At 46.6% G+C, this 288358-nt stretch overlaps 2 protein-coding genes across 3 annotated transcripts; both read left to right on the top strand.

Annotated features, from left to right (window-relative positions):
• The first annotated feature begins 8786 nt into the window (after window positions 1-8786).
• On the top strand, window positions 8787-58278 carry GNS (glucosamine (N-acetyl)-6-sulfatase). 2 transcript variants are annotated; one of them, XM_029604286.1, is made up of 14 exons: window positions 9218-9283; window positions 29059-29118; window positions 34491-34647; window positions 35365-35568; window positions 36721-36786; window positions 37419-37517; window positions 37875-38039; window positions 39750-39832; window positions 46471-46589; window positions 47910-48013; window positions 48861-48962; window positions 49210-49320; window positions 52344-52451; window positions 57993-58278. In XM_029604286.1, the coding sequence occupies exons 4-14, from the start codon at window positions 35440-35442 to the stop codon at window positions 58143-58145; spliced, it is 1239 nt and encodes a 412-aa protein (XP_029460146.1). In that variant the 5' UTR covers window positions 9218-9283; window positions 29059-29118; window positions 34491-34647; window positions 35365-35439; the 3' UTR covers window positions 58146-58278. The 2 variants fall into 2 exon arrangements, with proteins under 2 accessions (XP_029460143.1, XP_029460146.1); XM_029604283.1 differs by lacking the exon at window positions 34491-34647 and having other exon boundaries at window positions 8787-9283.
• Window positions 58279-69497: 11219 nt separating this feature from the next.
• Window positions 69498-221943, top strand: SH2D6 (SH2 domain containing 6). Its single transcript, XM_029604282.1, has 17 exons — window positions 69498-69614; window positions 72991-73016; window positions 114114-114148; window positions 114628-114644; window positions 115908-116022; window positions 122995-123047; window positions 130931-131012; window positions 132506-132634; window positions 133262-133290; window positions 150842-150890; window positions 162416-162497; window positions 175665-175695; window positions 178197-178224; window positions 180023-180069; window positions 195171-195254; window positions 205309-205467; window positions 221376-221943. The coding sequence occupies exons 1-17, from the start codon at window positions 69612-69614 to the stop codon at window positions 221490-221492; spliced, it is 1086 nt and encodes a 361-aa protein (XP_029460142.1). The 5' UTR covers window positions 69498-69611; the 3' UTR covers window positions 221493-221943.
• Window positions 221944-288358: the final 66415 nt, after the last annotated feature.

Below are 288358 nucleotides of genomic sequence, written 5' to 3'. Positions count from 1 at the left end.
AATAGCGAAGGTTAAAAGCCCTGGAGACCCCAAACTGAATATATATGACCCCATTTCCAAAGCAGACTTTGTGAAATGGTTTGAAGAGTTAAATACAAATATAGGAAGCCTTAAAGCAGAACTGTCCCAACTTATTGCTGAGCTGCGCCGTGACATTGGCGATACTGGGCACAGAGTAGATGAAATGTAAAATCAATTGGAAGAGCAAATGGTAACCAGTGATAAACTCTCAAAGAAAATAGTAAATATGGAATCAGCACAGTCAACTCTTCAAGAAAAAGTGGAAGATTTAGAAACTAGATCCCGCAGATGCAATCTACGTTTCTGGGGGATCCCTGAGCAGGAGCAATACAGAGATGCCGTAAAGGTAGTGCAGCAAATTAGCAAGTGTTTATTATTGAAGGAAAATGAAGAGATCAACCTAGAAGACATACAAATTGAGAGATCCCATCAGCTCTGGGTCCTACAAAAGACACATATGAGGAGATGGGATGGGTATTTATTGTGGGGAAATCGCGATTACTCAGCAGTTTTTTTAGCACCTAACTCCTTACCTAATAAGTTTTTTGTTTTTTTTAATTTAGATTTATATTCCATTTTTCACACTTTTTTCAGTGCTTCAACATGGATTACATTCAGGTACTGTAGTATGTTGGGGTGGGAATACTAGCATCCCTTAAATTGTGTGCAGATTACCAGTTATTGCATGCTGATGAAAGTGGGAGATATTTGATTATACAAATAAATATCCCACAAGGGAAGTATATCTTAGTGAATATATATGGCCCGAACACCAATCATTCAGTATTTTACCAGGAGCTGCGAGCAAAACTAGCTATGGTAAGCGGAGATTATAATTTAGTTTTGAATCCCTCAGTAGATACATCTCAGGGAAGGAGTACCTTACCTAAGGTCCAATGTAAGGGATTAAAAGATCTAATTCTACACCTGGAACTTGTAGACATATGGCGTTTTTTGCACACAGCCTCCAGGGATTACATATATTACTCGCCTCCTCACAACTCTTATTCCAGAATAGATATGTTTCTTATTGATAAATTACTGATACGCAAGGTCTCAGATGCCTCAATTGGCTTTAAATCATGGTCAGACCATGTATCGATAATTTGTGATATTAGGCTACCAGACGAAACAGGAAAACACTTTTGGCGCTCTAATGACTCTTTATTTCAGGATAAAACATTTGTCACTCAGATTCACTCCAAAATTAATAATTACATTCAGACGAATGATACGGGGAGGTGTCCATTTGGGAAAGCCTCAAAGCAGTACTTAGGAGTCATCCGATAGCGCGAGCCTCCTATATGAAGAAAATTAAAAAATCAACAAAGACGCGAAACTGAAGAGAAAATGTGCAAATTAGAACATCTACACAGACACACTAAACAATTAGAAGTCTTACAAAACCTCTATCTGGCTAGACAAGAGTTACAGACTCTAAATATATCTGAACTTTCATACCAATTAGCTCTGGTAAAACAATGATATTTTGAGGGCAGTAATAAGGTGGGAAAGCTTTTAGCACAGTCTTTAAAAAAAACCAAAGGATAACAGCCAAAATACTTAAACTTAAGGGGGAATTGGGGAATCTTCTATATAAACCTAATCAGATTAGGGAAAGATTTGTTCAGTTTTATTCTGAACTATACAAGACAGATCCTTTAATTTCCCTAGCAGAAGTGGATAATTATCTCAATACTATGTCAGAGCAATTACATCCTTGGACGTGCTGCAAGCTATTAAAGAGCTGAAACCGGGCAAGGCCCCAGGCTTGGATGGGTTTACAGGCAAATTTTATAAGATATTTGCTACTCAGATTGCCCCTCTCTTAACCAAATCATTTCATGCCCTGTTGGGAGAGACCTCATTAGCTCCGCATACAAATATTGCAGGTATTCCTGTATTACCAAAACCAGGAAAAGATACCACACAATGCGGGTCTGTTGCGTCCGTCGGTGCTAGACGGCTTCGCCCAGTTTGCCTCACCTTGTTCACGGCTCCTCCCGCTTACCTTGGGAAAATGGCTACTGCCGCGTCTACAAGCCGCCCTCTCCGGCGTCCCTGGAATGGCTATGGTGCTGCCTCCCGTCATGCTCCTCCCAAGGACCTACTAGAGCGCGCACGCCACCCACGTCTTTATTCCAGCGTCACTCCATCCGGGTATATAGCCTGTACTGTTTTGCTAGCTCATTGAGTTAGCAATGGATTGCTCTTGGCCAGTCTAAGCTACTCTGCCGCTGGAAGCTCTCTCTCTGCCCTTCGGGGTAATTGCTAACCTGGGTACTTGCTCCTCGAGGGCCTGCTCTCCCTGCCTCGGTGCCTATACCATCTACTTCAACCTGGTGGAATCGCATATCTACAGCTACCATCTGGTGAGTAATCTTAACTCTCAGTCTATCTCATCCACAGTACTGCTTTGCTGGGAAACCTGCACTGGAATCCCCCTATGCCAATGGGGTGAGAAGGGTCCCCTCTGCTACATCCAGACTGCCTCACTACTGCCACCTCTGGTGGTATAATCCAAGCTGTATAATAAAAGAACCAACTCTGTGTTTGTGCGTCCTGAGTCTAGCCCAGTACTGTGGCTCCTCCCCGTGGACTTGCTCATCTGCCACAGTACCCAAGGATCCACCCAAACACCGCTTAACCATAACAGGGTCATACCGCTTTTGAATATAGATCTCAAATTGTTAGCAAAAATTTTAGCTAAACGTCTAGGAGTCTTACTTCCCAAGTTAGTACATGCAACCTATATCTGGATTCATACCAAGACGCATGGCATCAGATAATGTACATAGAGTGCTTAACCTGATATGGCATGCTAGGACATATAAAATATCATCTAGCCTCATGTCTGTAGATGCCGAAAAGGCACTTGATCGGGTTAATTGGGCTATTTTGTTTCAGGTTTTGGAAAAATATCAATTAGGTTCAAATTTTAATCGCTGGATACATAAAGGTTAATGGAGGATATTCCCAAACCTTTGCTGTAGGAAGAGGTACCAGGCAGGGGTGTCCCTTTTCCCCTTTATTATTCGAACTAGCACTAGAACCTTTCGCCACAAGGATTCGAGATCTTCAAGAGATTAGAGGAATCAAAGTGGGAGAGTTTTATTATAAAATATCTATGTATGCAGATGATATTTTATTTACCATCAGCGAACCTCTGCTAATCGAGGAACTAAGATCCTATGGTATGGTATCGGGCTTCAAAATAAATGTAGATAAGACTGAAATCTTGCCAATATGGCTTTCTGAGCCTCACCAGAAACAATTACAAGAAAAATTCCCTTTCAAATGGGCATGTAAGGCTATTCGTTATCTGGGAGTGAATCTGAGTGGAAATGGAACAGATTTGTTTTCTTTGAATTATAAACCTCTAGTAAATAAAGTTTTTCTAGATTTAGATATATGGCATAGTTATAATTTTACTTGGATGGGAAGGATAGCAACTACAAAAATGAACATACTCCCTAGGTTACTGTACCTTTTTCAAACTTTACCCACTGAGATACCCGATGCGTATTTGGCGTTGCTTCAAAAATGCATTTTTTATTTTATATGGCGACGGAGGCCTCCGAGGGTTGCAAGGGGAATATTGTATCAAACTAAGGCGCAGGGGGATTGGGGGTCCCAGATATTAAAAAATATTATTTAGCGGCCCAACTTACAGCTTTGGTTGAGTGGCATGTGACAGAAGACGCAAAACAATGGGTTGTTATAGAGCAGGAACTAGCAAATACTGATTTCCTAGCAGGACAGATCCTTAGGCAGTATTGCCTCTCCATTTTTATGGCACACTATCAAACAATGGGATAAATGTAAATGGACTCTTATAGGAGAGAAGATCATCTCTATGGGACTCCTATTTGCAACAATAAGGGATTCACACCCGCACTCTCATCTGGCACATTCACTAGATGGCATAGATTAGGGCTACAAGTATTGGGACAGTTAAGGGAACGAGATCATATGGTGCCCTTTAGTGAGCTGCAAGAGAAATATCAAATAGCAGCGACAGACATTTATGCGTATCGGCAATTAACCCATTATATATGTCCTTCTTCTATTAGACAACTACAACTAGAAAAGTCTTTATTTGAAGGCTTATACTTCTCACTAAAGAAGCACTCGAAATTAATATCTAAAATATATTTATATTTACTTGGCAATCTGAAATCCCCACTGTTACATATTAGAGCCTGGGAAGTGGATATAGGGGAAAAATTAGAGGAAGAGGAATAGGAAATGTGTTACGCTTTCATTAAACGAAGTTCCATTTCGTCTGCACTGATGGAAAATGGTTACAAACTATTATTTAGATGGTATTTAACGCCTCATAGGGGGTTATTTTTCAAAGCGTTTTTCGCATGTGATATAATGCAAATTAGCTGGAGGGGAGGGGCGGAGAGGGGGAGGAGTCGGCCATTGCACCGCTGCCGGCGATAATGTGAGGAACATTATCGCTGACAGTAGCACGGCGAATAGCACCACCTTTTACGGTGGCGCTATTATTGTGAAAGGCTGCAGCCGGCTGCGGCCTTTGGTAGGCCCACCCCCTTTTTCGCGGGATTCATGAATCCAGCCCATAGATTGCATAAAATGTATGATAATGTTTCTAAGTTATGCTGGAGAAAATGTGGTCAAGAGGGTACATTACTGCATATATGGTGGTTGTGCCCGGTCATATCCAGACTTTGGAATTCTATTTTCCAGTCAATATCTGAGATATTTGCCTATTAACTTTTCCAAATTACGGATCTTAATAAATATCATCAGACATTAGCAACGCAGATAATCTTAGCAACACGCTTGGTCTTTGCAGCTGCATGGAAACAGGAATTATACTCAGGAACAACAGAGATCCTACGGAAACTATCTACTGTCTACTATTTAAATAAGTTGACGGTGATACGCTTGGACACTATGGGCAAATTCTCTAAGACATGGCAAGGAATGGGTGAAGAAACCTAAAGGACGATATCCTGGTTGTAGTCTTTTGCAGAAATTACACCCGGCAACCAATTGTTTCTTCCTACTTCAGACGCTTATCTCATTATTCTTTCTTTACTCTCTAATCCTTTTATATAAAAGATGATGGATGGTCAAGGGGGAGGGAGGAGAAGAGGCAGGGGAATATCATGGAAACGTTTGGTCAATATTGTATATTTTATTAAGATGGCTTTTGTCCAGAAAAGTTGTGCATGTTTGTTCTAGTTTGATCTTAATAAACTTTAAATTAAAAAATAATAATAATAATAATAATCTAGAAGGACTGGGAAAGGCTGGGAAGGTTACAGAATGGTTTTCTTGATTCTTAAATGCAGGATGTTTCAGGTTAAAAGTAGATCAGAAGGAATCTGGGTGGTATGATTCAGGGGTGGGTGTCCCTCTGGCAGCTGGTTCATTAGTCACCCTTTTAACATTTATCTTTGTTTTTTTATATCAGATTTTAGAGCAACACACCCCTTTTTTAAAAAATATATGCTGACATCCAACTTTTCTTTCCAGTTCATGGTGATTTAGCTATGACACTATCTCAGCCTCAGCGCTGGTTAGATGACATCCAACCTTTTGATTTGATCTAATCAATTAGTTTTGAACATTTAAAAAAAAACAAAACTGAAGCCATGTGGATTTCCTACAATTCTTGTTCAGATCACTGTTCCAGAATCACAACTAATGGTATTTTCATTTCCTTTTCAGACATTGACTGTAATCTCGGTTTTCAGTTTGATTCCTCTAAGTCCGGCGTTGCTCATATTCGCCTGCTTTCATGTAACGGTTTTTATAAGTTGCACTTCTTGCCACATCTACGTGATTTGCTGCCTGCAAGCAATTTTAAATCTGTAATCCAGGCGTTTCTTTTATGTGCTATTGACTACGGCACTGCATTACTTATAGGCCTCCTGAAAAACTGGTTAAAGGCTAGTCAGTTGCTCAAGAAAGCTGCAGCTCGCTTAGTAGTCCATGGGAAGCGAAAGGATCAGGAGCTGGTACTTCTTACTTAGCTGATTTAATTGCTTTATAATCAGCCTACGTGAATCCTTCAACCCATGCACACATTTCAATTACAAGTTTTTTCTTTTAAAAAAAACCAGATTGGTTAAAACACGAAAACGTGCTTTTTCAATAGTAAGCCCAAGTACAATGGAATGTATTACTCACTCAGCTTCCTCCGTATCTGATATTTAAATGTTTCGGAAGCAACTGAAGGCAATTTTTAGTTTGGGAGGTCTTTGCAAATGAGCTGCAACTAATTTAACTTACGTTATCTTGTGTTAAGATGCTACTGTTTATACTTTAGCTTATGTTTTGCGTGATAGGTGTGCGATTTGATATTTGCTGTCTATGTTTATTGCAACACTGAGAATAGGCCTTTGTAATAATGTTTCATAAGTGTTTTTAATAAATAAAATCCTTGAGATATTGCAAACTTTATTTTCTCTATGGCTTTACTCTCCCTTTCCCACTGGCAAAAGATGGCAATACTTATCCCAAGTTACTAGAATTCTGTTACTGTTTTTGCCCCCACCACTTCTACAAGGAGACCATTCCAGGTATCCACCATTCTTATCATGAAGAAATGTCCTTATGTCACCACCCAGCCTATCCAGTTTCAGCTTTACAGACTGATGCAATTACCCGGGCACCTCGGTTTTGGGAGTTAAAAAAATTTAACACTGTATGCTGAATTTCATCTCCCGGTGCAGTAAGCTAATGCTATGCTAATGCATGGGGAATCAAAATGTGCATTCAACACAGGCTGAATGCACTTTTTAACTCTGGGGGGCGCTTATAGAGGCAAAGCTTTTATTGTGCTAATTTATCCAGCTATCTCGCCACAGTTAGTCTTAAAAAAATAAACACACTGTCGAGCTGCTGCAGCTTGTCCTCGTAGGTGGGGGATGGGGAGGGGAGCCCTGGCAGCATATCCAGCATTAGAAACTTTACCCCACCTTTAACCAGGGATAAAGTTTCTATCGTTAAGAAAATGTGCACGCAAGCCAGCGCACCTTTATGCGCTAGGGAGGATGCTTAAAGCCTTCATTTGCATGGAATTTCCCTGAGAGAGCACTGCACTGAGCACATATTTTTAAATGCACATTTTTTGCAGGCAAAATTCCTTTCTGCATCAGAACGAAAGTTTACCTGTACAAAACATACATTTAAGCATGGGTAAAACTGTGCTTTTAGCTGAATGCACGTTGTTGTATCGGCCTGGTGATCATCAAGGTGGCAGGAAGGATCAATAACTAGCAAGGATTGGGGTGGGTTTTGGGGACTCTAAAACCAGGATCACCAGGGTAAAGAAGAGGAAAGTAGAGATAAAGAGTCCCCCCACCATTTTTTTTTTAAACTGTTCTCCCTTCCCAGCCCCTAGTAGTGCTAAACCTCGAGCCATCTTTTGCCAAACAACTGGGAGTAAGTACTACTAGGAACTGGGGTTAGAGGAGGATGCATGCTCAGGTGTGTGTGCATATGAGAAATTGTGTTTACACCAGGACCTGGCACCTTTCCCCTCCACTCCACTGTTCCACTTCCTTTTTCTCCATAAATCAAGTTTGCACAGTCAGCAGCCTCAGACTTCTTACTTCCTCCAAACTATATCTGAAAATTAGGGAGAAGTAGAGAGAGTATTGCTGCCTAAATATAATTAAAATAAGGGCAGAAAAAGCCTTAACTGGCCCATCCACTTATTCAATCTACACCAAGGATATGTCCTAACTACCAGCTATAGAGACAAGATTTGCAAGGTATCTCCTTATCAAGGCCAGTTTTTGTCAGCTTTCAGTTGTACTTTACTTCTTGGGCTGAAAATTATACAAAATCTTTCACTTGTTGCACAAATGCAACAGGAAAAGCAAAGTACCCAGCACCAGGGATTCCTTGTCACCCAGCCACAATCCCAAAACCCTTGAAAGTTTGTCGTAAATCCTAGGAGATAAACTGGGCCAGGCTCTACAGCCAGGAACTAAATGAGAGACGGGACCTTGCACAATCAGCTCTGCCCTAAAGCAGCACCTGAACTCGTCCCCCTGTACAGCTCTGGTTACAGCGCCTCGGTGGTCAACTTCAGGCCTCAAGAACCACAAACGGTCCTGGTTCTCAAAAGATCCTAAATGAATATGCGTGAGATAAGATTTGCACGCACTGCCTCCATTGTATGCAAATCTATCTCATGCATACTCATTGCAGGTATCCGGAAAACCGGGCCTGTTTGTGGCTCTTGAGGGCTGGAGTTGGCCACCCCCGTTATAAAGCACACTAATCACTTTTTGAGGAAGCTCAGGGGGACTGTTCCTAAACACGCACCTTACTTCCTCTACAGCCGCGACTCGGACGCAGCTGTCGGTCCTAGCCTAACTCGAGACTAAAAGTCATTGGCAAAAAAATAAAGAAACAAGTGGAAGGGGCGGGGGAGTGGATAGCAAAACCTAACCCATGGGATAGAGCACAAAAAAGGGCAACCGGATGAAACACAATCGAGAGTAAAATACAGCACCAAAAAAAAAAAGGGCACTACAAATCACACACAAAAAAAAAACGAAACAACCGCCTACCTCTGCCAGCAAAATACAGGCTCCGAAGGCACGCTCCCTTTAACAGCAATGGGGCAACAGAGGCGTGGTCTGAGCAAGTCCGCCCACGGTATTTGCTGATTGGCTCCCGACAAAAATCACGCCCACTTCGGGGCAAGAGATTTTCAGCTCACCGCTAAAATATGCGCATGTGATTAATACGTAATGAGCCCCGCCCCCTTCTCTTTAAAGGGCTACAATTGCAGTTGGAGGAGTTCTAAAGTTAATGCGGTGACTCTGAGCGCTGACCCGGCTGTAGTACGGGGGTAGAGCTTGCTAATGAATAATTTATTATTTGTATATTACTAGGCAAAAGGCTCCGAGAAGTGGATTCGGTCAGGTGGAGATGAGCTAACCCTCTTCGGGCTGCTCATCATATGACTTGCAGAGTTGCAATGTGGGCAAGGGCTCATTTCCGGGGTTTGTAAAGGCTCTTTAGCCAAGCGAAGTTGGCTGGCTAGTGAGTTTCCGGACAACAGTGGGGCAGAAAAGGAGGGGGTTAAAGTAGTACCCGAAGAGCGTGGACGCCTAAAGTTTATATGGCAGCGTTCGGGAGTCAGAGCTCTGCCACCATGCTGCTGCTGGTGATCGCTGCCTGCCACCTGATACACCCTGTGCAAGGCGCGAAAAACATGGTACTGATCCTGACCGATGACCAGGACATCGCCATTGGGGGCATGGTGAGTGATTCAAGAGTTTCTTTAAAGTCGTCGCGTTCTCTTCTTATTGTGTTCGGTTTCTATAAAACTGAAGGTCACGCACTGTAACTTTAAATTGTATAGCACCTTGCATACGAAAAGACTCCAGCACCCTTTGCCCCGACAGCTTAGAAACTGAAGTGCAGCCACTTCTGGGATGCAGGTCTATAAAGCATTTTTCAGAATTTGTATGACATTGACAACCTAAAAACTGGTCAGCTAAAGAGCCAATTTTCCCTCTGCTCCTCTCTCTTATATCTCACTTTCACTTTCTTTTTATTTGAATTACAAACCCTATTAGGCCAGGGGATCTCTCCTACATGTTGCTTTTATATATGCCTTCCTTCTGTTGATGCATCAGTGTGTTAGGTTTTTTTTTTAACCTAGTTGCAATTGGTAACTTTGTTTAATAACTATACATTGAACCACTGGCAGAGCTGGGATTAGAATTGACACGGGAATAAAGGGAAGTGGTCAGGGTAACACACAGTTGGGGACTGATACCCAGTGAGATAAGGTGATGAACTCACTGTCCCACAGGCAAGGCAGGTAGTTGCCTCAGATGCAAAAAGCTGAGCACTAAAACTGTGCACTGAAATCCAGTGAACAGGTTAACACATGCTAACTTGCTTTTAACTCCAGATGCAGTAAACTAATGATATGCTAATGTATCAGGAGTCTTAAAAAATGCACACAAACCAGAAAATGCAAAAGAGAGGCTTGGCTCACAGCAAAAGCATGATTTATGCGCATAACTGGAACTCCAGCTTCTGCTCATAGACTAACATTAGCCTTGGAAACTTTACTCCACCTCAGACTAGGAGTTAAGTTTCCAGTGCTAAGAAAACATAAGATAAATCAGAACATCTCTCTGCACTAGGGATAATAGCTAATCCCCAGGCCAATACAGAATCCTGCACCTCAAAGCACATTTTCTATGTACAGGACTTACTGTAGATGCAGCAAGGATTTTTGTGTGCAGAAAGTGTGCATTCCTAAGTGGGAGTAATGCTTAGAAATCTGGTATGGAAAACACCATGTAAATGAGATCATTAAGCATTAAGCAGTATTCTTCACAACACCCTCTACAATAACAACTCCCCCTGGCTTAAAGAAATGCCCCACTTCCACCTCTCCACCCGCCAGACTAGATCCACCTCCACAGGCACCCTCCACACTCCCCCCCCTCAAAACTGCCCGCCTATCCACCACCAGAGAAAGAGCCTTTACCATCGCAGGCCCCGCCCTCTGGAATTCCCTCCCCACATACCTCCGTCTTGAACCCTCCCTAACCATCTTCAAAAAAGGCATTAAGACCTGGCTCTTCCGACAGGCTTACCACTGCTCCAGCCCCTCGTAGTCCACCCCCCTAAATCTGCCCCGGCCCCCTATAGTCTACCCCCCTGAAACCCCCCCAATCGCTCCCCCCTGTCTCTCCCCTGCCTCACCACCCTGAATCCACCCTAGCCTCACCCGTCAACCCACCCATACCCCCACCCTCCCTCCCCTTACCCTTTCCCTATACCCCCGCCACCCTCCCACCGTGCTCCACTGTAACCCAGTTAAAACTTACAACCTATATGTCGAAATCAAGACTCCGTTATTACCTGCTGTAACTGCTGTAAATAAGCTAATACTTTATATATATGTGTTTAATTGTTTAATAAGTTATCAATATAATCCACCATAACTGCTGTAATTAAGCTTTAATATATATCATTATATAATCTATTTATTCCTCATTAACCGCTGTAAAAAATCAACCTTGTTCTAACCTCATTAAGCAACCTATCCTGTAAATACTGATACGTTCCTTGTACCTTTCTCAGCTGCTGTCTTTCCTCCTTTACCTCTCTCCCCCCTCTTCCCCCCCCCCCTCTTTTCGCTCCTGCTCCACTCCCCCACTCCCTGTTTTTTGTAATTTCCTCCTTTCTCAAGTTTATTGTAAACCGGCGTGATGTGCTTGCACGAACACCGGTATATTAAAAGCTGTTAAATAATAAAATAATAATAATACTCCTGGATGCAGAGAGATGCACTGACCAAATGCAGTCTGTCTTGGCATTGGAAACTTAATTCTTGGGTCAGAGATGGAGTTAAACTTCCAATATTACTGCAATGGTACTTAAAACACAATAAAAAGAAGTGTGTGTATGTGTTTAAAAAAAAAAGTTGGTATTTATTTGGCTTATAGCTGGATAATATGGATTTATCCAGATAAGTGGTGGTGGTGGTTCATGGGACTGCATTGGCCTGTCGGGGACACCTTATCTGCTTTTCTGAGTCAAAAAGTGCATTCAGCCTGTGCCAAACACACATTTTACAATCTACTTGCTTTTTTTAAACTCCCAGTGTATTTGTATTTAGAGTTTTAAAGAAATGTAATCTGAGCATTAAAACTGTGCACTGAAATCCACCATAGATTACTGCACCGGCCTATCCATCATTAGCTAGGAATTTCAAAGGCATGAATTTTGTAATACACTTTTTTGCTTTGCACACAGTGTGTGCGTGTACAAAACTCCTTGCTGCATCAGAAATAGTTTGGCACAAAAAATATGTGCACAGTTGAGGGTTAAACTGTGTGCTGTACTGAATCCATCTTTGTGGGCACATAAATTGCTTTTTGTGCAAACAGTATCCTTTTGTGTATGCATAAACCATGTTTTCTATATTGCTTTGTGTACAAAATACATGTCTTCCACACACAAAATATGCATTTTTATTTATATGATGGTATCTGTTTTGAGGCACTGATTCCCATACCTGGAAATTCACTTTTTAGGGTTCCAGCCCCTCCCCTTCAGGCAGCCTGAAGAGAACAGGGGAAGAAACTGAGAAGGAAGTAAGGCAATTGTTCACTCCAATTTTACCCTCTTTTCCTGCTTCACCAAGAAGGGGAGGGGATGAGGCTGGAGCAGACACTGCAGGTAGTATGTGAGGAGAAACAGGAGGGAAAAGGGAGAGCAGAAAAATTGATTTCTTCTGTGTCAGCTTCGCCCCCATCTCCCCTTCTGTAACAATCCTCAGCATGTAGGGAGAAGCTGGAGCAGACACAGCTTGCCTGCATATGTCTGCGGTTCCGAGACTTGGGACTCTGCTAAGGGCAGAGGAGGAAGGAGGCTTCCTGGATATGAAGTCAGGGAGCTGTGAGAGGGGTCAGAGACGGGTGAAGGGGAAGAATGCTGAGGTCATTCCTAGGGAGGAATGGAGGGGGTGTTGACAGTGAGGAAATGGAAGAAAGCTGATACACATGCTCCCTGCCACACCCCATATACCCATCCACACCCAGACCCTGCCAATCAACAGCAATATCAGGCTGACCCCAACTCAAAAGCTCCTATGTATGCCAAACCCATTTCTAGCACTGGCTCAAAGCTTGAAGTGTGCTGGCAGGGATCCAGATGGTGCTGTGTTTTTCCCTTCTCCTCTAGGACTGTTGCAAGAGTATTTGGTGCCCTAGGCAAGCCTTCGGCCATGCAGTCCCTTCCTGAACATATCTGCTGGTAGCAGCACTAGCATAAAGCACAATTAGAAACATGCAGACACAAACTGAACTGGAAACTGCAACAAGCCGGAGAAGACTGTATGCAGTGCAGCAAAGGAAAAAGAGAAACATCACCAGTCCTCAAAACAAATCAAGAAATATAAAATCATAGCAGTAAAACCATACTAACAAAATGAACAGATTATTTCAAAACAGCTGATGAATGGAATATCCAATAATTAAAAACTCATACCAAAAATTTCCAGACACCAATAAAATATTTCAAAACAGCAGAGACAAAGACCCAATAATTAAAAATAATAAGGATAAAAAATGCTCTGCTCTCCATACTTGGGAACATTCGATATCTAGGTGCTCTGAGATTGTGAATTAGGATGGGGGGAGGGTGCTTTCAACTTTCTCCTCTCTTGTCACACACTTGCATACATGCTGTCTCAATCGCACACAGGCTCTGTAGCATACTTACATACATGCTGTCTTGCGCGCACACACACACACTCTTTCACTCACTGACTCTATCCCCACCGAACTAGTGGCGGCAGCAGCCTCGTCCTCTTCTAGCCCTCGGGGCCTCAAGAAAGGAGTCCAGTCGGCCGCGGGGGCTGACGTTGCTCCTCTTTTTGCTCCGGGCCAATGCTGCACGCACTTTACTTAAAATGGTCTCTCCTTCCCATGCATGCGGTCTCTGCACACCGCTTACTCTTCTAGACGGCGGGGAGGGGCAGGAAGAAGAGACCATGCTGGTGCCGCTGAGGCCAGCTCTCCAGCTGCAGTCCGCCTGGGATTACAGCATTTTAAGCCCGGGTGGAGGAAGAGTTCCCATTTCTCGGAGGCAGGGGGAGCAGCTGGGCCAGTGAGGGATTGGGAAGTATGACAACACACCTGCGTGTGCTTGGGGACCCACTGGTGTGTCTCAACACACCAGTTGAGAATCGCTTCTCTAGGCTGCTACCTACAGTCCTTGGGAATTGCGCAGAATTCAGCAGAGGAGACCCCCGGCATCCTGAGAACAGAGCGCGCAAAGACAAAGGCCCGTGTGTGCCGCGGGATGCGCTCCACTTGCGGCGAAGATAAAGGCCCCGGTGTGAGAATGGGTGTCAGAGAGGAGGATGTGAGAGAGAGCATGGGAGTGGGGGGATGCTTGAGTGTGGGTTTTGGAGAGGGAGCCTATATGAGGGGAGGGGGTGTGGGGGAAGGGAGTATGGGAGGTAAGTGGGGATGCTTGAATGGGATTTCAGAGAGGGAGCCTATATGAGGGGAGGGGGAGAGGGTGGGAGGGATGCTTGAGTGTGGGTTTGAGAGAGGTAGTCTAAATGAGATTGTGAAGGAGTGTGTATGTGTGAGAGAGAGGGAGCTCGTGTGTATGTGAGGGTGCTAGCCTGTGTGAAGGGATTGTGTATGTGTGAGAGAGAGCCTGTGTGAAGGGGTGCGTGAGAGAGAGACACAGGTAGCCTGTGTGAGGATGTATGTGAGAGGGAAAGGGAGCTTGTGTGGGTGTTTGCCGTCATTTCTATGTTTCTATGTGTATGCAAGAGAGAGAGGGACCCTGTATGAGGGTGGGTGTATGTGTATTAGAGAGAGGGAGCCTGTGTGAGGGGCAGTATTGAGAATGGGGTCAAACTCTGGGACTGGCAATAGAGTGGAAGGGGTTGAGCCTAGAGGTGGAGGGGAGAGATACTGGCAGGTGGAGGAGTTGGGGCCTGAGAGGGCAAAGTGGCCAGGGGAGTAGGGAGAATGGAAGGGACACTCTTACAGTGAATTTCTAGGGAAATTCTGCTCAAAATATTTAAAATTCTGCATCTCTAACTTTTTTCTGTATTAATTTGAAATGTAACTACTTAGACTGTCATTATAAATTATTTTGACCAGTATAAAGTTTGCAGAATTTAAAGTGTTTTTTGTGTAGAATTCCCCCAAGAGTACACCTAGTTTGCCTAATAGAAGCACCAGATCTGCTTTCCTCTGTCTTCCTCGCCCCTGGCTTGTGGCAGCAATGAAATTAAGTTAGTATGGAGCCTGTGAGCAGATGCACGCTAACATAAAAATTATCATGCTGGATCAGAACAAGGTCCATTGAGCTCAGCATGTACCGTCCATAACTGAAGCCAATCCAGGTTACAAGTACCTGGCAGATCCCATAAAGTAGATATTTCCTTTTACTCACTCCCAGGGATAGAAATAGCTTTCTTTAAACTACCTGGCTAATAATGGGTTATGAACTTTTCCTTCAGGAATTTGCCCAAACCTTTCAACCCCTGCTATGCCAGTCACCTTGATCACATCCTCTGACAGCAGATTCCACAGCTGGATTGTCCTTTTGAGTGAAAAAGCACTTCCCACGATCTGTCTTGATTTAGCTGATCACTAGTTTCATGGAGTGTCCCCTTGTATTAGTATTACATGAAATGGTAAATAATGTCTCTTATTACCCATTCCACCCCACTCATGATTTTATAAACTTCTATCATATCCCTCTGAGCTGTCTCTTTTCTAAGCTGAAGAGTCCTAGCCTGCAACTCCTCTCCATCATAAGAGAGATGTTCCATCCCCTTTATCATTGTCACTCTCCTCTGTACCTTTTCCAGTTCCACGATGTCGTTTCTTGAGATGGGGCGGCCAGAACTGCACACAATACTACACCCCATGGCTCGATACAGAGGCAATATGACATCTTCTGTTTATTCTCCATTCCTAACATTCTATTTGCATTTTTGACTGCTGCTGCGCACTGAGCAGAGGATTTCAGTGTATTATTCACATGGACTAAGGTCCTTTTCCCGATTGGTGCCTCCCAATCAATTACTCCCAAGATCAGTTTACAGAATCCAACATCATGTACCTGTACTTGAGATTTTTTTTCCCCCTATGTGGATCACTTTGCATTTATCCGTATTAAACTTCATCTGCCTTTCAGTTGTTCAGGCTCCTAATCTCACAAGGTCCTTCTGCAGTTCCTTACACTCTGCTGCCGTTTTAACAGCTTTGAATAGTTTTGTTTTCTGCGAATTTGATCACCTCACTCGTCATTCCCTCTTCCTTTATGAATGTAAACAGCATAGGTCCTAATACTGATCCCTGTGCTACTCCACTAATGACCTTTCTCCATTTGGAAAACTGACCTATCCTCTGTTTTCAGCCTTTTAACCAGTCGCCAGTCCACAACAGGACACTGCCTCCTGTCCCATGACTTTGTAATTTCCTGAGGAGTCTCTCTCATAGGGGTGGAATGGTCAAATGCCTTCACAGATCCACCCCCTCCCCCCGCCCCCACCACACACCCACACCCACAGACATGCACAGGTTTCCATAGTACCAGGAAGCCCTTTCTGAGGGGGGGGGGACAGGTCACTATAGGTTCTGTGAGCCTGTCTCTGTTCACAGGCCCTATACTAACTTCTTTGCATTGCTGCCATGGGCCAGGGAGAGAGGAGGGGTAAAGAGGACTGGAGTTTAGGTTTGTGGGCAGAATGATTCTAGGCAGGGGCATCTTAGGAGATTCCCACTCTTGGTCTGTAGTGCTAGAGAGCCAATGCAATTCTGGGGTTTGGGCACAGTCAGTGACTGAGGCACGACGAGAGAAAGTGACCCGCTAAGAGTCATTCCAAAGTCAGGATTCCCAGCCTGATGCTTTCTAATTCAGTGGCTATCAGACTGGCCTTTGAGGTCCTCTCTAGAAAGTTTGCCTTTCAGGTGATCCCTAATGAATATGCATGAAAGAGGTTTGCGTGTACTGTTTCCAGTGTATGCAGCTTTATCTTATGCATGTTCATTAGTGATAGCCTGAAAACCAGACTAGCTAGAGGGGACCTAATGGCTAGTTTAATCACAACTACCCTAATAAATTATGTATTTATTTTATTTAAAATCTTTAGTTCCTAGCGTTAGACAGATGGACTCAGGATCAGTGGACTTATGCTCCCCTGCCAGCAGATGGAGACAGAGCAAGCTCACGTCACAGTATATATAACCCTGCAGTGACCCCAGCCTGCCAGTATTCTCAGTCTCCAGCAGATGGTGAATGTGAGATATTTGTTTGAAATGCTTATTTGAAATGATGTATAAGTTAGTGGAATAAAATTTTCTAAAAAGTAATCTCCCTATGAGGATTGCTTCAAGCTTTTTGGAAGGAGAAATTTGAAATTCTAAATTCAGGAAAAGAGAGCCTCGCTCTCCTCTGATACCTAAAGGTCCCTCCCCCAGTTGAGAATTCCTGAGGCGATTTCTGTGGTCCCTCAGAGGTGTGCCTTGGTCCGGAAGTTTGGTTTCCTGGCGTGGACTTAGCTGCTAGTTCAGCTGAAAAGCAGCAGGTGCAGGAGGCAGAGCGCGGTGGTGACAGCAGACGCCCTCTCTCCCCGCAGTTAGACCCTCTGTATTCAGCCAAGCTCAGGTAAGGTTTAAAAAAAAATTTTTTTTACCCTGAATCCGAGACAGAGGGGTTTCATGACTTCCTTTTGGTTTGTGTTTAGCACACTGTACCAACTTTCATTCCCGCTCCTGTTTGGGAACTGGGCAGCCTGGTGGATTGAGTGGCCCCCCCCCCCCCCATGGACTAGGCCCCATATTTAGGGTTTTTTCTTGCACGCCACGGTGGCATTTTCATGCACTCTTGTGCATGTTCTGCCGTCTATAGGCTGTCAGCTCTGTGCACGTGTTGGGCAGGCTTTTTACGCGCACAAACTTTTTTACTTGCTTAATTTGGTGCACAGGTTGTGTGTGCGCCTTGCTGCGCTTTCCTCTAGGCGCTTATTTTTTTTCGGGCACACTTCATTTTTTTGAGCGTGAGCCATTCCGACACAAGTTTACCACAGCAAAAGGCGCCGGTAAGCTAGAAGCCTAAGTGACTTCTATTTGTGTTGCCTGTCATATTAGGGCTTCTCAGCCTGACCTGGTTTCTAACCTGTGTCAGCACTGCTCAGACGTTCAGGGAGAGTTGTCTTCCTCTGATTTTGCTAAGCCTGGCTCTTCCCATTCTGATGACGGATTGGTCACAGCCTTGACTGGGGGGGATGCCAGATCTTGGTTCTCCCTTGACGGGCTCCTGTGCTGGTGAGGGCAGTTCTGTGGGACCAGTTCCTTCTGAGCTTGGCCTGGACCCGGATGCTTTTTCTTGGGTGGAATCCAAGGCTTACAGGCCTGCCTTCAGGCTCAGTCCTCTGCTTCCCCCATTTCTGTCTGATCAGACCCTCAGCCAGTGGCTCCTCCCTCTTCCAGTCCTATGCTTAAGCACCGGGGCTCACCTCTGCTCCCTATAGGTGTTCCTGACCAGAATCCAGATGATCCTGATTCCCTGGAAGATGTGGAAATTCCTCCAGGGCTGGAACAGTATCAAACCATGTTGCAGTTCTTTCATAGAGACGAACTGCTGGCCCTGATTTCCCAGACCTTGAAATAGTTGAGTGTCCCTGGTTCAGGTGCCTTGTCAGAGCCAAGGAAGAATCTCATTTTGGTTTCAAGTAAAGCCACTTGTGTCTTCCCGATGATGGATGCCATTCAGGAATTGATTGATCTGGAATGGGATGCCCCAGAGGCAAATTTTGAAGAGGGGGTTGGACATTGGAAGGCCTGTACCCCCTGGATCCAGCTGTGAGAGAGCATTTGCGTTTTCCCAAAGTGGATGTTCTGGTATGTGCCGGGTCTAAGCAGACAACTATCCCCATGCATGGAGGGAGGAGCAGCCTTGAAGGATGTGTATGATAGAAGTATTGAGGCTATTCTTTGAGGCAGTGGCAATGAATTTAAAAATTGCCTCCTGTTGCACATTAGTGGTGTGATCTTGTCTGCTTCTCTCTCAGGAGGTTGAGTCTGGGGGGCATTCCAGAGCGGTTATGGAGCCTGCGGCTGCTTTTTAGCAGATGTGGGCAGTGATTTGGTCCGGACCTCGGCCAAAGAAGTGACTTCAGTGATAGCAGCTAGATGTCAACTCTGGTTGTGAAATTGGTCAGCTGACACAGCTTCCAAAGCCAATCTTACCTTTTGGGAGCGAGTTGGAGAAACTGGCCAGTAAGTGGGACGAGTCTCCGGTACCTCTGTTGCCAGAGGATAAGAAACAGTAACAGCACCCCTTTGGTATGAGAGGTTGTTTCTGGGGTTTCAGGCATTTTTGTCCCCACAGAGGGTTGGCCTTTCGGTAGGTCTCAGTCCTTTCATACCAGACAGCCCAAGAGAGGAGCAGGCTGGGGTGGTGGGACATTCCCGAGCTTCCCAATGAAGGTTTGCCGACCTACCTTCTAGAACGATAAGGGGACATCTCTTATCGGAGGTGGGTCAAGATCACGTCGGACCAGTGGATCCTGGAGGTGATACACGAAGTGTATGCACTGGAATTTCACGGTATTCCTGGGATGTGTTCATGGTGTCCCCTTTCTACTCCCTGCAGAAGAAACAGGCAGTGGAGTTTATGCTTCAAAGGCTCCTCAGACTGAGGGCTGTGGTTCTGGTGCCCATGTCTCAAAGTATGGGGCGATATTCCATTTATTTTGTTGTGCCAAGGAGGGCTCCTTTCGTCCCGTCCTGGATCTCAAGAGGGTCAACAGTTACTTGAAGGTAACTCATTTTCTGTGATAATGGCGGTGCAGTCGGGGGAATTTCTGACCTCTTGGATCTGTCGGAGGTTTACCTTCATATTACCATCTGATTGGAACACAAATGTTTTCTACACTTTGTGGTATTGGGGCACCATTATCAGCTTCAAGCGCTGCCTTTCATTCTATCCACTGCTTCCAGAATATTTTCCAAGATTATGGTGGTGGTAGCGGTGGCCTTGCAAAAAGAAGGAATCCTGGTGCACCTGTTTGAACGACTGGCTGATTTGAGCCAAGTCTCAGGAAGTCACCTGGTGACACAAGGTGATCTCCTTATTGCAAGAGCTCGGTTGGGTGGTGAACCTGACCAAGAGCAATCTTCAACCATCCCAGTCACTGGAATATCTGGGAGTCCGGTTCGACACGAGACAGGACAGAGGTTTCCTACCAGAAGTTCGGAGCTAGAGATTGATGTCTCAGGTGCGTCAGTTGATGGAACACCATACGCCCAATGGTGTGGTCCTACCTACAGGTACTCTGCTTGATGGCAGCTACCTTGGAAGTGGTGCCATGGGCAAGGGCACATATGCATCTTCAGTGCTTTCTATCTCGTTGGAACCACAGTCTCAGGATTATGTGATTCAGCTCCATTTGCCAATGGAAATCTGGTCCTATCTCCAGTGGTTGCAGGAGGATCATCTGAGAAAGGGAGTTCCCTTGTTATCTCTGGCCTGGTTGGTACCCATGACTGCAAGTCTCCATGGTTGGGGGGTTAACTGTCTGGAGTTAACAGCCCAGGGGGTGCTGGAATACCGAAGAGTCCCTGTGGAACATCAATCGCCTGGAGGCCTGGGCGGTATGGCTGGCATGCTTGCCGTTCAGCCACAGGCTGTGGAATCAAGTGGTTCGTGTAATATCTGACAACGTGACGTCTGTGGCCTATATCGTTCGCCAGGGAGGAACCAAGAGCCAGCAAGTGTAGCAGGAAATAGACCAGCTGATGGAATGGGCGGAAGGTCATCTGCAGATTCTCAGCCTCACATTGCAGGAAAAGACAACGTAAGAGCAGACTTTCTCAGCAGGGAGAATGTGGACCCAGGAGAGTAGGTGTTGTCAGCCGAGGCGTTTCAGCTGATTGTGGATCGCTGGGGCCTTCCCTTCCTAGACCTACTGGTGGCTTCTCGAAATGTGAAGGCTCCTTGATTCTACAGTCTCTTGAGAGATCCGTGGTCCCTGGGAATAGATGCACTCGTACAGGTCTGGCCAGAAGACAGATTGCTTTATGCCTTTTCTCTGGGGCCCTTGCTGGGCAGGATAATTTGCAAGGTTGAAGGCACCATGGGGCTAGTACTCCTGGTGACGCTGGACTGGCCCAGGTGTCCATTGTATACAAATTTGTGACTACTTCTGGTGGAGGCCCCCCTTTGTCTTCCGCCACACATGAATCTGCTACAGCAGGGACCATTTCTTCACAAAGATCCGACTCTGTTCTCTTACAATTTTGCCCTTGAGAGGACTCTCCTCTGCTGTGATTGCCACTTTACGCACTTGCAAGTTATCCACTTCCTTGGCTTACATGTGGGTTTGGAGAGTTTGAGGCCTGCTGTGAGGAGTGGGGTGTTCTTCCTCATTCAGTTAAGATCCCTTTCATTTTGGATTTTTTGCAGGATGGATTGAATAAAGGCTTGGTCCTTAATTCCTTGAAGGTACAGGTTGTGGCTCTTGTTTTGGAGGCCCGGTGAATGGTGTTTCTTCATCTTATCCTGATGTGGCTCATTTTTTTTTTTTTGAAGGGAGTGAAGCATCTTAAGCCTCTCTTGAGGTTGCCGGTTCCATTGTGGAGTCTTATTAGGTGCTGGACTCTTTGAGCCCTACATTATGACCACTGTGTAGCCTTTCCTTACGGTTGTTGACCTTGAAGACTCTGTTCCTGATGGCTATCTTGCGTGAGTCTGATTTCTGAGCTGCAGGCCTTGTCTTGCTGGGAGCCATTCCTTCAGGTGACTCCAGAGGTGTTGCAGCTGCGTACTGTTTCATCCTTCTTGCCCAAGGTAGTCTTTGACTTTCATTTGAATTGGTACATCTCCTGGGTAAGGTCAGGGATGTGGAGGAGTTTCGCCTCTTGTTTGGATGATCAGTGTCTTGTCTGGTAACTGGAGATCTGTTTGTTTTCATGGCGGGAGTAAGCAGGGCACTCCAGCTTTGTGGGCTACCATAGCTCCTTTGATTAAGGAAGTGGTCACGGCAGTGTATGTGGATGCTGGAAAGCCGTTAGGGCTCTGTCCACTAGGGCTCAGGCAATGTCATGGGCAGAGGTTAGTCTGTCTCCCCTCGATATCTGCCGAGCTGCGCTGTGGTCCTCCTTACATTCTTTTTCCAGGTTTTATCGTCTGGATGTGTAGGCCCTGGAGGATGCGGCCTTTGCATGTGCAGTGATGACTGGACCATGGGCAGCCTCCCACCCTGCTGGGGAGTAGCTTTGGTACATTCCACTGGTCCTGAGTAATCTGTCTACATACTGGGAAATGAAGAAATTACTTCCCTGAATTTCGTTTTCCTTAGTATAGACAGATGAACTCAACTTCCCACCCTCGGCTGCTGCATGAGTGTATCAGTCCTCCTGTGGGGCTCTGGGTCCCAAGGGATTACTGGTAAATGTTCAACCAGTCCTTAGCTTGGGGTACCTAGAATCTTATGTGAGTTCACTGTTTATGGCTGGTTGAGTAGTTTTTTGCTAGTCTATCCACAGTTGCTTTTGAAGAGAATACTGGCAGGCTGGGGTCACTGCAGGAGTATATATATAGGTTGCTTTGGGTTGGAAGAAATCCGCTTGATATGTTCTCAATATCTGCAGAGGGATATTTGTTACCTTTAGTGTTCGAACTTCGGAGGCCAGGTGTCCTATTGGACTCCCAATTAACTGTTCATCCTGATACGGCATACAGCTCAGTCTGCTTTCTCTAAGTTAAAATTGCTGAAGCCTTTAAAGCATTTACCTCCTGACATGTTCAGGGCAGTGCTTCAGTCACTAGTACTGACGCAGTTGGATTATTGCAGTGCCCTTTATGTAGGCCTTCCAAATAAATTAAGGGTACTTCAATTAGTTCAGCATGCCGCGGCATGAGTTTTTTTTAACTGGCCAATGTAAATTTAATCATATTGTCTCAGTTCTTAAAAGCCTTCATTGGTTACCAGTTAAATATCTGCTAAGATTCCGCTTGCTAGTTTTGGCGCATAAATTATTAAAATCCAATTCTTCATGTGCCATCAGAAACCTGTTTTGAATGGTGTGAGCTTCCTAGGCCCCTTTGCTCGTTGGGCCAGGGTCGACTGTGCGTACCAGCCCTTCAGAATTAGATTGCAGATGACAAAGGCCAGAGCATTCTCATACAGTATGTTCCCATTTTTGTGGAACTCTTTCCCTGCCAAGTTGCATGCAGAGACAGATGGGACAAGTTGCAGAGCCTGGAGGGATGCCTGATGTTAAATTTTTCCAAATGGAGTACTCCTCTCCCACCTGGACCTGATGTGTGCCCTGACACTTGATGACAATATAAATCACTTCAGGACCACCCCTGTATTTTCTAACCTTTCAATTTAAAATATCATATTGCAAACTTTAGACACATCAAGCTGCATTAATATCCCAGACCACCTCTTATTCAAACTCAACAAAGAAACCAAAAGTGAATTTAAAAAATGCATACAATTTAACTTAAAAACATCAGATTAGACATAAGGACAAAAACAATTGTATCATGAAGAATAAATCAAAGGAGAGTATGCAAGATAATCAAAACCCACAGGTTAAGATGAGAAAACTACCATTTTGTCTGTAAATATTCATTGCCTTATGTACTAGTTTAATTCCATATGGACTAGAAATATTACTAGATGGATTTAATACCTGCCCACGAATACCAACTCTAACCATTCTTTGACATTTGTTTGCTGAATCTATAACTATGAATGTCACTTTAAACCATTGTGATCTACACATGGAACGACAGTATACAAAATGTCTAAATAAAATAACTATGGTTGATTAGTCTTATTTAACATTAACAATTCTGTATGATGTCTACAAAATCCAAATTAATGTCCATTATGCCATGATCTATTAGATATTTATCCAATTGCGTCAATAGAGCTTTTTCTAGTGCCTTTGCTGCTGTGGGGAAATTTGAGATGGGGTGATAATTGGCTGGGTCAGAGCAATCTTCACAAGTACCCAGCCTTCTACTAATGATCGGTTAACCGTATCCCTAATAACCTCATAAGAGGCCTCCTTGGAACATTTTATCAGGATAAAGGGCCAGGAATCTAATATTTATTTTATTTATTTAAATTCCTTTAATATACCGATGCTCAAGACCAGGTCTTATCGTACCGGTTTACAATGAACTAGGGGGAAAAAACCAGTTAACAATAGAAGCAGGAAATTACATTATAACAGGGAATGTGGAACTTGGTAGTTAGAGGAAAGGATAGGTTAAACAATTTCTAACAGGAGAACAGAGCAAATAAGCAGAAACGTAAGTGCTTACATGGTAAGCATTATATACCAAAATTACATCGTGTGTAATATTAGGCAAGTTATATTAAAGTGCGGTTGTCCGAGAAACAGTTCCTTTTTTGAGTTGCTGAAGGAGGAAGAATAATGAGTTGCTGAAGGAGGAAGAATAATGAGGTGGTAGACTTCAGACCCCTATAATAGAGGCAAGAAGTCTAAAAACAGGCCACTCTGCATTCCGCTCTGACCAAGCTGGGTAAGATATGTTCTCCCTTTCCACAGTCATATTAAACTCTTACGCAGTGTTTCAATCTTAGCCTCAAAATAATCAGCAAAAGTGTTGACTGTCTGTTGGGACCTGACTATTCAATGATGAAACAGCAGTTAGCTGCTTTACAATATTGAATAATTGGGAAGGACAACTGAGTGCAATAGCCCATGAATCTCAGCAGTGTTTACGCCTAAACAGACAGCAGCTTGCTCTATACTGCTGCAGCCCTCTATAATCTGATTTCAGAGCCTCAGCGGGATAACGTCTTTTTCGCTCTGCATGACTGAGAACTCGCCTTTTCTCTTACGACTCTGTAAACCAGTGCACCTTGATGCATACAATCTTATTTGGGGGTGACAGTTCATCATATTAGATAAGGTCGAGTCCCTTCTCTCCAAGGAGATACTGAACTGGGTATCTTTCCAGTCAAAGGACACAATTTGTTTGCCACCTATTGAAAAACTCACTGGACATTGTGTTGTACAGTCTTCACCCATCTTTTTCAAATACCAATTTCACTTCCACAAGTTACTTTCTATTGAGGTCTTCCTATACCTGTTCTGGTATGATTTTACAGCCAGTCAGGTTTTCAGGATATCCACAATGAATATGCATGCATTAAAAGCACAACATATTCAAACTGATTTCATTCATTGTGCATTGTGAAGATCCTGCAAATCTGACTGGCCGTGGAGTCGCCAGGACAGGTTTCAGAAGCCCTGTTCTGTTCTGTTGAAAATGGCGCAGAGATTGCAGCTGCCCACTGATCCCAGGTTAACTGTGAGCTTGACGTTTTTGTGCAGTTTTCTGGCCAGTCTCAAGGCACGGCAGAGCATGTAGTATTGGGGCTTTGTTTTAGGACATTTTAAGATGACGTTAGCTCCTAGGCTTCTTCCCAACCCTGCCACCTCATGTACCTCACGAGTAGGGGATGCTCCAAACATCCCAGGCTATTCTTCCCTGGCCATATACAGCCTGCTTTAGCCAATTATTATTATGTGCTTAGTTTAAGCAGCAGGTGGTGTGGCACCACCTCCCATGAAATATAAAAACATGCAATAGATGACGACCATAAGGCCCATTTAGTCTTCCCAATGTATTTCCTGTTGAAAATTACCATAGACCTCCAGCTGATTTCTGGCTGGGATGGTTACAGATTTACGGGCGGGTACTGTATGACTGAGTAGTGGTATATTGGTACTCCTGGGGAATTCTGCACAATGCAGAATTTCCCCCCCCCCCCCAGGAGTAATTCCTGACACTGCAGATTTACTTCTGGTGCTACAGGTGACTTCCTGTGGCCACTGGGATACATCTACAGCTCCTGTTTGCCACTGTTGGTGGTTGTCGCTGTGGCCCTCCTGCACCCCTGTGTATCTCCACCATGGGGCTGCTTTCTCAGTGCCTCCAGCTCTCACCTTCCTGAGGAATGGGGGGAGGGGCTGTGGTTTCTCTGCTGACAAAGCCATCGGTTGCAGTCCCTGTCCTGTTAATGGATAGGGGAGGACACATGGGCAGAAAGCTAGGAATTGTGCCCATACCAGTACTGCTTTCACCAGAGAAAAGAGTTTCTGTCCAAAGGAGAAATACTCATTATAAAGAGTGGCTAGTCTAAAGAGAGAGCCAAGGCTCAGGGAGTCCAGAGGTTCAAGATAAGAATCCTTAACAGACTCCATTCAACAAAATGTTTCAACTACTGCAGTTTCTTTCTGACCTTGGAAGGAACTGCTCCAGTGTGCCAGGGAAAGGCTAAACTTTTTTTTTTTTTTTTTTTTGTGAAAATATTCCTGCATATTTTTTTTTAATTGGTATTTTTATTCACAATGAGGCATCATACAAACAAGCAAACATACCCAAATAGGATAGATACAGAAATTCAGGAAAAGAGAGACTTGATTGCTAAACAACCAATACTGTTCTCTCCAGACCCCGAGATCATGTAGATCTTATTTAATATGATACATTATATATGACAGACTTCTGTATCTAAGCCAAATATTTATACTGCGCTCTCACCGAGGTGTTTCAGATAGTATCTCCCTTCCCGCCCCCCCCCCCCCCCCCCTCCACTGGCAATACGATGTCCAACCGAATAGGCTCTGTCCTGAGAGGACTGCAAACGTGTTAAATGGTATCTGTGAGGAGTTCGTGTAGCTTATTACCCGGAAGTAGGCAAAAGGTTGGTATGGCATCGAAGGTTATCTAAGCAGAACTCCGCTCTCAGCCCATAGCCATTCCTAGACAACTACGATTGTTGCTTTTCCAGCCAAGGCCAAAAGCACTGCCACGTATCCTGAAATTTCTGCATTTTTATCATGTCTTAAAGCGGTCTGTGTTTTCTCCCCATTTAATAGATCCACTTCAGTCTGGTAATTACAGTTTTGAAAGAGGGGTGCCCTCACAACTTTCCATTCTTTTGCTGTAGCGAGAGTAGTAGCGAGAATAGTAGCACAGACAATCACAAGTTGCTGAGAGGATGCAATATCCAAGGGAAAATTCAATAAGACTGCCAGAGGAGTAAACATTATAGGGAGGTGCAGCAGTTCTTGCAGCCAACCTGCCACATGGGTCCAAATGTGGGAAGTCTCCCGCATTACTTTCCTCCAGCAATAGTGGCTGATAGGTTAAACAAGATGTCGTCTTCTAACTGGAGTCCTGTACCGTCTGTAGAATTTTGTAGCTGTTTTCCCTGTACTTGCGCGGATATGGAGCTGCGATGGGCCATCATGAAACACAAACCCCAGCCCTCCTCTGTTAATGTTTGCGCTAACTCCCAAGCCCGCATGTGAACCTCCTTTTTCTTTCCAGTAGTACTGTTGAGCAGTGTATATAATTTAGAAATGGTGCCTGTTAACACATTCCTGCATATTTTTTCTCAAGCCATCCAGTCCTAGAAATGACAGGCCCTGTTTCTGTGGGCCCATCCCCAGAGTCATCCTGGAGATGTGAGAACTTTGTAAATTTGGATGAATTTTCTTTCCTCATCTTTCTCTTCCCCTCCCCCCCCCCCCCCCCCACTCTAGTTTTTCAGGGGAAAAACGACAGGGAAAGATATTTCTCATGACGCTCGTGGTGGTTTGCATCTGAAACAAAAATCACATCGTATTTGGTTAAGCAGTTGGTGTCGTTTTTGGATGCTCATAGATTGAAAAGAAAAATGTGGTCAAGTTCTGGGCCCTCCCTTTGGATCTACCCCCACCCAATATATATAAAAAAAAAAAATTGTGGTTCTAGACGTCCACCCTTCAACCTTCTCCCAAAGTCCCCCACCCCAAGTTGAACGCAGGTCTCCCTTCCTCCCTTGCTGCATCCTGCTAAGCATGTAGCGTTGTTTGGACAGTGCTGCACCGGATAGCTATCGTGATATTACGTTGTCAGGCCCAACGCTAGATGCTGAGCAGGAAGCAAGTAAGAGACTCCTGCTCTGGCTCAATGGAACAGACTCTGAGGGGGGGGCTTGCCCAGGGCCACCACCTTGTGCAAAGATTTTGGGGAGGTGGGCCGTGACGGCAGCGTCCAGGTGTGGGTGGGGGAAAAGGTCATTACAAGAGTATTAGGTGTTGAAGATGAACTTTCAGTCTCGTGCCCCTCCTGCTCAACAGACTTACCTGTGGGCAGCAGCGACAGCACAGAGCTCTCCTTCCTACTGCCAGCAGTTCCAGGCCTCCTGCTGTCTTCTCAATAGCGCATGGGCACTACCAGCAGCCCTGGGGTGGGGGAGACCTCTCGCAGTCTTTGGCTGCTAGGTGGGATGAGTTCTGTCAGCAGCCCAGTGGCCACCACTGCAAACATTTTTGGAAAATTCATGCGCAATGACATCCTGACTCATGATCTTGTGATGCATGAGATCAATAAACAGGAAGCTCTGGCTGCAGGTTTTAATGATGTTTGTGGTTAGTGTTGTGTGCAGTGCCTTCCTTTAAAGTGGGTAGGCAGCACCTAGAGATTCCTGGGATTTTGCCATCCCTTCCCTCAGATTTTGGCGCTTCAGGTGACTGTGTCCTCTTGAGCTATTGATGAAAAGATATGAGCTAAATATAAATACTATCAGGCCGATACATTATCAGGCACTTAGGACGTGTTGGACGTGCGTTTTGCACACGCTAAGCAAACTCCCAATGCAATAAAAGGATTAGTGCATCCAAAACACGCATCCAATTGAGCACATAGATAATAGAGCTCATAACATGTAAGTTCATGTAGATGAGGCTATTAGTCATTAACCCTCAATGCAAAAAATGACTGCGGGCCCTGTTTAACATGGAAAATTTAATGCCACCCCTGGGCTGGCATTAAGACATTTCACACTTAAGAGATCATTTAAAAAAAAACAACTCTGTGGCTCCTCCTACAAAGTATAGTCTTGATACTAAGAGGAGGAACCACAGAGACCAAAAAAAAGGCTTGACCATGAAGAAAAAGTTTGCAGGGTGCACTATATACACGGTCCAGGCCATGCATATGGTGCTGGTAGCAGGAGAAACGGACGCTCCTATTGAGCATCTCTTTTCGTAACCCGCACTTACAGCCACCTCTCCCAGGTGCCCATTGCTGAGGAGGCACTAGGGACGCACAGTTTCCCCCTAGCACCTCCTCCATTTTAACGCCACAGCTAATTTCCCTATTGCATCGCGTGCCCGGGAGAGGTAGATGACCGCCTGTTTTTAGCGCGCCCATATTGCATTGGCCTGTATATAAATCTGATTGTGAATGAGTATTTTTACTTGCAAAGTAAAAATTACTTGCAAAAATTCCTCCAGCACTTGCTCATCTGGAGGGGAATGCACTTCCTATGCACTCCCGTACCCACTTCCCCTCTCTAACCTCTAATTTGTTTGCAGGAGTGGTGGAAGGGCACGGTAAATTTTTACATTGGTAAAACGCTAAATAAATAAATTTCTTCCCTGGAGATTTAAGTGACTTCTGCTCTTCTTTCTTGTTTAGACTCCCATGAGGAAGACCAAGGCTCTGATTGGCCAGGAAGGGATCACCTTCAGCAATGCGGTGAGTGCCGTGGGTCGATAGTCAGGTCCTAAACTGAGCCTCAAAAAAAAAAAAAAAAAAAGGATATTTTCCGGTTTATCATGTTTTACTTTTGAATGGTGCAGCAGCTTTGTTTACTGAAATGCAAAGGGCTCTGTGCTTGTGTGTGTGTACAGGGAAGTGAAATGGAGCTTCCTCATCTTTTCAATTGTAATAGCTTATAACATAAATAGTACAAACCAGGCTGGGGAGAAGGTGGCGACAGGGGAACTCTGACCCTCAGAGGGCCATCAACCTGGAGAGCCTCGTCCCGTCCTGGTGTTGGCTCACATTGCGTACCAGGAATGGTAGTTTAGGGGACCCAGAACCCATGCAGTGGAGCCAAAGCAAGTCATGGACTAGGATATCTGGGGTGGCCACCTTTCTTATGCCAGTTGGGTCTGTTTGCTAGCCTGTGATTTAATTCCCACTCTTCTCTGGTGGGTTTTCTGCCCTAGTAGTGACTGTGAGTTACCCACTTCCTTGCTAATCTCCAGCCTCTCCCTAGTCCACCAAGAAATGGGCCTCTTTTTCAAGACTTCTAGCCAGTGTTTCTGCTGCTTCCGTTGCTGGGAGGAATCCAGCATCCATCATTCCTGCATAGAACTAGCCAAAAGGGTTTAACATAACGAGACTTGGCCAGCACTATCAGACTTGGTTGTTGCCCCCAGCAAAATTACACCTGGGAACTGCACCTGCTTTTACTGAGGGTAATGTTTTCAACAACAACAAAAGAGTGTAGTCTTGATTATGCAACAGTGTGCCCCGTGCCATCCCCCGCCTTCTCCCCACACCCAGGGGATTGAGCGCCCGTCTTCCTAACCGGCTGACAGCCTCCTCTCCCAGGCGCCTGCTGCCGAGGAGGCACTAAGGGCGCACAGTTTCCCCTAGCGCCTCCTCTTTACTGCAGGTAGTGGTGGATCGGTATGGGTTAAGGGAGCGGTGCTCTTTATCACGAGTACCCCTTTAACACGCACAGATATTGCATCGACCCGAGTGTGGGCATTGTAGAATGTGCATGGAGGGTGGTGGCCAATAATGAAATCCCCCATTTCTGTGGTTAAAAAGTTTTTTCATTACTGCCCTCCTAATGCGAGAATACAGCTTGGACAGCTAAAGAGCAGGATTGGGGGGGCGGGGAAAATAACTTGAAAACCACCCTTGAAATTAAGATGATCAAACACAAAAGGACTTAACATAGTAAATGAGTGCAGGTAAAGATGAAAATGGCCCATCCAGTCTGCCCACTAGGGACACTGGTTTCTTCACCCATTACCAGGCCTCGTCCTCCTGAAGCTGTAAACTCTCTACTCTCAGCCTGTCTGCTTTCTCATTCATTTGCTAACATTTCCCCCCTCTCCCTCCTCCCCAAACCTTTTTATTTTGCAACTCTTCACAGCTTTGGAAACAGGCCACCGTTATTGTAATGCAGCCTGTAAACTTTCTGGTTTGTTCAGGGAACTTTCTGCTTAGCTCCCTTATGTATGTATTGGCCTGATGATGGAAGTCTGGCTCTCAAAAAAACTTTTGTCACTAACAGTAAGTTAAGTCCAATAGAACAATGCAACTTGTTTTGATCTTTATTTCTAAAAAAATGTTTGGGGGGGAGGGGGTTAACCATAATGAAAGGTGTCTCCTATTTTAAAAAGAGAGCATAAGAATTATAAGAAATTTAAATATATTAGTAACATACTAAATGACCAGGAAGATCAAATTAGCTCGTTCAGTCTGCTCAGCTGCAATTCTTCTCCTTGGGGGTACATGAGCTTGTAACTTCCAGGATCAACCCAGCACCTGCTTCTCCCCAGCTATATGGTGTATATAATCTGTTAAATTAATTATTAAAAAAAAAAAAAATAGGGCTGGAGGCCAGAGTTCCCCCCCCCCCCCAAAAAAAAAAAGTTGAAAGTGAAGTGCTTAAGATTTCTACCCTCCAAAATAAAATGTAAGTCACAGGCCTTCCTAGCCCAAAGCTCCCCACTTCTACCTAGAATACTTACAAGAAAAAAGCCTGCCTCCAGGCCCCCTGCTAAGCACCACCATACCCTCCCTCCACCCTGGCAATCCCCTGGAGCTATGATAGCTGCATTACGAGAAGGTACAGAGAAGGATGACCAAAATAAGGGGAATGGAACAGCTCCTCTATGAGGAAAGACTAAAGAGGTTAGGACTTTTCAGCTTGGAGAAGAGACGGCTCCACTCCAGCCATTCCCCATAACCATAATAAAAGGACTAGGGGGCATTCCATCAAGTTAGCAGGTAGCACATTTAAGACTAATCAGAGAAAATTATTTTTCACTCAATGCACAATAAAGCTCTGGAATTTGTTGCCAGAGGATGTGGTTAGTGCAGTTACTGTAGCTGGGTTTAAAAAAGGATTGGATAAGTTCTTGGAGGAGAAGTCCATTACCTGCTATTAATTAAGCTGACTTAGAAAATAGCCACTTCTATTACTAGCAACAGTAACATGGAATAGACTTAGTTTTTGGGTACTTGCCAGGTTCTTATGGCCTGGATTGGAAACAGGATGCTGGGCTTGATGGACCCTTGGTCTGACCCAGTATGGCATGTTCTTAGGAAAGCCTTACTAGTGTTGCTGTCAGAGCAGTGTGGGCCGTGCTGGAAGCACTGTTAGATTCTGCCATACTCCAGGAATGTCCTTAGGGTTTGGAGGATTCTGAGTGAATCACAAGTTGGGTACAGGGGTTACGAGTCAGTGCAGGAGGATGGAGGGGGGCCTGGACACAGGCTTTTTTTTCTACTGTGGAGCGTGGATGGAGGCCTTGACTGGCAAGGCCTGCAATGTATTTTGTTTGAAGTGGTGTTTGAATGGGAATTTAGTACTATGCTCTGATATTTTTAAAGATTTTTGGGGGTGGAGAATCCAGCCTGTAGGCCTTAAGGGATTTTTGTTTTTTTTGTTTTCCAGCTATATTCTGAATATAGCTGGGTAAATGAAAAATTATCTGGGTGCATGTATCCAGATAACTTTGACTTCTCTGTGACATAACCAGACTAACCAGGTAACTCTGACTATTGGAGTTATCTATCCAGTTAAGTTGGCCCTGCCCCAAATTTATCAAGAAAAAAAAACTTATCCAGATAAATTGGAACTGGTCAGCACAGCGGGATTTTTAATTTATGTGGTTTGTCCAGCTAAGTCCTGAACTTCACCAGACCTCACAGTAAAGGATGGCAGATAAAGACCAAAATGGTCCATCCAGTCTTCCCAGTAGAGACTCATCCAGTATAGGTGCATGTATACACACGATTCCCTCTACAACTCAACACCAACTGCCCCCTACAAAGAACAGAAGTGCCATGCTGGATCAGACCAAAGGTCCATTGAGCCCAGCATCTGGTACACAGATTCTGTGATGGGCGAGGCCTAATCTATAGAATCCTAAGTGTGATTAAAAAAAAGTTCACATAGTGATGTGATCCAAAGTAAAAGTTGTTTACTGGAAGTCCACAAATAATCCAGCAAAACACAAAAATGTAAAGGCAGTTCAAAATGCAAGCAGAATGTTTTTTGTTTTTTTTCTTATTTTCTCCAAAAATACTTTTCAACAAAATCCCAAGTAATTAATAGGAAAAATCACCAGAGTTCTTATGCTGCTTGGGGAATTAAGGAAAAATACAGGAATCTCACCTAAGCCTCCAAAAGGATGTCCCTGAAGCCAGAAAAAAAATGCTCTTCTCCCCCGAACAAACAGTGCTTTGCCTGTGTGGTGTCCCAGCTCTTCCACAGGATAAAAAAATCCTCCTGGCTCTGGATACAGTTGGAACCCATTCCAACCTGTGGATGGAAAAGAGGATAGTCACCCTCCTTCTCCTCCTTCTAGGAAGGCCACAGCTGTCTCCCACCAGTTCCTCTGGGCTTCCATTTATTTATTTTTAAAACTTTTTTATATTCCACAGTTTCCAACTCACTGACTGAAGAAGTCTCCTTGTAACTCTCACCCTTTCTACTGGTAACTCACTGACTCACCTTCTGGGGGATGCACTTTCCTCTCAATCCAAGCTCCTTTAATACCCCTGAACCTCCCATTACTAGAAAGTTTCTTTCTTAGGCCCTACGATAGTGTTAACCAAGCTTAGATTTAGACACAAGCAGTTGCCCCAGTCCCTCAAGAGCCGAGACTCCTTGCTGGCCCAGTGGTGCCCTGCCCTGCCCCTGGCATGGGTTTCCATAGTAACGAGAAACCCATGCAAGAGGAAGGGCAGACTGCTGAAGGGGCCTATCTGTGTGTGAGAGCTCCTAGGTCCCCCTGCTAAACTTTCTGCAAGGAAATGCTGCAGATGTGGAGCAGCTGCTGATTCTGAGGTGAAGGGAGGATTTGGGACCCCACACTGCCAATGACCTCTGGGGTTGAGAGTACACCCTCCCCACTCCCATTAGCCCCCTTTTTCAAAGTCATCACTGGCCCTAACAAGCTCTACAGATGCTTCTTCCAGCAACTTTTCTGAATCCCTTTTAAACCCAGCCATGCTAGTTGCCTTGACCACGTCCTCCAGCAATAAATTCCACAGCTTGAATGTGCATTGAGTGAAAAAGTGTTTTCTCCAATTTGTTTTAAATCTGCTACTTATTGGCTTCATGGAGTGTCCCTTAGTCTTGGTACTATCTGCAAGGATTAATAACCATTTATTTACCTATTCCACCCCACTCGTGATTTTATAAACCTCTGTCTGCTCCCCTCTCTCCTCTCCCTGCTGTTGAATCCTAACCTGTGTAACCTTTCTTCATAGGGGAGCCATTTCATCAGCTTTATAATTTTTTGTTGCCCTTCTCTGCACATTTTCTGGTTCAAATATCTTTCTTGAGATGTGAGCAACCAGAGCTGCATGTAATATTCAGGGTGCAGTCGCACCATGGATCTGCATGAGGGCATTATGGCAGGGCTTCCCAAACTTTTAGCCAGTGTGACCCCATTTTCGCACTTAAAAATTCATATGACCCCCGAAAACGACCAAATCAAATTAAGGATGCAGTCCCCCCTCCAATGGTCACTCAATCCTCCCTGGACTCCATCTGATTCTGCCTCTCAACCTCCATTCTCTTAATCTCCACCCCTTCCAGAGGGCTTTAACCTCCTCCCCTCCAGCAGAACCTCATTTTCAACCTCAGCCCCTCTTACATCTCCCAGCTGCTTCCCTCTTGCCCCAAGTCCTTTTTAATCACATACTGACCCTCTGTCATCCCCTCTCTTGCCCTATCTCCCATTGCCTCCTCAATCTCATCTCACATCCTATCTCAAATCTCCCAGGCTCATTTCCAGTCCTTCTCTCATCCCCCCAACTCCTCTTTCCCGGTTGACCTTCTGATATTCCTCTTCTCTCATCCTCCATAGCTAATCCCTCTCTAGCTGATTAAACTCTCCTGCATCTGATCCATCCCTTCAAGCAGCCTCCCTGCCAGGATCAGCAGCAACATTTTCCTTTGGCCCTGGGCCACAGTTGGATGACAGAGGGCAGGCAGCTGAAAGAGGCAACATATTTTTCTTTTGGGTAAGTTCAGTGGTTGTGCTATGTGGAAAGAGGAGCAGTGGCAGTCTCCACTGGCCTATGCACACTCGGTCCTCCCTCATGGCTGCTCCCAAGCCCAATGGTGATCTGCAGGTGGCAGCAGCATTAGTAATGAAAATCAGCACAAGGCCTGAGCCAGTGCAAGTTTACAGGCTCTGATCCCTCCTCAAGCAGGCCTTTCCCATTACCATGGAAACTCCAGGGAGGGTGGGATCACTACAGGGCCTGTTAGTGTGTGCTGGCTCACAGGCCTCATGCTAACTTCCACTATTAATGTTGCTGGCATCTGAAGAGCACTGCTGTTTGACGAACCTGTGTCCCTAGCTGAAGGTTTTGTGACCCCCATTTGGGGTCCCTTCCTATAGTTTGGGAAGCCCTGCATTATGGTATTCATCACTTTATTCTCCATTTCTTTCCTAATAATTCTAACAATTTAAAAGCTGGTGCATTTTGTGAAAGATAGTACCACGGAGTCACAATGGAATGGGATGGAGGCCTGAAGGAAATCTGATCAAAAAATTAATATGCAGTATAGAAATAGCAATTTGTATTGTATACAGAATAAGTGCTCACCATGTGACCTTTTCCTGAGTTCCTTGGAAACTAGAAATGTAGATCCTACTTTTTTTCATGCCAGCCTGCCTTGGCACGCAGTATTAGTCAGTACATGAAATGGTTTCTTTCTGTCTTTCCCTACAGTTCACAACGTCTCCGCTGTGCTGCCCCAGCCGCAGCAGTATCCTCAGCGGCCGTTATCCCCACAATCACCTGGTGATGAATAACTCTCTGGATGGGAACTGCAGCAGCCCGGCCTGGCAGAAATACCAGGAACCATTGGCGTTCCCTGTCTATCTGCGAAAGAGTGGCTACCGCACCTTCTACGCTGGCAAATATCTCAACCAGGTAGGAGGGGAGTCTGTTCACTATGGGTAGTGCCACTGACAGCAGAGATGTCCTAGATAGAGACAAGAGTTGGTGGAGTGCTGATCAAGACACTGCAGCTTTACCAGTTAGCCAAGAGGTGGGAGAGCACCCTCTGCTGGACAAGGAGGGAAAAACATTCTACAAATGGTGATAGCAGTCAAAGCACAAATCCAGTCCTGGCCCATTTATCCTGCTTGATAAAATGCCACAGATCCAGTTCATTCTCTGATTCGCCCTTATGCTCCTGCTGTCGAAGAACTTGCCTCTCAACACTAGGAAACTGGTGGGTGAAAATACTTCACTCCATGCAATCACACAGCGAGCAGCAAAGAGGGCTGCCTTAGATTTCATTGACAGATTTTTTTTTTTTTTAATTACTCCAAACAGTAACTGAGAGATTGCATATGTTGGGTTCTTCTGGAATGGGTGAACCACTTTTGCATGAGAATTATTGAAGGCCATGGACAGCAAATTCAGTGTCCCGAGGAAGTACGTAACCCATCAGTCTGCGTTCTGCAGACTGTTCCCAAAGACACACAGGTGGAGAGCTATCAAAAATGCTTGGAGGCCCATCTGCTGCACAGAGGGCAGCATCCTCTTCTCCATGCACCATCTCTTACTCCAGATGGAGACACTGTCCATCCAGGCCCACTGCAAACTCGTCCACAACTTATTCTATGACCGCAACATCAGCGGCCTAAGAAGGAAGATGAAAAATTAAGCCCACAGGGTAGCTGAGTTGGTGCCAACAGGCTATAGATTCCCAGCAACCAAGCATTTCATGTTGGCAGGATGAAGATGGTTAAGCACTGTCTTAGTATTTTACCGTGTTAAGCTGCATCACATAAATAGTTTCTGTAATTCGCCATACAAAACAGACATGGCATTAAATTTGATTTAAATGCAGTGCTAACATACTTTTCTTAGTTCAAGTATTTCAGTATAGCAATCATTTTAAGTTATATAATTGGTCTTTTTTGTTCATTTGCAATATATCAAATGCTGTATTCATGATTACTATTGTAAAATGTGTGTTTTTTATTTTCTCAATAATAAGATTTATTTTGCTTAAACTTTGTTGTGGTTCCACATTTTGGTAGCATGACTGACTGGGCCTCTCTCACCTCACAGTATGGAGAGAAGAAAGCCGGAGGCACCTCGCACATCCCGCCGGGCTGGAGCATCTGGAACACCCTGGTATGTGGCTTTTTATCCATGTATTGGCGTAAGACATTTTGTACCATTCAAAATGTTTGTTTTAATTATACATACATCCAAACTGTACCCTCGCAAGCTGTCCAGGTCGTATGCCAGAAGCGCTTAGCCTGGGAGTAACACTCATGTTTAATGTACAACTCGCCCATTTCCTTACAGGATCATGGCAGGTACACCCACTGCTGTCCCTGTACAAGACCCCCGGAAGCGCCAGGGTGAGGGCGCTTCCTGTATTCCGCCAGGCCGGAATTTCTCCTCGCACACTTCTGCAAACAAACTCTCCTACCTTGGAGAGTTAATGTCTGTTCTCTTATCCCTGCTGCCCTAGTGCTCATGTGTGGCCCTGCCCCCAGAGGTCACCTCTCCTACACATTTTGTGCACCAAATGTCCCTGCATCTGCGCACCCCTAAGATGACTTCTAGGGCAGAAAGTGTGAAAAAGAGACTCTCACACTAAGTACTGCCTGAGGGTGCCCTCCTGCCCCAGGGGTCCCTTCTCTTAAATGCAGTGTGCCTCCCCTGAGCGTGTTCTTACTCCTTCTGCTCTCTCTTCAACAGCTGATTGTTGTCTGTGGGATCATTTATATTACAAATGTCCTATTTGCATTTCCCAGGTTACAAATTCAAAGTATTACAACTACACCCTTTCTGTGAATGGCCAAGCGGAAGACCACAGAAGCAGCTACGAGGAAGACTATCTCACTGACCTCATCGTAAGTCCCACAGTGATTCTTCACTTCCCACCCCTCACCGAGCTCTTCGTAATCCTGCAGTTAATGGCCCTCTCACTAATCTCATTGTAAATCCCACACATCAACAAACACCTTCGCTCCCCTCATCTCTAGCTCTGGGTCCTGGTTATGCCACGACTCCTTGCATTGACAGTGGATTTGCATTTCATGCCCTGCATTGCACAACCTTCTGTGGGCACAGAAGATGAGAGCCATTTGGGAAGAAGTCGGAAGAGAGGTTTTGCAGGGGGGAGGATTCCTAATAAGAGCTAGATGGGGATGAATAAACTTGGTCTGGAAGGAAAACAGTAAGCAACTCTGCAGTCTCTCTCGTTGCAGGCAAATCGGTCCTTGGAATTCCTGGAGAAGTCGTACAAGACTCCCTTCTTCATGATGCTGGCGCCCCCTGCACCCCACTCCCCATGGACAGCGGCACCGTGTTATGAGGAGGCTTTTAATACTACCCAAGCTCCCCGAGATGGGAGCTTCAATGTCTCTGGGAAGGTGAGAGGAAGGCTGCAGCCAGGCCCACACACGTACGTGTTCCATCAAGTGACAGCGAAGGCCTGGAACCGTTGAATTAACCTGCCTGTCTGTGGCCAGGTTTAGTCTCCTCTGACTCCTCCAGCCCCCACCTTAGCTGTGGTGCTGGAGGGGTCTGAAGAAGAATGGAGACTGATCTTTGGTTGGTTGATGTGAGCAGAGCCAAGAAGTTAGCATGAAAGGTGACCCAAGAGCAAACCTCGGGAGATTCTGAAACTGTTCTGCAAGCTCCCCTCTATTGCTCTGTCTACAGTTTATTTTTATTGACCTCAGCAGTTTCCACTGGTCCTCTGAGCTTCTTAGGTCAGTCATTTGGTGGCATAAGCCTTCATGCACAATTACTATTTTTTTCCCCCCTTTTTTAATCCTCTCTCATCACCTAGCATCATCCCAGTGAGAGTGTTCTGTCAGGCCTTCTGGACTCTTGCAGCCATGAACCTTAAATCTGATCACTAGGTGTCAGCACCAGTCTTGTGCAGTAGTGTCTCCCAGCACCCCAGGGGTTGTGAATTGTCTGGCCAGCCTAAGGAGTGGAAGATCTGAGTTGGCACAGCAGTGCCACCCAGGCACTGGATCAGCCCCATCCTGTCTACATTTTAACTTGTGTCGTGTTTTTGTTTTTTTTTTTAAATTCCTGGACCTTAAGGTCCAAAGCCCTCAAATTCCTGGGACAGAGAGGTCACCGTGCTGATTTGTATTTCACAGCTGCTGACTTTGGCGGTCCCCTGAATATTTAAGCTCAACTTGAGATTGCTGCTAAATCCAGCATTTACATTCTGTGTTTGGGTAACCTAGGGCAGATCTGGGTGGCTGATTCAGACAGGCCTTCCAAAATCTGTTTCACTGCTACTCACAATCCCTTGCAGAAAGCAGCTTGCACGGTGCCCTCAATCTTGTGCTGATAACTCTGTCGCCAGCAATCCTATACACAACTCCATAGAGGCTATCCTGCCTCTGTGAACTGTGGCTCAATACTTCATAGACTCAAGTTTCAAAGGGTATAGGTTCCTAAATCGTCTGGTTTGAAAATTTACTAGGGACCTAAATTTAGGGACTAAAAAGTAGGTGGCTATAAGGGCAGAGTTAGGGCAGGGCAAAAGAGTTAGGCACTTAGGGCTGATTTTCAGAACTGGGCACCTAACTTAAGAGCCCAAACCTAGGCAAACGGAGAGCGAGCTTAAATGTAGGCACTGAAGTTTGACTCCTAAATTTATGTGAATTTTCAGCTGAAAACTTGGGCTTTTAAATTTGGTTGAAAACGGGAATCTAACTTAGGAACCTAAACTTGGGTCCTAAATGTAGGAGCTCGGCTCATTTTGCATATTGGCTTCTGTGTATCTCCTCCCCATGCTGGGGCGGCAGCCAGAGTATGTGTCTTCTTCCCCTGTGGCTGAAGGCGGTGGGGCAGTATATACCGACCAGACTGCTAAGCTGCAGGTTTCCTTTGTGCAAAACCGCAAGCACCTCACAAATTGCCTAAAGAGTGCCTGTAGGAAGTGGATAACCTGTTTGGTTATGCTCTTTCTCCTGTGGTGCCAGGCTGTATTCAGCCACTGCCTGGTAGGCCTGAACACATCTTGAGACAGTATTCCAGCATGGGAACCCCAAACAGAGCTTAGGATGCCTGGCTGGCACCACTCCACATTTTATTCTTGTGTTTTCTTTCCACAGGGAAAACACTGGCTCATAAGGCAAGCCACAAGCCCATTGTCCACCACATCCCTGAGGTTCCTGGATAATGCATATAGAAAGAGGTAAGAAGGTCATTGTTAAGACTTCCCTGTCCTACCTCCCCATCACCATACACTGATAGCCACCTGTTTCTGCCCTCTCCCCTTCACGCCAGCATCTGCTTCCCTGGCAATCTTTTCCTCCACCCCAGCCATTCCCCATAGCCATATATTCTTATAGTGAGTTCTTCCTGCCCCTGTTCCTAAGCATGGGCCCTGAACTCCTCCAACCCCAGTACTTCCTTAGGCTGGCTTTGTCCAGTTTCTTTGTATAGTACATATTCCAGGGGTAGGCAACTCCAGTCCTAGAGTGCCGCAAACAGATTTTCAGGATATAAGAACATAAGACGTGCCATGCTGGGTCAGACCAAGGTCCATCGAGCCCAGCATCCTGCCTCAGACTGTGGCCAGTCCGGATCAGCAGTGCTGGGTAGATCTCCAGTAGCTTGATCTGTCTCTTGTATCTCGCTCCCAGGGTTTAAGCGCTGGTTTCCCAAGTCTACCTGGCTAACAACTGGTTATGGACTTTTCCTTCAGGAACTTGTCCAACCCTCTTTTGAACCCCACAAAAGTTTGTTACCTTGGACCACATCCTCTGGCAACAGATTGCGTAGTTTGTGCGCGGAGTGAAAAATGATTTCCTCTGTTTTTGTTTTAAATCTGTCTGTTGCAAGTTTCATGGAGTTTCCTCTAGCCTAGTGTTGGAAAGCGTAAATAACGTTCACTTTTTACACGTTCCACAAGGTCCTGATTTTATAAATTTCAATCTTATCCCCTCGGTCTCTTCCAAGCTAAAGAGCCCTAATGTCTTTAGCCTTTCTCTATAAGAAAGCTCTTCCACCCCGTCTACAGTTTTTGTTGCCCTTCTCTTTATTTTTTTTAAATGTATTTTGCGTTCGCCAAGGACAGCGGCATGCCTCTTTGGTTGAGGGTGGGGGGCAACCAAACGCCGCCCACATTCTCACGGCATATTTTTTTTTACTTTACATTTACAGTTAATGTCCTTCTATTTTACATTAATTCTTTGCATAAATCATAAGAGTATAATTATTTACTCCCAGACCAATTAAATCTTATAGCAAAAATAAAATCACATATAGTGGTGATAAACGAGAAAATGACACAAGCAGCATTACTAATGGAAGGGTGAGTACTAAAAGGAGAATTTTAAAAGCCCAGCATTAGGGGATGTGTGAATAAGTTGGACTTGTTGCGCCAAGCGGATTTTAAAAGCCTGCAAGATGTGCATATCTACCGCAGCGCACGCATCTAGAAAGTTGTTTTCTTTTTTTTTTTTCAAAGAAGGAGCTGGGTGTGGTCTGGGCATTTCAGGGCATGAACCTGAGCTGTGCATGTAAATAGATGCACGCGCCAAGACTCCCGCCCTGTAACTTTTACTTCTGCTATGGGTGACGTGTAAGTTAAAATAAATACAGATAAATAGGCAGATCTGCAGGGTTTTAAGGGGACTAACTGGGAGGCGTGAAGGTTTTTAAACTAGGGAGGTTTGGAAGAACTGGGGACAAACTAGTAAAACTGAGAGTCTTGTACATACTCAGATCATTCCAAACCAGTGGGCTATGCATCCCTACCAGCAGATGGAGTCAGACAAAACTTTGGACACTGCTACATAAGAGAGAGTGCCACCTGCAGTCCCTCAGGAGTCCCTCAGTATCTCTGACTCGGACCTGGTGTAGCTGGTGGAGGACTGTCCTCCTTGGCAGGGGCCCATATTCTAGGAACAGGAGGATCACTTCTGTCTTGTGGCTCCTCATTCCCCCCTGCCTGTTGATGTATGCCACTGTGGTCACATAGACAGCACACGCACCATCCGACCTCAGACTAAGGGTAGGAACACCTAAAGGGCCTGGCGAACCGCCCTGGTTTCAAGCCTGTTGATAGGCCAGGCTTTCTTCACCACTTGCCATAGACCCTGAGCAGTTCTGTCCTGACACACTGCTTTTGAGAGGCAGAGGTTATGCCTGAAAAGATACTCTGAGCCAGTCACTTCCACTCTTCAAGCTAGGAGACCCACTATGTCAATGGCATATGTCAGGGTTTGGAAACTCTTTGAAGGGTGGTGTCTGCAGGGGAAACTGAACCTATGACGGTAGAGGTGTTGCAGATCTTTGATGTCCTGCAGCAAGGATTAGCTAAGGGTTTGGCCTTTAATTTGCTTCGAGTGCAGGTGGCGGCCTTGGGCGCTCTTAGAGACTCATCTCAGTCCCGGAAGCTGGCAGTCCATCCAGATATCATCCAATTTCTTAAAGGTGTGAAACATTTATGGCCGCTAGTGCATAAGGTGTGCCTGGATTGGAGCTTAAATTTGTTTCTCCAAGCGCTCTGCTGAAGACTTTTCTTAGTGGCCATTCGTTCAGTACGAAGGATTTCGGAGCTGCAGGCTTTCTTGTAGGGACCCTTTCCTGAGAATTTATGGGGTGTCTTTGAGAACAGTGCCTTCCTTTGTGCGCAAGGTGGCTTCTTCCTTTCATGTCAGACTGTGGAGCTTTCCAGATTGGTCACGGGAGTCTCCCCAGGACAGGGAGCTGCATTTTCTGGATGTGTGGCGCATTCTTTTGCGCTATTTGGAAGTTTCCAATGACTTTTGGCAGACAGACCACCTCTTTGTCCTATTTTCCAGTGCCAAGAGAGGGGACAAAGATGGATTAGAGAGGCCATCTGGACTGTGTACATTTCTAAAGGGAGACAGGCTCTTGTGGGGTTAAGTGTCAGCTTCTCTCTCCTCAGGAGATTTGTAGGGCAGCTGTCTGGTCTTCTCTGCACACTTTCACCAGATTTTACCTTTGAGAGTGTTCTGCGTGTGGGTCTTTCAGAGACCCGCCCAGTGTAAGGTGGCTTGGGTACATCCCACTGGCCTGGAATGATCTGAGAATGTACAGGAAGGAAAATTGGTTCTTACCTGCTAATTTTCGTTCCTGTAATACAGCAGATCATTCCAGAGGCCCAACCCGTTCTGATTCCGAAAAACTGGCTGGTGAGCGGTTAGTCTGCAGAAACATTTGGTTTTATACTATTATTCAAAGCAGGACTGGTGGTTTCCAGAACATGTTTCGTTGGTTAAGAGTGACCTGGACTTCTGGTTTGTTGGGAGGGGTCTGGTCGCCCCTTAGTTGAAGTTTAGTTTTGGGGGCTTGGGTACAGGCAGATACTGAGGGACTACAGGTGGCACTCTCATTATGTAGCAGTGTCCAAAGTTTTTTGTCTCTGACTCCATCTGCTGGTGAGAGTGCATAACCCTCTGGGCTGGCATGATCTGCTGTATTACAGGAACGAAAATTAGCAGGTAAGAACCAATTTTCCTATAACATAAGCATGTGCCTCCTTTTAAAATCCCCTTATTTATGCAGTAGAAGTGAGATTTCCATGTCCACATAAAATTTTGGTGCCCGTGAGCACAGCCAGGGTATTTTATAACATGCGAGCGTATGCAGGTTCAAGTTATAAACTGGCTGCATCCCTGGGAACATGTGCTCCCATGGGCCAGTTTTGAAAGTTACTGTTCTGTACTGTGTATGGAGACATGGCCATCAAGCACCAAGTGATGCAATCAAAGTACATGGAAATGGGGCGTAAAGATGATCCTAACTGGGACAAACTATTTGAACACCACTCACTTGATTAAAAAAAAACCCTTCCAGGCTCACATCCTTATGTTGCCTGAATATATTATGCTGGATAAGCTTCAGAAAGAAGCTCTTTGCAGACTGCAAGTATTAGGAAGAACTCTAGCAGTAAATTTGAGAGATTAAGATTGTGCCTAACAAACTTAAGAGTGAGGTTCATTCTCGTCATCGTACGGGCAAATCAAATCCAATAGAAATCCTGCACCTCCAGTTCTATAAATGTTATGATCAAGGTCCCGCCAACATACACAGGCCCCCCTCTAACAATGGGGGCAGAGCAGGGTATTTTTCCCCTACCTCTCACCAGATCAAAAACTTCTGGTGTCATTTCTTGGTTACTTTTTGGACTTGATTTATCTTGCAAGAAATTTTCTAATTGAGACGGTTCATTGAAACTAAATTTCTTACCCTGGAAATTAATAAAACATCTAGATGGATATCTAATATAAAACGTTGCTCCGATTTCCAGGGTTTTACTTTTCAGTTCCAAGAATCGTTTCCTGCGGGCCTGAGTGGACTTTGAAACATCCGGAAACATATAAATCTTTTTACCACAAAACTGTAGGTCCTTATTTCTAAAGAATTTCTCCAATAAACATTCTTTTTCACTCTCAACCATAAAAGATACAAAGAGAGTTGCTCTGTTGTTGATAATATCTATTGATTCCTCTAAAAATGTAGTAATTCCAACACTATTTTCCTCACTTATCTTGTTCTTATCATATCGAGGTACAAAATAATGTATTTTTGAAAAAGATGGTATATCTTTTTCCTCATACATCAAGATTTCTTTTAAATACTTTATTAACATTTCTCTTGGGGATAATAACCTCGTTATTGGGAAGTTTACTAATCTTAAGTTTTTTACTCTTATCAAATTCTCCAAGTTTTCTAAATCATAATGTATCGAGGTGTTATCTCTAACTAATACATTTTCTACTTTCTGTAGGCTCTCTATTTTCCCTGTTTCATTCATCAATATTTCTACAGCACTCAATCTTTTACCTTGTTCTAAAATTGACGTTCTGTTAATACTAATTAGAGAAGTGAGAGAAGAATTAACTTGCGTCAAATTCATGTCCAATTTCACCAGAACCCTCCACAGATCCGAAAGAGTCACTTTGGAAGGGTCCACAGCCGAAATCTGTGGACTACCAACAGTTACCACCGGATTCCTTTCCTGTGCCTCACTCGAAACATCTCTGAGGCACACAGAAAGGTCAGATACATCCAGCGCAACTTGCAAACTTCCTGCACTTACGTTGGATGCAACTTCCCCATCCAGTTGGTCCTCTCCCGGATTCCTGTGCGGTTGAGGGGGAGTTACTGCATTGCCTGGACTCAGCGAGGCTTCCGACGAGTCTCGCAAACTGTCCATCTTTGGCAAACCCTGCCGACTTACATGGGCGTCCATGGGTCCAAGCTTAGGTGTTATCGTTGCAGGAGACGATGTGGCAGATTGTGCCTAACAAACTTAAGAGTGAGGTTCATTCTCGTCATCGTACGGGCAAATCAAATCCAATAGAAATCCTGCACCTCCAGTTCTATAAATGTTATGATCAAGGTCCCGCCAACATACACAGGCCCCCCTCTAACAATGGGGGCAGAGCAGGGTATTTTTCCCCTACCTCTCACCAGATCAAAAACTTCTGGTGTCGTCTAACAAACACACATTTCCTCCACTACCAGGCAGATTGTGAAATATAAAATCACTCAGCACATGTGACACGAACCTGCCGTACTACAGCAGCAGCAACTCTACCCGTGATTAAGCAGCACTGCAAATATTACACCCTTATTCACTCACCTCCTTCACTCCCTCACTTTTACCCCCTCCACGGAAGAGAGGCCTCGTTGGTGGCAGGTGGGACAGCTAATTTACTTTCTGTGCCGCCTGGCGCTGCTGCGATGCACGAAGGGAGAGTGAGGGGATCGCAGCAGCGCCAGGAGGCACGGAAAGGAAATAATGAGCCGTCCCACCTGCCACCAATGAGGCCTCTCTTCTGTTGCTGGCAGAAAGTTTGAGGGGGCATGGCCCCTGTGCCTCCCTCCCCTCACCTATGATGTCTGTATGTCACTTTTGAGGTGGGATGAGCAGAACTGCACGCAATACTCATGGTGCAGTCGCACCATGGAACTATATAAAGCCTTACACTAGTCAGTTTTTATTCTCTATTCCTTTCCAAATAATTCCTTTTTGACTACTGCCACGCATTGAACCGAAGATGTCACGGTATTGTCCCTTTCTCCTTTCATTTAAAAAATATTCTAAACAGCACAGGTCCCAATACAGACTCCTGGGGCACTCCACTAACCACCTTTCTCCATTCAGAAACCTGACCATTTAGTCCTACCCTCTGTTTCCTGTCTCTTATCCAGTTACCAGTCCACAACAGGGCACTGCCTCCTATCCCATGACATCCCAATTCCCGGAGGAGTCTCTCATATGAAGGAATTCCTCAAATGCATTCTGAAAATCCAAATACACTCTTATCCGCCAGCTCACCTTTATCCACATTTACCTTATTTATACCTTCAAAAACTGGTAAGGCAAGATCTCTTGTGTGTGTTAAAAAAAAAAAAAAAAAACCCAAAAAGCTGACTCCCATTAAACCATGTCTATGTGGGTCAGTAACTTTGTTTTAAAGAATAGCTTCTACTATTTTGCCTGGCACCAATGTCAGCCTCACTGGTCTACAGTTTCCTGGTTTACTCCTGGAGCACGTTTTAAAAATTGACGACATATTGGCCACTGGAACTGTGGCTGTTGCAAATCACCAGAAACGGGTCTGCAGTTTCATTTGCAGTTTGCTTGCATGCACTGCCTCCATTTGTATGCAACTATTTAATGCATGTTCATTGTGGATATCCTGGAAATCAGACCTGTTTCTGTGGCATTGGAGGGCTGGAGTTGCCTACCCCTGATCTATTCCTTCTGTGTCCCATTGCTGGTAATGTACCTTGTGCTGACGTTTCCTGGTTATGCCCTGTGCTAGTACTGCCTTTCTTTGCCTGTAGGTGGCAGACTCTCCTTTCTGTAGACGATTTGGTGGAGAAGATGGTAAAGAAGTTATCAGATAAGAAAATACTGGACAGCACTTACATATTCTACACATCAGATAATGGATACCACACAGGTAAAGACTCAGTACCACACAATTTGTACAATCCTGCACCTTTGTTCTAACGTATACTCTGACAATATACCGCAATCCTGACTTGTAGCAGCCCCCCCTGCTAGTCTCAGGACAGTCACGGGGCTAAACGGCAGCTGGGGGGGGGGATCCCCCTCCAGTGTTGCAGCTGGCTGGCTTTCCAGTTATACCATGCTGGAGCTTACTTCCACCATTATTACGGGGGCGGGGAGCTCCAGCATCAGGCTGGGAGGAAAGGGAGGGCAGGTTGGGGGGGGGGGGTAGGGTCTGCATTTGGTGTCCTAGGCATCCACCACTTTGTCTGCCCCCTTCTGACAGCCTTGACTATTCAGTACTGAGACCTCACACGCTGCTCTGGCAATGCATCTGTTTTGCCCTGCAGCACCCCTTGCTATTCCATCCTTGGGGATGGTGAATAGTGGTGACTGCTGTGGGCCCCACACCACCATGTTAGCTCCAACCCTATCACTATAATTTCATATCTGCTTGGAGGTGGAGACCTGCACGTCCAGTGTCCCACAGCAATTGACATGCCCTGGGCCCCGCATCCTGCTAAAGTCCGCACCGGTACCGAGAGTTTGCGTTCTCTCTCATGCTTACTCTTGCACTCTGTAAAGGGACGTGTGAGGAGGCTGTAACCAGAAACTCAGTACAGAGAGGGCATGCCTGCTGCTGAAAGCATGAATGGGAGAAAACACCCTAAAAAAAAAATGGAGAAAGCAAAGGACACAAACTTCTTCTTTTCTGAACTGTTTAAGCACCAAACCAGTCAAGAATACAGCAGTGAGATCCTCTTACACAGGGGATGCTAAGGGCCCACCTAGCAGAGAAATGGAGGAGTAGCCTAGTGGTTAGAGCAGTGGACTATGAACCAGGAGACCAGGGTTTGAGTGCTGCTGTCGCTCCTTGTGACCTTGGGCAGGTCACTTTACCCTCCATTGTCTCAGGTATGAACTTAGATTTTGAGCCCTCTGGGGATAGGGAAATACCTACAGTACCTGAATGTGATCCACTTTGAAGCGCTGAAAAAAGTGCAAAAAGCAGAATATAAATATAAAATAAATAAAAATATATATATGTGATATATTGGGGAATGTTCCTACTAGAGAAGAACGGAAGTCTTCGCATGCTGGGGGGAAACTAACCCCCTGCTGTTCCAGTACTGAGAACATGAGCCCCCACTCCACCATACACACACTTCCCCTACCTCTGCCAACATATTTCCCTCCTGAGCTGCTGGTCAGAATGTAGATTCGGCGTGGTGAATATGAATCCCTTATCCCTTCTGTCTTCTCCCCATAGGTCAATTCTCGCTGCCTGTTGACAAACGCCAGATGTATGACTTTGATATCAGAGTGCCACTCTTGGTTCGGGGACCAGGCATCAAACCCAACCAGACTAATAAGGTGTGCACCTTTATCCCCTCAATAGTCCTATCGTGTCCTGATCAAGGCCATGGTGGGCCTAGCATGTGGTGACAGCAAAGGGAAGGGTATCTGGGGGTACAGAGGAGTATTGAAGTGGAGGAGGTAGCCAAGATTAAATGGGGGGAGGAAATATATTGGAGTGTGTGAGGGCAAAGGGTTAACATTTTCAGAATTAAAAGGACAGAAATTTAGTGGGTTGGAATACATTGGGGTAGGAGGTGAAGGCTGTATGAATCTTCATTGCCTCTTATGGTCTGATTACATAAAACAAGTTGGAGCTCAATCATAGGTAAGGCTATAGTGTAAAGATCTCTCAGGGAGAGAAGACTGGAAGAGCTGGTGTGGGTGAGATGGGGGCCTGCTAAGCATGCAGGAAGGCATAGGGATGAGGGGAGGGTGCTCTCTTGCTGGGCATACAGTGCAGGGAGAGAGGGTGAGAGTCGGGCCTGCTGGGCAAGCAGGAAAGGATAGGGCGGGGGGGGGGGTCTGAGAGGGGCCTGGGGAGGGAGCATGACCTGCTGGGCATGCTGGAAGGGTTGGGATAAGCTGAGATGGGGACTCTGGGCATTTAGGAAGGGATGAGGTGGGATGGGCAAGGTGGGGTATGGGATGGAGGCCCACTTTGCATGTGTGATAGTGGATACTGACCTCTCTCCCTGACTGACTATATGTATAGGATACTGGTCCCTCTCTCGGTGCGTGTGAACCCCCATGGAGGTGTAAGTGCAGAATACTGATTGCGCTGTCCCCCAACACACACCTGTGCACAGATACGTTCTGTGTGGGCACATGAGGACAGAATATAGACTCCAGTTTCTCTCCGCAGGAGCCAGTATTGAATATTGACCTAGGACCCACCTTTCTGGACATTGCCGGGATCAACGTCTCCCAAACCTCTATGGATGGGCAGTCCCTGCTCCCTCTGCTGGTAACCATCATGCTTTATGATGATTTCAGACTGTTATGGTGTCACATTCTTTGACACTTTTTCATAGCTTCCTGCTGCATTCACTTATACAATAATCCTTGATCTGTTTTGTGATTTTATAGGGCCTCCCTTTGTCGTGGGTGTGCAGGCTCTCCTCCCTGCCCCTCAGTGATGTCATACATGTCCCTGCGATGTCACCATCTCCCTGTACATAACTGACACTGGCTATTTTTTTTCTTTTTTTCAGCTGACCCCGGCATTGAGCAATCCCTGGCGCTCTGATTTCCTGGTAGAATATACAGGAGAGGGGCACCTGGACAAGGACCCTTACTGCCCCAAGCTTGGCCCTGGGGTATCTGTGAGTACCAACTACTTGGGACATGGTCGGCACTGGTTTATAAGAGATGGGGAGCATCTGCCACACAGCTGCTCACTTCCCCCTGATCATAATTTCGACACTGGCCGTTAAAACTGCTGGTTAGACTTTGGTTTGTGGGTTGCGTGGTAGAGTAGAACGCCAACAGCTGTGTCGATTTCTGAAGAAAACTGGTTTGTCTGCAGGCTGTGATAAGCATTATCCAAAGGCCCTTTCTATGACACCTTTACACTGCTCCAGTAACAGATATCTGAACTGGCAGAAAATCCAGAGGGGCTACATGGGCGCTAAAACATGTTTTTATAAACTAGAAATGATATCTTACTGGTAATGTTCACTAGCTGGTTCCTACTTTTAGTTCACTGCTGCTGTCTCTGGGACATTAAGATTTTTTTTTTTTCCGGTTATATTTTTATTGCACAGATGGGATTACTAGACTGAGGGCTTGTAGGGGTTCTTGCATTCATCAGCAGCTGATGCTTCTCTTTTTAACATAACCTAAACCATTGCAGCCTCTCTCCTCTGCCCTCTATATAAGAAGCAGGTTTCTTTCCCTTTAGTGGGGGAAGGTATTCAGAGGCCTGCTGGTATGTGCCAGGGGAGCCAAGTTAGCAAGCGTCCGGTCATCACAATCCTTGGGCTGCAAGGGATGGCCATAGTGACAGCTTTGATCAAGCTGTCTTGTGGAACCTCTTTAAGTAAAAAAAAAAAAAAAAAAATCCAACTCTTCCTGCCTAGAGCCCCTTTTTCAGGTCAGGCTGTCTACCTCTGTTTTCCACAGCACCACAGTTGTGCCTGTTGGCACCAGGTTCAGTGTCTGTGAATTTGCTAGAGTTCAGGAGCAGCATGTAGCTTGGTATTCATGTGAGGACTACCATCCTGCTTGTCCTAGGTGGAGAAAGCAGAGTAATAAGCAGTCACTTCCTTTGGGCTTATTCAGCCCAGGGAACCACTTTTTTGTGGTTCAGAGGATGGAAGTTGGGTATGGGGATTTGGTCAATGTCAAACTTAAAGGTAGAGGATTGGTAATGGGTAGGAAATTAGCATGCTAGATTTGTTTGTTTTTTGTTTTGTTTTTTTTAAGTAATCCGGTTACCTTTAGGATAACAATTTATCTGACCAGAGTTATCTGTATAACCTTTATTCAGTTACCACTGAATACTGGTGCTAGCCAGATAAATTTAGCCTCCCCCCATCTAAAAATTAGCCAGTGAATGGGGAAAACATTTTAAACGCTAGGTTTTGTCCAGCTACCTCCAACAGACAAACTTTGAATATCGATCTCTGTCACTGTGAGACTGCATCCTCCAAGTACAGGGATAAGAGCCTGGAGAGCCATTACTGGAGCAGCTTCCCTAGCCATGAATTTAAGGAGGAACCACTTCTTGCCACAGATATCGTAAGAGAGTGCATGCAAAGCAGTGAATTTACCTACAGTATCTATTTTCCTTCCCCGACACACAGACCATATTACTCATCTATAACTGTGCCTGCTCCACACCCTCTACTTTTTGTTCTCTCTCTTAGTAACATAGATGTCAACAAATGGACCATTTGGCTTGCTCAATCTGCCCAGTTAATGCCACCAGTTTGGCAGCCTGCAGGATATCGTACCTTTTTACCCTGGTCTGGGAAGTGTAGACAAGTCTGCCTGCTGCCCAGGCTAGAAAGCTTGCCACTTCCCCTCCTCACCTGAGCAGGACCTTTCCTCCACTTCGTGGGAGTCTGAGGCACCTGTTATCACCTTGCTGTGCATGTTGGCATGGTCTTCTCCTCATTAGGCCCTCTGTTCCATGAGATCAAGCACACAAAGGTTAATAACTAATCCACTCACCAGCATCACACCCATCTTTCACCTACTGCTCCCCCATCTATGCTTACCACTGCCTGATGTGTCTGTCCCTGGCACAGTTCTGGTTTCCATCACCTCTGCTGGTGGCTATTCCCAGCATCCACTACCCTTTCAGAGAAGCATTTTCTCTGAGCCTTCTTTCGTGCAGCTTCACCTTGAATGTTTTTGTAATGGAAAATACTTCCTTTTCCTTATCTGCTAAATGTTTGCTTCTGTGATATCTCTGGAGTGTCTTAAGCCTCTCTGTATAGGGTTTGAGCGGCAGGGCTTTTACCATTTCGGTAGCGCCTTTCTGAACTGCCTCCAGCCTCTCAGTGCTCTTACAAATGTCTGGCCTCCAGAATAAAGCGCAGTACTCCAGGTGGGGGTCTCGCTAGTGACTTATAAAAAAAAAAAAAAGCCCCAATTACTCAGATGCTGTACATGAGCTTTAGAGACTATATCTGAAGGGCATGGAGCTCTGTGGGAGTCTTAAACTTGTGTACTACATTATCTCTGTATAATTCTTAGGTCCCTTTAAAAATAAAGCCTTCTAAGAATCTTTTTATCCAGATCCAGTTTGGCTACTAAGACTTGACACTGGTAAGCCGTTTACTGATTTTGACAGAACATCATGCCAGTATGCACTCTGTGGTACTTCAGCAGCACCACCACTCATGTTCAAGACATGATGCCGCAGCCTGGCATAATAGTGCTGCAACGTTCTACGACAGTAGGATAACTTTTTTTTTTTTTTTTCTTCCAGAGGAATTTTTCTATCCTGGAATTTGGTGACAGGGTCTTTCTTTGATAGCTTCCTAGTCTGGGTATTGGCTCAGCCACAATCTGTCCTTCCTATAGCTGAATGAAATGTGGGGGTCTGAGAAACCCCCTCCTGCGACCAGCTGTAGGAGAGGCAGGGCTGGATGATTCCAGCAAAGACCTTCAAGGGAGAGGCTTCAGAGAACAGGCCAGAACAATAAATCTACACGCTACAAATCATGTCCGCCATTTTGTAGGTTAAGGTCCCTGGAATAAGTTAATGGTTACCTTGGGCCAGCTGCACTAGAAGCCTGAGAAATCACCCACACACACATTGGGTTCATTCAGACTGACACCTTTTTTTTTTATTTTCCACTCCGTCACTCAGTCTCTGCGTGTCTCTTTTCTGCAGGAATGTTTCCCAGACTGTGTCTGTGAGGATGCCTTTAATAACACCTATGCCTGCGTGCGGACACTTGGCGCCACGGACCTACAATACTGTGAATTTGCTGACTCTGAGGTAAGGCTGGAGCCCTTCCAGAGCTGATGTGTTAAGCTAACAGCAAGGGATTAAGAAAGCATTAGCCAAGCAGTGCAGCTCCTTATTTCCTTGTGTGTAGCCAGATGGACTCAGGACCAATGGGTTACATGCTCCCCAGCTGGCAGATGGAGACTGAGTCAGGTTTCAAAGCTGATGTCACCTTAGATACACCCCTGCAAAGACTTCTGCTCTCCAGTATCTCTGTCTCCTAGCAGACATGGACGTGCTTTCCCTATCGGGATCAAAATACTCGTTAGAAGGAAAATTCACCTTTAAATTGGAGAAATATTGAGCCCTACTCTCTTGCAGTGATACCTAAAGGTTCCTCCCCCATTTGAGAATTCCTGAGGCAATTTCTGAGATCCCTCAGAGGTGTAGCTTGGTCCAGTAGCCGGTTCCCGGCATGGACTTTACTGCTGAAGCAGCTGAAAGGCAGCAGGTGCAGGAAGCAGTGATGGCCTAAGCCCTCTCCCCCTGTAGCTGGAGACCATCTCTGTACTCAGCTGGTAAGCGCTGAGCCCAGGTAAGCAAAGAAGATTCCTTCTGATACAGAGCGATGTGGAGGGGCTTCGGTATGTCTCTGCTAGCAGGGGAGCATATAATCCATTGATCCAGAGTCATCTGTCTACACTAAAGAAAACAATTATCAGGTAAGTAACTTCTCCATTATGTGACCACATAATTCACTGGGAACAAAGAGAGTGGAGATGTGCTGCACTGCACCAGACCAGGGTCGTCCTTGTCTCTGTAGGCCCTGCAAACTCGAATCAGATGAGGAATCCTGAATATTCTGGACTTCTTGATAGGTTAATATAATCCTGCAGGGGGCAGCTCTGATTTGTTAAGAGGGGATATTCTGCACATTGTGATCAAGAAAGTGAGAGGGTTCCTTCTGCAGCAACCAAAGAGGGGGAAATATATCATGGTTTACAAAACAATGTATATTGTGGTGCTGTGACACAGGAGACTTCTCACGGGACTCTGATCCTGTAGCTAGGATCTAGCCTCTAGGCAATGCCTTATCTTCTCACACTGAGGATGTGTCTCCAGGGGTGTGTGCCCAGGAGGAAAAGTTAGGATGGCTGTAGTAGCTGGTGACTTGATCATTAGCAAGGTAGATAGCTGAGTGGCTTTTAGGGATGAGGATTGCTTGTTGACTGCTATCTTCAAACCAGGCAGGTAAGACCTCGCACATTGCCTAGATGGGATTTTAGAAAGCACTGGGGAGGAGCTGGCTGTCATGGTAAACATGGTTACCAAAGATATAGGAAAGTGCAGGACAGAGAGTCTGTAACCTAAATTTAGGTTTTTAGGTAGGAAACTAAATTCACAATTTCCAGGGTTGTATTCTCACAAATGCTAACATCCCATCCTAAAGGCAAGCTGAGTCCCAGAATCTCAATACATGGATGAGCTGATAGAGCAGGAAAAGAGGGCTTTAGACTTGTTAGGCATTGGGGAGGCGAAAACCTAATCTGACTGGATGGGCTGCACCTTAACCAAGGTAGAAGGCAGCTGATGGCACTAACACTTTTAAAAGGAGAGCAGCATTTAAACTAAATCATGGGGGGGAAACCAGCAGTTGCTCAGGAATGCATGGCTTGGAGAGGTATCTTCCAAAAATATTGGCATAACAGGGACTAGACAGATATGAATGATTCCAAATTACCTGTATCAACTGCTAATAAAAAGGTTGTGAATAAAATAAATTGTACTTTAAATTGTCTGTCTGCAAATACAAAAAGTCTCCAAAAAGATTGAAGAATTAGAGTATATAGCACTTAATGAAGATCTAGACATAAGTATCTCTGAGATCTGGTGGCAGGAGCAAGATCAATGGAATACTGATACCAGGGTACAAATTATATTGACAGGGCAGATTGAATTGGTAGAGGGGTGGCTCTGTATGTTAATGGCATAGCGTCAAGCAGGATAAAAATCCCTGCAGGAAACAAAATGCACGGTGAAATCTTTATGGATAGAAATTTCAGGTGAAATAGGAAAGAATATAACAGTGAGTGTATAGTAGTTACTGTTTTCTGTCTGGCCAGGAGGAAAAATCGGACAATGCTAACAGAAATTAGAAAGGCTAATAAAATTTGGCAACGCAGTAATAAGAAATTTCAGTTGCCCCATTATTGATTTGGGTCAATGACTCAGCAGGGAATACTAGGAAGGTAAAGTTTCTGTATACTATAAATGACTACATGGAGCAACTGGTGCTCGAACAGGCAAAAAAGGGAATTATTTTAGATCTAGTCCAAGGAAATGCAGAACCTAATGCAAAGGGTAATGGGGTGGAGCAGCTTAGCAATAATCATAATGCAGTCAAATTTAACATAATCACTGGAGAGAGGACATAAGTAAAATTACTGCAGTAGCGTATAACTTTGAAAAAGGAGACTATAATAAAATGAGAATCTAATAAAAAATAAATAAATAAATAAAAGGAATAATTACAAAGATTGTCTGTGAGGCATGAAGGCAAAGATTTGTTGGATCTAAAGAGAAACCAGAGTATAGGCATGAAGAAGAAAAAAATACAATATTGGAAGCCCAGATTAAATGTATTCCATGCATTAATAAATGCCAAAGGAATACCAAACAACTGCAAGCATGATTAAATCATGAGGTGAAGGAGGCAGTTAAAGCCAAAAGGATATATTTCAGAAAATGGAAAGCTGATCCAAATGAGAAAAATAAAGAGCATAAGCACTGTAAAATATTAAGGTGGACCAAGAGAAATTGAAAAGCTTACCAGAAACAAAGAATAGTAACAAACCTTTTGAAGTACATTTGAAGCAAGAAACCTGTGAGCAGAACCAGCTCTAGGCTAACTGGCACTCCCTGCGAAAAATACTAGTTTCACTCATGCCACCACCTACCTTGCCTTTCATCCTCTCCTCCTTGCTCTTAACTTTCATCTGTCCCTACCGTTTTGTTTTTTTCATTCTTCCCTCCTGCCCCAGCCCCACAGACAGGAGAGCAGCAGTGAAGGCCCAGCATTTCTAAACGCTACCTGTCCCTGGATGCTTGCTCTTTCACTCTCACCTCTTTGCCTTGTGCAGTGGGAGGGCGCAGCAACCCTTCTGCAGCTGTATGGGGCCTATGAGACAAGGGACCAAGCTTTTTCTCTGACCCAGCGATCCCGTCAGGCCGCTCTGCAACTGTACAGGTCGCACATTCCAAAAGCCAGCCCAGCCTGTGAGGGAGTTGGTTGAACCAGTACATGGCCAAAGAGTAAAAGTGAATACAGGGCCATAACTTTAGTTTTTCTGCTAATTTTTTGCTTTGGTCTTTACTGAGCAGGATGTTGTGGAGATAACCACATAGATAATGTCCTTTTACGGTGATTAGTTTCTGAGGAACTGAAGCAATTCACTGAACTGAAAATGTAATTGAGAAACTAAAGAGTAACAAATCATCAGGCCCAGATATTAACGCCAGAGTTCTGAAACTCAAATATAAATTTGCAAACCTGTTAGTGATTCTCAGTAAAAACAGCCACAGTACTTGAAGACTGGAGACTGGCCACAATGTCATGCCAATTTTTAAAAAGGGCTTTAGGAGGGAAACCATAAATTGGTGAGACTGATATTGTCAGACAAAATGGCAGAAGCTATTCTTAAAATAAAATTACAGGCAATATGGGTAGACATGGATTTAGCAAAGGGAAGTCTTACTTTTCAAATCTGTTAGAAATTTTTGAAGGTGTTAAAACATGTGGATAAAGGTGACCTGCATGATATGCAGGCCTGGATTTCCCAACAGACCAATGAAGCCTGTGTCTAGGATGCCACACTTTTGAGGCACCAAAGTTTGACCTCTAATCTCATGCCCCTCTTTCTGCAACCCAACCTGATTAGATTCCCTCCTGCTGCCCTTCTGAAGAGGCTATGGAAAAACAGATAGGTGGAACCAGTAGTCAGGAAGTCCAGAATGGGAGGAGAGCAGAGGAAAAGATCTGTGGGGGGGGGGGGGTGATTAAGACTAATGGTCTTGGGGACCTAGTGGAGGGGAAGAGAGAAGGACAAGATATAAGGTAAAAGGGAAAATAGGAGCCGAGAGAGGGTGTTCAGCAATGGTCCTGAGCTATGCAGGAGTCCATTGCAGCCTTCCAGAAGTTGGGCTGCATGGGACAGACTGGCCTGCAAGTTCCCATGGATCCTGTTCAGGCTGTGGAGAGCCGCAGCATGCCCCATTTCTTTGTGCCTCTCTGTAACATGCTTTACTACCACTTAACATTTCTATAGCGCTATGCAACATACACAGTGCTGTACAAATATGCAAAAAGACAGTCCCTGCTCAACAGAGCTTACAGTCTAATAAAACAAACATACAGGATGAGAGATTTGGTATTTCATAAAGCAAGACAATGGTTAAAGAGAAAAAGTTAGACTAAAAACAGACAATATACTTTGAATGCCTTGGCTGGAAAAAGATGTCATAAATGTACAATGATGGTGTTGATGGTCTGGAGGATGACCTTTTACTTTCTGTTCTGCAGCTTTGCCTTATTTTAAATCATTTGGTGCCTTTTGTATAAAACCTGACCTTGTTCTGCTGGTTCTGTACGTGGACAGTGATAATGCAGTTTGAGCCACAGACTGGTCTGTTTTTCAGAACAACCAAAAATATGCAAATTAATTGGGTTCTTAGACCAAATTTATGCAAATATACCAATGACTGACTGTTGTGGATTTCAGGAGAAAATGTAGTGCTCGGGAACTAGAATTGGTCCGTTCCCGCTACTAGTTACATCACCTGGAGTTCCTCCAATTAGCAGAAGATGGTTTACATATAGGGTGACCATATAGGTCTGTCCAGGGGGACAAGCTGAGCCAGTCCTGGTTTTACCCCATTGCATGTAGTGTTGCTTTTCTTAGGTACCTCACCTGGGAAATTGGAACTACCACTTCTTGGTTTTGCTCTAGTGCATGGATGGATTGCATCCACCTGTTAGTTGACCTGGGGTGAGGTGGCACCCTGTACTTTCCTCAGTTATAATTTTTTAGTCATGTGCATTCATTACCTGGGTGCTGCACCAGCTCCCTTTACTGCAATCACTAGTACATGCTGCTGCTTTTAAAATGAAACCATCTTCTAACCCACTTTACCATAGTGCAAACTTGTGAGCTAAGCATCAAGGTGGCATTGTCAAAGTTGCTCTGACATCGATTGCCTCTTGTTGGGTTGACCTCCCATGAAAGGATATCCGTGCATGGTCACCTGATGCTGTCTTCAAATCACAGTGCTTGATTTGGGCAGGTGCTAGGGGTGGATTTCATCCATTGTTTTCACCATTTTTCAAAATAAGTTCTGCAATATCCACACCATTGGTGGCTGCATGTATGTTTTTTTGATATGTTGAATCGTAAATCCAACTAGGATTGCAATCTGGTGGTATGCAGCCTGTGTTCTGCACTGTCATTTTTGTACAGTTTGTTTCCAGTTCCATCTATCTAACCAGGCCTTGTGTGTCTGTTTTGGTTTTGTTTTGTTTTTTCTGTTTCTGCTTAGTCATTTGTGGAGGTTTACAACATGACCTCTGACCCCTATCAGCTGGTCAACATTGTGAAGCAGGTGAGCCCTGACCTACTGGAGAAGATGAACCAACGGCTGATAAAGCTGCAGACCTGTGCTGCAGCCTCCTGTCGATTGCCCAGCCGCTGACAGCATGGATCTTCCACTGACCTCTGACCTTCAGCTTTCTTCCCCCCGCCTCATTTTGACAAAGTGCCTACACATGACCAAGCTCCTACAGTTTTTACAGCCTCTGTAATAAAGAAGGACTTTGAAATTCTTAGTTCTGCTTTTTGTTTTGTTTTGTTTTTGGTGTGTGGAATGAAGGTGAGAGCCATGCAGCGGTTGGAGACACGAGTCTGCCTGTGGAACTCCACTTTAATGGTGGAGATAGCCAGAAGAGGGGAGATCCTAATTGAATCGTGACTCTGTGTGATAATAGATGGTGCACATCTGGAACATATTACATAGCACAGTGGGGGGAAAAGTCTTCTCGATGCCAGTTGGCACAAGATCAGAAACATTTCTGTGCAATATAATTACACCATTAGGTCTGATGGCTTTTTCCTCTTGTGCCATGTCGCTATGAAGTTATTTGGTACCATGGTTGTAATGGTCTCTGTTCTCTTGGAAAGGAAGCTCTTCCTCTGGAGGTGCTGAAATCAGTTTTTCCTTAGTTTGAGAGGATGCTCTCTTCTGTGATATCGCTGTAGGGCCATGTGTCCATCTTGTAGTAAAAGCCCCCAGATTTCAGTTCTGTGGGAAAACAGAAGGCTGCACGAGCCCAATCTGCTGTATAGAATCCCTTCTCGTCTTTCTTGTGCTCTTCCCAACACTTTGAAGGTGACTATCCATGCAAGCTTGCATTTAACACTTAACCCAAAGGCTCTAGGCAATGCACAGAACAAAAGGAAACATTTTGAAAATGGATTCAAGATGTTATCTCACTTCAAACTAGTACAAAATTAACTTTATCAAAAATGCAGACCTACTTAGTTCCTTCTAACAGATTCCAAACCTGTAAGTCCAAAGCAACATTTTCTAAAATGACAAAAGGTTAGTTTCATAAATCTCAGGTAATCCCTCTCTAATCATATAGGGTAGATCTTGGGTTTTTCAATTGGGTTGACCAACTCCCTTTTCAATGTACAGGCTGAGCTTACTAGAATTGTTCTACAGGGTGACCCATGGAAAAGTAGCCTGCCTCCAATGCACCGGTATTGGAGGTGGGCTACTTTTCCATGGACCACCCTCTATAAGCACCCTAGGGCAGGACTTCCCAAACCTGACCTGAGGATAATATAATTAATAAAATATGAGGATTGGAAGACTCATCTGCATACTTCTCCCAGCAAAGGACACTGAACTGTCTAGGCTACTGTTTCCAGCAGCAGACACTTGAATCATTTTCATATTTCTCCCAGCAGAGGACACTGATCCTTCCACATCCCCCCTTCTTTCCAGCAGGAGATGTTTGGAAGGCATGTGCCAAAATACCATGTCTATAAATTTTCAATGTTAGATGTATTTCATACAATAACAGGGAAAGGAGTTCAAAACCAGGGTAAATTTTATGTGTAACTAAGGAGTTGTAAGTAAATTATAGTAGCTAGAGCCTCACTAACATCACTTCTTCCTGAGCACATTATATTTAGAAGAAGATAATGTGCTTAAGAAGGAAGTAGCACTCAGTCTGCAGCAGAGGACTGGAAGCCTCATTGCATAAATTTCCAATCTACTCCAGAGGACACCATGAGCCATCTAGGTTTAAGCTTTCACAGGCCATACCCTTTCTACCACTAGAGGACCATACTTACCCCAGAGAATATTGTGAGCCATCTAAACTTCAGCTCCCATAGACTACCCCCACCCCCTACTTTCTAGTAGCAGAGGATTGGAAAGCATGTACCAAAATACTTTCTATACAATTTTAATGACATTTATTTGATACAATAACGGAATTAGTTCAAACTAAATGGTCAAAGTGTGTAAAGGAAAATTGGTTCTTACCTGCTAATTTTCATTCCTGTAATACCACAGATCAATCCAGACAAGTGGGTTTTGTATCCCTACCAGCAGATGGAAGTAGAGAACAAAACAGGCACTGCTACATATTTGAGTGCCACCTGCAGTCCCTCATTATTGACCTGTACCCAAGCAGTAGACACCATCTCCCTTTCCAGCATGAACAGGTAACTCAAGGTTGCAACCCCTGAATTGGAGCCTCTCCTACTTCCAGAAAAAAAAAATGCTGATAACCTCTCAACTTATATCAGTCAACTTATATCAGAAATTTTGCTAACTGTAAATAAGATTTCCTAAACTATCAGGAAATTGTCTTTTTCGGCAGCAAAGGGACAGATCTCTGGACTGAACTGTGGTATTACAGGAATGAAAATTAGCAGGTAAGAACCAATTTTCCTTTCCTGTTCATATGCTGATCAGTCCAGACAAGTGGGATGTACCCAAGCACCCCTAGACTGGGTGGGAACCTAAAGACCCATGCACAGAACATTCTCACCAAAGGTTGCATCTTTCGGTGCCCGAACACCCAATCAGTAATGCTTGGTGAAAGTATGAAACGAGGACCACACCACTGCCCTACATCTCTCCTGAGGAGACACCACCTGTCACTCTGTGCAGGAGGCTGCCTGTGCCCTTGTAGAATTTGCTCGCAGACCTGGAATCTTGTGACCCTCACAAATATAAGCGGAGCAAATGGTCTCCTTCAGCCAATGAGAGATCGTGGCTTTAGAAGCGTTATCTCCTTTCTTTGTGCCACTGAACACTAAAAGGTGATCCAACTGCTGAAAACTTGTTAGTGACCTTAAGATACCGCGACAGTCAGACTCACCTCCAAAAGACGAAGCTCCCTTTAAGACAGTGACTCCCTAGACCACTCGGAAAAGCCGGAAGTTCTACCATCCGATTCATATGAAAGGAGGGGACCGTTCACAATGTCACCATGTCGTTAGAAATATGTAAAAAAGAGTCCCTGCAAGACCGAGCCTGAAGATCCAAAATCCGTCTGGCTGCCCATATGACTATCAGAAAAACTGCCTTCAATGTCGGGTCCTTCAAAGATGCTCCCCTTAAAGGCTCAAAAGGAGCCTCCCAGAGCACTCGCAGAATTGTTTTGTTTTTTTGTGGTTTGTTTTTTTTATAATTTTAATACATAGACAATATTCAATTATCAATGAACCAGTCATGTTTTAACCAATAACAGCCAAGGTACTAATGTTCAATTATCAATATCTTGTAAATTTGAAGCAAAGTTTAAACAAATATTCATAAACAGATATTCATATTTCCCTATCAATTTACATCAGTTTACATTCTCAAAACCGGAAACAATTTAACTGTCTGACCTGTAAAAGGAAATTCTGGTGCCTCCCTACCTTTTATTATAGCACTTAATTATTTGTAAACAATTTTAGGTAATAAATGAACTCTAATTTTAATTCTCCAGTTTTAAGATGGGATTCCCACACCAATGGGAGCCCTTGCATTGATAAATGATCTCAACTGAATAGGATCAAAAAATATATATCTGTTATTATTCAATCTAATAACACATTTACTTGGATACTGTTAATATGTACTTACAAGTCTTTTGTTCAAATGTAAACCGGTATGATGTCCCCACTAATACCGGTATATAAAAGTTTCTAAATCAAGATCTCACTATGAAATCCGCACCAAGATCTGACTTCCTGATACATTGCTAAGAATTTCTTTCTACGTAACTGTTTCCCTAGCTATATCTGGGTAGACCCAGACTTTTCCCCCCAGAAAAGATTTAAATCTGTTACGAAAGAAATGCTTCAAAATCGAGTCTCTATCTGAGGGAAATATAAATGTAACCAGTAATGTTCCTCTAAATTCTATTTGACTATCCATAGACTGCTCCAAGAAATCTGTTATGTTCCCATCCTCAATATGTATCTGATTACTATTTCCTTGTGGCATTTTAATCTTTTTTTTTTCCTTCATTCAAAAAATATATTTTAGCAATTGGTGGTATTGCCTCTCTAGGAAATAAAAGAATTTCTATAACATATTTCTTGAAAGTGTACGGGGCAAATTTAATTTTACACACCGGAAATTCACAATTCTTATACCTAATCTCATTCTCAAGGGTTTCTAGCATTAAGTGTTTCTCCCTGTATCACTTTATTCTGTGTTTCTTGTAACTGGAACACCTGTTTTTCTATTACATCCATTTTATTTGCATTATCCCTAATTACTGGTTCTAATTGACATTTATGATTTTTAGTTTCTGACATATTTGCCAACATGGTGATAGAAGGTTCTAAGGATGTCAGAGCTTTCCATACCAGTTCCAAAGTAATTTCTTGTTTAGCTACTACTTGCAAACCCAAAGGTTGTATTCCCATCTCAATCACTTGAACATGGTTTCATGTGTTCAAGTCCCCTCTATCCTCAGATGTCGATGCCCTTGGAGCACTATCTGGATTTTCCCCTCCAGCCACCCTAGAAATCTGCTGCTGAGGGTGGGATTTCCTTCCAGACTCTCCACAAAGTATATTTAGGGTCCTTTCCACATCTTTTCCCACTCCGATGGAGGTAGTCCCAGCCCTCAACTTTGGAGGACCGGCTAACTCAGAGACCAGATGCTGGTGACCACTTGGGCAAGAGGGAGTCTCTGGAGCTCCGGCGCTTAAAGATGTATGAGTGTCCAACATAGACGTGTGCTCTACGTCTATCAATGTAACAGTCTGCTTACTTGGAGTTGAGGTGTTCACCGGAGAGAGAAAAAAAACAGTTAAGGTAAATTGCAAGGTTGCTGTTATTGGAGTAGTTGGTGTCTCTACTCGAATTTTACCTTTGTGCTTTGTATGTGGCATTAATTCAAAGGTATATTAATAATTATCTTAACGGTTTCCTCCTTTCTCAGTTACTCACGGTTGGGGCACAAGTGGAGGCAGAAGAGCGAGATCTTTAATCTTAATGCAGGAAATAGTTCAGAGTTCAAATAAGCCGTCGGGGCCAGCTACCGCTAGACCCCCGGTAAGGTAATATCCTCCCAGTTCTCCTCAAGAAATAAAGCCTTGGAAGGCAGTTTAAATACCTTCCTGGTTCGGGTAAATGTCAGCATCTCTGAGGGAATGCAGGTAACAGTTCAGAGTTCAAATAAGCCGTTGGGGCCAGCTACTGCTAGACCCCCAGTAAGGTAATATCCTCCCAGTTCTCCGCACTTGCAGAATTGTTAAGGTTCCAATCCGAGCACAACTTTCATTCCACAGGAAGCAAATGCTTGACTCCCTTCAAGAATTGAACGACATCAGAGGGAGAGGCCAAAGACCTCCCCCTGCAACTTGCCCCTAAAGCAACCAAAGGCTGAAACCTGAACGTGGAGCAAACTATAGGCTAGCCCTTAACCCCTGCTGCAAGAAGGACATGATGTAAGGAACGTCCACCAATAGGGGGTTCAGCTGCTGCTGCTGCAAACACCAGACCCTGACGTACGCCAGAGAAATAAGACTTCTAGCCTGGAGCAGTGTGGAAATTACTGGTTCCGAATATCCTTTTAAATGCAACCACCTCTTAAAAGCCAAGCCCCGAGACAAAAGCGATCCTCACGATCTGAAAATATGGGTCCTTGTCGAAGCAACCCTGGCAAGAGAGCCAACCTGAGGGGGTTCATCTATTGTGAAATACACCAGATCCGCGAACCACGGCCAATGTGGCCACTCCGGCGCCACCAGCTTCCCTGGATGCATCTCTATGCGCCACAAGACTCGACCAATGAGTGTCCAAAGAGTAAACAAGTACAGTAGAACTCTGCCCACGAGCACATTAGAGCATCCAGCCCTTCCAACCTGACTTCCCTTCTGCGCCTGAAAAATCTTGTCACCTTTGCGATGGCACGCATTTCCATGAGATCCAACTGGGTAACACCCCATCTGGCACAAACGCGAACCCAGGCCGCCGGGGCCAACTGCTATTCCCATGGATCTAGCTGCTGCCTGCTAAGGAAATCCGCTTTCATGTTGTCCACTCCTGCGATATGATATGCCACTATTCTCTCAAGGTGATATTCTATCTGAACAAACAACGTGCCTCTTCTGGGTGTGCATTCGCTTGCAACGTATTGGCAATCTGCAATGTATATGCTGTATTTGTGGGGGTCTTGACCCCCACGAATACAACGTATCACTAAAAATAAACCCCCACCCTCATGACCCCCCCCAAGACTTGCCAAAAGTCCCTGGTGGTCCAGTGGGGGTCCTGGAGTGATCTCCTGCACTTGGGCCGTCTGCTGCTGGTATTCAAAATGGTGCCAATAGCCTTTGCCCTTACTATGTCACAGGGGCTACCAGTGCCATTGGTCAGCCTCTGTCACATGGTAGGAGCAATGGGGTGCCCGAGGGCAGAGTTCTACTGTACTTGTTTACTCTTTGGCCACTCATTGGTCGAGTCTTGTGGCGCATAGAGATGCATCCAGGGAAGCTGGTGGCGCCGGAGTGGCCACATTGGCCGTGGTTTGTGGATCTGGTGTATTTCGCAATAGATGGACCCCTCAGGTTGGCTCTCCTGCCAGGGTTGCTTTGACAAGGACCCATATTTTCGGATCGTGAGGATCGCTTTTGTCTCGGGGCTTGGGTATAAAGAGGTGGCGGTTGCATTTAAAAGGATATTCGGAACCAGTAATTTCCACAATGCTCCAGGCTAGAAGTCCTATTTCTCTGGCGTATGTCAGGGTCTGGTGTTTGCAGCAGCAGCAATGGGGTGCTCCTACCGTGTGACAGAGGCCCCCCAATGGCACCGGTAGCCCCTGTCACATAGTAAGGGCAAAGGCTCTCGGCGCCATTTTGAATACTGGCAGCCGACGGCCCGAGTGCAGGAGATCGCTCCAGGACCCCCGCTGGACCACCAGAGACTTTGGCAAGTGCTGGGGGGGGGGGTCAGGAGGGTGAGAGGTTGAAGTTAATTAAATTTAAAGGGTTGGGATGGGGTTTTTTGGGGGAAATGAATACATACATAACTAATGAACGAATCAGGGTCCCTCGAGAACGGATGCAACAGATTTGGGTCCCCACGAATACCGAATGGGACGAATCCGTCCCTGGTGCACATCCCTAGTGCCTCTTCATCCCTCCTTGATGATTAATGGAAAAAAGGCGGGTCCCTATCTCTCTCCCTCCTGCTGGTACTGACAGCTCCTGCTGTGAAAGTGCCCCTGCCACTGTGCTGCCCAGACTGAAGCTCCTGCCTTCTATTTTTTTCCAAAACTTAATGTAAACAGGCTTACTTTCCTGCCGAGCATGACGGCTTGAAGGAGGAGACCGTGGAGGCAACAAGGGAGCCTGTCCCCTGCCTATCAGGGCCTCCGGAAATAGCGGGCTACAGCCAGATAGGGGATTCTAACCCCCTGATCGCCCGGCTCCACCTGAGGAATGGTCTACAAAAGTACCTAACTCCTCAGGGAGCCTCAGTCCAACTGATCTTCCTTGCTAACTCAAAACTTTTTTTTTTTTTTTTGGGCAGCCTGCAGGTTTGCACCTCTACCAGGTGCTGGAGAAAAAAAAATACTGATGAACTGCAGGTGCCTCAACATTTTGTTCTCTGCCTCCATCTGCTGGTAGGGATTCAAAACCCACTTGTCTGGATTGATCTGCGTGTGAACAGGAATGGATGGTTATAAATAGATTAATTGTAGTCTCTGGTGGATCACTGACATCACTTCTGCTTGAGTGCATTATAGATATAGAAGAAGAAAATAGGCTTAGCAGGAACTGGTGTCTGCAGAAGAGGACGGGAAGGCTCATCTGCATACTTTTCCTAGTAGTCCCAACCGCCCTGTCTAGGCTTCAGCTTCAACAGCCCCCCCTCACTTTCTGGAAGCAAAGAACCACAAGGCTCGTTTCCATACTTTTCCCAGCAGAAGACTTGAGAGGACACTGAGCTTTCTAGGTTTCAGCTTTTATAACCCTGCATTCTTTTTTTTATAGCAGAGGCCCTGAAGCCTCATTTGTATGTCTCCTACCAGCTCCCGTAGAGGATGTCAAAGCGTGCTGCACACTTTCTAGACTTCAGCTTCCACCGCAGAGACTCTGGAGGTTTGCTTGAATCCTTCTCCCAGTAGGGAACAGTGTGAGCTATCTAAACTTATTTTTAAAATGTATATCCTGCACCCTCCAAGGTCTGGGGTGGAAAACACCACTCTTTCTCACTGAGGCCCAGAAGATTTATCTACATACTTTCCAGCGGGCTGAGCAGAGAACTCTAGAAAACACCGCAAACGATCTAGGCTTCGTCTTCCACAATCCCCCTTCTTTCCAGCAGCAGACGACTGGAAGGCCTGTGTCAAAATGCCACTTCTATACATTTTCAATGACTTATTTATTTACGTGATGCAAGAACAGGGAATTAGTTTAAAACAAGGGTCAATAAGTTGTGTAACAGGGTCGTTATAAATAGATTCATTGTAGGCTCTGGAGGATCGCTGAAGGACAAATATATAATAAACCAATCGATTAAAAGTACTTTAGATTAGTTTGAACATCCCTACTCCCTTAGAAATTTTAGATTGCTAATAACAAAATTAAGCTGCAGACAGCAGTCAGGGGGGCTATCCAGTCATCATCATACATGTGGCACTGAGTGCCACATGTATGATGGTCTAGCAGTTGGTGAGAGGTTATATATGTGCACTTGGTCCAAGGAGCTCCTAACCATTAGAGAACAAGTCTGCTCCATGGAGGCTAGAGTGGCTGGGGCTTGAGCTGGGAGGGAAGGGGCTGGGCAAGCTGTGCTAGGGCTGCTGGGGTGAGAGAGTGCCAGGGCTGGGCCTGGAGATGGGGAGAGGGCAATAAATAGGAGCCGCTGGAGAATGGGTGGGGGGGTAGGGGGGACGAGGCAGGCTGTGCTGCAGGGGTGGGGCGGGCAGGTCGCGATGGGGCTGGGCAAGCTGCACTAAGGCTGCCGGGGTGAGAGAGTGCCAGGGCTGGGCCTGGAGATGGGGAGAGGGCAATAAATAGGAGCCGCTGGAGAATCGGTGGGGGGGTAGGGGGGACGAGGCAGACTGTGCTGCAGGGGTGGGGCGGGCAGGTCGCGATGGGGCTGGGTAAGCTGTGCCAGGGCTGGGGAGGGGGGGTGGAGAGCAAGTCGTAGGGCTCTCTGGGGACCTTTCATGTGTGGCAGTCAGTAGTAACAGAGTAAATGAAAGCAGATAAAGACCCAGGTGGTGCATCCAATTTGCTCAGCAAGTTTTTTTTTTATTTTTAGGGGTGGTAACTGCTGCTCCATGCAGGTTTACCCCTTATCTTCATTTCTATGCTTTAGCCACCAGGGGGACCCTCTGTGCTTACCTGAAGCCCTTTTGCACTCAGTTACCATTTTAGTCAGCAGCTCTTCCGGCAGGGCATTCCATGAATCTGCTTTTTGTAACTTCCTTGTACAGAACATAGTAAAACAGCAGCAGATAAAGTCCAAAACGGTCCATCCAATCTGCCCAGTAGTGATTTGTCTGCTTTAGGCAGATCTGCATACAAATTCCCAAATGCAACCCCTCCCCCATCTCCCTCCCCCAAGCCTCTCAAGGTTGAACCCTTGCCTTTTAGGGTGGGAACTGCCAGGCCGTACTCGTGACACCACTGCTTTCTCATAGATCCAATATAATCAAGCTCTTTGGGGCTGTAACTGCCATGCCTTAAGTCTTATGTATTAAGTCTTAAGTCTTATGTATTAAGTCTTATGTATTCTCTCCCTTTTAATTCCTTTTAACTTTGCTTCTCTCCCCTCCCTCTCCTCTTCCCCCCTTTCCCACTCCCCTCTTAAACCCTCACCCACCCTCCCTCCCTCCCCTCGCCCTCCCCCTCCTCTCCCCCCCTTCCTCCCCCTTAAATCTTCTGCTCCATTGGTTCCTTTTGCAATGCCTTTGTACTGTTTTATTTTGTTCAGTTCTGTCTTTTATTCTTTTGGTTAGTAATATTATATTACATTGTTTATAAAGTTATTTTGTTATACTGCTATATTGTTTTGCTGTATCTCATCTGAGTTCTTTGTAAACCGGCATGATGTGCTTCACGAATGTCGGTAAATAAAAGTTAATTAATAAATAAATAAATAAATAAATAAAATGCCGCAGTTCTTTACCCCAGGGCTTCATTACCACCATCCTGCCCACTAGAGATCCTCAGTGTTTATCCCATGCTTTTTTATTTAAAGGCTTTTTTTTTTTTATACCGATATTAGTGGGTACATCATATCGGTTTACATCAAACGGTAGATGGAAAATACAATGAACAGGGACGGGGGAGGGGACAACAAAGTACAACTAGAGAAAGCTAAGCAGGAGAGCAAGGAAAGAGGAACTGGAGAGGTAAAATATTAACGCAATAACTAAGGAGGCATAAGTTAGTAGAAATGACTGGATGTGCCTGGACTTAGTCTGGGTAGGCCTGGTGGAAGAGCCAGGTCTTAAGCTTTTTCTTGAAATTTTGAATTCCATTACTGTTTTTCTTTCCATCAGGGAATTCCCGGCAACCTGCCATCCTTTCCATGAAAACATATTTTCTGATGTTGCTGAATCTACCACCCCCTAGGAGTGTGATAATATGACCCTACTTCTTGAACTAGCTTTCCATTGAAAAAGGTTTGAGTTTTGTGCAGCATGATTAATGCCTTTCAAATCTCCCCCCTATCTCATCTCCTCCTCTTATCAAAGGTAGGTCTGACTAGAATGCCTTCCGGGTCTCCAAGCCAGCAGCAAAGTCCGCAAATTGCATATGAGGCCATGTCACACCAGTCACTTTTAGAAGTAAGGTGATGTGTGTCAGACCCAGTCTTCGGGTAATGATGCTGTGTGCCACACTGTGAGGCAGCTGGGTGGGGTATCCTGTTTCTCAAGGCCAGTTGGCCATGGGGGCGACATGCTGCTTCTACCGTGGTAACCCCTTGCTCCCTAGCCAGTGCTACTGAGGATGTAACTTCAAGCTGGTGAGGGTCCACCAAGACACTAGACGTGCTCTTTGGGAAGGGAAGAGTGAAGATGGCATTAAAGGGGTAAGGGCTGGTGCAATAGTATTTGGCACCCTAGGCAAACCATAGATCTTGAATCCCTCGCCCCAAAATTTACCTCTTGATAACAGTGGCTCCAGTACAGTGTTTCTTTCTTTGGAGGTACTGGCACAGTACTCTTTTGGACTTCACACTAGCTGGATTTTGCTGTCCTCAAAATTGTGACCCTCTAAGCAATCACCTAGTTTGCCTAATAGAAACACTGCCCCTGAAAGGGGATAATTTGAGGTCTTGGGGGTTTTTTGTTTTTGTTTTTGTTTTTTTAAGATACAGGGGGTTAATAGGACAGGCCTGTTCCCTGCTCAGTTCCTGTCTCTCAGGGATACCTGGGTGTGAGCCAAGCTATGCAAACACATAACCAAATGAGTGACCAGAAATAAGGCTCCAAAAGTCTGACAGCACGCAAGCACCTTCATTGCCAAGACTGCAGCCTCCAGCGAGTGCAGATAACGCTAGTGCTTGCCACACACAGGGACTCTCGCTGCCTGCACAGGGCACGCAGGGGCTGCCACTGCCGGGATTGCAGCCTCCTGTGAGCCACTAGCGGTCACAGCCCGTTGCTTTCAGCAGATGGTAAGGCTCTCACTCCATATTCATCTGTTTGCAGTCAGTTTTAATTATTTCATCAAAAGTTTCTAAAGACCTTTGTTTCCTCTGCTCCTGATTAGTTTTGGGAGGTTTTTATCTTATCCTGAAGCATTTGGAATTTACACACCTAGATCTGTGGTTAAAAAACAGGACTACAAATCCCAGAATGCTTTGAAATGGGAGGAGGAATAGCCTAGTGGTTAGAGCAGTGGGCTACAAACCAGGAGACCAGGGTTTGAGTCCTGCTGTTGCTCCTTGTGACCGTGGGCAAGTCACTTTACCCTCCATTGCCTCAGGTACAAAAACTTAGATTGTAAGCTCTCTGGGGATAGGGAAATACTTCCAGTACCTGAATGTAAACCAATGTGATATCCCAGATTGAATGTGGGTATATAATAAATAAATAATTGAAATGCATAAAACCAGGGCTGTGGTTAAAGATGAGGTATGCATGGAGTTATCTATCTAGCACTGATACTTTTATCCTCTCCTGCTCACACAACAGCAGTTGGCAGCATTCAGCGGAGAGGCAGTGTACAGTGATTTGCCATTTTTTTTTACCAGTTTCCAGCAGGAGGGTGAGATGCATCCCACATGTGCATTAATTGCGTGTTTCACCCAGCCTGCATCAGCATACCTGTGATGTGTTAGGAGTCCTTTATATAATGTTGTAGGCTTGTGTGGTCTCTTTCTATGAATTTCTGTGAGGTGATGTCATGTATTTTGATTGTAAAGTGAGAGAAACTTTGTGCATCATCAGTGTATCAGTTGGTCATGGGCAGGCATGTTTTTTCAGCTAGGTGGTCTTTATTTATAAACTGTATTTTGTATATTCATTCATGTACTTTGTGTGTGTGTAACCCCTGTCTGGAGTACATCAAATGAAGGAAAGGGTTTTCCTATTGATTAAGGGTCATCCCTTCCAAATTTGTGTGCTAGGCACTTAGATGATGAAGTGGCCCTGTGTAATGACAGCCTGAGTATCCAGCAACTACTCTCTTCTCTGACTGGACAGGGAGGACTCCCTTCAACTCCCCTCTATGAACCCTGATCCCACGCCTCACCCCAGTGCTGGCTCAAAAAGGATGAATGAAATGAATCTTTCAAAAATCCAAACAGCTAACTTTATTTTTTCTGGATGAACCAGCCAGCACCTGTTTGTATGGATGTGAAGCAGATTACAACAGTAATCACTGACTACATCAGCAATTCATGGAATCAAATAAAACTCAAATGAACTTAGGAACATAATAATACATTTCTTCTTCCTCTCTTTTCTCACATTTATCATGGACCAACCTTAAGGGTCAGTCTGAATGCTCAGATTATTCTTACATACCTCAATCCCAACCCTATGTAAGGAACTTGGTTCACTCTTTAGCATACCCAAATCAAATTTCACATCCAAAGGGAACCCAGTGCGGCTCCAGTTGACATGATCTACTAACAATCCTCTGGTCTTTGACCTTCAAATGCGAATTCTATACCACCTTCCTTGCAATGCAAGTTCCCCAGACCACCACACCAAATTCCTCACCTCATACTTGCCTCTGTTCCTGAAATCCTGGCCCACTCCTCAGAGGGAGGAATGACCTCTTCTTACTTCTTACCTTCTGGTTAGTTCTCAGCCCTCACTTGGAGGCACACCTATCCAGTTGGGTTTTCAGGAATGAATATGCATGAGATTGGACACTTGTATGCAAATCTATCTCATGTATATTTATTGTGTAATCCTGAAAACCCAACTGGATGGGTGTGCCTCCAAGAGAGGGTTGAGAAACACTGAGTTAGGAGGAGAAATAAATCTTTCCTTTTCACAGTCTTGGGTTTCTCCCTTTAAGGGGAAGAGCCCCTACAGGGCTTCACTCCCACATGGGAGTGTCCTGGGTCCTTGTCAGGCCTCAGGCTGCCTCTCCAGCTGATTATATCTCTGGAGGTTCCTTTCACACTTTGCAAAGAGCAGATCCAAAGGGCAAAACCTGCCAAACCCTCCCCCCCCCCCCCCCCCCCCCACACACACACACACACACACATATACACACATTTACACCTCCTGGTCACCCAATCAGAAAACCCCACAGATTTAAAGAAACAAACACCATTTCCTCATAATGACATCATCACATAAAATACAATGCTCACACCTCTTAAAAATGCCATTCAGTGGTCATTTAGCAGTATTACAGCAACAAGCATATTAAACATGTTCACAAATATATTAAATATTATGATAGCAGGGTCTCCCTCTCCCAAATCACCATGTGCACTGTAACCCAAAAAGAAGGCAAGTTTTGGGAGTTCCCTACATGTTTTTTACATTATCTTAATTTGTGTTTTTGTAATTCTCATCAAGAAAATTTGTATATAATACAAAATTTGGAGCATCTTTTGATCAGATATATAGTGAATAAATAAATAAATATAGATTTCTAAAGAGGTATAGTTACAGAGCTCCTTCAGAAATTTTATATTCACAAGGTATGAATGATATCTGGCTTTTTTTTTTTTTTTTTAAATAAAACCCCCTCCTTTGGCAATAGGCCAGTCTGATTCTTCCAAACACAAAAGAAGGGGTCTGAAGGTGTACAGGGATATGTCCTATTTTCTCATCTATATATTTGGCTTAAGCCATGCCCTGCATCTGGCTTCCCTTCCTGAATGGCTGAACTCTGATTTCATTCAGTAAAGATGGGGACAATGTAGCGCAAGTTTGGCTATCTCCGGTCCTCAAGAGTCACAAACAGAACAGGTTTTCAGGATATCTATAATGAAAATGCATGAGATGGATTTGCATACCCTGCCTCCATTGTATATAAATCTATGTTGTGCATATTCATTATGAAAACCTGGCCTAATTGTGGCTCTCAAGGACTGGAGTCGGCCACCCCCTGCGCTACATTGTCCCCATCTTTACTGAATGAAATCAGAGTTCAGCCATTCAGGAAGGGAAACCAGAATTGAGATTTCAGCATCTGAGACATGCAAAGTGCCCAATATCGGTAGCAAAAATTTGGAACAGATACATTAGATTTCTGGTACAGATCATAATTAGGAGATTGGTAAGCACCAAATACCGTGTCTTTATCCCATCCAGGCACGCCACTGTATAGTTACAGGAATCAAGTACCAAACTGAGCATGCAATGGGCAGAACCAAGTTATTACTGTTAAATATTTTGAGAGGAAGTTGCTATGAAGGTATTGATGGAACACATGATGGGAGGAGGGGGAGGAGAAATCCTGCAGCCTCAGGGAACCCCCTACAGAACTGAATGGATTTTTGGCAGGCCAGGGGCATGAAACTGTCCATTTAATTTTCCTTTCCTCACATACTAAATTCCCCTGTTTCTGCTTTCTTACAGAATAATTTTGGGAAGAACAAAAGTCCGTAAGTAGAAGTGTCTTCGTTTCTCCCTAGGGTGACCAACTGCCCAGTTTTTGGACCGGACAGCTTGGTTTCCCAGCTCGTTGTACAGTGTCCGGTTACAAGGGTAACCAGACTGTGATATCCGGTCCAAAAAGGCTTGCTCAAGTGCTGGCCAATCAGAGCAAGCTTGGCAGTGGTGATCCAGTCAGGTGCCTGCTCTTCCTGGTGCAGCTGCAGAACAAACAGGCCAATTCGGAACGGATCACGAGATCTGTGTTGAGCACCCGCTCTCCCAATGCACACCCAGGCACCTCTCCTGGGCGCGCGATCCTATATTTAAATGAGGGGTCGGGCTAAAAGAAGGGACTAGGGTCGAGGTGGCTCTGTCAGCAGGTTCAGGGAAACCACAGCAGGTTTCAGCTTTTCTGTACACTTTTCTGGGCTGCTCATAAATTATCGCCTGCCCTTGGTGTTAATTTATGAGTAGTTTGGCCGCACATTTTACTTTCAGTATCCCAGGTGACTAACTAATAGCCTCATCAGTATGCATTTGCATGTGATGAGCGCTATTAGTTTTCAGGGGGTTTGGTCACACATTTTCGAGGCGCTAAATCCCTTACAGTATAAGGAGCAATAGACGCCCCTCAAAAATACGCGGCCAAACCCGTGTTAAACAGCGCACTGTACAGAATTGATCCGACAGTGTGCGAGAGGAGACGAAGTGCAGAAGCTTGGGCAGCCGGGCATGTTCTTAGAACCACTGCCTGCTACTCTTCCTTTGGTTCTGCGGGGTTTAAAGTGCTGCGCTGTTGCTTTCTACTATCACCTCTTCTCCTTGACTCCACCTCAGCGTCATCGTTATGAATGCAAGCATGGAGCCTGTGCACGGAGTCTCCCTATCCCCTCCTGTTTCCCCATTGGATCTTTAAACTTATTTTTCAGCTGCTCTGTCCCTGCCTTTTTCTCCCCCCACCTCCCTCTTCTATACTCAGTCTGGAACTGAAAACCTGATCCCGAATTTGTTTCCCTTTACCGCACTTCTGGTCTCCATCAACATGGTTCACTCATCAACTTTTTGAATCACAAACAGCCACGTGGTTTAAATAGCTGACCAAACATAAAAATGGCAGAAAAGGATCAAATGGTCCATCCAGTCTGCCCAGCAAGCTTCTGATAGTATCTTCCGTGCCGTGCAGGATACCCCCATGCTTATCAGTTTCCCAAACCGTAAAAGTCAGGGCCCTTGTTTGGTTACTGTCTGAATCCAATTCCTTGTATCTCCTTGCTGTTGAAGCAGAGCACTGATGGAGTTGCACTAACAGTCTGTAGGCTTATTGCTTAGGAGTAGTAACCTCCTCACCAGCAAGTTATCCCCATGCACTCTTTTCTTCATTCCCATCCTCCAGCCTTTAGAGATCCAGTGTTTATCCCATAACCCTTTGAATTCTTTCACTGTTTTCATCTTCAGTACCTCTTTCGGAAGGGCATTCCAGGATCCACCATCCTCTCCGTGAAGACAATCTGGCAAGTGTCTACCAACACTCCCCCTCCATGGACAACTCAATATGTCTCTCACTGCTTAATAATCATAGAAACTCTTACAATTTCCTACTGCCAACGATCGACCACTTGTTACATGATTGATACTAATCGCTAGTATGTTAGATTTCTATTATTTATAATGATGTATTTCATAATGCTCTAGGTAATTTAATCTAATTTAATTTAATTTTGTCCCAGTTCCTCGTTTCCTTGTTCTCTGTAAGACAAACTTGTTAAGTCATTTCAATGTTATATGTAAACCGAAGTGATTAGTGACATTGTTACAGAACCTCGGTATATAAAAACGTTAATTAAATAAATAAATAAATAAATAAGTGTAGATTTGATATTTATTTTATTTATTTATTTACTTTTATATACCGGTGTTCGATTTTACATATCACATCGATATGTCAGCACTGCAGAATGAAGATTTGCTGGAGCAGTTTGCAAGAGCCAGACGCAATATTTATTTATTTAATTTGCTTTTATATACCGATATTCAGCTAATGCCATCATGTCGGTTTACATATAACAATTTTAACTAAAAAATGGATACAATGTAATAAAATATAGCAAATGAGGGGAAAAAATAGGATATGTATTACAATATATAATTATCATATATGTTAAAAATAGGAGTGTGATCAGTGAAAGATTGGGGGTCGAGAAGAGGGAGAAACAAGAGAGGGATGGGTTAAAGAGTGTAGTGATTGATAACATAAAAGGAAGGGGAATGGGAAGTAAAGGGGAAGGTATAATTGAAAGTGAAAGAGGGGTTATTGATCTTAAGACATTGTAAATGCTTTATTGAAAAGCCAAGTTTTTATTTTTTTTTTCTTGAAAGTTTTAGTAGATTCTTCAAGTCTTATTTCTGTGGGTAAAGTATTCCATAAAGCTGGTCCTGTAATGGAAAGAGCACGTTCTCTTGTAAATTGATGGTGCATCATTCTTGGTGAAGAGGTTAAGAGAAGCCCAGTATTTGTTGAACCTAGGTTTCTAAGTGAGTCTTTAAAAAGAAGTGTGTCTTTCATCCATTCAGTTTTATTATTATAGAGAGCTTTGTGGATTAGAGTTAGGGTTTTATATATTATCCTGTGGTTTTATATATTATCACTGGTAACCAATGAAGTTGTTGTAAGGATCGGAGTGATGTGTTCTGTTCTTTTGCAGTTGGACAAAGATCTAGCTGCTGCATTTTGTAGAAGCTGAAAAGGCTTTATAGTTGAAATTGGAAGACCTAGGAGAATTGCACTGCAGTAATCTAGTTTTGAAAAAATTAAGCCTTGTAAAGCCTTGTAAAGTCTTCAAGTGTAGAAGAGGTTTAATTCGTTTTAAAATGTGAAGTTTAAAGAAACCTTCTTTTATTATATTATTAATATGTTTCTTAAAGTTTATTTCATTATCAGTTGTGATTCCAAGATTTTTTGTATTATGGATGAAATCTTTGTTTGTAGTGTAGCTATTGAACTGGGGATTAAATAAAGGTGAGTTTTTATTGCATATATATAACATTTCAGTTTTGTTATTGTTGAGGGTGAGAGCCATTTTTGTTAAGAGATGTTGAAATGATTTTAGGTGGGTGTTCCAGATGCTTATTGTATTTTCCAGTTTATATGGATGAGGGAGGGGCAGAGTGTCCAAAAGAACAAATTTAAAGCTCCAAGGGAGGACTGGAGGGGCTGCAGGGATGCCAGAAAATATGGATTTAGGGATGGGGAAAGAGAGAGAGTGAGAATTGGGTGGAGGGGGAAGTGGAGACTCGGGGAGGGATGAAGGAGAGGAGGATGCTCAGATTTGGGGGGGGGACTCGGGGAGGGATGAAGGAGAGGAGGATGCTCAGATTTGGGGGGGGGACTCGGGGAAGGATGAAGGAGAGGAGGATGCTCAGATTTGGTGAGGGGGGGAAGAGTATTAGGGACATCCATATTGGGGGAAGGGGGAACAAGTCGTGTATGGGGGAGAAAGTTGATGCTCAGGGATGTTTGGGCAGAGTGAAGACTCAGAAAATGGTTGAGATTGGGGAGAAAGGCTCTTGTGGATGAATGGGTGGCAGGGGGAAGAGTGGAGGTGCATTAGATCGGCTGAGAGATATGAGATGGGACTGTGGATGTAAGATGTGGGGGTAGAAGAAAAGGGTTAATCTTTTGAAGATGGGTCAAGATGTGGTTTGAAGGACCTGGAGAAGGAGCGGGAGGTAGTGGAAAGGGCTGGGTCTATGAAATGGGTGAGAAAGTACAGAAATGCAACTGAGAAGGAGGTGACTGGGCAGAGAGTAAGAAGAAAGGGGCTGGAGGCAGGTGGATGAGCGACAAACGTAACTGAGCCTAGTGAAGGGATGAGAGGCAGAGAAGAGTGGCTAGGGAGGGTGGAAATGGGGGTTCTAGGGAGTGGGTGAAAGACAAAAGGGGAAATAGGTGAGGAAAAGAGTGAAAAAAAAGGGAATGGGGGCTGGGAAGGGGAGAGCATGAGATATGGGTTGGGAAGGAGATGAGTGAGATGAAAAGCTGGTGAGAGGTGAAAAGGAGAACGAAAGAGGGTGAGAGGGGGAAAGATATAGTGAAATCTAACTTTGAGTAGACAGAAAAGCAGAGGAAAGATTGAAAGGTGAAGATCAATGTTGGAGGTAGGTGTCTGGGAGGAAGTGAAGAGAAGAGAGGAAATGTTAGAGAGACTGCAATGAACCTGATTAAAAAAATAGTGTCCCGTCAACAAAGGTAAAGGGGGGAAAAAAAAGCATTTTACTTTTAGTATCATGATTGGGATATGCATCTCTTATATCTCTGTGTTTTACTCCGTACAGGAGGAAATGGATTGCCTGTGCTAGGGTCTGTTATAAGAATTGCAGTATGGCCTTTCCATGGGTGGAGTGGTAACTGAGACTGATAAGTGTGGTATGGTATGGTACATTTGCTCTTTTGCTTTGTAGGATTGTTCTCTGATGGGTGAGGGGGGGAGAGGAGCTGCAGATTGTCGGGCCGATACAGAAAAAAGTGCGGGAGAGTGGGCAAGCACCCGCTCTCCCGACGCGCGCACAGGCCACTCTCCTGTGCGCGCGATTTAGTATCGGCCCGCATGCAAATGAGGGCCTGCAGTAAAAAGAGGCGCTAGGGACACTAGCGCGTCCCTAGCACCTCCTTTTTGACAGGAGCGGCAGCTGTCAGAGGATTTGACAGCCAACGCTCAATTTGCTGCGTCAGTTCTCGAGCCCGCTGAAAGCTACGGGTTTGTAAAACGGACGCTGGCATAATTGAGCGTCCATCTTCCGACTCACAGGCTGCCAGCCGATTTAATTATTTATTTTTTTTTAATTTTGGGGCCTCCGACTTAATATCGCCATGATATTAAGTCGGAGGGTGTACAGAAAAGCATTTTTTTCTGCTTTTCTGTACACTTCCTCGGCGCCGGCAGAAATTAACACCAGCCTTTGGGCAGGCATTAATTTCTGAAAGTAAAATATGCAGCTAGGCTGCACATTTTACTTTCTGAATCGCGCAGGAATAACTAATAGGGCCATCAACATGCATTTGCATGTTGCGGGCGCTATTAGTTTCGGAGGGGGGGGGGGTTGGACGCGCGTTTTCGTGTCGAAAACGCGCGTCCAAACACGGGCTAACAGTGCGCTCCATGGGATTGTTGAGTTGTTAAAAATCTCAGAGGGAGAGGGAGGGCAAGGACTTATGGCCTTGTGACCCAGATCTTTTAAATACTTTATAACGCCTCTAGCTGTTAGTGTTTAATTGAGGGCAGTTAGTGCTGTTTTGATAGGGGAATTTTATTATATTGTAATTTAGTTTACTCATGGCTTTCTGAGGGCCAAGCCCACATCAACAATTTAAGAGTAGGCCTAATACCAAATGAATTCCAAGTGGCAGGATTTGCAATATATGCAAATAAGGAAGAAGGACCCTCCCCCTCCCCCCAGTGTCCAGTTATGGTCAGCAGAAATGTTGGCAACCCTATTTCTCCCCTATTTTCCATCAGAGTTTAGGGGGATTTATAGAGCAGAAACCCTAAGTAGGAGTGACTGTAGTGTCAGCTAATGCTGGCAACCAGGCAGAGGCAAAGCAAATGCCTACCCTCTTCCGTGATAGCTTGCCGATTGGGGCTTTGGAAAGAGAAGTAACTGAGGCATAACAGCACAGCCCTGGTTGGTATTTCTGAGCAGGCTGCAGACTGCCAGTGGCTCCTGGTGGTTCTCCTGGTTTATTTTCTATGGAGCACATAACCTGCATACGTAAAGCACTCTGGTGGGATTGCTTGGTGAGAAACCTGTTAACAGGAAGTGATGGCAGATAACAACTACAAGTGCAGAGCAGACCCTATTTAATTTACAATTTTACTTTCAATTCCCTGCAACTAAGGTTCTTCTGTGCTTTTTCGGGGCTTTCTTGAATTCTGATTTCACTTTTGACTGCTCTGCTAAGCTTTAGGTTTACTTCTGCTACCGTGGAAAGATCAGTCCTAAGGAGAGCTGGGAGGGCTCCAGGTTTCACCTGGTGGCTCTGGGTTTTCTGGGTCACTGGGAGACTTCCCAGGGGAAGGCATCATGTGAGCCACAATTATTGGTATATATTCAAACTGGAGTAAGATAGTCAGTGGGGATCCTGCAAGGATCCTTGCTGCATCTGCAGTTATTTAATTGGTCATCGGTGACCTAGAGGTAGGGCTGTAAGAGCAATATTGCCATTTTTGCAGATGACATCCAACTCTCTCATGCTAAAGCAGAGCCATAGCGTGCCTATCACTAATATGGCCACGGCCATAGGCGCTGCTACCAAAAGGTGCTGTGTGCCAATGAAAGCAGAACAGCCGGCCCCCAGTGGGTCCTTAGCAAAAGAAAAGCAGCGTGGGCCCATCGACATTGAAGGCTTGGTCGGCGCTGCCTTAGTAAGCGGAAAAGCAGAGCGGCTCCGCTGCTGATTCTGGTAGGGCCATGCTGCTTTTCCATTTACTAAGGCCACGCTTACCATGCCATCAATTTCGACGGAGGTGCACTGCTTCGGAGGAGGAGGAGCGCCCCTGCCAGAAGTAGTCCAATGCTAGAGCTGGCACAGTCTCGTGGCTGGAAGTAACTCCCTTGGCCACAGGGGCTGAGGGAGATTGCTGTTGCCTGCTCCATCAAGGAGTGAGAGAGAGCATGTGTGCTTGGGTGTGGGAAAGTAAAGGGAGAGAATGTGTGCAGGATAGTGAGAGAGAGCATGTGTGCTTGTGTGTGGGAGAGTGAGAGAGAGCATGTGTGTGTACAACTACCCCAGTTATTATCTGCCTGCTAATCCATGACAATTTCAGGACATATGAAAATCAAAAGTTCTAAGGTATGGATAACAGGGAATTTTTTAAAATCCTTATTTTAATTGCTGGGTGTTATTTGATGTGTCTGTTTTTTGAAAAATTGTATTGATGCTTGGAAGATGTTTATATGAGTTTTTAATTATTGAATGTTATTCTGTTCATTAAAGGGTAGATTTTCAAATAGCGCAAATTGGCCTACTTTTGCTGGGGCATCAGGCGCAAGCAAAAGTAAGCTGGATTTTAGTAGATACGCGCGGAGCCGCGCGTATCTGCTAAAAACCTGGATCGGCGCGCGCAAGGCTATTAATTTTGTATAGCCAGCGCGCGCCAAGCCGCGCAGCCTACCCCCGTTCCCTCCGAGGCCGCTCCGAAATCGGAGCGGCCTCGGAGGGAACTTCCTTTTGCCCTCCCCTCACCTTCCCCTCCCTTCCCCTACCTAACCCACCCACCCGGCCCTGTCTAAGCCCCCCCCCTTACCTTTGTCGGGGGATTTACGCCTCCCTCCGGGAGGCGTAAATCCCCGCGCGCCAGCAGGCCTCTTGCGCGCCGGGACGCGACCTGGGGGCAGGTACGGAGGGCGCGGCCACGCCCCTGGGCCGCCCCGGGCCATAGCCACGCCCCCGTACCCGCCCCCAAAATGCTGCCGACACGCCCCCTAAACGCCGCGACGACCGGGCCCACCCCCGACACGCCCCGACACGCCCCCTCGGAGAACCCCGGGACTTACGCGAGTCCCGGGGCTCTGCGCGCACCGGTAGGCCTATGTAAAATAGGCTCACCGGCACGCAGGGCCCTGCTCGCCTAAATCCGCCCGGATTTGGCCGGATTTAGGCGAGCAGGGCTCTGAAAATCCGCCCCTAATTGTTTTGAATTATTGTTTTTATTGGTATGGTTTTACTAATTTTGTTTTATGAGGCATGGTAATGTTTCTGTTTTTTACATTGTTGCAGTACATACAGAATTTGGATTGTTGCAGTTTCCAGTTCAGTATTTGTCTGTGCATTTCTAATTATACTGTATGATCTCTTTATTCTGTATTTGAGGGACTGTGTTTTGCATGTGTGACTGAAGTGAGGTATTCCATTAGTGTGTAGTTTCTATGTAGGGATCTATAGCAGCTTGGATTGTTCTGTTTTCCTAATAGGAGGTTTATTACTATTTTAGGTCTGGTGTAATATTTATAGTACTAACTTTCATAGGTAGGGTTTGTTGCTGTTTAAGTGGCTCTCTGAGGGTCATGCCCATGCCCAAGATGCATTACAGTAGGCCTAATACCAAATGGGTTCCAAATGTCTTTTGCTTTTTTGCAGTTTTCTGGTGGGCACCTCAGCAGTGCATGTAAATATAAAATACATATTGTAAGTGATATTTTTACCTCCGATAACACTGCTTTGAATGTTCTTTTTTGAGTAAAATCTGTTATTATAAATGTATAATTGTGTGTGAGGATGGGGTGGGGGGGGGGGGGTGCAAGGCTGTAAGATTTTCTTAGGGAACCTAATACCCTTGCACTGGCCATGGGCAATGCTGTACAAAGTAACATTTAACAGTCTCCCAACACGTGGTGTCATGGGTTGTGTAAACGGGGAGGGCGCAGTTTTTCACTTGGCCATAGGCACCAAATTGCCTGGCGTCAGCTCATTGCTAAAGATAACCAGAAGGACTTGCTGAGTTTACAGAAAGACAAGAGATACTTTTTAGGATAATGGGCAGATGAGATTTAATGTAGAGAGTATAAAATAATGCATTTGGGGCATAAGACTAGACAGCTGTATATCTGGATAAGAATATTACTTGCTAACACTAACCAGGAATACTAGCTGCTGATAAAACTGGGAATGAGTGTGCAAAGTCAAGCAGCAGCAGCCAGAGCTGTGCCTGAGGGGGAGGGGAAAGGTTGTAGAGTCAGGGAGTGAGGAGGGGAAAGGGGTGGGGGTGTCAGTTTTGGGCACCCAACCTCATACAGGATCTCCATCTATTAGAAAAGGCAGAAAAAGAGCTGACCCAGTGGAAAGTACTGTGCAGGATCTCGATTTGATTCCCAAGTCAGATTTTTCATTTTCTGGGCCTCTGACCAATGATTGTCACTATACTGAGAAGAAGGGGAAAATATAAAAAGAGGAGAAAACTCCTCCACCCCCAGGGTCGGGGCAGTTCTATAATTAGGCAGGGTAAGAAGGCCACCTCAGGTAGCAGCAGGGGTCCCCCAAACATCCCTGTGGTGGCTGCCTCACTTTGCATATTCAGTCCTGCTTAGGGATTCATACGGAGCCTGGTTTGTTCTTTTTTCCTAATAGGACTGGTGTTTTAGGGCCTGGTGTAAAATTTGCAGAGTTGTTTTTTCATAGGTAGGATTGTTACTGTTTGAGTACTGTCAGTTAGTGCTGTTTTGGTATGGGAGATTTACTATACTGTAATTGTAATTCATTTATTCATGACTTTCAGAGGGTCAAACCTGTTGCGCTTGGAGGTGGACCCTTGTCCTGGAGCAGTGGAGAATGGCTCCCTGGTAGGTACCTTGAAGCACCTGCCCCAAGGGGCGAAGCACAGGAGGAGACAGAGGCTAGGATGAGCTTCACCACTGGAAGCCCGAGGTCCCCCCAGGTGGAGCCCATAGGGACCTGGGCCGCTTGGACTTAGGTGGGCCTTGCAGGGTCTCCCGGAGAGGTAGTGGAGAGGCATGCCCACGAACAACAAGGGAGCGCGGTCATACTTCATGCTGTTGGTCTGGAGGAGCAGGGAAGGCCAGAACAGCGTAGACGATGAAAAGGCAAGGAACAGAGTCAGAATCAGGAGACATGGTCAAAGGCAGTAAAGGTCAGAATCCGAGGGTCAGTCCGAGGAGTAGCCAACAAGGCAGAGGTCAGGTTCCAGAGGTCAGATGAGTTCACAAGGCAGGGAGAGGTTAGGATGCAGGCAGCAGACAGGAAGGTCAAGAACCAGGCCGAGGTCAGTAGCAGAGAGAGACAGTCCGAGGGTACTACCTGGGGAGACAGACAGACAGACGCAGGAACAGAAGGACGAAGGAACAGTAGGATGCTGGAACAAGACTGTGAACGCGGAGGCAAACTAGTACATGCAGTGCCGACCCGATTGCCAAGGCAAGGAAGTGCAGGCAGGGACTTCCTTATATCATTCCATCAATCAGGGCGCGCCGCGGAGCTAGGACCCACCTCTGGCCCTACAAGAGGCCCGGCGGTCCGCGCGCGCGTAGGGGCATGGCCAACGCCACTAGACACGCCGAACTCTGGTGTGAGGCCTGGTGCGCAGTGGAAGACCCGACGACCACCGCCGCAGGACGCCGAGGCCTAGAGGAGCTCGCGGCTGCCACTGGGAAGGCCGACCCATGACCTGCAGAGGAGCTAGCAAGGTGAGCAGGCCCATACGCGGCCAGGCACGGATGGGGCGCGCAACAGTACCCCCTCTTCTAGGCCTCCCTCTACGCGGCCGTGGCTTGTCAGGATAGGTCCTATGGAAGGCTTTAAGGAGTTCTTTGTCAAGAATATTGTGGGAAGGTTCCCATGAATTCTCCTCAGCCCCATAACCCTCCCAGGCTAAGAGGTACTCCCATCTACCTCGACGCCGACGGATAGGGATGTGCAGAGCAAAAGTTTATGTCCATATGTCCATATGTCCAAAGGGAGTCCCATTTGTGGTCAATATGGACATAAAAAAAATTAAATGAGTTGGGTATATGTCCATATGTGCAAAAAAAAAAATTTAAACCCCCTCACCCTCCTTAATCCCCCCCCCAGACTTACCACAACTCCCTGGTGATCGAGCGAGGAGTGAGGACGTCATTTCTGCAATCCTTGGCGAGAAGCATGTGACGTCGGCGGCACGTCGAGTGACGCCGGCGTCACGTGATTCCCGGCGAGTTCGCGCCGGAAGGCTCGTTCGGCCCCAAAAAGAACTTTTGGCCAGCTTGGGGGGGTCAGGAGGTCCCCCCAAGCTGGCCAAAAGTTCTTTTTGGGCCGAACGAGCCTTCCGGCGCGAATTCGCCGGGAATCACGTGACGTCGGCGCCGCGTCACTCCGACGCGGCGTCACGTGATTCCCGGCGAATTCGCGCCGGAAGGCTCGTTCGGCCCAAAAGAACTTTTGGCCAGCTTGGCCCCCAAGCTGGCCAAAAGTTCTTTTTGGGCCGAACGAGCCTTCCGGCGCGAACTCGCCGGGAATCACGTGGCGCCGCGTCACTCGACGTGGCGCGACGTCACATGCTTCTCGCCAAGGATTGCAGAAATGGCGTCCTCACTCCTCGCTCAATCACCAGGGAGTTGTGGTAAGTCTGGGGGGGGGGATTAAGGAGGGTGAGGGGGTTTAAATTTTTATTTTGGCTCAACAATCGCGATTTCCAACATATCCAACATAGCTATGTTGGATATGTGGGAAATCCGATCGTATATGTCGAATCCTTTTTTTAAGTTAAAAAAAAATATGAGTAGCGTTTTACATATGCGGTCAATACGAATGCACATCCCTACCGACGGACGTCGAGGACCTCTCTTACCTGGAGTGACGAGTCTGGTTCAGTAGAGATCCGTGTAGGTGAAGGAACTCTACGAGAGGGCCAGGAGAGGACCAAAGTCTTCAACAGCGAGACATGGAATGTGTTATGGATGCCCATGGCACATGGTAGCTGGAGCTGATAAGACATTGCTCCCACTCTTCGAAGTACTGGAAACGGCCCGATGTACTTGGGAGCCAGGCGATGAGAAGGAAGTCTCAACCTTATGTGTCGGGCCTTAACCACACCTTCTGACCAGGATGGAAGAGTGGAGGGGGACGTCTATGGGCATCGGAAGTACGCTTGGAGCGTTCAGTGGCCTGGGTAAGGTGTTCTTGGACTTGATTCCACACCTGGCGAATGGTGTGGGCCATAAATTGTGCAGCTAGAGAAGGAACAGTCAGAGGAACTGGAAATGGCAGCCGAGGTTGTCTGAATACCACAGAGAACGGAGATACATCAGTGGCAGCAGCGACATGGGTATTATGCGACAACTAGGGTAGCAAATCAGACCAGTTGTCCTGCTGGTCATTCACATAGGAACGAAGGAATGTTTTCAAGGTCCGGTTGGTTCTTTCAGCTTGACCATTGACCTGTGGATGATAAGCCGATGTGAAATTCAAAGAAATGTTAAACTTCTTGCATAAGGAGCACCAGTACCTGGCGGCAAACTGTGGTCCTCGATCAGAGATTATTTCCTTTGGGAGTCCATGGAGATGGAAAATGTGTTTCAGGAACAACTTTGCTAGTTCTGGGGCCGAAGGAAGGCCCAGCAAGAGAATAAAGTGATCCATTTTCGAAAAACGGTCGATGACCCAAATTACGGTATTGTTCTGGGATGGAGGCAGGTCTGTGATGAAGTCCGTTGAGATGCTGGACCATGGCTCGGTAGGTGCTGGGAGTGGCTGGAGAAGGCCCCAAGGCTGTCTGGTAGGTGGCTTCTGTTGGGCACAGACAGGACATGAATCCACATAGTTACGAGAGTCTTGCATCATGCTGGGCCACCAATAATATCTCCTCAGCATCTCTAGGGTTCTGGTACGACCCGGGTGTCCTGCCAACTTGGAATCATGGGTCCATTTCAGAACTCGTTCACGTAATCTACATGGAACAATGGTTTTCCCAACCTGAATTGTGGTGGTCAAGGCGAGGGATACGCAGGCAGGATCTATGATGTGTCTAGGAACATCAGGGATATCCTCTGGTTCAAAGGATCTTGGTAGTGCATCAGCACAGAGGTTCTTGGGACCTGGGCGATAATGTAGGATGAAACTGAACCGTTCAAAAAGAGCACCCTTCAGGCTTGTCTAGGATTCAGGAGTTGAGCTTCTTTTAGATGCTCAAGATTCTTATGGTTGGTGAAAATGGTAAATTTATGTTGCGCCACTCTTGGAGCACCAAATTGACGGTGAGAAGTTCTCGGTCAACAACAGTGCTGCTCTGTAGGAGAGAACTTGTGGGAGTAGAATGAAGAAGGTATCAATTTACCCTTTGGAGAAAACTGACTTAGGACGGCTCCTACTCCAATCGCGGAGGCGTCGACTTCAACAACAAATGGATGTCTTGGGTCTGGATGCTGAAGACAAGGGCTTCTTTTAACGTCTGAAAGGAGCTTGGGCTTTGGGTGTCCACACATGAGTGTTTGCCCCTTTCTTGGTCATGGCGGTGAGCGGAGCAGCTAGGGTAGAATAATTGGCAATGAAGCTCTGGTAATAGTAAAACCAAGGAAACGTTGTAAGGCCCGTAGGCCTACTGGCTGAGGCCAGTCTCGGATCCCTTGGACTTTCTCTGGATCCATGGAGGAACCTCGATCAGATATGATGTACCCTAGGAAGAGTAAGCGATTTCGCTCGAAGAGGCAATTTTCTAACATGGCATATAGTTGATTTTCTCTTAGATGTTGGAGGATGAACTGAACATGATCTCGATGGGATTCAAGATGTAGGTATGCACTGTCTTTCTGACACCTCTTTGTGCTGTATACCTGAATACTAGTTTTAGATTAAGACTACAGAGGACCCTGCCTACATGCTGGAATGCAGCCAGCCAACACCCCAGACCCACTAGCTGATTAGTCTAATACATTCTCAAATGAAATGGTCCTTACTTATCTAGAAATAACACTCTAAATATACTCTGGTCAGTATAAGGAATATATAAAGTGTGGGTATATTGCTGGAAGACTGAGATTCAAGGTATTCACATGATTGCTGTAAGCCTGATACTACGGGGAACAAAATAATTTGTTCCTCCCCTCCCTTGTTGTCTTTGTCTCTGTCTTTCTTTAAATAAAAGTCTCAAGTTACTTAACATCTCCAGCGTTTCTTTAGAATCAACATTTGTCTTTGGAAAAGATCAAGAGGTCATCAAGATATACGACTACGAATGAATACAAGAGGTCTCGGAGGATTTCGTTCATAAGGCGTTGAAAGACCGCTGGGGCATTGCATAGCCCAAAGGGCATCACTGTATATTCATAGTGACCATCACTAGTATTGAATGCGGTTTTCCAGATTGTACGCACCCCTCAGATCCAACTTGGTGAAGATCCGTGCCCCTTGAAGGCGGTCAAACAGCTCACTGATAAGGGGCAGGGGGTAACGGTCTTTGCAGGTTATGGTGTTGAGCCCTCTGTAATCAAGGCCGCCGTCCTTCTTGACGAAGAAAAAGCCTGCTCTGGCGGGAGAAACAGAGGGACGAATGAACCCTTTTTCTAGGTTCTCTTTGTTATACTCAGACATGGCTAGGGTTTCTGGGTGAGTTCTGCCCTTGGGAGGTGTGCCCGGCAGAAGCTCTATGGAGCAATTGAATTTGATTAACGGAGGCAAGGTATCCGCCTTCTGCTTTGAGAAGACGTCTTCGAACTCAACATACTGAGTAGGAAAACCAGATAGAGTGGTAGACTTCATGACAGAGACTGTTGGGGAGACATGACGTAGGCATGTCTTCTGGCATTGGGACCTCCATTGCACCAACTGCAGGGAATGCCAATCGAACTGGGGTTCAAGGACCTGAAGCCAAGGCAGCCCCAGAAAGACGGGATGTGTGGAATGTTTTAGCACATAGAAGGACATCTCCTCCTCGTGGAGAGTGCCCTCGGTAAGACGGACAGCCACTGTATGATGGGTGATGAGCCCTGGAAGATGTTCTCCTTGAATAGAGGCGATGCGGAGGATCACATCTAATGGCTGAAGAGGAATGTTCAGAAGCTTGACAATGTCATCCATGATGAAGCTGCCACTTGCTCCTGTATCGACAAAAGCAGTGGTGGCGAAGGAGTGAGCCTCGATGCCCAGAGAGACTGGAAGCAGGAGTTGGGGGCCAGTGACAGTTGCGCCTAAGCTCGGGACCCGCCGGGCTCATGCGTTGCAGTTTTCTGGATAGACCAGACAGAACTGCTGAAGATGTCCGGAAGTGCCACAGTAAAGGCAAAGACCCTCCTTCCTCAGACGGAGACGTTCAGTCAGAGACAGTCGCCCACGGTTCACCTTTATAGGTTCCACCACGGGAGAGGGTGGTGGTGCTGGAATCTTGGCTGGAGGATTCTGGACATGCATGGGACGTGGTGTAGGAGAGCGGGAAGCCTTTACTTCTAGGCGCCTTTGCCGGAGACTATGGTCGATCTTCCCGGTGAGGGAAATCAGGTCCTCTAGAGATGTGGGAGTCTCACAGACAGAGAGTTCATCTTTGAGTGCGCTGGAGAGTCCATCTAGGAAGATGACTTGCAGACAATCTTCTTGCCACCCGAGCTCAGTAGCCAGGGTCCTGAACTCCACCGTATACTCAGAGAGGGTCCGAGACCCTTGACGAAGGTGGAGTAGATTATGGCTGGCTACAGCTTGGCGGCCTGGATCTCCGAAGGTCTGCTTGAAGAGAGCAACAAACTGGGGTAGCTTGGAAAGCATAGGAGGAGAGGGGAAAGAGGGAGGGAGCATGGGTAGGGGGGTAGGGAAGTTCCCTCCCAGTCCGCTCCTTAATTGGAATGGACTGGAAGGGAAGGGAAGGCTCTGGCATGGGCCTCTCTGGCATGGGAAAGGGTGAAGGTCACTTTGGTTGTTTCCTTCAGGAACAAAGATGGTTGCTGTGCAAATTGCATGAAGCACTGATTGAGGAATCCACGACAGGAGCATGGGTCCCCATTGTATCAAGGAGGTGCAGGGAGCGCCAACAATGCTTTGGGTAGCATAGAAGCCGATAGGCCCATGGGATTGGCCAAAGCTGTATCTCGCAGCTGGGAACGAAGCTCTTCCACCGAAGAGGCTAGCAATTCCAAAGCCCTGCAATGTTCTTGGACTGTGGCGGCCAAACCCGGTAGGGTCCTGGAGGCGGGAGACTCTGCCGAGTCCATGGCCTTGGCAACCTGTTGCGCTTGGAGTGGACCCTTGTCCTGGAGCAGTGGAAAAACGGCTCCCTGGTAGGGACATGGAAGCACCTGCCCCCAGAGGGCGAAGCACAGGAGGAGACAGAGGCTAGAATGAGCTTCACCACTAGAAGCCCGAAGTTCCCCGGGTGGAGCCCGTAGGGACCTGGGCCACTTGGACTTAGGTGGGCCTCGCAGGGTCTCCCGGAGAGGTAGTAGAGAGGTGTGCCCACAAACAAGGGAGCGCGGTCGGACTTCACGCTGTTGGCCTGGAGGAGAAAGGAAGGCCAGAACAGCGTAGACGATGACAAGGCAAGGGACAGAGACAGAATCGGGAGACGTGGTCAAAGGCAGTCGAGGTCAGAATCTGAGGGTCAGTCCGAGGAGTAGTCAACAAGGCAGATGTCAGGTTCTGGAGGTCAGACGAGGTCACAAGGCAGGCAGAGGTCAGGATGCAGACAGCAGACAGGAAGGTCAAGGAACAGGCCGAGGTCAGTACCAGAGTACAGATGCTGAAACAGTAGGATGCTGGAACAAACTGTGAACACGGAGGCAAACTAGTACACATGCAGTGCCGACCTAATTGCCAAGGCAAGGAAGTGCAGGCAGGGACTTCCTTATATCGTTCCATCAATCAGGGAGTACCGAGGAGCTAGGACCCGCCCCTGGCCCTACAAGAGGCTGGGCGGTCCACGCGTGTAGGGGCATGGCCAACGCCACTGGAGACGCCGAACTCCAGCATGAGGCCTGGTGCGCAGTGGAAGGCCCGGTGACCGCCACCGCGGGACCCCGAGGCCTAGAGGAGCTCGCGGCTGCCGCTGGGGAGGCCAACTAGTGAACTGCAGAGGAGCTAGCGAGGTGAGCAGGCCCTTGCGCGAGCCGGGTGCACAACAAAACCCACATCCAATGCTCTTTACAACAGGCCTAATACCATATGGGTTCCAAGTGTATTTTATGCAGGGTTTTCTGACTGGCACCACAGCAGTGCCTGCAAATATAATATACATGTTATTGTAAGTGATTTTTTATCGCAGAAGACTTTACTTTGATTGTCCTTTTTCATGTAAAATTTCCCTTATGAGGTCAAGGACGTGGTTAATAAGAAATTTTAAAATAAATGAATAAATAAATATTTAATTGTGTGTGGGGAGGGGCCTGGGGGGAAGGGGTGGCTCAAGGCTGTAAGGTTTTCCTATGGTACCTAATACTCTTGCACTAACCCTGAGTGTGCCAGAAAGACTCCCTCAGTCACCCATTTCCCACATCCCCAGGGGGGCAGATGCTAAGGAAGAGTCTAAGGCAGGTGGTTGGGTTCCTGAAAGTCTGGCAGGATTGCCATGTGCCTAGAAATATCAGATTCAGCTAACTTCATTGGCATGACAATTCTACACATTGCCAAAGTTATCTGGGAACCCCTACCCCTGTGTTCCCCTTTCCCCAGCATTTCAAATCACTGAAAGGGCCAGACTCCAAGGGGAACCCTTCCCCTTGACCTTCTCAGTGATTTGACTTGTGCCATGCTCTGGGAGGGGGGGGGGGGGCATTATCTCATCCCTTGCCTCAAGGGCAGCAGATTGTCTTGATTTGTCCCCTGCCCAGGGTAGTTGTGAGTGAAGGAAGGCACATTGCACTATAGCCCAATAGAGAACGGTTCCTATTGTAACCGTCTGTTTTTAATCAGTAAGGAGGTCCAGACAACTGATCCGCAAAGATAGACTTTTATTGCTAGCAAGATGCAGCTAAGACAAAGGCTCAGTACAACTGCATGCCACGCCCCCTTAGGAGCAAACTTTTATGCACTTTACAATTCTTATCTTTTGCACATGCGTTCTGGTTTTGCTGAACAATCATTTTACAAACTGCTGAACAAGCAATAGCTAGCGTGGTCTTTAGTAGGTGCAGCTTATGATCAGACTATTGTTTCGTCATTTAATTGACGGGTTAGACATTTGCGACGGCGTTCGTATTAATACAATACAAAATATGAATCCAAAATGGAGTCACGTTCACTAAACGTTAGTGCGTAAGTACGTCATTACGTGTTAGGGTTCGTTTGCGTTGCAAATGTTAGTAAATCAAGATGGCTGTGCGTTTCACTGTAGCATGATTAGACATAGTTCTTCAGATCTTCCCGTACAGCGATAGTCCATAAAATTGAACTCCTTCATTCCCCCCTTTGATACTTCAACTTCGGTAAGAAGGCGTAAGTATCACCTTCATATGTGAAGTAACTGAAATGACAAAAAAAATAATTAGTACCATAATACTGAGTAAGGCCCTAAATTGTTAGCCAGGTCGATGGTGTCTTCACCGGTTTGAGACGGATGGGCCCTATTGGCTCCACCCCCCTTTGTAGCCGGACTTCACCTGAGCAAACAAGGTGGCCGTATGTTTTAAATTAAAAATTAGTGTCATAGTAAACTGAAGATTCATCTTCTGAGTCCGAAGAATCACTGAAAGGTAATGAAGAAATTGAAGCGTACTGGTTCAGCATCATAATTTGGGCTGCTGCTCGTCGATCAGCGATCTTCTCCATCATAGACGAAAGGCTCCTGAGGAAAAGAGGGAAACACATAGGGAGGAGTGCACAGGATAGTAAGAAAAATAATAAAGGGAATAAAAGTTCTCTGAACCCAGGAATCGATGTAAGCCAGGAAGGTAATGAAGCTGTCCAATCCAAGGCTCCGGACCAGGATTGTACCGGAACATGAGCCAACCGCACCATACGGTCTGTGATTTCTTCGATGACTTTACTCTTATCATCGATCTGCAAACAACAATTGGAAAGGTTAAATTTCCCACATACACCACCTTCCTGAGCAAGGAGGTAATCCAGGGCTAATCGATTCTGGTATACGGCAGTAATTAATTTGGTATTCTGTTTGGCAAGAATGTTAAGGGCTAGAGCGGAATCATTGGTGAGGAACTCGAGAACAGCTTGAAGTCTGATGATACGGTTGTTCATGTATACAGGTGTTCTGTATCCAAAAGAACCATCCTCTGCCCATGTTCCTGGACCATAATATTCGATAATCCGTTCGGGTGGCCATTCTTGATCGGACCAGTCTCCGATAGAGACCTTATGTCTTCGTCGCCTACTTGGCTTCATTGGACTATAGACAGGCACCCCTAGCGTTTCTCCTGCTGTGACTGGTAGCAAGAAGAAGCTAGGGCAGATAGTAGCTAGGAAGCAGGTACCGTACCATTGAGGAGGTAGTTGTTCATAAGCACGTCGTCCACATACGAAGTAATAGCCGTCTGGGGCTATGAACGACGTGGTTAATTGGCCAGCTTCTTTCCATGTAGCGTTTAAGGTAGGCTCAGTCCAGAATGGTGTGGGTATGGTCTGGTTTTCTGTTTGCCACCATGATTGAGTGTCGCTGGCAACTGTGAGAACTCCTGTGCATGGTGAGTTGCCGACGGGCACTTTGTACGACTTGGAGAAGTGCCGTGACAAACATTGTCTTCCGATGACATCCGTCTGTAGAGCCCATTCATAAGGATTGTGATTTCGATTATACGTGGTGGATGTGTTCATAGTGTTCAAATCAGCTTGAAAAATCTCCCTGGCCTCCCATGGCCATTGTTCTCCAATATTGGTGCCACCACAGACAAAGCAATTTTGTATTTTCAGAGATAAAGCTATGTTCTCAGCTAAATTGATGAACATATTTTTTGCTTGGTTGGAGATAGCATGCTTTTTCAACTCCTCATTGATTTGAGAAATTTCATCGAAGAAGGACTGATAGCCCACCACAGTGGTTTGATGAATGATAGGGAGCGGCTTTTCTCGTCGCTGAGTGATGGTAAGGTATGTCATGGGATCTCCTCCTGTGCCATCAATTCCAAAACCCCAAGTATCTTGCCATGGGGATCCCTCAGACCGAACTGGCCATTCTAGAGTAATGAGGTTTCCCGCTCCCTTACTTAGTCGACCCATTCCAGGGCATCCTGAATATCCTCCTCCAGTATAGTCACAGACCAGTTTCCATCCGGAAAGTTCTTTATCCCCGGCACACGGTAGCCACCGGGAGGGATTACTGGAACGGTCATAAGGGCAGAGATATTTGTGATTGAAAGTGTAGGCTCTCTTCCATGCTGGAGAACCACAATGTACTGCACTTGGATGTTTGTCGATGGCATCACAGGCATTAAAGTCAATGGAGACAATGGGTGGTCCCCCAATTAGGACCTTTGTTGAATTGATGTAGTATAGAATTCCTTTTCCAGCTGGTACGATGTCAGAAGTATAAGCTTTTGGCAATCCAGTGGTGAGTGTTATATTGTAGTACTTGGGTGTGGTAGGCGAATGACAGATGAGCTTGCCGTTAAGGATACATCGATGGAAAGACTGTTGTCCTTGAGTGGTGTTTAAGGCACAAGCAGGCTTTTTTATACATAATGGTGGTGGCTGAGATTGATGAATGATTGTGAATACCAACTGGTACCCGTCTTCAGTTGTAGTGCGGACTTGCTTGATGCATTCTGTACAGTTTTGGCTGAGCGAAGATTGAACTGATGTTGGTACTATAGCTATTAGGATCATTAGTAGCCATAGGATTCTCGGATTATGGCAAAGATGAGCCATAGTTGAGCAGAAATGATGATATAGATGATGCTGATGAACCATTTCCAATCGCTGCTAGAAGGGCATATGATAGTTAGAGCGGTTACCAGGATGGTACTGATAACCCACTTCCAGAGCATTGAGATCATATGCTTTTGATGCCTGCGAGAAAAGAAAGAAACAAACAGATTATTAGTATTTCTGTGACTGCATTAGTTTCTATAGTAGGTTGACCTTTGCTGTATTTCTAGTAAAGCGCAGGGTGCTGTCACCGGTCTTGGAGACCTGCCAAGTTTCGGTGGCTGGTTTGACTCGTGTCCAGTGGATCCAGGTGGGACAACCGGATACTTTGAGAGCGGTGGGTGTGGTTAACAGCACAGTGAATGGTCCCTTCCATCGAGGTTTAAGGAAGTCTGATTCGTCCCATTCCTTGATCCACACAGAGTCGTCCACCTGGAATTTATGGATAGGATTGATTAAGATTAATGGCTCTGTCTCACAGGTATATTTGCGAATTGCTTCCACAGTATTGTAGAGTCCTTTCATTTGGTTGCTGAGTGACATTTCCCCTTGGACTTGTAAGGATTCGGGGAAAGAGGGCAACGGTGGCGGTCTTGCGTACATCATTTCATAAGGGGTTAGTCCTGATTGTCGTGGAGTGCATCTGATGTTAAGCAATGCCAATGGTAGCATTTTGGGCCATTTGGTTCTTGTTTCTTGACATAGCTTAGCTAATTGACTTTTTAAAGTTCTGTTAGCTCGTTCAACAGTCCCACTACTTTGAGGTCTCCATGTGCAATGGAGATGCCATTTGAGGCCCAAAATTTTGGTGAGGTGTTGAGTTGCTTCACTGGTAAAAGCTGGGCCGTTGTCTGAGTTGATCTGCCTTGGTAAGCCATATCGTGGTAAGATTTGGTTCAATAATAGGGAAACGACTTCCTTTGCAGTTTCTGTTCGTGTAGGCACAGCTTCAATCCATCCGGTGTAGGTGCATACTGCTACCAACATGGCTTTGTAACCTTGTGCAGGGGTCATGTGGGTGAAATCAATTTGACAGACTTGAAATGGTATAGTTCCCCTTAGAACGTGTCCCGGTGCAGGACCAGGTCCATTACGAGGATTATTTCTTGCACACGTAACACATTGATTAATTGCATGTTTAGTCAATTGTGTGATTCGGTTTATATAGTATGTTTTTGCCAGTAGTTTTGCCAATGAATCACGTCCCAGGTGTGTATGACAGTGTGCTTCTCTTACTATTGTCCACGCAATAGTATCAGGTATCCATATCCGTCCGTCTGATATGATCCACCACCCATTCTGTTGATGGAAATTTTCAGCTTTTGCCCAGTCGTTTTCTTCGGCTGAGTAGGTGGGTACTTCAGTTGGAAACTGCAAGAGGGGACATATGGTCATTTTTGTTTGATAAAGATCTTGGGCTCCTGCTTTGGCGGCAGAATCAGCTTTCTGGTTTCCCCTTGCGATAGGATCAGATTTTCCAGTGTGTGCTTTGCAATGCATTACGGCCACTTTGTGTGGTAGCCATACGGACTTTAACAGTTCATGGATTTCTGGCGCATTTGCCAATTGTTTTCCTTCGGCATTGAGAAACCCTCGTTCCTTGTACAATGCTCCGTGTACTTGGATGGTTAAGAAGGCATATTTAGAGTCTGTATAAATATTTACAGTTTTCCCTTCTGCCAACTGAAGAGCTCGAGTAAGGGCAATTAATTCAGCTTTTTGTGCAGACGTTCCTGAAGGCAAAGGTCCAGCTTCAATGATATCATCTTCAGTTACTACTGCATAGCCAGCCACTCGTACTCCATCCTTTACCTGACTACTTCCATCTGTAAATAAGGTCCATGCGCCTTGCCAAGGCTGATCTCTTAAGTCAGGTCGACTGGAGTGTACTGTAGCCATGACTTCTTCACAATCATGGCTTACTGGTTCAGGTGCTGGCATTAGAGTGGCTGGGTTTAAGTTTTTACTGTCTTGTATTTGAATTTCAGGAGTTTCACATAGTAAGGCTTGGTACTTTACAAGACGTGAGTTGGTCATCCACTTTGGTCCATGTGTTTCGAGCAGTCCCTGAATAGTGTGAGGAGTTGTTACTTGCAAAGTTTGTCCAAATGTCAACTTGACTGCTTCTGGAATTAGTATGCATGCAGCCGCGATGCTTCGAAGACAACCCGGCCATCCTCTGGCAACATTGTCCATTCCTTTTGACAGATAGGCAACAGGTCTTTCCCATGATCCGAAGATTTGAGTTAGGACCCCAATGGCCATTCTTTTTTTCTCATCTACAAACAGATGAAATGGTTTAGTTACGTCAGGTAGCCCCAGGGCAGGGGGTGAGATCAGGGCTTCTTTTAGTTGCTGTAAGTGTACCAGTTCATGTCCTTCCCACTGGAAGGGTTGAGATTCTGCTTCTTTACCCCGCAGCTTGTCGTATAGGGGCTGGGCAATAACTGCATAGTTAGCAATCCAAAGCCGGCAGTATCCAGTAGCTCCCAGAAATGCTCGCAGTTCTTTTTTGCAGGTTGGTGTAGGCTGATGTCTTATCGAATTTGTACGAGAGATTCCAAGGCATCGAGTGCCTTCACGGATTCGGAAACCCAAGTACTCTACTTCTAATTCACAGATTTGGGCTTTCTTTTTGCTTGCCCGGTACCCTTTTGAATACAATGTCTGTAACAGGTGAAGGGTAGCTTTCGCACAGTCAAGATATGTGTCTCTGAACAACAGTAAGTCATCAACGTATTGTATTACTGGCCCATATTTTTTCTGGTAAATTTTCAAATCTTTTGCCAGCTGTTCCCCCGAAAAGCGTGGGAGAATGTTTGAATCCTTGAGGCAAACCGAGTCCAGGTGTACTGTTGTTTTATTCCAGTGTGTGCATTTTCCCATGTGAAGGCAAAGATCTTCTGACATTCTTCTGCTACCGGAACGGAGAAGAAAGCATCTTTGAGATCAATTACACTGTACCACTTTGATGTGGGGTTGACTTGAGCTAGAATGGAGTAAGGGTTGGGTACCAGGGCCACCAAGTCCGCCACTTGGCTATTTACCTTTCGTAGGTCTTGTACAGGTCGATAGTCATTAGTACCAGGTTTCTTTACTGGTAGCAAGGGAGTGTTCCAGGCAGACCGGACTTGTCGCAGGATACCCAAGTCAAATAGTCTTTGTAGATGTACTTGTATTCCCTGCCTGGCCACGTAGGGAATAGGATATTGGGCTTGGTTAATGACTTGTGCATTCTCTTTCAGTTCTATCCAGACTGGGTCAGCCTCGGTTGCCAGTCCTCCTGGATTGTTTTCAGACCATACTGAAGGTACGCTATCCATCAGGTACCTTCGTTTTACATTGAGAGGGGTATCTTCCTCATATCGGTGCTCGATGGTTCGTTCGACTATGGGAAGATGTAGTCTCCATTCCTCCTGAAGAGGGCAAATAAGGGAAACAGGGTTGTCTGCAAAGGAAGCTTTGATTTCACCATTTGATTCAAACTGTAGAGTGGCTCTTAATTTGCAAAGGAGATCTCTACCAATTAGTGGGACTGGACATCCAGGGACATAGAGGAATCGGTGGGATACTAATTGTCCTCCCACTCGAACCTGTCGATTCTGAAGAATAGGGGCTGCCAGTGGTTTCCCGGAGGCCCCTACAATGGAGATGCTTTGTGCTGTGGGAATAGCGATTGCAGTAGTCATGACAGATCGTTGTGCTCCAGAATCTAGTAATCCTTTGAAGGTTTTAGACCCAACCTTTATTTCCACCAACGGATCGGAGGGCAGGGCTTCCTTGTTTAGTCATGAGTTTCGCCCGATATCGTCACTAGACTCATCTGACAATTCGTCCAACGCCATTTGCCATTCAGTTTCTTGAGATTTTGAGGGTTTTGAACCGTTCCCTCCTTCGTCCTCCCGTGGTTTCTCAGGGCAATCAGCCTTCCAATGTCCTTCTTGTTTACAATATGCACATTGATTGACCCCTATAGGCGCTCTTCCTCCTCTGAACGATCCGCCCCTTCCTGATCTTCCTCTCTGCCATGCCTTCTGTGGCGGGTTGCCTCTTCCTCTCTGCCCAGGGTATCCTCGATACTTCCTGGCTTGCTCTCCGAAATTAGTTTCTTCCATTGCTGCCGCTAACAAGTTAACACTTTCTCTCATCCTTCTGCTACTTTCTTTTTTTCTCCTTTTTCTCATCTTCCAGCTCTCTATTTCCATAGACTTTGTCTGCCATAATTTTGAGCTGGCTGATGTTCATTCCTTCAAATCCCTCTGTTTTCTGGATTTTTCGGCGTATATCGGGGCATGACTGTCCTACGAAACTCATGACTATTATGGGGTGGTTCTTTTGATCTTCTGGATCAAAAGGGCTGTATCTGCGATACGCATCCATTAATCGTTCAAGGAAGTCTCCCGGAGTTTCGTCCTTTTTTTGTACTATATCCTGGATTTTAGTCATGTTCATAATTTTCCTTTTTCCCTTCCTTAAGGCTTCTAGGAAGGCTCTCTGATAAGCCGCGATGCGGTCTCGTCCACTGGAAGTTTGGTAGTCCCAGTGAGGGTCTGTTGTCGGAGCAAGTTCCCTTGCGGCGGCATCAGGATCACCGTCTGACCCGGCTCCACTTCTGGCTGCTTCGTCCATGTTTTGTTGTATTTGTCTCCGCTGCTCAGTGGTGAACAGGAAAGAAGCCAGATGGCGGATGTCAGCCCAGTTGGGATTATGTGAGGAGAAAATTCCGTTTAAAAAATCAATCATTTGATCTGGTTTTTCAGCGTAGGAAGGGCCGAGCTGTTTCCAGTTAAAAAGATCGCTTGATGAAAAAGGGACATAGGTATATAGTCTAATAGTCTGTGCAGTTTGGAAAGCATTTTCCTCACTTGGGACCGCAGGTACGACAGTTGCAGTTTCTCTGATTGGGAGTTGGAGACTGGCAGCCGCTTGTGTTCTCCGACGAGTGTGGGCTGAGACAGGAGGTTCCGGTTCGTCCTCTGCCCTTACCGATTCTAACTCTCTTTTCGTTTCCTGTGAAGTACTAGGCAAGGGCTCAGCTTGTTCATAAGAAGGAATCGGTGGCAGATTAAGTAGCGGTGGGTAAAGTGGGATGTAAGGCGGCGGTGCTAGAACTTCTGGTTCATCAATTAATATGGTCTCCGCTGCCGGCAGTGGTTTAATTTTTTTTTTCTGTAGTTTCTTCGTCCTTCTGGACTACCAATATGGCCGCCTCCGGTGACGTCATGCCGTCTGCGTCCAATATGGCCGACTTCTCCTTTCTTTTCCGGTTTGGTGACTTCCGGTGGCCCGCCTTCTGCATCTGCGCCACCATGATGAGGGCAGCTCCCTCTACTAACTTTTGTGCCCAGGACGGGGGATTGAGAATAACTTCGATCCAGGCATTAATATATGGGATATCTTCAGGAAAACCTGGCTGATCTTCTTTTGTGACTACTATTCGGACTCTAGAGGCCGTAACAAAATCGAAAGTTCCTTTCGGGGGCCAGTTGACGCACAAGCTCGGCCATCGATAGGCACAGCGTTGGATCATACCAGGTTTAGTACAGGTATGTTTGTCAAACACTTCGCTAAAGTGCTCAGTCATAACTTTTAACGGGGTAGACCCTCCCCCACCCATTTAGGATAGAGGCACAGACAAAGAGGGGAAGGGATAGCAGATAGGTAAGGGGTCCGTATCTGCCAGACACAAAAGGGTCACACTTGCCCCGACTAGAACGCGGTCGCCCGGTCTAGAACTGCGAGGCCATTCACTCTCTTTCACACAACAAGAAACCTATTCCCAAGATTTCTTTCTGATTCCCAAAATTCAAAAATTTCCGAAATTCCAATTCAGGTTTTCAGTAACGAGGTCTTCGGAGGGGGAGCCCCTACTAACCACGCTGTGGGGTTTGATCAACGCCCCCTCGATCCATTTTTCAGGATCGGCTGGTAATTTAGCTGTATCTGGTTTCTAATTCAGGTTCCCACTGGTTCTTATTCCCGTGCAGATAAAAGTATACTTGCCTGAAACGTTCTCTCGATCGCGAAGAAAGCCTTCTTTTCGAATCACCAGCCCAGAGGTCTCAAGAAGTTCCTTGTGGAACGGTCCCCTCAGAAACCTGATCGCTGAACTCAGCGGTGGCCACTCACCAAGTAAGTCTGGGGGATCGCTCCGCCACCAAACCACCGGACCAGCTGGGGGGCTAAAATAGCGTCCCCGGCACCTCCTGGCTGGCTCGCCAAATGTAACCGTCTGTTTTTAATCAGTAAGGAGGTCCAGACAACTGATCCGCAAAGATAGACTTTTATTGCTAGCAAGATGCAGCTAAGACAAAGGCTCAGTACAACTGCATGCCACGCCCCCTTAGGAGCAAACTTTTATGCACTTTACAATTCTTATCTTTTGCACATGCGTTCTGGTTTTGCTGAACAATCATTTTACAAACTGCTGAACAAGCAATAGCTAGCGTGGTCTTTAGTAGGTGTAGCTTATGATCAGACTATTGTTTCGTCATTTAATTGACGGGTTAGACATTTGCGACGGCGTTCGTATTAATACAATACAAAATATGAATCCAAAATGGAGTCACGTTCACTAAACGTTAGTGCGTAAGTACGTCATTACGTGTTAGGGTTCGTTTGCGTTGCAAATGTTAGTAAATCAAGATGGCTGTGCGTTTCACTGTAGCATGATTAGACATAGTTCTTCAGATCTTCCCGTACAGCGATAGTCCATAAAATTGAACTCCTTCACTATTGAGCTGGCAGCCCAAAAGGAACAGGAGGAACCTGCTGGACTTACAAAAAAAAAAAGGCTGTCCCTCTGGAACAGTATTCTAGAAGATTTATGCCTGATTGACTATAAACTCTTTTGGAAAAAGCTGAAGGCTTTTATTTTGCAGAGGCATTTACTTAAGGAGTCGTGTTACTTAGCGGTACAGAATTTGTAATTTTATGTTAAGGGCATTTTTAATCTTTTATGTTTTATGGTGAATTTTTGTAATATGCTGCAATTGCAATCCACTTAGAATGAACTAATTATTATAGGCGGAACATAAGAACTTTAAAATAATAATAAAGGGGCTCGAAGACTTGTATATAGTAACTGGGGTTAAAAACTATTTTATTCGCTGCGATTGCTGATTAGAAAGCTGCCCTTTAAATTGACTGAAGACTTTGCAGCCTTCGTGGCCGCAGAGATAAGCTGACATTTCCCCCCCCCCCCCCCCGCTCCTGCTTTCCCTGGAGCCGGCAGCGATGAGGGGGAACTTCCGAGGATCTCGGCTGCCTGTCTCCGAGGAGGACCAAGCCCCGCTGCGCTGCCAGTGCTACAATAGGCAGCAGCGACGCACGCGTGGAGAGGCCGCAATAGGGAGTATGTTTCACTGCGCGCGCCGCTATCGGCTGTTCGGGCGGGGGCGCGCGGCGGACGTGCGGGCCTGCGGAGAGGGAGAGCGGGTCCAGCGCCACAATAAGGCTGGGGGATGGGAAAATAAAGAGAAGCGCTCGTCTCTGGCACCAGAGGGTGGGGCTGAGCCGCCAGGCGAGAAGAGAACAGGCGCGAGGCTCTCAAGTCAAGAAAAAAAAACCCAACTGTATAGAAAACAATAGAGAGAACCCAACGAACGGCCCGGGGAGAAACCGCAGGCTTTCCTAATGAACGCAGTTTCTTCGCGCGTTTTTTTGTTTTTTTTTTTGCATCGGCTCCAATGACAGCAGAAGTGGGGGCTAGAGAGAGAGACAGACAGAGCTGTGTGAGATACAGTTATAGATATAAACTAAGAAAACAAAATCCGTCAGAAGAGAGACGGGCAGCTTTCTGGGGATTGTGAGGCAGTGTGGTAATAGGAAATAAAAAAGAATGTGATAAAACCTTAAAGATAACGATGGGCGCCTTTGAGAGACTGCAGCTTCGTGACAATACGGAGCCAGAAACAGTAAAATATATATCAGCTTCTCAGTTGAAGCTGAGAGGCCATGGTGAGGTGCAGAGAGCAAAACAATGAAGGGAGGTAGCAGAGAACAATTGGATGAGGATAAAAAGGCAGAGAAAAATTTGAGAGGAATGATGAGTGGCCAGGACTGCCCTTCCGTTAGGGTGGCAAAATCCCAGATAATAATTCTGGTGCCCAGCAGCCCACTTTTATGGAAAATGTGGCATCAACCACCACAGATATTTTTAAAACTGACTGCCAGCACTTCCTGGGAGCTTTGGAATTCAACCAGAGACTCTGGGAATTTGTATCAATTCTCCTGGAAACAAGAAAAAAGCTCTGGGCCTCTTGTTTACTGCTTCAACCCCTCCCTTTCAGAGAGCTTGCTAGGGAGGGGCTAAAGGAAGCAGAACAATTGTTTGCTGTTCTGCAATGTGTACTCCAATTACATGGAATTTACATGTGTTGGGCGCCTGTATTGGGTGCTAGTCTAGCGCATCTAAAACATGTGTCCAGCCATGTGTAAACCTGTGTGCTAGGCTGAACACACTTTATTGCATTGGCCCAAACATGTGGAGAGGGGCAGCAATATACACAGCTCAGCCTATAGCTGTGATTCCAGGACTTGGGGTTAAGCTGAGGCTACATAAGAATATAAAATGTACCATACTGGGTCAGACCAAAGGTCCATCAAGCCCAGTATCCAACAGTAGTCAATCCAGGCCAGAAGTATCTGGCAGGATCCCAAAAGGTCGATAGATTCCATGCTGTTTATCCCAGGGATAAACAGTGGATTTCTGCAACTCTAATAATGGTTTTATGGACTTTTCTTCCAGGTACTTGTCTAAACCTTTTTTAAACCCAGCTACACTAACAGCTTTCACCTCCTCCAGCAACAAATTCCAGAGTTTAATTATGCATTGGGTAAAAAATGTTTTCTCCTATTTGTCTTAAAAGTATCACCTAGTAACTTCAATGAATATTTCCTAGTCTTTATACTTCTTAAGAGTAAATAATCGATTTGTGTTTACCCATTCCACTTCATTCATTAATTTATTGAACTCTATAATCTCCCCTCAGCCATCCCTTCTCCAGACTGAAGAGCCCTTACCTCTTTATCCTTCAGATGCTTTCTGAAAATCTAGATACACTGTATTAACTGGCTCATTTTTATCCCCGTGTTTTTTCACACTTTCAAAACATAAAATTGGGCAAGTCACCTTACCCTCCATTGCCTCAGGTACAGATTGTAAGCCCTCTGGGGAAAGGGAAATACCTACAGTACCTGAATGTAGACCGATGTGATATCTCAGATCGAATGTCAGTATATATAAATAATAAATAAATAGCAAATTGGAGAGGCAAGACTTTTCCTTGGCTAAATCCATGTTGACTTTGACAAAAGGAAGCGCTTAGTTTTCCTGCACCACTCAGTTCTCTGTAAACCGATGTGATATGTAAAATCGAATATCTGTATATAAAAATAAATAAATAAATTATGTTCAGTAATTTTGTTCTTTAGAATAGTTTCAACCATTTTCCCCAGCACTGACGTCAGGATCACCGGTCTGTAGTTTTCCCAGATTACCCCTGGAACACTTTTTAAAAATAAGCATTACACTGGCTACCCTCCCTTCAGGTACCATAGCTGCTTTTAATGATAGTTTACAGATTACTATCTGCAATTAAATCAGCTCCTCAAGTCCGTGACTTAGGTTTTATTATTATTCAAGAATTCCTTTTTAAATTAGATATTAATAGAAAGATCAAAGAGGGTTATTTTAAATTGCAAGTTCTTAGACGTTTAAAGCCACTCTTAGGGGCCGATGCAATACAGTGCGCTGAGCCCAGTGCACTGTATAATTTGGTTGTAGAGGCGCTAATTAATCCCTTTATGCAATAAGGGGATTAGCGCTTCTACAACGCACATCCAACGTGGAGTGAAACTAATAGTGCTCATCACATGCAAATGCATGTGAATGAGGCTATTCACTCCCTATGCAAAAAAAAATGCATCTAGGGCGCACATTTTAGCGATAAGAAATTAACGCCTGCCCGGAGCAGGCGTTAATTGTTAAGCGCTACTAAAACTAGTACAGAAAAGCAGAAAAAACTGCTTTTCTCTACTGCCTCCTTAATATCCACTTAATATCCTTGGGATATTAAGTGGAACAACTCTTTAAAAACAATAATTTAAAAAAAGTTTTAAAAAAGCGTTGGCAGGGGTTTGGAAAATGGACACTGGTTAATTCAGCGTTCATTCTCCGAACCTGACTACCGGCACCAGAAGGAGTATATAAATCAATATTTGTAAGTGAAAGGACCAATCCCTTTTCAGGACAGCCTTCTGAAAGGAGATTGGTTCTTTCACAGACATGTGACAGTAAAGGAACCAATCCGTAATAAGTGAAAGAGTGAATAAATTAATATTAAGTGCCCGACACTTTAATATTGATTTTATACACTCCTTCTGGTGCTGGTAGTCAGGTTGTGAGAATGGATGCTGAATTTATCAATCAGCAATTGACCCTAGTGCCTTCTCGACAGCGCGAGCACTAATTTAAACATTGCATCGCGCCCCCAGGAGAGGTGCCTCGGGACGCGTTATGAAAGCGGGCGCTGAATACACAGCGCCTGCTTTCAGCACAAGTTTTTTGCATCGGCCCCTTAGAATGTAATGATTTTCGAACAGTTCTTCACTCTTTGGCTTTTAGACTCTAGATTACTGTAATTCTCTTTCTCGGGTTGCCTGCCTCCGCTATTAGACCATTGCAATTATTGCAAAACGCAACTGCCAGAGTACTAATGAGAGGAAGGAAGTTTGATCATATTACTCCTACTTTGGTATTTTTGCATTAGCTTCTGATTAAATATAGAATCAAATACAAGGTATTATGCCTAGTTCATAAATCATTAATCTACAATAAAACAGAATGGTTAAATGCTGCTCTTCACTTACATGTACCAGAAAGGAATCTAAGATCAGCAAACAAAGGCCTTCTTAATGTTCTGTCAATTCGAACTGCACACTTATCTGAGGTAAGGGAAAGAGCTATATCGATAAAGGGTCCAATATCTGCTCCCGGCAGAATTGTGACTACAAAAAGAATTTACAAAGTTTAAAAAAGATCTTAAAACCTGACTTTTTAAAAGAGCATATGATAATTGAGGTTAAAATGGCAATTTTGGATAGAGAATAGTTCCACAAATGGACAAATTAAGTTTTTACATTTTATTTTATTTGACTAATATTATTCTAGATATTTAATTCGATGTATCTTATTTCTACTTTTTATTTTAATTTGTATTTTTAATGCTTTTATATTTATTGTATTGTAAACTGTTAAGACTGTATTTATTTACCGACTGACGGCATAGAAAACCGACAAATAAATTTCATTTTTCAGTTCTTTCAGCACTCTGGTATGTATAATCTGGTCTAGGTGATTTCGCTACTCTTCAGTTTGTCAATTTACCCTAGTACATCTTCCAGGTTCACAGAATTTTGTTTCAGTTCCTCTGAATCATCACTTTTAAATATCACTTCTGGCATGGATATCTGTCTAAAGATTACTGAGATACTGAAAGTGAACACACAAATCAAAAATTGCCTTCAAATATTTTTTGAAATTCTTATTCCCTGTATGTACCCGGATCAGTCCAGAACGTGGGTTGAGCCTCCTGTCCAGCAGGTGGAGACAGACCAAAACTGAAAGGGTATCCTATATCAGGACAGAGCCTACCCTGCACCCCATCAGTATTTGTCTCCAGCAGATGCAGGCAGCTGAACCTGCGGTTCCCCTTCTTCTTAATGTATTCTCCCTGTAGGGATCTTTTTTCTTTTTTCTCAGGATCAAGCAAGTATTAGTTTGGATTCATATTTAAAAAAAACAAACAAACTCAGTGTTGAAAGATTTCTGTTTGTTTCTGGGAGACAGTTCTGTCTCCTTGCTCTGCTGAGGGCCTAGGGGGGCTTGCCCCTTGAATTCTTCAGCCTAGGCTCCTCATTCCCAGTGACGACTCCCCCTTGGCTGGCTGTCCATTTTTGAAAATTGTCCTTCCTAGGGCCGGTGACAGGGAAGTTTATTCCCCCGCACTTGCTGAGTTCTGAAAAAATTTTTTAAACCTAAGCCCTACTCTGCAAACAGTTTAAGGACGGCAGACAGCTCCGGCAGCGTGCAGGGTTCAGTCTCTGCCTCCGCTGACTGGCAGGGCTCAGCTCAGCTGTTTTTCTCCTCCCGACATTTTTTTCTCTGCAGCTGATGCTGCGTTCCAGTGTGTGTACTGCCACGCGGCTCTCCCGCGGCGGGCTTTGCTCCAGGTGCCTGCCGGGTGGGGAGGGTCCCTCCTCAGTACCCACGAAAATGGTGACCCAGGGTCGGCCTGCTCGCCACGTGGCCAGGCCAATCCCAACTCGGAAAACCGCGGGAACGGTGGCCATCTTGGGAGCAGCTTCAGAAGCTGAATAGGGACTACAAGATGGAGGTGAGCCAGAAATTTTGATTTTCCCTCTGGATTTGAGTCTTGCTCATTCCCCAGGGGGGGGGGGGTGTTTCTGACCTTTCCACCCCTCCCTTTCCCCCCTGGGAAGGCTAAGCCTAATTTTTCCATGGAATTTGTGCTCCTCATGCACAAATCTTATCTCGCTAGCATGCAGGAGGAGGACGAACCCCCCCCCCCCCCGGGCCCCCTCTAGCGAAGACCCAGCAAGTTTAATCTCCGCAGCCACCTGCAGCACCAGAGATTGGTTCCATCTGGGTCCGGGTGGTGCCGGGGGTCCCGCCACCCCCGGACCCTCCCCAGCCGTCGCCGGTTCCTGATCCTGATCAGGATACTGATTCCCTGCTTCCAAGTCCCCCCTTGAGGGGGACAACCCACAAGTGCTTCATCTATTCCAATGGGAGGAGCTGGAACCTCTTATTCCCTTCATTCTAAAGGAGCTGGGAATTGAGATACCCCCTAAGGACACTGTCATAGCCACTATGCCCGCTAACGTGGACCCGGTCCTGGTGGGACTTAGGGCCCCTCCACGTATGTTCCCGTTTCATTCTATGCACAAGCTGATGCTTCTTCGGGAATGGGAGTCTCCAGAGGCGGGACTCCGAATGGGTAGGGCTATGGACAAGCTCTACCCCACTCCCTGAGGACTGCCTGGACATACTTAAGATACCCATGATGGATTCCTCCGTCTCTGCGGTTACTAAGCACACCACAATCCCGGTGTTGGGAGCCACGGCATTGAAGGATGTCCAGGACTGCAAACTTGAACTTTATCTCAAGCACATCTTTAAGGTCTTGTCTTTAGGAGTCCGGGCGACAATCTGCAGCTGTCTCATGCAGCGGCAGAGCAGGCAGATTGCGTATGGGGCGGATGGCCTTTACGACCTTCTTCTGGTGCAAGCCAGAGCCATGGTCTCCGCGGTCTCGGCCAGGCGTCTCCTCTGGCTGGAGGAATTGGGCTGCGGACTCCTCCTCTAAAGCACAGTTGGGCACTCTCGCTTTCAAGGGTCAGTTGCTTTTTGGTGAGGACTTAGAGCAGCTTATTAAATCTCTAGGGGAGAACAAGATTCATAAGCTGCCGGAGGACCGCCCAAAACAGTCTAAGTCCTTCTTTCCTTCCCTCACTCGCTTCAGAGGTCAACGTTGATATAACAGCAGAGCACGGGGTTCCTTTCTGAGAGACAATGCTTCCAGATCCCAATCCTGGTCTCATTCCTTTCGTGGACATCAGCCCTTTCGGGATGGCAGCCAACAACACAAAGTCCTCTTCCCAATGAAATACGGCCGACCCATTCCTCCATTCCAAACTTAGGTGGAAGGCTGTCCCTGTTTCTCGAGGAATGGGCCAAGATTATGACGGATCAGTGGGTCCTAGAGGTGATAGAAAGAGGCTACGTGTTAGAATTTGCTCGAGATCTACCGGACCTTCACCTAATCTCTCCCTGCAGAAGTCGAAAGCGACCTGCGGTTGACTAGACCAGCACTTCTCAACCGGTGTGTCGCCAAGCACCGGCAGGTGTGTCATGTGCTCCCGGTCTCTCCCGCTGCTCTTCCTTCCCTGTTGCCGTTGCCGCCGGGCTATCAGCACGTTCAAGCCCAGTGGGAATGGCAGCGGTGGTAGAAGAAGCTGTGGCACCCGCAGCTGGCCTTTTCTTCTTCCTGCAGATTTTCAGGATACCCACACTGAATTTGCATATGCTGAGTTGCCGTGATATGCAAATTTATCTCATGCATTTTCATTGTGGATATCCTGAAAATCTGACTGACTGTGGGGTCCCCAGGGCAGAATTGGGAAGCCCTGTGCTAATCCCTCTGTAATATCACAAAGATTTTGAACAGAACCAGCCAGAGGACCTATCTTTTGAGGCTTTCCACTCATCACCCTTTTCTTTCTTTCTTCAGAGTGAACTCCATTTACCTCCACGCTCTGTGGTCTGTCTCTTAACCAGTCTTTAATCCAGTCCAACACCGAGGGTCCCACCTCCAGGCTGCTCAGTTTGTTTTTTAGTCTCCAGAGCAGGGCTTCCCAAACCTGTCCTGGGAATTCAACAGCCAGTCAGGTTTTCAGGATATCCACAATGACTATGTAACCCTTTTCTTCTGAGGGGCATCTCCTCTAAGGACACACAAAAGACTTTAGATTGTTTGGGGCTATTTTCCCTTTACCACAGGCCCCCCTCTACTTGTAATACCCCAGGGGTGAGCTCTTTCTATGGGGGAAGCTTCTGCTATGGCCCAAATAGAGGGAGTGACCTCTCCTTGTGTTGCTGCTTGTGATGGGTAGGTTTTGAGGATGCGTAATCAAGGAGACTGAACACAGGGCGGGGATGTTCAAATAAAAAAGTTTACTGATTCTGTTAAATGGCAAATCAATTTCCAAATGTGGTAATTGTCTGTACAAAAATTATCTTTTTACTCTCCCTGTGTAAGTGCTGATTTCCTGGCTCCAGGGGTGGGTCCTGACTCCCTTGAACTGGGGAGTGTGGTAGCTTCCCTGCTCTTGGCCGGTCCCAGGTGGCACCAGTTCACTGGGAATTTTCACCAGTCCTACCTGGGTCCCGCAGACTTTACAGGATGCCCCGACCTGCACCTGTCTCCTGCCTGAAGATCCTGGGAAAGATCTTCCAGAATGGTCCCTTGATTTGTAGTTGGGGATTTCTCCTTCTTTGGTCTCAGAGTATTGTCAGGAATTCGTGACCTGGTTGCTGAACCCGGAGTAACCTTCTTCAAAGACCAGGCTGAAATATTTCAGACTCAGTCCAAACTCTGGAGCTGCTTTATTTCCCTCCACGCAGCTCCTAACCTGGCAGGATGTGCACCGGTTTGATTCTCCCAAAAGAATTTGGGAAAGGCTGAAGGTGTTCCTATGGGAAAGCACCCTTCATTCTAGGGCTTCTCTCCCATAGAAACTCTCTCCTGCAAAACTCCTCTTGACCCTCTTATAGCCAGGTCCACCTCTTCAGCTATTGCATAGGGGAGAAGCTGCCAGTTCCTAGTCCCTAGTCTATGGGGAACCAGGGAAATCTAGTGGCCTACCTGTAAGGATGCCATAAATATGCATGAAATAAATTTCCATACCTTGGAGACTCAATATATGCAAATTCATCTCATGCATATTCATTATGGATATCCTGAAAACTGAATTGGCTGTGGGGTCCCCAGAACAGATTTTGGAAGCCCTGGTTTAGTCTGTTTAATTTCTTAATCGCCTTGCTACCATAAAGTCAAAGCAATGTACATCAAAAACTTGTACAAAGAAACAATTTACTTATAGAATAAAATAAACTTCAACAATATAAAAAGATTCACAAATAAAATAACCAGTTTCCTTTAAGGTTAAAATGGTTGAGAATAAAAACTATATAAAGAATAATAAAATTGGGCTAGTCTGGATGATTAAAATCATGACTTTACATACTTTCTAAATTTAAGATAGTCTTGCTCTAGGAACATAAATAATGGCAAAGAACTCCATAACATAGGTGCCAGATGGGAAAAGCAAGGGTCTCGTGTTTTTTTCAGCCTGATTTCTTTAGAGGAATAAGGGGTAAAGCTAGCGCGTCGAAAACGCGCGTCCAATCGCGGGTTAACAGTGGGCTCCGCCGGAGCGCACTGTACTGTATCGGCCTGTATGTTACTATGTTAAGAGGGAATGGATTTGGCCACCATAACAGAAAGGGATTCTTTACTTCAAGAAAAGGTGGATGTATCCAAAAATTTATTCAAAATTCAGCTATGAAATTTATCTTTTGGCATACTTGCTATACCCAACCCATATAAACCCCCTTCTCAGATCACTACATTGATTCCCTATTTGTTTCCACTTATAGCTCAAACTCCTCTGAAAGGGGAATTTTATGTTCAAACTTTGTATTGACTTTTCAAGAAAGTTAACAGATACAGAAGGTAACATATGATACATATTGTGCTCTGTTACACATCACATGTTACTAGAAAGAAAAATAGGATCAAAACATTTCAAAGCCCCCACAGGCTCCCCCCCCCCCCCTTTGCTGAGATGGCACATGTCACAAAAACAGAAAAAGAGCAATGCTAACAAGCTAAATCATTTAGAACTTGGCTTTTCGCCTTGTGCAGTAAGGTTGGTAGGTAAGGCATCTATACAGATAAGAGTTTTTTCCTTGTTCAATATAGAGGAGCGATTGCTCGGACAAGTTTCCATGCTTAAAAGACTGATAATTTTATTGTTCCAATGGGCAATAGAGGGCTCCTCAAGTCATCTCCAAACCCGTAGTATGGTTGTGACTGCTAGTATAAAGACTTTATTAATCCACAGTTTATGCTTCAGATTACCCATAAAAGTCGCCGGAAAGATGCCAAATAATGCAATTTGTGGTGAAAATGGAATTGCAAAGTCTAATACCTGACTAACGAAATGAAAAACCTTTTTCCAAAATGCTTGGACTAAGCTGCAACTCCAAAGAGAATGACCCAAATGTGCCACCTCTATCTTGCACTTTACACATACATCAGAGTCTACAATCTTTTCCATATACGTCTGGCATTGAGCAAAATAAAGCCGATAAAATACCTTATATCACATTTCCCGCATCAGTGCATTGCAGGTGATTGTAGGAATAGTCTTAAAAGATGCAATAGAAGTTGAGAGTGGGAAAGTTCTTTGCAGTTCTGAAAGGGGAATTTTAATACTCGTGCGTGAGCATCCATGTATGCACGGTTCCCTGTGCACGCACATGGACGCGACGATTTTATGACGCGTGCATATTATAAAATTCTCTACCCGCACGCACGTGAGCCCCTGATTTTATATCAGCGCGCACACACAAAGGAAGGCAATTTTGTAACATGCATGCAGCGATGCGATAGGGCCTTTTCCCATGTTCCCTCCCAGTCCGCTCCAATAAAGGAGCGGACTGGGAGGAAACTTCTTAAACTCCCTACCTACCCTGCCTGCCTTTTCCCCTATCCTCCCCTGACCCCTAAAACCCCTCTAATTAGTTTTGTTTTTAAATTTCAATATTTACCTGCTTTCCGGAGCAGTAGTAGGTTGCATGAGCTGGCTGGCTGCTGGAGCGCGCTTCACCAGTGCCTAATGGTGCTGTCCCGGCCCGCCCATGTCCTGCCCCTTTTTTTAGAAGCCGGCTCTTCCGCATGTAGCTCCTATTTTTTACGTGTGTGCCAGCCTTTGAAAATTGGGCCGTTAGTCACTTACAAGAGCCTTCACTCTTCAGCTCCTCATTACCTCTCCTCTCTTATCTCTCCCTAAACTCTTTGTGGTGAACTCTGCTCAACAGGCAAATCGCTTTAAACAATGCCTTTCTCCTCTACCACCAAATCCTGACTCTGTGCTTTCACTGAATGGTATACAGCGTACCTGAGCTGGTGCGTCATCTCCCTCTCTGGCCTTATTCAAATCCATCTAAAAATCCACCTTTTTATTATATTAAATCCTGATTATCCTGCTCGCAGCCTCATTGATTTTAACCATTTTCTTAATATATGAAATTCCCATTTTTGCCCTGTATGTTTGTCTTGAATAGACAGTAAGCTCTACTCAGAAGGGACTGTCTCTTATGTGTTTTTGTACAATGCTGCATACATTGAGTAGCACTATATAGTCCTGGGGGAATTCTGTGCTACTGCGAAGTGCAAAATTTGCACAGAATTCCCCCCTTCCCCACACAGAAAATAGCAGAGGAGACCCCGGCGTGCCGTTTGTGGTGAAGATGGAAGGCACCCGTGTGCCGCGAATGGAGTGTACTCTCTCGTGGCGAAGATGGAAGGCCCCGGTGAGAGAGAAAGTGTGTGTGTGTGTGTGAGAGAGAGGGGGAGGGGAAGAGAGAGCAGGAGGGTGTGAGAGAGCATGGGAGGTAAGAGTGGGGGTTTCAGAGAGAGGGATCCTAAATGAGGAGATTGTGAAGAAGTGTGTGTATGTGTGTGTGAGAGATTTGGAGTTCATGTGTATGAAAAAGGGATTGTGTGTATGTGGGGGTGCTAGTCTGTGTGAAGGGATTGTGTATATGTGTGAGAGAGAGCCTGTGTGAAGGGGTGCATGAGAGAGAGACATAGGTAGCCTGTGTGAGGATGTATGTGTGAAAGAGAAAGGAAGCTTGTGTGGGTGTGTATGCAAGAGAGAGGGCCCTATATGAAGGGATGTGTGAGAGAGAGTAAGGGAGCCATTATGAGGGTTTGTGTATGTGAATTAGAAAGAGGGAGCCTGTGTGTGTGTGAGAGAGGGAGGGACAGAGGGAGCCTGTGTGAGGGGCAGTACTGAGAACGGGGTCAAACTCTGGGACTGGCAATAGAGTGGAAGGGGTTGATCCTAGAGGTGGAGGGGAGAGATACTGGCAGGTGGAGGAGTTAGGGCCTGAGAGGGCAAAGTGGCCAGGGGAGTAGGGAGAATGGAAGGGACACTCTTACAGTGAATTTCTAGGGAAATTCTGCTCAAAATATTAAAATTCTGCATCTTTAAATAATAACTTTTTTCTGTATTAATTTAAAATGTAATTACAAACGGGTCTATACTGTAAAGTGCGGCCGCGTTTACCCTGCTCCTAAGCCGCTTTTTACTCCGTTTCCGGCCGCGTTAGCCCTTCCTGCGATCCCAAATCCCCTTTAACATACTCCTACCGCGTCCTAAATTCCCCGGGCAACCCCTTCCGCCCGCGGCATGTATATTGCATGCAAACGAGCAAATTAGCTCGATATTGCATGCAAACGAGCGAATTAGCTATTCCCTAGCATCCCGTAACCCGCGCCCCGACTATCGCTATCTTTCCGCGCCGTTTTGTCGCGTGTTTAACCTGCAAACTTACCACCTACCCTGACCCAGGCGGTAGAGGCATGGGTAAGGGTAGGTGGAAAGCTTTCCCCCAGCCCCCGCTCACCTGCCCCCGCCGCGATCATGGGTGCCGGTCTCCGTGGCAGCCCCAGTCCTCTCCCCTGCTTCCGAAGCCAGAAAAAAAAAAAGCGAAAAAAACGTTGCAGCCCCCCTCCGATGTCCAGACTGGGGCTGCCACGGAGACTGCAACGGCGAAGAAAAAAAAAACCAAAAGCAATTTTGGTTTGTTTTTTTCAAAAGCGACAATTTTGTTTTTTTTCCAAAAGCGACTTACTTTTGGGATCTGTCAAGATCCCAAAAGTAAGTCACTTTTGGACGCCTGCAAAACTTACTATTCTGAAGCCATCAGCAGGAAGACATTGCAATCGTAGCTCCTCCCGACGAAGATGGCCGCCTGCACGGGGAAAGCGTGCAATTGGCCGCTGAAGACGTGACGTCACGACGTTTGGCGTCACGGGATGTGACGCCACGTCTTGAGCGGCCAATTGTAGCTTCCCCCCCGTGCAGGCGGCCATCTTTGTCTTCCTCGGGAGGAGCTACGATCGTAATGTCTTCCTGCTGATGGCTTCAGAATAGTAAGTTTTGCAGGCGTCCAAAAGCGACTTACTTTTGGGATCTTGACAGATCCCAAAAGTAAGTCGCTTTTGGAAAAAAAACAAAATTGTCGCTTTTGAAAAAAAAAACCCAAAATTGCTTTTGGTTTTTTTTTTCTTCGCCGTTGCAGTCTCCGTGGCAGCCCCAGTCCGGACATCGGAGGGGGGCTGCAACGTTTTTTTTGCTTTTTTTTTTTTGGCTTTGGGAGCAGGGGAGAGGACTGGGGCTGCCATGGAGACCGGCACCCATGATCGCGGCCGGGGCTTTTTTCGTTTTATTTTTTTTTGCTTCGCCGATGTCAGTGTCTATTCTACCCTCCTCCCGGAGCAAGGCTGCTTTTCGCGCCCTGCTCCGGGAGGAGGGGAGAACAGACACTGACAGCGGCGAAGCAACTTCCTGGTATCTGTCATTTCAAATGACATTTGAAATGACAGATACCAGCATGGCGTGAAGCCTTAGGCCCACGCACCCAGGATACTGTATAGGCGCTCTATCCAGTAAAATGGGTTGCGCGGGCCTAACGCTTCACGGGCACTTCTTAGCCGCGGTTTACATTTGCATGAAATTAGAGTTCAGGATCGAGCGGTAGGTGAGCTGCACTGTGCGTGCGATAACCGCGGGTGCCGTAGGCACTAACGCAGCTCTTCCTACCGCTCGGTACTGGATAGACCCGTTAGACTGTCATGTAAATTGTGTTATTTTGACCAATATAAAGTTTGCAGAATTTTTGCAGAATTTTAAGTTTTTGTGTGCAGATTTTAAATTTTTTTGCGCAGAATTCACCCAGGAGTAACTATAGAAGTGATTAATAGTAGTAGTAGTAGTAGTAGTGGTACTAAATAATAGTAGGGGGATTTATTTAAAAGCACTTTTCCCTACCACCAAGCTGCATATTGGCTCAGTACCAGCTTGGTGAGAAGAAGAGTGTCCCCTACACCACGCTGGAGCACTGGGTCGGTTTATCTTAAACACTGTCTTCTCTGTTATTTTAACGCAGGCTCCAGCTGCCACCCCCTCCTCCCCCAAGACGTGGTGAGTTACGTACAATAAACTCTTTATAGACAAACGAGTTTTGAGATATTTTCTTATGTCATATTTGCATAATTCTGAATAATTTTTCTCTTCCAATGCTTCTATAGCTAGCAGGATGTAGTGCGGCAGTAAAATACAGTGTGTGTGTGTGTGTGTGTGCTGAGCTCTGTTCTCACTGAGTGTCCTGCAGCAGAACTGCACCTCTCTCTTTTTCCATCTCTACAGCACCAGTAAAAGTGGCTCTAGGGAGCCCAGCCCTTCTTTGCTGCCACTTTCCATTTTCTACCATATCCATAAGTCCCTCAGAGGCTTCTTGTTGCATGTGGATCAGTGCTGTAAAATTTCATAATTAACTATTTTTGGCTTCAGATACACTAATTAATTAAAGATGAGTAGAATTATTGTTCCCCTAAACTTAGCCTGTAATCGCTCCTTTGCTTGTGATATTGATCCACGTGGGGTTTTTTTTTGTGTTTCAGAGAGCGGCGGAGATGGGGTAAGCTTTCCTCAGTCTGCTCTTACGCTAAACTGCAGTAGTCTCTGGTATGCATGGGTGGGGGAGTAACAGGTGTTTTACATCTTTTATCATGGCGTGTCATAATATGCTAGAATTCACCAAGGACCATATTCAGTCACTGTCAAGATAACAAAGTTAGGGATATTCAGTACTGTAGCCACGTTATGGAATATAGTGTTATCTTAAAGTTAGCCGGATAAATTTATCTGGCTAATTTTAGGGCAGCTCTCTGGCATGATCAGACTTAGCCGAATAACTTAGCTGGCTAACATAACTCCCTAATGTCCCTAAGTTATCCAGATAAGATATCCGGCTATAATTTATCCAGATAAAAACCCAAATATTCATTTAGCTAGATAACTTCTGAATTATCCTGCTAAATACCTCTGAATATAGACCTCCATCAGTTAGTCCTTTATTTATTTATTTATTTGTTTATTTGTTTGTTTTAAAAAGGCTTTTCTCGCATACCATAAAAAAAACAAAAAAACATTATTGAATAAGGTCCTGAGAGTGATTCCAGACATGGATTAGTTTGCTCCAGTGGATGCAGGTTTGCTCCTGCGTGGCCACTCTCCTCAGCAGGGCTGGCCACATCAGTGGAAGGGGACACAACTCGCATTCCCTCGCCCGCCTGCGACCCAGAGTGCCATGATGTCCAGTAACAGTTGCAACCTCATTGTTTTGTCTTAAAAATATCAGAAAAAGGGGTCATGAGATTAGGCTGGAAGGGGTCAGTTCAGAAGTACCATAAGGAATTGTTTTTTTATAGAAAGTGTGATAGATGCATAGAGCATCCTTCAGATGGGTTGAGGCAGAAATGGGTATCAGAATTTTTAAAAAGCCTGGGATGAGCACAGAGATGGTGGGGAAGTGAATGAAAAATCAGATCAAGCTGAGTCTGTGGTATTGCAAGAGGAGTGAAGAATGAAAACAGTGGATGGACCCTGCAGTTATTTTCTGGTGTCACAGTTTGTGTCCCTAAGAAATCATCAGGATTGAAAATCTACATGAAAACGCCATAAACGAGGGCTGCGACCAACAAGAACTGATTATCTTGTAACACCTTTCCAAAAAACTGTATTCTAAAGTACTTTGCAGACCTTGCATATAAATGGCACGCTTCTCTTTGTGGTGTACTGGTTCAGTTTGCTCAGGAGGTGTCTGCGGATCTGCAGTGAGCCTCCTTCAAATGAATCTCTCACTCTCTCTCTATCTCTCTCTCTCCTTTTCTCTGATTAGGGCGAATTTCAGGAAGTGGTGGAGACCGAAGATACCTATGAAGCACCACCCTGTGTAATAAAAGTGAACAAATTCATTCCAAGCCAAAAGCAGGAGGAAGAGGATATCTACTCAGGTAAGAGGGAAGGGGGAGTGCAGGAGGATGAGACTATGGGTTTAGGTGGGAGTGGGAGAACAAAGGAAGAGGATGTACACTCAGATGAGGGGGGACAGGAGGAAGAGGTTACGTATGCAGGTTGAGGGTAGGGGAAGAGGCTATGGGGTTAATTTTCAAAGGGTTTAGATGCCTAACTTTGGGTTTTAGGCAACAAAATCAACATCTTTGCATACTGACTAGGGCTGAGTGGCTAAATTTAGGTACTTAATTTCACTAGGCACGTAAACTTAGATCCCTAAAATGTGGGCAGCTGTGGGGCTGAGTTAGGGTGGGGAAAAGAAGGTAAGGTGATTGGCCCTGATGTTCAACACTAGGCACCTAATTTAGGTTCCCTGTACGTACCTGGATCAGTCCAGACTCCTGGGTTTTGCCCCCCCAGCAGATGGAGACAGAGAAGTTTTCAAAACAAAACTCTGCCTTATATAGGATGGTGCCACCTACAGTCCGGCAGTATTTCTCTGTCTCCAGCAGATGGTGGAGGTGCAAGGCCTACAGTCTGTGCTGATTGCTTAGTGGAGTTAGAGTAGTGAGTTCTGTGAGTTTTAGAGAGTTTTCGGTCAGTAAAACTTTTTTACTTTGATTTAAAAAAAAAAAAAAAAAAAAGGAGCAGTTTCTGTCCTGAGCCTCCCAGGAGGTTTGTAAGGTCCTGAAGGGACCTTCCCCCACTGGCTGTTGCGGCAGCTGCATTACAGGGTTGAGGGCCCTCTTGTTCCAAGCTAGCAGCTCTGGGTGCGACACCGGGGAGCCCAGTTCACTCCATCCTGACGAATCAGGACCGTGGACCACTGCTGGGCAAGTCTTTAAAAAAAAAAAAAAAAGGGGGTTGATTTTCTTTCATTTTCTGTCAGTATCATTAGTGCTGCGGCTCTCTTCCCTCCCTGACTCGTCGCTTGGGTGGACCGCGATTATTTTTCTATTTTTTTACAGAATTGAATTTTAGCTTTCTCAGGCCCGCTGCCCGATGCCGTGCTCATCTGCGTGCAGCGCATGTGGCTTGGCCCGCGCGTGTCTTTCTCCGGAGGGGCTGTGCTCGGCGTGTCTTCCTGGGGGGAAGGATCTTCCGGGGCTGCGAAAATGGTTAAAAGCAAGGCTGCCCAGGTTCCTTCAGTGTTAGCTGCACTGAGATCAGCTGAGGCAGATCTGTTCCCTCCTTTCTCTCCTCAGCCAGGGTTTCCTGGAGGGAGCAAACCTTTACAGCCTCTCTCACCTGCAACAGAGGATAGCCCCAGGGGGCTTCTGACTCCTCCTCCTCTTCCTCCTTCTCCTTGGAATTTTTCTCCATAAGGCTTTTAAAGCCAGGAGGGAAGGGAAGCTGCAGCCTGGGGGTAAAACTTCCTCTAGTGGTCTTAAGTCTCTTTCTCGAAAGCGGTCTAAGTCTAAGGGAGTCTCTGGGTCCTCCAAAGCTAAGCGCCCTTTGCGTACAGGGGCTCATCAGACTGATACTGATTCCAAGGGTCAGGATGCGGACCCAGGGGACCAGGACCCGCAGGGCAAGCCTCCAATAAGGGTGGATACAGACCCTGATCAACATCCACAGGATCCAGCACGAGGCTCTTATATTGTGGAAGGAGATGACCCTAAGGTGGTCCGTCTGTTTAGGATGGAGGAGTTGGCTCCACTTATCCCTGTCATACTCGGAGAGCTAGGCATAGATGGGCCGCCAGTGTTGGGTCTGAGGGGCACGGCTACTTTCTTTCCTTTTCATTTTTCTGCCACGGACTTGCTATATAGAGAGAATGGGATACCCTGGATCTGGGATTGAAAGTTAGCAAGGCTATGGATAAGCTATATCCTCTTCCAGAGGAAGCAATTGACATATTGCGGGTGCCCAAGGTGGACGCAGCGGTGTCCGCAGTCACCAAAAAGACCACAATCCCAGTTCGGGTGCTACAGCCCTGAAGGACCTGCAGGATAGAAAGTTGGAGCTGCAGCTCAAGAAAAATTTTTAAGTCTCGGCACTGGGAGTGCGGGCAGCTAAGTGCAGCAATTTTGCCTTGCGAGCGGGTCTTCACTGGGTTCAGCAGTCACAGGCTAATGCTGGTCTCTTCGATGCAGAAGCACAGCAAGCAGGGCATCTGGAAGCTTTGATCGCTTATAGTGTGGATGAACTTTATGATCTGTTACGGACTTCGGCCAGATCCATGGTGTCGGCAGTCTCGGCTCGACGGCTCCTGTGGTTAAGAAACTGGTCGGCGGATATTTCCTACAAGGCTCAGCTGGGTCGTTGCCTTTCAAGGGTAAATTGCTTTTTGGCAAGGACCTCGAGGATATGATTCAATCCCTGGGGGAGAACAAGGTTCACCGACTGCCAGAGGATAGGCCCAAGTCGAGGGTCTCCTTTTCTTCATGGTCTCGATTCAGAGGGAATCGGAGATTTCATCCATCCAGAGCTCCAGCTTCTTCCTTTCGGCAAGTGTCCGGTTGCCAACAGTCCTGTTCTCAGCCCTTTCATGGCCGACACTTTGGCAGAACTGGGGCTACCCAGTCCGCATCTGGGGCCAAGTCTTCCCAATGAAGGGACGCCGACCCATTCCTCGGTTCCAGCTGTTGGGGGCAGATTGTCCCTGTTTTACGAGGAATGGGTCAAGGTGACGTCGGACCAGTGGGTCCTTACTGTAATAAATCAAGGCTATGCTTTAGATTTTGCACACCGCCTTCTGGAGCGGTTTCTGGTCTCCCCATGCGGTTACGAAGAGAAACGACAGGCAGTACAAGATACCTTGCAATGCCTTCTGCAACTCGGCACCATCACCCCAGTTCCTCAGGCAGAGCAGCGAAAAGGGCTATTCCATTTACTTCGAAGTCCCTAAAAAAGAGGGGTCCTTCCGACCCATTCTGGATTTGAAGCACGTAAACCGCTGCCTCAGGGTGCCACGTTTTCGCATGGAGATGTTACGGTCAATCATTGCCTCGGTAAGAAAAGGAGAGTTTCTGGCGTCACTGGAACTAACGGAAGCGTATCTTCACATAGGCATTCTGGCCGACCACCAGACGTTTCTGAGGTTCTCGGTGATGGGTCGCCATTTTCAGTTTTGAGCTTTGCCCTTCGGTCTTGCCACCACGCCCAGAATGTTTACCAAGGTAATAGTTGTGGTGGCGGCTCATCTACGCAGAGAGGGGTTCCTGGACGACTGGCTAATTCAGGCAAAGTCGAAGTCGCTTGGCCAGTTGGCAATTCGCAAAGTGCTTCAACTCCTGCGATCACTGGGTTGGGTGATCAACTTAGCCAAGAGTCGACTGGTGCCCACCCAGTCTTTGGAGTTTTTAGGAGCTCTATTCGACACTCAACAGGGGAGAGTGTTCCTTACCTCGGACCGAATTGTCAAGCTACAAGGACAAGTGTGGGACTTATTGGCCAACTGTCTCCCCAGAGTGTGGGATTATTTGACTTCCACCTGGAGCTGGTGCACTGGGTCTTTGCTCATATGTGTCCTTTACAGTCAGCATTGCTTTTGCATTGGAATCCAGTCTCCGAACAGTTTCATTTACCTCTTCCTCTTATGGATACGGCGCGCTCCAGTCTCGATTGGTGGCTTATCTCGGACAATTTATCCCGAGGAGTTCCCCTGGAGATGCCTGAATGGACAGTGATGACCATGGACGCCAGCCTCTCCAGTTGGGGAGCGGTTTGCCTGAGGAAGTTGGTGCAGGTACAATGGTCCCAGGAAGAATCTCGGTGGTCGATCAATCATTGGGAAACCAGGGCAGTGTGGTTAGCGTTGCAAGCGTTCCGCCCTCTCCTCCAGGGGAAGTCACTCAGAATTCTTTCTGACAATGCGACCATGGTGGCTTATATCAATCGCCAAGGGGGAACCAAGAGCCAGCCAGTGGCCACGGAAGCCCGGCAGCTGATCAGCTGGGTGGAGAAGCATTTAGTAAGTATTGCAGCGTCTCCCATAGCAGGAGTTGACAACGTTCAGGCGGACTTTCTCAGTCGGCACACCCGAGATCCCAGGAAATGGGAGCTCACAGACGAACCTTTCCAGCTCATATGCGACACGTGGGGCATACCCTGCCTAGATCTCATGGCAACGTTTCAGAACGCCAAGGCTCCGCGCTTCTTCGGATGCCGCAGAGAAACAGGAGCAGAAGGGGTAGATGCCCTGGGGCTGTCCTGGCTGACCGATGTGCTGCTGTACGTCTTCCCTCCTTGGCCGCTGATAGGCAAAGTGCTCAGGAGAGTGGAGATACACCCAGCAGAAGTCATCCTCATAGCTCCAGAGTGGCCGAGACGGCCTTGGTTTGCGGACCTGGTCAATCTGGCAGTGGCGGGTCCCCTGCGGTTGCCACTGCTCCCGGACCTTCTCCATCAAGGGCCCATGTGTTTGGAAGAGGTCGATCGCTTTTGTCTAGTGGCATGGCTTTTGAGAGGTGCCACCTGAGGAGCAAAGGGTATTCGAACACTGTGGTGGCAACACTTCTCCGGTCGCGCAAGACATCCACCAACCTCGCGTATGTGCGCGTGTGGAGAATCTTTGAATCTTGGGGTCTTTGGTGTTGTATATTTTAGATTTCTTACAATCCGGACTCGCCAAGGGCTTATCGAGTAGTTCCCTGAGGGTTCAGGTGGCAGCTCTTTGTTGTTTGCATGGTTCTATTCAAGGCGTGGCATTGGCTGTTCACCCCTATGTGGCTCGTTGCCTAAAGGGGGTAAAGCATTTACGTCCCCCGATCAGGCACCCTTGTCCTTCTTGGAATCTGAACTTGGTTCTCTCGGCTCTGTGTACGGCACCCTTTGAGCCTCTGAAAATGGCTACAATAAATGATCTCACGTTAAAGGAGATTTTCCTTATCACTATCACATCTGCTTGCAGGGTATTGGAGGTCCAAGCTCTATCCTGTAGGGAGCGGTTTCTGAGAATTTCGGATTCTGTTGTGTCCTTGCGGATGGTTCCTTCCTTTCTTCCGAAGGTGGTGTCTGCTTTTCACGTGAATCAGTCAGTGGAGCTTCCGTCATTTCCCGTTTTGGACTGGTCAGACCCTATGTCTAAAGACTTACGGAAGCTGGATGTTCATCGGGCATTGTTGCATTATCTGGAAGTTACTAACGCGTTTCATGTGACGGATCATCTTTTTGTGCTGTGGGCTGGTCCGAAACAAGGAAATATGGCATCTAAAGCTATGATTTTGCGCTGGTTGAAAGAGGCTATAGGCTGGGCATATTTGCTGCGTGGTAAGCCTGTACTGTTTGGTCTTCAGGCTCATTCTACCCGTTCGCAGGTGGCTTCTTGGGCGGAGTGTCAAATGGTCTCACCACAGGACGGCGACTTGGAAGTCTTTGCATACCTTTGCCAGACACTACAGATGTTCAGGCACCGGGTGAAGGAGGTTTTGGAGAAGCAGTGCTTAGAGCGGGCCTCTCCAGATCCCATCTCAGGTAAGAAAGCTCTGGTACATCCCAGGAGTCTGGACTGATCCGGGTACATACAGGGAAAGGAAAATTAGTTTCTTACCTGATAATTTTCGTTCTTGTAGTACCACGGATCAGTCCAGAGTCCCACCCAGGGAACGCATGGAAGTAAGGGAGAGTCCGCTCAGTTATTGATTGATTTGTTTTCAGATCTGCAGAAATTGGATTGACCATCCTCAAGTGGTTCTACAGGTTCAGTTCCTAGGAGGGTTAAGTGAACCGGTTATTTCTTTTTCTTGTTGAAGGGTTATTGTACGTAGTTATGGTGGTTTTTTGAGTAATACTGCCGGACTGTAGGTGGCACCATCCTATATAAGGCAGAGTTTTGTTTTGAAAACTTCTGTCTCCATCTGCTAGGGGGGGGGGGGGAACCCAGGAGTCTGAACTGATCCGTGGTACTACAGAAACAAAAATTATCAGGTAAGAAACCAATGTTCCTATCCTAAATCTAAGCAGTTGACTTGCAAACCTTAATTTAAACTTAGAAACAATTTTCAGCCGAAAACTTAGGCACCTAAGTGAATCACTGAGAGACCTATATTAAATGCAGAGTCCCAAAATCAGGGCCAGCGCGTCCAATAGGTGAACTAGGGGGTTGTCTGCATTTGCTCGCGGCTGAGAAATGCAGACACTCGGCGGGCCTTGAGGCAGTGCCCATCCTGCTCACGGCCAAGAGAAGCAGAGTCTGTTTGTGTCTGTATGACTGAGAGGGATTGTGTGTGTATGAGAGAGCAATGGTGTTGGTGGGAGAGAGGGAGGGAGCCTGTGTGAATGAAACAAGGTAGCTAAGTGTTTACAAGAGAAGGGGGCCTGTCTGAGTGAATGAGATTGGGGCCGGGGGGGGGGGCGGGCACAAGGCAGAAGGTTCACCTAGGGCACCTAATACCCTTGTACAGGCCCTGCCCGAAATTTAGGATGTGAGCAGGAGCCGGTGCGGCAGGAAGAAGCTATTTTTGGATAAATTTAGGCCTTCTATGCATTTGCCTAGACTTAGGCCCCTAAGTTAGGTATTTACTGCTGAAAATCAGTGATAAAATCCTAATATTTTTTTCCCTGCTCTCACTCCACCCATGTAGCTACCCACTTTTAGGCACCTAAATTAAGGATCCTAGTGAAACTAGAAGCTTAAGTTTAGGCACTCAGTTCTAGTAAATTTTCAAACAGGCCAATTTATGTTCTTAAATGCAAAAGTTTCCTTTTAAACATTTTTTGAAAATTGACCCCACCCCTGTACCCAGGTATGAGGGAGGAAGGGGCAGGAAGCAGAGGCTATGTAGGGAGGACTCAGATATGTAGTCTGTTTCTCACTTCATACCTAGCTGCTTGAGAGTTCCGATTTGCCTAAGTTTGTTTTTCTATAAATGCAACAGAGAATGCTTAATTCATCTGACCTAGAGATAGGACATAAGAGGGAAGGAGGAGATGGGAGAAGCTGAAAGACACACAGCAGTGAGACTCATTTTTACCTCAAGGATCCTAATCCCCAAATCCCTTTGTCTGTGTTTTGGATTTCCTTGTAGATCGTTGCAGTTTAAGGGGGAGTCCTGTATCCCAATATCATGTTCCTGCAAAGGTAAGGGGTGGGGGTGCGGGGGGGGGATGTATCTTTTTACTATATAATGCCCAATCCTACTATTCTACCTCATGATTGTACATCACATGAACCATATCCCAGAGCCCTGACCTGGGTTCCTAAAAGGCCTCGATCTTTGCTGCTCCTGGCCTTGGTTTTAGGTTACTGACTCACCAGCAGTGGGTTCTAGGTCCTCAGCGATATCTGCTAACAGACCAGATTGTTCATGGGGGCTTGTGTGACAGAAGTTCTGGGTCTCAGAGCTGAATCTCTTTGAGGTCACAAGGCCTCAGAGCCTGTCTCTGACCCATGCCACCATACCCTTTGAAAGAAGGAATACAACAGGAAGAAAAAAAGAGTAAAAAAATTAGGGGAAAAAAATGAGATCAGAGAGAATGGGAGAGGGGAACGATGTGTTGAGTAAGGGATCACACAGCATGGTATAAAGGGAGAGGCAGGCCTGGCGCCATAGGCTGGCACACCCAGGGGAGTGGCGTCAGGAGCAAGTAGAGGCCCATGCCACCGCCGGTTGACCCCATCCTACTGGCAGTGGAAGAAGCAGGAGGCCCATGCAGCCGTCAGTGGACTCCATCCCACCGGCAGCAAAAGAAGCAGGAAGCCTGTGGGGCTGCCGGTGGACCCCATTCCACAGGCAGTGGAAAAAACAGAAGGCCCAGGCAGCCACTGGTGGGCTCCATCCTGTTGGCAGTGGTAGGCACCCGACATGCAGCTCCTTCTTGGGTGCTGGCCCCAAGGTAGTTTACTGTGCTAGCACTTCCTGTATTCTTATCTTGCAAGCTGCAGAATGGCTGCTCTCCCCAATGAAGACAGTAAAGGCTGGAGGCAGCAGCAGCAGCAGAGGAGGAATGACCTGTGGACCATGACTGCCTGGTCTGCATGTGTGTGTGTGAATGGGAGGCTGCCTAGGATGGATGTGTGGTGTGTGCACACATGTGAGAATGGGAGTCTGCCTGGCATTTGAGTGGATGTGAGTGAGTAAGAGAGAGAGAATGTGTGTACATATAAAAAAAGAGAGGAGAAAGTTTATGCATCCCACTCCCACTAACCCCTGACAATCTCAAGGTGACTGGAAATCAAAAGTTCCCAGGTATGGAGAGCATGAATTTTTAAAATCCTTTTAGTTTTATTTTTCAGGTGTTATTTAATGTGTCTTCTGTTCTGAAATATTTTATTGGTATTTGGGACATTAAAAAAAATTGTATGTAGGTTTTTAATTATTCGATCTTTTATTTGTATTCTGTTTTTGGAATACTATTAGTATGTTTTTACTATAATGATTATGTATTTATTTTATTTCTTGATTTTATTGTTTGATGTTTGAGAAATAGTGATGGTTCTAGTTTTTTATTGTTGCACTACATAGAGAGTGAGGCTTCTTGTGGTTTCCAGTTCAGGTTTTGTCACTTTTATATTTCTACTTTATGGTTGCTCTATTCTGTATTTGGTGAGGGTCTGTTTATTTTCTGCATGTATGACTGAGGTGAAGTATAACCGGGCAGTCAGGACACCCATGTGCTCTTATCTGCCCCCCACCCCAGCCAACTCCGCTGGGCTCCCCTTGTTACACACAAAGAAAACACCACACAGAGCTTGGGTGCAAAGGCCGCAGCTGTTTATTAGAATCCCTAACATGGGAGTCTAAATAAGTGCCGAGCCCGTTCAATAATGCATATGAAATCGCGGCTGGGCAGGTGCCGATACTCTTGCGTCCACCCAAGCAGAACCATGTGGTCTCACGCCAAGCAAGGCCCTGGAACAGGCGTCGTGACCTCCAAGAACTGGATGGAATCCTGGCTCGGACTGCCACAAAGCAAGCCCGCTACCGTATCCCGTCCACCGGGTCATTCGTGGCAAGGGTGAGGGCCCCAAGGCCTCTCACAAACATATCGGCACCTCCGAGCTTCCTTCTAATACTTCAGCATTTACAAAGGCACTCCTGGACTTGGTTGCTGCTGCGACAGATATAACATACAAATGTTACCCCCTATCTAACAGAATTCTCTAACTATGCAAGTGAGGGGGGAAACGGGTGGGGAAACGGCTCCGCTCGGGGGCAGGAGGAAAAGAGGCTGACGAGGGTGCCAGCGGGATTTAAGTAATCGGCCGGCCACCTCCCCCAATGTCAGTGAAAGGCGCTCCCCTCTGGCCAATCTAGTGGCCCTGTGTCGTGGCGCACTTTGATGTGGCTGCCCCTGACGTCGGGCAAACCGAGAGGGAAGCGAATCACTTGTGCGCCACAGCACAAGGCCAGTGCCATTGATGCCGGCACCCCGAGGGGATCGGGCCTCTTCCCACTCAGGTACGTCGTGGGCTGCGGCGCGGGGGGGCGGCCGTCAGCACGGGTGCATCGGGTGCCCGGTTACTTGCGGTGCCCGCACATCTGTGCTGGGGAGGCCGCCCATTTCTCTTAATAGAAAGTGTATTAGTGTATTTGGGCTTTCAGAGGGTCAAGCCCTCGCCCAGCACACATCACAATAGGCCTAATACCATATGGGGTCCAAGTGTCTTTTTTTTGCAGGGATTTCTGGTTGGCTTTACAGCAGTGCATGTAAATATAATGTAAGTGATATTTTTACCTCAGAATACTGTACTTTGATATTTTTCAAGTAACATGTTGTTATAAATGCATAATTCTTAACTCTGTGTGTGGAGTGGGCCAAGGGGAGAAGTCGGGGGGGCGTTGAATAAGGCTATAAGGTTCGCCGGGGGAGGGGGTGGTGATGTCAGGTTTTAAAGTTTGTATCACTGGAAGGAGCTGGGATTTTTTTGGGTGAGCCCGGGACAGTCAATGAATGAACAGGGGGGGGGGAGCAGCACAGTCATTGTTCGCACAGGGCAGCAAAAAAGTTAGGGGAGAGGACGTGTGGCTCAAACTCAGAGAGCTGGGAGCTTTTAGATAGGGGGGGGCCATTGGATCACAGGAAGAAAGAAACCACTTTACAATGACCCTAATGATGAGGCACATTTCCACAGGAGAATCCTGGGGCGTCATGGGGTAAGGACACGGCAGCAGGGGCGTCGTTAGCTCTGGGTATATGGGGCCTGTGTCCCAAGTCTGCTATCAGGCGCCCCTCCTGGAGCTTGAAGGGCTTTAAGGATTAGGGGGAGAGTAGAAACTCAGAGAGAGAAACTGGGTGGGGAGTAATGAGGATTGGGAGATTGAGCAGGGATTAGAGGGACAGCAGGAACTTGGAGACTGGGTGGGGAGAATAGGGATTTGGAAATTGAGAAGGGATTGGGTGGATAGCAGAGATTTGGAGACCTGGGAAGTTAAGAGAAGACAGACAAGAGGAAGACAGGCAAAAGACTGGGACCAATGCAATTAGAAAAATCAAATTCCAAGACACACACGTAGAGAAAAAATGTATTTTCAGTTTAATAATTAGAAGATGGCAGCTTGGGAATGTGTGCCTCTTATATTTTTGTATTTTGCCTAGGCTAGGAAGAAACGTGTCTCTCTCTCTAATGTTTCACAGCATGCAGAGTGTGACTTCTCAGGGTTATTATTTCAGTTTTTGTCTGCATGTTTCCAGTTTCTAATTTGCCATCAGGTGTTCTGTGTGACTGAGAAGAGAGATTCTGCGAGCCTGTTGTTTCTGTATCGGAATATGTAGCAGTATGGCTTGTTTTCTCAGTAGGTTGATGCGTTGATGTTCTAGGTAATGTTTGCAGTGCTGCTTTTTTCATGGGTAAGATTGTTGCCGTGAGTGATGTTCTGATACAACAAATTTGCTCTACAGAATGGGTTCCTAAACTATAACCCGGGGGCCAAATCCAGCCTGCAAAGCTTATTTGGCCAGCCTGACAAAACTTTCTTTCACATGGCCAGATTTGGCCTGCAAAGGAAAAGTTTTTTTTTGTTTTGGTTTTTTTAACCAGCAGCAGGTGGGGAGAAGAGGTGCTCAGACTACACAATTGATAGAGGCTGCCCTGGTGATTTTAATTTTTCTATATGGCCCTTCCTTTGAAAAGTTTGGGGATCCCTGCTCGACAGGGTCTGAATGCAGGGTTTTGCATTGCTTCACAATATGCCTGTTAGCAGAGGGATTATTCTGCTTGGGGGAAGGGAGCAGAAGCTGTGCGCGGGCATGCGCACACGCATGCTCATACCCGGAGATGTCCGACCTCCATGGCCTGGAGACAGCAGAAGGCCCATGGGGCCACGGTGGAGCTCATCCCACCACATCCCGAAAAAAGCACAGGAGGCCTGCGGGACCATGGTGGAGCTCATCCCCCCACATCCTGAAGAAAGCACAGGAGGCCTGCGGGACCATGGTGGAGCTCATCCCCCCACATCCTGAAGAAAGCACAGGAGGCCTGCGGGACCATGGTGGAGCTCATCCCCCCACATCCTGAAGAAAGCATAGGAGGCCTGTGGGACCATGGTGGAGCTCATCCCACCACGGCCCGATGATAACAGGAGACCATATGTGTGTGTGTGCTTGTATATATGTGTGTGAATGAGTAAGAGTCTGTGTGTGTCTGAGAGCCTGTTTGTGAGTGTATGTGTGTGAGTCTCTGTGAGATCCTATGTGTGTGTTTGTGTGTGTCTGTGTGAGAGCTTCTGTGTTTGTGTATCTTTGTGTGCCTGTGAGAACCTGTGTATCACATATAGGCTCACAGGCACGCACACACACATACACATGTAGTGTATCTGTGAGGGTGAGGGAGAGGGAGAGGCAGAGAGACAGAGTGTATGAGAGAATGAATATGTTATTGTGCATCTGTGTGAGAGAGAAGATAAAATTTGTGTGGCCCTACCTCCCCCAAACCACGACAAGCTCAGGGTGACTAGAAGTCAGATCCCAGGTATGAAGAGCAGATTTTTAAATCCTTATTAGTTTTAATTATTGGGCGTAATTTGATGATTCTGCTCTTTTGAAATATTTATTTTTTTGGGGGGCGGAATAGAACATTTTTTAATTGGATTTTTTATTCATCAGATTTTTAAAAAAAATTTTGGTGTTTGGGAAATTTTCGATATTCTATTCATTAGTTTGAAATATTCTTTTTATGAATATGATTTTACTATTATGATTGATGTTTTATATTTCTTGATTTTATTATTTAATGTTTTTATGAAGAATGGTATTCCTATTTTTCCATTGTTGCTCTGCATGTAGAGGCTGGCTTGTTGTGGGTTCCAGTTCAGTTTTCCTCAGCACGTTTCCATTCATACTTTCTGATCTCTTTATTCTGTATTTGGTAAGGGTCTGTCTGTGATCTGCATATGTGACAGAGGTGAGATATTTTGCTGACATGTAATTTCTGTGTAGGGATCTCTAGCAGCCTGGTTTCCTAATAACAGCTTTACTGGTGTTCTAGGGCCTGGTGTAATAAGTGCAGTGTTGCCTTTTCATAGATAAGGCTGTTAGATTTGTTTTGGTATGGGAGTTTACTATATTGTAATGGTAATTCTGTTTGTTCATGGCTTTCTGAGGGCCAAGCTCACACCCAACATGCAGTTTTCTGGCTGGCACCACAGGAGTGCATGTAAATATAATGTGCTTGTTGTAAGTGATATTTTTGCCTTAGAAAGCTGTACTCTTGAATGTTTTTTTCATGTAAAATTTGTTATTTTTTCATGTAAAATTTGTTATAAATGCATAATTTAATTGTGTGTGTGTAAAGGGTATGGGGGAGTGTGTGTGTATGGGGGGAGGGGAGGGTGGCATGTGTTTAAGGCTGTAAGATTTGCCTAGAGTACCTACTACACTTCCTTATCCATGGGTTCTGGGGTGGGAGCGGGTGTGTCAGTTTTTACAAATATAGGCCTAGATTTAACAAAATGTGGTAAGTGCCGCATGCGATAGCAAAAGGGGTGTGTTTTATGCTAATATAGTATTTATTGCATTTTGCGATAATTACCAGTGCAAAGAGCTAAGTTAGTGCACATTGCAATACCATTTCATATTCTGTGATAAGTGCCAAACCTGATGTATTTCCTGCATTCAACCACTTGGGGACCTGTTTTTCAATGATCCCAGGAGAGAGAGAGAGAGAGAGAGAGAGAGAGAGAGTGAGTGAGTGAGTGAGTGAGTGAGAGCGAGAGCGCCTGGCCATAATAGCATGTCCCGTAGATAGGTATTTGTATCCCTAGGATAGGCCCACCTAGTAACTCGAGGTGGGGATTAGGTAAGAGTGTAGGGGGTTAGGGGCCGCTTTCACATTCTACATGAGACGTACGAACAGAACAGTGGTCTCTTGTGAAGATTTGCTGGCAGAGAGTCCATCAAGCTAGGTTGAGAGACCCTTGCCCAAATCTCATCTTTGGGTGAGTTTCCTCACTCCGAAGGCCAGCAAATCTTCACAAGAGACCACTGTTCTGTTCGTAGATGTCACGTAGCATGTCAAAGCAGCCCCTAACCCCCTACACATTTACCTAATCCCCACCTCGAGTTACTAGGTGGGCCTATCCTAGGAATACAAATACCTATCTACGGGACATGCTATCATGGCCAGGTGCTCTCTCTCTCTCTCTCTCTCTCTCTCTCTCTCTCTCTCTCTCCCTCTCCTTCCTTCCTTCAAATCCTCTGAAATAAGCCGTACGGGACACATCGCAAATGGAGATAAACCCTTTCCACATGGTCACAGCCACTACCACCTAATGCATTTGAAAAAGGTGTAACTAAAAATCTGCATTATGGCTGTGCAATACTCTTCGCAGGGAGCCTAACCCAGCCCATTTTTGGAATTTGCATCGCACCATACGATAAACACGTTTTCACATGCGTTAAAGGCCTATCGCATGCGAAAACGCCTTACCGCATTTTGAAAAATGACCCCCATAGATTGCAGGGCAGAGCCGGGCTTTGATAGGTCCAGGACAGGCACTGACTGAATTGGGGAGGGGGGGGAAGCACAGTAATTTTTTGCACAGGGCAGCAAAAGGCCCCGGGTGGGAGGAGGAACGATGACATTTCAGCCTGAGAAGTTCCTGCTACCCAGCACAGTGATCGCTCCGCGCTGGGGTAGGGGCACTGCCCGGGACACCCCCCCTCCCCCCCCCCCCCCGGAGGTGAGCTACAGCCTATGCCTGTGCCCAGAGTCTGTGCTGGGTGCCTCCCCATTCATCTCTTGCTCTGGCTGGGGGAGGGTCGGCTGCTGCCAGCCAGATTTGTTTTGCATTTTATCTCCTCCCACATGGTAAACACATTAGGCAGAACAGGGAAAATGAAACGATCTGTGTCGGGACTGATGCTGCAGAAGGAGGAAGAGGAACATTAGTTCAGTGGGCCTGGGGAAAAAGGAAGCTGCTGTGGTTAAGGAGGAACCTGGTTAGGAGAGAGAATGAGTGTGCATGTGTGTATGAGAGTGTGTGTGTATGGGGAAGGAGTGAGTGTGTGTGTGTGTGTGTGTGTGTGCGAATGAGCCTGTATGTGTGTGTGTGTGAGAAAGTAAATCTGTGAGCATGCTCACCCTCCCCCCCCAATGCTACCCCATGACAATCTCAGTGACTGGAAATGAGAAATTCTCAGGTATGTGAGTAAGTGTAATATTTAAAAGTCTCATACCCAATATGCGTTTATGCAGGCCTGTTCTTGGTGGTGGTAAACGGGCGGATCATGATTGTTGAGTTTATTTTAGAAACATATTACTCGCTTTACCACTCTAATGCCTAGAGGGAGTTAGAAAATCTCAGGGTGGAAGGGCCAGATCTGTTAGGTCCCTAGTCATGTGTAGCAGGGATACAGTAAGAGGTCACGGAACAGGTGTATGGCATGGAGCCATGGTGGGAGAGACCTGATAAATGACCATATGGTGGAGACATTAGAAAGGATCACTTTGCAAGGGACCATGTAGTGGGGATGTAGGAAGCCCACTGTAGATACGTGATAAGGTCTTGTGTTTTTGTTTTGTAGGTTCCTGCTAAGCTAAGCCTTTCCCTGAACACAGCAACCTATGAGACTGGCAGAGGAAGTCACATTGGCCACGGCAAGCAATGTAACTATTTCTGCTTCCATACTTTCAGTTTTCATCCAGTAAAGGGGGCAGTTGCCAGAGGTGATGGTAGAAGGACTTTCTATTGATTTAACCATACAGAAGGTGGAAACTCCAGCACACTCAAAAAAGACAGATATTGCCTGCTTATTGCTACATATGGCATTGGTTTTACTCAGTTATGACTATGAACTTATGACTCCTGTTTCCTTAGAGAAATTGCAGTTAACAGACCAGAGATGCAGTGAAGTAAACCCTGTCCCTGGTGTTGTGCAACTACCTGGTCATCTTGCTTAGGCAAGCAATCTGTGTCCTGGCTGAAATTGTGTAGGTCATGTCAGCCTACACCCCCCTCCCCCCCCCCCAGTTCATGATGGAGACAGGACTCGCTGACATCATGGATAGTCCCAGCAGCGGTAACGGAGCTCCATTGAGGTCGGCTCCCACACCGCCTGGCTTGGGTTGGAACTTCCTTGTCCAGGAATGGGGTGCTTTCACTGTGCTGCTGAGTCCAGCACCCAGAATATCCGGGGTGGGCATTCCCGTTTTATGGGAGGCAATCACCAAACTGTGGGGAAGAGGATGACTGCTCTTCAAGGAGAAACTTTTAATATACTGCGGCAAGTTAAAAAAAAAAACCAAAACAAAAACCATTAAAGATTGAAACATGGGATGAGTAATGAGGGAGATAAAAAGTTAGACATATTCTTGTTAGTTCATTAAATTTTAATTTAAACAGGAAATTATATTCCGCTTTTACAGAGGGAACCTTTGTTCAAGGCAGACCATAACAATAATTAACCACTTAATGAAAAACATTTTTCTGTCTCAGAACACAAGGACAAATTGTTGAGGCCGAGACTAGGATCCATTGACTTATAGGGTTGCAAGGAGGGATGAGCTGGGTTAGGCTGCACTGGGATGATTTGAATTTGGTTGTGTTGCGTTAGGTTGGGTTGAGCTGAGTAGGACTGAGTCAGGCTGAGCTTTGTTGAGCAGGGTCTCCACTCAGTTGGACTGAGCTATGTTCGGCTAACCTTTCCTAACAGCACGAGTAGACCAGGGCATCCATTGCATCCATCATGAATTCCACAAAACCCTGCACTTGTCACAACTCTGCTGGCTGCCAGAAGTGCAAGTTACCTAGCATTGAAGGGGGGGGGGGGGGGATATCAGATTTTAGTATTTGAAGGAACTAACATGACTGGCTCATAGAATCTTCCTTGTATCCCCATGACAATGACCAGCTGGTGCACTTTCAGCCTTCCAGTTGCTGAACAGCTCCATCCCATTCCTTTCTTTGAATCTTTGGTTTTATAGGTTGTCAATACGTAACATACAAGCAAAAAAAGAAATTCATATCCAAGGCTGGATTTGAACCTATACAGAAAGAAAGCAGGGGTTAGTAACCCAGTCCATCACCCAGCCCTGCAGCTACCTTAGTCATGTTGCTATCTGATGTTGTAGATGAATCTAAAGGCTTTTTGCTCTCACAGCTTCTGAATTTCAGAGACCAGGAAGGAGGTTGCCCCTGCCCCCTACCGACCGTAGACTATCCCTGCCGATTTCCGCCTTGTACCTCCCAACAGAGCGCCTGCTGAAGCCCACCCCTGAGAAGGAAGATGGTATGATCAAGACTGCCCGTCTGACAAATGGACTGACAGTTTAATATCCAGCGGAAAGGGCCTAACAATGGGGCCAGCCCTATCCTGGTGATCCCACAGCCAACTGGCTTTTCAGGATATCCACTGGGAATATGTATAAGATAAATCTGCATACATTGGAGGTTCAGCATATGTAAATTTATCTCCTGCTTTTTCATTCTGGGTATCCTAAACATTCGACAGGTTTGGGAAATCCTGTTTACCTGCCTTGTATGCAGGCTAGCTGTGCAACACTCAGGCCCATGACTGAAGGAGGAAGAGGAGGGTGGGGCATGGAGAAGATGCAATCCCAGATATACAAACTTAAATATGGCTTGGGGCAGCTATGAGTAATATCAGACAGCGGTTCGCTATAAAAATCAGCACACCCTGGGGGTGAGGGAGACATGGAACAGTAATACCAGACAGAGGTGTGTTATAAATATCAGCACATCTAGCGGAGAGGAGAAAGGGAAGATAGGTAACAATAATAACCGGCAGTGCTGTGCTATAAAAATCTGTCCATATTGTGTGAATCTAGTTGCAAAAATTCCTAGATAATGCACAGAGCACGTCTGTGTCTTGACATTTGTTTTCCTGGTTTTGCAGATTTGTACCTGAGGCCAATCGCTGACCAGGTAATATAAACTATCTTCAGCATGGGCACAGTATACTGGGATATGTATTTCACTTACCTGGAATATATCAGGCCTGGTTTTTGGAATATCCACAGTGAATATCCATATTTGCACATGTTTGGTCTGAGAAGTTGCGCTAATTTGCATATTAAAGCTATCCTGAAAATTAGTCCAGGTCGCGGCCCTCAAAGGACTTTAATCAGAAAGCCCAAGTCTCCTGGATTCTCAGAAGACACCTGGGCTGTCTGACTTGCCCCCCAAGTCTCCTTTTCAGTCTACCGGCCAAGCTGTAATTAATGGAGAGAAGCCAAATGCTAAAGAGCCGCAGTGCAGAGCACAAACAGCTGGTCTGCTTTCTGCTCCTCCACCTCCTACTTACTCCAGCACTGCTGACTGTTGCCTCAAGGCAGGCGAGAGCTGCAGAAAATGCAGCCAATCAACTCTTTTTTTTTTTTGCGCTGTGGGACTCCATTTTGTCTGCTGAGAGAGCAGAAGGAGGAGCAGCAGCGAGCCATTTAACTACCGGGCAAGCAGGCTGTAAATGTTTCTGGGAGGGAAGATTAACAAGGAGGAGGGAGGCATTCAGGAAGCAGGCAGGCTGTAAATCTTTTTGTGGGTAGTGGAGGGGGTGGAAAGAAGGGATGAATATTGACAGGGGAGGTGAATGCTGGAGGGGGGAGGACAGAGACGAGGGGGGATGAATGTCACACCACCATTGCCCAGTCCCCATGAAGTCAGCAATGTAAACCTGGGCTGTGTAATGAATCTGGGTGGTCCTGCCTGAACAGTTACTCCTACTATATTAAAAATCAGCTTAGCTCATCTAGTGAAAGACCATACCCCCTAAACATTTTATTTTTTGTAGGTATTGACATGCAACTATGATTGGGCTTTGAACCTATGTGTGAAAATGTATTAGCCGTTTGACTGGTCCCTTCACAAAGCTGTAAGCGTCTGTTAGGTGTCTGCTGACTGCAGAGAGCTTAGAAATGAGAGTCTGTGGTACAGCAGAGAAAGATATTTAGGCCGATGCAATATTGGCACATGTTAAACGGGCACTTATAATTGAGCACCTGCTCCCTTAAAGCACGCCGATCCACATTCTCCTGGGCACTCGATTTAATATTTAAATCTGGTCCGTGGTAAAAAGGAGGCACATGGGGAAATTGCGCGCCCCTAGCACCTCCTCGGCAGCGGACGCCCAGGAGAGGTGGCTGTCAGCGGGTTAGGAAAACAGATGCTCAATTTTATGAACGTCTCTTTTCCTAACCAGACCGCCAGCATCCTTTTTTTTTTTTAATTTTTTTTTCCAGGACATTCTAATTTTTTAGTTCCTCTGACTTAATATCGCTACAATATTAAGTTGGAGGAAGTACAGAAAAGCAGTGTTTTCTGCTTTCTGTACACTTTTTGGACTCCCCCAAAATTAATGCCTGCTCGGGACAGGCATTAATTTTGGCGAGTAAAAATGTGCGCATTGGGCGCACAATTTTTTTTTTGCATCGGGGGAATGGATAATAAGCCTCATCAACATGCATTTGCATGTGATGAGCGCTATTACCTATGCGCGCGATTGGATGTGCGTTTTGGATGCACTAACCCCTGTTTTGCATCAGGGGTTATGGTCACGCATCCAAAATGCTCATTCAATCGCAGGTTGAGCTATGCGCTGCAGCCAGTGCACGGTATTGCATCGTCTGATTGAGCCTTATCTGGTTTCCATGGACAAGCAGAACTGAATTCAGCCATACTTTGAGTGACATCACTAAATGGTGCCAATGTGGAACCTGCAGGCTCAGAGCTCAGAAAGACCTAGAAGTCCTTCTGACCATGCATGGATATTCCCACGTAGTTTCTGCCACACAAGTCTCCTCTGTTAACTTTCTTCCACAGAAACAAAAGGAAGGTTCCCTGTACGTACCAGGATCAGTCCAGACTCCTGGGTTTTGCCCCCCCTCTAGCAGATGGAGACAGAAGTTTATAAACAAAAACTCCGCCTACATATAGGCTGGTGCCACCTACAGTCTGGCAGTATTCTTCTGTCTCCTAGCAGGTGGAGAGGGTGCAAAACCTACAGTCTGTGTTAGGCCTACGTTGGTTAGGTGGTTTTTGTAAAAAAAAAAAAAAAAAAAAGGTAGGAAAGTTTGTTGGTTTTTTTCTAGTGGGAAGGGACCGCAGAGGCTTGCCTGCTGGTCCCAATCCCCGCCTCCCAGGGGAAGTTAGGGTCCTGAGGGGACTGTTCCCCCTGGTAGAGGCAGCCGAGGAGTGGGAGAGCCCCACGTACCGGCTCCACAGAGCTGGGGGTGATACCGGGGGTCCCGGCTCACTCCCCCCAGCCGGCTCCGGATCCGAGGTAAGCAGTTTAAAAAAAAAAAAAAAAAAAAATTTGTTTTCATTTATTTTGTGTGCTGTGTGTGGTGTGTGTGCTTGTGCTTGCTAGGCTGTGCTTGCTCGCGGTGACTGGGGCCCGCCGATCCGGGGAGAAACTTTGATTTTTTTTTCTCTCTCTCTCTGCCTCCGTTCGCCGCGGCAGTGTGAAGGATGCCTCGGCAGGCATCGTGCAGGGCCTGCGGGTCCGCGGCGGGACGGCTGTCGCGCGACAGCCTCTGTTCTGTGTGCGTGGGCGGCGGAGAAGGGGGGTCGGCGATGGCCTCAGCACCTCGGCGGAGTAGGCAAGACCGCGAGGTGTCAGTGTTTACGGAGCGGTCTGCGGCTAGTTCGTCGGGGTCGGCGGCCATTTTAACCGGTTTCGGCGGGAACGGCAGCCATTTTGTCGGCGCGGGCGGCACAAATTAGCGCGGGCCGGCAGACCACCGCACAGGTGCGTGACCCGCCACGTTTGTCCCCCCAGAGGGTGTCTGGAAGTGAGGAAGGGCCGTTAGGGTCCAGGTCTCCTGGGGATGATTCCCCCGAGGAGGGGGGAGAGGAGGAGGGGTCATCGGACTCCTCATTTAACTCGCGGTTCGTGTTGCTCATGCATAAAGCTTTTAAAGCATGCCGCCTGGCTCAGAAGAGAGTTCCGGGGATCCCCGCTTCTGGGAGCGGAGCGCCAGCGGCCAAGGCCCCAAAATCCGACACGGGGGGAGGGGGGCTGTCTGGGCCCAGGCCCAAGCCAAGGCCTCTTCGTTCCAGGGGGGCGGAGGGGCCTTCGCTCTCCTCGTCGGAGTCGGAGGCGCTGGCGGATCCGGAGGAGGATCTGGACTGCCCATCCCAGCCCCCGAGGGGGGTTGAGGGGGAGGAAGAGCCGGAGCCTAAGGATGCAGGGACACTGCACGCTACGGATGGGGACGATCCGAAGGTAGTTCGGTTGTTCCATAGGGATGAGCTAGGGCCCCTCATCCCTGAAATCCTGGGGGAACTGGGAATCCCACTTCCCCAGGTAGAATCTCGTCTGGGTCAGACGGATCCGGTTGTCTTGGGCCTCAGGGGTCCCTCGTCGGCTTTTCCACTGCATTTCTCGGCATCGGATTTGATGTTTAAGGAGTGGGATACTCCGGATTTGGGACTCAAGGTAGCTAAGGCTATGGATAAGTTATATCCACTGCCGGAGGACGTGTTGGAACTTTTGCGTCTGCCAAAACTTGATTCGGCGGTGGCAGCGGTTACCAAAAAGACCACCATCCTGGTAACGGGAGGTACGGCTCTCAAAGATATACAGGATAGGAAGTTGGAGGTTCAACTGAAGCGTATTTTTGAGGTCTCGGCGTTAGGAATCCGGGCCGCGGTCTGTAGTAATTTTTCGTTGCGAGCCGGGTTACGCTGGGCACAGCAGCTGTTGGCGAATGAGTCTCTGTCGACGGATGAGGCCAGACAGGCGAGTCGATTGGAGGCGGTCATCGCTTATAGTGCGGACGCCTTTTATGATCTCCTGCGCACTTCGGCACGGACCATGGTCTCGGCGGTAGCGGCGCGGCGACTGTTGTGGCTTCGCCATTGGGCAGCGGATGGTACCTCCAAGGCTAGGTTAGGCTCCCTCCCCTTTAAGGGGAAGTTGCTCTTTGGTAAGGAGTTGGAGGATCTCCTGGAATCCTTGGGGGAGAATAAAGTGCACCGTTTACCGGAGGATAGATACCGTTTCCGGGGTGCTCCAGCCGCTCGGCCGCGGTTTCGTGGGGGCCGTAGAACTCGGGCGGCGCGCGGATCGAACTCTTCGTTCCGTCACGGGGCGGCCCGCCAACAATCGTACTCGCAGTCCTTTCGTGGGCGTCGATTCGGCCGTCCGGGGGCCGGTCCAGCTGTGCAGGGCGGGAAGCCAGCACAATGAAGTGAGGCCGGTCCGTTCCTCGGTTCCCCCGGTTGGAGGAAGGTTAAGCCGGTTTTACGAGAAATGGGCCAAGATTACGTCGGATCAGTGGGTCCTAGAGGTGATAAAACACGGCTACGCGTTAGATTTTTCACGCCGTCCGGCTCCGGCTTTTCTGGTGTCCCCTTGCGGGTTTTCAGAAAAGCGCCGGGCGGTGCGGGAGACTCTGGCGCGGTTGCGCGACCTCGGGGCCGTCGTTCCGGTTCCAACCGGCGAACTCCGACAGGGCCGGTATTCCATTTATTTCGTGGTACCCAAGAAGGAGGGGACGTTTCGTCCCATTCTCGACTTGAAGAGTGTCAACAAGTGTCTAAGGGTTCCGCGTTTTCGAATGGAAACTTTGCGGTCCGTGATCGCGTCGGTCAGAAAAGGAGAGTTTATGGCCTCTCTGGACCTCACAGAGGCGTACCTGCACATTGGGATTCGACGGGAGCACCAACGGTTTCTCCATTTTGCGGTACTGGGGCAACATTACCAGTTTCAAGCGTTGCCGTTTGGCCTCGCAACGGCTCCGCGCACGTTCACCAAGATTATGGTGGTGGTGGCGGCGAGACTCCGCCAGGAGGGGCTGTTGGTGCATCCATACTTGGACGATTGGCTGATTCGTGCCAAGTCGAGGACTCTTTGTCAGCTGGCGATTCAACGGGTGCTGCACCTGTTACGCTCACTGGGCTGGGTGGTCAACCTGGCCAAGAGTCATCTGGTGCCGTCGCAATCCTTGGAGTATTTGGGGGCGGTGTTCAACACGTGTCAAGGCACGGTGGCCCTAACGCAAGAGCGTATCCTCAAACTACAGGGGCAAATTCGCAGGTTGTTGCGCAAACCGGTCCCAGTGGTCTGGGACTATCTGCAGGTCTTGGGCTCTATGAACTCCACGCTAGAGTTAGTTCCATGGGCGTTTGCGCATATGCGTCCCTTGCAGTCCGCGTTGCTCTCCCGCTGGAGCCCGGTCTCGGAGGAATTTTTCCTCAGCCTGCCGTTGACCCAGGAAGCCAAAGACAGCTTGCCATGGTGGCTCTGCCAGGAAAACTTGAGTCGCGGGGTTTCGTTGGAAACTCCGTCGTGGACGGTGGTTACCACGGATGCCAGTCTGCTCGGTTGGGGAGCAGTCTGTCTCGGTCGAGCGGTTCAGGGAACATGGTCGGCTCGGGAGGCGTCGTGGTCCATCAATCGGTTGGAAACTCGAGCGGTGCGATTAGCTCTGGTGAAGTTCCTCCCGCTTCTCCGCGGGCGTTCCGTCAGGATTCTGTCGGACAACGCGACCACGGTGGCTTATATCAATCGTCAGGGGGGAACCAGGAGTCAGCCGGTAGCGGCAGAAGCTCGGTCGTTGATGATATGGGCGGAGGCCCATTTGAGCAGTATCGCGGCTTCCCACATAGCCGGGGTGGAAAATGTCCAGGCGGATTTTCTCAGTCGGCATTGGTTAGATCCCGGGGAGTGGGAGCTCGCGGAGGACGCCTTCAGGCTCATTTGCGATCGGTGGGGCACACCAGCGGTGGACCTGATGGCCACGTTCCGCAATGCAAAGGCTCCTCGATTTTTCTCTCGTCGACGGGAGACGTTGGCGGAAGGAGTGGATGCACTGGTAGTTCAGTGGCCGAGGGATGTGTTACTTTACGTGTTTCCTCCGTGGCCGCTTATCGGACGGGTGCTGCGTCGCATAGAGCAGCATCCGGCGGAGGTGATCGTGGTGGCTCCAGAATGGCCAAGAAGGCCCTGGTTCGTGGATCTGGTGAATCTAGCGGTCGAAGGGCCACTTCGGTTTCCGTTTCTGCCGGATCTCCTACATCAGGGGCCCGTTTGTTTCGACCTGGTGCATCGCTTTTGTCTAGCGGCATGGCTTTTGAGAGGCAGCGGTTGAGCTCTAAAGGGTACGCGGCTTCCGTGGTGTCCACGCTGTTGCATTCCCGAAAGAAATCTACGTCTCTGGCGTACGTGCGCGTGTGGCGACTGTTTGAGACTTGGTGTGTGCATCGCGGCACAGCACCTACCCGGGCGAATATTCCAGATATTCTGCTGTTTCTCCAGGAGGGGTTGGCTAAGGGCCTGTCCTGTAGTACTTTGCGGGTGCAAGTGGCAGCGCTAGGATCTTTTCGGGGGCGGGTGCACGGAGTTTCGGTAGCGCAGCATCCGGATGTGGTGCGTTTCCTTCGGGGGGCAAAACAGTTACGCCCTCCGTTTCGTCCTCCGTGTCCGTCTTGGAATTTGAATGTGGTTCTGAAAGCGCTGTGTAAGGCACCGTTTGAGCCTCTGCGACACGTCACTCTTAAGGACTTGACGCTCAAGGTGGTATTTTTGGTGGCTATGGCATCGGCGCGGCGGATTTCTGAGCTGCAGGCTCTGTCGTGTCGAGAGCCTTTTCTGAGGATTTCGGATTCGGGAGTCTCCTTGCGTACTGTGCCGTCTTTTCTACCAAAGGTGGTTTCGTCCTTTCACGTCAATCAGACGGTGGAGTTGCCATCGTTTGGTCAGGGACAGTCTTCGGATCCCTTAGCTAGGGACCTGCGGAAGCTGGATGTTCGGCGCGTCTTGTTGCACTATTTGGAGATCACTAATGTGTTCAGGGTCTCCGATCATCTGTTCGTCCTCCATGGGGGTCCCCGGCGAGGTAAAGCGGCTTCCAAGACTACAATTGCTCGTTGGTTGAAGGAAACCATTCGCTCAGCATATTTGTTAGCGGGGAGACCGTTGCCGGTGGGACTGAAAGCCCACTCAACTCGCGCCCAGGCTGCATCCTGGGCGGAATGCCAACATATTCCTACAGAGGAGATCTGTAGGGCGGCCACTTGGAAGTCAGTCCATACTTTTGCCCGGCACTATCGTTTGGATGTGAAGGCGCCAGGGCCGTCGGGGTTTGGAGAAGGGGTGCTTAGAGCAGGCCTCTCCGGCTCCCACCCTCAGTAAGGGAAGCTCTGGTACATCCCAGGAGTCTGGACTGATCCTGGTACGTACAGGGAAAAGAAAATTAGGTTCTTACCTTTTGCTAATTTTCGTTCCTGTAGTACCGAGGATCAGTCCAGAGTCCCGCCCAGTATTGCGATTGTCTGCCGGGAGAGGATGTGTGATCTGTGTGCTGTTTCTGGAATCTGTTTGTTTGTTGGTTACCTCGAGTTCGGTACCCAGTTGGGTGGAGTTAAGCTTCAGTTTGGCTTAGTTTGGAGGTAATCTTCAGTGTTCTTTGGGTTATTTGTTGCGGGTTCTCCTGCTACTTTGACATTCAGTAATACTGCCAGACTGTAGGTGGCACCAGCCTATATGTAGGCGGAGTTTTTGTTTATAAACTTCTGTCTCCATCTGCTAGAGGGGGGGCAAAACCCAGGAGTCTGGACTGATCCTCGGTACTACAGGAACGAAAATTAGCAAAAGGTAAGAACCTAATTTTCTTTTTTTAGCTCTCTACCTCTACTTAGCCACTTTGGCATTTTATCAACTTCTGTTTCCAGTCCATTTTTTAAAAATTTTTCCCTAGGTCGGAATGTTTTTTTAATGTGTGTGTCTCCCCCCAAAAAAAGTAGATTCATTTTTCTGTCCCTTAATTTTACTTCTGTCATGTTGGGGAGAAGACCCTTCACTCTACTCCAAATGCAGGCATAAAATATATCTCAGCTTCCACAAGCTTTGCCTCGTCTGCTTGGGACCATCTCACGAAGTAGCTGAATACGAAGGATGCGCTTGAATGCTCCCTCAATCACTTGCATACAGGGATCTCAAACTGAAGTTCAATTTATCCTCTCTATCAGTAGAGAATAAGAAAAGGAGTTCAAAGGGACCATTACCTACGAGGAAAATCTCATTGTCCCTGCAGCATTAAAGCCGTGATTCTCTAGCATCAGTTGATCATTTTTTGTACACATAAATCCTGAGAACAGGTCCTGGCACTCAAGTTAAGAGCACAATATGAGTTAGGAGCACACACACAGAAAGCATTTTTTAGTGCACATAAATCATTTTTTATGCAAAGAAAACATGATTTGTGCACATAACCATGTTTTCTTCCCATAAAATATTTCTTAATATCTAGCCAGATGAATCCAGAACCAGTGGGTTATGCATCTCTACCAGCAGATGGAGGCAGAACAAAGCTGACAGCACAGTGTATATATACTCCTGCAGTGACATCAACCTGCCAGTATTCTCAGTCTCCAGCAGATGGTGGATGTGCATCTCTCTACTGGGGATTGCTTCAAGTTTTTAGAAGGAGAAATAAAGAAATTTAATTTGCCCCGCTCTCCCACGGTGATACCAAATGGTCCCTCCCTCAATTGAGAATTCCTGAGGTGATTTCCGTGGTCCCTCAGATGAGTGCCTTGGTCTGGTAGGTGGTTTTATCAGCCGGCATGGACTTAGCTGTTAAAACAGCTGAAAGGCAGCATGTGCAGGAAGCCGAGCGCGGCCTTGATGGTATATACCCTCTCCTCTCTCAGCTGGAGGCTGTCTCTGTACTCAGCTGGGAAGGGCTGAGCTCAGGTAAGGCTTAAAAAAAAAAAAGAAAGACAAAGGAGGGTTTTTTGTAGGGCTTCCTCCTTCCTCCAGTCTCCATGCTCGGCGCACTGTTCCGACATTCGTTCCCACCCCAGTGGGAGGTTAAGGGGCGTGAGCAGCCTGGTGGATTGAGCAGCTCTTTTGGGCTAGGCCATGCTCTTAGTTTTTTCTCTGTGCGCTATGTGTTAGGCCACGGCAGTGTTTTTTGCGCGCCTTTTCCTGCATGTTAGGCTGCCCTCTTCAGGACCATTTGTTTGTGCAAGTGCATTTGGCTGTGCATCCATGTTGTGTGTCCAGTTTTTGGATGCTTAGTCGGACACCTGCTTGGGTATCCATGTTAGGTGCATGCTTACCTGTGCGTGCGATTTGGGCAAGTACACCTAGATCGGCAGCAGGTCTTCCTGATATGGATCCGGTTGGCAATGATGATGAGGCCGATTCTGACTTTGGAAGATGAAGAAATTCCTCTGGGACTGGAACCATATAGGACTATGTTGTGGTTCTTTCACAGAGATAAGCTACCAGCTCTGATTTCCCAGTCATTAAAGATGCTGGGAGTACCTGGGGCAGATTCCATTTCTGAGCCAAAGTGCACAACTATCCCCCTTGGAGGGAGGAGCAGCCTTAAAGGATCTGCACAATAGAAGGACTGAAGCCATCTTTAAGCAAGCATTTGAAGCAGTGGCAATGACCTTGCATATAGCTGCTTCTTGTTCCCTGGTGGCTCGCTCTTGTTTACTTCTCTCTCAGGAGGTCGATGAATCTGGAGGGCAGTTATGGAGCCAGCAGCCACCTTTTTAGCAGATGTGGGCTGCAATTTGGTTCTCACCTCAGCCACAGGGGCGGCTTCGGTAATAGCAGCCAGGCATCAGTTATGGCTGAGAAATTGGTCGCCCGATGCAACCTCCAAGGCTAACCTTACAAAATTGCCCTTTAAAGGCTCGTTTCTGTTTGCAAGTGAGTTGGAGAACATCGCCAATAAGTGGGGCTAATCCCTGATTCCTCAGTTGTTGGAGGATAAGAAGGAGATGCCATGCTTCTTTGGCATGAGAGGTCGTGCTAGGGGATCCAAACAATTTTGAGCCTTTCAGAGGACTCGTCCTTTCAGTAGATCTCATTCCTTTTGTCCCAGACAACCCAGACAGGGCTTGGGTTGTGGAACCTCCCGAGTCTCCCAATGAAAGTTTGCCAACCCACCCCCAGGAACAGAAGAGCTGGGTCGAAATCACATTGGACATAAGAACATAAGAAAATGCCAAACTGGGTCAGACCAAGGATCCATCAAGCCCAGCATCCTGTTTCCAACAGTGGCCAATCCAGGCCATAAGAACCTGGCAAGTACCCAAAAGCTAAGTCTATTCCATGTTACATAAGAACATAAGAAAACGCCATACTGGGTCAGACCAAGGGTCCATCAAGCCCAGCATCCCGTTTCCAACAGTGGCCAATCCAGGCCACAAGAACCTGGCAAGTACCCAAAAACTAAGTCTATTCCATGTAACCATTGCTAATGGCAGTGGCCATTCTCCAAGTGAACTCAATAGCAGGTAATGGACTTCTCCTCCAAGAACTTATCCAATCCTTTTTTAAACACAGCTATATTAACTGCACTAACCACATCCTCCGGCAACAAATTCCAGAGTCTAATTGTGCGTCGAGTAAAAAAGAACTTTCTCCGATTAGTTTTAAATGTGCCCCATGCTAACTTCATGGAGTGCCCCCTAGTCTTTCTATTATCCGAAAGAGTAAATAACCGATTCATATCTACCCGTTCTAGACCTCTCATGATTTTAAACACCTCTATCATATCCCCCCTCAGTCTTCTCTTCTCCAAGCTGAAAAGTCCTAACCTCTTTAGTCTTTCCTCATAGGAGAGATGTTCCATTCCCCTTATCATTTTGGTAGCCCTTCTCTGTACCTTCTCCATCGCAATTATATCTTTTTTGAGATGCGGCGACCAGAATTGTACACAGTATTCAAGGTGCGGTCTCACCATGGAGCGATACAGAGGCATTATGACATTTTCCGTTTTATTCACCATTCCCTTTCTAATAATTCCCAACATTCTGTTTGCTTTTTTGACTGCCGCAGCACACTGTACCGACAATTTCAATGTGTTATCCACTATGACACCTAGATCTCTTTCTTGGGTTGTAGCACCTAATATGGAACCCAACATTGTGTAATTATAGCATGGGTTATTTTTCCCTATATGCATCACCTTGCACTTATCCACATTAAATTTCATCTGCCATTTGGATGCCCAATTTTCCAGTCTCACAAGGTCTTCCTGCAATTTATCACAATCTGCTTGTGATTTAACTACTCTGAACAATTTTGTGTCATCTGCAAATTTGATTATCTCACTCATCGTATTTCTTTCCAGATCATTTATAAATATATTGAAAAGTAAGGGTCCCAATACAGATCCCTGAGGCACTCCACTGTCCACTCCCTTCCACTGAGAAAATTGCCCATTTAATCCTACTCTCTGTTTCCTGTCTTTTAGCCAGTTTGCAATCCACGAAAGGACATCGCCACCTATCCCATGACTTTTTACTTTTCCTAGAAGCCTCTCATGAGGAACTTTGTCAAACGCCGTCTGAAAATCCAAGTATACTATATCTACCGGTTCACCTTTATCCACATGTTTATTATCTCCTTCAAAAAAGTGAAGCAGATTTGTGAGACTTGCCCTGGGTAAAACCATGCTTACTTTGTTCCATTAAACCATGTCTTTCTATATGTTCTGTGATTTTGATGTTTAGAACACTTTCCACTATTTTTCCTGGCACTGAAGTCAGGCTAACCGGTCTGTAGTTTCCCAGATCGCCCCTGGAGCCCTTTTTAAATATTGGGGTTACATTTGCTATCCTCCAGTCTTCAGGTACAATGGATGATTTTAATGATAAGTTACAAATTTTTACTAATAGGTCTGAAATTTCATTTTTTAGTTCCTTCAGAACTCTGGGGTGGTTGCCATCCGGTCCAGGTGATTTACTACTCTTCAGTTTGTCAATCAGGCCTACCACATCTTCTAGGTTCACCGTGATTTGATTCAGTCCATCTGAATCATTACCCATGAAAACCTTCTCCATTACGGGTACCTCCCCAACAAATGGGTCTTGGAGATGATACAAGAGAAATATGTGCTGGAGTTTCACAGTGTTCCTTGGGACGTGTGCACGGTGTCTTCCTGCCACTCCCTGCAGAAGAAGCAGGCAGTGGAGTGTACACTGACAAGCCTCCTCAGTCTGAGGGCTATGATTTCAGTGCCCATGTCTCAAGAAAATATGGGTCAATATTCCATTTATTTCATTGTGCCCAAGAAGGAGGGCTCCTTTCGTCCTATCCTGTACCTCAAAGAGGTCAGCCATCATTTGCAGGTGACTCATTTTTGCATGGAAACATTGCATTCAGTGATAATGGATGTGCAATGGGGAGAATTTCTGTCCTCCTTGAACCTGTCTGAGGCATGCCTGCATATTCCCATCCTACTAGAGCACCAACGTTTTCTGTGATTCGCGGTTTTGGGACGCCATTATCAGTTTTAGGCACTGCCTTTTGATCTAGCCACCACTTCCAGAACTTCTTCCAAGGTTATGGTGGTGGTGGTGGGAGAGTTGAGAAAGGATGGGATCCTGGTACACCCATATTTGGATGACTGGCTGATTCGGACTAAATTTCTGGAAGAGAGCCACCTGGTAACCTGCAAAGTGATCTCCCTGTGCTGAAGTTCGGCTGGGTGGTGAACCTGGCCAAGAACAGTCTTCAACCTTCTCAGTCGCTAGAGTATCTCGGTGTTAGGTTCGGCATGAAGCAGGACAGGGTTTTCCTGCTGAAGCTTGTATTCAGAAGTTGATGGCGCAGGTGTGTCTGTTGATGAACACTATACACCTGACAGTATGGCCCTATTTGCAGGTACTCTGTTTAATGGCAGCAACCCTGGAAGTGGTGCCATGGGTGAAGGTACATGTGCATCCTCTTCAGTGCTCCCTATTGTCTCGTTGGAGTATATAGTCTCAGGACTATTCAATTTGGCTCCACCTGCCGAGAGAGGTCTGCTCTCAACCACAGTGGTGGTTACAAGCGGATCATCTAAGTAAGGGAGTTTCTCTAAAATCACCGGACTAGTTAGTACTCACGACCAATGTGAGCCTCCAGGATTGGGGACCTCACCACGCAAGGGTGCTGGAGTCCTGAAGAGTCTCTCTGGAACATTAATCGGCTGGAACCCCGGTGGTCTGGTTGGCTTACTTGCAGTTCAGCGGCAGGCTGCAGGGTTGAACAGTCCAGATAATGTTGAACAATGCAATGACAGTGCTTACATCAATCGGCAGGGAGGAACCAAGAGCCAGCAAGTGTCGCAGAAGATAGACCAACTTAAGGAATGGGTGGAAGTGCATCTTCAGGAGTTCTTGGCTTCGCACACTACAGGAAAAAACCATATGAGAGCCAACTTTTTCAGCAGAGAGAATCTGGACCCAGGAGAATGGGTATAGTCAGATGAGGCATTTCAGTTGATAGTGGATCACTGGGGCCTTCTGTTTCTAGACCTGCTGGTGACTTCTTGTAATGTGAAGATTCCTCTATTCTTCAGTCTCAGGAGATATCCGAAATCCTTGGATATTGATGCTCTTGTGCAGGAATGGCTGGAGAACAAGCTGCTGTATGCCTTTCCTCTGTCTCCCATGTTGGGCAGAATAGTTTGGAGGGTTGAGGGTCACAGAGGGATGGTGCTTCTGGTGGCACCAGAGTGGCTCAGGAGACCTTGGTATGCGGACTGTGAAGGCTCCTGGTAGATTCCCACCTCCTGTTTCCAGCATACATATATAGCTACACAAATACCTACAGTACCTGAATGTGATCCACTTTGAAGCGCTGAAAAAGTGTGAAAAGCAGAATATAAATCTAAATAAAAATACAAGAATCTGTTGCAGCAGGGACCTGTTCTTCACGAAAATTTGACTCTATTTTGTCTTATGGTATGGCCTTTGAGAGGGCTTGCTTGCTGAAGCGTGGATATTCTACTGCGGTGATTGCCACCTTGCTACAAGCGAGAGAGTTCTCCCCTTCCTTAGCCTATGTGCAGGTTTGGCGAGTGTTTAAGGCTTGGTGTGAAGATCAAGGTGTTCTTCCTCATTCAGTTAAGATCACACTCATTTTGGAATTTTTGCAGGATGGATTGAATAAAGGGTTGGCCCTTAATTCCTTAAAGGTACAAGTAGCGGCTTTTGCCTGTTTCTAGGGTTCAGGTGAATGGTGGTCCCTTGTCAACTCATCCAGATGTGGCCCGTTTCTTGAAAGGAGTGAAACACCTTTATCCTCCCTTACAATTACTGGTGCCCTTGTGGAGTCTTAATCTGTTTTGATTTCTTAGTGGGTTCTACGTTTAAACCGATGCGTAACCTTTCCTTGCAGTTACTGACCTTGGAAACGGTGTTTCTTGTGGTGATTTTGTTCTGTGTGTCGAATTTCCGAGTTGCATGCCTTGTCTTGCCAGGAGCCATTCCTCCAAGTTACTTCAGGGGTGATTCAGCTGTGTACTGGTTCTTCCTTTTTTCTAAAAGTGGTCTCAGATTTTCACTTGAATCAGTCCATTTCCTTGCCTTCTCTGGAAGGGAAAGAGATGTGGAGGAATATCACCTGTTACGACCCTTGGATGTCAAGAGACATATCGTGAGATATCTGGAGGTTTCTAAGCCTTCACAGTGGTAGTAAACAGGGTGAGCCAGCTTTATGGGCTTCAGTAGCTCTCTAGATTAAGGAGGTGGTCATGGCCACATAAGTGAATGCTGAACAGCCGTTGCCTAGTCAGGTTAAGGCTCATTCCACTAAGGCTCAAGCAGTGTCATGGGCGGAAGTTAGATTATTGTCTCCTGTCCACATTTGCCAAGCTGCAATGTGATCCTCCTTACACACCTTTTCCAGGTATTATCATCTGGGTGTGCAGGCCCGAGAGGATGCAGCATTTGCACAGGTGGTTTTGACTGGACCGGGCAGCTTCCCACCCTATTCGTGGGTAGCTTGGGTACATCCCACTTGTTCTGGATTCATCTGACTAGATGCTAAGAAATAAAAAATTACTACTTAACCTGATAAATTTCCTTTTCTTTAGAATAGTCAAATGAATCCAGCTTCCCGTCCTTAGCTACCAAATGAATGTGCTACGGTCCTCCTGCGTGGCTAAGTGTTCCGGGGATTACTGATAAGTATTAGTCTAGTCCAGTGGTTCTCAACCCTGTCCTGGGGACCCCACTAGCCAGTCGGGTTTTCATGATATCCACAATGAATATGCATGAGAGAAAATTTGCATGCTATGGAGGCAGTGTATGCAAATTTTCTCTCATGCATATTCATTGTGGATATCATGAAAACCCGACTGGCTAGTGGGGTCCCCAGGACAGGGTTGAGAACCACTGCTCTAGTCCCTTGATGTATTCTTTGTCTGAGCTCAGTTTTTCCTGTTGGCTGAGTATTGAAATGGTTATCTGTTATTAATAATTTTTTGCTAGTTTGTCCACAGTTGGCTTTTGAAAAGCATACTTGTTGTGGTCCCGGGCCGTGTCCCGGGCCCTCCTCCTACCTCAGGGACGGTCCGAGCCGCTGCGGCGTCCTTGCAACCTGTACAGGCCTCCCTGGCTTCTGCCGGTGGCGCTCCCTCCTCGAGGGAGACGCTGCCAATGCTCCGTGGCTGGTCCTGCCCCCTAGATGTGCGCGCACAGGGGCTCCACATTTAAAGAGGCCAGCTCGGGAAGGAACAGCACAGCCTGGGGTGACGTCAGATGCTCTCAGGGTATTTAAACCCTGCATCTAAGTCTACTCCTTGCCTTGCAATGAGGTTCTCTCTGTTCCAGAGTTTGCTAGTTACTGTTCCTGGTTCCTGACTTTGGCTTTTGACTCCGGCTCGTCCGCTGGCTTCTGACTCCGGCTCTTCCGCTGGCTTCTGTCTTCAGCTTCAGTTCCTAGTCCGTGACTTCTACTTGCTCTCGGTGTCCTGCTTCCGCTACATCCAGGAGGCCTCGCCTAAGTCCAAGCAGTTCGGGTCCTCACGGGCTCCTCCCAGGGGGGACCGCGGGCTTCCAGTGGTGAATTTCCGGTTGGTCTCCTGGCTTCAGCTTCTCTTCTCTTCAATACGCTGGAACTCCTCTTCAGACACCAGCACGCAGGAGACCGCACATAAGTCCAAGCAGCCCAGATCCTCACGGGCTCCTCCTGGGGGGACCTCGGGCTTCCAGTGGTGAAGATCCCTCCAGCCTCCTGCCCTGTGCCGCCTCCTGGCTTCGACATCCACTGTGGGCCTTCCCACAGTGCGTCATCATCTGTCCCAGCCGGCTCAAGGGTCCACGAATCCAACAATACTGGCAGGCTAATGTCATTGCAGGAATATATATACTTTGATGTCAGCTTTGCTCTGTCTCCATCTGCTGGTAGAGGTGCATAACCCACTGGTTCTAGATTCATCTGACTATTCTAGAGAAAAGGAAATTATCAGGTAAGAATTAATTTCTCATTTATTTACATAAATCATATTTTGCTGTGTGCTAAGGCTTTTCTTTGCACACATTTTCCATTTTTCCCAATTTTTTACTCTTGGTGCATTAGCATATCATTAGTTTACTGCATCTGTGGTTTAAAAATTTAGCTTACCCATTAAAAAAACTGTGTGTTGAATTTCAATGTACAACTTCAATGTTCAACTTATTACATAAGTCCCTTGATCAAGCAGTACTTAAAAGTATATTTAACTAATTGCTTCAATTCTTTCACCTTCCTCTTTACTACTGGGCTGCAGTCAAACGAGAGTTAGGCAAGAAGAAGCAGGGCTCATCTTGGGAGTCCCCACTTCTGTTACTGAATTCAGCCCTGCTTATCCATGGAGAAAGAGAAGTTGATTACCTCTAACAGGTGTTTTCCACAGGCAGCAGGACAAGTCAGCCACACAATCCCACCCTCCTCCCTGCAGAGTCAAAGCTTAGTTTGTGAAATGACTGAGGAGACTTACGCAGTGATGGCAGTGCAGGAGTATCCACACCTTCTCAGAAAGACGTCTAGGTCTTAGCTTGTGTGGCTGACTTGTCCTGCTGTCTATGGAGAACACCTGTTACAGGTAAGCAACCTTGCTTTCTCTCAGCAAAGGCCCGAATATGCAATGGCCTTGCCTCATTTACAAGACCTATATTAGTGGTAGCTGAGCTGATTCCATTCTGGAAGGACATCCAGAGAGAGCATATTGGCAGGATACAAACCTTTTCTTTACAGGTAACCTATTATAGTACTGCCTATCTCCCTGCCCTGCCCTGCCCTACCTGGTGTCTCTGTATAATGGAAGAGCAATACCATCCCACAGTCATTTACACTTCCTTCCTGATCAATCACTGGAGATTTATTGTGTACAGGTTTCTCCCTATTTTTATTTAATTATTTTTCATGTATTTATTTGAATTCTATTTCACCTTTCAGTCAGTTCACAATGTATTACATCAAGGTACTGTACCTGGGGATAGGTACATCAAGGTACCTATCCCCAGAGGGCTCACATTCTAATTGTACCTGAGGCAATGGACAGTGAAGTGTCTTGCCCATAAGGAGTGGCAGTGGGATTTGAACCTCTAATCTGACGCAAAGGCAACCACTTTCACTGCACCTGATTTGGGATGTGAAAACGTTGGAGGCTTTAGCATTGCTTGCATTTCTGTGGCATATTAGTTCTGGAGCCCCCCTACCCGTAGTCTCGCTTACATGCTCCTGTTCTGTGTGCAGGATGGAGCCCAGGATGACGTTTATCTGACAAGTGAGCCAGTGAATCAAGGTTAGTATGCGGGGGCCAGAGCAAGAGATAAAGCAATATTTCAGCCTGAATGTGAATTACCCGCAGTCCACAAACACTTTGCCATCCATCTTTAGTAAGCTGGGAGCAGGAAAGTTATCCAGATAAAATTACATAAGTAATTTTACTCAGAAATTCAGCAGCGCATAAATGGTTAGGGAATTACAAAAATATACCTGCTAAAGTGAGAGATACCTGGCTAAAGTTATCTGGATGATTTTAGGGCAGCCCTTGGACATGACCAGACAAATCCAGATAAATGTATCTGGATAGCACTAACCCTGCCCCCAGTGCACCCCATCATTACCTCTTCATTTAGCTAAATTTGGCGCAGGTAATGTGTTAAATATAGCTAAGGCACTGAAATACAGGAGGCACACAATATAATCAATACACAAAGACAAAAAGAACCCACGTTAATTATTAATGAATATAACAAATAGTTGAATCACAATCATTTTCGCAATATTTTATATATTAGAAATCACATTTTTATTCAAACAGCATAGATAGAGACAGTGATATAGCAGAAGTTGCTTACCTGTAACAGGTGTTCTCACAGGACAGCAGGATGTTAGTCCTCACATATAGGTGACATCACAGGATGGAGCCCAATCACGGAACACTTTTGTCAAAGTTTCTAGAACTTTGACTGGCACCTACTGGGCATGCCCAGCATGGCACTAAACCTGCAGCCAGCAGGGGTCCCCCCTTCAGTCTTGTTTAAAAGCTATAGTAAGTGCCAAAAAATAAAATAAGAAAACGTAATGAACCGAACACCATGGGGTGGCAGCTGGGTTTCGTGAGGACTAACATCCTGCTGTCCTGTGAGAACACCTGTTACAGGTAAGCAACTTCTGCTTTCTCACAGGACAAGCAGGATGGTAGTCCTCACATATGGGTGAGTACTGAGCTGAGGATGTCCGAGAAATGCACCAAATGTACCCAAGATGTGCAATAGGCACAAGGACTGGGGTGGAATTTGGTAGAGGGCATCCTGAACCCTAACGGGCAAGCAGAAGGGTGTTGGTACAGTCATGTTGGAAATAGGTTTCACAAGATAGACTGGCCGAAGATGGAATCTTGTCTTCCAGCCTTGTCTAAACAATAATGGGCTGTAAAGGTAGCAGCCCTACGAATATCAGGAAGTGGCACCGAGCGTAGGTGCGCTACTGAAGCTGCCATGGCCCTGACAGAGTGTGCTTTAACACGGTCTTGAAGTGGAATGCCTGCTTGCTGATAGCAAAAGGATATGCAGTCCGCTAACCAGGAGGAGAGAGTGTGCTTACCCACAGGTTGACCCAATCTGATGGGATGAAAAGAAAAAAACAGTTGGGTGGATTTTCTGTGGATAGCTGTACAGTCTAGATAGAATGCTAGAGCCCGTTTACAGTCAAGGGTATGCAGAGCCTGTTCTCCTGGATTGGAATGGGGCCTGGGAAAGAAGGTAGGGTAGTATAATGGATTGATTAACGTGAAACTCCAATACTACCTTAGGCAAAAACTTAGGGTGAGTGCGGAGTACTACCCTATCATGCAGAAGTTTAGTATAAGGTGGATAGGTGACTAAGGCCTGTAACTCACTAACTCTGCGAGCGGATGTGATTGCCAAAAGAAAAATCACTTTCCATGTGAGATAGCGAAGATCACAAGATTGGAGAGGCTCGAATGGTGGTTTCATGAGCCGACCCAAAACCAGGTTGAGGTCCCAAGAAGGGGCCAGAGGGCGCAGTGGAAGTTTGAGGTGGAGCAAGCCCTTCAGAAAACGTGTTACAAGGGGTTGTACTGAAATGGGAACATCCCCAACACCTTTATGGAAGGCAGCTACCGAACTGACATGCATCCTGATGGAAGACGTTTTTAGACCTGATTCTGACAAGTGCCAGAGATAGTCTAGAAACTTCGTGGTGGAACAAGTGAAAGGATCAAGGGACAGTGAGGAACACCATGACTTAAACCTGTTCCATTTGTAATAATAAGATTTTCTCGTGGAAGGCTTTCGTGAAGCAATCAGGATACGGGAAACTGGTTCTGAAAGGTTGAGTGGCTGAAGAATTAATCTTTCAACATCCAGGCAGTCAGGGACAAGGCCTGAAGATTGGGGTGGCATAGGCACCCGTTGTTTTGAGTGATCAGAAGCGGGTCCTTCCCCAGGGGAATGTGCCTGCGCATGGAGAGGTCCTGAAGAATTGGAAATCATACTTGGCGTGGCCAGTGAGGGGCTATCAGGATCATGCTTCCCTTGTCCTGACGTAACTTCACGAGAGTCTTTGAGAGAAGTGGAAGTGGAGGGAATGCATATAGGAGACCGGTTGCCCATGAGAGAGAGAACGCATCTCTTGGTAGTGAGTGTTGGCTGCGAGTGAGAGAGCAAAGGTTCTCTACTTTGCGGTTTTGAGGTGACGCAAAGAGGTCTATGTGAGGGTAACCCCAACGTTGGAATATTGAGTCCGCTACTGAGGGGTTGAGGGACCACTCGTGCAGCTGAAAGGTGCGACTCAGGAGAATGGGAGCTGTCAGAGGAGTCGTTTGCACTCATAATGGATGCATGGGGCACTCCACAGTGGGATTTAATGGCAACAAAAAGAATACCAAGGCCAGTTGGTTCTTCAGCCGTTCCGGAGAAGGTTTTCATGGGTGATTATTCAGATCAACTGAACCAAACCACAGTAAACCTGGACAATGTGGTAGGACTGATTGACAAACTGAAGAGTAGTAAATCATCTGGACCGAATGGTATACACCTAGGGTTCTGAAAGAACTAAAAAAATGAAATTCCAGACCTATTTCAATTAATTTGTAGCCTTATTTATTTAGATTTTTATATTCTGCTTTTCGCACTAAAGCGGATTACATTCAGGTACTGTAGGTATTTCCCTATCCCCAATCTAAGTTTTACTCCTGGGGGAATTCTGCACCAAAAAAATTTTAAATTCTGCAAAATTCTGCAAACTTTATATTGGTCAAAATAACACAATTTACATGACAGTCTTTAAGTAATTACAATTTAAATTAATACAGAAAAATGTTATTAATTAGAGATGCAGAATTTTAAATATTTTGAGCAGAATTTCCCTAGAAATTCACTGTAAGAGTGTCCCTTCCACTCGCTCTCCCTACTCCCCTGGCCACTTTGCCCTCTCAGGCCCCAACTCTTCCACCTGCCAGTATCTCTCCCCTCCTCCTCTAGGCGCAACGCCTTCCACTCTATTGCCAGTCCCAGAGTTTGACCCCATTCTCAGTACTGCCCCCTCACACAGGCTCCCTCTGTCCTTCCCTCTCTCACACACACACAGGCTCCCTCTCTCTAATTCACATACACACCCCCTCATACAGGCTCCCTCACATCCCCTCATAGAGGGCCCTCTCTCTTGCATACACACCCACACAAGCTCCCTTTATCTCTCACACATACATCCTCACACAGGCTACCTATGTCTCTCTCTCATGCACCCCTTCACACAGGCTCTATCTCACACATACACAATCCCTTCACACAGGCTAGCACCCTCACATACACACGATCCCTTTTTCATACACACCAGCTCCCAATCTCTCACTCACATACACTCCTTCACAGTCTTTTCATATAGGCTGTTGTAGAGCGCTAGGAGAGCGGACCCACTTACCAAGAGATGTGTGTTCTTGGGCCACGGCTCGACCCCAGAGGAACTCCGAAGAGGTGCCGCAGTAGGCGAGGCATGCCCAAGCATGAGCTGGACAGGAGCGAGGCTGGACTGAAGACTGGAGATACTGACCCTCCTCCGGACCTGCACGCTTCGGGAGACCAACAATGCAATGATGATCTTATGAACAGTCCTCCGACCGTTCCAAGCCCTTTCGGACCTGCCGCAGGGTACGGCAAGAAGCAGCAGGCCGGATGGAGGCCAGGGCAGCGAACACCGGAACATGGAGATTCAGACGAGACTCAGGAACGAGGTACTAGGATGCACAAACGTAGACTCAGGCACAGATGTAGACTCAGGAACAAGGTTGTGGGATGCACAGACGTAGATTCAGGAACGAGGTACTTGGATGCACAGACGAGACTTCAGGGTATATGGACAGTGGCGTGATCCCTCAGGGTGCCCTACTCAGCCAGTACTACTGGTCTGGTCACGGACCACCCTGTTCTACATCCGTGGGAGCGGGACCAGCGCAGGAAGGAACGAGGTACTTGGCTTTCGGAAGACTCAGGAACAAGGTAATTAGCTTTCAGAAGACTCAGGAACAAGGTACAAGGCTTGCATCATGAAGCGCCCTACTCAGCCTACTTGTGGGGCTGGTCGCAGACCACGACATGGCTTGTCGCGAGGTACCAAGCTTTCAGAAGACTCGGAACAAGGTACTTGGCTTTCAGAAGACTCAGGAACAAGGTACAAGGCTTGCATCATGAAGCACCCTACTCAGCCCACCCGTGGGGCTGGTCGCGGACCACGACATGGCTTGCTGTGGGGTTCCAAGCTTGCAGAAGACTCAGGAACAAGGTACTTGGCTTTCAGAAGACTCAGGAACAGGGTACTTGGCTTGCATCATGAAGCGCCCTACTCAGCCCGCCCATGGGGCTGGTCGCGGACCACGACATGGCTTGCCGCGGGGTACCAAGCATTCAGGAGAGCAAGACAGGATCAGGGACTTCAGGATCAGGAGAAGCAACATCAGAGCTGGGTCACGGACATCAGGAACAAACATCTGGACTGGAACACAGATACTGGATCAGGAGACCTTAGGGCTGGAACACGGACATCTGGAACAGCAGGTGAACATCAGGACTGGAACGTAGACAATAGGACAAGACGAGGAGCTCCAACGAAGAACAGGAAACACAGGACCTTGAAGTGCTGGAACAAGGATGACTCCTGGAGCGAAGGACAGTAGGATCCCAGGAGTGACCAACTCCTTGCGAAGGCCAAGCTGGAATGGACGCTGAGCCCTTTTGTAGGGCTGAAGAGGACAACACCCAGGGAGGGGTCAGCAGAGGGCCACACCTGGTTGGCCCTTGAAGAACAGGCAAGAGACATGCGCCCGCGCCTTATGAGAGCTGGAGAAGAGAGAGCTGGAAGCTGGTGGTGTCCTCAGCCACGTGGGAGGCCCAAGGAGCAAGGTAGGTAGCGGAGCAGCCCTGCCCTGAAGCTGGAGAGGTGGCAGGCTGCAGGAGCGGCTCCCAGCCGTGAAGACAGAAGCAGGAAGCAGAAGAAGGGCTGGCTACAGACAGAGCAGAGAGCTGCAGGCACCAGCAGGGACGGCCTCCCTGCCGGTCAAGGACCCGGGCTGAAGCAGGCACCGGCAGGGACGGCCTCCCTGCCAGATGAAGACCCCGGGAGAGTTGCAGCACGTCTGGGGAGAGCCGGAGCGGCAGCGGAGGTTCCAGCCGCACTGAAGAGCTCCCGGCGGCCCGACCCTGCCGCGCAGGACCAGAGGCAGCCAGGGAGGAGCCCGGCGACGGCGGCAGACTCGCCATGAAGGAGGAGACGTCAGCGGCCCGACTGGCTGCGTAGGGTGAGGAGCCTGCCCGCGGTCCTCGCGGGCAGTACTGCAACATAGGCTCCCTCTCTTTGGTATCTCTCCCCTCCCATGCTCTCTCTCTCTCACCCTCCCCTCCCCTCTCTCTGGCTATTCTGCGCAGAATTCCCCCAGGACTAAAGTTTGTACCTGAGGCAATGGAGGGTAAACCGTGACTTGCCCAAGGTCACAAGGAACGACAGTGGAACTTGAACCCTGGTCTCCCGCTGCTGTAACCACTAGGCTACTTCTTCACTCTATCATTAAAATCATCCGATGTACCTGAAGATTGGAAGATGGCCAATGTAACCCCTATATTTAAAAAGGGATCCGGGGTGATTCGGGAAACTATAGACCGGTGAGCCTGACTTCAGTGCGGAGAAAGATTGTGGAAACTCTTATAAAGAATAAAATCACAAAACATTTAGATAGACATAGTTTGATGGCACACAGCCAACATGGATTTACCCAAGGGAAGTCTTCCTCACAAATCTCCTGCATTTTTTTTGAAGAGATGAATAAACATGTGGACAAAGGTGAACCAGTAGATGTGATGTATTTGGATTTTCAGAAGACGTTCGACAAAGTCTCACATGAGAGGCTTCTAAGAAACTAAAATGTCATGGGATAGGAGGCTTTGTCCTTTTGTGGATTGCAAGTTGGTTAAAAGGCAGGAAACAGAGAGTAGGATTAAATGGTCAGTTTTCACACTGGAAAAAGTTGAACAGTGGAGTGCCTCAGGGATCTGTACTTGGACCGGTGCTTTTTAATATATTTATAAATGATCTGGAAAAGGGGTACAATGAGTGAGGTAATGAAATTTGCAGATGATACAAAATTATGCAGAGTAGTTAAATCTCAAGCAGATTGTGATGAATTGCAGGAGGACCTTGCAAGACTGGAAGATTGGGCTTCCAAATGGCAGATGAAATTTACGAGGACAAGTGCAAAGTGATGCATATAGGGAAAAATAACCCTTGCTGTAGTTACACGATGTTAGGCTCCATATTAGGAGCTACCACCCAAGGAAAGAGATCTAGGCATCATATTGGATAATACATTGAAATTGTCGGCTCAGTGTGCTGTGGTGATCAAAAAACCAAACAGAATGTTAGGAATTATTGGGAAGGAAATGGCAAATAAAACTGGAGAAAGTGCAGAGAAGGGCAACCAAAATGATAAGGGGCATGGAACAGCTGCCCTATGAGGTAAGGCTAAAGAGGTTGGAACTGTTCAGTTTGGAGAAGAGATGACTGAGGGGGGATACGATAGAGGTCTACAAAATCATGAAAAGACTTGAACAAAGTTAATGTAAATTGGTTATTTACTCTCTCAGATAATAGAAGGACCAGGGAGCACTCCATGAAGTTAGCAAGTAGCTCATTTAAAACAAATTGAAGAAAATTATTTTTCACTCAGCGCATAGTTAAGCTCTGGAATTCATTGCCAAAGGATGTGGTTACAGTAGTTAGTGTAGCTGGGTTTAAAAAAGGTTTGGATAAGTTCCTAGAGGAAAAATCCATAAACTGCTATTAGGGTAATTAATAAGCAATAGTAGCTTGTGATTTATCTAATGTTTAGGTACTTGCCAGGTACTTGTGACTTAGATTGGCCACTGTTGGAAACAGGATATTGGGCTTGATGGATCCTTGGTCTGACCCAGTATGGCATATCTTATATTCTTATATTTTTAGGGTTGCAGGGGAGTGGACGCACTGTCCCAACCCTGACCGACAAATCAGATGCCATACATTTTCCCACCCTGGCTGATGATAGGCAAGGTGGTCAGGAAGATTTCTCAACACTCAGACTCGCCAAGACGTCCCTGGTATGCAGATCTGATAAGACTGAAGGAGGCACTTCTCAAGCAGGGGCCAATAGTAATAGCAAATTCAGAAACATTCTCTCTTATGGCCTGGCTATTGAAAGGAAACGGTTTAACAGAAGAAGGTACTCAGCCTAAGTAATCTACTAAAAGCCAGAAAGAAGTCCACCTCCTTTTCATATAGTTGCATTTGGACAGTTTTCGAAGCCTGGTGTAAAAGTAGAGGGTTGGCCCCGATGAAAGTAGAGATCGCTTCAATCCTGCAGTTTCTACAGGAAGGGCTGGACCAAGGGCTAGCAGTTAACACATTGAGGGTGCAAGTGGCAGCGATTGCATGTTTCAGAAGGCCACATAGAAGAATCTCGGTGGCTGCTAACAGAGACGTGGTACGCTTTCTCAGGGGAGTGAAACAGGTGAGACCTCCTCAGAAGGTCATAGTACCGCCATGGGACCTGAGCTTGGTACTGAAGACGCTAGTCAGAGCGCCTTTTGAGCCCATCAGGGAGGTTTCCTTGAAAGACCTAACACTACCCTGTGTTCAGCCAGAAGGATCTCTGATTTGCAAGCCCTGTCCTGCAGGGGTCCGTACGTATCCTTTTCAAAGGAAAAAGTGACAATCATACCGCCACCTACCTTTTTATCCAAGATGGTTTCGGAATTTCATCACAATTAACCCATCTCTCTTCCTGGATTTAGGAAGGCGGAATGCGTAGGGAAACAGAGATTTGAGGTTCCTAAATGTTCACAGGAGCCTCTTAAAGTACCTGGAAGTGACCATTGACTTTAGGACTTCAGACAATTTATCTTGTTCACAGGACCCAGAAAAGGGCAGGCAGCATCCAAAGCCTCAATCGCGAGATGGATTAAGGAGACAATAGCAACAGCCTATATAATGAAGAACAAACCAGTGCCAGAGAGGCTACGGGCTCATTCCACGAGAGCACAAGCAGCGTCTTGGGCAGAATACAGAGCAGTTACGCTAAGGACATTTGCAGGGCGGCCATCTGTTCACACGTTTACAAAACGCTATAGATTACACCTTCAAGAAAGGGAGGAAACGAGTTATGGTATTGGGGTCTTGGAAGCAGCACTAGGGATCCCTCCTGGGGCAAATACAGCTTAGGTACATCCCGCAGCTCACTGGTCTGGCAGGAAGAAGAGGAAGGTTCAGTTAGGTCTTACCTGCAGATTGGCTTTCCTCGAAGCCTTACAGACCAGTCTAAATCCCACCCGTAAGAAAAGAATAAACAGGCGTGTGAATAAAGGAACAGAGTTTGATAAGTAAGTTAAAACATAATAAACAAGGGAGCACAGCTGAATGCAAAGGCAAGCTGTTCTCCACTTACCATTTTCTTTCATTTTGTGATGTGTCCTGGATCCCTTACTGCAGAAAGTAGAGAACCAGCATCCTATAATACCAGGAGAAATGCCACCCTGGGAAGGAGAAGACAGACAAAGGAGCAGGCCGGGGAATGAGCTGATAAGTCTCCTTAAATTAAAACAAAAAAGGGGGGGAGGGGATATAAGAATACAAGCAACAAGTCATGCTTTGGCAAAAGACTGCTGACTTCCCCCTCTGCTGGGCCAGTCTTTATGGTAATGACATCAGAGAGGAAGCTTTCGCACTCTACCCCCATCTGCTGGTGGGAGGGAGAATCCCACAGGTTACTGGTTTGTCAGGTCTTACAATTAGCTGGTAAGACCTAATTGAACCTTTTTGCAGAGTTTTCTGGTTGGCATCACAGGAATGCATGTAAATATAATATGCATGTTATAAGTGTTACTATTGCCTCAGAAAACTGTACTTTTGAATGTTCTTTTTCATGTAAAATTTGTTATAAATGTATAAATTGTGTGTGTGTGTGTGTGTGTGTAGAAGGTATGGGAATATGTGTGTGCGTTGCAGGGGTGGCGTGTGTGCAAGGCTGTAAGGTTTGCCTAGGAGACCTCATATCCTTTCCTATCCATGGGTTTGGGGGGGAGGGGCATGTAAAGTTTTAAAAATGTAGATTGCTGGAGGGAGTTGGGCTTTATTTGATGGGCCCTGGACAGAGACTGAATGAATCGGGAGGGGGCAACACAGTAATTTTTTGCACTGGGCAGCAGAAAAGCTAGCACTGGTCCTGGCTGTCACAGCCCAGTTTCCACATCCCCTCTTTCCAGCAGCAGAGGATCAGAAGGCATATGCCAAAACCACTACTTCCTATAAATTTTCAACACACTAACAGGAAATGAGTTCAAAACAAGGGTCAATAAGTTGTGTAACAGGGTCGTTATAAATAGATTAATTGTAGGCTCTGGAGTATCACTGAAGGACAAATATAAAATAAACCAATAGATTAAGAGTTCTTTAGATTAGTTTGAACATCCCTACTCCCTTAGAAATTTTAAATCATTAACAACTGAATAAAATTAAAATGTAGATAGCAGTCAAGGGTTAGCCAGTCTTTTACACTGAGTACCACATGCATGAGAGGTTGTATGTGAGGACTCGATGCTAAGAGCTCCTAGCCTTCAGAAGGAGTCTGGGCTCGGGCTGGTGGGGGAGGGCAGGCTCTGCTGGAGCAGGCGGGGGGGGGGGGCTTGGCCTGCGGGGGGAGGGGAGTGCAGGTTATGCTGAGGCTGCTAGGAGGCGAGGGCAGGCTATGATAGGGATGGGGCTGGAGGGGAAGGGCAGGCTGTGCGGGAGCTGGAGGCAGGAGGGCAATAAGTAGGAGCATCTTGGAAATTTCCTTGTGTGGCTATACTGGAACTGGTGTTGGGGTAGGGGTAGGCTGGACTGGGGCTGATGGGGGGGAGGGGGCAGACTGTTCTGCTTCTGGGGCTGCAGAGAGAGAGAAGGGAGGGCAGCTTCTGATGGGGGCCGAGTAGGTTTCACTAGGGCTCTGAGTGGAAGGGTAGGCTGTGCTGGGGTGAAGGGCAATTCATAGAGGCAATCAGGGAATTTCCATGTGTGTCAGCCACTCTGTTATAATACTTTGACTGTTCAGAAATATGAGATGCTGAAGTATAAGCAGTGGCCACAAAGTGTCAGTATCTTCTTTTACAATAGGAGATTTTTGTCTCACTTGATGAAATACAGGTACATTAGAGTTGGGGCACAGGGCATAAACCTAGTTAGACTAATATGCGGCTCTGGGTTGGTGAAATCAGAGTGGGCTGCATTGGAAGCAGGAGCACAAGTAATGTGCAGTGAGGAGGCTGAATGATGCAGAGGTATTGCCACATTGCTAGGGAGGCAATCTACACCAGTGGCTGCAGCAGAGGCAGGCCACATTGAGTGTCCAGCAGTGAGCAGTGGAGGCCATGATGTTAGTCACATTGTGCTTTGGGTATAGTGTGGAGCTGTGACTGGTTATGCCTTGGAGGTGGTGAGCAGTTCAAGGAGGTAGCGGAGGGTGAGAGGGGGGGATTGGCAATGGCTTGGGGAATGTGAGAGAATGGATCAGCTAGGGGTATGTTAGGGACTGGCTGTGGGCATAGAAGGTTGGAGACAGAGAATTAGAGGAGATATACTTGGGGAATGTGAGACAGAAGATCAGATAAGGAGATCTGTATTTGTGTCAGAGAGACACATGGGGTGGGCATGTATTTTTGGGGGTACTAGGGATGGGGGTTGGAAGGGAGAGAAAGAGGACTGGAGGTAAAAAAAAAAGAGGGAGAGATGGTGGGGATGCAAGGCAGAAAAGAAATGGAACCGAAGAAGGGCTCGTCCTTCCCCCATCCCCCAATCCTGATCCTCCCTCTCTTCCTAATTTGGCTTCTCCCACGGAAACTTTGATTCGGTTAAAGTCTTTGGTGAAAAAATAACAGAAGTACTGCTGCAATAAAGATATATTATTTTGCGATTCTCTGCTAGTATGATCAATATTTGAAATTTTTATTTTCTTTACCTCATGATATTTATATATTCTGGCACTTGATTATGTGTCCATAATCACCTCCTCCCCACCTAATCCCTACGCTCAACCCCCGCCTTCCGCCTCCCACCTCCTTATCCTCTCCATATTCTCACTCTCTTCTTTATACTACTCCCCAATGGCCATTTAGTGCTCTGCCTGGGCTCTCTACTTACCCCTCCTCCTCAGTTCCCTATGTCCCTGTTATAATGCAAGCAAAGGCCGGGCCTGTTTCTTGCTTCCAAACTCTTATCTCATAACTGTTTTTTGCTTCATTCCAGTACCAGTACTGAAGAAGGCAGCAACCAGCCTGACCTTGGTGCCAGGCCCACAGCTAATGCCACGTGCCCCTAAGCTACCCAAGTAAGTGGCACCCTCTTGTGGGGAAGAGCAGTGAAAGTGAGGAGATTGCGGTGCTGCATTTGCTGTGCACTAGGAGGGCAATTTTCAAAGCCACTTATTTAGGTAAAACCTGTGCTTTACCTGCAAAAATGGGGTCTTTGAAAATTGCCCATCCTATGTACAGATAAAATTAGAAAAGGAGAAACTTGATCACAGAAAAAGACCCTACAGCCTTCTGTACAAAGCACTCAGCTCTACAATCCCTACTATTCTCTTGGAGATCTCCTCTGCTTGTCCCATGCTTTCTTGAATTCAGAATTGAAGAAAGCATTCAATAAGCACAGCTGATCTCTGATGGAGTAAGGGATTAGAGAGGGGCTTAAATTTTCAAAAGTCTGCGCCTAAATTTTACCCATTAAAAAGTACCCATCCAAAAACGGAGGTGCGAAGTTGTGAGGGTACTTTTTTCTTAGACAACTTTCAAGGGAATGTAAAGGGAAAGGTTTTTTTTTCCCTTTTGAAAACTGGTAAAAAGTATCTGCAGGCTTTGCATTTCGGCGGACAGTTTGAAGATTGCCTCTTACTGATTTGTATTAGGTATGAATGCTGCCACTTTGTGGGACAGTGTTCAGGTCAGGTTCTCCTCCCTGAGAGCTATCCACATCCAGAGGTGAAGAAGTGGTTGCATGTGTAGAAGGGCTTGTGTGTGTGAGAGAGACAGGGTAGGTGGAGAGGAAGACTTTTGGATTGTTAATCCGGCTTCAAGAGATTGGGGATAGGTGGTAGGGTGACAGACCACAGCCAACAAGTATGGATTAGTCCGTTCGACATCCTCATGGCACTCTGTTAAAACTGGGGCCTCTCGGGGCTCCACCCTTTGGGCTACACTGCTCAATATATATATCTAGCACTTCTATGCAAATTACTTGCTGGCCTGGGAATTAACGACAAGGTTTTCGCAGATGACGTTTAGTTTTTCATTCCTGTGCAAACGTCTTGGGCTTCATGTTCATTTGTTTATCATCTATCAAAAGCTAGCTAGATCATAATAGACTAACACTAAATATAAGAAAAAGTGAGTAGATTTCCTCCTTTCACTGCCCAATCTACATTTATTAAATTTGAGGGGCATGAACTACCCGTTAGGACCCAGGTACGGAATCTTGGTGTTATTTTAGATTCAGATCCGTCCACGAGAGCACATGTACAAAGAATCTTATAAAAATTGGTTTCTACAAGCTCTCCAAAATTCCTCAGCCTGGATTGTGCGTGCTGCCCAGAGACATGATCATATTACTCCTGTTCTGTACTCACTCCGTTGGCCTTCCTGTTCATTGGAGAATTAAATTCAAAGTTGCCATGTTGATTTTCAAACTGTTAAACAATACCTCGGCATCCTGGATTTCTTCTGCCCTACATATATATAATCCAATGCACTCGTTAAGGTCAGCAAATAAAGGTCTCCTTGAGGTCATCACCTCCGCCCCCTCCTCCCCATGCCCTTTTAGCACATGGCTTTTCAAGCAAGCCTTTCAATGCAGGGGTTAAGTGGTCTATATGTCAATGATTTCAGCAGTGATATGGAAATTCTGATGGAATTAATTTCAGTGTCTCAGACTTTTTATTGGTCCATGATCTGTTTAGAATTAAGCTGTCATCGTTTTTAGGTATGTGGTATCCTGTCTTCATGTTTCTTAGCATTCGGATAGGTGGGTTATGCACTTCTACCAGCAGATGGAGACAGAGCAAAGCTGATGTCACGGTATATATACCCCTGCATTGACATCAGCCCGCCAGTATTCTCTGTCTCCAGCAGATGGTGGATGTGCACCTCCCTACTGGGGATTGCCTTAAGAGTTTTTATAGAAGGAGAAAAGAAGAAAGAAGTTTTACTGTCCCACTCTCCTGTGGTGATACCTTATGGTCCCTCCCTCAGTTGAGTTTCCTGAGGTCATTCCTTTAAATTCTTCCCTCTGATGAGTGCCTTGGTCCGGTAGATGGTTTTTGCCAGCATAGACTTAGCTGTAAAAAAAAAAAACCAAACAGCTGAAAGGTAAGCGGTGCAGGAAGCCAAGTGCGGTGGTGAAGGTACAGGCCCTCTCCCCTTGCAACTGGAGACTGACTCTGTACTCAGCTGGGATGGGCTGAGCTCAGGTAAAGAGTATTTAAACATTAAATAAAAAGAGTGGGAGTTGATTTTAGGGATTCCTCTCCCATCCAGTCTCCGTGCTTGGAGCGCTGATCTGACCTCCGTTCCCACCTCCAAGGGAGCTTGGGGGACTCAGGCAGCTTGGCGGGTTGAACAGCCTTCTGAACTAGGCCCCGCTCTCAGGCTTAGATTTTTCGATGCATGGTAGGAGACTCAGGGAGAATTGTTTCTGTCTGATTTTGCTAAACCCAGTCCTTCCCAGCATGATGCAGGAATAATAATTTAAAAAAAAAAAGAGCTGCCAGAGCCTGTATCAGGACTCCCCTAACTGGTTCTTCAGCGGGGGAAGGTAGTGCAGAGGGTGCAGGACAGATGCCTCCTGGTTTTGGCATGGGCCCCTCTGCCTTTTCTGGGGTGGAATTGTTCAAAGGCTGCAGTCCTTTCTTCAGGAGTAGTCGTCAGCCCCAGCCAATCTTAACAGATCAGGATCCGCAGGCTGCAGTTTCCCACGTGTTTGGTGCTGCGGGTAAGCATCAGAGTACGTCTAGACATGCTGCAGGTCACACTGATAGGGACCCGGATGGCAGAGATGATGAAGCCAATCTTTGCTCCCTCAAAAAAATGTTCTCCGAGGCTGGGGCCGTATAGAACAATGTTACATTTCTTTCATGGAGATGAGTTACCAGCTCTGATTTCTCAGACATTGAAGGTACTGGGCATACCGGGTGGTTGATTCCATGTCTGAGCCTAGAAAGATCCCATTTTGATTCTTTGGCGTAAAGCCTCATATTTCTTCCCTATTATGGAGGATATTCAAGAATTGATTGATCTTGAATGGGGTGCCCCTGAAGCTATTTTAAGGGGAATGAGCCTTGGAAGGACTGTAATCCCTGGATTTGGCTGCAAGGGAGCAATTGTGCTTCCAAAAGTGGATGCGCTTGTGTGTGCTGTCACCAAGCTGATGACTATTCCCATGGACATCTCTGAGTAAGCCTTGAAGTCATGGCAATAAATTGGCAGTAACTTCTTTTCCCTGTACGTACCAGGATCAGTCCAGGACACCTGGGTTGTGACTCCGCACCAGTAGATGGAGACAGACTAAAACTTGTGGGCGGAGCCATATATGCCCCTGTGCCAGTCACAGCCCCTCAGTCTTACTCTGTCTCCAGTAGATGGTGCAGGTCTGGTCACAGTCCTGTCTGACCTGATTCTGGTGGTTAGTCAGGTTTTGAATTTTGGGCTAGTTTTTGTTAGGCCTAGTTGTTTTATGCTAAATTGGGGTTTTGTTTTTCTTTTAATCCTTCGTCCCGGGTGCCCTGCCTCCCAGGGGGGTTGAGAGGTCCTGAGGGGACTACCCTCCCCCGGTTGAGGCCGCTGCCAGGGTCGAGGACCCGGCTGGTCTAGTGGCAGCGTCAGGGGTGACACCGGGGAGCCCGGTTCACTCACCCCTGCAGGACTAGGGCTCCAGGACCCGGGACAGCGGCCAGCGTCAGCGTTTTAAAAAAAAAAAAAAAAAAAAAAATTTGTTTCTGTTTTTATTTTGTTGCGGCCGGCTTTCCGTTGCTTAGGCGTCGCTGATCCTTCGTTTTTCACGCGGGGGGGCGCCGCTGGCAGGGGGGAAGGTCGCCGAATTCGTTTTTTATTAATTTGACGCGCGCCTCAGTTTTTGTCTTCTCGCAGTCGCCGGCATGCCGCGCGGTTCTCCCTCTAAGGCCTGCGGATCGGCGCGCGCGCGTTGGTCCCGAGAGGGCCTCTGCTCGGCCTGCGTCCCGGGCGGTGAAGGAACGTCCGGGGCATCGCGAGGGGCTCGGGCCTGGAGCGCGCATTCGCGGTTCTCCCTCAAAGGCCTGCGGATCGGCGCTCGCGCGTTGGTCCCGGGAGGGCCTCTGCTCGGCCTGCGTCCCGGGCGGTGAAGGAACGTCCGGGGCATCGCGAGGGGCTCGGGCCCGGAGCGCGCGTTCGCCGCCGCGAGGGGTAGGCCAATTAGATAGGCCTCAGGACATGTTCCCGCTCACGCGGGACTGGCGGCCATTTTGGCCACCGGCAGGGAATTCACGCGGTCCGCGGCTGGCGATTCCGCTCTACCTCCCGTGTTATCCCCACAGCGGGGCGCGGCGGGAGGGGTCGTCGCGGAGGGGCTTCGGCCCCGGGGGGATTCCGGGGCCGATTCGTCTGACTCAGGTTCGTTTTCGGAGGATTTTCGCGGTTTTGCTGCGCAAGGTACTTATATACAAGCGTAGCACGCGCTCCCGAGGGGGGGGCTCTGAGGAGGGCCCCCACCAGGCCCCACCAAGTAAGCACAAGGCAAAAAAAAAAAAAAAAAAAGACCGCGGTGCGCGCCCGGGAGCCCTCGCGAGGGAAACAGCGGCCCTGGGGCGTACCTCAGGAGTCAGATTCCGAAGATTCCTCCACGGTGGATACTGCTGATCCCGAAGAGCCCCCGAGGGGGGCCGAGGCGACGGGGGCGGATGACGCTGCCCAGCCTGTCGCGGGAAAAGGCACACAGGCGGCGGACGGGGATGTCCCCAAGGTAGTCCGCCTGTTCCGCAGAGAGCAGCTATCGCCACTCATCCCGGCCATCCTCCAGGAGCTGGGGATAGAGGCTCCACCCGTGGTGGTCCGCCAGGAGGCCAATATGGATCCAGTTCTGCTAGGTCTCACGGGACCGGCGGTGGTTTTTCCTTTTCATTTTTTCTTCGGATATATATATTTTTCCGGGAGTGGGATACCCCGTAGTTAGGGTTGAAAGTCAGCAAAGCCATGGATAAGCTCTACCCGCTCCCGGAGGAGGCGCTGGAGCTTCTTCTACTTCCAAATGTGGATTCAGCGGTCTCCGCGGTGACGAAAAGGTCCACTATCCCGGTCACGGGGGCGGCGGCCCTTCGGGATATACAATACAGGAAGCTAGAGGTGCAGCTCAAGAGGATATATTATCCGCCCTAGGGGTGCGGGCCGCAATCTGCACTAACTTCGCCGTGCGAGCTATTTACGCTGGGCCCAGGTCCTTCAGGCGAATGCGGGCCTCTCTGCAGAAGAGACGTCTCAGGCTGATAGTTGGGAGGCGGCAATAGCTTATGGAGCTGACGCCCTCCACGACCTTCTGCGCACCTCGGCTAGGTCCATGGTGGCAGCAGTTTCGGCGCACCGTTTCCTGTGGCTGCGCAACTGGGCGGCGGATGACTCTTCCAAGGCCCATCTGGGTTTGTTACCTTTCAAGGGGAAGTTGTTGTTCGGTAAGGAGTTGGATGATTTGATGATTTCTCTGGGAGAGAACAGGGCATTCAAGCTGCCCGAGGATAGGACCAGAGCGCGGTCCTCTTTTCCGGCCAGGTCCCGGTTTCGGAGGCCCAGGAAATCGCGCCCTCACAGATCCGACGGACCTTCGTATAGGCATCTCCTTCCCGGAACACTCAGTGGCAGCAGTCCTTTCGTGGGAAACGTTACGGGAGGCAAGCTGGAGCCCTGGTGGGTGCGGGGTCCAAGCCCTCCCAATGAAGTCCGGCCGGTAATGGACCAAGGTGACGTCGGATCAGTGGGTCCTCAACGTGATAAGACGCGGCTACGAGTTAGATTTTGCTCGCATCCCAGCGGACAACTTCCTGGTCTCGCCTTGCAAGGCCTCCGGGAAGAGGGCGGCGGTGTTGGACACCATCCGTCGGCTGGAAGGCTTGGGGGCTATGTCCCCCGTCCCTGTCGATCGGCACGGGCCGTTACTCCATTTACTTCGTGGTTCCCAAGAAGGACGGCTCTTCAAGGCCAATTCTGGACCTGACAGGAGTACACAGATGTCTTCAAGTTCCCCACTTCAAAATGGAAACGATTCGGTCAGTTATCGCTTCGGTGCGTCCGGGCGAATTTCTGGCTTCCCTGGATCTCACGGAGGCGTACCTTCACGTGGGCATTCAGCCATCGTGCCAGCAGTTTCTGTGGTTCTACCAGTTTCGGGCGCTCCCATTTGGCCTTGCAACGGTGCCTCGAACATTCGAACATTCACAAAAGTGATGGTGGTAGTGGCGGCGCAGCTGCGACGAGAAGGTCTCCTGGTTCATCCTTACCTAGACGATTGGCTGATTCGGGCGAAGTCCGAGAGTCAGTGTCGACAGGCGGTGGACAGGGTCCTCCAGCTCTTGCAGCCCCTGGGCTGGGTGGTCGATTGCCACAAGGGTCATTTGGACCCCACTCAGTCCTTGGCATATCTGGGGGCCTTATTCGACACGGATCTGGGCAAAGTAGTCCTCTCTCAAGTTCGGATAGGCAAGCTGCAATCTCAGGGGAGGCGTCTGTTGTCTCTTCACCGTCCGCGAGTCTGCGATTACCTGACGGTGTTGGGGTCTATGGCTTCAACGCTCGCGTTGGTACCCTGGGTGTTCGCTCACCTGCACGGTCCAGTCTTCTTTGGTGGCTGGATCCAAGTCATCTGTCCTGTGGCGTCTCCCTTCTCGGTCCAGAATGGACGGTGGTGACCACGGATGCCGGTCTCCCCGGCTGGGGAGCAGTTTGCCTAGGGAAGTCGGTACAAGGCTTTTGGTCAGAATCACAGGCTCAGTGGTCCATCAACCGCCTCGAGACCAGAGCGGTCCGTCTGGCTCTCCAAGCCTTCCTACCATTGGTGCGGGGACAGGCGGTCCGGGTACTGTCGGACAACGCCACCAGGGTCGACAACGTACAGGCGGATTTTCTCAGCAGGCATCGTCTAGATCCCGGAGAGTGGGAATTGGTGGACGAAGCGTTTCTCCTCATCTGCAGGACGTGGGGAGTTCCCCACATGGATCTGATGGCCCTGTGGCACAACGCGAAGGCTCCGCGTTTTTTAAAGTCGGCGTCGAGAGACGGGAGCAGAGGGCGTCGATGCGTTGGTGCTTCCTTGGCCGACGGATGTGCTGCTGTAGGTGTTTCCCCCATGGCCAATGATCGGCAAGATTCTGCGGCGCATAAAATTGCACCCGTCCAACGTGGTCATGGTGGCACCGGAGTGGCCACGCCGTCCATGGTTCGCAGACCTCATTCAGTTGTCGGTGGCGGCTTCCCCTCGTCTTCGGGGATTCGCGGGGGCTGCTTCATCAGGGCCCGTCTGTTTGGAGGTCTCCCTAGTGGCTCACTCTTGTTTCAGGAAGTCGATGAATTTGGTGTGAATTCCAGAGCAGTGATGGAACTGGCTGACGCCTTTTTGGGCAGATGCAGGCTGCGATCTAGTCCACACATTGGAAGCTTTGGCTCAGGAATTGGCTGATACAATCTTACAAAATTGCCTTTTAAAGGACCACTCTTGTTTTAAGTGAGCAAAAAAAGAAAAAATGGCCAATAAGTGGGGTGAGTCCCAGGTTCCTCTGTTACGAGAGGATAAGAAGCAAATCTTCGACACATCAGGTCATGCTAGGGATTTCAGACATGTTCGACCTTATAGAGGAGCGGCTTTGGCATGTCTCAGTTTTTTCGTCCCAGGCAGTCTGGAAGGAGTGCAGGCTCGGATAGTGGTGCCCCCCCCCCCCCCCCCCGAGCCTCTCGATGCATAGAGCAGTGAGTTCTGCAGGTGTTGAGAGATGGTTACGCTCTGGAGTTTCTCAGTGTCCCTCGAAGCAGTTTCATGGTATCTCCCTGCAACTCTCTGCAGAAGAGAGCAGTGGAGTGTACGCTGCTAAGGCTTTTCAGCCTGCAAGGCTGTAGTTCCAGTACCCATATCATAAGAAAATATGGGCCGGTATTCCATTTATTCATTGTGCCAAGAATGAGTGCTCTTTTCGCCTCATCCTAGATCTCAAGGGAGTCAAGAGTCATTTGTGGGTGACTCGTTTGTGCATGGAAACCTTACTAGCAGTACAGTCAGGGGAGTTTCTGACTTCCCGGAGTTTGTCAGAGGCGAACCTTCATATTCCCACCCATCTGGAGCATCAACAGTTTCTGCGTTTTCTGTTTTGGGGCAACATTATCAGTTTTGAGTGCTGCCTTTTGGATTGACCACCGCACCTAGAACCTTTCTCAAAGTTATAAGGGTGGTTGCGGCAGTATTGAGTAAGGATGGCATTCTGGTTCACCCATACTTAGACGATTGGCTGATTTGGGCCAGGAGTCTGCAAAAAAGCCTTTGGGTCTCACGCAAGATAATCTCCTTCTACAGGAGCTAAGATGGGTGGTGAATTTGGCCAAGAGCATTCTACAGCCATCCCAGATTCTGGAGTATCCCTCTGGGGATAGGGAAATACCTACAGTACCTGAATGTAATCCATTTTGAAGAGCTTAAAAAAGTGTGAAAAGCGGAATATAAAAATCTAAATAAATTAAAAAAAAAAATCTCGGTGTTCCGTTCAACATGAAGCAAGGCAAAGTGTTCCTGCCGGAGGGCCACATTCAGAAGCTGATGGCGCAGGTGCGACTATTGCAGAAACAATACGCCCGACAGTGTGGTCTTATATCCAGGTGCTCAGTTTGATGACAGCCACCCTAGAGGTGGTTACGTGGGCAAGGGCATATATGCGCCCTCTTCAGCACACTCTGCTGGCTTGTTGGAGTCTACAGACTATTCAATATGGCTTCACTTGCCAATGGAAATCAGCATACAGCTGCAGTGCTGGTTGCAAGCAGACCATCTAAAGAAGGGGGTTTCCCTACAATCACCAGATGGCTAGTACTCATGACGGATGTGAGCCTCTTGGGTTGGGAAGCCCACTGTCAGGAGGCACAAGGACACTGGAGTCTAGAAGAGTTTCTCTGGAGCTTCAATTGGCTGGAAGCCTGGGATGTCCAGTTGGCTTGCTTAAGATTTGTCGACTAATTGCTGGGTCGAGCAGTCCGGATAATGTCAGACAATGCAATGACAGTGGCTTATATCAATCGCTAGGGAGGAATTAAGAGCCAGCAAGTTTCACAGGAAATAGCCCAACTCATGGAATGGGCAGAAGTGTGTTTTCAGGCAATTTCAGCCTCCCAAATTGTAGGAAAAGCCAATGTTAGAGCCGAATTTCTCAGCAGAATCAGGACCCAGGAGAATGGGAATTGTCAAATGAGGTGTTCCAGCTCATAGTGGACCACTGCAGTCTTCTTTTTCTAGACCTGTTGGTGATATCTCACAATGTTCCTCACTTCTTCAGTTGAAGGAGATCAAAAGTCCTTGAGCATCAATGCCCTTTTGCAGGAGTGGCCAGTGGACAAGTTCCTATATGTCTTTCCCCCGTGGCCCATGTTGGGCAGAATGATTCAGAGGATCGAGAGACATAGGGATGGTGCTTCTGGGGCCCAAAGGGCTGTGGTGTGCAGATTTGCGAAGGATCCTGGTGGACCCTCCTATCTGATTATCAGTTCACCGGGATTTGCTATGGCAGGGGCCTGTTCTTCACGAATATCCAACTTGATTTTGTCTTACGGTATTGACCTTTGAGAGAGCTTGAATGCTGAAGCATGCTTATTCAACTGCAGTGATTGCCACCTTGCTATGAGCGAGCAAGTTCTCCACTTCCTTATCCTATGTGCAGGTTTGGTGAGTGAGCCTTGGTGTGAGGATCAAAGGATTCCCCCTTTTTAGGTTGAGATCCCAGTCATTTTGGAATTTTTTTTGCCGCATGGATTGAGAAAAGGGTTGGCTCTTAATTGAAGGGTACAGGTGGTGGCTCTTGCCTGTTTCCGAGGTCAGGTGAATGATGGATCCTTATTGGCTCATCCAGTGTGGTTCCTTTTCTAAAAGAGGTAAAGCACCTTCGTCCTCAGCGGTTGCCAGTAATCTTGTGGAGTCTTAATCTGGTTTTTGGATTTTCTGGCAGGTCCCACTTTCCGACTGCTGCCCATCCTTTTCCTTAAGGTTACTTATGTTGAAAATGGTGTTTCTTGTGGCAATTGTTCGGCGACTAGAGTCTCCAAACTGCGGGCATTGTCTTGCCGGGAACAGTTTCTGTAAGTGACTGTTGCGGTCTCCACCGCTTCCCCTCTGTCTGCCGTGCTTGGTGCTCACCTTCAATGGGGGGAACGCCGCTCCCGCGGCTCCGCTAGGCCTTCAGGGCGGCCGCCATTGCCAGATCATCTTGCTGCTGCCACGCGCGCACGCGCGCGCAAGGACGCACATTATGGACGCACGGTCACCGGAAGTCTGGCCCCGCCTGGGTTAACGACGCCACGCCCCAAGCCTGATTTAACCGGCGTTCGCCTGCCTTCTCATTGCCTTGGAACAAGGGTCGCTACTGTTAGTAGTTCTTAGTAGTTAGTAGTTAGTAGTTAGTAGTTCTTGTTCCTGACTCCGCTTCTGCCTGCCGCCTGCCTTGACCTCAGCTTGTGCCCGACTCCGCTTCTGCCTGCCGCCTGCCATTGACCTCAGCTTGTTCCTGACTCCGCTTCTGCTTGCCGCCTGCCTTGACCTCAGCTTGTGCCCGACTCCGCTTCTGCCTGCCACCTGCCTTGACCTCAGCTTGTGCCCGACTCCACTCCTGCTTGCCGCCAGCCTCCGACCCCTGCCTGTTCCTGAGACCGCTGCTACTGGCTGCCAGCCTGACTGGGGTTCGTCTCCGTTCCTACTCACCACCTGTTCCAGCTCTATTGCACGCTACAGACTCCAGTCCTGCCTTCAGCGGGTCACAGCCCACTATCCGCTACAGACTCTGTTCCTGGGATCTATTTGCTCCACTCCGCGGCATACTACAGACTCCAGGCCTGCTCGCAGTCTGCCTCCATTCAGCAAGCTAGAGACTCTATCTGACCGCCCCGCTCTCGCCGGGCCTTCCTTCTCCCTGTTTACTGGACTCTGTGGTTACCCTTGCCCAGGCCTTCTTCTATAAAGACTGTTACTGTGCTCCTAAGTCCCAAGGTTCCAGGACCCTACGGGCTCCTCCTGGGGGGTTCCTGGTACACGGGTGAAGACCTTTGCCTGTGGCTCCGCCTCCCGACCTACTCTGCCTTCAGGGTAGGCCGGCTCAAGGGTTCACACCTGGACTGCAGCTGCCTAGACTGCAACAGTGACTCTGCAGGCAATATAGTTGCGTACTGTTCCGTCTTTTTTGCCAAGGTGATCTCAGCTTGTCATTTGAATCAATCGATTTCCCTGCCAACTCTGGACAGGGAGAGAGATGTAGAAGAATATCGCCTGTTACGGTCCTTAGATGTTAAGAGGCATATCTTGAGGTATTTAAAGGTTTCTGAGCTTCTCAGGAAGACAAACTGGCTGTTTATACTCCATAAGAACATAAGAACATAAGAAATTGCCATGCTGGGTCAGACCAAGGGTCCATCAAGCCCAGCATCCTGTTTCCAACAGAGGCCAAACCAGGCCACAAGAACCTGGCAATTACCCAAATACCTAGGAGATCCCATGCTACTGATGCAATTAATAGCAGTGACTATTCCCTAAGTAAACTTGATTAATAGCAGTTAATGGACTTCTCTTCCAAGAACTTATCCAAACCTTTTTTGAACCCAGCTACACTAACTGCACTAACCACATCCTCTGGCAACAAATTCCAGAGATTTATTGTGCGTTGAGTGAAAAAGAATTTTCTCCGATTAGTCTTAAATGTGCTACTTGCTAACTTCATGGAATGCCCCCTAGTCCTTCTATTATTCGAAAGTGTAAATAACCGAGTCACATCTACTCGTTCAAGACCTCTCATGATCTTAAAGACCTCTATGATATCCCCATGATGGGAGTAAAAGGGTAAGCCGGCGTTGTGGGCTACAATAGCCTGCTGGATGGATTAAGGAGGTAGACACGACCGCCTATGTGGATGCGGAGCAGCTGTTGCCTAGTCAGATTAGAGCTCATTCCATTAGGGCTCAGGCAGTGTCATTGGTAGAGGTTAGATTGCTGTCTTTTGTTGATTTGCCAAGCTGCAACGTGATCCTCCTTACATATCTTTTCTAGGCATTACTGCCTAGATGTGTGGGTCCAGGAAGACGCAGCCTTCATGGGCAGCCTCCTGCCCTGTTTCGGAGTAGTTTTTGGTACATCCCATTAGTTCTGGATCCACCTATCCGAATGCTAAGAAAGGAGAAATTACTACTTATCTGATAATTTAATTTTCTTTAATACAGATAGGTGGATCCACCTTCCTGCCCTCGACTGCTGGATGTTTGTGCTATTGTCCTCCTGCGTGGCTGTGTGTTCCAGGGAGTATTGGTAAGTGACAATCCAGTCCCCTAGACTAGTGTTATTACATTCCTTGTCTAAGCTCAGTGGTTTCTGTTGTCTGCATGCTGCAATGATGGTCTGTTAATAATCAAGTTTTGTTAGTCTGTCCACAGTTGGCTTTTGCAGAGAATGCTGGCAGGCTGATGTCAGTGCAGGGATATATATACCGTGACATCAGCTTTGCTCTGTCTCCATCTGCTGGTAGAGGTGCATACCCACTGGTTCTGGATCCACCTATCCATATTAAAGAAAATGAAATTATCAAGGAGAAGAGACAGATAAGGGGGATATTATAGAGGTGTTTAAAATCATGAGAGGTCTAGAACAAATAAATGTGATTTGGTTATTTAGTCTTTCGGATAATAGAAAGACTAGGGGGCACTCCATGAAGTTAGCATGTGGCACATTTAAAACTAATCAGAGAAAGTTCTTTTTTACTCAACGCACAATTAAACTCTGGAATTTGTTGCCAGAGGATGTGGTTAGTGCAGTTAGTGTAGCTGTGTTTAAAAAAGGATTGGATAAGTTCTTGGAGGAGAAGTCCATTACCTGCTATTAATTAAGTTGACTTAGCTACTGCCTTTACTAGCAACAGTAGCATGGGATAGACTTAGTTTTTGGGTACTTGCCAGGTTCTTATGGCCTGGATTGGCCACTGTTGGAAACAGGATGCTGGGCTTGATGGACCCTTGGTCTGACCCAGTATGGCATGTTCTTATGTAAATAGTAATTTCTGTTTCTTCACTGTTTATGGTTTTACTTTGTAATGCTTACTTTTTGATTTATGTGTGTTTTTATTAAACCCTGCCATGAATGTTGGACTGGTGGGATATAAATAATTTTGAAATTAAATAAATAAATAAATAAATACTGAGGTAGGGGTAAGTTTCAACTCATGAATAAAAGCTTTCTTTCCTTTTTTTTTTTTTTTTTACAGGCCAAAACCTGCCATCCTTGGTGAAAAACACGTGAGTTGTGCTTTGATGCGGTGTGTCTTTTTGTTTAAGGATGGGGGTGTGGAGATTTCACATGAAAAATTAATGCTGATTGAAATAATCCTTGCAGGTTCTTCAGGACAGTATTGGGGTGCATTGACAGAGCTGTCTGTATGGGGGGGGGAGGTGGGGGGAGAGGCGATTTCCTGGAATAATAAGATGTGCTGCAAGGCAGATCTGAGATGCACTAACAGAGCTCTGGTTGTGGAGTCTCGGTTCTGGAAAGCAAGGAGTGCTGCAGAACAGGACTAAGGTGCAAACAGAGCTTCTGATGCAATAAAATCGGCGTAAAACTTGGGAGCTCAATTTTAGCTCACATATTTTTTACTTGTAGTAAAAATTCAGTTAACTCCCCATGCAGTTCGCTAATGCACTGATAGTTTAAAAAAAAAAACTCATGCAAACCTGAAAATGTGCATAGACATGCTTAGCATGCATAAAATATGATTTATACATATAAAACACATTTTCTGCACAGGAAACATTTTGAAGTAAATTTTCAAATAGTTGCGCACATAAAAATCAGCACTTTTCCAGCTAAGTAAGATAGCCAGATAAGTCTAAAAAGCGCTACTTATCCAGCCATCTGACTTAGCTGGATAAGTAGCATTTTAAGACTTGTCAGGATAAGTAGCGCCTTTTTTGCTACTTAGTTGGAACTTGTCTGGAGAAGTGTCGCTACTTAATCGGATAAATGGGAACTTGTCTGGATAAATGCTGCTTCCATCTTGTCTTGCTACACCAGTTGTGCCCTTAACAAGTGGATTGTTTCCCCATACCAACAGAGGGAGGCTGACAAAACTGAGGCATCTGCACTAAAGGGAGTTAGTCTTCTGCAGAGATTGTGTCCTCTCTTGCCGGATATGATACAGAAGTTTTTCTAGATTCTGATGGTGGATGCAGTGGCCACATTGGTCATGAGGCACACAGTATCCCTGCGGAGGGTGGTGCGTCATTGAAAGGTCCCCAAGATCGAAAGATGGAGCCTCCCTTGAAGAGTTTGTTCGTCTTTTTGGCAATGGCGGTTAAGATCTCCATTTGCTCCATGCTGGTAATATGTACGCTCCTTCGATGGATTCAGCAGCTCCCGGAGAACGAAGATGTAGCAAGGATAGATTCTTGGTCCAAAACCCACCTAGAAAAACTACCCTTTAAGGGCAGGCTGTTTGGTGAAGATCTGGATCAGTTGGTGAAGAATATAGGGGCTCCTAAGCTTCAACGACTCCCAAAGGATAAAGGCTTGTCCTTTTACAGGGCAGGTCAGGAGCAATTTCAGGTCTTCATGCATTACAGGACAGAGCGGCAGTTTTTTGGTACCGCCTAATCTACTTTTTCAGCTCCAGGAAGTCAGGTTCCAGAAAGCAAAGGTTCCAGAAAGCAAAGGACTGATTTCGGTCCCACCTCGGGGGCCAGCAGGCCCTCCTCATGAGGATTAGCAAGTCCACTCGCTCCTGCCTCCTGTAGGGGGCTGCAGGAGTTCTACAGGGAGTGGACCCACAAAATGTCCATCCAGTGGGTGATGGAGAACATCCACTCCGGGTATGCGCTGGATCTTCAACAGCCCATTCGAGATGCTTTTATGGCATCTCCTTGCTCTGCTCCGGCCAAGCAGTGAGCGGTCCTCCAGACATTACTAAAGTTACAGCTTCTGTGGGCGGTGTTGCCAGTGCCTCCATGCAGACTGGGGCAGGGCCGATACTCCATTTATTTCATAGTGCCCAAGAAGTGTGGGTCCTTTCATCCTATTCTGGAACTCAAAGGGGTAAACCGTAGTTTGCTGATGGAAAATCTGTGCTCGGTCGCCTCTGCTCTTTGGGAGGGGAAATATTTGTGTTCCCTAGATTTATCAGAGGCCTGTCTACACAGTCCCATTTGGGAACATGTTCAGAAGTACCTGCAGTTTTGTGTCCTGTGGGAATATTTTCAGTTCTGTGCATTATCTTTCAGTCTGGCGACAGCATCACAAGTATTAACCAAGATGATGGTCATGGTCGTGGCAGCTGCAGCTCTCAGGTGCAAAGGCGTTATGGTCCACCCACAAAACACTTGATTTATGCACAAATTGTGTGTTATATGAATAAATCCTGAGCACAGGACCACCCAACATGAACTCTGAGTTCAGCCCTAGACTAATATTAGCCTGAGAAACTTTACTCCAGCTCTGACCAGGAGTTGTTAAGCCTATGCAGCTCTGCATGAGAGTAATGACTTCATTAAGATGAGATTGAAATGAAGGAGCACTAACTTGTGCACACATTTCTTGTGTGGATTTGTGTGCACTTTGCACGCAAAATTCTTTGCTTCATTGAGCACAAAGTTTGTGTGCACAGCCAGTGCACCTTATTGCATCAGGGCCAGAACTGGGGTACAGTGTGTGTATGCAGAGGAAGGGGAAGGCTCAGCTTTATCCTCTCCCCCTGGATTCTTTTCCTGATTTTGGTTAGTAATTGTTTCCTGTGTCTCTTTCCTTTCAGATCTCAGATGCACCCCTGGATAGTAAGTGTATGTGTCATTCAGGTAGAGTGTACCTGGAGATGTCTTGAAGCAGCATTAGGCCCTACAGGCAAGATACTAGAGGACTCCATTTCACCAGGGACAGGTTGAGCCAGTCCAGATTTCACCCCATTACATCTGGGGACACGTAGTTCCAGCCCATTTAAGAAAAGTAGACACAAACAGGGGCTGAATTAACACAAGTTTGAAACTTGTGAGCAGCATTGCCAGTTATCAAGGCTCCCACCCAAATCTTGACAATTGCTGCTGTAGCTCACAAGTTTCAAATTTGTGCTAATTCAGCCTCAGTTTTGTGTCCATTATCATGCATTCACTATATATTTATCTGTTTTTCTAAAGAAAGTAAGAACTACACGTCCTTAGATGCATTGGGGCAAAACCAAGACTGCATCAGCCATTAGATGCTAGATCTAAAGAGGTGCCGCACACTCTCTGCCCTACTGGTCCTTGTATAACTTCAACACCTTTTATTGGAGAGGAGGAGTAGCCTAGTGGTTAGGTCAGTGGGCTTTAAACCAGGGAGAACAGGCATCAAATCCCACTGCCACGCCTTATGACCTTGGACAAGTCACTTTACCCTCCATTGCCTCAGGAACAAACTTACAGGGTTCATCAAAATGTGTGCAGGTGTTAGGGCCCTAAAACACCCACCATAATACATGCATTATTTATCGCAAGATGCATATGCACATTTTTGTCAAAGGGGAGGAGTTTATGAATGGGGGGGAGGAAGAGAGACTGTTTATAAGGTTCTCATATTAGGCAACTATTTATACCACTGTAGGAGGGTCAACTAGTAACGCGAGGTGAGGTTTTGGTGGTGGTCTAGGGTTTTGGGGCCAGTTTTGCATTCACAGTGAAACGTATGAACAGCACAGTACACATCAGTGAACATTTGATGTGATATGGAATGAGGAAAGGTACACAAAGATGAGATTTCTACCATGTACTCTCACTCTAGGTTGATAGCACCTAGGTATCAACCAAAACCTCACCTCGAGTTACTAGTTGACCCTCCTACAGTGCTATAAATAATTGACTAATGTGTGTGCCATCCCAGAGACGCTCTCTCTCTCTCACACAAATCTGCTTTTCTGAGCACACTACTGAAACTGTTATCTACTGTCTCATCACCTCCCACTTACACTATTGCAACCTGATCCTCACAGGTCCTGTCTCCATTACAATCTATGCAAAATTCAGCTACACATCTTATCTCCCTCCAGTGTCACTACATCCATATAACCCCTCTTCGCAAGTCACTACATTGGTTCTCTATCCACTTACACTACAGCTCAAACTTCTCTTACCAAGCCTTCACTCTGCAGCAGCTCATTACCTCTCCTATTTCTCCTTACACTCCTCCTCAGGATCCCTGCTCATCTATCTCCTTCTGCCCTTCTCCTCCTCCTTTACTGCCAGTTCTCAGATCCGAGCTTTCCGTCTTGCTGCCCCATACGCCTGAAATAGATTTTCTGAATTGGTGCATCATTAGCCCTCTCTGGTCTTATTCAGATCCAGTCTAAAACCCAACCTTATTGAAGTTGCTTTTAAATCTTAACCTCTCATTCTCCTGATCATAACCTTTTTGGTTTTAACCATTTTCTCAATAAATGAATTTCCCAAGTGCAGAGACTGACTCATATATATTTGTACAGTAGCACTAAGTGATGAGCAGTAGTAGTAGAGAATTATGCTTTTCTTCATCAGATCAGTGCAGTGCAATGGCCCCAACACCAACATTCTGCATCTGAAGTTTGAATTCTGCTCTGCTTCATTCTTTCAGGTACAAGGCCCCCAGTCATAGCTCCTGAAAACGTATCATCAGCAGAGGTGAGAGCTGCTGCTACAGAAGGAATTTTTAGCAGGATATAGCAGGTGATGGAGAGGAGAAAGGCAATGGGGAGGAAGGGGGGGGGCCCAGGAAGAAGAGGAGAAGCAGAATGAGGAGACAATGTGAAAGAGCTGGGGAGATGATGGGTGGGGCATTGAGGTTAAAAGAGCTGGGGAGAAGGGCGAGAATGCTGGGTAGGAGGGTGGAGCAGTAAAGAGGTAGGTGGGGCAGGAAAGAAAATGCGTTGGAGTAGAGAGAGTCTGCAGAATCGAGAATTCCTCAGTGGTCAGTGCCATATAAATGACTCTGCAGAGGTAAGTAGCTACTGGATTCTAGTTGTCAATTCTGCTCTCACTGGCATCCTGCCGTGAGATCTCTGGATCAGGATTTGCTTCCCTAGCTGAGCTGGCAGGAGTGTTAAGGATACTAAGCCTAGCCACGCATGTTTAACTAATTACAGACACTCACTTCTGCCGCAGAGGAACATAAGAAATGCCATGCTGGGTCAATCCAAATCCAATTAGCTCAGCGTCTTGTCTTTGTCAGTGGCTAGTCTGGGTCACAAGAATCTAGCAAATCCCAAAAAGTAGATCTGTTTCCTAATATTCTCTGCCAAGGATAACAATAGCTTTCTTTAGTCTACCTGGCTAATAATGGGTTATGAACTTTTCCTTCAGGAACTTGACAAAACCTCTTTTAAACCCTGCTATGCCAGTCACCTTGATCACATCCTCTTGCAACAGATTCCACAGCTTGACTGTGTGCAGAGTGAAAAAGTACTTCCTACGATCTGTTGTGAATCTGCTGATTGCTAGTTTCATGGAGTGTCCCCTTGTATTAGTATTACATGAAAGGGTAAATAACGTCCTTTATTTACCCCTTCCAATTATGATTCTATAAACTTCTATCATGTCCCCTCTCAACCATCTCTTTTCTAAGCAGACGAGCCCTAACCTGTGTAGCCTCTCATCATAGGGGAGCCGTTCTATCCCCTTGATCATTTTTGTTGCCCTCTGGACCTTTCTAAGTCCACTATGTCTTTTTTGAGATGGAACAACCAGAACTGACACAATACTCAAGGTATGGTCGCGCCATGGATCAATACAGAGGAAATATGATGTTTTCCGTGTTATTTTCCACTCCTTTTTGGATCATTTCTAATGTTCTGTTTGCTCTTTTGACTGCTGTCACATATTGAGCTGAGGATTTCAATGTATTATCCACAAGGATTCCAAAGCCCTTTTCCTGGGTGGTGACTCCCAATACAGAACCCAGCATTGTGAACCTGTGGTTGGGATTATTTTTCCCCATGTGCATCATTTTGCACGGTTGCACATTAAATTTCATCCGCCATTCAGGTGCACAGCTTCCTAGTCTCACAAGGTCCTCCAGTTCTTCGCAATCCGCTGCTGTTTTAACAACTCTAAATAATTTTGTGTCATCTACAAATTTGATCACCTCCTTATTGTTCCCTGTTCCAGATCATATATGATCTAACAGAGGTCAGGACTTTTCAGCTTGGAGAAGAGACGGCTGAGGGGAGATATGTTAGAGGTGTTTAAAATCATGAGAGGTCTAGAACGGGTAAATGTGAATCGGTTATTTACTCTTTCGGATAATAGAAGGACTAGGGGGCACTCCATGAAGTTAGCATGTTGCACATTTAAAACTAATCGGAGAAAGTTCTTTTTCACTCAACGCAGAATTAAACTCTGGAATTTGTTGCCAGTGGATGTGGTTAGTGTAGCTGGGTTTAAAAAAGGATTGGATAAGTTCTTGGAGGAGAAGTCCATTACCTGCTATTAATCAAGTTGACTTAGAAAATAGCCACTGATATTACTAGCATCAGTAGCAGGGGATAGACTTAGTTTTTGGGAACTTGCCAGGTTCTTATGGACTGGTTTGGCCACTGTTGGAAACAGGATGCTGGGCTTGATGGTCCCTTGGTCTGACCCAGTATGGCATGTCCTTATGCTCTGTTTGGACTGATCATTTAGCCCTGCCCTCTGTTTCCTGTCTTTAAATCAGTCACCAGTCTACAATAGGACACTGGTTTCTGTTCTATTACTTCTAAATTACCTGAGGCATTTCTCATGGAGGACTTTGTCAATTTCTTTCTGAAAATCTAAATATATTTTATCAACCAGCTCACCTTTATCTACATGTTTATTTAAAACCTCAAAAAAATCTAAGACTGGTCAGGCAAAATTTCCCTTTGCTAAAACCATGTTGACTATTCCCCATTAAGCCATATCTAGATATATGGCCAATGATTTTGTTTTTAAGAATAGCTTTTCTCACAGGACAAGCAGGATGGTAGTCCTCACATATGGGTGACATCATCAGGATGGAGCCCAATCACGGAAAACTTCTGTCAAAGTTTCCAGAACTTTGACTGGCCCCTACTGGGCATGCCCAGCATGGCACTAACCCTGCAGCCAGCAGGGGTCCCCCTTCAGGCTTCTTTTTTCCGCACAGCAGTAGCCTCGCTGTAAAGGAGCTCTGAAGAGATTCCTAACAGGAATTTTTCTCACAGAATTCTTAAAAGTTAAATTGCCCCACAGGGGTCCCTCCTCTAACTTTTCTCTGACCACGGTACTCTGGTAAGTTTTTACCCATTTTCCGTTGATTACGGTCGAGTTTGGCCCTCGCGGCCTACTGGCCGTCGACCGTACCGCGGCTCAATTTTTTTCAATGGCCATGGCATCGGGGTTCCGTCGGTGCCTGGACTATTCTCGCACCATGTCTATCACAGACCCCCATGGAGCCTGTGTAATGTGTTTAGGCCGTGAGCATGATGTCCTGACTTGCACCAAATGTGCCCTCATGACACCAAAAGGTCACAAAGCCAGTATGGAGAAGATGGAATTCCTCTTCCGTGCTCAAACCCCGACTCCGTCCATTGCATCGATGTCGTCGGAACCGGCACAGTTGACTTCGCACCAGCATCGACCACTGACCGGTGACCAACCGCCATCGACGACTTCACGGCCATCAACACCCTCTACTCCCCCTCAGGATCGAGGGGATCGCAGGGAAAAACATCGCCATCGACATCGTAAGACTCGGACCATCGAGGGAGTGAAATCATCGACCTCACCATCGTCCGAGCCGCCATCGAAGAAGCCCCGTCCAGCAAAGGCACTGACCATTCCTGCGACCGGGTCACCGAGGCAACCCTCACCCGATCGGGGTTTGGGAGCCGCGATTCCGCCTGTAAAGGTGGTCCCTCTGGCTATGCCTCTGCCTCCCTCTTCTGTTCCGGAGCCAGGGCTGCTTGCTCCAGGTCTCCGAGAAGAACTGGATCAGCTGGTTCAGGAGGCCATCGACAAGGCGATGCAACGTCTTCAGGTTCCTCCGGCACAGACACCGGCACCGATTGTGGAACCTGCCATCGATCCGATTCCGGCAGCGCTGGCACTGCTGCTATCCAGAATGGAGGCGCTGATGGCCGCCTTTCCACCGATGGATCCTGGGTCTCCGATGACTCTGATGCCCTCCCCGATGACAGCATCATCGGGAGGAGAAACACCATTCCGCATCCCTCCATCGGGTGTATTACCTCAGCCATCGATGCCGATACGTCCCTCGCCATCGATTCATCCATCGGTGCCGATACATTCATCGGCGCTACCGAATCATCCATCGATGCCCTCGATGCCTGCACCGGTGCCTTCGATGTCATCATCGGTGCCTCCGGCAATTCCTCCGATTTTTTCGGAGCCTCGACCGGGACCCTCGGGTATCCAAACCCCTTCACTTCCTAAAGGGAAGTCTGCTGATCCTTATGACACTTGGGGTGATGATACTTCAACAGACACCGATGACTTACCTTCACCATCTTCGCCTACTGAGAGTAGAAAGCGTTCTCCTCCAGAGGACCTCTCATTTATAAATTTTGTGAAGGAAATATCTGAGTTTGTTCCTTTTCAACTACAGACGGAACAGGATGATAGGCACCAGATGATGGAGTTACTCCAGTTCCTGGATGCCCCCAAGGTGATCACTTCTATTCCCATTCATCAGGTCCTTTTTGATCTCCTGAAGAACTGGGAAAATCCTGGATCAATTGCTCCAGTACACAGAAAGGCTGACACTACTTATTTAGTTCAGTCAGCCCCAAGCTTGATCACCACTCAGTTGTGGTAGAGTCTGCACAAAAGAGGGCAAAAAGGTCAAAACCTCACTCGTCTACCCCTCCTGCTAAGGAACAAAAACTCCTAGACAACATTGGTCGATGAGTATTCCAAGGAGCCATGCTCATCTCCCGAATTGCTGCCTATCAGCTTTATATGACCCAATATAACAGGGTCATCTTTAAGCAGATACAGGACTTCTCCGATTCCTACCTGGTTACATGGAATACATGGTTACATGGTTACATGGAATAGACTTAGTTTTTGGGTACTTGCCAGGTTCTTATGGCCTGGATTGGCCACTGTTGGAAACAGGATGCTGGGCTTGATGGACCCTTGGTCTGACCCAGTATGGCATTTTCTTATGTTCTTATGTTCTTACCTCAACAATTCCAAGACCAGCTACAAACTCTTGTAAGCAAAGGATTTGAGGCAGGCAAGCATGAGATTCGAACATCTTATGACATTTTTGACACCTCTACCAGAGTGTCTGCAGCAGCTATCTCGGCAAGACGGTGGGCCTGGCTCAAGTCTTCTGGCCTTCGCCCAGAAGTGCAAGTCTTCTGACCTTCGCCCAGAAGTGCAAGAAGTGCAAGTACCTTGTATCAGAGATAATCTGTTTGGAGAACAGATCCAATGAATGGTGGCTGAATTAAAAGACCATCATGAGACCCTCAAACAGCTCTCTTCGATGCCTTCTGACTTCTCCTTAAAGCAGTCTTTCAGGAAGGACTCTTAAGAAGTCATTCTACCATCCAAGGAAGGCCTACCCGCCACCAGCAAGGTCCTGTGCTACGAGACCTTATCAAAAACCTCAGCCTCGCCAAGCCTGAAAACAAAAACCACAAGCAGCTCCCCAGCCAGGACCTGCTTCAGATTTTTTACTTCCGCTTGGAGAGCAGCAGCCAGATTCCTTTGTCACATATACCAGTGGGAGGTCGATTGTGCCACTTTTACAACATGTGGCATTCAATCACATCCAACCAATGGGTATTGGCAATCATTGCTCAGGGTTACCATCTAAACTTTCTTGCCCTGCCACCGGACTCCCCACCTCTGCAGACGTGGAGAACGTCCGACCACTCCATTCTACTGGATCAAGAGGTTTCCCTTCTTCTCCAGTCAAGAGCAATAGAACCCGTTCCGCACTCGCAGCAAGGCCTAGGGTTCTATTCCCGGTACTTTCTAATCCCCAAAAAATCGGGGGGTGTTCATCCAATTCTGGACCTACGTGTTCTCAACAAGTACCTCCAGCGGGAAAAGTTCAAGATGGTAACCTTAGGATCACTTCTTCCTCTTCTACAAAGAGGAGACTGGCTCTGCTCTCTGGACCTCCAGGACGCATACACCGACATTGCGATAACTCCAGCTTATCGCAAGTACCTCAGGTTTTTAGTAGGCCCCAAGCACTATCAATACAAAGTGCTTCCATTTGGCCTAGCGTCTGCATCATGAGTCTATACCAAATGTCTCGTAGTTGTCGCAGCTTTCCTCAGAACTCAAGGTGTTCTGAGGAAACCAGAGCCCTGATTAACCAGAACGACTGGTTAATCAGGGCTCCAACTCAACAAGCTGCTCGGTCGTCCCTCGATTTAACTCTACTCTAATTTCACTCGGATTCCTCGTCAATTATGAAAAATCTTATTTAGTCCCATCTCAAACCTTGTCGTTCATTGGAGCAGACTTGGGACATCTTGCAGGCAAAAGCTTTTCTGCCTCAACAACGAGCGTTAACTCTCGTGTCTCTCGCTCACCAGTTGCAGTCTCAGCATGCTGCGACAGCTCACCAATTCCTCGTCCTTCTGGGACACATGGCGTCCTCAGTCCATGTCACACCAATGGCCTGCTTGGCCATGAGGCTCATGCTCTGGACTCTCAGGTCACAATGGATTCAAGCTATTCAGCCTCTGTCAACCATTGTCCACATCATCGACTCACTCCGTCTGTCTCTCGCCTGGTGGAAAAATCAGAACAATCTCCTCCAGGGATTGCCCTTTCAAGTTCCAAATCCTCAAGTCATTCTCACCACCGATGCTTCCAACCTCGGTTGGGGAGCCCACGTGGCCGATCTCCAGACACAAGGGTCTTGGTCTCCAGAGGAAGCCAAACACCAAATAAATTTCCTGGAGCTTCGAGCAATGCGATATGCTCTCACGGCTTTTCAAGATCGCCTATCAAATCAAATCATCCTGATTCAGATGGACAACCAGGTGGCTATGTGGTACATCAACAAGCAGGGAGGCACAGGCTCCTTCCTTCTGTGTCAGGAAGCTGCACAGATTTGGGCGGAAGCTCTCTCCCACTTGATGTACCTCAGGGCCACCTACATGCCAGGAATGGACAATGTACTGGCAGACAAGCTGAGTCGCGTCTTCCAACTGCACGAGTGGTCTCTCAACCTCTCGGTAGCGAACTCCATCTTCCGACAATGGGGATATCCTCAGACAGAGCTCTTTGCGTCCCCTCAGAACCACAAAGTGGACAATTACTGCTCCCTCATTCGCAGTGAACACTCTCAGCCCAGATATGCATTCTCCCTCTCATGGGCAGCCGGTCTGCTTTATGCATTCCCTCCACTTCCTCTTCTCTCGAAGACTCTCGTGAAGCTACGTCAGGACAAGGGAACCATGATCCTGATAGCACCTCACTGGCCATGCCAAGTGTGGTTTCCCGTGCTCCAGGATCTCTCCATCCGCAGGCACATTCCCTTGGGAAAGGACCTGCTTCTGATCACGCAAAACAACAGGTGCCTACGCCATCCCAATCTTCAGGCCTTGTCCCTGACGGCATGGATGTTGAAAGGTTAATCCTTCAACCACTTAACCTTTCAGATCCAGTTTCCCATGTCTTGATTGCTTCATGGAAGCCTTCCACGAGAAAATCTTACTCCTATAAATGGAAAAGGTTCACCTCATGGTGCACTTCTCAGTCCCTTGATCCCTTTTCCTGTCCAATCCCAAAGTTTTTGGACTATCTCTGGCATCTGTCAGAGTCAGGACTAAAGACATCTTCCATCAGAATGCATGTCAGTGCGGTAGCCGCCTTCCATAAAGGTGTCGTGGATGTCCCTATATCAGTACAACCCCTGGTAACACGCTTTTTGAAGGGCTTGCTCCATATCAAGCCACCTCTACGTCCTCTGGCCCCTTCTTGGGACCTTAACCTGGTTCTCGGTCGGCTCATGAAACCACCATTTGAGCCTCTTCACTCCTGTGACCTAAAATATCTCACATGGAAAGTGATTTTCCTTTTGGCTATCACTTCAGCTCACAGGGTTAGTGAGTTACAGGCCCTAGTTACCTATCCGCCTTACACTAAACTCCTGCAGGACCGGGCAGTACTCCGCACTCACCCTAAGTTTTTATCTAAGGTAGTTTCGGAGTTTCACATTAATCAATCTATCATACTACCTACCTTCTTTCCCAGGCCCCATTCCAATCCAGGGGAACAGGCTCTGCATACCCTTGACTGTAAACGGGCTCTAGCTTTTTATCTAGACCGTACAGTTGCCCACAGGAAGAGCACTCAGTTATTCGTCTCTTTCCACCCCAACAAATTAGTGCAACCTGTGGGTAAGCAGACTCCTCCTGGTTGGCAGACTGCATATCTTTTTGCTATCAGCAAGCAGGGATTCCTTTTCAAGACCGTGTTAAAGCACACTCTGTAAAGGCCATGGCGACTTCAGTAGCACACACTTATGATCGGTGCCGCTTCCTGACATTTGCAGGGCTGCAACCTGGAGTTCTCTCCATACCTTCGCAACCCACTATTGCTTGGACAAAGCTGGAAGACAAGATTCCATCTTCGGCCAGTCTGTCCTGCGTAACTTATTTCCAACGTGATGTACCTACACCCTTCCACCTGCCTGGTGGGGTTCAGGATGCCCTCTACCAAATTCCGCCCATTTGTTGTGCCTGTTGCACGCCGTTGGGTACATTTGGTACATGTTCGGACATCCTCAGCTCGGTACTCACCCATATGTGAGGACTACCATCCTGCTTGTTCTGTGAGAAAGCAAATGTTGCTTACCTGTAACAGGTGTTCTCACAGGTCAGCAGGATGTTAGTCCTCACGAAAGCCGCCCGCCACCCCACGGTGTTGGGTTCGTAACGTTTTGTTTTATTTTTCAGCACTGCCTGTAGCTTTCAAATAAGACTGAAGGGGGACCCCTGCTGGCTGCAGGGTTAGTGCCATGCTGGGCATGCCCAGTAGGGGCCAGTCAAAGTTCTGGAAACTTTGACAGAAGTGTTCCGTGATTGGGCTCCATCCTGTGATGTCACCCATATGTGAGGACTAACATCCTGCTGTCCTGTGAGAACACCTGATACAGGTAAGCAACATTTGCTTTATCATTTGACTGGCACTGATGTCAGGCTCACTGGTCTATAGTTGTCAAATATTGTGGCTGTTTTGAATGACAGGTTACAGATTATTAGTAACAGGTTTGCAATTTCATGTTCTTTTAGGACACTGGGGTAGATGCCATCCAGTTCTTATAATTTGTCACTCTTTGGTTTGTCAATTTGCTCTATTACATCCTCCATTGTCACAGAAACTACTTGTAGTTACTCATAGGTGTGGTATGACACCCAGATACACATGGATGTGATATGGCACCCATCTTAATCTTGTGAAGGTGCAGTATGGCATCCGGGCTACTCATGGGCTTGAGGAGTGTGGTGGGATATTCTGTTATATGGGAATTTTGTCATGTGATCAGGGTATATCAGAACTATGAACTGATGTTTGAGATGTCATGGGCCAGCCTGTACTCATACTCTATTTTACACTTTCCCTGTACGTACCAGGATCAGTCCAGACCGTGGGTTATGTCCCCATTCCAGCAGATGGAGTCAGAGCAAAAACTGAGAGGGCGGTCCCTGATAACTGGTGCGCCCTCTGTAAACCTCCAGTATTTCTCTGACTCCAGCAGATGGCAGTTGCACCTTCGGTTCCCCAGTTCATTTAGAGGATAGTTTACAGAATTTCTTTATTCTTTGTTTTCCTCTAATTATTACCTTGGATGGATCATAGTTATAAAGTCAAAAAAAAAAAAAAGCCTGTGTTCATCTTCTCTGGAGACTTGCAGGCAGAACTTTGTTTTCAGTGACAGGTCTGTCTTGTACATTCCTTCTAGCTTCTGTTGTTTTTGGGGTAAGTGTTTACTTATTTCTTACAGCCAGTATGTCAGCTGCCTTATGGGTGAATGTTGGTGGTCCAACCTCTCCCCCACGACCCCCTGCTGCCCTGAGATGCCGTTTCTTCCTCGGGGCAGCCTAACAGTTGCAGTGACGCGCCATTCCTCTGAACGAGAGAGTGGGTCGTTTCTAACAGGTAGCAATGCTGAATTTCTTGTTCCTGTAAGGAGCTGGGTGCAGGGGGAGGGGTGGTCCAGTCCCTTCCCCGTGGAGACCCGTGAAGTCTCATACCTCAGGTCTCTCATTGTCAGAGAAGTAAAATTCCTCTGTCACTTTAACATCCCTGAGAAGCCTCATACCTCAGGGGTCTCATCAGAGAAGTAAAATCCCTCTGTCACTTTAACATCCCTGAGAAGCCTCATTACTCAGGGGTCTCATCAGAGAAGTAAAATCCCTCTGTCACTTTAACATCCCTGAGAAGCCTCATTACTCAGGGGTCTCATCAGAGAAGTAAAATCCTTCTGTCACTTTAACATCCCTGAGAAGCCTCATTACTCAGGGGTCTCATCAAAGAAGTAAAATCCGTCTGTCACTTTTTGCTGTCTGGAGGGGAAAAGAAAAAGGAAAAAGAGGAAAGGTTTTTACTTTTTATTAATCAGTACCCTGTACAAGGACCAGCAGCTTATGGCAGAAGGAGCGGAAAGCAGTTCTCTCTCTCTCCCGCTCGCAGCAGCCAGGCACAGAAGGACTTTGCCGTTCCCGTGGCAACCCCTCACCCCCCCCTCCCTCCCGATGCCTCGATTGCCATTTTGTATCCACATGTGGAGAGCCAGCCTGCTGCACCTGTTTCTTTGCCAGATGGGGGAAGGGAATTCTCATTTTACTACTGATTTTGTACTTTTATTACACCTAATTTAAGCCCTGTGCAACTGGCTGACCTAGAGCCTGCCTCTCCTCCTGATGCGGCCCCTCCCCCGGAGGGGGGACCTTCTCGAAGCGGAAGCTGAATGGCAGGCGGAGGAACCTTTACCAGCAAAGGTCCCCAGGCCATCAGGGGTGTTGGATCCCTCTAGGGGACAGTCAGCTGTTAATTCCTCTGGGTCTTTAGCTCCTAATCTGCCGGAACCTGGGTCGCAGGACCTTCTCCTTGGGGATGCAGACGGGGACATTGATGGTCCGCCCCAGACAAGTTGGACCAGATCATTAAATCGCTTTGAGAGAATAAGGTGCATAAATTGGAAGATCGTCACTACGCGGACCCAGTTCAGAGGCCAACGGTGTTATTGTCAGACTAGACCGGTGCCTCACAGGTCTCCCTCTTCAAGGTCGCAGTCCAGGTCTCATTCCTTTCGAGGCCGGAGACCGGCTCGGAACTCCTGTACGCACGGAGCTTCTGCTACATCTACACAATGAAACGTTGCCGGTCCATTCTTCAGTTCCCAGGATAGGAGGACATCTTTCCCTCTTACATAGAAACATAGAAATGACGGCAGAAGAAGACCAAACGGCCCATCCAGTCTACCCAGCAAGCTTTTGCACCTTTTTTTTTTCTCTCACATACTTATCTGTTTCTCTTGGCTCTTAGTAACCTTTTTTTATTCTATTTCCCTTCCACCCACACCATTCATGTAGAGAGCAGTGTTGGAACTGCATCTAAGTGAAATAGCTTAATTTAGTTAGGGGTATTAACCACCGCAATAAGCAAGCTACACCCATGCTTATCTGTTTATTCAGACTGTGTAATTCAGTCCTTGTTGATTGTTGCCTGAATATAGATCAACCTTTCTTCATTCTCCCCTGTCGTTGAAGCAGAGAGCTATGCTGGCTTTGCATTGAAGCGAAATATCAGACTTGCACCCCTGCCGTTGAAGCAGAGGGCTATGCTGGATATGGGTGAATTGTCAAAATTTCCTCCCCTGCCGTTGAAGCAGAGGGCTATGCTGAATATGCGCGAATTGTCAAATTTCCTCCCCTGCCGTTGAAGCAGAGAGCTATGCTGGATATGTGTGAAGTGTTAAACTTCCTCCCCTGCCGTTGAAGCAGAGGGCTATGCTGAATATGCGTGAATTGTCAAATTTCCTCCTCCCCTGCCGTTGAAGCAGAGAGCTATGCTGAATATGCTTGAATTGTCAAATTTCCTCCTCCCCTGCCGTTGAAGCAGAGAGCTATGCTGGATATGTGTGAAGTGTTAAACTTCCTCCCCTGCCGTTGAAGCAGAGAGTTATGCTGGATTTGCATTGAAAGTGAAATATCAGGTATTTTTTGGTTTGGGGTAGTAACCGCCGTAACAAGCCAGCTACTCCCCTGCTTTTATGTGGTTGCAAATTCTTTTTTTTTTCCACATTTCCTCTTGTTGTTGAAGCATAGCTCAATGTTGGAGTCGCATTAATGAATAAGGATATTCATCTCCAGGTAGTAGCCATCATTCCCTCAAGCCACCCCCATGCCTCTTCTCTTCATTCACATCCTCTAGACTTTATGGATCCACAGTATTTATCCCACACCCCTTTGAAATCCTTCACAGTTTTGGTCTTCACCACTTTCTCTGGAAGGGCGTTCCAGGCATCCACCACCCTCTCCGTGAAGAAATACGGAGAGGATGGAGGAGTGGATCAAAATCACCTCAGACCGGTGGGTCTTGGATATTCTATGGCACGGTTACGCTTTAAAAATTTGCTCGACCTCTCAGAGACAGTTTCGTCTTCTCTCCGTGCAGTCTCATCAAACAGTGCACAGTGCGATAAACACTGGATCAGCTCCTGGATTTGGGTGCCATTTTCCCGGTGCCGGTACCGGAACAAGGGTTCGGCCATTATTCCGTCTACTTCGTAGTCCGCAAGATGGTCAACAGGACTCTCAAGATACAACACTTCAGGATGGAAACCCTGTGCTCAGTGATTGCCGCGGTACACCAGGGACAGTTACTCACGTCCTTGGACTTGACAGAGGCTTATCTTCATATCCCCATCCTGTAGGAGCATCAGTGCTTCCTCTGCTTCAAGATGTTAGGACAGCATTTCCAGTTCCAGGCCCTGCCATTTGGCCTGGTGACCGCTCCTCGCACCTTCACCAAAATTATGGTGGTGGTGGCGGTGTCCCTGCGGAGGGAAGGGATTCTGGTCCATCCCTATTTGGACGACTGGCTCATCCAGGTGAAGTCCACAGATTTGTGCCCGCACTCAGTGGAAAGAGTATTACTTCTCCTCCAGTTGCTAGGCTGCATCGTCAGTTTTGCCAAGAGCAGCCTCACTCCGGCGCAGTCACTCGACTTTTTGGGAGCTCATTTTGGCACCAATGTGGGCACAGTCTCTTTGTTGGATCAGGCCCAATCTCTCCTCTCTCAGGTTCAGTGCTTTCGGAACCTCCAACTTCCCACTGCTTGGGACTATCTCCAGGTACTGGGCTCCATGGCCTCCACTATAGATATAGTGCCTTGGGCGTTTCCCACATGCGTCCCTTGCAAAAAGCATTACTCTCCTGTTGGCAGTCGGTGTTTCGGGAATTTCAGACACTTCTGCCGCTATCATCTCTAGCCAAGGACAGCCTGACCTGGTGGCTCAACCTGGATCACTTGCTAAGAGTGGTAGAGGTTCCGCAGTGGGTGATCATTACGACAGATGCCAGCCTCGCCGGCTGTGGGGGCTGTGTGAGGATGCCAATCGATGCCGGTTCAATCAGCGTGGACGCCAGTTCAATCAGCGTGGCCCATCAACTGGAGACAAGAGCGGTTTCGTCTGGCACTGAAGCGCTTTCTGCCTCTAGTCCAAGGCCGAGCAGTCGGAATCCTCTCCGCCAACGCAACGACAGAGCGTACATCAACCGTCAGGAAGAGACAAGGAGTCTCCATATCACTCAGGAGATGAACAAGCTAATGCCGTGGGCAAAACTCCATTTGTCCCATCTGGTGGTGTCCCACATTGCAGGCGTAGAGAACGTTCAAGCGGACTTCTTACATCGCCAACACTTAGATCCCGGGGAGAGAGAACTGTCCCAGGAAGCAGTGTCACTCCTCTTCACGCGATGGGGGACTCCCCATCTCGATCTGATGGCCACTCAAAGGAGCGCTCCGCGCTTCTTCAGTCACAGAAGAAGAACAAGGGCGTCAATGCCTTAGTCCTCCCGTGGCCACGAGACCTCCTGCTCTATGTTTTTCTGCCTTGGCCCCTAGTGGGAAAGGTGCTCTGAAGAATAGATTCACCAGGGGCCCATGATCCTGGTAGCTCCGGAATGGCTTCGGACGTGGTTTGCAGACTTGGTCAACCCTTGCGGTGGATGACCCGCTTCGACTGAGGCATCTACCAAACCTTCTCCGACAGGGCCCAGTATTTTTCGACCAGGGAGATCGCTTCTGTCTAGCGGCCTGGCTTTTGAGCGGCGCTGGCTGAGAAGAGGAGGGCTACCCAGAGGCTGTTATCTCCACTCTTCTCAAGGCTAGGAAGCTTTCCACCTCCATGTCCTATGTCCGGGTCTGGACAGTTTTTGAGTCTTGGTGCCAGTCCACACAACTTTCTCCACTTCATGCGACAATACCCCAGATCTTATCTTTCTTGCAGTGAGGTCTGGAGATGGGATTAGCCTACAATTCCCTCAGAGTACAGGTGGCAGCCCTTGGTGCCCTCCATCATCAGGATGGAACTACTCTTTCATCGCACCCTGACATAGTACGGTCCTTAAAGGGAGTAAAGCATGTGAAGCCACCGATATGCAAATTAGGTCCTTCATGGAGCTTGAATTTGGTCCTTCAAATTCTAGGCGGTCCACCATTTGAACCTCTGAAGAGAGCCACCCTCAAGGACCTCACTCTCAGGACAATATTCATGGTGTCTATCTGTTCCGCTCGCAGAATTTCGGAGCTTCAAGCCTTGTCATGTAGAGAGCCTTATCTACGCTTCACGGATTCAGGGGTATCCTTGTGTTGGTCTCGTTCTTTCATTTGAATCAGTTGGTGGAACTGCCGTCCTTCCAGGACGAGGATTCCAGAGAGCTTAGACGCCTCGATGTCAAGTGCGTCCTCCTTCGTTCTGGAGTGGTTCCCAGAAGGGGAAACCAGGTTTTTAAAACCACCATTGCCCACTGGCTAAAGAAAGCAATTTCTACGGCGTACGTTGGCGCTGGGCGTCCACCACCAGACGTTATAAAGGCTCATTCTCTCCAAGCTCAAGCAGCCTCCTGGGCAGAAAGCTGAGCGGTCTCTCTGCAGGAGATTTGCAGAGCGGCTACCTGGAAGTCATTACACACATTCGCGCGTCACTATCGCTTGAATCTTCAACCACCGATTGTGGGCTCCTTTGGGGCTCAGGTCATTCGAGCTGGGCTATCAGTGGCCCACCCTACTTAGGGAAGCTTTGGTACATCCCACGGTCTGGACTGATCCTGGTACGTACAGGGAAAAGAAAATTATTCCTTACCTGCTAATTTTCGTTCCTGTAGTACCATGGATCAGTCCAGACGCCCACTCTACGGATTGTTGGGGATTCTTTGGGACAATCTTTCAGCTCGACTGTGTAATTATTTCAGGATCGGTTTGGGACTGATTAAGAGTTCAGGTTGCAAGTTTTTTGCTTAGCCTTGTTTACAGTTGATATTCAATTTTGTATTGATCCATGATATTCAATTTGTATTGATCCATCCAAGGTGTGTTTTTCCTTATTGCTTGGATATTCTTAATACTGAAGGTTTACAGAGGGCGCACCAGTTATCAGGGACCGCCCTCTCAGTTTTTGCTCTGACTCCATCTGCTTGACATAACCCAGGGACTGGACTGATCCATGGTACTATAGGAACAAAAATTAGCAGGTAAGGAATAATTTTCTTATTCTTTTCCAGGACCCCACTGTGATGAATAAAATCTGGTACGGAGGTCATTGCACCCGCAACATGGCTGAGAGTGCCCTACTCAGGAACAAGAAGGTAACTGCACAAAAGACGATCTGTGAAACACTGGGAATTCAGGTGCTTACTGGGGTTAACAGCATTTTAACTGCTGCTTTAAGCTCTGTACACATACAATTAAAGTGTATATCTTCTATATATAGAAAAGGCTTGTGTCGGTCAGTCACACTGTCCTGTCTGTTATATGACCACCAGGTGGCACCCTGAACACTGGAAATTGCACTAGTATGCAAAGACTGTATCTCCCAACACACACACAGGCACATACACACAAGCTGCCACCCACACACACAGACACATAGGTGCTCACACACACACACAGGCAGGCACACACATACACACAGGCTGTTATAGACCAGATACCCTGAGCAATGCCTGGCACTTTTCGCTATATAGATTATATAGATATAGGTATAGATATACATATGGATTCCCTGTACGTACCAGGATCAGTCCAGACCATGGGTTATGTCCCCCTTTCAGCAGATGGAGTCAGAGGCAACGTTATTGTTCACATCTAAAAACTACAATAAAGATCTGTTGCTCTCAAATTTATTCCAAGTCACCAATTATTATAGAGAGAAGAAATAGTTTTCCCACAAAAGATGAGGCCAGGTCCGTTTAAGTTCTCCTGCAGTCAACTAAGAAGAGAATTGATTGACCTGTTAATGCAGGGAGAGGCACAGCAGGGGAAGGTTGGGGCACAAGGTGCACCACAGTAAAATGTGTCAGTCGGCAGGGTGCAAAGCACACCGCAGGCCAGGCATTGGTTGGTGGGGAACAAAGGGCAACCAGAGGAGAATGCAGCAGTTTGCAGGCGCACAGAGTGCCCTCCCAGGGAAAAGTATCCATTGATGAAGATGGAGGGTGCACTGCCGGGGAAGGCATCGGTTGGCAGAGATGCAGAAGGAAGGAAGGAAGTGGTTAGCAGAGATACAAGATTGCAGAGGGCACTGCAGGGGAAGATGTCAGTCATTGGGGACACAGGGCATGCATCAGAGCAAGATGTCGGTCAGCAGTGACACAGGGTGCACCGCAATGGAAGGCATCAATCTACATTAATTCATGGATGATCTTAGGGGGGCCCCCACCTTCTCTGAAAAAGAGAGGGAAGAAACATTAGTACTTTTAATGAAGGTCACCCCTTCAAATCTTTTTTTTTTTTTTAACACTATCATAGTATTCATTCTCGCTAATCTCTAGCTGTCATTCGGCATTCTTTCTGTCTTTTCAGTCAACAACTCTTATTTTTATCTCGATTCCATAATCGCAGTTCTTTGGAATGTTTATGACTCATAAAAGTTAAATTTTAAGTGCATGCTGTGCGGCTAGGGGTTGCTGGGAGAAATGAAACATGTGCTTGTAAGCACTAGTGTTAACAGTAAAAGTTCCTGTTTCACTAAACCACATCCACCCTCTTCTGTGAGTGAATGGCCAATACACATGACACCATAGATATGCAACTTGAAAATTTTGATTTGTTGGATGAGTTTCAAGATCAAAATTGAGTAAAGAATTGAGATTGCTGTGTTGTTCCACGTGGACCCTTAATTCCGGGAAGATCAGAATTCAATTTGAAACCAAATATCACAAGTGAGTTATCCAGCTAAATTCAGACTTTTGTATATTTTGGGCAGTTATCTGGATAATATAGGGACATTCCTGGGCAAAGATAAGTTATCCGGCTACTTCTGATTCAGAGTTTGCCTGATAACTTATCCGGTTAACTCTGGTCACATTATAGTGTAGTCCTAAAGTTAACTGGATAACATTATCCGGCTATCTTTAAGATAATTAGCTATATTCAGTGGCGCCATCGCACCGCTGAATATCCTGACAAAGTTAGCCGGGGAAGTTTATTGCGTAGTATGCTGGCAAAGTGTGGTTTGAGACCGATGCAGTCTGTGTGTATGAAAGGTTGTACCACAGATATGTGTATGCAGGACGGGAGCCTCAGCTACAGCATCAGCACCAACACCTTTGGTCAGGAGCCATGACATTGCCATAATAACTTCTTTAGTCATATTTGGTTCTGACTTAACATCAAAATGCTCAAAGCAGGTTGCTTACCTGTAACGGAGGTTCTCTTAGATAGCGGGATAAATCAACCACACAACCGGAATGACATCATTCAATGGTGCTGGGATGGAAAGCTCTCTCAGCGCTCAGAAACACCGAGAAGTGAAGGATTTAGGATTTTGCCACCCCTAGGCACCGATGGCGCTGTCAAGCCCCTCCCCCAGTAAGGTGAAACAGGAATCAGGTCTACGACACAGCCCTAGAGTTTCCTGCTGCAGTCCAGGGGTGGATTCTATGGCAAAAAATTCTGAAGTACATTGAGAAACATTTCCATCTTTTATATTATATTACAGACCTTACGAGGAAAAGAAATCCGAAGTATCAGTACAGGGAGAAGATCTCAGGGATGAGGAGAGAAGGGAGAGGGTGGGAGCACTGGTGATGGGGAGAGAAAGGGAGGAGGATCAGGAACAGGGAGTAGAAGAGAGGACAGGAAATGGGAGATTTAGGGGGGGGGAAGATCAGGAATCTTGGATGGGAGAAGAGGGTGGAGAGGGAGGGAAGTTCTGGGATTGAGGACGGGGAGTGGGAGTAGAAGGAGTCAGGTTGGGGATAATATCTAAAGGAGAGAGGATGTGAATTGTAGTGAAAGGGGATGAAGTAAGGAGGAGAAAGCAGGCGTCCTGCTCTCCCTTGAATCCCTGCTCTAATCTCCTGGCCAATCTGGCATGCACGCACACACACCCAGCACCCATACTTTCTCTTGCACACACAAAAACACCGCCTCCCTTTCCTACAGAAGCGTGCCCTTCAGCTGCTCCCCTCTCATTCCCCCATGCAGTCCCTCCTTAGCTCTCCAAAATGATCCCCTCTGCTGATTCTGCTCCAGGCTCAGCCCCTCCTCTCCTGTTCCGTGCATGTTTCCTGGGAGACAATTCTTCTCTGCTAAGTAGGATTCAACACAGCTGGAAGGCACTAAATCTTCAGCCAGCCTGCTGCACTGCAGTCCCAAACACAGGCCTCGTGTGCCCATTGACAGATAAGGACTGCATATGAGTCTTCTCAGTATTTGTAGCAAGCAGCCTTTCAGCTCTAAGGGCAGGAGGCGGGTGGGATTGTGTAGGTGATTTGTCCTGAATATGGAGAACCCCTGTTACAGGAAAGCAACTTAGCTTTCTTCATGAAGACACAGGACAGTAATCATCCACACAAGTGGTGACATGAAAGTATTTGTTGTTTTGGTATAGCAGTAGTCTAAATATAATACTCGCAAATACTGTCCTTGGAACAAAAAGTATAGAGCAAAATAGGAACAGCCAGAACACAATATGAACAGGCAACATGTCAAAGCAAATACATTTCTATCTCAAAGGTGTCAGCAAGCCGGGTGAAGGTATAAGACCCCCTTAAAACAGGGGGGTTCCCTGGACCTCTCAATCATCCACCCTGACCGCAAAAAAGGCCAGATTGTCAAACGTAATAAAAAAAAATCTATTTTTTAAGCATTGTTTTCAAATTGCAAGTAAAAAAGCCTGTAGGCAAAGCTTAGAGAGAAATCTGCATAATATAAGAGAAGCAAAATCCCGACGTCAGCTGGCGTTTCGGATCTCCTGCATCAGGGGACTTATCTTACGCAATGTATCTTGTCAAAAAATAGCTCCATCCGGATCGTCCGATGTCCAATGAGTAGAAAGTATGGCTGGATCTACTTGCTGGAGATTGGAAGACTTGGCTGGAGTGATTTTTTTGACAAGGCATATTGCTTAAGATAAATCCCCCCAATGCAGGAGATCCCAAATGCCAGCTGACGTTTTGTTGCTTTCTGCTCCATTGGGTCTTCCACCTTCACCCGGCTTGCTGACACCCTTTGAGAAAGAAATGTATTTGCTTTGACATTTCATCTGCTCATATAGGGGTAGATTTTAAAAGAAGTGCGCACACATCCATGTGCACGTGCTTCCCGGTGCACACACATGGATGCGCCGAATTTATAACATGCGTGCAGCAGAGTGCGCATGTCATAAAATCCGTGGGCCGCGTGCACATGTGTGCCGGATTTTATAATCCACGTGCACATGTTCAGGCGGCGCGCACAGGGGGGCCTAATTTTCAAAAACTACACGCAGTGGCGAGATCGGGCCTCTCCCAGTTCCCTGCCAGTCCGCTCCTACCTTTTTTTTGTTTTGTTTTGTTGCTTGGAGCAGAAGTGTTTGACCAAATCTGCTGCATTGAGCTAAAGCACTTTCTAGGCAGTAATGAGCACTGAAAGTGTGAACAGAAGACCATGTGCCAGCCTTGCAAATATCTTCTCTAGAACTAGAGTGAAGATGAGCTAAGGAAGCTGGGTCGCTCTGACCTGCCGGGCTTTCACTTTATTTTGAAATTGCAATGCAATGAGAGATGCAATCAGAAATTCAGGTGGAAAGATTTCTTTTTGTAACTGACGAACCTTGTTTGCCTGGGCGGAAGGAGATGAAGGGCTGAGAAGATTTTTTGTACAACTTTGTTCTTTTGAAACAGAATAATAAAGCTCTTCTATAGTCCAACATACGCACAAGCCTGTGTGCCCTTATGGGTGTCTGGTCTTAGAAAAAATGTCGGCAATATTATGAATTGGTTTAAGTGAAATAGAGAAACCACCTTTGGTACAAATATAGGATGAGTTTTCAAAACTACTCTGTTGTGAAAAAATTGGGTATACAGAGAGCATGAAACTAGTGTTTGCAACTCGCTTACTCTCTGTGCAGAGGTTACGTCTCTCAAAAACCAAACCTTCCAAGAAAGGAATTTTAGTTCTGCTGTTACTAGAGATTCACATGGTGGTTTCACGAGCTGAGCCAAAACTATGTTTAGATCCCAGAGTTTTAAGATGAGTTGGGCCTTTCATGAATCTGGCTACTGTAGGCTTCTGGGAGATAGGAATTCTTCCTGAATTCTTGTGGTACGTTCCTGTAGCACTCAGATGTACCTTGATTGAGTAAATTTTCAATCCTGAATCTAGGGCTGGCACTTCTATTATTCTTGTGATAACTCTGCACACAAAGCTTAAAATTCTGCTCACAAAAACTTTATATTGGTCACAATAACACAATATACATGACAGTCCTTAAGTAATTACATTTTAAATTAATACAGAAAAAAGTTATTACTTAAAAATGCAGAATTTCCCTATAAATTCATGGTAAGAGTGTCCCTTCCACTCTCCCTATTCTCCTGGCTACTTTGCCCTCTCAGGCCCCAACTCTTCCACTTGTCAGTATCTCCCCCTCCACTCTATCTCCCAGAGTTTGACCCCGTTCTCAGTACTGCCCCTCATACAGGCTCCCTCTGTCCCTCTTTCTCTCTCACACACACAGGCTCCCTCTCTCTAGTGCACATACACACCCCCTCATGCAGGCTCCCTCACTCTCTCGTGTGTGTGCACACACACACACACATACACCCCCTCATACAGATTCCTTCTCTCTAGTGCACATACACACCTCCTCATGCAGGCTCCCTCACTCTCTCATACGCACACACACACACCCTCATACAGGCTCCCTCACGCTCTCATGCACACACATCTCCTCATACAGGGTCCCTCTCTCTCTCGCACACACACATCCCTCATAGAGGGTCCCTCTCTCTTGCATATACACCCACACAGGCTCCCTTTCTCTCTCACGCATACACCCTCACACAGGCTACCTCTGTCTTTTTCTAACGCACCCCTTCACACAGGCTCTCTCTCACTCAATCACAATCCCTTCACTCAGGCTCGCTGTTTCACAAACAAGCACCCTCACATATACACAATCCCTTTTTCATACACACCAGCTCCCAATCTCTCACACACATACACACTCCTTCACAATCTCCTCACATAGGCTCCCTCTCTCTGGCACCCACACTCAAGCAACCCCCAATGCTCTCTCACCCTCCCCATTCTCTCACACCCCCTCTCATCCTCCCCCCCCCCCACTCTCTCTCACACACACTTCTCTACACACACTCACTCTCGCCGTGGCCTTCATCTTCACCACAAGCGGAGCACATCCCACTTGCGGCACGCTGGGGCCTTCATTTTTGCAACAAGCAGGACGTGCTCCTGCTAGAAGCCAAAGAATGTAGGAACTGCCACCAGTAAGTTTTGTTTTTTTTTTTTCTTTTTTGGGGAGTGGGGGGGGGGGGGAAAGCTGACAGTTGCTTAGGACATCTAATACTCTTACACCTGCCCTGTCTGCATCAGATAGGCTTAAGAAGTATTGAATTATGAGTGAAACAGGATACCTAAAAGGGCCCTCATTGTCCTGTTAACACCTGATAGAAAATGATCTGTTTCTTTTAGTTTTTGACAAAGTCAAGCAACATTTTTCTCATGAAGGGATGATGCTCCTGTTTGGCAGGGGGAATCGCAGTAGAACTCTCCGATTCTGGAACTAGAATTGGCATAGAATGTTTGCCCAGAGCATTTACTTGTGGATGGCGCTGGTGAAAATTCTGTGCTAAAGACACTTTCCTGTGCGCCACATTCTGTGCGCCACTTTCCTGTGTGCCAGTCTGTTGTTGGTGCCAGTGGAATCTGCTTCGGCACCAAAGGATGCAACTTTTCTTCCTCCTTTACTGGAGGGGGAATGGCACCTGTGCTGAAACCTGTCGGTGTAGTGGCACTTAGCATGAGAGCCTCTACATTTTTGGATGATGGCCTCTCAGCTGGTGATGGTTTTCTCTTAGTTGACTCAGGGGCTTGAGGAGAGTGTAAGAATTTCTTTCAGTGTGTAGCTTCTGGCCCTGGGAGACATTCAGAGCACAGGCAGCGCAGTTAGGTTCAACATGCAATGGGCCTAAACAGCAAACACAGCAGGCATGTTGGTCAGATAAAAAACAACTTGTAGGAGCAGTAGGGCATTTTTTAAAGCCGGTTTTCTGTCTGCCATCATAAAGAAGGCTAAGGCAAAGCTGAATTTAATTTTGCAAAGAAAAAGTAACACTAATAAAAAAAAACAAAAAAACTTTTTGGAGACTTCAAAAATGAAATTCAAAAAATACTTTGGAAAAAGAATTCAAAGTAATACAACTAACTAGAACAAAAAAACTTGATGAGCAGCTAAAGAGAGGTGAAAGGAGATTCCCACACAAACATACTTACTCCTGTGCGTAGAACGGGTAATTATTCTATTTATTTTTTCTTCAACTGTTTTCTTATTGCAATCAGCTAATAAAAGGAAAAACAATTTAAATATTATTAATTTTTAACAATTTGCATGCAACACATTGGATTGCATAGATAGCTTTAAAAAAAAAAAAATATATATATACATATATATTTATTTATTTATTTATTTTTTATTTTTATATACCGATGTTCCTGTAAAGAATACATATCGCACCGGTTTACAAGGAACTGAACAGTCGCCTCCAGGGCGGAAATACATTAAAACAGTCGCCTCAAGGCAGAATACATTAACACAAGTATACAGGAAAACTATTAAAGAGAACTTTCATAAACTCAATTAAATGTAACTGGGAACCATAAATCAGGAACATATGTACAGAGGTAGGTATATCGTCTGTCGCTTCACCAGATTTTAGCTCTCAGGGAAAGCGTGAGTGAATAGCCAAGTCTTTAGCTTCTTTTTGAATGTCGGAAGGCATGGTTCTTGGCGGAGGTCCGGTGGGAGCAGGTTCCAAAGATGGGGACCTGCAGTGAACAGAGCTCGTTTCCTCAATGAGGTTTTTGTTGGCTGGGTGTGAAGCATGTTCTGGTATGCACTTCTGATTGGTCTATTGGAGATGTGTTGCTGTAGTTGGAAGGATAGGTTGAGGGGGGAGATGTTGTGAAGAGCCTTGTGAATCATCATGAGGGATTTAAATTGTATCCTAAATTTTATAGGCAGCCAGTGAAGATTTTGGAGGATAGGGGTGATGTGATCCCATTTTTTGGTGTTAGTGAGAATTCTGGCCGTCGCGTTCTGGACCATCTGAAGTGGTTTGATGGTGTTGGCTGGCAGGCCCAGGAGGAGTGAGTTGCAATAGTCCAGTTTAGGGAGGATGATAGATTGTAGTACCAAGCGGAAGTCTTGGAAGTGTAGAAGAGGTTTTAATTTTTTTAAGACTTGCAATTTGAAGAAGCAGTCTTTGGTAGTATTGTTTATGAACTTGGTGAAGTTGAGTTGGTTGTCCAGAAGTACACCAAGATCTCTTACTTGTGGCGTGTGGTCGATTGATGTGAAGGAGAGTTGGGTGGAACTAGTTGGGTTGAATAGAGAGCACTTGTCTGGAGCTATTATGAGGATTTCAGTTTTGCTAGTATTTAGCACGAGGTTGAGGCTTGTTAGCATGTTTTTGATTGCCGAAAGGCAGCTGTTCCAGTAAGACCACGTTTTGTGGAGGGATTCCATTATCGGGATGAGGATCTGAATGTCATCCGTATTGTTCCCTTCTCCCACAATAGTTCTGCCTACATTTTCCTGGCCAAGGTTATTATGGTGTGATATTTTATATGAACTAATAATAAGGTGCTGATTTACCAAAAGAGCACAGATGTGTTAATTAATTTATTTGTTTTAATGTATGTATTTTATATTCCGCTTTTCAGCCACTTCAAAGTGGATTACATTCAAATACTGTAGGTATTGTTAATTTACTACTTCCTGTCAACCTTATTAGACATTTTTTAGAATTGCCTGCAATGGGTATTTGTATAATTGTTACTCTATGCAGGACTGTGTAGAGGCAGAGTAAGAACATAAGAACATGCCATACTGGGTCAGACCAAGGGTCCATCAAGCCCAGTATCCTGTTTCCAACAGTGGCCAATCCAGGCCATAAGAACCTGGCAATTACCCAAACACTAAGTCTATTCCATGTTACTGTTGCTAATGGCAGTGGCTATTCTCTAAGTGAACTTAATAGCAGGTAATGGACTTTTCCTCCAAGATCTTATCCAATCCTTTTTTAAACACAGCTATACTAACTGTACTAACCACATCCTCTGGCAACAAATTCCAGAGTTTAATTGTGCCTCGAGTGAAAAAGAACTTTCTCCAATTAGCTTTAAATGTGCCACACGCTAACTTCATTGAGTGCCCCCTAGTCTTTCTATTATCCGAAAGAGTAAATAACCGATTCACATCTACTCGTTCTAGACCTCTCATGATTTTAAACATCTCTATCATATCTCCCCTCAGCCGTCTCTTCTCCAAGCTGAAAAGTCCTAACCTCTTTAGTCTTTCCTCATAGGGGAGCTGTTCCATTCCCCTTATCATTTTGGTAGCCCTTCTCTGTACTTTCTCCATCGCAATTATATCTTTTTTGAGATGCGGCGACCAGAATTGTACACAGTATTCAAGGTGCGGTCTCACCATGGAGCGATACAGAGGCATTATGATATTTTCCGTTTTATTCACCATTCCCTTTCTAATAATTCCCAGCATTCTGTTTGCTTTTTTGACTGCCGCAGCACACTGAACCGACGATTTCAATGTGTTATCCACTATGACGCCTAGATCTCTTTTTTGGGTTATAGCACCTAATATGGAACCCAACATTGTGTAATTATAGCATGGGTTATTTTTCCCCAAATGCATCACCTTGCACTTAACCACATTAAATTTCATCTGCCATTTGGATGCCCAATTTTCCAGTCTCACAAGGTCTTCCTGCAATTTATCACAATCTGCTTGTGATTTAACTACTCTGAACAATTTTGTGTCATCTGCAAATTTGATTATCTCACTCGTCATATTTCTTTCCAGATCATTTATAAATATATTGAAAAGTAAGGGTCCCAATACAGATCCCTGAGGCACTCCACTGCCCACTCCCTTCCACTGAGAAAATTGTCCATTTAATCCTACTCTCTGTTTCCTGTCTTTTAGCCAGTTTGCAATCCACGAAAGGACATCACCACCTATCCCATGACTTTTTACTTTTCCTAGAAGCCTCTCATGAGGAACTTTGTCAAACGCCTTCTGAAATTGTTTATGCAAGATTGTTTATGCAAGATTGTTTTAAAGTTTGTCTCTAAGGGTAAAGAGCCTAATTCTTGCAGTGATTTCTCTTCTGACAGGATGGCTCCTATATGGTACGACAAAGCTCTGGCCAGGATTGCAACCAGCCGTATACCCTAGTGGTACTGTACAAAGGACACATCTACAATATTCCCATCCGTTACGTGCAGAGCAGGCGTTTATACACTCTGGGGAAAGAGGGAAAAGCCCGTGAGGAGGTGAGTTGCTGTGGAAAACTAGCAGAGGCCTTAGGCATTGCTGGCACTCAGAGATCAGAATCTCACTTTCAAATGGAGAAGCATTGCTTCTCTCAAAACCTCTTGTAAGCCTCAGTAGTAAGTTTCTTCCTTCTGTCCATCAGTGGCATAGCCAGAACTGATTTTTTTGGGAGAGCACAAGGTTAATATGGGTGGCCTGGAGACATGTAGATCTGAGACCCATTTGTTTGAACATAAGAACATAAGAAATTGCCATACTGGGTCAGACCAAGGGTCCATCAAGCCCAGCATCCTGTTTCCAACAGTGGCCAATCCAGGCTACAAGTACCTGGCAAGTACCCAAACACTAAGTAGATCCCATGCTACCTATGCCAGTAATAACAATGGATATTTTCTAAGAGGTAGATTTTTAAACATTGGCGCACACACATGGATGTGTGATTTTATAACATGCGTGCGTATTATAAAATCCAGGGCAATGCGCACATGAGGGGGTGGAATATTGCAATTTTCGCGTGGCGACGCTTCACAGTCTTCCCCAGTTCCCTACCTACCCTCCCTCCCTCTTCCCCTCTCCTCCCCGGCCCCTTAAGAGTTCTTACCTTTTTTTTGTTTGTTTCAGAACTTACGCTGGCACAGCAGCAAATGGCCGCTGTACCAGCCGCCTCCAGCCCTGCTCTGCCCCCTGGACCACCTCTCTCCACCCCCCCAGACTGCCCCTTTGCCGAGGCCCGGTTCTTGTGCAGGTAACAGGGGTTACGCGTGTGGCCAGGCCCCTTCTAAAATGCGCACAGCGCACACAAGGCCTGGCCACGTGCGTAACTCCCCGGAATTTTACGCGTGCGGGGGAATAAAAATTCGTCTTTTTGTCAACCTTTTTATTAACAGTTAATGGACTTCTCCTCCAAGAACTTATCCAACCTTTTTTAAACCCAGCTGCACTAACCACATCCTCTTGCAATAAATTCCAGAGCTTAATTGTGCATCGAGTGAAAAATAATTTTCTCCAGTTTATTTATTTATTTATTTATTTATTTATTTATTGAAAGCTTTTATATACCGAAGATCATGTACAAGTACATATCGCTTCGGTTTACAGATAACCAGAATTAGAAATACCATGGGCATGGTGTACATGGAACAATTAACATTAAACAAATAATACAATTATAAATTATATAATAATAGTAATAATAATGATAATAATAATATTAATAATAATAAAATAATAATCAATAAACTGTGAGCACGCAACAAACAGGGTATACATTGAGTATGTGGTACATTGAAGTATTATGCATGGAGAACAATAAATAAGTATGGTACAATTAAGGTAGCATAGGACTTTATTTTAGCATGGGAACTTTAGGTGAAGGCCTCTGTGAATAGCCAGGTCTTCAGCTTTTTCTTGAAAGTCCATAAGCATGGTTCTAGACGAAGGTCCGATGGTTGATTATTCCAGTGAGTAGGACCAGCTATTGAGAAAGCGCGTTTCTTCATTGAAGCCTTGGTCGGGGGTACATAAAGGGTACCTTGGTACGATGTTCTAATTGGTCTGGATGCTGAGTGAAATCGGAGAGGGCAATTTAATTCGAGTGTGGTTTGTGAGTGGATGGTTTTGTGTATTATGGTTAACACATTGGCTTCCCATTAAACAAAGGATACTCTATAAGGTACTCACAATCATCCACAAAGCGACAAACAAAATAGCTCCCATCACGTTAAGCTTTCAACTCCAACCGCACACATCTTCCAGACCTATCAGAAGCGCTTACAAAGGATCACTGCATGCCCAACAAGTAAAATCATCTCTGAGCAAAAGAGCGCTATCCTTAGCAGGCCCCCACCAGTGGAACATGCTCCCCCCAAATCTAAGACTTGAACCCAATCATCAAGAGTTCAAAAAAAGGCTAAAGACTCTTCTTTTCCAACAAGCCTTCCCAGACTCACAATCCTACCAAGACGGAAAGTCTTCCAAATAAGAAGTATCCCCTAATTATGGTCACCATACCAAGTCCTACCTTCAGGTCTCTGCAAATAAGAAGTATCCTCTTCAAATCCTCTGCAAATCCTCTGCAAATCCTCTTCAAATCCTCTGCAAATAAGAAGTATCCTCTTCCAAATAAGAAGTATCCCCTAATTATGGTCACCATACCTAGTCCTACCTTCAGGTCTCTGCAACTGGACAACAATCTTTGAGTTCTAAAAATTAATCTTATTTATATTTTCCTCTGCAACTGGACTACAATTTCTAAGTTCAAAATTCATTTTATCTTATTATTTATATTTGGCATGGTTAATATGTCACTATATCCAAGTTAAATATTTAAATTATACAGTTTATATTACATAATTTTATTAATTACAAGTAAAACTATTCTATATTATTGATTATCATTATGTTAAATTGTCATCCAGTTATAATGTTCCATATGTACCACTGTTCTATGTAAAGCCCCCTTATCTCTGTTGGGCAGTTTATCGTTATATGTAAACCGGAGTGATTTATAGTCTCTATAAGAACCTCGGTATATAAAAATTAAAAATAAATAAATAAATAAATAAATAAATAAACACTTTGTATAGAATTCTAGACTTAATGGGGAGCCAGTGTAGGCTCTTAAGTATAGGAGTAATGTGTTCCCCTCTACCGGTCTTGGTTAGGATCCTGGCTGCTGAGTTCTGTAGCATTTGTAGTGGCTTTGTGATGACAGCTGGAAGACCGATTAGCATGGAATTGCAGTAATCAATTTTGGAAAATAGGATAGCTTGGAGCACTGTGCGGAAGTCATGGAGATGGAGAAGAGGTTTCAAGTTTTTTAATATATGTAGTTTGTGAAAACATTCTTTTGTTGTGTTATTGACGAATTTTTTTAAGTTCAGCCGGTTGTCTATGGTTACTCCAAGATCTCTTACATGTGTGGTTAAGGTCATTTGAGTTGAGGGGGAGTTTTCATCCTGAGTGATGAGCAAAAGTTCAGTTTTTGAAGTGTTGAGAACTAGATTAAGACTGGTGAGAAGTCTGTTTATAGATTGTAGGCAGTTGTTCCAAAAATTCAATGTTTTTGTTATTGATTCTGAGACTGGTAGCAGAATCTGGACGTCATCGGTGTAAATAAAATGCGTAACCTTTAGGTTAGTGAGAAGTTGACAGAGGGGGTAGGAGATAGATGTTAAATAGAGTAGGGGATAAAGAGGAACCTTGAGGGACTCTAAGAGTGGCTTTGACTGGGTGCGAATCTTTATTATTTATTCTAACCTTGAATATTCTATTGTTGAGGAATGACTTGAACCAGTCCAGAGCCGTTCCTGATATACCGATATCTGATAGACGGTTGATCAGTATGGAGTGCTTCACCGTGTCAAAGGCCGCTGATATATCAAGTAGTGCCAACAAGTAGGGGGTCTTTTTATCAAGGCCTGTGTAGATTCTGTCTGTCAATGATATCAGAAGGGATTCCGTGTTGGGGAATTTACGGAAGCCAAATTGTGCTGGGGCTAGAATCTTATTTTCTTCTAGGTATTCCGAAAGTTGTCTGTTCACTACTTTCTCCATGGTTTTGGCCACAAATGGTAAGTTAGCAATGGGGCGAAAATTTGCCGGGTCTGTTGGGTTAAGGTTGGGTTTCTTGAGAAGAGGTTTGAGGGTGGAAAGTTTCAGTGAGTCCGGTACGGATCCTTGATTTAGCGAACAGTTGATAATCTCCGCTAGAGGTTTGGAGATAATTTCGGGAATGGTGAGCAGTAGTTTGGCGGGTAGAGAGTCAGTAGAGAGTCAGTTTGTTTTAAATGTGCTACTTGCCAATTTCATGGAGTGATTCCTAATCCTTCTATTATTCGAAAGAGTAAATAACTGATTCACCGTACTAGATCTCCCATGAATTTAAAGACCTCTATCATATCCCACCTCAGCCATCTCTTCTCCAAACTGAACAGCCCTAACCTCATTAGCCTTTCCTCATAGGGAAGCTGTTCCATCCTTTTTATCATTTTGGTCGCCCTTCTCTGTACCTTCTCCATTGCAACTATATCTTTTTTGAGATGCGGCGACCAGAATTGTACACAATATTCAAGATGCACTGTCATCATGGAGTGATACAGAGACATTATGATATTTTCCGTTTTATTCACCATTCCCTTCCTAATAATTCATAAATTGTATTCTCATTGATAAATAATACCATATACTGCACCCTACAGTAGCTTTCTAAGTAGTTTGCAACAGCCATTTCCTAGCATGTAGCAAATGGACTCAGGACCAATTGGTATAGTGTGCTCCTGATAGCAGTTGGAGATGGATCAGATTTAAATCTGATGTCAGCCCTAGTACATATACCCCTGCAGGATGCCATGCTCTTCAGTATTTTCCGTCTCCATAGCAGTTTGGGACTCTATACACGCTTGCACAGTATTAGAGTATTCTAACCAAAGAAATCCAAAACAAGAAGAGAACTTACCTCTACAGATGAACCCCGCTCTCCTGCGGTGATACCTACGGGTCCCTCCCCTAGTCGAGATTCCTGAGGTGATTTCCGTGATCCCTCAGAGGTAGGCCTCGGTCCAGCAGCCGGCCCCTGGCGTAGATTTAGCCCCCGGCATCTGGTGCGGCTGAGAGGCAGCGGGTGCAAATTAGAGCGCGGCGGTGAACGTACTTTTCCCTCTCCCCCCGCAGCCGGAGACAGCCCAGAACGAAACCGGGAAACGCCGAGCAAGGTAAGGGAGAAAACTTCTTAAAAGTCTCCGGTCTCTGAGGCTCGAATAGCCGCACAGATCGCCAGCCAGCGTCAGTGCTACCGTGTTGATCAGCCCTATCCGGGCTAGACCCTGATGCAATACGAGGGCCCTCCCACATGGAAACCCTCCGAGGTGGTCACCATATTGCTCGCGTGGTCGCCGTTGCTATTTACATTTGATCGTCGCCCTGTTCGCCAATTCGTTCTGTGCACACAGAGGCGAGCCATGCGCACAAAGAGGTAGATCTATAAAAAGTACGCCGTAGCCACACGTATCTTATAAAATCCGGGGTTGGCGCGCGCAAGGCTGCGCAAAATCAGCAGCCTGCGCGTGCCGAGCCGTGCAGCCTGCCTCTGTTCCCTCCGAGGCCGCTCCGAAATCGGAGCGGCCTCGGAGAGAACTTTCCTTTCGCGTCCCCCCACCTTCCCCTCCCTTCCCCTACCTAACTCACCCCCCCCGGCCCTACCTAAATCCCCCCCCTACCTTTGTTGGGCAAGTTACGCCTGCTTGAAGCAGGCGTAACTTGCGCCTGCATCCCCTGGCACAGGCCGCAGTGCCGGGGGACTCGGGACCGCCCTCCCAGCCTGCCCCCGAACTGTCGCCACGTCCCCGGACCCACTCCGGACTGCCCCCTGACCCAGGACACGCCCCCGGACAAGCCCCCTCCCGCCCCTTTTACAAAGCCCCGGGACTTACGTGGGTCCCGGGGCTTTGCGTGCGCCAGCGACCTATGCAAAATAGGCGCGCTGGTGCGCGTAAATCCAGGAGGATTTACGCACGCAGGGCTTTTAAAATCTAGCCCAAAATCACTTGTGTGTACACCGGCGCGCGCATAAGTGCCGTGTGCACAGAGACGCGCACAAGGGCACCAGGCGCACAACCACACGCTCAACTGTGCCGGGCGCATAAGTAAACCCTGTGCGCACAGCAGCGCATGCATCTTTTTGAGCTCGCATCTGACCTACACGCACAACTTCGGCGCACCCAGAGCGCATAACTCAGCCTCCCGGCATACGCTTGAACGCACAAACCGGAGTTTTTCGGCACACACAAACCATGGCACCACTGGACAAGAAGATTAAGATCCAGGGCCTCTGCCCAGCATGCCACATTAGAGCTGCGCAGCACGAAGAGGCCATGGCCTTGTGTATACAGTGCGAGGAGGCCCTGGGTGTTCCAGCCCAAGGTCCTCCCCAGCTGGTACTGGGATCCGGATCCACAGACAGTACACTGGACCTTGCTACTCCCAGCGGGAGCCTCCTTCAAACAGGGCTTCCCGGGGACGCAGCGCCTCTCAATTTAGACCCAGCATCTTTCTCCTGGGTAGAATTCTTCCAAGGCCTACATACCTTTGTCCACATGCAACCAGCGCCCCCGATGACACAGCCACAGCCTCCCCCAGAGGACCCTAACATCCCGGGACCCTCTAAACCCAGAGAAGTGCCTTGCCCACGCAAAGGCCCCAGCACTGGGGACTCGGACACCTCGGACGAGGATCAAGACTCCCTGGAGGAAGGAGAAATCCCTCCAGGAACAGAACCCTACCGAACCATGAGGCGGTTCTTCGCCAAAGATGAGTTTTCAGATCTCGTGGCGCACAGCTTAAAAGAGCTTGCTATCCCAAACACAAGTGCCACAGGGGAACCGAAGATGAACGCCCTCCTCGGGGGACTCCGTCAGGCCTCCTGCCATTTTCCTTTGCTGCAGGCCGTCCAACAGCTGATTGACCTGGAATGGGAGTCTCCGGAGGCCACGTTCAAAGGGGTGCACACTCTGGCAGCCATGTACCCCCTGGACCCTGCCGCCAAAGATCTTCTGGATTTCCCCAAAGTGGATGCCATGGTCTGCGCAGTCGCTAAGCACACTACCATCCCAGTCGAGGGAGGAGCGGCACTCAAGGATACCCAGGACAGACGTCTGGAATCCATCCTCAAACAGTCATTCGTCGTTTCAGCTATGTCGCTACAGATCGCTGCCTGCTGTGCCGTGGTGACACGCGCCTGTTTATCTAAGACCAGTAACGTCACCATGCCCTTCGAAGCACCGGAACCAGCAGTATCATTCCTCACGGATGCGACCTCCGACCTGGTATGCACCGCAGCGAGAGGCATTTCGTCCATCGTGGCAGCCAGAAGACAACTCTGGCTCCGAAGCTAGTCAGCCAACGCGACATCCAAGACGAGACTCACTAGAATGCCCTTTAAGGGAACCCTCCTGTTCAGAAGCGAACTGGAAAAGTTAGCCGACAAATGGGGCGAATCCCCACTACCGCGGCTACCGGAGGACAAGAACAAGAGAAGCCAGTGCCCCTTGCCCCAAGTATCTAAGGGCAGGGGATCACAGTGCTTCAAGCCGTACAAAAGTACATATCAAACATCTCGCCCCACAGGCAGGGACAAGTCCTTTCGGAACAAGCACAACAAAAGGGGATCCGGCTGCGGCCCAGGCCCCAGCCGCACCCCGCAATGAAAATCAGCCGGCCCATCCTCAGAAAGAAGCCATAGGGGCAGGCTTGCCCTATTCTACCAAAGATGGGTCGAGATAACTTCGGACAAGTGGGTACTAACCATCATTCGAGAGGGACTTCCACAACATCCCTCCGGACAAATTCGTGAAATCTCCCTGCCACGACCTCTCCAAGAGGAGGGCAGTAGAAACCACGCTGACCAAATTGTTTGTCTTAAAGGCCATAACGCCGGTGCCCACGCAACAACAAAATACTGGGCACTATTCCATCTATTTTATCGTTCCCAGGAAAGAGGGTACGTTCCGACCCATCCTGGACCTCAAGTCCATCAACCGTCACCCGAAGGTCCCTCGCTTCCGCATGGAAACCCTACGCTCAGTCAGAAGAGCGATACAGCTGGGAGAATTCCTCACATCCCTGGATCTATCAAAAGCCTACCTGCACATCCCAGTCCACCACGAGCATCAGTGTTTTCTACGCTTCGTGATCCTGGACCACCACTATCAGTTCTGGGCACTACCCTTCGGGCTAGCCACAACACCCCAAACATTCACCAAAATCATGGTTGTAGTGGTGGCGAAACTGAGGAAAGAAGGAATCCTCGTACACCCATATCTGGACGATTGGCTGATCAGGGCACACTCCCCAGAGGAAAGTCATCAGGTGACCACCAGAGTCAAAACTCTACTGGAGAACCACGGGTGAGTGGTCAACACAAATAAGAACTGTCTGCAGCCCTCCCAATCTCTGGAATACCTGGGATTCTGGTTCAACACCAGACAAGACAAGGTGATTCTGACTCCAAGGAGAACAAAGCTGATAAACCAGTTGCCAAACCTGTTAAACAGTCTTCGCCCCAAGGTGTGGGACTACCTCCAAGTCCTCTGGCTCATGTCATCCACACTGGAAGTGGTCCCATGGGCAAGAGCTCACATGCCACCCCTACAGCATTCTCTACTGTCACGATGGAATCCGATGTCCCAGAATTACTCCGTTCGCCTCCAGCTTCCGGAGGAAGTTCAAACCCAGCTACAATGGTGGTTTCAAGAAGATCATCTGAGCAAGGGAGTAAAGCTATCCCCGCCGACCTGGATCCTGCTCACCACGGATGCGAGTCTGCGAGGGTGGGGAGCCCACTGCCTGGAACTGACTGCCCAGGGGCAATGGGACAAGGAAGAGTAGGGATGGAACATCAACCGACTGGAAGCACGGGCAGTCAGGCTAGCCTGCCTACGGTTCAGTCACAGACTCCAGGGCGAATCGGTCAGAGTCATGTCGGACAACGCCACAGCAGTGGCCTACATCAACCGCCAGGGAGGAACCAGAAGCCAACATGTCTCCCTGGAAATAGACCTCCTAATGGCGTGGGCGGAATCAAACCTACAAGAGATCTCAGCTGCCCACATCGCGGGAAAAGACAATGTCACTGCGGATTACCTCAGCAGAGAAAGTCTAGACCCAGGGGAATGGAGGCTGTCGAACACAGTCTTCCAGTTGATAGTAAACCACTGGGGAACATCAGCCATGGACCTCCTGGCAAGCCGGTCAAATGCCCAAGTTCCCAACTTCTTCAGTCGCAGACGGGAACCACAATCCCAAGGAATCGATGCTCTCGTCCAGACCTGGCCACAGGAAATTCTGCTATATGCCTTCCCACCGTGGCCTCTATTGGGCGGAATCATCCGCAAGATAGAACACCACAGGAAACCAGTACATCTAGTGACCCCGGACTGGCCAAGAAGGTCGTGGTACGCAGACATGCGAAGACTACTCACAGGGAGCCCTCTCCCTCTACCTCCTCACAGGGATCTGCTCCAACAAGGCCCGATCCTCCACGAAGACCCAACTCTATTCTCTCTTACAGTCTGGCCATTGAGAGGACACACCTGAAGAAGAGCGGATACTCGGGGGCGGTGATTGACACTCTGCTTCGAGCACGCAAGTTTTCCACATCTCTAACCTACATACGAATATGGAGAATATTCAAAGCCTGGTGTGAAGACCGCAACATCCTCCCGTGGACAGTCGAAATTCCCACAATTCTGGTATTCCTGCAGAACGGCTTACAGGTGCAGGTGGCCGCGTTGACCTGCTACAGAGCCAAGGTGGGGGACGGCAGCCTAGCCTCTCATCCAGACGTCTCCTGTTTCCTGAAAGGAGTCAGACAGATCCGACCACCCCTGAAGTGGCCGGTACCCTTATGGAATCTCAATCTAGTCCTAGACTTCCTAGCAGGAGCCTCCTTCAGACCCACCCGCAGTCTGTCCCTCCGACTACTGGCAGTCTGCTCGGCCCGTCGCATCTCCGAGCTCCAAGCACTGTCTTGTCGAGAACTCTTCCTCTGGTTCACATCGGGATCCATACAGCTACTCACGGTCCCCTCCTTCCTCCCAAAACCATCTCGCTGTCATCACCAGGCAAGCATAAGGACTCGGAAGAATCTCGCCGCCTTCACCATCTTAACGTCGGCAGACTCCTACTCCAATATCTGGAAAGGTCGGGATCCATACGAAAGACTGACCACCTCTTCGACCTTCACAGCGGGAAGAAACAAGGGGAAGCGGCCTCACGGGCAACCATAGCCCGCTGGATCAAAGAAGTTATAAGGTGGCCTACATAGAGGCAGGCAAGCCTCCACCTCTACAAGTCAAGGTCCATTCCACTAGAGCCCAGGCAGTGTCCTGGGCGGAAACCAAGATGCTGTCACCCGCTGAGATCTGTCGGGCGGCGACATGGTCCTCCATCCATACCTTTTCTAGGTTCTATCACCTGGATGTTCAGGCTCGGGAGGACACAGCATTCGCAAGGGCAGTACTAAGTGGGCCACGGGCAGCCTCCCACCTGGTTCGGGAATAGCTTTTGTACATCCCATTGATCCTGAGTCCATCTGCTACATGCTAGGAAATGGAGAAATTACTTACCTGATAATTTTGTTTTCCTTAGTGTAGACAGATGGACTCAGCATCCCGCCCACGGCTGCAGACAATCACGGAAACCTCGGGGAACAATCCCCGAGAGCAAGACAAACACGGGTAAGCCAAGCTTCCCTCTAATTAGGACACCCATACCTACTGGGTGTCGGCGTTTCTCGGTTGAGTGCACTGGCGGTCTCCAGCTATTACCACATCAACCAGTTCAAGCTAATCAAGTTATTCAGTCACACATATATCCACAATTGCTTTTCGAAGAGAATACTGAAGAGCATGGCATCCTGCAGGGGTATATGTACTAGGGCTGACGTCAGATTGATATCTGATCCGTCTCCAACTGCTATCAGGAGCACACTATACCCATTGGTCCTGAGTCCATCTGTCTACACTAAGGAAAATGAAATTATCAGGTAAGAAATTTCTCCATTATGCATCATGCATGAAACTTTAAAACATTTTACCTCAATTACTTCAAGCACTTACCAGCATTAACAATTCCTTATTAATCTGTATTAAATTTATTTTATATTTATTGCAGTTTATAAATGCACAAGCATATCATGTAAAAAGCAAAGAAAACAAACATCTATTCAATCATGTAATAAAACAAGAATTAATATATTCTTTGATTTTTTTCATGTATTCTCTTTGCAGAAAACCGGAAATCATCATAACTGCAATAAAATAGCACTAATTATCAGAACAGGTGCAGATCAGAGCTAGGCCAATTCACATTACAACCAACATGAAAAAAAATTCAAATTCTGGTGTTATCTCAGCAACAAATATCCCTCCACTGCTATTTTGTGAAGTAACACAAACTCCTGCAAAGAAAGAGACATCTAGAACCTTGCCATACATTCACAGCATTGACTCTCAGGATTCAAATAACAGCAACCTTATGAAAAAGCAGCAATGCAAATACTACACCAGGCCCTAGAACATTAATACATCACCTACTGGAAAAACTGAACAAGCTGGACTACTACTACAGAGAAACTACATGTGAGCAGAAATACTGCTCTTCAGTCACACAGGCAAAACAGAGACCGGTCTTTACCTAATATAGAAATGAGAGACCACACATTAGAAACAAAAACAAGCAGATAAAACCAAAATAGAAAGCCTGAAAAACTAGACTCTGAACAGTAGAATTCTGAAGAAAGAACAAATACAAAAATATAAGAAATGCACATTCCCAAAGTTGGCCATATTCAAATTGTTAAAATCTCAAAATATTTATTTTTATCTTTGTTGTCTGATCTTTGTATTTTTTAATCAGTTTGTCCTGGTCTTTTTTTTCCCACTTTTACCTTGTCTGTCATTTCCTAATTCCTTTTCAGGGTCTCTTTCCTCCTATAGTTTTCTTCTCTTCCTCCCTCACACACACACAAAAAGGTCATGCTTTCTGTCACTTACTCCCGCACATACACAAGTTCTCACTTTCATATGCTCTTCCTCCCCTCCACACACACAAGCTCACATTCTTTTCACACACACACACAAGCTCTCAACCTAACATGCTCTGCCATGATGCACACTCAGGCTCCAATTCTTATACACAGATACACACTCAACCTCCCATTTTTACCCACACCGGCTCCCATGCACACCACGCCCAGGCTCCCATTCTCAAACCCTCCCCCCACACACACCTCCAGGCTTCCATACTCACTCCCCACACACACAAACCCAGGCTCCCATTCTAATCCACACACACACCCAGGTTCCCATTCTCACACAAACACACACATACATGCATTCAAACTCCCATTGTAATCCACACACACACACACGCTCCCATTCTTACCCACATGCACACATTCAAGCTCCCATTCTCACCCACACACATTCAAGCTCCCATTCTCACTCCCACATTCACAGGGCCTTTCCATTTGGCACAGACAAACTCCTACTTCCACCACTGCGGGATGGGATCCTGCTACAGCATTGCAGCTCCGGCCCTCTTCTTCACCGCCACGGGAATGGAAAACTGCGACAGCACTGAAGCTCCGGCCCTCCTCTTCACCGTCATGGGGATGGGACGGGCCTGAGCCCAAAGTGGGTGGGCCATGGCCCATCCAGGCCCACCTGTGGCTATGCCATTGCTATCAATGCAGTTCTCCTCCATCCCTTTATCAGTGCAGTTAGACTGTTGGAAAGCACAGTGCAGTTATTGTGTGCCTCTATTTATTTATGTAAAAGTGCTTTTAATCCACTAATCTTACAAGAAGTATCCTCAGCGGAGTACAATTAACAGACATATAACAAGTAATCAAAAATAATAATTTGATTAATATTCTGCTTTTTGGAACTTCAATAATAAAATAAAAACAAAAAAGCTTAACAATAAAATAAATATAAACAAAAACATCAATATGAAAAGCTAAAACACTTCAGAAGATAAATGAAAAAAAGAGTATAGCAATATAAAATCAAGGTTTAAGAGCAAACTAGCTAGGAATGTCATTACCCAAATGATGGCTTACCCTGAATTGAAAGCCAATGAAAAATAAAGGGCTTTCAGTTTTTCCCTAAATGTAGGATAGCTCTTTTCCAATTGCAATGAAAATGGGAATTCAATCTAAAGCATGTTATTAAATGCCAGGTTGGCGGGCACAAGGGGGGGCTACTTTAGCAATTACGCATGACAACGCATCGGGGCCTTCCCAACCCCCTAGCATAATCTCCCTTCCCCTAGCCCTATCCTAAGTAGTCAAAATTTTGTTTTACCTTTTGCTCCTGCCTCGTAGCAGGAGCAACTTGCTGTGCTGGGCGACTCTAGCCCCACCCCACTCCACCCCCCTGGACCGCCCCTTTTTCAAGCCCCGGGACTTAAACACATCCCAGACCATTTGAAAATTGGCCCGATGTGCATAAGGCCCAGCTACACGCGTAAACTCCGGGCTTTTACACACTCCGGGGTTTGAAAATCTACCCCTAATCCTTATTGATTTATAGCTATACTAACTGCCGTAACCACATCCTCTGGCAATGAATTCCAGAGCTTAATTTTCTCCAATTTATTTTAAATGAGCTACTTGCTAACTTCATGGAATGCCCCCTGGTCCTTATATTATCCGAAAGAGTGAATAACCGACTCACATTTACTTGTTCAAGTCCTTTCATGATTTTGTAGATCTCTATCATATCCCCTCTCAGCCATCTCTTCTCCAAGCTGAACAGCCCTAACCTCTTTAGCCTTTCCTCATAGGGGAGTTCTATCCCCTTTATCATTTTGGTCAGCCTTTTCTGTACTTTCTCTAGTGCAACTATATCTTTTTTGAGATGCGGCAACCAGAATTGCACACCATGGAGCGAAACAGAGGCATTATGACATCCACCATTTTATTCATCATTCCCTTTCTAATAATTTCTAACATTCTGTTTGTTTCTTTGACTGCCACAGCACACTGAGCCGACGATTTCAAAGTATTATCCACTATGACACCTAGATCTCTTTCCTGGGTGGTAACACCTAATGTGGTAACATCGTATAACCACAGCAAGGATTATTTTTCCCTATATGCATTAGCTTGCACTTGTGCACATTAAATTCATCTACCATATGGACGCCCAATCTTCCAATCTCACAGGTCCTCCTGCAATTTATCACAATCCGCTTGAGATTTACTACTCTGCTTAATTATATGTCATCCACAAATGTAAGCACTTGTTGTGCCCCTTTCCAGATCATTTATATATTAAAAAGCACCGGTCCTAGTACAGATCCGTGAGGTACTCCACTATTTAATTTTTTCCACTGTGAAAACAGACCATTTAATCCTACTCTCTGTTTCCTGTCTTTTAACCAGCTTGCAATCCACAAAAGGACATCATCTCCTATCCCATGACTTTTTAGTTTTCTTAGAAGCCTCTCATGAGGGACTTTGTCGAATGCCTTCTGAAAATTTATATACACTACATCTATTGGTTTACCTTTGTCCACATGTTTATTCACCTTTTTAAAAACATGTAGGAGACTTGTGAGGCAAGACTTCCCTTGGGTAAATCCATGCTGGCTGTGTTCCATTATACCAAGATCTATCTAAACGTTCTGTGATTTTATTCTTTATAACAGTTTCCATGATTTTTCCCCGACACTGAAGTCAAGCTCGCTAGTCTATAGTTTCCCGGATCTCCCCTGGAGCCCTTTCTAAATATCGGGGTTACTTGGTCACCCTCCAATTTTCGTGTACAATGGATGATTTTAATGATAGGATATAAATTTTTACTAATAGGTCTGAAATTTCAGTTTTGAGTTCTTTCAGAATCCTGGGGTATATATCATCTGGTCCAGTGCTTTACTACTCTTCAGTTTGTCAATCTGGCCTACTACATTTTCCAGGTTCACCATAATTTGGTTCAGTTCATCTGAATCATCACCCTTGAAAACCGTCTCTGGAATGGGTATCTCCCCAACATCCTCTTAAGTAAACACTGAAGCAAAGAATTTATTTAATCTTTCCGCAATGGCCTTATCTTCCCTAAGTACTCCTTTAACCCCTCCCCTCAATCATCTAACGATTCAACTGACTCCCTCGCAGGCTTTCTGCTTCGGATATATTTTTAAAAGTTTTTATTATGAGTTTTTGCCTCTACAGCCAACTTCTTTTCAAATTCTTTGTTAGCCTGTCTTATCAATGATTTACACTTAATTTGACAGTGCTTATGCTTTATCCTATTTTCCTCTGATGAATCCTTCTTCCAATTTTTGAATGAAGATCTTTTGGCTAAAATAGCCTCTTTCACCTCCCTTTTTGAACATGCCAGCAATCATTTGGCCTTCTTCCATCTTTCTTAATGTGTGGAATACATCTGGACTGTGCTTCTAAGATGGCATTTGTAAACAATGTCCATGCTTGTTACACACTCTCAGGCCGATGCAAAAAAACAGCACAGAAAGCGGACGCTGAAAAGTCAGTGCCTGCTTTCTTAATGCTTGCGCGCCATGCTATAAGCAAAGTAGGGGGTCGCACTAGCAAGGAGGTGCTAGGGTCACTTGCGCGACCTTAGCGCCTCCTTGCTAACGCGACCCCCGTCGCGGCTGCCGGTTACGAAAACCGATGCCGAGTTTACCGGCATTGATCTTCATAACTCGGCGGTCTGCCGAGGTATTTTTTTTTCTTAAGTAAAGAAAAAGAAAAGAAGTACAGAAAAGCAGTTTTTTCTGCTTTTCTGTTCTTCTTTGACATGCACTCAGCTATTAATGCCTGCTCCAGGCAGGCATTAATATCTGAGGGCTAAATGTGTGTTTGAGACACACACATTTTTTTTAATGCGGAGTGAATGTGTAATAGCCTCATTCACATGCATTTGCATGTGATGAGCGCTATCGCATTCACTCCACGTCGGATGCATGTTAAATAGATGCTAACCCCCTTATTGCATTAGGGGGTGGATTAGCGCCTGTTTAACCCATGTCCGAGTGCGGGTTATACAGTGCGCTCGGCTGGAGCCATGGATTTACTGGGAAAATATTCACTGAATAGCTGATTTAATATAATACCATCTGTCAGTATAGTGATACTCTTTGTTATATGGTGTGATAAACTCTGTTACAGTGCTACAGTGCTCCTCTATCCATCAGCACAGTGACACCCTCTGTTATGAGTCACAGTGCGAGTACAATGCTCCATCTGCCGGACTGCTGCAGCTCAGTCTTGTGCAGCCATTTTACCATACCTTAGTTTCTTTAATTAAGCCATCTATTTCTCTCCCTTTGTCTTATGCTTGTGTCTCATCTCTCTCTCTCTCCTATCTCTGTCTCTCTGCAGCTTTTCGACAGCGTGTCCAGCATCGTTCTGCACTACCAGGATCACCCTCTGGTGCTGATTGACAGCCAGAATACATCCAAGGAGCAAACCTGCCTGCGGTGTCCGGTGCAGCCCTGATATATCCTCCCTCACCTGCCAGACATCCGTCGCAGAGCATAGTACAATCCCCACCCAAGAGAAGGCTCTCTCTTTCCCAGCCTTGCCCACAGGGGTAAGCGGAGGCAGACACAGGCTGAGCTGCACCTAGACATTGCCTTAGGACAAGAGGATTACTCCAGCTTTGTGATGAAGAGGTGCTCTCACTAGCTCTGCTCCCCTCGCTCAGAACCTCTTTGTTCTCGTAAAACAATTTAACAAAGGGGCTATTAGGCATCCCTCCAGCACCAGCACATCACTGATGTCATAGAAATCTCCTTTCTGTTTTGCAAACTCGTTCAGTCCAGAGCAGCTCAAGCCTTGAGGCCAGAGTCCAAATTCCAATCCAGAAATCTACAGCCAGGAACTCAAGAGAAATTAATGTGTGGGGGGGAGGGAGGGACGTCTTGACTTGAAACTGTAACCATGTAAACTGTGCTTGAATAAACAAAGATTTAAGACGAGAGCAGAACTGCTGTGCCAGAATCGGGTCCTGGTGTACAGAGACAGCCGTCAGACCAGGGTGAAAGAAGGCGGATTTGGGTGGAGACTACTGGTGGTCATTGCCCTCTCCCACAATCTCAGGGGGGTGCAGCAGACTCAGCTCTCACAGCCCCTGTAGGACACAAAACAAATCCAGGCTAGTCCAAGAGTATTACTGTAGGTGACAGGAGGGAGACCACTGGACAGCTTGGGTGGGCCAATTTGTCCTTATCTGCCATCATCTACCATGTTACTATGATTTTTCTGTGTAATGAGTACTTCACTAAACATGAGAGACTGTTTTCTCTGCAGGAAACTAGGCAAGAAATGGAAACAGAGAAATATAAACATGATGGCAGAGAAAAAAACATTATGGCCTATCTAATCTGCCCATCCACACCCAGCTGGTGATCACAAGCAGTAACCAATGACAAGACAGCTTTAAAAATGATTAGGGACCTTCATTTTTGTGTGTTTATTATATTTTTCCTGAGACTTTATCGGTGTTCGTTATAACAAGAACAAAGACGGAAGAAAATTAATGTTAAAAATGACTTCATTTTTCCAGGTAAATATTGATGTTTATTTTGGCAGATAGAAGCCAGGACAGTAAGAAAAGAAAAAAAAATCAGATTAGAATCTTAAAGCAAGGATTTTCAATTTTTTTTGAAAGTTATGAAGTTATGTGGCCCTTTTTATAAAAATTATTAGCCGGCATAGGTGGGGAAGGAGCACCTGGGGATCATTCCTGCCCAGTTTAGAAAGTTTAGACCTCTGGTTGGGATAAAATAGGTTCGGGGGAGTGTGTTAATTTTCATAGTTTCGATTGCCGGAGGGAGCAGGGCTTTTTTTCGGCAGCAGAAGGGGGATTGGGACAGAGCGTGAGACTGACAGTTTCTATGGTGTGTTGAAATGACAGGAGCTGAGTGGCACCTTATAGACTAACCGATTTATTAAAGCATGAGCTTTCGAGGATAGTCTGCTTCATCAGATGCATCGGGTATTGGTTATTGGGGAAAACAACAACTGTTGCTGCCACTGACTGCCTCTGCATTTTTCCTCCGCCGGTGAGGCGGGATGCACCGGTGGCTGCACAACAAGCCTTTGCATTCTTCTTAGGGGGGATCCACCGGCAGCTACCTAGGCCCCTCGCTGCTCCCTATCCTGGGCCCCCATCTATCGCAGCCGCTGCCCTCCCAGGTACCCTGCCCCGTGCATTTGCACGGTTTGCACACCTGGTAGCAGCAGGCCTGAGGCTAAGTGATCAGTTTTTGCCAACAGCAAGTTGACTCCCATCCAGAGCCTGGAGTATCTGGAGGCTATTTTCATCACGGAAAAAGGCCAGTGTACACATGACAAAGGAAAGCAAGCTTGCTTACCGTAAATGTGGGGGCCTCCATAGCCATGACACATGGATGACAGCATCTGACTGAATCGAACAGACCTATCTCTCTCCAGCTCAGTAAAAGTTTTATTGAGCATACATTGGAGTTCCCATGCATGTGCTGCCTCATGAGCTCCTCAGTCTATTGCTCAGCTTAGCTTTATGGAGGCAGTCAGCTCTCAAGGGAGGGAGGTGGGTATTAAGCATGGCTAATTAGTTTTGCTTTCTATGGAGAACCCTATTTACAGTAAGCAATCAACAAGCAGAGCTGTATTAGCCATGACACATGGAGGTTCCCACTGACTGAATAAAGTAACCCAGCTCCACTATGGAGGGTGGTACTGGGTGAACAAGATGAGTAAAATTGATTGACCAAAACTACTGTTGCTTCTTGAAAGATTGTCCACACAGTAGTGGGACAAAAAGGTGTGCACAGATGACCAAGTTGTAGGTTTGTAAATGTCTTCAATGGAAATGCCGCTGAGCCACTAAAGTAGCCATGGCTGTCACTTGATGAGCTTGGCAGAATCTGTATCTGAAGACCAGCCAGCACATAGCAATGTGCAATACAGTCCACCAACTAGTTAGACAAAGTATGTTTGGCAACTGCCACTGCCAGTCTATTAGGAGTGAATGACACAAACAGTTGAGAAGTTTGATGATGCGGTCAAATGTTCTTCTCAAGTAATATGCCAAGGCTCTCTTCCAGTCCAATAAATGAAGAGTCGTCTTTCCATTTGTGTGCATGCAGCCTTGGAAAGAAGGTGGGTAGAACAATAGCCTGATTAATGTGAAATGCAGAAACCCCTTTAGACAGAAACAGGGTGAGTGCAAAGTATCACTCTGTTGCGGAAGAACTAAATAAGAAGAATGAGACACTAATGCTTGCAATTTACTAATTCATCTAGCTGAAGTGATAGCTGACTTTAACAACACCTTCCTCATGAGAAACATCAGGGAAGCTGACTCCAGTGGTTGAAAAAGGAGGCTTGCTTCATCAGTTGTGCAAAATAGGTCAACACTGAGATTCTGTGGTATTGGAGGCTTCGTATGCCACAAGCCCTTCATGAATTTGGATACTAAAGGACGAATGGAGATAGGCTTACCCTCTACCTGTGAATGGTAAGTTGTAATGGCACCAAGGTGCACTTTCACTGATTTATATACAGAGTCCCAATGAAAAAAGGGAGAAAAAGTACTGAAGCCACATGTAAACGGATCCAAAGAGCTGGCCTGTCACCAAGACAAAACCCTTTCCCCCTTAAATCCATACGACTTCTTAGCTGATGACTTCCTGGCCAAAATGTCTTCAACCTTCCTGGGGAGCAACAAGGAGGAAACTAGGAAGCCATCAGTTTCACTGAGAGGCGATTCGGGTGGCAGAGTCAGCTCTTCTCCTGGGACAGAAGCCAGGGGGAGGAATCAGAGCTTGGGCGGCCCTCTGGCCCTCTCCCTACCAGCCAGTCTTTTCTGCAGGCTTAGCTTATGAATTACCTGGGTCTAGACTTCCAGGTCTGGTCTCCATGGGACTCTTTACGCCAAGAAGCCCTGGTCTTACATCAGTCTCCCTTCTTCCTTCTCTTTCAGCATGTCCTCTAGGGGTTGTTTGCCACAATTACAGGGAAGAAATGCACATTCCCTTACTCCTCTTGTTTTCTGATTCACTTTTGGCAGCCACACTACTCTATACTTCTGGGAATTGTCATCTTTTGCTCAATTGAATTCTGATCTGAAGACGAGAGTATTAGCTCTCAAAAACTAGTCAAGAAATGTATTAAGTTAGTCCAATTAAAAGATATTGTCATATATTCATTTTTAGTAACCTTTTATTCCTCGGTTTTTCATGTCTTAAATATTCCTTTCTACTATCCCAGTATTTTACTTATATTGCAAAAGAGATATTTGGGCCTGTCCCCTGGAGACTTATCCTGGCTAGGATTTTTTTTTACATACATCCCCCTTTCCTCCCAGATTTAACAGCATCAAGGTTAGTGATGATGAAAAGATAATACAGTTATTATTAACAAGTTTCAATGGGTTCTCATCTTCAGCCTGCATCACAAGGAAGAAAGGCTAAAGGACAGCAAGACTGCAGTGGGTTGCCATCCTATGAAGCTAATCCAGTCCTGATCTTACCCCCACTCAATGCAGGGAGCTGTAGTTCTAAGAAAAGTGGGTCTCCATGCATGCAATGCAAGAAAACCAGGCACGGATCAACCAGTCCTGGGATGAGGTGGCAACAGCTTGCAGATATGTACAGGCAGTGGGGGCCAAGTTTAAGTCCCAGGCTACAACAGGGCAAATGGAAAAAAGTAGAACATAAAACCTGTGGATCAGGCTATCATGTCCCCAGGAATCTCACTCTCTTACTTCTGGAAGGGAGGAAAAAATCCACAGGAAAAAACGCTGGAAGAAGTGTGGTGGGATCTTTACTCCGTCTTAAATTTACCATTTTTGGGGGAAAGTCCCACTGTGCTTTTTAGGGCCATTTTTCCTGTGGGGTTTTTCTACCCTTCCTAGGCTTGCAGGAAATGAACTCCACCGGCCAGAGAGGGATTGTTTCAGCACTGCACCGGCAGACTGACTTGTGGGCTTTTCGTACTCTTTTTGACCCTAATTTCATCTGATCTCCCTTTAACGTTTACTACCAGAGCTTGGGAACAATGGCCCAATGCCTGGAAAGGAAAATTGGTCTTAAAATGAGGCTTTTGTGTGATCGGGTGCCTCCATGGTGCTTGCATCATTCAGTGACATGGGAGCGTGCCAGTGAGAAGTGCACCCTGGCAGTGGCTGCAGTGACCTGGACCCTTTCCAGCTATTTGGGGTTTCACACTTTTTTGTCACGAAAATAGAATTAATTATAGTTGTATTTTATTTACATGGTTTGGTCCTAGATTATAAATTTACAAATACCCAAAACTTACTCTGCAGAAGATGAACGAATAGAAACTGTGAAAGCTCATCTACAGTCTGTCTTCAGATTGGAGAACAGGCTTTCAAATTTTAAAGGTCAGGTGATCCTTTTCAACAAAAAATCCACTTTCTTTCAATTTGTTCCCATTTTTTAAAAAATAGATTTTGAAAATTTCTGTTCCCTTCAGTAAGAGGTGTAGTGTTAGCCAGAGATGGGCAGACCTTGGCCCGTGGGCTGCAATCGGCTCCTTGTCACATTTTTTTTATGACCCACCAATGTCCTCAGCTCCCTCATCTCCAGCCTGCCAACGCTTTCCTCGATCTGCCTGCCCAATATCGTGCACCAGGCAGATCAAGGATGCTATCACAGACCGATGCCAATTATAGGAGTCGGAGCAGAAGGGGCTCCCAGCAGACTCTCCCAGGGTCTGAAGAGCAAAAAAAACCAAAAAACCCCCAAGCTCTGTGTAGACCCCATCCACTGTGGGTTGAAGAGCAGACAATGACCCAGCACTATTGGCAGCCAAAGCGTAGAAGAGAAAAAAAACAGGTCCTGGGTGGACTCCACCCTGTTGGGGGCTGAAGAGGACCCTTGGGCGAAAGCCCTGATCTGTGGCTACTGCCTGGGAGGTGGCTGAGTGACAGGTAAGGTTACTACTCTGGTCTGGGAGTTACTGCCTGCAGAATATTGCACTGACACTGCTTTAAGGAGAGGAAGTCCCTAGTACTTTTCCATTTGATAATAATAAATCACCATCTCACTCAGACTGGATGGGCCGTTTGGTCTTCTTCTGCTGTCATTTCTATGTTTCTATGGTACAGGATAGCTCTATTTTAAGATCTAGTGGTGGGCTATATGTGCATTTATATTTTATGAGGTCGATATTCTAAAGCCATTTAGGCGGATAACTGATATTCAAAGACATATGCCACATGTTGGGGGCGGGCGGGAGGCGTTTCCGGGAAGAGCAGAGTTAGCTGCATAAGTTAACCAGTTAACTCTGATATCTGGAATTAGCCAATTACCTTCTGTGGCTAACTCTGGTTAGACATAACCAGCTAACTTTAAGACACACTGCTAGTTAGGCGGTTATGTATAACTAGCAGGGTACACAGCAACTGAATATGGTCCTCTACATTTTTATTGGGCTGTATGTGATATTTTAATTATTACAATTTTCCGCTGTGTTTATTATGATTAACTTATGTTTTATTGTGTAATCTGCATTAAATGATTTGGAAATAGCGGAATGTAAGATGGTATAAATAAATAAGGGACTTTGGTGGGGCAGAGTGTGTGTGTGCGGAGGGGGGGGAGCTTGGATTAGTGCTGTTTGTATTGTACCTGTTCTGGGCTGTCTGGTGGGGAAGTGTGTGTGAGGGAAGCTTGCACTGCTGCTGTTCTGTGAAAAAAAGGAGGATTTCAAAGCAGTGCTTCGCCCTTGAATAAAAAGAAAGCCAACACAAATAACTGGGACAATGGGGGCATGACAGGGATGAATGATGGCTTCTGTGTCAGCTTTGCCTGCGCATTCCTAGGCTTTGCATCCGCTGAGGTTGCATCAGGCGAGCTTTCATCAGCCTTGCATCAGCCTCCAGCTGCAGTGGAATGCAACCTGGGCTGAATACTGCGACCGGCTGAGCATGGCCTCTGCTACCCACCCCTAATCCAGCCAATTTCTGTGGGTAAGGGAGGGCTGTTATTGCCCGGCTGCAGTTTAGAGAAAGTGGATCAAAGAATTACAGCCACATAAGTGTATTATACAATCAAAGGAAATGTGTTGTACCTGCAAAGGTTTGATTTTTTTTTTCTTCCTGGGGTTATTCTAATCTCTAAACAGTTTAGAACGGAGAGAGAGAGCTGAGCTGCAGGAACCAGAAAGGAGAGAAAGAAAAAGACCTGGACGAGCCCAAAAGAAGGCATAAAGCAGGAGACAGTCACAGAGAAAGGAAACTGTCACGAAACAGGAAATGGACAGCAAGGAGGAGGGAGTGGGAGGACATCAGGGAAAGTCAGAGCAAGGGCGATAAGGCAGGAGGACTCTGGGGTGTGTGAGATGGGTTGGAAGGAGTTCTGGGGAGCTCCTTGTTCGATTATTTTATGAAAACAAAGAGTATGTCACTCACTCACAGGTCGATACAGTAAAGTGTGCTCCGTCGGAGCGCACTGTCACCCTGCTCTGGACGCGTGTTTTCCCTTACCCCTTATTCAGTAAGGGGAGGAAAACACGCGTCCCACCCGCGGCACCTAATAGCGCCCTCAACATGCAAATGCATGTTGATGGCCCTATTAGGTATGCCCGAGCGATCCAGTAAGTAAAATGTGCAGCCAAGCCGCACATTTTACTCTAAGAAATTAGCGCCGCCCAAAGGTCGGCGCTAATTTCTTCCGGCGCCAGGGAAGTGCACAGAAAAGCAGTAAAAACTGCTTTTCTGTGCACCCTCCGACTTAATATCATAGCGATATTAAGTTGGAGGTCCCCAAAAGTAAAAAAAAGTAAAAAAAAAATAAAATAAAATTTGAATTCGGCCCGCGGCTGTCGGGCCGAAAACCGGACGCTCAATTTTGCCGGCGTCCGGTTTCCGAGCCCGTGGCTGTCAGCGGGCTCGAGAACCGACGCCGGCAAAATTGAGCGTCGGCTGTCAAACCCGCTGACAGCCGCCGCTCCAGGCCAAAAGGAGGCGCTAGGGACGCGCTAGTGTCCCTAGCGCCTCCTTTTCCTCGTTTGCACCGCGTCAGCTCATTTGAATACTGAATCGCTCACACCGGCCAAGGGCCGGTGCGTGCGCCGGGAGAGCGGGCGTTCGTCCGCTCTCCCACGGACTTTACTGTATCGGGCTGTCAGGCAGGTCTGGTGGCAAGAAATTGGTAGTACGTCAATGCTTGTGAGCATTCGGCGATTCCCCTGGGGCCAGGTTCAGCGATTTGTGCTGAGGATCAAATGCTATGTCCATGGGATGTTTACTGGGCAAGAATGACTATTCGCTGGCTTCTAGGCAGTGGTGTACCTAAAGTATTTGGCACCCCCCCCTCCCAGATTCACTTCTCCATTCCCCCCCCAGTGATCTCTGGTTCCCCTCTCCCTCACACAGGCTTGCTCTCTCTCTCTCTCTTGCACATACTTTCACACACCCCTGCACACAGGCTCCCTCCATTTCTCTCTCATACATACATACCACATAGCTCCCTCTCTCTCTCACACACACACACAGACATGCTCTCACACACACATAGACACAAACACACTCTCTCTCACTTCCTACCCCGCTCCCCATCAGAAGCACAGTAGCAGCTTCCTCTTTCAGCCCCCGCGACATGCGGGGACCCTTCATTTTTCTTGAGGCAGCACCGGGGCTGGTGCGGCTCTGCTTCCTTGGGCAGCACTGTTACTCTTGCTCCTGCTTCGGGCCACGACCGATTGACCTTTCCTTCTTCCTGCCCATGCGGACCCACCATTTCCTCTTCCGGGCCACGGGGGGGGGGGGGGGGGGAGAAGAAAAGGCTATGCACTTGCTGGTACCAGACCGGTGGCGCTCTAGGCGGCTGCCCAATGCTCCCAGAGTTCGTGGTCCGGAAGCCTCCCTCTTCTTCTACCGCAAGTGAGGTGGCTCCGCGTGCAGCCACTGACCTCCCAGCTGGCACCGCCCCTCCTGGCTATCACCCGGGGTGGACCACACCCCCACACCCCCCTTATTACGCCACTGCTTCTAGGGAGATAAAGATGTGAGACACAAAAAATCAGAGTCCCTAACAGTTCGGAAAGCTAGAGATCAACTAAGGTCTCTAGCATTACACCAGGAATGAACCTGGGCAGACCAGACAAGATTTACTGTCATATTCTATATTTCTTGTCAAAATGAGTATCGTCACATAGACCACTAGGAACTGGGGCCAGCAGCTGACTAGAATCCTAGACCATGGCTAATGGGATCCAAAGCCTACAGAAATCCCTAATGTTTTCTAAAAATAGCACCGTAGAGGCAACATTGGGGTCCTATGAGACTCAGCATACCAGAACCAGCATTGGGGGTCTGTCAAGAACCAGCACGCCAGAAGCAGCATTCAGGACTGAGCACCATGACGTGGATAGAAACATAAAGAGAAACGTGAATATCACATAAGACAGAAAGCCAGAGCGTACTTCCAACCCCAGATCCAGCCCACCGGCTCTAGCCTGCCTTCCACCTCCTTTATTTGTATCCTGTTAGAGGGACTCACGTCAGTCTATAGTATATTTTATATGCCCAAAATAAGACTAATCCAAAGTAAATGTAGGCGCCATAAGAGCATGACACCTGAAGAAGGGATTTAAGTGGTGTCAAACTCATTACAACAATGTTTTGTAGCAAACGGGAGTGTGTGGTGCAGAAGCCTGGGGTCTAGGATCCAGCTGCAGATGTGAACAGCCCAACCAGTCCATCTCCTGTTCTCTACTATCGCTTTCTGACTTTAGGGGGTACATTTTCCAAGCTTTAGTCTGGAACGATGCTGCTAAAAACTGTGGGAAGAATGGCTAAATCTTCTAAGTGGACCTTCACTCAGTTATACGTATGTGCCCATTTTCCCCCGGGGTCATCCTGGCAGAGTGCCCCCGGGGTGTTTATATATTTACCTTCCTGGCATGGAGTTTGCTCCTGCAAACTCTCTGGGTACTTATGTACCTGCAGTCCCCATTGAGGAAGGGATTTTCAAAAGGAAAACCCCCATGTTGAGATTCCCTTTGAAAATCAACTGAAAGCAGTGGCTTTCCCAAATCTCTCTGGCTAATAATAGTTTATGAACTTTTCCTCTAGGAACTCGTCTAAACCCTTTAAAACCCAGCTATCCTAAATGCTTTAACTACAACCTCCAGCAACAAACTCCACAGTTTGTTGCTGGAGGTTGTAGTCACGATTTAAAACTCCAGGGAGGAAGACTCAGAACCAATGTCAGGAAGTATTTCTTCACGGAGAGGGTGGTGGATGCCTGGAACGCCCTTCCGGAGGAAGTGGTGAAGACCAGAACTGTGAAGGACTTCAAAGGGGCGTGGGATAAACACTGTGGATCCATAAAGTCTAGACTGAGGATGTGAATGAAGAGAAGAGGCATGGGGATGGCTTGAGGGAATGATGGCTACTACCTGGAGATGAATATCCTTATTCATTAATGCGAATCCAACATTGCTCTATGCTTCAACGGCAAGAGGAAATGTGGAAAAAAGGATTTGCAACCACATAAAAGCAGGGGAGTAGCTTGCTTGTTACGGCGGTTACTACCCCAAACCAAAAAAATACCTGATACTTCACTTTCAACGCAAATCTAGCATAACTCTCTGCTTCAACGGCAGGGGAGGAAGTTTGACACTTCACACATATCCAGCATAGCTCTCTGCTTCAATGGCAGGGGAGGAAGTTTGACACTTCACACATATCCAGCATAGCTCTCTGCTTCAATGGCAGGGGAGGAAGTTTGACACTTCACACATATCCAGCATAGCTCTCTGCTTCAACGGCAGGGGAGGAAGTTTGACACTTCACACATATCCAGCATAGCTCTCTGCTTCAACGGCAGGAGAGGAAGTTTGACACTTCACACATATCCAGCATAGCTCTCTGCTTCAACGGCAGGAGAGGAAGTTTGACACTTCACACATATCCAGCATAGCTCTCTGCTTCAACGGCAGGGGAGGAAGTTTGACACTTCACACATATCCAGCATAGCTCTCTGCTTCAACGGCAGGAGAGGAAGTTTGACACTTCACGCATATCCAGCATAGCCCTCTGCTTCAACGGCAGGGGAGCAAGACTGATACTTCACTTTCAATGCATAGCCAGCATGGCTCTCTGCTTCAACGGCAGGGGGGAATGAAGAAAGGTGGATCTATATTCAGGCAACAATCAACAAGGACTGAATTACATAGTCTGAATAAACAGATAAGCATGGGTGTAGCTTGCTTATTGCAGTGGTTAATACCCCTAACTAAATTAAGCTATTTCACTTAGATGCAGTTCCAACACTGCTCTCTACATTAATGGCAGGGGTGGTAGGGAAATAGAATAAAAAAAAGGTTACTAAGAGCCAAGAGAAACAGATAAGTATGTGAGAGAAAAAAAAAAGTGTGAAAGCTTGCTGGGCAGACTGGATGGGCCGTTTGGTCTTCTTCTGCCGTCATTTCTGTTTCTATGTTGAGTGATTGTGCATTGAGTGAAAACATACTTTCTCTGATTTGTTTTAAATCTGCTACCTGTTAATTTAATAGATTGTCCCTTAATCTATGTACAGTTTGAAAGGTAAATAACCTCCCCTTATTTATCCATTCCTCCCCACTCATGATTTTTAAACTTCTATAATATCCCTTCTCAGACGCCTCTTCTCCAAGCTGAAGAGCCCTAACGTAGTTAACATGTCTTGGTAAAAGAGCTGTTTCATCCTCTTTATTACTCTTCACCCTTCTCTGTACCTTTTCTAATTCTGCGGTATCTTTTTTTGAGATGGGGTGATCAGAACTGCACACAACACTAAGGTGCAGTTGCACTATGGATCCCTACAGATAGTTTCCGTTGTATTCTTCATCCCTTTCTGAATCATTCCTACCATTCTCTTTGCCTTTTGACCGCCGTCACACTGAGCTGAGGATTTCAATGTGTTGCCCACAATGGCTCCAAGGTTCTTTTCCTGGGTAGTGACTCCTACCATGGAACCTGACATGGTACGCGCGTCGTTTGGACTTTCTTCTCTCTGTGCGTCACTTTCCACTTGTCCACATTAAATTTCATCTTCCATTTAGATGCCCAGTTCCCCTCGTCTCATAAGTGAAAGTATGCAGGGAAGATGTGCACATATCTTCTATGGAAGCAGAATGGAGATGTGCTGAGAAAGCCGCTATGACCTTACCTGATGGGCTTTCACCTTTATTTTGAAGATGTTGCCTGACTGATTGCAGCAGTTGGAGATAAAATCTGAGAGCCAAGTTAAAAGAGTCCTCCTTGTAAGGGAAAAACTCTGCTGAACTAATTTAAAAGAAATTAATAACCAGGAGGTCATCCTGTGGGTCTTTTCTTCTTTCCAAATAGAAAAGTACTGCCCTTCTATAATCCAGTGTTTTACTAGCCTGCTCGCCCTTATCAAATCAAAAAGAATGATTGGTTTAAATGACATTTGGAAACCATTTCTGAGAGAAATATAGGAAAGGTTTTCAAAACTGTCGTGAAAAGATGAAGAAAAGGTGGGGATGAGGCCAGGACTTGCAATTCACTTGATCTTCGGGCAGCAGTAACGACTGTTAAAAAATAAAACTTTACAAGAAAGGAATTTTAGATCTGCTTTATGAGCTGATCAAGAACCACACTTCGATCCCAAGTTCCAGGGATCCTTTGCTGGAGGCCTTTCCTGAATTTGGTAGCTAGGGGTTGCTGAGAGAGAGAGCGCGAGAAGCACCCTCCCATCCGTAATGCTACGCCGCCATAGCTAATGTTCAGAATTCATCTCAAGCCAGAGGCAGGGTTAGAATACACTGCAGCACCAAAACCTGAGCACCAGACAGAACATGTGGTCCATGTAAAGTTGAAAAACTTTCTGGTGGAATTTTTCCCTGAAGCTGGAAGAAACTTCTTTACTCCAGAGGGTAACTGCATCGATGATTTAAGCTGGCTTTTGGTTATAGCTAGTAGTATAGTTGAGCTTTAAAAAGGTTTGGAAAATTTCAGAAGGATAGGACCATTAGCAGTTACCAGCCAGACTTGGATGTCTCCACTCTTATTTCTGGATTTGAATTTCCTATTAACATGCAGTCTGGCCACTATCAGAAACGTTGCTGGGCTTGATGGACCATTGGTTTGATCTAGCACAGCACTTCTTATGCTCTTATTGTGTGTGTATCTCTCTGTGTCGCTGGTATTTATTTATCACTTAATTAGCCAAAATTGTTGGATAGAGCCAGTGTTACAGGACTACCCAAGAAAGAGATCAAGGCATCATAGTGGATAACACATTGAAATCGTCGGCTCAGTGTGCTGCAGCAGTCAAAAAAGCAAACAGAATGTTGGGAATTATTAGAAAGGGAATGGTGAATAAAACAGAAAATGTCATAATGCCTCTGTATCGCTCTATGGTGAGACCGCACCTTGAATACTGTGTACAATTCTGGTCGCCGCATCTCAAAAAAGATATAATTGCGATGGAGAAGGTACAGAGAAGGGCTACCAAAATGATAAGGGGAATGGAACAACTTCCCTACGAGGAAAGACTAAAGAGGTTAGGACTTTTCAGCTTGGAGAAGAGACGACTGAGGGGGGATATGATAGAGGTGTTTAAAATCATGAGAGGAAGATGTGAATCGGTTATTTACTCTTTCGGATAGTAGAAAGACTAGGGGGCACTCCATGAAGTTAGCATGTGGCACATTTAAAACTAATCGGAGAAAGTTCTTTTTCACTCAACGCACAATTAAACTCTGGAATTTGTTGCCAGAGGATGTGGTTAGTGCAGTTAATATAGCTGTGTTTAAAAAAGGATTGGATAAGTTCTTGGAGGAGAAGTCCATTACCTGCTATTAATCAAGTTGACTTATATAATAACCACCGCTATTATTAGCAACGGTAACATGGAATAGACTTAGTTTTTGGGTACTTGCCAGGTTCTTATGGCCTGGATTGGCCACTGTTGGAAACAGGATGCTGGGCTTGATGGACCCTTGGTCTGACCCAGTATGGCATGTTCTTATGTTCTTATGTTCTCTACTGTGCTCTCAGTCCTTGATCAATCCTGGTTTTTCAACTCCTGTAACAAAGTTTTAGGATCCTGCTATGACCCACCAAAAAGCAGTCTAATATTAACAGCAAAAGTTCCTCCAGTTCCACACTGCATGGGACAGTGGCCCACTGTGAATGACAGGTAGGGTTACCAACTGGCTCCAGATTTTCAGGACAGGTTGATCCAGTCCTGGTTTTACTCCCCTGCAAGCAGGTACCTACATTCTTGCTTTTCTTAGGGACTGCAATAGGGAAATCAGAACAAGTCCTTGCATGCAATGGGGTAAAACCAGGACTGGATCAACCTGTTCTGAAAATCTGGAGCCAGTTGGCAACCCTAATGACAGCACAGGGCAGTCACAAACTGTATGGGATAACACATTGCATGGGATAGTGGACCACTGCAAGGGACAATAGAATAGAATAGATTGCATGAGACAGCTGGATGCCGCATGGAACAACCAGATACCGCACAGGACAGTCACACAGCTCAGAGGAGAGCCTGACTCTGCATATAACAAGTGCAACCTGCATGGAATAGCCATACTTTATTTATATATTCCACCTTTCAGGAGCTTCAAAGCAGATGATATTCAGGTGCTGTAGGTATTTCCCTGTCACTAGGAGCTCACAATTTAAGGGGGTCATTTATCAAAGTGCTATATGGGGTTTTAACTTTTCGCTTATCGCATGCTGCGATGCAAATTAGGAAAATGGGAGGAGTTTGGGGCTGGCTTTGTAGTATTTTAAGCTACTGAAGAGCCAGCCTAGCTATCAGGGCCCTCATATATATGATGGACTCTCTACCTGGGTAACATCAAGCTAGGTTGAGAGAACATTGCACAAATCTCATCTTTGGGTGAGTTTCCTCACTCTGAAGGTCATCAAATCTTCACAAGAGAGCACTGTTCTGTTCGTACATCTCACTTTGAATGTCAAAGTGGCCCCTAACCCCTACACTAATACCTAAACCTCACCTCGAGTGACTAGGTGGGCCTCATATAGAGGTATAAATACCTAACTACTGTGAGGGCCTTAGAGCAAGTCTCTCTCTCTCTCTCTCTCTCTCTCTCTCTCTCTCTCTCTCTCTCTCTCTCTCTCTCTCGCGTGCCCCCCCCCCCCCTCTCTCATTGACTTTCCCAAGATCACAGGGAGCTGGCTTCCCTCCTCCTATAACCACTAGGCCAGACACTATATGAAACTGTGGCTCAGTATAAATTTGGATTCAGAAAGTACTTTTCACCCTGATAAGATCCCAACATACTCTAGAAATGGAGCATTTCAGAATCTTAAAACATGTTTTAGCAGAAAAATACTGTATGACAACATCTAAACAAGAAAGGAAGGGTAATAAAGAGTGGTTATGATTATTATTAATAATACCAAAAGAGAGAGTTTCATTACTATGAATTATAGCTGAATAAAGTACGATCTAGAGAGAAATCATCCCAGAGCCGGAAAAACTCATCTGACTTCTGAAACTTCATCACACTGATGCCAAATGGTTATGAAATCTTTATGTGGCATGTCATCATGCGGATGTCAAACAGGGGCTGTGACCACTCTCTCCCTGCCCTTCTCCCCGACCCCTGCAGGAGTAAACATTGCTACTAAAGTTCCAAACCTCCGTCCCACTCATCCTGATCATTCCTGCCGTACCTAACATGGAAAATTCCACTGTGTACAGCAGCAGCAGCAGGACCTAGGACCCAACCACAAAAACAACAAACAAATCACTGGCAAGGGCTCGGCTCAGGGTAGAGCAATGCCAGGGTTGCACTTCTCACTGGCACGCTCCCATGTCATTGAATGATGCAACCACCACCGATCACACAAAGCCTCATTTTAAGAACCATTTTCCTTTCCAAGCCTTGGCCACTGCTTCCCAGTTCTGGCAGTAAGAGTCGCAGGGGGCAGAGGCCTAGCGAGAGTCTCTGGTACCCGGGGGGGGGGGGGGAGCAATGCATGTGTTGTCTCCTTGCAGGCCCCCCCCCCTTTGTCGTCCGTCTCCCCCATCTGCCAGCGCAATACCACATGGCACTACCACACAGGGTCTCTTCACTGGGGAGGGATGGGAGCCCTACCAGCGCGTCATCACGGCGCCACCATTCAGGGCCAGTGCCAACTTTTCTGCAGCCCTGTGCAAAACTATTTCTGGGCTGGCCCCTCCTCATTCTATTTTTTAAACATTTAATTTGCATTCTTTTTCTGATCAGGGTCAGTATAAGGGGTATTAGGCACTCTAAGTGAATCTTACAGCTTTGTACTCAGCCTTCCCCTTACCACGGCCCTCTCCACATACAATTTCAAATTATGCATTTATAACACAAGATTTTACTTGAAAAAACACAAAGAACAGTCTTTTGAAGAAAAAAGATCACATCAGTCTATATATTATATTTACATGCACAGCTGTGGTGTCAACCAGAAAACTCTGCATAAAAGCCAAAAAGACACCTGGAACATATGGTATTAGGACTACTGTAATGCATATTGTTTGTGGGCTTGGTCTTCAGAAAGCCAATCGCAAACTAAAATACAATTACAATGTAATAAACCTCCCATTCCAAAGCAGCACTAACTGCCAGCACTCAAACAGTTACAACCCTATGAAAAGGCAGCACTGCAAATATTACACCAGGCCCTAAAACAGCAAAATACTTCCTATTAGGAAAACAGAACAAGGCAGACTGCTGTAGATCCCTACACAGAAATGGCACATTAGCAGAATGCTTAACCTCAATCACACATGCAGAACACAGACAAACCCTCACCAAATACAGAATAAAGTAGTACTGCTAAAGTGCAGACAGAAACTGAACTGTAAACCATAACAGGCTAGACTATGTATGCAGTGCAACAATGGAAAAACAGAAACATTACAATTCCTCATAAAACATCAAACAACAAAATCAGGAAATATAACTCATAAATAGAAGTAAAACCATACTAATAAAAATAATATTTCAAAACAACTGACAAAAAGAACAACATCCAATAATATAAAACTCATATAAATTTTCCAAAGACCAACAAAAAATTTAAAAACAGCAGACAGATACACCACCTAATACTTAAAACTTACACAAAAAGATAAAATCCCTGCTGTCCATACCTCGGATCTTTTGATTTCCAGACGCCCTGAGATCATTGTTGATTAGCAGGGGAGAGGAGAGGGATCATTGCTCACAGTCCTCCTCTTTCTCATATATACACACATGCTGAATCACAAACATGCTCTCACACACACGGAGATATGCTCTTTCTCTCTGTCTCACACACACACACACACACACACACACACACAGACATGCTCTAACAAACACACAGAGACATATAGACATGCTCTCACAAACACTCAGAGACAGATATGCTCTCACACACATACATACACAGACATGCGCTCACATACACATGCTCTCACATACATACATACATACACACACACCCACAAACATGCTCTCTCACACTCACACACATAGCCATGCTCATACATACACACAGGCATGCTCAGTTCCTCCCCCCTCCCCATCAGAAGCAAAAGTCCAGCGGGCAGCCTCCCCTTCTTGAGGCCGCGGGGTGGCTGATGCTGCACTGTTTCCTGCATCTGTGGGAGGTGAGGGAGTGGCATGCGGAGGACGCGCTGTCTCTGGCTGCGACTGCATGGCCTCTCCTTCTTCCCGCCCATGCAGACCCACTACTTCCTCTTCCAGGCTGCACGGGTGGGAAGGAGAAACCGTGTTGTCATCGCCCCCAGATCGGTGGCACTAAGTCAGCTGTGGGCTTCCTCCTCTTCTGCCACTGGGCAGGATGGGTTCCCTGGAGGCCAAGGGTCTCCTCTTCTGTCGCCGGGTGGGATGGGCTCTCCCGGCAGCTGTGGTCCCCTTTCCTACCTGGGATGGATAGATCTGCTACCCCCGGGCACCCCCTATAGCCTGGCACCCGAGGGTTTTAATCCCCCCAGGCACCCCCCCTCTAACTACGTCACTGACAGGGAGTCAGATTTAAGGATCAGGTCAAATTATGGCCAAAAATAGTATGAAAGGCCCGCAAGTCAGTCTGATGGCACAGTGCTGAAACAGTGGACTTCTGTCTGTGGATTTCATTTCCTGCAACTGCATAACTGTGCAAAAAAGCACTGTGGCACTTTTGCCAGAAAGTTCTAACTTTACGAATCAGACACGCTTGTCCAGATCTGAGGGTGTATGCTGTTAGTGTGGTTAAGCGACTGGCTCGAGGTCAGATAATGACGCTGAAATGGGGTCTCTGGGGTCCGCACTAAGCTGCCTTCCAGATAGTAGATTTCCAATACCTTCCCTGTGCATAATGCTTTTCTTCCATGGTTCCAAGTTGGAGCTTGATTTGACCCTCTGCTACAAATACTGTATATAAACGTCTGCCATACAGGGTCCAAAGCTGAATTTATTTTTGGAGGGGGACCCAAAGGTAACATGGGTGGGCACTGTGGCTGCCCCCATCCCTATACCATACCCCATCCTATGTGGATCCTCATGGCAGTGGCTAATTTCAGGCAACACTCAGCATCTCCTGTCTTTTCACTTTCTCCCTGCTGTCTCTTCCTCTCCCTCCCTGGTTAATGCAGAGTTAATCCCCTGAAGAGAATTATGTAAACAAGGCCACCCCACCTTTTCAGGAAACCAAAGGGGGGGGGGGGGTAATTACCTGTGGAAAGCAAACAGAAAGACTTTGATAGCCTCAAACCTGTATCTGTTTAGCATAAAGACAGTGGTGTTCACCCAGTTAGGGCCCTTTAAAAGCACAGGGGTTGCAAAGCCTCCCAGCCCTCTAACTTTGGCAGCTTTAATGGACTGACACAGATGGGGCATAACGCTGCTGCAAGGGATGGAGTCACAGCCCCCTCCCAAGCACCATCCATGGTCACCAAACTGGCCCCACACACTATCAGGCCGATACAGTGCAACCTGTCATTGGACGCGCGTTTTCCCTTACCCCTTATTCAGTAAGGGGAGGAAAACGCACGTCCAACCCGCCAAACCTAATAGCACCCTCAACATGCAAATGCATGTTGATGGCCCTATTAGGTATTCGCGTGCGATTCAGAAAGTAAAATGTGCAGCCAAGCCGCACATTTTACTTTCAGAAATTAGCGCCTATCCAAAGGTAGGCGTTAATTTCTTCCAGCACCGGGAAAGTGCACAGAAAAGCAGTAAAAACTGCTTTTCTGTGCACCCTCCGACTTCATATCATGGCGATATAAAGTCGGAGATCCCGAAGAGTAAAAAAAGTTCAAAAAAATGAAAAAAAAATTTTTGAAGTCGGCCAGTGGCTGTCTGGTCGAAAACAGGACGCTCAATTTTGCCGGCATCTGGTTTCCGAGCCCGTGGCTGTCAGCGTGCTTGAGAACCGACGCCGGCAAAATTGAGCGTCGGCTGTCAAATCCGCTGACAGCCGCCGTTCCTGTCAAAAAGGAGGCGCTAGGGACGTGCTAGTGTCCCTAGCGCCTCCTTTTGCCCATTTCTACCGCCGGGCCTCATTTGAATACTGTAGCGCGCGCGCCAGGAGAGCGGGCGTTCGACCGCTCTCCCGCGGACTTTACTGAATCGGCCTGTATGTTAGTATAAACAACATCTGAAAGGAAACTCTGTTTGTTCTTTGACAGGATCTGGGGGTATTTTGTCTATCCCTGGCAAGATGAATATGCTTTTTATTAAGTGTGCAGGTTGGTTATGGGAAGGATTAGAAGAACCCCTGCAAGGGGCAAGCTTTCTCACTACCTAGTGACTCTAAAACCCTTGCAGTCATCGTCCAGTGCTGTCGCTCGACTCATTTCCGGCAGCAAAACACGTGCTCACATGACACCGGTGCTGATAGTGTTACATTGGTTACCTATTACCGAAGTAAGTACAAGGTTGCCGTTACTACACTATAAAACCGATTTCAGACTCTCTCACCTCCTGGTGCAATGCATTGCTACATCTGTATTGCCCCACCCGACAACTCCGTCCCTGGTGCAGAGTCCTCCTTGCCGTACCTTCGCCCAGCCCACGCCAGGCTGTGCAGCACGAGGGCCTGTGCTTTCTCTGCTGCCACCCCCGTCATGTGGAACCCTTTTCCAGAGGCGCTATGACTAGCAGACAGTCTGAAAACTTTCAAGATGCTGTTAAAAAACATGGATGTTGAAGCAAAGCCTTTTATTAAGTCATGGCACTGTTGCAAGCATTTTCTATCCGGTCCTCATTTGTCCACATTTTTGTTGATAGATTTACGTTTATATATAATCAGCAATTTTTATGTATGTTTTACTGGTACATTTCCTAGTTTTATTTAGGCGATTAATAAATGTGAATAAAAGACAAAGATAGTATTCTTAGTTGCCCTAGCAACGAGAGGTTTAGGAGTGACTCAGCGAAACGCCAAGAACAAGAGGCCTGTGTCTTGCTGCGGAGGAGGAGAGGCCGCTGTGCTTCCTGGATCCGTGCTTCTCACCTGGCTGCAGGCCTTAAGGATAAGGGGAGCCAATCTGTTTCTATGCTTTTATTCTTTCACTTTCAGAAAGTCCCAGAATGCTTTGAGATAGAAGCTGAGTGATATTTCCAGGAGGCTGCTAAAAAGCAAGCCTGGCTGCTCTCCTGTTCTTTCTGTCCTGGAACTAGGTCACTTTACCTCAGCACTTTTGGAACATTATTCTGCTTCCAAACAAAACCACGGAAGAGAAGCGATGGAGGGAGGGATGAGGGAAAAAGGAGGGAACAGAAGTGAAGATAAGAAGAGATAGCACTGTCTACTCCTGGGGGAATTCTGCGCACAAAACCAAAATTCTGCAACCTTTATATTGGTCAAAATAACACAATTTACATGACAGTCTTTAAGTAATTATATTTTACTTTAATACAGAAAAAAGTTATTACTTAAAGATGCAGAATTTTAAATATTTTGAGCAGAATTTCCCTAGAAATTCACTGTAGGAGTGTCCCTTCCACTCGTCCTCCCTACTCCCCTGGCCACTTTGCCCTCTCAGGCCCCAACTCCTCCACCTGCCAGTATCTCTCCCCTCCACCTCTAGGCTCAACCCTTTCCACTCTATTGCCAGTCCCAGAGTTTGACCCCGTTCTCAGTACTGCCCCTCACACAGGCTCCCTCTGTCCCTCCCTCTCTCACACACATGCTCCCTCTCTCTAGTACACATACACACACCCTCATACAGGGTCCCTCACACTCATACACACACATCTCCTCATACAGGGCCCTCTCTCTTGCATACTCACCCACACAAGCTGCCTTTCTCTCTCACACATACATCCTCACACAGACTACCTATGTCTCTCTCTCATGCACCCCTTCTGTCTCACACATTCACAATCCCTTCTCACAAGCTAGCACCCTCACATACACACAATCCCTTTTTCATACACACCAACTCCCAATCTCTCACACACATACACACTCCTTCACAATCTCCTCATATAGGCTCCCTCTCTCTGAAACCCACACTCAAGCATCCCCCCCCCCCCCGGCTTTCTTACCTCCCATACTCTCTCTCACACTCTCCTGCTCTCTCTCACCCTCCCCTCCCCTCTCTCACACCCATTCTCTCTCTCTGGAGCCTTTATCTTCACCGCGAGCAGAGCACACTCCATTCACGGCGCACCGGGGCCTTCATCTTCGCCGCAAACGGAGCGCTTCCTGCGGCACATGCATGCCTTTGTCTGCGCGTGCTCCGTTCGCGGCATGCCGGGTTCTCCTCTGCTATTTTCTGCGCAGAATTTGGCAATTCTGCGCAAATTCTGTGCTCCGCAGTAGCGCAGGATTCCCCCAGGACTAACTGTCATACAGTATAGAGGTCAATATTCAAAGGCTTTGTCCAGGTAACTTCAAGAGATAACTGGACAAAAATCGAGATTTGAAAATTTCACCCCGTTCTCCGTTTACATTTTGTCTGGGTAACTCATTACCTGCACAAAATTCAGTTGGATAAAAAAAAAGGCAGTGATGGAGGTGTTCTGGAGCACGGTTACATTTTAGCTGGTGAGTGTTAATATTTCAGTGCTATCTGACTGAAGTTAGCCAGATAAGTTTGGTCAGAAAACAACTTTATCCGTGTATATCAGCGGAACACTTATCTGGGGGTGTTCCACCAAACAGCCGGGTAGCTTTCCTGTTGGCACAGGAGGATTGCAAGGATCATCTGCTCTGTCCAATTTCCTTCCTGGAGCAATACCCCAGACCCCAGGTGATCTCTGGCGTTCCCCTTCACTTCCTTGCAGCCAGAGTTCCTCTATCCCTATCCCAGCCGCTCATGGATTCTGTTACTATTTGGCCTTGGAATTATGTATTTTTGTGGCCGGGAGGAAGGATGGGCTTGGGATGAAGGAAAACTGGAGCTCTGGCACAGTCTTGAAGTTCTGGCTTTGTTAGCAAAAATGGCCGTTCTCAGCCTGTTTGTCACCAGTGTTTGGTGAGTGTCACACAGGCCCTGACACGCACGGTGCTAAAAATGATAAGGAGCAGAGCAGCAGCACCTCCTGCACTTCTTTTACCCACAACTACTTCCCAAGGCACAGCCGTAGTGTGCCTATGGCCAATATGGCCACGGCCATAGGCACCACTACCAAAAGGCAGCAAGGAGAGCTGTGTAGCCGGCGGGTCCTCAGCAGAGGAAAAGCAGCACGGTCCCGTCAAAATCGACAGCTTGGTTGGTGCAGCCTTAGTAAGTGGAAAGGCAGCACGGCCTCACTTGTAACACTGCTGATTCTGGCAGGGCCACGCTGCTTTTCCACTTACTAAGGCAGCGCTTACGACACCATCGATTTTGACGGGGCCCCGCTGCCTCGGAGGAGGAGGAGCACACCCTGCCAGAAATAGTCCAGCCCCATGGCCAGAAGTCTCCTTCTTCAACCCCCTTGGCCACGGGGCTTGAAGAAGGAGACTGCTGCTGCCTTCTAAGTCAAGGGAAGTGAGTGAGAGAAAGCATTTGTGCTTGTTTGTGGGAGAGTGAGAGGGAGAGAGAACATGTGTGCTTATGTGTGGGAGAGTGAAAGGGAGAGAGAGAGGGAGAGAGAGCATTTGTGTTTGTGTGTGGGAGAGGAAGAGAGAGCATATGTGCGGGAGAGGGAGAGGGAGAGAGAGCATGTGTGCTTATGTGTGGGAGAGTGAAAGGGAGAGAGAGCATGTGTGCTTGGGTGTGGGAGAGAGAGCATGTGCTTGGGTGTGGGAGAGTGAGAGAGAGAGCATGTGTGCTTATGTGTGGGAGAGTGAGAGGGAGAGAGAGCATGTGTGCTTGTGTGTGGGAGAGTGAGAGAGAGCATGTGTGCTTGTGTGTGGGAGAGTGAAAGGGAGAGAGAGCATGTGTGCTTGGGTGTGGGAGAGAGAGAGGGAGAGAGAGAGCATATGTGTGGGAGAGTGAGAGGGAGAGAGAGCATGTGTGCTTATGTGTGGGAGAGGAAGAGAGAGCATATGTGCTTATGTGTGGGAGAGTGAAAGGGAGAGAGAGAGGGAGAGAGAGCATTTGTGTTTGTGTGTGGGAGAGGAAGAGAGAGCATATGTGCGGGAGAGGGAGAGGGAGAGAGAGCATGTGTGCTTGTGTGTGGGAGAGAGAGAGAGCATGTGTGCTTATGTGTGGGAGAGTGAAAGGGAGAGAGAGCATGTGTGCTTGGGTGTGGGAGAGGGAGAGGGAGAGAGAGCATGTGTGCTTGGGTGTGGGAGAGTGAGAGGGAGAGAGAGAGCATGTGTGCTTATGTGTGGGAGAGTAAGAGGGAGAGAGAGCATGTGTGCTTGTGTCTGAAAGAGTAAGAGTGAGAGAGAGCACGTGTGCTTGTGTGTGGGAGAGTGAGAGAGAGCATGTGTGCTTATGTGTGGGAGAGTGAGAGGGAGGGAGAGCATGTATGCTTGTGTGTGGGAAAATGAGAGAAAGCATGTGTGCTTGGGTGTGGGAGAGGGAGAGAGAGCATGTGTGCTTGTGTGTAGGAGAGTGAGACTGAGAGAGAGCATGTGTGCTTATGTGTGGGAGAGGGAGAAGGAGAGAGAGCATGTATGCTTTTGTGTGGGAGAGTGAGAGAGAGCATGTGTGCTTATGTGTGGGAGAGTGAGAGGGAGAGAGAGCATGTATGCTTGTGTGTGGGAGAGTGAGAGAGAGCATGTGTGCTTATGTGTGGGAGAGTGAGAGGGAGAGAGAGCATGTGTGCTTGTGTCTGAAAGAGTAAGAGTGAGAGAGAGCACGTGTGCTTGTGTGTGGGAGAGTGAGAGAGAGCATGTGTGCTTATGTGTGGGAGAGTGAGAGGGAGGGAGAGCAAATATGCTTGTGTGTGGGAGAGTGAGAGAAAGCATGTGTGCTTGGGTGTGGGAGAGTGAGAGGGAGAGAGAGAGCATGTGTGCTTATGTGCGGGAGAGTGAGAGGGAGAGAGAGCATGTGTGCTTGTGTGTAGGAGAGTGAGACTGAGAGAGAAAATGTGTGCTTATGTGTGGGAGAGGGAGAGGGAGAGAGAGCATGTATGCTTGTGTGTGGGAGAGCGAGAGAGAGCATGTGTGCTTATGTGTGGGAGAGTGAAAGGGAGAGAGAGCATGTATGCTTGTGTGTGGGAGAGTGAGAGAGAGCATGTGTGCTTATGTGTGGGAGAGTGAGAGGGAGAGAGAGCATGTATGCTTGTGTGTGGGAGAGTGAGAGAGAGCATGTGTGCTTATGTGTGGGAGAGGGAGAGATAGCATGTATGCTTGTGTGTGGGAGAGTGAGAGAGAGCATGTGTGCTTATGTGTGGGAGAGTGAGAGGGGGAGAGAGCATGTGTGCTTGTGTGTGGGAGAGTGAGAGAGAGCATGTGTGCTTATGAGTGGGAGACTGAGAGGGAGGGAGAGAGAGCATATGTACTTGTGATAGTGAGAGAACATGTGTGTATGAAGTATGTGGGGGAGTGAGAGAAAGCATGTGTGTGTATGAGAGGGAGTATGTGTTTGCACAGCTAACCCAGTTACTCTCTGCCTGTTAATCCATGTCAATTTCAAGGCATCTGGAAATCAAACATTCCAAGTTATGGATAACGGAGAACTTTTAAAAATCCTTATTTTAATTGTTGGGTGTTATTTGATGTGTCTGTTTTGAAATATTTTATTGATGTTTGGATGATGTTTATATGAGTTTTTAATTATTGAATGTTATTCGATTCATTAATTGTTTTGAGTTATTCTTTTAATTGGTATGGTTTTACTAATTTTGTTTTATGAGCCATGGTAATGTTTCTGTTTTTTACATTGTTGCAGTGCATCAGAATTTGGCTTGTTGCGGTTTCCAGTTCAGTTTTTGACTGGTCATTTCTAATTATACTGTATGGTCTCTTTATTCTGTATTTGAGGATCTATCTGTGTTTTGCATGTGTGACTAAAGTGAATTATTCCATTAGTGTGTACTTTCTATGTAGGGATCTATAGTAGCTTGGCTTGTTCTGTTTTCCTAATAGGAGGTTTATTACTATTTTAGGCCTGGGGTAATATTTTTAGTACTAACTTTCATAAGTAGGGTTTGTTGCTGTTTGAGTGGCTCTCTGAGGGTCATGCCCATGCCCAAGATGCATTGCAGTAGGCCTAATGCCATATGGGTTCCAAGTGTCTCTTGCCTTTTTGCAGGGTTTTCTGGTTGGCCCCTTAGCAGTGCATGTAAATATAATATACATATTGTAAGTGATATTTTTACCTCAGAAGACTGTGCTTTGAATGTTCTTTTTCATGTAAAATCTGTTATTATAAATGCATAATTTTTTACTCTCCCTGTTTTAATGTAACTTCTCTTTTCCACTTATACGTTAATTGATTTTTCCCCTTGTTCTAATGTAAACCGGTACGATAAGACCTGGTCTTGAGTGTCGGTATAGTAAAAGAAGTTAAATAAATAAATAAATAAATAATTTTTAATTGTGTGCGAGGAGGATGTGATGGGGTCGGGGGTGCAAGGCTGTAAAGATTTCCTAGGGCCTCTAATACCCTTGCTCTGGCCATGGGCCAGAGTCTCCCAACTCGTGCTGTCATGGATTGTGTAAAGGGGGAGGGCGCAGTTTTTCGCTTGGCCATAGGCGCCAAACTGCCTGGCTACAGCTCTGTTCCAAGGCCTATTTTGGGGCTGATTTTAAAACAAGCATGCGGACATCCCTGTGGTCACGGCTCCCGGTGTGTGCACATGGACGTGGCAATTTTATAATATGCACACGTCACTGCACGCATGTTATAAAATACAGTTCCCGCACGCACATGCGCACCAGATTTTAATATCCGCGCACACGTGTGTGGGTGGGTTGGACTCGCACGTGCAAGGGGGGATTTTAAAAACCAACGTGCGATGACGCAAGTAGGCCTTCCCCAGTTCCTTCCTAGTCCACTCCAATTAAGGAACTTCCCTATCCCCCTAACTACACTTCCTACCTTTTTCCCTCTCCTTCCCAACCCTTAACCCCTTCCTAGGTATTTCAAATTTTTTGTTTTAATACTTACTGCTCCTTCCACGCGCTGGCTGGCTGCCGGCACGCATTTCCTCGTGACAGGGCCTAATGGCCACTGTCCCAGTCAGCCCTCCCTGCCCAGATCCCACCCCTTTAGCATGGCCTGGCTCTTCTGCGCTTATTGGGAGAGAGAGTAGCAGGCTTTGACGATGCCAAAAGAAATGAACTGCGCATTAGAAGGGAAGCGTATCCCCTGGATTTTACGCACGCAGCCTTTTTAAATTCGGGCGCTTATGCATAAGCAGCAGTTGATTCCTGCGTCTTTTTGTGTACACTTCCCTTCTAATGCATAGTTCATTTCTTCTGGCATCCTCAAGGCCTGCTACTCTCTCTGCTGCCCTTGGCTTCCTGTGTGGAGGTTGTTTTCCGAAATCCTGTATCCCTGCAGCCACTACTGCTCATGATTTGATGTGCATGAAACCTTTCCTCAGACATTTCTCATTATGGTCACTGCTACTTATGACCTGAGGTACAGATTGCAGCTTTAAGAACATAAGAACTGCCAGGCTGGGTCACACCAAGGTCCATCGAGGCATCCTATTTGCAGCAGTGGCCAATCCAGGTCACAAGTTCCTAGCAGATCCCATAAAATCGATCTAATTCCTGTTACTCATTCCCAGGGATAGCAGTAGCTTTTTTATTCTACCTGGCTAATAATGTGCTTTGGACTTTTCTTCCAGAACTTGTCTAAACCTCTTTTAAACCCCTCTATGCTAGTAGCCTTGACTACTCTGGCAACAGATCCCACAGCGCTGGGTGAAAAAGTACTTTCTATGATTTATTACAGTTAACCACATTTTTGGAGATATCTCTTGTGCTGCATCCCAAGGAATCCAGGTATCGGACGGGATTCAGCACTGAGAGAGCATTAACAGCCTTGAAGATGGACATCAGTTTAAATCTGGATAGAGGCCATGCAGTCTTTCCGGTATTTTTAGATACGAGTGCTGCATGTGACACAGTCAATCATCAACTCCTATTCAAATATTGGAGTCGGTGATCAAGCATTTAATTGGTTTAGGTCTTCTGAAAGACAGGACATACCAAGTATCCTGGAATAACTCTCTATCTTATCCAAGTTGCCTTAAATGTGGAGTTCTCTAAGGCTCTGTCTTATCTCTAATCTTAGTCAATCTATATCTTGCCCCTTTAATTACCCTCATTCAGAGTTTGGACTTCAATTCATATTTCTATGCTGACGATATAGAGGTTGTAACTAATTTTAGCTCAACATCTACAGGGACCCTTGTTCAGTTTATCGGCTGTCTCACTGAAATTGCCTGATTGGTAAAACTGTTTAAACTCAAGATGGACAAATCCGAAGCCTCACTGTTTGTAGGGAAACATTTTTCGTAATTCTTCCTTCTCCTGAGTCGGATGGCAAATCTGTACAATTGAAAGACATGGTCACAACTTTGGCCTCCTCTCTAAATGTTTCAGCTCATATTTTACACTTACTATAGGCATCATACTTTTTTTCTCAGGCTCATCTAAAGATTAAGATCTGTTTTTTGTTCAGAACGATCGGAAAACTCTTACTCATTTTCTTATTCTTAGCAGAATAGATTATTGTAATTCTCTTTTCCAAGGTCTTTCCACAATCCAAATCAGAAGACTGCAAGTAGTGCAAAGCACAGCAGCTAAACTCATTTTTGGTTAAATTAAAAAAAAAAAAAAAAAATATATATATATATATATATAAAATCATGTGACATCTCTTCTTCAGGAGCTACAATGGCTACCAGTATTGGCGTGCATTTTTTTTAACTTGTAAAGCTTTTAGATAGGGTATCCCATCATATTTAGTCAATGTTATTAAACTTGTCTGCTTTGCTCCTCTCAGTATGATCTTTTGACCTTTGCATCTCCTCCAGAAATAAGATTAGAATCGAGTTTCTCCTACCTCACCCCCAGTACTTGGAACTCTTTCCCTTTAGCCCTTAGGTGAAGGCTGAGGTTTCAAAACGGTTATTTAAAGTTCACAAAATCATGGAAAGGCCATCTTTTCTCACAAGTTTATTCATCAAATTGATTCAGTACATATCAGGTTATGCACAATTTGCAGCAAAATTTCACTAACAAGTGTTTATGATATATTTAATTAAAGGTTTTGAGCAATTTTATTGTTTTATTATCCATTTATATAGTTATTTTTAGGTCTTTTGTTTTAAATTGCAATCTTTTCTACTAGTATACTTTGTTTTTATAATGTTTTATTTAACTATTATTATTGATTGTATTTAATTATGCTTTGTTTTGTATTCTAATTATTTTTATTTGTACATCGCTTTCTTTTACCAATGTAAGAAATAGCGATTAATCAAGCAAATAAACTCAACTAAATTAAACTATTTGTTTTGAATCTGCTGGTTGTTAGAAACATGGAGTGTCCCCTTGTTTTAGTATTATATTTGTGCTTCATTTTATCTTATCAGTTCGTGCTTTGGTTCAGGTCGACCGCGGGAAATTTTGTTTTTCCCACAGTTCAGGGTTTATTTTGTGTGTTTCCCGAATTTCGTGTTAATGTGCACTAACGGGACTTTCATGCGCAGTAACTAGATGTTTTGGCTTAGTGCGCACTAATGGCACTGTAGTGCGTAGTAACCAGACGGTAATGCACATTAAGTCCCATTAAGGCGCACTAAGCAGTTTTTGTAATTCCGGGCTTAGTGCGCCGTAATGGGACTTTAGTGCGCACAAACACTAACACAGTGCTTGTTAACCGAGACATAGTGCGCACTAAGTTAGCAACAGTTATGATTCCACATTCCCATTGGTTGTCTCATTCTAAGGAGACAGCCAAGGTGGAGACAGCCAATGAGAACGCAGAACCATACCTCGAGCTAATGAACTGCTCAACAATTGACACTTTTTAACTTTTCAGTACCATTTTTCTACATTCCCAATGGGAATGTAGAACCATAACTGTAACTGTAAGTAACGAAGTGCACACCATGTCCCGGTTAGCGGACACTGTGCTAGTGTTAGTGCGCACCCATTGGGTTAGTGCGCACTACCCTGGGCATGAGCATTGAGTTTGTAAGTGGTTAGTGTGCAGTAACAGAGCGGTAACAGAGTGGTAGTGTGCATCAATTCAACTAAGCATGCATTGACCACGGGAGCTAGTGCACACTAATACTCAGGCAGTGCGCACTAAGCCGGGTTAGTGCGCAGTAACCTGAATTAGTGTGCACTAACTCACGCATGCTGAATGGTGCTCCCTGTGCCATTTTTGCTTCTTTTAAAGCCAGCAGCACTCATTCATTAGTGCGCACTAACAAGAAGAGCACTAGCAGTAACTGCACTGCCAGTCGTGCCAGACCATTTAAAGTTGCAAATTCACTTCCAATTTAAGCACTGTAAGTAAAAGTATAAGCTTTTGTTTTAATTTTTCTAAATGGTACTACGTACTTCCTTTAATGTAAACCAAGTTTAAAACAATAATGGTAAAAATTGGTGAGAAACTGTGACCAGGTTGCCAGTTTGTTTGTTAAACTTTTTATTTCCCCTAATGTAAATTAAAGTAAAATGAAATAAAAAAACTTCATTTTACTTTATGCTACTTTACTGGAAAAAAAAAAAACAGTTTAACACAGAAACTGGCAACCTGGTCATAGTTTTCTCTAGAGATGTGAATCGGAACCGGAATCGGTTCTGATTCCGGTTCCGATTCACATTATGGTTTTTTTTCGTCCGGCCCGATCGCGGTTTTGTTTATTGGCTGCGCCCGAGCCGATAAACAAAAAACCCACCCCGACCCTTTAAAACGAATCCCTTAGCTTCCCCCAGCCTCCCGACCCCCCCCAAAACGTTTTACAGGTACCTGGTGGTCCAGTGGGGGTCCCGGGAGCGATTTCCCGCTCTCGGGCCGTCAGCTGCCACTAATAAAAATGGCGCCGATGGCCTTTGCCCTTACTTTGTGACAGGGTATCAGCGCCATTGGCCGGCCCCTGTCACATGGTAGGAGCACTGGATGGCCCACGACATTTTTAAAGATAGCGCGCGCGGCTGATGGGGATTCTTAAAGGAGCCATGACAGGTAGTGTCATGGCTCCCCCTGAGGCTCCTCCCCTGGCTTCCTGTACTTAAGGCAAGGGCTGAGCATTCAGTCCTTGCCTTGGTATTGAGGTTCCTGCCTTGAGCTGCTCCAGCGATCTCTGTTTGTGATTCTTCGTCTCTCTCTCTGCTGCCCTGTTCCGTGGATTGATTCTTGGCTATTTGACTTCTGGACTGGTGGACGTGTCTTCTCCTGGCGTGATCCTGGTACGGCTTTGGACCCTTCTCCTGGTTTGACCCTGGTATGGCTCTGGACCATTCTCCTGCTTAAACCCTGGACTGGATTTCGACCTCGTCTGTGTACCGAACCCCTGGACCGGCTTTGGACTCTTCTACGACTCCATCCTCAAACTGCTACGACCTGCTGGAGGTGCCAGCCATCTGGAACCCACAACCAGCAGGAGGCGCCTGCATCCAGACCTTTCTTCAGTCTTCAGAGGAGTCTCCTAAGTCCCAGCGGCCGGATCCCTACGGGCTCCTCCCGGGGGGATTACGTGCTTCCAGGGTGAAGTCTTCATTCAACTTCTTCTTGTCCAGAGGCCTTGCCCATCGACGGTAGTTGCCTACCTCGAGACAAGGGTCCACTTCCATAACAGAATACCAAGGCCATGGACCCAGCAGAGGCCTCGGCTCGACAAGCCATCCCAGGTCTCGCTCAGAAGGTCATGGAACAGCAGCGTATACTGGAATCCATGGCATCTTCATTGGAATGACTCAACGCACGTCTGGACTCTATGGCAGCTGCTCAGGCCGTTTCTCCACCAATGCCATCGATAATGCCGAGCAACACCCGAGCCGCTATTCCACTACCTATCCCTCCACGCTACGCCGGTGATTCTCGCCTGTGTCAGGGATTTATTGACCAATGCAGTATGCACTTTCAGCCTCAAGCTCCGTTGTTCCCGGATGACCTCACTAAGACTACCTATATTTTGTCTCTATTAGAAGGGAAAGCCCTGGCATGGGCTTCTCCCTTTTGGCGACGATCGGACCCAGTACTACAAGATCTTCCAAAATTCTTGGAGCTATTCCAAGCTGTATTTGATGATCCCAGGAAACAGGTGGTCGCTGGTTCTAAACTTCTGCAACTTCGGCAGGGAAGCCGCCCCTTAGCGGATTACACCATCGAATTTAGAACGCTGGCTTCGGAATTTCACTGGAAAGAGAACTGCCTACGATCCATATATTTAGAAGGTCTGTCATCTCGAATAAAAGACGAAATGGTGGCCCGAGAACTATCAAGATCTTTGGGCGCAATTATAGACCTGGTAACTCGGATAGATCGCCGACTGCAAGAGAGGGCTCGAGAAGGATCTAATTCCAGATGTATACTATGGTTAACCTTCCTCATCGGCTCTCGTACTACCCCCACTCCTGAAGGATCTGTTGAAGAACCAATGCAACTGGGATGTGGACCCCTTTCTCCAGAGGAACGGCAGAGACGCCGCCGAGCAGGTCTCTGTATGTACTGTGGGGGAACGGGTCACCTCATAGCTCGTTGCTCAGTATGTCCGGGAAACTCCAAAGCCTAGGTTCTTACGGGGGAGTAACCCTAGGCATTACCTCTCCGGCTCCCCCACTCACCCTTCAGGTTTCCTTGGGTCTTGGAGACCTTCGATTCTCTACTTTGGCTCTAGTGGATTCTGGGGCAGGAGGGAGCTTCATTCTCCAAGATATAGTGGACCAGCTTCACATTCCACTTCGACCTTGCCTCAGGCCATTAATCATTTCCTCCATCCACGGAGATCCCCTGCCTGGGAGGATTGCTCATCAAACTGTTCCCTTACTTTGTCACATTGCTCCCAAGCACTAGGAACAGATTTCTTTTTATGTCATCCAAAGAGACATCCATCCTGTGGTATTGGGAATCCCCTGGTTGCAACGTCATAACCCTCAGTTTGATTGGACATCATTAAAACTTCTCCAATGGGGACCCAACTGTCAAGAAACCTGTCTGAAAGGAACTACTCTAGCTGATAGTTATATTTGTACTACTCATCTTGAAGGCTTATCAGCCTAATATGGACAATTCACGGACGTTTTTTCCAAAACAGCTGCTCATATCTTGCCCCCGCATTGACTGTGCCATTAACTTAGTTCCAGGGGCATCGCCTCCCCGAGGTAGGGTCTACCCATTATCTGTCTCAGAGACCCAGGCCATGACTAAATATATTCAAGAGAATCTACAGAAGGGGTTTATTCGACGATCAACGTCTCCAGCCGGAGCTGGTTTCTTCTTTGTAGGGAAGAAAGATGGGACCTTGCATCCGTGTATTGACTTCCGTGGACTCAATGCCATCACCATAAAGGACCGCTACCCACTACCCTTAATTGCTGAACCCTTTGATCGTTTACAAGGAGCCCGGATATTTTCTAAATTGGATCTCAGAGGAGCCTATAACTTAATCAGGATTCATGAAGGTGACAAATGGAAAACAGCATTTAACACAAGAGATGGTCATTACGAATATCTTGTTATGCCATTAGGACTGACCAATGCCCCTGCTGTTTTTCAACACTTCATCAATGAAGTATTTCGGGATCTACTTTACGTTTGTGTAGTGGTCTATTTGGACGATATTCTTATTTTTTCTTCCAGTCTACAGTCTCACCGGCAACATGTCATCCAAGTCTTACAACGCCCAAGAGAAAACAGACTGTATGCCAAGATTGAGAAATGCATTTTTGAAAGAGAATCTTTACCTTTCCTGGGGTACATTATTTCAAAACAAGGGTTTCAAATGGATCCCGCCAAGCTGAAATGCATTAAAGAATGGCCCCAGCCTAATGGATTACGCGCGCTTCAACGTTTCCTTGGATTTGCGAATTATTATCGAAGTTTTATTCAGAACTTTTCTAAATTAACAGCTCCTCTCACGGCTTTGACGCGTAAGAGAGCTAACATCAAAGCTTGGTCCATTGAGGCTGAAGAGGCTTTCCAGGCCCTTAAGAACGCTTTCCTACAACCACCATGTCTTCGACATCCCGACCCTAAATGACCATTTATTGTTGAAGTGGTTGCATCAGCTGAAAGAGTTGGGGCCGTCCTTAGTCAGACCAATACATCGGGAACTTCGCATCCTTGCTCGTTCTTCTCTAAGAAATTTTCCTCGGCAGAGTGCAATTATTCCATCGGGGATAAAGAGCTTCTAGCCATTAAGTTAGCGCTAGAGGAATGGCGGCAGTGGTTGGAGGGAGCGCAACACCATATAACCATCTTCACTGACCATAAAAATTTGACATATCTTCAACAAGCTCAACGTCTGAACCCCCGGCAGGCTTGTTGGGCTCTCTTTTTCACGCGTTTTGATTTTGAACTCCGTTATCGTCCAGCCAATAAGAACATTAAGGCTGACGCCTTATCCAGATCATTTTCTATGGACGATACTGAGGAACCAGCACAACATATCACTGACCCAGCCCGCATTATCCTTTCTGCAACCTTCATGGTACCACCAGGGAAAACAGTGGTACCAAAAGTCTCCGTAATAAAGTACTAGCGTGGGGCCACGATTCCCAGTTTGCTGGCCATCCTGGTCGAGTACGAACCCAAAAACTTCTTCAACAATATTATTGGTGGCCCGAAATGCGCAAGGATATACGAGCTTATGTGGACTCATGCCCAATCTGCGCACAACATAAAGTTCCCACAGGGAAAACTTGGGGTCTACTACAACCTTTACCCATTCCCACTAAACCTTGGACTCATATTTCCACAGACTTTATAGTGGAACTTCCACCATCTGAAGGCAACACTGTGATATGGGTAGTGGTAGATCGCTTTTCTAAAATGGCCCTCTTCATTCCCCTCCCCTCCCTCCCGTCTGCTCCACGACTGGCTCAATTGTTCATGCTCCACATTTTTCAGATCCACGGACTGCCACAACACATCACCTCTGACCGGGGTCCTCAGTTTACTGCTTGATACTGCTCAACCTCTGCAAGAAGTTCCGGATTTCTCTAGACTTTACCACGGTGTTCCACCCTCAGGCTAATGGTCAGGCGGAACGTACCAATCGTACGTTGAAACAGTTTCTGCGACTTTACGTTAACTCCCGACAAGACAATTGGGCGTCCCTTCTGTCTTGGGCGGAATTTTCTCATAATTCGCATGCTGGTACCTCCACGGGGGCATCCCCTTTTCAGATTATCTTTGGTAGACAGCCCCAGCCACCCCTGCCAGTACCACTGCCTGTTCCGTCACCGGCAGCTCAGCTAACGGTTTCGCAACTGAAACAGCTTTGGGTTCATACTCAACTAATGCTACATAAAGCTGCTAACTGACAACAGGGTGGGAGGGGACAGGATGGTGACCAGGAGTACTGACCTCTGCTGAACCTGAACACACCAGAAGAGACCCAACAATGCAATGCTTGTCTCTGGGGTAGCCCTCAGGCCACTCGATAGCCCTTTCAGACCTGCCGCCTGGAAACTACAGATGCGACAGGACGAGCAGAGGTCGAGGACAGGCGATGGTTCTTGAGACAAGACAAAGACACTTGAAGACATGGTTGAGATGAAGTACTAGGAGACATGGTCGGGCGAGGACACTAGACAAGGCAGAGCAAGGCTGTGGCAAGGATGAAAAAGGATCCAGGGTGGCTCAAGATAGGTCCAGCTGGAAAAGGCTTCAATGACCCGGTGTGACCGGCACCTTGGCAGGTCCACTAACAGCAGCGTCCGCTGGATGGGCAGAGGTTGGCCCCCGGTAAATGGAACATCCGCACAAGGACAGGCTGAGGGAACTAGGTATACAAGGGCTCAGGTGGACGAGGACTCTGAGTGGAAAGATGACAGCAAGGTTAAAACTCAGGATGAGGTGGAATCTGGATGACACACATAGCAGGTTCCGGCCGGAGTGGAGGCTTCAGTGACCCAGCATGGCCGGCACCCTGGCAGGTCCACTGACAGTGCAGTCCGCCGGGGGGAGGCTAGGGAGAAGCCGGGATCACGAATATCCAAGGACAAGGCTTCCAGAGAGAGGAGCCGGAAGAAGTGGATGCCTAGAGGAGGAACATCTGATGAAAAGACATCAGAATTATCTGAAGCAAGGACAACAGGGACATCTGAAGACAGGATCTTCTGGAACATCTAGAGAGGAAGACATCAGGGACATCTAACGACGAAGACACGGGATCCGACGAGAGACCAGGAACCATAGACGAAGACAGGAAATTCCCATGAAGAACGGAGTGCCTTGAAGAAGCTGGAGATGAAGAGAAGTCCAGGAGCAGACTGGCTCCTTGCGAAGGCATTGAAGAACTGGCAAAGGGCCCTCTTATGGGGCTGAAGAGGAAACACCTGGATGACATCATCAAGAGGGGCCGCGGGGCTACTCCCACCGTGGACCCTTTAAGAGGCAGAGAGCGGCGTCCATGCCGCGAAGAAGGAGGCTGGAGGTGGCACCAGGCCACAAAGCAGGGCCCAGCATTGGAGGCAGCCTCCCGCCACAGGAAAGGAGGCTGGGGGCAGCTCCATGCTGCATAGATGCCGAATCAAACGCGGCCTCCGGGCCGCATGGAAGGAAGATGTCGGCGGCCTCCCAGCCATGTGGAAGCAGGATGGCGGTGACCTCGACCACCGCAGGAGGAACGACGGTGGCCTCCAGACTGCGCAGGCTGAATGGCAGCAGCTCTGACTGCCACGGATTGCGGGAGATGAAGTCGGGAGAGCAGGCTGATGGAGGAGAGGTGAGAGGCTGCTTGCGGCTAGGCCTGCGAGCAGAATCGAAACAAAATATGCATGCATTGCATTCATACTAGTCCAAACATCAGTGGTGAGATGGATGCTCCTCCCCTTTGCTCTTGCCATCACAATCTGCATTTGAGCACGACATTGCGCGTACAGGGGAGGAAGCACCCGCTGGCTAAATGTACTTCTTGAAGGAAGTTTGTAGTAAGGGGCAGAAATATGGATCAGCTGCTTAAATCCAACACTCTTTATAATCTGCAGTGGCTGATCATCCAAAACAATCATTTCAGCAATATGTTGTGTAGCCACTTTGGATATTGCCTGCTTCCTACTCTGTGAAATTGCTCAATGGTAGCTTGTCACTGCTGCCGGGTAAGAGAAGGAGGAGACTGCTGCTGCTGCAGATGCATACAATCTTCTGTACTACTTTCCTTCTGTGGCTTCCCTGTTGCTTTACGTGAAGCCTGGGCAAGCACGGTGGGACCAGCTTCTTCTGTGAACACAAGTGCTCTATGTTCTTTTTCAAGGTGATATTTCATGTTGCTGTTAGTAAGATGTCCAATAATTCTTCCACGGCTCACCATCTTTTTACAATGGATACATTCAGCAAATCTCTGATCAACCACAGCATGAAAATGATTCCAAATCTTAGACTTCTTTCTGCTGTCCCTTACTCTGGGCTGGACACTTGTCATTTTCATACTAGTAGTAGCAATAGTAGTAGTAGTTGTAGTAGTAGTCACTTGCCGATGTTCAAATGGTGTAGGGGTGATGCTGGAAGTGGTTTTTGCAATCTGACTAGTATTACCACCATCTGACAGTATGTTGTCATTGGTGGTGTTCTCCTCATCCTCCTCTTCAGAAATTTTACTAGCCAAGAAACACTGAGATCTTTCCACAGATTTTCCCTTCCCCTTGCTAGCAGATTCACCCATTAGGAAATCCACATCAGATTGATGGTCACCATCATCATCCTCTTCCTCTTCATCATCAATATCTGAATATTCAGATTCATCATGCAAGACTTTAGTACTGTTCTTTCATCTAAGAATGAAGTGCACTGCACAGATTTGACCTTTCCCTCACATTGTTCTGATTTTGCTCCTTCCTTGAGCTTCTACATCCTCACAGGTATTAGAAGGAGAAGGAGTATCATTCTTGTTCTTCTCAAAAATTTGCAGTTTTTTTCTAGGACTGGAAGCCTGCTCTTTCTGGTAGTACTAGTACTACCCACCATGCCTTGTATAGGCCCTCTACCACCAGTGCTCCTACCACCAAACATTTTCCAGCCACTAATACCAATACTTGTAGTACTCCTAGTAGTAATACCACATTTTCTTCCAGAGGGGAATGGCATGATGATTGATTGATTGAATGATTTTACTTCCTTTACAGATCACCATGTACACTTTGCACAGAGACTCTAAGATTTAGATCAATGCTTATTTGGCTGCACAGTGAGTGCAGTCAGACCGAGCACACACAGTACAGTACATACACAGTGCACTGTTACAGACTGGGACCTCTAATGCTCAAGTTGGCTGGCACAGAGAACACACACACAATTGCTGTAACCACTGGTGAGTGAGTCACTGAATGATCACCAGTGCTGTACTACTACTGTTGTCTGCCTGCTTGGCTAGCCTGCCAGCCAGGCACAGTCAAAGCTGCAAGTGCAAGTCCAGCACCAACAATCACAAACAGCACACACACCTTATAAATAAATTAAGAATATAGCTGGCACGGCAGTGCTATAGTGAGACACTACTGCTAGTTAAGAGCATAAGAAATTGCCATGCTGGGTCAGACTAAGGGTCCATCAAGCCCAGCATCCTGTTTCCAACAGAGGCCAAATCAGGCCACAAGAACCTGGCAATTACCCAAACACCAAGAAGATCCCATGCTACTGATGCAATTAATAGCAGTGGCTATTCCCTAAGTAAAATTGATTAATAGCAGTTAATGGACTTCTCCTCCAAGAACTTATCCAAACCTTTTTTGAACTCAGCTACACTAAGGGGTAGATTTTTTTAAAAAGCGCGTTCGCGTACTTTTGTTTGCGCAGCAGGTGCAAACAAAAGTACGCTGGATTTTATAAGATACGTGCGTAGCCGCGCGTATCTTCTAAAATCCTGGATCGGCGTGTGCAAGGCTGCCGATTTTGGGCAGCCGGCGTGCGCCGAGCCGCGCAGCCTGTCTCCGTTCCCTCCGAGGCCGCTCCGAAATCGGAGCGGCCTCGGAGGGAACTTTCTTTCGCCCTCCCCTCACCTTCCCCTCCCTTCCCCTCCCTTCCCCTACCTAACCCACCCCCCCGGCCCTATCTAAACCCCCCCCCCTTACCTTTATCCACGGATTTACGCCTCCCAGAGGGAGACGTAAATCCACGTGCGCCAGCGGGTTGCTGGCGCGCCGAGACCCGACCCGGGGGCGGTTCCGGAGAGTGCGACCTCGCCCCCGGAACGCCCCAGGCTGGCGCCACGCCCTGGTCCCGCCCCCAAAACGCCTCACCCGCCCCCAAAATGCAGCGTCGTTCGGCCCTGCCCCCGACACGCCCCCGACACGCCCCCTTCCAAAAACCCCGGGACCTACGCGCGTCCCGGGGTTCTGCGCGCGCCGGCGGCCTATAGAAAATAGGCGCGCAGGGCCCTGCTCGTGTAAATCCAGGCGGATTTACGCGAGCAGGGCTTTTAAAATCCGCCCCTAACTGCACTAACCACCTCCTCTGGCAACAAATTCCGGAGCTTTATTGTGCGTTGAGTGAAAAAGAACTTTCTCCGATTAAGCTTTATGTGAAGCAATGTTTTCTGATGTTGCTCCTGAGTCTACCTTCTTGCTCTAGAGCATTCTTTCTCCAAAAATACTTTGCTTCTTGAATATTATTTATACCATTAAAGTATTTGAATGTTTCTATCATATACCCCCTATGTCTCTAGCGTACACCTATTTAGGTCTTTAAGTCTTATTGCATATCACTTTTCGTTGCCTTTCTCTGGACTGCCTCTAGCCTGTCTATATCCCTTCAGAGATACAGCCTATAGAACTGGACACAATATTCTAGATGAAGTCTCATTAATGCCCCGTACAAAGATATTATCGCCTCCTTTGTTTCTACTAGTTGTACCTCTCCTTATACACTGGCATATTTCCTATTGTGGTCACTGCTCCCAGTGGCCTAAAGCATGGATTGGGCCTTTCTTTAGGTATCCTTGGTCTTTGTTCCCCACATCCTGAAGCCTTTTCTTTCTGCTGCTACCGCTCAGTGTCTGTTTTGTAGAAACCCTTCTCTCTGCTGTCTCCTTCTCCACTATGAAAGCTGTGACCTCTGGGTTAATGGCCTTCCCATGGAGTCCAGGGTTACCTTTAATTTGAACGGACTTAAGATGTCCAAACTATCCATACAGTTCTTAAAGCTCTCTCTTAGTTCCAAGATTCCATACTGAGCGGAAAGACTTCTTTCGAAGGCCCTGAACATTGTTGAGACAGTCCTTGAATACAGCAGTAATAATTACGCCGGAAGCTGATTGTGGTTTTCACCTTAACTTTACTGACATTTGATGCTGAAATAGTGGAGATGACTATTTACAACTCCTCATGCAATCCAATCCATTTTCTTGTTCGGCTCTTTAATAAATCTGAAACTTTGTAACACTTAATGCATCTTTTTACATGTTGTCCTGATCCTTGCCAATTGTAAAGGTACTTTAGAAGCTCCTTCCCAAATGTGTTTGTTACCTCATGAATATATGTACAAAATTATGTATTGCTGTTTTCATTGTCTCTTGCTTATTTTAATATGTATGTTGATCATGTACCCTGCCCCAAACTACGGAGACGCGGGTAATAAATATTTTAAATAAATAAATACATTTCAAGATTCAGGTTTATCTAATCCAATTCAGATACACTTTAAAGTCCCATAAGGTATCTCTTTACCCAGATGAATAGAATTTCTCCTTACTTCTCACTGTCCTTAATACCTGAAGGGTGTCTCTCCACTCTTCTCTTCACTATCAAGGCGAATAACACTGGATGGGTGCCACTGTGCTTCTCTGAAATCCAACTTCTTCTCCTCAAAGGAATGAATGAGGACTCATTCCTTCAGTAACTTCTCAAAGGATATCTGGTCTCTTTGGATGAGAAACCCCTACCCTCTCTTAACAGGACAATCTCCGAGTCCCTGGGTCCCAAAGGGAGCATAGACGAATGATAAAAATAAAATGTTTCCAAAAATTATACAAAATGAGGAAACATGAACTTCTTCCTCCAACCAAAAGGGTTATAAGCTGGATTCTTTAAGAGGGCAAATGATCCCTTGTTCCATACCCAGGTTTCTTTCCAAGAAACGCAAAGGTCCTTTTTCCGAAAAAGCAAACAGAATAGCAGGTGTGGTATCGTGCTTCCTCAAGAAAGGGCAACTCAAAATCCATGCTTGTGTATTTATAGGTTAAGACTCCACCATGTATTTCTCCCACATGAGAGAGCTAGAACCCAACCAAAGCTACTTCTCTTCTCTCCCCACTTAATAAACTGGTACACTCCTTTAGTAGAGACTCAATAAAGCTCTCTACAAATGATTTCTTAGATTATGTGTGTCCTCACTGCTTAGGTCCTGATGTGTGCTTTAGATATCTTCTTTGGGCATCTTTTCTATCTCCTGCCCCTGTTTTCTCCTCCACTTCCCATAAAACATATTAGCACAAGACGGTCATCAAGGCTTCAACTCTTGACGATTGGTGCTACTGATCACAAGTTTCAAACTTGTGCTAATTCATCCACTTTTTGTGTCTGTTTCCATGTGTCCAAAATATTCACTTGCCCTTTTCTGTATAATTACAGTTAGGCAGAACCTGCATATGTATACAGATCCCCTGTGTGGCTGAGATCATCACTTGGCTGTGAGTGTCTCAGGAGTACTTTTAATTAAATTGGACAGCCTAAAAGTCTGAAAAGAATTTAATTTTGAACTTTATATAGTAAGAGGATCAGGATCACTGGCAATGTGTGATTCTTGCTATATTTTTTATGATTTTAGCTCCTTTCTTTAGGACTGCATCCCAGTTATTTTAACGTGCTTCTCGCCACCCACCTCCCCCTTTCCCTGGACAATATCACCCGCCAACAAACCTCTCCTATTGATATTTAAATTTCCCAAGGCATCTCCTTAAGGGTTGCAGCCTGCATGCTGCACAGCCATTTCTGATCCAAGCATGAGATAAATCAATATGCTTTACATATTGACATAGTAATGACGGCAGAAAAAAGACCAAAATGATCCAACTAGTCTGTCCAGCAAGCTTCCCAAGGTAGTAACTGCCGCTCCGTGTAGGTTACCCCCACGTTTCTGTTAAGGGTAGTAACTGCCGCTCCATGCAGGTTACCCCCAAGCTTTTTTATTTATTCCCATCCTCTAGCCTTTTAGGGATCCATAGTGTTTATTCCATGCCCCTTTGAAATCCTTCACAGTTTAGTCTTCACCACTTCCTTCTTTGTTGTACAGACTTGATTTTTTTTTTTTTTTTTTTTTACAAATAGATGATTAAATTATGAATGTATATGAAAGGTGTGCAAATGGACAGTCTCCAGGATTGAAGCTTTGATGACTGGCACTACAGCTCTCCAGTTTCAAACTTGGGCTAATTCAACCCCTTTTTGTGTCTGTTGCCATATGTCCAATATATGCACATGCACTTTTCTGCATAAATATAAGGACATTGGTCTGACCCAACTAGGTAGCTCCTAAGGTTGACTAGCCCAGCATCCCATGACTTAGTACAGTTGTTTGGGAGTGTGTAAGAATCAGGGCGCCTTCTGAGACTACCCGCATCCTCTCTACCTCTTCTGCTTACCCATGGTCTGATGGAACTTTGACTTTACGCAATGTTTATTTTGGAAAAATCAAGTTTACGAACATGGGCTCTGGGGCACATGTCCGATCAATAGAAACAGAGAGAACCACAGTTGTTTACTGATCCTCCGGTCAGGCTGCTCACAGGGAAGGTTCAGCGGGTCATGACAACAGTATCCTATACTGCTGCATTTGGCAGCTGGCCTATATCACACTGCGGAATGGCAGCCTTCCATGATTTGCCATTGTTATCTGCTGTCATCTACTATGATACTATGTTAACATTCTCACTTTATACAGGACTGGGATTTCAAGGAAAAAAATTAACTTACTGTTTTACAAAATACCAATAAGATAAAGAAAAGAGAATTTAAATGACACCATCTGCCGTGACTAGAAGGAAAAATGCCTGTGGGAGAGTCAGGAAGAAAAGCTTACAGCTAACTGTTCTTTAAAGTTTAAAAATGAACCAAAGCAAACTTACCCTCTGAATTTTGTCACACGAACTTAAGATTCCCTGCAGCTCATATGCTTTGTCATGTGTCTTCATGGCTCAAAGGGAGTAGACAAAGCAGTAACCCTGATAAGTGTAGCAATTTCAGTGGATGGTCCCAAACTGTGGAATACTATGCCCGGGCAGCTACAGACAGCTAAAGATTTAACAACTTTTAAAAAAGAACTGAAAATGTGTTAATTTAAATCAGTCTTTGATGCCAAACAACGCTCCTGCCATGACAATTTGTTACTATCATGATGGACATTATGTTGTTTGATTGTAACCCTATGTTTCACATAACTATGTATACTTTTAACTTGTAATCCACCCTGAACACACTTGGGAGGACGGTACGGTATATAAATATCTGTAAATAGAATCAAATAAAAATAAATAAAATAGCGGTTGTGAGAATGACTGTGCGGGTTCAGGTTGCGCCGGTCTACCAGTTTGTGTTTAGTAAAAGTTAAACAGTTTGTAAAGATGGCTACGCACTTCTTTAGTGGGTAACAGCACAAAACTTACCATACTCAGAGCCAGTGCAAGAGTATTTGGCACCCTAGGTGAATTGGAACAGTTTGGTGGCTCTGTGACAGCGCTGTGCATTACTGTGCATAAAGTCCCCGAGCCTAGTGCCCAGAAATACCTTTGCTCCACTTTAAACCACAAAAATCTTCCCTTTACTGGTAATTTTCTAACAAGAGAGAGAGACTTTGGCAGAGTGACAATGACACAGGCTAGGCTAGTGCAGGAGACAGCCCTGGAGACATCACTCACAGAGTAAATCAATCCATTCCCCCTCTGGAGAAGCTCACTGCTCTACACAATTTAAGAGTTAATGCATCCCAGGTACTATATTTTACAGTTTTACTGAGGCGTTCTTATCTGATCCCTGGCTGCCACCATGATCAGAGGTGGGAGGTGATGGGACTCCCACTGCTTAGACCCCTTCAGTCCTATAACTCGCTCTCAGAGCTCCACGGAATCTTCTTGGGCGCACCAGACACAGTTGGCACCAGATTGCATGGGTTTTCCTCCGTACTAACATTTCAGTGAGTCTAGGGCTGCACCCTTCCCCCAGAGACACTCTTGCATTCTGGGAAGGGTAGACACAAGGAGATTTACATCTAACATTTCCTGATTACTCCTGGACTGACGGGTAAATACAAGGGAGTACGCAGCAGCATTCAAAAAAGCAAACAGGAATTGTTTGAAAAGGAATGGAGAATAAAGCAGAGAATATCATAATGCCTTTATATTTATCCATGGTATGACTGCACCTTGAGTATTATGTTTTGTTCTAGTTTCCCCCATGTCAGAAAAAAAAACAGTGAAACAAAGAAGGGCAACAAAAATGGGAAAGGGCATGAAACAGCCTCCTTATAAAGAAAGGCTAAACAGATTAGGGCTGTTTGGCTAGGGAAAGAGATGACTGAGAGGGCATGTGATAGAGGCTTATTGTTATGTTTGCTGGTCGCAGCAGGTTGCTGCAACTGGCTACGCTCACCACAGGATGCCGCCAGTGTGGTGAAGGCGCTGTCATGCTGTGCTGCTGCAGGTTTCCCCTTAGATGCGCACATGCACAAGGCATGCCATCATTTGCAGGAAATCACATCGGTGCCCCTGAATGATGTCACTGAAAGCACCCTATTATAGACCAGCACTCCTGCTTTCTGGCACCTCAGCAACAGGTTCTCTTGCCTAGCGCAGTGTCTCTTGCTTCCAGACCTGCCTCGTCCAAGTTTTGCCTTGTCCAGGCTTTCCGTCTCCTTTCTCGCCTATCGCCTATCCTTATCTTGCCTTGTCTGTCTTGTCCATCTGTGTCTTGTCTGTCTAGACCTGATCCTCCGGTTCTGACCTTTGCTTGGACTTCTGACTCCATCTTGCTTGCTGCCTGCCCTGACTCTTGGCCCATCTCTGATCTTTCTCTTAGTTCACCTTCGCCTAAGTCCTGCCGGCTTTAGAGCCCAAGGACTCAACACGTAGGGGAAGAGGCTGGTCCAGATGAAGCCTAGCCCTAGTCCTAGCATCAGCATGTCTGCCTGCTGCTGGCAGGGGCCTAGCTGGTCTGCTAGCCAGGCAGTATCAACCTCGCCACAGCGCAAAGGGCTCACTATCATTACAGGTTGCTAAGACCATGAGCTTGGCGGACACATCCTTCATCCAGGCCATGAGCTCAGTGGACTTTTCCCCAGTACAAGCCATTGCTGGATTAGCACTCCAGGTACAATAATAGGAGCAGTTGACTAGCCTGGCTGGTCTTCTTCAAGATTTAACCCACCATGCGCAGCAGCAGTTTAACCATGTGACTGGATTACTTTGGGAGTTGGCTCACCTCTTAGATATTGTGCAGGCCCAACTATCAGCTCCAGAGCCAGCTCTAGTGAATCTCCATACATGCCTGTTTGGACCTCGGAATCCACTTTGCATCTTTCACCACCTCCTAGGTATGGTGGCAACCCCGGTGGATGTAGAGGATTCCTCAACATATGTAAGATGCATTTTGAACTTCAGGCCCCTCGTTTCCCATCAGACTGTGTCAAGGTGACATACATACTCTCCTTATTGGACAGTTCTGCCCTTGCCTGGGTCTCTCTCCCTTGTGGGAATGAGACAATTCCACTCCTTGCAAGCCTTGACAACTTTGTACAACAGTTTTGCCTGATCTCTTTTTTTTTTAACTCGTTATTTAGAACTTTTCAAAATTTAAACAACACTGGAAATTACATTAGAAAAAGATCAGCAAATAAGACATCAGGCTTTATACAAAAGCATCCCCATAGATAGGACTTATATAAGTGAAAAAATATTTATTTAGGTGTTTTATATACCATTGTTACAAAGAAGATCACAACAGTTTACAAGACTAAAATGGTTTACAAGACTAAAATGATCTACCACCTCCCCCTCCAGTCCCAGTAAAGTCCCCATATGTCTTGATATCTTTCAGACTGATTTCTTAAAGAAAAAGTATGTTTCTTAGTTTTGCCTGATCTTTTGTAAACCTAGTCATGTCTTGTCCACAGCTATGGAGTTACTACATCTTTGCCAAGGCACTGGCACTGTGGGTGATTATGCAGTAGAATTTCGCACCCTGGCCTCTGAGTGAGGATAGTCAAATGGCTATCTTCTGGCAAGGGTTAGCTGGGAGAATAAAGGTTGAACTGGCAGGTTGGGGTCTTCCATCCTTTCTGAAATCACTCATTGTCCTGGCTATCCATGTGGATCTGAGGTTCCAGGAACAAGCCCAGGCGAAGAAGACAACCCATCGACCAGTCCATTAGGCAAGGCTTCAGGGGGTGCTGGATGTCAGTATCCTCACACCCTATTATGGTTTTTGCCTCTAAAGAACCCATACAGTTAGGTAGGTCTTGGCTCACGGAGGAAGAGAAACAGAGGTGAAGACACAATAACCTCTGCCTCTACTGCGCCACACAGGGGCATTTTGCTAGCCACTGTCCCGAGAAGCCAGAAAACCCTCTGAATGGGGGCTTAGTCAGGAAGACAGTCCTGAGTCTTCCGGTCCCCTCTCTGCAGCCAGTGCTACAGGTGTGCCTCACCTTCAGGAAGTACACTGTCCAGACTTATACATTTCTTGATTCTGGAGCAGGGGGGACAAGTTCATCCAGGAGTCATTACTGCACCAGTAAGGCTGGTCCACTATTGTCTTGACCATACCCTACACCGTTTCTTCAGTTTATGGTGAACCTCTGCCCAGATATGTGACCATGACCACTTTGCCCATCACCATACACATTGGTTCACATTGGGAAAATCGAGTTCTATGTGCTGCCTAAGACTGTCAACCCTGCCATTCTCGGGTTACCCTGGCTCAAACTCCACCAGCCTTCTACTAACTGGCCTACATTGCAGATTACCCATTGGGGCCCCCTCCTGCCAAAAGCATTGTGGGGCTCGGTTCCTGCCTTCGGCCACGGCGGCTTGGACTAACTTGCCTGACCTATCGGGTCTGCCACTTCAGTAAACATTGTTTAATGACCTACACTATAAGCAGCAATCTAGAATTTTGTCGCTTTGCAACTCTGCTGCTACCAAGATTTCTTGAAGTCTTTCGTCGTGGAGATAGATACCACTACCAAAAAAGCAGGGGCTGTCCTCATTCAATATGATGACCCAGGGACCCGTGAGCCAAGCTCTCCAAAGGATCCTCCCCTGCAGATGGCAGATGCTCTCTCATGTTCTCCAAGACCAAATAATTCTTGGAACCCTCTCTGGAGTTTGTTGAAACTCCCTGGTCCACAGAAGGTAAAAGTACTTTATTGACATTCTCCCCAGAAGCCGAAGACAAGAGGCTGGGAGGGAGTTTTTTTTCTGGTTGTGGCAGGCCACCTTGACTGGCTACACTCACCCCAGGATGCCATTGATATGGCGAAGATGCCATCATGTCATGCCACCACAGGTTTCCCCTTAGATGTTCATGTGCATGGCCTGTCATTGTTTGTAGGGTCCGTGGTAGGAAACCACATCAGCATCCCTGGATGATGTCACTGAAGGTACCCTATTTAAGTTCAGCACTCCTGCTTCCTGGTGCTTCAGCAACGGGTTCCTTTGCCTAGCATAGTGTCTTTTGCCTCATCCAAGCCTTGCCGTCCTTGTCTTGTCTTGTCTTGTCTTGCCTTGTCTTGTGTCTCTAGTACTGATCCTCTGGTTCTGACCTCTTCTTGGACTTCTGACTCTGTCTTGCTTGCTGCCTGACCTAATTCTTGGCCCATCTCTGAACTTTCTCTTAGTTCATCATTGTCTAAGACCTGCTGGCCTCAGAATCCAAGGGCTCAACCTGAGGGGGAAGAGGCTGGTCCTAACATCAGCCCTAGTCCTAACATCAGCGTATCTGCCTTTTGCCAGTAGGGGCCTAGCTGATTTGCCAGTTGGGCAATACCAACCTCACCACTGCGCAAAGGAATCACTATCCTTACATTTATAAATTATGTGCTTCCTTTTCATAGGTAGGGTTGTTTCTGTTTTAGTACTGGCAGTTAGTGCTGTTTTAGTATGGGAGGTTTACTATTTTGTAATTGTTTACTCATGGCTTTCTGAGGGCTAAACCCATACCCAACACACATTACAATAGGCCTAATACTAATTGGGTTCCATGTGAGTTTTTTACAGGGTTTTCTGGTTGGCAGCACAGAAGCGCATGTAAATGTAATAATATACATGCTTTAAGTGATTTTTTTTTCCATTTTTTTATTGAACCAAAAACTAATAATAATGGAAAAAAAACCATTCAGAAGAAAATCACACTGAATCACAACAACAATCTAAGATTCTACTTTTTCCCAATATTTGCCAACCCCCCCCCCCCAGCCCATCTTCCCTCAACAATCTCCTCACCTCCTGACATACCTCATTCTGCAACATCTCAAAGAGGGAATATTAACACCTACTACATTATCTAAGTGTGACAGGGTTTTGTCTGTCACTAATATTTTCCCCAGAATGTTCTTCCTAATCTAAGACTAGTAGGAGGAGTTAGTGATGATTGTAATTCCTCCCATTGCTTTATCCCCACCTTTTTGGGGGGAGAGGCAATTCTAAGAGTTTATGTCCTTGGGAGCATGCACAGTGGGTGAGAAGGGGTTTGGAGGTTCTAGGAGGTTTTGGAGATCGAGGGAGTGGAGATTCATTCATCCAGAGTCTCAACTGAGGAGAAGTATTTTCATTTTTTTGGAGTTGTTTTTTTTTCATTAGACCAGTTTGAAGGGAAGGTTCTCCCCCCGTCTCCCTAAAGACTGGGGACAGAGATCTGTTTGCCCAAGTTTTACAAATGCAAGGATGAAGAGAACATAAGAGGTTTTGAAGGCAAAAGAAGAGAATAAACTGGTGAAGAGTTGGATTATAGAGGAGTCAGGAACCCCTTTTTGGGAAGTTTTTCTAGACTTGGAATTTAGTGGATGCTGGAGTTTGATGCTAGCTTCCCAACTCTAACTGGGGAGGATTTTTTGTCAATGGATGACGGTGCAAGAGCAGGAAGGAAAGTGATTAGAAGAAGAATGGATAGAGAAACCGTCTGCTTTTTGGTGATTATTAGGTTTCTGCTGATTCTTATTTTTGTGATCTTGGCTTGGATCTTCTTTAAGTTACAGCAAAGTCTACCTTTTATTTGAACACCAATTTCAGACTCTGGAGTTTTTCTTTTAACTTTTTTTTTCATCCTAGTTTGTTCTTGAAAGGGAATGGATGGACTTTGAAGCTACTCATGGTTTCTGCTTGCAGTATTGATTTTGGTTTCTCTGCTATTATTCTTTACCATCTGGCACCTTCTGGAGATATTTGACCCAGAGTGTGAAGTGATTACAGAGACAGTGGTTGACTGTGCCAGGGCCCCCAGAAGATAAGTCTTTCTCCTTCTCCAGACATGAACCCAGACCCGTAGCAACCCTAGTTGAGGATAAACCACCAAAATTGGAGACCCGCTACATAAGTTTAACAAGTATCAAATATCACATCAATGTGCAAAAGGTTTCCAAATAGCATTAAAGTTTGTAATAGTATTTTTTATCGCTGGCAACTTGCTCAAATAATATGTCCTCCAAATATGTGTTGTCATGAACTCAAAGCGAGTAAAGATATATTCTTCCAGCCAGCTGCAATTTTGCATCGTGCTGCTATTGCACCGGTGAAGTCCATGTCAGCTGCCTTTTCAACTCCAGGTCCTGTTCTTGTACCAGTGAAGTCAACATCAGCTGATTCTACAGATCTAGTTCCTGTCTTTGCACTGGTGAAGCCAGCACCAGCTGTCTCTAGAGCTTCAGTGCCTGCTTTTGTACTGGCACAATCTACATCAGCTACTTCTTCAACTCCATTGCTTGTCTCTGCACCGGCAAAGTCAGTGCTTGCTGTCCATACAACTTCAGCTCCAGTTCCTGCATCCATGAATCCAGTGCCATCAGTCTCTATAGCATCATCTCTAATTCTTGCATCCATGAGCCCAGCTCCAGCTGTCTCTATAGCTGCATCTCTAGTTCCTCCATCCATGAATCCAGCACCAGCTGTCTTTACAGCTTCAGCTCCTATCCTTGCACTGGTGAATCCAGCACCAGTTATCAGCTCAGCTCCAGTGCCTGCTTCTGCACTAGTGAATTCAATATCAGCCCTCTATATAGTTGCAGTTCTTGCTCCAGTTGCTCCAGAGACTTTAACTGCTCAATCCAATTGCCCCAGAGACTGCAACTACTCCAAACCTCATTCCAGTTGCATCAGAGACTGCAACTGTTCTTGATCTCACTCCAGTTCCAGACTCCAAGCCAGGTCCTGATTCCAGCCTGGCAAAATCTGGCCCCATGTCTACTCTGACCTGTACCTCTCTGGTTGGATCGGAGACCTCGGAGATCTTTGTGGGTGTCCAATTTGTCAGGGTCAACAGGGCTCAAACCCACAGCCCTAGGAGTTTCAATCTGCTGTGAAGCTGCAGAGGTTGCTGGCTCGCCAGGGAGTCCTAGCATTTTTACCCTTTATACCGGGGTGGGCAATTCCGGTCCTCAAGAACCACAAACCAGTTGGGTTTTCAGCTTATCAGTAATGAATATGCATGAGAGAGATTTGCATGCACTCTGTCTCAGTTCTAATGATAGTTGTATCATTACCTAAACTTAATCTGTCACTGATTGCTGTTACTCCTAATCTGGAGAACTGCTGGGATAGCTTCTCACCTACTACTAGACTTGAGGTAGAATCTATTGTTAATGATATGAAAGATTCTGAGGAAGAGGATGCGTTTTTTGATACTATTCCCAAATATAATAAAATAGCCATATGGGTCTCTTTCATCTACAAAAATATAGAGGCACCACACTTGCTTATACTAGCTCCAAATGGAGTAATGATCTGGGTATTCAGTTGGAAGATGCAGATATATCTAAAACATTCTCTCTCATATATAAGCATCTATCAGCTGTAAATTTAAAAGAAATACAGCTCAAGGTGATCCACCGGAATTATGTAACTAGAGTGCGGGGAGCAAAAAAAGAGGCTTTTGGACAATGACACCTGCATAAAATGTGGAATTAATAGTGGTTCACTGTTTCATATGTTTACTGGTTGCAACAAGCTGTAAGAGTTCTGGGAAAAAGTGTGTAGATTCGTAGAAAAATCTTGGCTTGCACTGTTAGCTGGATGGGGAAACTTTTGTATGGACATTTACTGAATAATGGAGTGAACTGCAAAGTGAGGGGTTGAAGTTTCTAATTATATCTGTTTTGTTGGCTAAGAAAGCTATTTATTAGCCTGGAAATGTTGGGCCTGCTCACCTCGCGCTTCCATCAACCAGCTCCGGGCACCCCTCCCTTGCGACCGCAGCCAGTTCACGACACCCTTGGGCTCCCCGCTCACCATCTTCCTCACAGGCCTCACGGCGGAGCTCCCGTCGGGGCTCCGCACCGTAGGCATCCTTGGCCACACCCCTAGGCGGGCACGCGGCCGACGTGCAGCCCTTTAAAGGGCCCAAGGTGGGAAAACCCGTGGGGGCGCCTCTCTATGACGTCACTTAGGTCTACTACTTAAGGTGAAGCCCTATCCCCAGGACCTCGCCTTGGCAATCGGGTCAACACCGATGGTGTACTAGTTTGCCTTCGTATTCCAGTGTCTCCTGTTCCAGTGTCTTCTGTTCCAGCATCTCCTGTCCCAGCGTCTCCGTATTCCTGTGTCTTCCATTCCCAGTGGCTCCATGTGTTCCCATATCCTTCAGGTAGTACCTCTCCGGACTGACCTTTGGTACTGACCTCTGCCTGCCTGACCATTCTCTTGCCTGCCGCCCGGAACTGACCATTGCCTGCCTGACCATTCTCTTGCCTGCTGCCTGGAACTGACCATTGCCTGCCTGACCATTCTCTTGCCTGCCGCCTGGAACTGACCCCTGCTTTGGCTGACCTCTCCTGGACTGATACTCTGGCTTTGACCCTTGCGCTTCATTCGGACACTCTCTTCTGGCATACTGTAATCATTGGACCAACCTCCTTGGAAACCAGCCGTGGCTTCCACTTGGCTAGACCCACAGGCGCTGCCTTTCTCACCCGGAGAACCTTCCTGAACTGTTGCTTCCCTGAGGTCTCCAGAGCTTCCAGCTCGGGTCTAGTATATCCTCTTTGCATCAGCCGCGCACCCTTGCTCATGGTGGGCACACCTCTCTGATACCTCTCCAGGAGACCACCAGAGGCCCACCTAAGTCCAGGCAGTCCAGGTACCCAATGGCTCAACCTGTGGAAACCCCGGACTGTTATTGGTGGCAGGCGCTCTCTGGTCTGACCAGAGGGCCGTACCAATCCTGCACCAGGCCAAGGGTCCACCTCCAGCGCAACAGGAAAGGGCCTGATATTCCTGGATTTAATACTTGGGATTAATGTTGAATACTGCTCTGTATGAAATGTGGAAAACTAAAGAAATTACTAATCCACGACATGCAGTGAAATTGAAAAGTTATCATCTGTGGCTGAAAGAATATAAGACATTGTAAATTTTCTTTGGAACTGGATTGAAGTGTGTACCTACTTGTGGCATTGGACTGAGTGAATAGTGCAAGGTGGTATGGTTGTAGTGTGTATGGGGGAGCAAATAAATGAGGTCTGAAAATGTTAAGATGAGCATATGTAACTAAATTGGCCTGTTCAGCGATGTTCATGATTGTGTTGATTGTGTTGAACACGTGCTTTTTCTTGCCCATTTTTGTACGGTTACATGTGACTCAAATAAACAAATTTATTTAAAAAAAACAAAACAAAATGAAAGATTCATATTGTACCTTTGATTAATATTTGACAGCGCTAATTAAAATTCTGCGCACTAAGGGCCGGATTTTAAAAGCTCTATGCGTGTAAATCATAGCATAATTAAATTTAACATATTGTCAAATGGCCCCAACACTGTGGCCTCTTGTACCAGATCATGTGTCACAATGAGAATAAGATGTAGAATAGTCTCCTGTCTCATCGGTTCCAGAACCAGCAGATCCACGAAGCAGTAATTTATAGCATCCCTGCAATGCTAGGAATAGATAGTCACAAAGATATGTGCTGTATGTTTGAGTATACATAATTTTGTGGTTCAAGTTATTTATCTCAGATCCTCTCTCTCTCACTCGCTCTCTCTCTCTCCCTCTCTTTACATTTTCTTCTTCTTTTTTTGAGTTGTTTCAGGCCTGTGATATCTATTAGGCTGTGATTCCTATGCTGAAACAGCACTCTGATATCTGCAGTGAAGCCACACTACCTCTCTGATGCTGATAAATTATTTTCCTTGTACTGTATAGGCAAGCCTGGATCCCACACCCCAACTCTGCCCCCTCCCTTTACCAATGGTGTAAGGACATGCAGGAAGCCACGCCTCCCCTCATTGTGCATTTTTGGAGAAGCATGAGGGTCCAAAAATAGCAGCTTACGTGCAAGGTTGCACGAGTTGTATGGGTGGGGGCAGAAATCTGATCACATTACACTGAACACAAGACAGAATTGGAAAGGAATCCAGTAATGGCAAACCCTGCACCTGCTTTAGTAAAGCAACCTCCCCCAAAACCCTTTTATATACCAGCTCATCTAACGGAGAATTTACAGAACCACAGTGAGGGTAGTATATGCATGCATGTGTGCTGAGCTGAGACCATCCTGGGGACCCTACAAAGTATAAGGTCTTCGTATTAATCCTAAATGTACATGCGTTTCTGTGGAATCATGTCTAAACATTCACATACCCTATCCAATGGAGGTGGTGGAGACCAAAACAGTTACAGACTTCAAGGTAGCCTGGGATAAGCACAGAGGATCCCCAGTTGTGAAGAAATGAGGGGGAAAGCCAAAACTCAACTGAGGTCTGTAATAGGAAGTAAATTGAGTAGACTAGATGGAATTAATGTCCTTATCTGCCATCATATTTTATGTTTCAATCCATGTACTGTGTGAGCCTGCCTGTGATTCTGTGTCTCTCTGCCATATGCACAAGTCTGTAACTCTTTGTCTGTGTATGGTGTATGCACGTCTGTAGATGTGTTTCTCTGTACACTGTGTGCGCCTCTGTACTGTGTGTGCACATCTGTAAATGTGTGTCTCGGTACTGTGTGTGTACATATGAGGTTTAGTGTCTCTGTGTTGTATGCGCATAACTGTAGCTCTGTATCTCTTACTATCTACAAATGGTTTTGTTTTGCACATCAAAAACTAAATGAAAAGGTTAAAAAAAAACTACAAATACTACTGGACAAAAAATTCTTATCCAGAATTAGAAATATTACAATTACTTACAGAAAGCATATAGTGACCGTAAAGATAACACAGCTTTCATGAGAAGACCTCATAAATGTGTGAGAAACGCTTGTATTGCAAAAACCACACAATGTTGTAGTCATCGGTCAAAAAAGACGCCATCAAGGGCCCCGAGGAGGCCATAAGCGCGAGCGCTGGGCTGAAATTTAACAGCTCGCTGCCGGACCACGCTGTCACTTCTTGCCGTCTGTCTCAGATGCACAAGAGGCGTTCCTGCTGCCTACCTGCTTAGCCTGCCCTCCTTCTCTCCGATGCCTCTCGGCCCCGGACTTCCTGCCGCGTCACTTCCCCCCTCGGCTGCTGGACACGCCCTCTGCCGAGGGAAGGCACCGCGTGCCGGGCTTCGTGCACCGAAGGAGCACGACAAAGGGGCTCCCCTCTTTGTGCGCCCCTTAGTGCGAACTTTAGTGCGCAACCTTTAACTCCCAATTCTTTATTTTCAGGTTCTGTTCAAACATGGCGTATAACCATATTCCAATCTGTTATGGTAATGGCATCTACAAAAAAGCCCAAGATACACATATGCTTTGTACACCTTCAAGGCTGAAACCAAGAAAAAACTGTGAGCATCACCTCATCAACATCACTTATAATATCTCTAATCTATAAGCAACTGCATTTTGCTGACTTTCTTACTATTCAATGCTCAATCCATTGTAAAAAAAAAATTCCAATAATCATTGATTTACTTGAGGACTGCAAACCTGATTTCATTGCCATTACCGAAACATGGATCAAAAATACGGACACTGTCCTAATCAACCAAATTGACAACTCGAGCTATAGAACTTTTTCAATACCCAGTCTGAGGAAAAAAGGAGGAAGATTAATGCTGATCGCAAAAAAACATTTGCACTTGAAACTTCTGCCAACAAATATCTGTGTTAAGCTCGGGCTTGTGGACCCTTGGGCCGATGGGAGGATGGAATACCTTGGGGAAGACCCGAAGGTTCTCCCATCGGGTGGCGAGGCAGGAACCGAAGATGTGACCGTGGACCCTTGGCACTGGAGACTGTGGCGACAGTGGAAGCGGAGGAAGAGTCGAGAAGAAGAGCAGTGTCTTCACCCCTGGAAGTCCGCGGTTCCCCCAGGAGGAGCCTGTAGGAACCCAGACCGCTGGGACTTAGGTGGACCTTTGAGAGGTCAGGTGACGGTGCAAGGGCCGACTGGAACTTCACCCTGGAAGCCCGTGATTCCCCCGGAAGGAGCCCGTAGGAACCCTGGCCACTGGGACTTAGGTGGGCCCTTGGAGACGGTAGTCTTGAAGAAGTCCTAGGTCGAGTGCCAGAGGGTCGTTGCTCACCATTCCGAAGTCATACACCGGAGAATCACCGCTTGCCAATCCGAAGTCAGGAACCAGAGAATCACCGTAAGCCAATCCGAAGTCAGGAACCAGGAACACGAAGACGAAGCAGAAACCAGAAGCCAAGCTCAAGGAACTCACCGAAGCAAGCAGACTAGACAGCATTGGAGGATGTTGCCAAGTCGAGGAATGGTCATAGGAAGTCTCCTTATATACTTCCTCTGGTCCTGGAGGTAAGAATCAGCTGCAGGCAATTAAAGGGGCAAGGTCCCTTTAACTCTGGTGAAGGGGCGTGGCCTCGCGTCCAAGAATGGCGGCGGCCATCTTGGATCTGGGCCGTGGAGGAGAGCAGCAGCGGCCATGCGGGAGGAGCAGGGACGGCTCTGATGCCAGCGGCCAGCCCGAAGGCCAGCGCCGCTGTGCGGGGGTGCGGAGCTCGGGGCAGGGCAGTTGGCCCCGATGCTGCCCTGGTCGTTGGAGGAGGTAGGGGGCCGCGGGCGCGGAACACAACAATCTGTCCACCTTATGAAATTGCATTATTCGATTTCACGAAGCTGCAAATCTGTTTAGTTTACTGTCTGCCTGGATTGTTGGATCACAACTGCTCCCCGTTAATAGTATTTTTTATGGCCAATATAGTTTTAAATAAACCTGTGATAATTTTAGCCGATTTTAATATCCATATGGATACTCTCCCACAAACACTCACATGTGAAACAGTTACCAACTCTCTTTCGACTCTAGGTTTAAAACAAATTATCATCGGCCCAACACACAAAGCAGGTCATACTTTATTCATATTCATTAATACTGACATCTGGTCAACATTTGATACAAAGCTAACAAAGGTGCCATGGTCGGACCATTTTCTGATTCACTCTTATGCGACTTGTAAAACTAGTCTCACAGTAACAAACAATGACTCGTTGATGATAGTGTATCGTCCTTCTTTTAATCTTGATACCTTGCAAGAAAAATTACAATCGGAAATATCAAACATAGATTTATCAAATACTGAGAGCGCCACAACCTCATGGTTTAACATTATTTATTCTGTCACTGATAACATAAATCCTATTGTTAGAAAAACATTAAAAGACCCATGTCAACAGAATCAATGGTATAACTCCGCTGCACGGAGTTTACATCTGCTCCAGAGGAGCAGATAAGCATGAAAATAAAAAAATTTGGGGATAGTTAAGGTAGGTTTAGGGAGGCGGGAAAGAGAGGGGAAGAGGGAGGAAGGATAGGATTAGGGTTACGGAAGTCCCCTCCCAGTCCTTTACTGGAGCAGTGGACTGGGAGGGGACTGGGAAAAATGCAAATTGCGTCGCCACACATAATTTAAAAAATCCACCCCCCTGCACTCAGAAGAGGCCACCTACCCGCAAATGTGCGCGTGGATATTAAAATCAGGAACCGCACACACATGGACGTGCGTGCGGGCCTTTAAAAATCTACCCTTTTGTGTATACAAGTCACAGGAATGAGAATACAATTTCACTTTTCTGTTTAGGATGCAAACGCCTCCATATGCAGAGTGCCTTGGAGGTGTCCCTTTGAAGACATATGGCCCCATATCAAGAAAAAGCAGGACCCTTTTTGGCATGAATATTTAGCACCTTCAAAGTTTGGTGCCCTAGGCAGCTGACTATGTTGGCTGTGCCTAAATCCAAGCCTGTAGTAAATCAGTATCTCTTATAAAAAAAATCTTTCAACATCTGCCAGCGCCCAAAGTCCCGATGTGCGGAATTATCAAGATTGACAGACAAAGTGAAAAACAACTCCCTACCCCAGCACCACTACTGCTATTATCAAATTCCTCAAAGCATGAAAGCTGCCAGCTTCAAAAACAGAGCCACATAAAAGTCACCTGAATATTATGAGGTCTCTTAAGTACTGGCATCAGTAAGGTTGCTTATGTTTATCCTCTGAATAAGTATCCAACATTTCTATCCTGATCTTTTTCTTCAAGAGACATATTTACATACTTAGCTAACATAAATCCCAATCCCTGTAATTATCTCTGGCTTTTTTTAATGGAAACTATAAAAGATTCATGGAAATGTTTTTCTCTACAAATACCCCATCTCTTCTGAGGCAAATTTAACCTTTTGCATTCACAGCTGAGATTCAAATCTTATTAATGTTCCTATTTACGTCCTTAATATGTTTAGAGGCCAAAAAAGCCTCCAACAAATATCTTATTTGGTTAAAGTTAGCCTGATAAGTTATCCTGGATATTCAGTGGAATAAATGTCTTGCTGAATATCCCCAATTAAAGTTATTCAGCTCCCTTTAGCCGGCTATCCTTTATCACTGCTTAGGTTTAGTTATCTGGCCTTGTGGCCGGATAACTTTAGCCTTAACCATTTATATTCAAAAGAATACAGATGGTTAAATGGTGAAGTTGACTTCAAAAAATAAGTTCTCGCGGGCCTAGCACCCGGATGACAACCCACCAGCACCACCACTACCACCAAGCAGTAACCGTAGACTTTACTGGGCCAAGCATCCCCACCCCCAAAAACCTCTCCTAAAGAATTGTTCTGGTGCCTTTGCCTATCTCGGTCTTCAGCCAGGATCGCAGTATGCTGCTACCACGATCCCAGCCAGTGCTTTCAGCATTTCTATGTCTTCCAGTGATTTTTTAAACCTTTGAATATTGGCCTTTTAGATATTTTGATGAATTATAATGAATATATCCCCTTTGACACATTGCACATTTCTGTATGCAGAAAGCGCATTGCAAGCTTATTAGCGTCTCTGTTGTTTCCACCCAGCACACGATCAACATCCTTGCCGAAAGGGGGGAAAGAAAAAAGCCTCTTCTGATCACAATAATTCCATTCCCCTCCTCCTTCCAATTCCCACATTAACAGTTAATGCAGTCATCAGATTCAGATAACTTTATTGGCATAACAATTTTGCATGTGTTGCCATCAATCCTTGTCTCAGAGCTGGATTTAAGATTAGGGTTCACTTAGGCCAGGATGGGCAAACGTTTTTGTGCTGGGGGCCACATTATAAGTTCTTATCTGGGGTGAGGGGAGCTTGAGCGAGAACACTAAAAATAAACAAACACAGCCTACTAATATGGTCTTACATCTTTCTTCATTTACCTAACCAGAAAACTGTATTACCAACTTTTCCCAGTCTTTATTTCAATGCTGAAAGATGCACAACCATACAACTGTTTTATATTTGTGTATCTTCCAGTATTAAAAATAAAGACCGGAGAAATTTTAATCTAGCAAAGTTTCTTCAGCCGAAAGATGCACAACCATAAACCTGTATTACACATTTTAAAGAAAATGACAACTTATTTTTATAACTAGTCATCTAAATACTATTGTGCATTATTAACAATTCCCTTGATTCTTTATCCCAGTGGATCAGAGTTAGCTCGATAACTTATCCAGATTAAAAGGCTGTCCTAATGTTAGTCAGCTAGCGCAGATGCTTACCTGTAACAGGTGTTCTCCTAGGACAGCAGGATGTTAGTCCTCACATGTGGGTGACATCATCTGATGGAGCCTGGCACGGAAGTTTCTAGAAACTTTGGCTGGCAGACTGGGCAGGCTCAGCCTGCTGCTATCCACGCATCCACGCCCGCACAGAGTGAGCATTCACCCTGCCAGCCAGCTGGAGGCCTGCCTGCTCTAGCAGAAGGCAATGCAATCCACTAGCCAGTTGGATAGGGTCTGCTTCCCCACTGCTGTTCCCGGCCTATTGGTGTCAAAAGACACAAAGAGCTGGGTAGACTAAGAATTGCTGTACAGTCCAAGTAGAAAGCGAGTGCCAGTTTGCAGTCCAGGGTGTGGAGAGCACATTCTCTCGGGTGAGAATGAGGCCGTGGGAAGAACGTGGGAAGGATGATTGGTTGATGCAGAAAGCAGTTGCCACCTTCGGCAGAAATTTTGGATGCATGTGCAGCACCACACGATCATGGAAGAATTTTGTGTAGGAAGCGTATGTAACCAGGGCCTGTATCTCACTGACCCTGCCAGCGGAAGTGATCGCCACCAGGAACATAACTTTCCAGGTGAGGAATTTCAGGTCACAGGATTTGAGAGGTTCGAATGGATGCCGCATGAGCCTCGCCAGGACAAAGTTGAGATCCCATGGGGTTGCTGGTAGGTGAAGCGGACGCTTCAGTTGAACCAGGCCCCGATGAAATGCCTGACCAGTGGCTGGACTGAAATGAGCGTCCCGGCAACCCCCTGGTGGTAGGCGCTGAGGGCACTGAGGTGTATTCGGACCGAGCTGGTTTGAAGGCTAGACTCGGACAGGTGCCAAAGAAAATCCAGCAGGTGGGGGAGCGGACAGGAGAAAGGGTCCAGTCTGTGGCTGCTGCAACAGATGGAAAAACACTTCCACTTTGAGCTGTAAGATTTCCGGGTGGAAGGTTTCCGGGATTCAATCAAGACCCTGAAGACACCATCCGAGAGCTGTAGGGGCTGGAGGATTATGCACTCAACATCCACGCCTTGAGGGCCAGAGTCCGGAGGTTCGGGTGGCACAGGGTGCCCTGGTTCTGCGATAAGAGGTTGGGAGCCGTTCCCAGAGGAACCGGTGCGCTCATGGACAGGTCCTGGAGTAGAGGGTACCATGCCTGCCTTGTCCAGGAGGGTGCCACCAGGATCATGGTCCCTCCGTCCTCTTGCAGCTTCGTCAGAGTCCTTGAGAGGAGCGAAGTAGGGGGGTACACGTACATGAGACCTTGTCCCCAGTGAAGGGAGAACGCATTGCAGGCCGGATGGTCCTTCACCGGAATCAGGGAGCAGAACATGATCACCTGAGAGGAGAGGATCACCTTGCCGGTGGCTGAAAGGAATCAATAAGTTTTTGCTTGGAACATTGTCTTTTTTAAAAGTATTGGTGCAAACTTAACTATTTGGGAATATTATTTAGTGTGTTTCTGCTTTTAATAGTCAGTAAGATAGCGAATAAACAGAAGTTAGACTTTGTATTTTGAAACAGTCAGTCAGTAAGTCAACTAGTAAGAACATAAGAAAATGCCATACTGGGTCAGACCAAGGGTCCATCAAGCCCAGCATCCTGTTTCCAACAGTGGCCAATCCAGGCCATAAGAACCTGGCAAGTACCCAAAAACCCAAAAACTAGTAAGCAGTAGTTAGTGTGTTTATTTTTAAAAGTCTGTAAGGCAGCTAGTAAGCAGAAGTTAGAGTGTTTGTATATTAAAAAAAAAAGTAGCCAGAAGCTAGAAATAAGCTAGGAGCAGTGTATATCTAAGTAAAAAGATTGAAAAGTTCAGTTCAGTTTCTCACCTTGGAAAGGTGTTGAGGTAGTGTGATTTGGTTTGATAAGGTACCAACATTTGTTAATCAAGAGAGCAGTGAGTCACTCTGGATGACTAGTCAAACCAAATCACACTACATCAACACCTTTCCAAGGTGAGTAACTGAACTTTTCAACCTTTTTACTGACCCAGTATGGCATGTTCTTATGTTCTCATCTTGTAATTGTGGTGAGAGGCGAACAGGTTCATGTCCAGCATGCCCCAGCGATGGAATAGGTCGGCTGCCACCACCAGATTCAGGGACCACTCATGTGGCTGAAAGGACAGGCTGAGGCGGTCTGTCAGCGTGTTCAAGTGACCCGGCAGTTAGGTAGCCCGTAGATACATCCCCTGGAAAGGGCACAATCCCAGACTTGTATCGCTCCTGGCAGAGGGGGAAGAAGCCTGTGCCTCCCTGCTTGTTGATGTACCACATTGCCACCTGTTGTCCGTTCTGATGAGGACGACCTTGGAGGACAGCCTGTCCTGGAAGGCCCACAAGGCGTACCGGATCACCCGCAGCTCCAGGAAGTTTATCTGTCAGCGGGACTCGGCCGCAGTCCAAAGGCCCTGGGTATGCAGGCCATCCGTGTGAGACCCCTACCCCTGAGGCAAGGCATCAGTGGTGAGGGTCAACTAGGAAGGTGCGGGCTGAAATGGGAGTCTGATTTCCAGATTGGAAAGGGCCTCCCACCAGGTCAGGGAGAGACGATGAAGGTCCGTGACTGTTACCGGTGCCTCCAGATTCCGTGATGCCTGCCGCCACTGGAATCGCAAGGCCCACTGCGGGTCCCTCATGCAGAGGCGGGCTAAGGGGGTCACGTGGAACGAGGCATCCTCTTCCTGTTGCGAACGAGGGTGGCCAGTGAGGAGAGGGCGACCGCTTAATCCTTGGGCAAAAAACTTTTGCTTGTGCCGTATCCAACCTGGCACTGATGAAGTCCAGCCATGGAGATGGATTGAGATGTGACTTGGGGAAGTTGATAACGAATCCCAAGGTCTGTAAGGTCTGAACCATCAAGGCCAGGGCATTCAGGGCCCCAGAGTGTGAGTTGCTCCAGATCAGCCAATTGTCCAGGTACAGAAAGACGTGGATTGAGTGACACCTGAGGTAGACAGCCACTACCACCAAGCATTTTGTGAAGATGCATGGGGCTGAAGCCAGCCCAAAGGGCAGCACTTTGTACTGAAAATGTGCCGTCCCCACCAGAAAGCGGAGGTACTTCCTGTGGTTGGGGACAATTACAATATGGGCATGGGCCTCCTTTAAGTCGAGGGAGCAGAGCCAGTCTCCTCTTCAGAGGAGCGGGACCAGCGTGCCCAGAGAGACCATTTTGAATTTTTCTCTTACGAGAAATCGGTTTAACGCCCTGAGGTCAAGGAATAGGCGCAAGTTGCCATTCCTCTTCCTAATGAGGAAGTACCTTGAGTGGAAGCCGTGGCCCCACTGCTTGCGGGGAACCGGTTTTATTGCGTCCGCCGCTAAAAAGGCGGAAAGTTCTGATTGAAGGACGACCTGATGGGCGGGCATACCCCATGATGGACATGGGGGAGCAGTCTCTAGCAGCCTGCTGAAGTTCAGGTGGTAGCCCTGGCAGACAATGGAGAGGACCCAACATTCCGAAGTGATCGCTTCCCAACGGTGGGTGAACCAAAGAAGCCTGCCACCGACTGGGGGATCCACCGCCAGGGGAACCGGCGTCTGGCTCGTGCCCCCTCGCCGCCAGTCAAAAGCCGGCGGACGGGGCCTACTGGGGGGCTGGTTGGGCCCTCAGAACTTGCTGCTGCCGGCCACGACCTCTAGGGCTAGACCAGGGCAGATGAGCAGGGGCAGCTGGAGGAAAGTACTTCCTCGGCCGGTAGAAGAGCTTGCGAGAGCCTGGCCTGGAGGACTTCCTGGTGGCGGATGGGCCTTCAGAGGGGCTGGTGGAGAGTTGCTGAAGAGTATCATGCTGATCTTTCAGCTGCGCCATGTCCTCTTTCACCTTATCCCCAAACAGGTTCTCGCCTCTACAGGGGAGGTCTGCAAGCTTGTCCTAAACCTCTGGCCGGAGGCCCGGAGCCAAACCAGCCGTCTGGTGCTGATGCCTCTGGCGGCTACACGGGCTGCGGTTTCATGTCTACCCACCTCAAGCCCCAGTGTGGCAATGGCTGCAAGAGACTCCTGCTGTTGCTGGGGAAGGCCCTCTGCAAGCTCCTAGATCTGCTTCCATAGGTTGCGGTCATATTGGGTCATGTATAACTGGTAGACTGCAAAATGGGCCACCAGCATAGCTCCCTGGAACATTTTTCTCCCTATGCCATCGAGCTCCATGTGTTCATGCCCCAGAGGGTCAGAAGCGTGTGTCCGGGAGCACCTGGCCTTTTTAAGCGTGGACTCCACCACCGCAGACTGGTGGGGTAAGTGCCACCATTCAAAGCCCATGGCCTGTTGAACCAGATAAGTCGCATCAGCCTTCCTGTTTACTGGGGCAACCAACACCGGGTGTTCCAACATATGGAGGAGGAGCTCCTTAAAGATGTCGTGGATCGGCACCGCCACAATCTCCTTTGGAGCATCGATGAACTGGAGGACCTCCAGCATCTTGTGGCAGGTATCCTCCTCCGATAGGATCTGGAAGGAGATGGCCTCTGCCATGGCCCTTACAAAGCTGGCAAATGAGAGGTCTTCAGGCGGAGATCGACACCGTCCCTCTGGAGGGGAAGCTCCAAGAGGGGTCATTGAAGAATTCGGAGGACAAGTCTGAGGAGTCATCGCCCCACAGGTCATAGGGACCCTCCTCCTCGCTAGGGTCCGGACGCTAAGGGCAGGGACCGGGAGGTACAGCAGGCCTGGACCCCAAGGGCACCGAAGGCCGTGGGGGCACCGATGGCATTGATAGACCCCCGGGCATTGAGAGGGGCATCGGCCGTGGTATGCTGGGAGCCTGGGGAATCACAAGCATGGGCGCCCGGTCCCTGAGGCCTCATCCTCCTCCTCGGACCCGGGAATCGGGATCGCTTCGGTGGAGGCCATCGGTGGCCGAGGAGGCATCGGAGACCTCTCGAGCACCGGTTGCGTCAGTAGGTTGCCAAGAAGGATGTTCAGATGCTCCAGCAAAGATGCAAGCATTGAAGGCGGAGGCTCAGGCCCTGGTATGGGGGCTGGTGGCGCCGGCAGCTCAATGCTTTGTAGTGCTTTGAGCACTGCCGATTTCACCCTGCGGTCCAACTCCTCCTGAAAGTCCTGGGTAGTAAGGACTGATGGAGGGGGAAGAGGTGTCACCGGCACATCCTCGAAGGAATCACAAGGAGGCACGGCGCCCAGCACAGTTGCCAGTGGGGAATGCTTTGGGCTACCGGGGGCACCGGAGGATGGGGCCTCCAATGGCCGGTGTTGGTGTTTGCGGTAGTTGTGGGTGGATCCTTGGTGACCTCGCCCCTGGGGGAAGATCCCGAGAGGGACCACCGGTCAGGCTCAGAATATGGAAACAGACACACACTAGTTCTTTTATTAAACAGTATATTGAACCACCAGAGGTGGCAGTAGTGAGCTGGAAGTGCCCGGCTGGGCTGTAGTCCCTCAGATACTGGAACAGCGATCCTGGATAACTGAGCTGTAGAGAAACTGAATATAGTGAGTAGGCAGGGTATGCAGAGTTCAAGAACAGAGCCTTGATGGTAACACTCACACAATAGTCTCTATAATTAGTCCAGGTGTTGGAATAGGTTAGGCCCTCGAGGAGCGAGTACCTGGGTCCAGGGAAAGCTCTGAAAGAGAGAAGATAACTCACTGGTGTAGTAGGCAGCGATGACTTCCAGGCAGAAAGAGTATTCAGCAACCAGTCCGGGAACATGGTCCTCGAGAACGAGTGCCGGTTCCTGACTGTGACCTGAAAAACAAAGAGAGAGCGGGTACCCCTGGTAAGTCCGAGGAGGCAGAGTAGCTTGAAGAGAGTGAAACTGGTCCATAACCAACTCCTATTCAAATCCTTGCTAACTCTTCTGGCAACAGACTCCACAGATTAGTTGTGCACTGAAAAGGTACTTTCTACAATCTGTTTTAAATCTGCCGGTTGTTAGTTTCATGGAGCATCTCCTTGTTTTAATATAATCTGAAAGGGTAAATAGCCGTCCCACCCCACTCATAATTTTATAACTTCTGTCATATCTCCTCTCTCGTCTCCTTTCCTAGCTGATGAGCCTTTCTTCATAAAGGAGCACAGGCTTCCTTACTACTAGGACTCGGGAACCCTCCATGAAACTGATAGCAGATTTAAAACAAACTGAAGAGAGTATTTTTTTCAGTCAAAGCACAATTAAGCTGTGGAATCTGTTGATAGGCTGGATTTTAGTTTTGGACAAGTTTTTGGAGGACAGGGCCACTAAGAAGGCAGGGATGGGGAACACCAGCTTTTATTTCTGGGAATGAGGAAAAGGGAAGGGATGTTTCCATTAAAAAAAAAAAATCTGCCAGTTACTTTCAAGTAACCTGAATGCTGAGCTCAGTGGGCCATTGGTCTGACCTAGCATGGCACTTTTTATATGTTTCCATGTAAAATCAGGACTGGACCAGACTGTTCCTTTGAATGTGAAGTTATATGGTCACCCTGCTCTGAGGACAACTCCTCCATCGCTTTCCTTTAGTTGCTTTTCTCTAGCATCATGCTTGGGACTCTTATTAACATCATTATGTGCAAACGTTTTCCTCAGTGTTGAGATACCATGCCTGTTTGTTTAATTTCTTTAAATTTAGTACGTGTACTTATGTTCTGATGTCTTTACCTTAACTTATAAGTTCATGTTGTCTTTTGCCTGTGTTAGGACATAAGAACATGCCATACTGTGTCAGACTAAGAGTCCATCAAGCCCAGCATCCTGTTTCCAACAGTGGCCAATCCAGGCCATAAGAATCTGGCAGGATCCCAAAGGGTCATAGATTTAATGCTGCTTATTCCCAGGGATAAGCAGCGCATTTCTGTAACTGATGTGCTTTTATTATTCTGTAGGTACTATTTTATATTTTATTATGTATGTTTTTTGGCTGTACACCACCTGGATGACGTGATTTACAGGCGGGCTATATGTTGTGAGGCCCGATCGCGATCGCATGCGATCGGGCCTCCCTACCTCTTTTCCACCGGCGAGTCGGCACGCCATCCTTCCGGCCCCCCAGAGCACGGCTCGCAGCGTGCAGACGTCCTGCCGTCGCGGGACGGCATCGGGTGCGACGCGGCTAGCTCCGCCCCTTAAAGGGGCAGGATCGCGAGGACGAGGCCGGCCCCGGAAATTGACGTCAGCAGGGAGGGAGATTTAAGCGGTGCAGTGCAGGCATCAGACGCCTTCACAATAGGTCCCGTGCTTTGCTGTGCCCTGGTGTGACTTTGCTGTGCCTGACTCTGCCTTGCCTTGCTACCTGCCTACCGACCCGGACCGTGCCTGACGCTGCCTTGCCTTGCTACCTGCCTGCTGAGACCCGGACCGTGCCTGACGCTGCCTTGCCTTGCTACCTGCCTGCTGAGACCCGGACCGTGCCTGACGCTGCCTTGCCTTGCTACCTGCCTGCCAAGACCCGGACCGGACTTGACTCTGTTTGCCTGCTGCTTGCCTCGACCCGGATTGGATTTTGCTCTGTTTGTCTGCCTGCCTGCCTCGACCCGGATTGGACTTTGCTCTGTTGCCCGCTGCCTGCCTCGACCCGGATTGGACTTGACTCTGTTTGCCTGCTGCCTGCCTCGACCCGGATTGGACTTTTCTCGGTTTGCCCGCTGCCTGCCTCGACCCGGATTGGACTTTACTTTGCGCCACCTGCTATCTGTCCGGACCCGGATTGGAGTTGATCTTCACAGACCCCTGCCTCGCGTGGAACCCGGCTTGGGCTCGCTGGCCTGTACCTGTCTGCCTTCTCTTGCTAGGTACTGAGGGGTCTTGCTCCGGATATCCACCCTCCGGTGACGAAGGACATCCCGGTTCCTCAGGTGGGTGTTCTTCTGTGCCGGGTCAAGGGTCCATTGTTTAACAGATTGTGAAGGCCATGGACCCGGTGGATCTATCTGGTCTTCAGGCTATTCCCGGGCTTGCCCAACAGCTAATGCAGCAGCGACAACAGCAGCAGCAGCAACAACTAAGTCTGGAGGCTTTAAATGCTACCGTGGATAGACTTGTACGGCAATTAGATGCCTCACGCGGGGCCGCAGCAGCAGCTCTGGTACCACCTCCACCTAGCGCCTCAGTATCGGTATCACATTTACCGGCACCACCTCGGTTCTCTGGAGAAGCTAAGGGATGTAGAGGATTCATCAACCAATGTTACATTCGATTCTCATTACAAGAACAACAATTTCCTAACGACCGGACTAAAACCTCTTTCATCATCTCCTTACTTGACGGGAAGGCCATGGCATGGGCTTCTCCCCTTTGGGAAAAAGGTGATCCAATATTGAACGATTTATCCAGATTCGTTTCCACCTTTCGTAAGGTATTTGATGAGCCTGGGAGACTTGCTACAGCTACGTCAGAACTCCTTAATCTACGCCAGGGTTCTCATACCCTAGCTGACTTCGCCATCGAATTTCGCACATTGGCCTCCGAATTAGGATGGCATTCGGATTGCCTTCGAGGCATCTTTCTGGAGGGGTTGTCCCCTCATATTAAAGACGAACTAGCTGGACGAGACCTTCCGGAGGACCTCGACGCACTCATTGATTTGGCTGGTCGCATTGACAGACGGATTCAACAACGGGCCAAGGAATCCAGACCGCCTCGTCGCTTTGCGCCATTGGCCCCTCACTTCTCTCGACCGCTCCTAACTCCTGATACTCCAGAGGTTCCCAAGGAACAGAAGGAAGAACCCATGCAGCTTGGTAGGAGCCGACTTACACCGGAGGAAAAGCAACGCCGAAGGAGGATGGGCCTATGTCTATACTGTGGCAGCAAG

Source organism: Rhinatrema bivittatum, chromosome 5 (genome assembly GCF_901001135.1).
Source record: "Rhinatrema bivittatum chromosome 5, aRhiBiv1.1, whole genome shotgun sequence".
Taxonomy (NCBI): Eukaryota; Metazoa; Chordata; class Amphibia; order Gymnophiona; family Rhinatrematidae; genus Rhinatrema; species Rhinatrema bivittatum.
Note: the sequence above shows the minus strand (reverse complement) of the source record. Positions and strands in the feature narration are given on the sequence as shown.

Bases quoted from the DNA above. Each gene is read 5' to 3' on its own strand.
- SH2D6 (XM_029604282.1), top strand. The intron at 116,023-122,994 runs GTAAGAGGGAAG...ATTTCCTTGTAG, and splicing joins GGAAGAGGATATCTACTCAG to ATCGTTGCAGTTTAAGGGGG. The intron at 178,225-180,022 runs GTATGTGTCATT...TCATTCTTTCAG, and splicing joins TGCACCCCTGGATAGTAAGT to GTACAAGGCCCCCAGTCATA.
- GNS (XM_029604283.1), top strand. From the start codon at position 9,143: ATGGCAGCGTTCGGGAGTCAGAGCTCTGCCACCATGCTGCTGCTGGTG. The intron at 35,569-36,720 runs GTAGGAGGGGAG...CTCACCTCACAG, and splicing joins CTGGCAAATATCTCAACCAG to TATGGAGAGAAGAAAGCCGG. The intron at 39,833-46,470 runs GTAAGAAGGTCA...CTTTGCCTGTAG, and splicing joins GATAATGCATATAGAAAGAG to GTGGCAGACTCTCCTTTCTG.